The sequence below is a fragment of the Schistocerca americana genome, chromosome 7 (assembly GCF_021461395.2).
Source record: "Schistocerca americana isolate TAMUIC-IGC-003095 chromosome 7, iqSchAmer2.1, whole genome shotgun sequence".
NCBI classification, from domain to species: domain Eukaryota; kingdom Metazoa; phylum Arthropoda; class Insecta; order Orthoptera; family Acrididae; genus Schistocerca; species Schistocerca americana.
This window is the reverse complement of record NC_060125.1, coordinates 388,360,533-388,648,890: the sequence shown is the minus strand read 5'-3', so window position 1 is coordinate 388,648,890 and position 288,358 is coordinate 388,360,533. Positions and strand designations below refer to the sequence as shown.

Below are 288,358 nucleotides of genomic sequence, written 5' to 3'. Positions count from 1 at the left end.
AAATGTCAGGTAGAAGAAGTTTTACAGATCGACTACTGACTCTCAGTCCGGAAGCTATAACTAATAAAGACGCCAGCCGCCAAAGCCTACACGCTATGATCAAACGTTCTCACTTTGTGAGAGATCAGGCGACCTTGCTAGCCAAGGTATGGTTTGGGGAGCACGAAGACAAGCAGTAGAAACTCGGTGTGCGGGCGGGAATTATTTTGCTGAAATGTAAGCCCAGGATGACTTTCAATGAAGGACAATAAAACTGGGCATAGATTGTGCTGTGAGGGTGCCGCCGATGACAACCAAAAGGGTCCTTCCATGAAATGCAGTGGTACCCCAAACCATCACTCTTGGTTGTCGGGCCGTATGGCGAGTGACCACAGGTTGGTAGACCACCACTTTCTGGGCGTGTCCACACACATTTTCAGCTTGTAATCTCATTAACTGAAGTCGCATTATCTACAGTGATGCGTCCCGCTTCGAACTGGGTTCCGATGACCAGCAAAGACATGTCTGGCGAGGCTACGGACCTTTTTTTGTCGTCGGTGGCACAGCACAACGATACGTTGACAATATTCTACGCCCCGTTTCGTTGCGCACCATGGGAATCCATCATCCTGCGCTTACATTTCACCAAAATACCCTCCCCCCCCCCCCCCCCCCACACACACACACAGGCGGAGAGACTTTAGTGCTTGTCTTAGGGCTTGCCAAACCCCATCTTGGCCAGCAAGGTCGCCGAATCTTTCGCTAACTGAGAACATCTGCAGCATTATGGGCAGTGCTCTCTAATCAGCTCGCTATTTTGACGATCTAACACACTAGTTGAACATAATTTTGTACTATGTCCCTCAGAAGGACATCGAACAACTGCCTGAATCATGGCCAATCGGAATAACTGCTTGCATAAAGGTCAGGCGTGGACCGATGCGTTATTGACTTGAATATATGGAGCTCTTTCTCTTCAACAAATTATCCAGTTTTTGTGAAAATGTAATCATTTATTTGTCTGTATATGTACATCACATCTACCGGTTTCGGTAGATGTTTTTATTCACGATTACAATACACCCCGCGCGGCATATCTTAATCGTCATCCTTGTTACGATTTATTACGGGTCACTTGAGATTCCATGAACACAAACGCTATCGAAAATTAAAGCATTTTCAAACCGCTGCTGAGATGATGAATTACCTACAAATTAAAGTTTCCACAACCGTGCCAGTAGAATGTTAAACATACCTAAAATTAAGACATCTATTCATAGACGTTGTCTCAAAAGATTGTATGCAAAATACCGTTTATTAAATTTATGTACCGCGCCACATATCGATTCCATGATACTGAGCTGGTACCAAAATCTCCCCAATAATAATTCCCTGCTGTGAATATGTGTAAATGCAGCACTGCTAACACAAAGCAAACGAAAGGCGAAGTGAACGCCAAAAATGATTATTGGAAATATCAGGACAGAGTGTGTGATACAGTTCTCTAAAAAGCTAAAAGAACAAATAGTTCGGTATAAAGCATTCGTAGTAGATCGTGACCGATTTTCGAATTTTAAGACTGGCTGTGGGCTGTTCGTTGATTTTCATGGAAACAGCTTGTCAGGATTTGTGGAATAAACTGATAATACATTGTTGTTTGTTTCATCTCGAGTGACATACAAAATAATTCTCACCGCATATTATATCGAGCGCACAGCGTGTGATGTAGGGGTACATGTCAAAAGACTGGCCGTCAGCTTTTGTCTTCAGTAGATTTACCAAAATCTCAGATTTTTCCGCAAATACTTCAACGAAGTTTTCCAGGATGCTGAAGTGGAAGGCTGGCGTTATCATCTTGCGGTGAGAATGCCACTTCGTTCCTGGAAAGATAACATATGAGAGACCACTACACTGCTTGCTCAAGTAACTGAGATATCATGGCGGCATCTATTGTAGAAGCACTGTCCTGAGTGGAGTCTCACCTGTGCTCGTGAGAAGGCCGTCTCCCAGCCAGGGGTGTAGGAAGCTGTAGCTGTCCGCTTTAGTTATCAGTTCACTGCTCGTCATTATCTTCTGAAATATCGAGAAGAAATAGTTGTGACAGTTTTCTGAGTTCAGGCTGCCACTGTAGCAATTTTGCTCACTGCTATTTGTGGAGTAGCATTTGATATTAGATTGATACATACAGACGTAAGCAAAATGTTGAAGGACTTTTTTCAACCTAAAACTTAAAATGTTAATTTGATGCAGCAATGATTTTCAATAAGGTGTTCAAAACTTATAAGGTTACAGTCCTACAGGCGATAATTTGTTACGGGATTGTTCCAAATCAGTCATACCATTACTAAACATGGTCGTTTACATGTGTGGTTGCTAACTACTTCGTGATTAATTTATTCATAACCATTCCTCATCTTCAGCCAGTTGTCTCAAATACAACTACCCACACAGACACCAATACAGCTGCAAGACCGAACATCGAGAAAGTATGAACGGTGTTCAAGTCATAAGGAACACATCTCTACATAGTTAACAAATTTTCAAGAAGGCCCGTACGATCGTAAAAACGAGTTACTGTTATAGTTTTTTTACGGTTTTGTACCTTATGTCGTGGATACCATTCATACTCGCTTGAATGTTTGGACATGCGGTGGTATTTGTCTCCATATTTGTATTTACGTCCTATGCAAGTGTTTCGTAGATATCCACGACTCATAAGCTCTAAAAGTCCTTCCAAACCCTTGAACTACATGTACGCTGCCTCGTTTTCCATATACGTTACCTTCTCCCACATTCGTCTCAATTAATTCCCATCCCTTCTCTCCACACATATACTAACCATCTTCGAACAATCAACACTTTCCACAAAAACAACCCCAACAACCCTGTTGTGTCTCCTCTAATTTCAAATCATGGTGCGCTCTCGTCTTTAGCAAGACAGTTCCTCAACTCCGCACCTATACATACTCCACATCCTCCCCAAACGAAATTTAAACCGTTTTCCGCTCCCAGACAATGCTATCCGCACCGATATTCCCCCTCCCCTCCCACTACCAACAATAACTCGTCCTCGGCTGTCGCGCCTGATCAGAGCTTCACCCTTCCTCTTTCCTTCCACATCTTTCCCACTCTCTCCCGCCCTCCCCCATACCCATTTCTCCTTACACTTTTTTCCTTCGTATTAAAATCCTACCCACAGTACGAATTACACTGCTTGACAACTGCTAAGGAACAGAAACATTTCTGTACAAGAATAATCACAAGCAATAGTGGTTGACATGAAAAACAAGACGTATGTAATAGAAGTGGAGTGGTATACCTTCTATGAAATGGTTTACACTTCACCACATGGAAAACCAGGATAACAGACATAAATAAATTTCAGATTGAATGCACATCAAACTCCCAACATAACGGTCGATATCGCACTGATCAGTAAGGAGTATGCGCTCCTCGGCCAGTAATGCACATTTTGCGTCTATTATTCATGCTGGGTACCAAATTGTTGAGGTAGTCCAAGAGGGATATTGTCCCCTCCTCTCTCAAGGCGGTACTGAGTTCTTGCGTGGTTCGGATAGGGGTATCCGCTGAGAAACACGTCTGCCAAGAGCGTCCTAGGCTGGTTCTATAGCGCTCAGGTCTGGGGAGTACGCAGGCTATACCACACGTTCAGTATCTGCACTTTCCTGTGTGTCAGACTTCTGTGCGGTCTTGTGTGGTCGGGTATTGTCGTCCATAAACAGGAATTCGCCCCTAACGCACCCCTAAACAGACGACATGATCCTGAATAAACTCCCTGCAATATCACTGTGCTGTAACGTACCTCACGGAAAGATATGCAACGGTGTTCGGGCATTGTGCATTATGCCCGCCCACACTACAATGCCTAGTATCGATGAAGTTGTGAACATTTTGTGGTACGTAACGTCTTCCCCTCACTCTCTACACTAACTGTTGGTAAAAATGATTTGCCACAGTGAAGCAGGATACGTCGGAGAAGATCACTAGGACCACTGTTGCTGACCCAACCTATATGCTCCCTACATCAGCGAACTCTCGATGATGGCGTGTTTAAGCGGGGTACATTTAACAGGCTACCGAGCATACAGTCCAGCCTGATTTAATCGCCGTGAAATGTTTCTGGCGGAGACATTTGTACCGTAGATATTGCATGGTCTGCAGTGATCTGCCAAGGAGTGAGAAGTCTGTTACTTTTCGCCACCAGGGCTGCGTATCGATCCTCTCCGCAGTGTGGTGGTCCCTCTACGACCATCGGTTCACCTTCAACGACCTTTTTTAATTGCGATAAGACACTTTCAGACAAATCCATTACTGTGGTTACAGTGGTGATACTACGACCGCCATAGAGCCTCGATCTTAATCACTCAAATGACATCTTACAGATATATTGCCATACCACACGGAATGTCGCACTAAACAACCTTTGACAGACACCATACTGTATGAACCGTCGGATGTATACAGAGCGTGCGTTTACAGGCTTCCCTCCTGTTAACACGTTCCGCTCTCTATATTTCCTTTTACTATCGTTCGTCGGGTATCCGCAGCAGTTGTCGGTTATTCCATGGAAGCTAGCAGTAGTTCCTTGTGCAAGTATCAGTTGTTCGGTGTATTACTCCTTTTGTCAGAAGAAATTTCTGGTTTGTAACCGGTCGCTATTAAATGTACGATACTTCGAATGAACACCTGCCAGTCATCCTCAGGTGAGCCATTGAAGACCAACGAAGGCTTGAGCCTTTGTTCGATTCATCACCGCCGTCCTTTGTGTTCGGTGCACGAGCTAAGATAGTGGTGTCGACCGACTAAACTACCCAGCAGAGAGGTCGGTCGCTGGTGGCATTGTGGAACTTACCTGTCTTGATTGTTGTCGCTCGCTGCGGCCATCGGCGTACTCTGATGTCTTTGATTACAATAAAGCAGGAGGTGATGAGGTTCCATGCATTATCCAACTGGTAGCCCACGTCAAGGTTCATCAGATTTTCAGCCTTGCATTTCCTCAGATTTTTTATTAATGGGGTGCCAGAAAGATGTTGCTGTGCCAATATTACCATTTTCTTACTCTCCATTGAATGTCCGGAGCAGATACCATGTTTACCAATAGCAGACTTATTTAGTTACAAAGTACGACAACTGCGTTAACGTTCTGTGCAGCATTCTTCCAGGGTGGCACTGTCCGGCCTGTGTAATCTATACCATATTTGCAAGTTATTTTGTAGAATCCAGCTTTCGTAAAAACAAATTGTCCTTCACTGATCCCAGAAGATCTGCAGTCTTATATCGTGGTCAGGAAACGACGACTGTGGTTACACGTCGGAATGAGTGAGCTTACAGCAATCTGAATACCCCACGGACAGATAACCTTCTTTCTCTACTTCCACATCGCATTGGGTGTTATTATGAATGGAATTGAGGTGATGTAAAAACCATTAATTTGTCTTCTCCATGAGACCACACTATGAACATATCATCCACGTATCATCAGAATGAAAACTGTTTCAATGGCTGCTGATTCCAGAACTCTCTCCTCAAAATTCCTCATAACAGAGGAAAAGAGAGCTACCCATGGCGACTTTTCTCTAAATTTCCCTCTCGCAGACTCTTTGGCCCCAAATGGTAGCTCACTGTTTGGTCCCCTTCCACAAATCAATCAACCTACCGACTAACTGGTAGTATCTCTAAGTTGGGCATAACATAATCTCATTCGATCGTCAATTCAACAGAAAGCTGAGTGAGGGAACCATCTTCTAATGTAGATCATAGACGTCATCATTAACCTAGTCAGACATCATTGTTTGTGAGGTTTTGGTACCTGTGGTAATTCCATATTGATGATACATGAGCTGTACTAAAATTATACATCTCGTTTGAGCAACTCAAACATTTGTAAACATAAACACGTCGTTTGTATGGTTTTTTGCCATGTATTCTACATCAGCTAAATTTAAGCATCATCATATTTGACATATTTGAGAAGAAATGAGACAGGGAAGTAGCTTGTATCCGATGTTATTGAATATGTACAGTGATCAAGTTGTCACGGAAATGAATGAGAAATTAGGACAGGGACTCTGGGTTAGAATGAAGAAATAAAACGGTGAAGTGTGATGAAGGCACGTTATTCTGTGAGAGAAAGCAAAGAACTTGGAAGAGCAGTGAAATTGACTGGATATAACCTTGAAGAAAGGTTATAAGACGATCGTCAACAGAAGTAAAACAAGAGTAACGGAACGTTGTCGAATCAAATCAGGCGATACTGAGGAATTAAATTTGGTGACGAGATACAAAGAGTAGCAGATGAGTTTTGCTATTTGGGTACCAAAATAACCGAAGATGGCCGAAGAATAAAGGATATAAAATACATACCTGCAGTATCACAAAATCATTTCTCAAAAACGACAAATTTTTAACATCTAATACAAATTTAAGTGTTAAGAAGTCATTTCCGAAGGTATTTGGAGTGCAGCCTTGTACGGAAGTTAAACGTGTATGATAAACCGTTCAGGCAACAAGCGAATAGAAGCTTTAGAAATGTGGTGCCGGAGAAGAATGCTGAAGCTTAGACAGGTGAACAGAGCCGCTAATGATGAGGTACGGAACCAAATTGTGTAAAAAGAAAGTTATGGCACAACTTACGAAACAAAAGGGATCGATTCACAGAACACGTCCTAAAACATTAAGGAATCGGCGATCTGGCAACGGTGGGATGTGTAGGAGATACAAATTGTAGAGGCAGGCAAACGGATGAAAAACAGTAAGCATGTTCAAGCGGACTGAAGACGACACAGTGATATATATCGGTTATCATTATTTTGTTTTTCTATGGAAGATAGTGACCAAAAGAGCTCTGTACCTGAGGAATGGGGCTCTTTGTTACGACCACAGTCTGCTTTGTGCACGTCTCTGGAATTCGCATCGCTACATACCTCGAGATGCTCTGGTTTGCTAATGTGGACTTCAGGAATGGGACCAAGCCAAGATCGATGTATAGGCCAGTATTTCCTGGTTATTTTGTCCACGTGAGCGACTGCATCTGTAATAGAACGACGTCTCGTTAGTCTTTGTGCAGTTACAGCATTATCTATTTCACCTTTAATATCGACGCATATGCAATGCCCAAATTATGATATACCTGCTACTTAGGGAGACACGCTGATGTTCAAACTTTAAACAGTCTCACTGAATCACCGAAATAATTTTGCTTTTTCACAAAAGAAATGGAAGATAAACCTCATGAGCAGCATAAGCTTGTGTTGTAGTTTAATTTCTAACTTAAATATGATGTAGGCATATGACGGCCATGTACTTTTAGTCTAACTCATTCTGCAAACGGACTTGTCAAAAGGAGGACATGCTGGATGCACGTTTCATTCACTTACTTATATTTGGGGAATTGGGAGGATGCTTAGACCGGATAAATAACAACGATCAACGGCATTAAGGTGCTCAAGCTATGGAAACCATTGTAAAAGGGGAAATCACGGGAAACCAATACGTAAATTATTTTAAATTGCGGGAAATCGCAGCCAAATTTCCACAATTTGAATGAAATTAGCCACACTGGCTGTAAAATACTTTTGTTCAAAGTCACGACCCGTTTCGCGTCAACTGCAGAAGCATCCTCAGGTGATCTGCACCAAAATTAATATCGAAAAAAAATCAAAGAAATTTCAACTGTGATCTGGAGAATAGAGGGATACTGAAGAATAGTGTCATAGAGCAATACTTGAAAAGTATTTACAGAGAACCTCTGTGACAACATTTTATGTATTGCTACACGACAGTATTTTTCAGTATCCAGTGTTAAAAATGATTTGTAAAAAAAAGGTTCTCTATTAATTTTTGTACAGATTGCCTGAGGATGCATCTTCAATTGGCGCGAAACCGGTCGTGACTTTGAAAAAAGTATTTTACAGCCAGTAGTCATCATTACATTGAAAGCATTTCCCTTCAACGTTTAAACAAGAGAACTGTAAAAACAATGTGCGAAAAGTTGTAAAAAACGATAAAGGAAGTCGAGCTCAGCAGCCATTGTAAAAGAAAAATATTGCACTTGATCAGTCCAGGAAAATCGAATACAGGTACTAAGTAGTGAAGTATTTTTAGTAAAGGAAGTTCACTGTTCTCATGAAGTGTCAAGAAATAAAAGAGAGAGACTATGAATCTGATGCACGGGACTGGTTAAAAGAAGTAGGGGCGTCTGCTGTACCAGATAACTCTTCAACAGGCAAATCGTGAAATAGTCATAAGACAGGTAAATGGTACATGAAGGAGAAGGGGAAGAAAACATGTTCAGAGGTAGCACAAAACCTGTATTACTCAACACAGGAATAGAGCATGTATATCGTTACAAAGCTCACGTTGTGTTTGTAAGCCATGTGTTGCAAAACAAAAAAAGAGTCTCCTTCGTACTCTGAGTATCAGTTACAGTTGTCACTTCACATATGAATTTTGAATCAAATGAATGCTTGCTACGTAATTCGGCTAAAGCTGTCAAGGATAACCCCGTAATCAGTTAAGAGTAACAGGATGCAGGTAACATTATCTTCCAACCCAAAGATAACGCGATAACAACTAAATGTGACATTGTGCAACAAGGTAACAGTTTCAGTGATTTTGATGTATTGCTACAGAAGATCTCTCGTTGCGCAAGGCAGACGTTCAGCTAACTGATTAAACCTACTTTTTTAAGGTCAATAGAAGGCTGCATAATATTTGCAACGAAAGGTCACCCGCTGCTAATATATAAGGCATCAGCAGCACACTAAAATGACTAACTGAAGTGTTTGTTAGCTTCTGCGAAGCCATTGTACAGAAACCCATTGGTTATTAAATATAATACAAACATACGTGCAGGGAAACTGTTCTGTCGAGAATTAGATTTTCACCCTGCACCTGTTTCAAGAACCACACTACAACTGGTCATTTATCATTGTGACCATATTTTATTGGGTTGGGTAGTTTTACATCTATCACACTTCGTACTTGTTATTGTGAAAGCTATACCATTTTCTTGAAATCTTGGTTAGAACTGATTTTATGTTAATTCTGTAATGTCATAATTTGCCATATGAGTTAAGATACCGTATCCTTTGACATTCCTTACAAATGTCACGTCCGTTATCTGTGTTTTGAGTTTGTCAGTTTTGCGAATTTCCCATGTATTAAAACATACAACCATATTACAATTGCCGTAGTTTTTTTCTCGTTCGGCGTTTTAGACTTTAAATTCTGAATTATCAGAGACGTTTATGGATCAAATTACTTTTTCAGAAATTCCTGGTCACTTCACAGCATTTACCAGAACAACAAAGACATCACCGAAACGGTAGTTTGCACACTGGACTCTTGTGATCATAGTACCATAACTATAGAGCCTTTGAAACTTCAGTTTAACAAGCAAGGAGAAGCTTTTACTTCGAATTAAAACGGCAAATCCTACAACAAGGAAAAGGTTTGAACCATCTTCACATGAATGCTAACACGCGTTTTTTATTATTTTAACATAAGCCAAAGGCAGGACCTTAGTAGAAATTTTTACACGCAAGCTTAATGGCTATGTTAAAACTGAGAAGCACGTACTTCTGCGAGAGAGTACGTCACAAGAGTGACGATACTTCCACTAAGGTTAATGAGCGTTCACACATGCTACTCCTGGCCGGCCAGTGTGGCCGTGCGGTTCTAGGCGCATCAGTCTGGAACCGCGTGACCGCTACGGTCGCAGTTTCTAATCCTGCCTCGGGCATGGATGTGTGTGATGTCCTTAGGTTAGTTACGTTTAAGTAGTTCTAAATTCTAGGGGACTGATGACCTCAGAAGTTAAGTCCCATAGTGCTCTGAGCCATTTTGAACCACGCTACTCCTTCAACCAAATTTTTCTTGTAATTTCTATTACGATGGCCTACGCACGCTCTGAAAACTGGGATGAAAAAATGTCTACAGTACAACATAGCTATTAATAATGATGAGGAGTAACATGAAATGTAAGAGAATCGACCGGAGAATCATTTTGGAAGGAAGTGGGATAACAAAGCACTGAGAAATGATAAGATGCCGTGTTTGAAATTCCCTAAAAAAAATGGCTACTACTACAAAGAACACCGCAGCCAGCAGTTCAGCTGAAGGGGAGTGGACATCTCTAAAAAGAGTAATCACAGATGTTGGACAGACAAACATAAATACGAGGAAGGTAACTGCGAAGAAACCCGGGTGACAGAAAAAACACTTCAATTGATGGATGATAAAGAGAAGTACATACATGTTCAGGGATAGACAGGAATAAAATAATATAAATCCTCTAGAAACGAAATAAATAGGAATTACGGGGAAGCTGAGGCGGAATGGCTGCAGAAAAATGTGAAGAAGTCGAAAAAGGAATGGTCGCTGGAACGACTGACTCAGCATATAGAAAAGTTAAATCAAATTTCTGTAAAATCAAAAGCAAGGCTGACGTCATTAAGAGTGCGTTTGGAATTCCCCCGCTAAACGCAGAGAGAGAGAGCAGACGGGTGGAAAGAGTACAATGAAGGAATTTATGAGGAGGAAAACATGTCTGATGTTATAGAAGAAGAAACAAGAGTCGGCATGTAACAGATAGGGGATCCAGTATTAGAATCCATATTTAAAGGAGCTCTGGAAGACTTGAAATCAGTAAGGCAGAAGCGATAAATAACATTCCACTGGAATTTCTAAAATCATTGGCGGAAGTGGCAACCAATTGACTTTTCAGGTTGGTGTGTATAATCTATGAGATTGGAGACATAGCAACAGAAATAGGCAAATACCATCCACACAGTTTCGAAGATAATGAGGGCAGACAAGTGCGAGTATTATCGCGAAATCAGCTGAACCTGTCATGCACTCAATTTATGACAAGAACTGTATACAGAAGAATGGAAACTAAAATTGAAGAACTGCTACATGATGATCAGATTGGCTTTGAGCAAAGTAAAGGCACCAAAGAGTCAGTCCTGACGTTGCGCTTGATAATGGGAGCGTGACTGAAGAAAACTCAAGACACGATCACAGTACACTACTGGCCATTAAAATTGCTACACCACTAAGATGAGGTGCTACAGACGCTAGATTTAGGCGACAGGAAGAAGATGCTGTGATATGCAAATGATTAGCTTTTCAGAGCATTCACACAAGGTTGGCGCCGGTGGCGACACTTACAACGTGCTGACATGAGGAAAGTTTCCAACCGATTTCTCATACACAAAAAGCAAGCAGTTGACCGACGTTGCCTGGTGAAACGTTGTTGTGATGCATCGTGTAAGGAGGACAAATGCATACCATCACGTTTCCGACTTTGATAAAGGTCGGATTGTAGCCTATCGCGATTGCGGTTTATCGTATCGCGACACTGCTGCTCGCGTTGATCGAGATCCAATCAATTTCAGCAGAATATGGAATCAGTGGGTTCAGGAGGGTAATGCGGAACGCCGTGCTGTATCCCAACGGCCTGGTATCACTAGCAGTCGAGGAGACAGGCATCTTATCTGCATGGCTATAACGAATCGTGCAGCCACGTCTCGATCCCTGAGTCAATAGATGGGGACGATTGCAAACAACAACCATCTGCACGAACAGTTCGACGACGTTTGCAGCAGCATGGTTTATCAGCTCGGAGACCGTGGCTGCGGTTACCCTTGACGCTACATCACAGACAGGAGCGCCTGCGATGGTGTACTCAAGGACAAACCTGGGTGCACGAATGGCAAAATATCATTTTTTTCGGATGAATTCAGGTCTTGGTCGCATCCGTGTTTGGCGCATCGCGGTGAACGCACACTGGAAGCGTGTATTCGTCATCGCCATACTGGCGTATCACCGGGCGTGATGGTATGGGGTGCCATTGGTTACGCGTCTCGGTCACCTCTTGTTCGCATTGACGGCACTTTGAACAGTGGACGTTATATTTCAGAAGTGTTACGACCCGTGGCTCTACCCCTCATTCGATCCCTGCGAAACCCTACATTTCAGCAGGATAATCCACGACCACATGTTGCAGGTCCTGTACAGGCCTTTCTGGATACAGAAAATGTTCGACTGCTGCCCTGGCCAGCACATTCTCCAGATCTCTCACCAACTGAAATCGTCTGGTCAATGGTGGCCGAGCAACTGTCTCGGCACAATACGCCAGTCACTACTCTTTGTGAACTGTGGTATCGTGTTGAAGCTGCATGGGCAGCTGTACATGTACACGCCATCCAAGCTCTGTTTGACTCAATGCCCAGGCGTATCAAGGTCGTTATTAAGGCCAGAGGTGGTTGTTGTGGGTACTGATTTCTCAGGATTTATGCACTGAAATTGTGTGAAAATATAATCACGTGTCAGTTCTAGTATAATATATTTGTCCAATGAATACCCGTTTATCATCTGCGATTCTTCTTGGTGTAGGAATTTTAGTGGCCAGTAGTGTAATTGTCTATACAGAAAAAGCGTTCGACAATGTAAAATAGTAGACGGTTTTCGAAATTGTGAGAAAAGTAGGAATGAGATGTAGGAAATGACGGTAATATACAATATGCACAAGAACCAAGATGGAACAATGACACTCGAAGACCAAGAACGGTCGTATTAAGAAGACTTTAGTTGCTGGAAGAGGCAATGAAGGGAATAAAGGAAAGGCTCAAGAGTGGGATTAAAATTCAGGTGGAATGATATCAGCGACAAGATTCGCTGAAGACAATCCTATCCACAGTGAAAGTGAAAAAGAATTACAGGATTTGTTGAATGGAATGAACAATCTAATGAGCACAGAATATGGACTTAGAGTAAACGGACGAAAGGCGAAAATAATGAGAAGTAGTAGAAATTAGAATATCCATAAGCTTTACCTTAAAGTTGGTGGTCACGAAGTATGAGAAGTTAAGGAACATTGATATCTTGGAAGCAAAATATCAGTGACAGACAGAGCAACGAGGGCATAACAAGCAGATAGGCGCTGGCAAAAAGGGCATTCCTGGGTAACAGTAGTCTACTAGTGTCAAATAAAGGTCTTCATTTGAGGATGAAATCTCTGGGAATGTATGTTTGGAGCATAGCATAGTATGGTAGTGAACTGTGGACCGCGGGAAAGCCAGAACAGAAGAGAACTGAAGCGTTTGAGATGTCTTGCAACATAATAATGTTATAAATTAGGAGGACTAATAAGGTAAGTAGTTTAATTTGTCGTGAAATTGAAGTAGATACTTCCTGTAAGTTAGTATGGGCAGAGGTCATTGTTGGCAACCGGAATAAAATAATAATTATATACTTTTACCGACCTCCCAATTCAGATGATACAGTTGCTGAAAGGTTCAAAGAAAACTAAAGTTTGATTTCAAACACGTACCCGACCCATTCGTTCATAGTTGGTGGTGCCTTTAATTTAGCCTCAACATGTCGTCGAAAATACATGTTTAATTGCTGAGGTATGCATAAAATATCATCCGAAATTGTGCTAAACGCATTCTCTGAAAATTATTTCGAGCAGTTAGTTCATGAACCCACGCGAATAGTAAACGGTAGTGAAAACACTCTTCACCTCTTAGCAACAAATAATCCTGATTTAATAACGAACATCAAAACCGATTCAGGGGTTAGTGAACACAGGGCTGTCGCAGCAAGATTGAATATTGTAATCCCCAAATCCTCGAAAAATAAGCGAAAACTATACCTATTCAAAAAAAAGCAGATAAAAATTTACTTGACGCCTTCCTGAGAGAAATCTACACTCAGTCCAAATTATTAATATAAGTATAGACCAGTTGTGGCTTAAATTCAAAGAAATAGTATCAGCAGCAATTGAGAGATATATACCAAATAAATTATCAGACGACGGAGCTAATACTCCTTGGAACACAAAACGGGTTAGAACAGAAACAACGAACCAAACATGCCAAATCTAAACAGACGCAAAATTCCCAATATTGGCGAGCTTTTACAGAAGCTCGAAATGTAGCGCGGACTTGAATGCGAGATGCCTATAACAGTTTCCATAACGAAACTTTGTCTCGAAACCTGGTAGAAAATCCAAAGAGATTCTGTTCGTATGTGTATGCTAGCGGCAAGAAACAATCAATACCTTCTCTGCACGATAACAATGGAGATACTATTGAAGACAGTGCTGCCAAAGCAGAGTTACCACACACAGCCTTTCGAAATGCTTTCACAAAAGAAGACGGAGTAAATATTCCAGAATTCGAATCGACAACAGCTGCCGACATGAGTAACGTAGAAGTAAATATCCTCGAAGTAGTGATGCAATTTAAATCACTTAATAAAAGCAAGTATTCTGGTCCAGACTGTATACCAATTAGGTTCCTTTCGGAGTATGCTGATGCATTAGCTCCATACTTAACAATCATGTACAACCGTTCGCTCGACGAATGATCCGTACCCAATGACTGGAAAGGTAGTAGGAGTAATCCACTAAATTACAGACCCATATCGTTAACGTCGATATGCAGCAGGATTTTAGAACATATTTGGTGTTCGAACATAATGAATTACCTCGAAGAAAACGGTCTATTGACACACAGTCAACATGGGTTTAGAAAACATCGTTCTTGTGAAACACAACTAGCTCTTTATTCACATGAAGTGCTGAGTGCTATTGGCAAGGGATTTCAGATCGATTCCGTATTTCTGGATTTCCAGAATGCTTTTGACACTGTACCACACAAGCGGATCGTAGTGAAATTGCGTGCTTATGGAATATCGTCTCAGTTATGTGACTGGATCTGTGATTTCCGCTGGCCAGGGTGGCCGAGTGGTTCTAGGCGCTACAGTCTGGAACCGCGCGTCCGCTACGGTCGCAGGCTCGAATCCTGCCTCGGGCGTGGATGTGTGTGATGTCCTTAGGTTAGTTAGGTTTAAGTAGTTCTAAGTTCTAGGGGACTGATGACCTCAGAAGTTAAGTCCCATAGTGATCAGAGCCATTTGAACCATTTTTTTGTGATTTCCTGTCAGAGAAGTCACAGTTAGCAGTCATTGACGGAACGTCATCGAGTAAAATAGGAGGATATCTGGCGTTCCCAAGGTAGTGTTATAGGCCCTTTGCTGTTCCTTATCTATATATACGTTTTGGGAGACAATCTGAGCAGCCGTCTTCGGTTGTTTGCAGATGACACTGTCGTTTATCGACTAATAAAGTCATCAGAAGATCAAAACAAACTGCAAAACGATTTAGAAGAAACATCGGAATGGTGCGAAAAGTGGCAGTTGACCCTAAATAACGAAAAGTGTGAGGTCATCCACGAAAGTGCTAAAATGAACTCGTTAAACTTCGGTTACACGATAAATCAGTCTAATCTAAAAGCCGTAAATCTAACTAAATACCTAGGTATTACAATTACGAATAACATAAATTGGAAGGAACACATAGAAAATGTTGTGGGGAAGGCTAACCAAAGACTGCGTTTTATTGGCAGGACACTTAGAAAATGTAACAGACCTACTAAGGAGACTGGCTACATTACGCTTGTCCATCATCTTTTGGAATACTGCTGCGCGGTCTGGGATCCTTACCAGATAGGAATGACGGAGTATATCGAAGAAGTTCAAAGAAAGACAGCACGTTTTGTATTATCGCGAAATATGGGAGAGGGTGTCACAGAAATGATACGGGATTTGGGATGGACGTCATTAAAAGAAAGGCGTTTTTCGTTGCGACGGAAACTTATCACGAAATTCCAATCACCAACTTTCTCCTCCGAATGCGACAATATTTTGTTGACACCGACTTACATAGGGAGGAATGATCACCAAGGGAAATCAGAGCTCGTGCGGAAAGATATAGGTGTTCATTTTTTCCGTGCGCTATACGAGATTGCAATAATAGAGAATTGTGAAGGTGGTTCGATGAACCCTCTGCGAGGCACTTAAATGTAATTTGCAGAGTATTAATGTAGATGTAGATGTAGAAGAGTTTCTCCACATAACCGGAGTTGCAAGGAACATTAAGAACGAAATGACAAGAAGAGACAGGATGATAGAACATTTGTTAAGGCATCAGGGAATAACTTCCATTGTAGTACAGCGTGCTTTAGAGGGTAAAAACTGTGGAGGAAGACAGAGATTGGGATACATCCAGCAAATAATTAAGGATGTAGATTGCGAAGGCTACTCTGAGATGAAGAGGTTGACGCAGGAGAGAAATTGGTGGGGGATTGCTACACACCAGTCAAAAGAGTGAGGACTCAAAAAAAAATCTGTTTTATGAGTTACTTTACTGAAAAGATATTACAAGTTATACAATGATTTAAAACTGAACGTGAGTCAATAAAACGAAAATTCTATTTCCAGATATTCGTTTGGAATAATCACCTAAAAAAGTCTGATAAATGTTTGCGATAAACATTAATCACTTAGCGAATTCCGTTAAAATTCCAATGCACTAATATATGTTCTGTTTAATTGAGATTTATTTCTCATTAACACGTTCAGTTTTTGTGAATGATATTGTGTGATGTTCATAGTCGTCGTTAGCATCTACTTAACGTCTTGTATGTCCTACTTTTGTATCTGAAACAACATAAAAGTTGCATTTACTTTACTTTATTATTCAGCAAACTGCACGGACCTGCCGGACAAACATGACACAGCTCATTTCGCCGCACGTGCTGTCAGTGGAAACCGCTGTCTCTGATAACGTCATTTCAAACGTTATCTCCCAAAAAGAAAATTTTTTTCAGGTCTATAACTCATTACACGACAGTTCAGTTATTCATCTGCGAATAGTAGGCGATTTGGAGCAGCAGTTCTAATCCGTGTCAACAAATAAAGGATTACAGCACATCTTCCATCTTACACTCTTCTGTCTCGTAGGCACAGAAATTTGTGGTAAGGACTATGGGACCAAACTTCTGGGGTCATCGGTCCATAAGCTTACGCACCAGTTAATCTAAATTCAACTAAATTACGCTAAGGACAACACACACACACCTATGCCCGAGGGATGGCTCGAAAGTCCGACGGGCGGAGGCGCGTGAACCGTGACAAGACGCCATAGACCGCGCGGCTAGGCGCAGAAAGGCATCATAACAGTGTACCTTGCAGTGAAGATTAGGTTAAGTCCTTTGTTTAGCTAAAGACACGGAAGCTCTCGAACAGGCCGACATTTCGAACTCGCCCCCGTACCCGGCATCGGCAACGCACATGCCTGTGTGATGGCATTCGACGTTGAGGTAGTTGGTTCGATTTCTGTTGAGGAACCAAATTCTCACCCACCGGTATTTGCCAGAAAGAGGAGGAGAGGTGGAGGCATTAAGTGCCTGACCAACGTACTTCCCACTAGCACTCTGGATTAAATTGCAAACTCTTCTGCAGTGTCGTGTGGAGTGTGGGCGCATGCCGCTGCTGGCGATGATTTTGTCCCTTGGATGGAAGCATTAAGTTTGGCTGTTCTCTTAGTACTATTTGAGGGAAAAAGGAAGTATGCGCGATTCAGGTCTCTTCCTCTCCCTGTCTTTCATCATAATTCAACCTTTAAGACAACTGTCAGAAACCGCGTGGAAATGGACCACTGCCCATGGCGGAACATGTTTTCCAATTAATCGGTTGAAGCTACACCCCCAGTTTCCCAGTGAGGAATGGCTTTTTTTTTTAGGGATTGAGATCGAGACTTCGACCTGGGCACTCCATACGTAGTGGAAAAGACGCCAAAAGAGTACTACAGGGTGTCACGAAAAGGTACGGCCAAACTTTCAGGAAACATTCCTCACACACAAAGAAAGAAAATATGTTATGTGGACATGTGTCCGGAAACGCTTACTTTCCATGTTAGAGCTCATTTTATTACTTCTCTTCAAATCACATTAATCATGGAATGGAAACACACAGCAACAGAACGTACCAGCGTCACTTCAAACACTTTGTTACAGGAAATGTTCAAAATGTCCTCCGTTAGCGAGGATACATGCATCCACCCTCCGTCGCATGGAATCCCTGATGCGCTGATGCAGCCCTGGAGAATGGCGTATTGTATCACAGTCGTCCACAATGTGAGCACGAAGAGTCTCTACATTTGGTACCGGGGTTGCGTAGACAAGAGCTTTCAAATGCCCCCATAAATGAAAGGAGCGTTGAGGTCAGGAGAGCGTGGAGGCCACGGAATTGGGCCGCCTCTACCAATCCATCGGTCACCGAATCTGTTGTTGACAGGCGTACGAACATTTCGACTCAAATGTGCAGGAGTTCCATCGTGCATGAACAACATGTTGTGTCGTACTTGTAAAGGCGCATGTTGTAGCAGCACAGGTAGAGTATCCCGTATGAAATCATGATAACGTGCTCCATTGAGCGTAGGTGGAAGAACATGGGGCCCAATCAAGACATCACCAACAATGCCTGCCCAAACGTTCACAGAAAATCTGAGTTGATGACGTGATTGCACAATTGCGTGCAGATTTTCGTCAGCCCACACATGTTGATTGTGAAAATATACAATTTGATCACGTTGCAATGAAGCCTCATCCGTAAAGAGAACATTTGCACTGAAATGAGGATTGACACACTGTTTGATGAACCATTCGCAGAAGTGTACCCGTGGAGGCCAATCAGCTGCTGAAAGTGCCTGCACACGCTGTACATGGTACGGAAACAACTGGTTCTCCCGTAGCACTCTTCATACAGAGACGTGGTCAACGTTACCTTGTACAGCAGCAACTTCTCTGACTCTGACATTAGGGTTATCGTCAACTGCACGAAGAATTGCCTCGTCCATTGCAGGTGTCCTCGTCGTTCTAGGTCTTCCCCAGTCGCGAGTCATAGGCTGGAATGTTCCGTGCTCCCTAAGACGCCGATCAATTGCTTCGAACGTCTTCCTGTCGGGACACCTTCGTTCTGGAAATCTGTCTCGATACAAACGTACCGCGCCACGGCTATTGCCCCGTGCTAATCCATACATCAAATGGGCATCTGCCAACTCCGCATTTGTAAACATTGCACTGACTGCAAAACCACGTTCGTGATGAACACTAACCTGTTGATGATACGTACTGATGTGCTCGATGCTAGTACTGTAGAGCAATGAGTCGCATCTCAACACAAGCACTGAAGTCAACATTACCTTCCTTCAATTGGGCCAGCTGGCGGTGAATCGAGGAAGTACAGTACATACTGAAGAAACTAAAATGAGCTTTAACAAGGAAATTAAGCGTTTCCGGACACATGTCCACACAACATCTTTTCTTTATTTGTGTGTGAGGAATGTTTCCTGAAAGTTTGGCCGTACCTTTTCGTAACACCCTGTATAGCTTAAGCACCAGTAATATTTCTTATCTGTTGCCTGAGTAATAGTGTAATATTATTCAGCAATTTCAAATAAATAAGTTAGTGTAGGGGGCAGTCCAGTGTTAACGTGAGAGATGGAAAAAGTGAAGTAAACTGCTTATTATTTTAAAAGTTCTTGTCATAACTGTAGATACATTCATCCCTCTGTGAGACAATATGCTTAGTGGCTTCATGGAAAAATTTTTGCCGTTGCTTGCGGAACCATGATTGTACCCATACGCGGAAACCTTCGTTCGAAGAAAATCGACGGATACGAATGCCTTTCTTCAAGGCTCCAAAATTACCCAGCGCATGGCGAGAGATGGATAGTGTATAGAAGACGTGTAAGTGGTTCCAGCAAAACGTCTGCAGTGCACTCAGAACAACCGTGGCAGCATGCGATTTCCATTATTTGGAGCCCTAAAGAAAAACATTCGTGGCCGTGCATTTGCTTCTGACGAGGTGGTGCACGCCAGGATACGATCATACTTGCGTAGTCAACCGCAAACGTTTTTCCACGAGGGCATTAGCCATCTTCATCACAGTGGCATAAATCTACTAACAGTTATGGCGATTACTTTTGAAACAATAGTTTACTTACTTCTTTTCCATCCAGCTCGTTTTCATTCAACTGTCCCGTGTACGTTCGCACAGGCGCTTCAGCCACGCGCTACTTCTCTTACCTTCGCGAGCCATGAAGAGCAAGCTGTAGGTGTTGCCTAGCAACGGTATGGCCACCTCGCCAGGGAGCTTGTCTATATCCCTCCAGAAGCGCCACTTCCTGGACACGATCGCGGCTGTGACGGCCACCGCCACGGCCGCCAGTAAGAGCGCCGTCACTTCCAGCATCCTGGAGGCTCCAGTTCCAGCACGTCCACACAGGTAGCGGCAGAGTCTCAGACTGCTCTCTGTCCCACGAGGGGTTACGTCTGCCCGGGCTGTTATCAGCCGATTACCCTAACTGCCCGACGCCTTAGCGCTTTCTACACGTGGCGCCGCTCCCGGCTAACAACATGTTGTCCTTGGAGGCCTTACCCGTCTGACTCTCACTGCCTTCCCTTCGTGCCAGGAGTCGGGTGGCGATCATTACACACATGGTATCTCGCGTGTCGAAAGGCCCGACAGTATTCATGTGTTGGAACTTTAAACACGTTTCAATATCAAAATGAATATGTTCCTTTATTAAATGAATATGTTGCTTTTATGACGAGGATAGTGTCAATGATCCCCATGAATACTGTTAACGTTGTAAAGTTGCTATCAAGCCGACGAAGGAGACCAAGGGCAGCAGCATCCCTCGCAAATATCAGTTGTGGGACTGACATCGAGAAATGACTTGGCCATTGCAAAGAAAGTGGAATAAAAAATTGTAAGCACTATCTTTCCATATAATTCATTAATGGATGGAACAGGATGTAAACATTCGTACGTTAATGCGGGTTTATATTAATTGCTTCAGTTGCATATAGTGAAAGGGATCGATGATATCCTGCTTCTTGTACCAGAAAAGGTCAGCCAAGGAGAGGGAAAAGGATGTCTGAATAATAAACCGAACAATCAGAGCTCACCCCGACTAACACACGTTGCAAGTTTAAAATTTCACTTGAACTGTAACGATTTACTCTTATCAAAACTTCTGGGTGATGTTTTGCCGTATGTAAGTTGTAGTGTCAGTAATGTTTTATAAAGTGTCTTCAGTTTGCGTAATCATTTATTTGAGCTATGCCACTAGCTGCAGATATTACTTCTACTTCGTTTTATGTAGATAATATGAGGTAGCATCTGTGTTTTGGGAAGACCATTGATTAATAATCTCAGCAAAAACAGAGCTTTTAATTGATTAGTTTTCCGTTTGCAGCAGTAGAATCTCACGTAACCAATTTGGAATTTAGTCCCGAATCAGAGGAGTAGCGAATTACGGGACATTTGTTCCCCAGAAATGTCTGCAGATTGCTGGATCCTGTCTCACTCTTCGTCGCAGTGATGACGCATTTGTTCTCGTATCATTTGTCTTATTTCATTCAGTATAACAAGCAAAATCAGTAGACAATGAGGTGCCAGAAGTTACGGGATAGCGATATACACATCTGCAGATGGCGGTAGTATCGCGTACACAAGGTATAAAAAGGCGCTGCATTGGCGGAGCTGTCATTTGTACTCAGATGATTAATTTGAAAAGATTTCCGGCCTGTTATTAGGCGCACGAGGGGAATTAACAGACTCTGAACGCAGCTAGACGCGTGGGACATTCCATTTCGCAAATCGTTACCTAATCTAATATTCCGCGATGAACAGTGTCAAAATTGTGCCAAGAATATCAAATTTCAAGGATTACGTCTCACGCAGGACAACGGAGTGACCAATGGCTTTCACTTAACTACCGAGAGCAAACGGGTTTGAGTAGATGTGTCAGTGCTAACATACAAGTAACAATGCGTTAATAGCCACAGAAATCGATGTGGGATGAATGGCGAATGAATCCGCAAGAGCAGTGCTGCGAAATTTGCCGTTTGCTGTGTTGGCAGAAGAGCCAACACCGTGTTGCTAGAGAAGGCCGAAATGCACGCGTTTAATTACACGTAGATTGGCGTGAGGTCTGGAACAAGGTAAAGTAATTATCCTATAAAGAAAAGAACGTAGTTCTTGGAATACTTAACTTTAATCCATAATTTGAGAACATCGCTCTTGTTAGTACATGCTTCACACGATAAATATGAAATGCTATGGCGCCTTGCTAGGTCGTAGCAAATGACGTAGCTGAAGGCTATTCTAACTATCGTCTCGGCAAATGAGAGCGTAATGTGTCAGTGTAGCTTCGCTAGCAAAGTCGGTTGTACAACTGGGGCGAGTGCCAGGACGTCTCTCTAGACCTGCCGCGTGGTGGCGCTCGGTCTGCAATCACTGACAGTGGCGACACGCGGGTCCGACGTATACTAGCGGACCGCGGCCGATTTAAAGGCTACCACCTAGCAAGTGTGGTGTCTGGCGGTGACACCACACCGTTAAGGGGCTGTGGCATCAGACAACCGACGCGAATGCCTTTGTTAACAGCGCGACATAGTCAGCAGTGCCTCTACTGGTATTGTGACCATATCGGTTGGACCCTAGACGACTGGAAAAGAGTGGTCTGGTGAGGCAAGTTCTGATTTCATTTGGTAAGAGCTGATGATACGGTTCGAATGTAACGCAGATCCCACGAAGTCATGGACCGAAGTTGTCAACAAGGTGCAAGCTGATGGGGGCTTCATAATGGTGTGGGCTGTGTTTATACGGAATGAATTGGGGCCTCTGGTACAACTGAACCGATCACTGACTGAAAATGGCTATGTTCGGCTACTTGGAGACCATATGCAGCCATTAAATGATGGAATTTTTATAGATGACCATGCACCACGTCACGGGCCAGTTGTTTGCGACAGATTTGAGGAACATTCCGTTCAGTTCGAGCGAATGGTTTGTCCACCCAGATCGTCCGACATGAATTCCATCGAAAATTTATGGGGCACACATCGTGCGCATTGTGCACGAAATTCTTCAGCGGCAACACTTTTGCAATTACAGACGTCTACAGACGCAGCGTAACTCATTATATCTGCACCGGGCTTCCAAAGACTTGGTGAGTCTATGCCACGTAGAACAGCTGCACTAAGCCAGTTAGAAGTAGGCACGACATGATATTTGGAAGTATCCCATGACTTTCGTCAGCTCAGTGTGTGTGAGTGTGATACAGAACGTAATAATCCGTTTTGTTCGCGCTGTTCACCTTCCATTTCGTGATACTGGTTTTTCAGCTGTAGTGAAGAACTAGGAATGAATAACCTATTGCTCTTTCCAAAGATGAGTGATTATGTTACTGAGCACGTCTAATACTGTGCTAAGGCCGCCTGTGTTGCGATGCATTCATAATCATCGTAATTTACCTTCTCCCTATGGAATTAAGAAGGCGTGCCGAAAAGTAATGTCTCTGATTGTTTTATCTGATCACTCTTAAAACTTTTCAAATATAATACGCGTTATTAACACCGTAAATTTTTATTCATCACTTATACATATTTATTTCTCAAACGAGTCACTCGGGCGAAAAACACATTTCTCCAAACGAAAGACCAATTTGTTGATAGGGTCGCTGTAGAATGTTTGACTCTTTTGGCGGAACCACAGACTCACCTCCTCTTGCACCGTTTCATCTCTATGAATGTGAAATTGTCGATGGTGTTCTTTAAGTTTTGGAAACAGATAAAAATCGGATGGGTTTAAGTTGGGAAGAAATGGAGGATGATCGATAGCAGTGAAGACCAAGTGTCGAATTGTTGCAGATGTCGCAGGTCCGTGTGTGGTCTGGCGTTGTCATGCTGAAGGAGATGGTGCCCAATGTGTGTCAAAGTAGAAACTCGATTACAGCGCGCTGTTTTCACGCACCGACATAGTTACGACACACACCGCCAGGTTACACGTTACAAAAAAAATGGCTCTGAGCACTATGGGACTCAGCCGCTGAGGTCATTAGTCCCCTAGAACTTAGAACTAGTTAAACCTAACTAACCTAAGGACATCACAAACATCCATGCCCGAGGCAGGATTCGAACCTGCGACCGTAGCGGTCTTGCGGTTCCAGACTGCAGCGCCTTTAACCGCACGGCCACTTCGGCCGGCTTACACGTTACAGTTCGGAGCCATCTATTGGTAGAGGGCTGCAGATATGTAGATATGAAGCATAAAGATGTCGAATGTTAATAAGCTTCGTTTTATTTAAGAAACATTAAGAGTACTCACGTAAAAAGTTTTGGAGGCATTGCTTTTCAGCATGTCCTTGTAAATTCCATTGGCCAAACAAATTCTAAGTTCTTAAGTTTCAGGAGGCAAAACTCCTGTTTCGCTTTCTTTTCAGATGATGGTGATAATAATTTCATTATAGGTTCCACACAAGTCTTCAGCACCAATTCAAACAGCGTCGTACTGCGTGAGTGTGGAAGCACTGGAGTCACGTTCGGGAGTACGACAGTTCAGCTCCGTGCACAACCATTAAGAATAAAGTGCTGGACTCTCTAAATTGTTGTGGCGCTAGAGACTGTCGTTATTCATTAATTAAAGGCACTACGAAGGATTCAGTTTCATCTACGACTCTGATATGTCACTCTAAGTCCGCAGCTGTAATGAAAGGAATGACATAGGGTTCACCGTATCCAGGCTTCCATAAGAAAGAATATATCTCATCAAGTAAGTAATCCACCTCTAAAAACTACGAAAATGGAATTTTTGAAGTTACTAAAAGTATGCAGTCTGTCGCTGGGCCAGGTATACAAACATAGACGCGATGTTTGCATGTAATGCTTTTCAGTGAGTATCAAGTTAATCTCACGTTTAAGGCGTCCATATCGTCTTTCTAAAATCATTGGGACATGTGCCAATAAAGGGACTTTTCACGATGATGTAAAGAATGTGTGGGGCTAGCCGGCCGCTGTGCGGGTATGAATGTGTGTGATGTCCTTAGGTTAGTTATGTTTAAGTAGTTCTAAGTTCTAGGGGACTGATGACCTCAGATGTTAAGTCCCATAGTGCTTAGAGCCATTTGAACCATTTGTGTGGGGCTGATGATACACCATCAGACTTTCGGAACAATATCATCTACACAGTTCTCAAGACTGCAAGAGTCGATACGTGCGAGCGTTATCGGACAAGCAGCATAACAGGTCATGCAGCCAATCTGCTGACAGGAATACTATACAGAAGAAAATTCATGACTAATTAGACAACGATCAGTTTGGCTTTAGGAATGGTAAAGGCACCATAGAGGCAATTCTGAAGTTGCGGTTGATAATAGAAGCAAGGCTGAAGGAAAGTTCAAGATGTGTTCATAGGAGAGAAACTTAACGTCAGGATTAGTGAAGTAGATGACGTTAAGGAACGCTGATAACTAGACACAAATTACTGAGAATGTACGTTTAGAGCACACCATTGTATGGTAGCGAAACACGGACTGCGGAAAAACCGGAACAGAAGAGAATCGAAGCTATTGAGATGTGGTACTACAGAAGTATGTTGAAAATTGGATGGACTGATAAGGAAAGGAATGACGAGGATCTCCGCAGAATCGGTGAAGAAAGGATTGTGTGGAAGACACTGACAAGAAGAAGGGACAAGGCGTTAGGATATCTGTTAAGACTTCAGGGAATAACTCATACGGTAGTAGAGGGGGGTGCAGAAGGTAAAAAACGTAGCTGACGACAGAGATTGGAATACATGCAGCAAATAATTGACGACATTGGCTGCAAGTATTACTACGAAATCAAAAAGTTGGCACAGGGGAGAAATACACAGCGGGCCGCATCAAAGGAGTGAAAAAACCTATGACTTAAAAAGATTCGTGTTGTGAGACCAGTAATTGACAGTGGTTTACATCCTCACTTATGTCTCAAGTTATTCTGTAAGAAGTAACCGGCCTATAAAGCTACAGAAAAATGAATCTGAAACTCAAATGATGACAAAGCGTTTCAGTGATAACAGTGTCATGGTTTGTTGCAGTAATTAAGTGTGTTGGAGCACCACCTGTTTCATTCAACAGTGCACCATTAACCTGTATGCCAAAACACACACAGCGGTTGTGCCAATTTCAATATTATCAAAGCCTACACACCTCGGAATCTCTCTCACTTGTAAGGAAATGGAGACTGGGCGTGGCACAGTCTATTGAATGGATTATATGTAAATTTGACGAGAGGTGACATCGTGACCCTTAGTGGTTTAAAAATAAGATTATCACAGTCTTAAAAAAGGGAGAGAGTTACAGACAGTCCTATCAGTGCTGACCTAGGAATCTCAGAGTGTTTACATCGGCAGTCGGCTGCCAGCTAGAAGATCGGCTCACTGGCAGGCGGCCAGATAACACACCAGGGCAAGTGTCCTGCGATAGCTTTACTACACAGAAAAGCTCTCCTTCGCCACCTCAAATGATGTTTTCTAACAGAAGTTATCTAAATTTTCATGAAAATACTTTTACACCTGAATTCGATCCACACTTAACAACCCCGATGACTATGAAAGATCTGATTTTTAGAGCTGCTGTTCTAATATGCCATATAATTTTCTCTTCCATTTAATCTCTGCAAAAGAACGTACCTAATAAGTTACATGGGTACAAGTATGTGAGCTGGATAACCAAAGGAGGATTTGGTATTGAAGACAGGTGTGTTAAGCCTTTGAAAGCTGGCGCCAGTGATACACAAAGAGATTAGCCCGCTGGCAGGCAGTACGTAAGGAACTACTGTGGTGTGGTGAACTCTTCATATATCAGTATGATATCAGTTCAGATACGAAGATTCATCGTCTCAGCGTGTGATACAAGAATATGAACCATACTTTATACAGCCCTCACAACAAGGAAATTTGAGTTTTTTTGAGGGTAAAAAAACGGAGAGTAATGTTCTCATCGTCTTTGACTGCAAATGAAATATGTTTGGTAACCAATGAAAATTTGGAATATTAAAAAAACTTCGTATTCATAACTCGTATTATTATAATGTTGCGTTTTGGAATCAATTTTTTGTACTTTGTAATGGACCTGAAGACAGGCTATTGGCTGCCCTCGACCCTAGAAGTTGAACGCCCTCGCAGGAGGCAGGGAGGAGAAAGGGAAACAAACTCCCCTTCCCTTCATTTACGGGACACCAATGCTATCGTCTGTTGTTTATCTGTGCTTTTGAAACACTGAAGCGTACGTAGAGTCAAACACATTTTAAAAGTGGAGATAAACACGTTTGCTGTGTGCTAGACGGGGGGTCACACCTCCATAGGGTGTGAGATGCTAATGTGAAATGACGATACGCAATTTGCTAAACGCGACGTCACCCAGACGGTGCTGTCGAACGTGAACGTTGAGCGTGTCGAGTTCAACGTTCCGCTGAACGCTCAGCCACTATGCGACTTGTGCATACGGTACGTGTGCTTCGACGTGGTATATGTGGTCGCAGCCCGCTCCAGCTACAGTTGTCGGCTATAGCTGGCTCGAAAACCACTCTGTTTCAAGAAATGGACGGGTCTAAAATTCCTCCGTTATCCCTACTAAAATGCACATTTCCTGCCTGTTCCATATGCTAGTCATGTTACTCTGCCTGTAGAATACATAAATAAAAATTTCAATATGAATGAGCATGTTATAAGGTAAAAGAAAAGTACTATGCCCAGTCAAAAAGGGAATAGGCTGATAAAAGTTCCATTACTAACAGTGCGATGAAAATTTCCAGTAATTCTCCACCTAATATAAACAACACTTCATCATTCTCACTTTTTAGTAAAACCCTAATGTCATTCTTACTTGATTACTGTTCCTATTCAGAAGTACACTACTGGCCATTAAAATTGCTACACCACGAAGATGACGTGCTACAGACGCGAAATTTAACCAACAGGAAGAAGATGCTATGATATGCAAATGATAAGCTTTTCAGAGCATTCACACAAGGTTGGGGCCGGTGGTGACACCTACAACGTGCTGACATGAGGAAAGTTTCCAACCGAATTCTCATACACAAACAGCAGTTGACCGGCGTTGCCTGATGAAACGTTGTTGTGATGCCTCGTGTGAGGAGGAGAAATGCGTATCATCACGTTTCCGACTTTGATAAAGGTCGGATTGTAGCCTATCGCGATTGAGGTTTATTGTGTCGCGTCATTGCTGCTTGCCTTGGTCGAGATCCAATGACTGTTAGCAGAATGTGGAATCGTTGGGTTCAGGAGGGTAATACGGAACGCCGTGCTGGATCCCAACGGCTTCGATTCACTAGCAGTCGAGATGACAGGCATCTTATCCACATGTCTGTAACGGATCGAGCGGCCACGTCTCGATCCCTGAGTCAACAGATGGGGACGTTTGCAAGACAACAATCATCTACACGAACAGTTCGACGACGTTTGCAGCAGCATGGACTATCTGCTCGGAGACCACGGCTGCGGTTACCCTTGACGGTGCATCACAGACAGGAGTGCCTGCAATGGTATACTCAAGGACGAACCTGGGTGCACGAATGGCAAAACGTCATTTTTTCGGATGAATTCAGGTTCTGTTAACAGCATCATGATGGTCCGATCCCTGTTTGGCAACATCGCGGCGAACGCACATTGGAAGCGTGTATTCGTCATCGCCATACTAGCGTATCACCCGGTGTGATGGTATGGGGTGCCATTGGTTACACGTCTCGGTCAACTCTTGTTCGCAATGACGACACTTTGAACAGTGGACGTTACATTTGAGATGTGTTACGACCCGGGACTCTACCCTTCATTCGATCCCTGCGATACCCTACATTTCAGCAGGATAATGCAAGACCTCATGTTGCAGGTCCTGTGTGGGCCTTTCTGGATACAGAAAATGTTCTACTGCTGCCCTGGGCAGCACATTTTCCAGATCTAATACCAACTGAAAACGTCTGGTCAATGGTGGCCGAGCAACTGGCTCGTCACAATACGCCAGTCACTACCCTTGATGAACTGTGGTGTCGTGTTGAAGCTGCATAGGCTGCTGTACGTATACACGCCATCCAAGCTCTGTTTGACTTAAGCCCCAGGAGTGTCAAGGCCGTTACTATGGCCAGAGGTGGTTGTTCTGGGTACTGATTTCTCAGGTTCTATGCACCCCAATTGCGTGAAAATGTAATCACATGTCAGTTCTAGTATAATAGATTTGTCCAAAGAATTGCCGTTTATCATATGCATTTCTTCTTGGTGTAGCAATTTTAGTCGCCAGTGGTGCAGAATGTATGCAACGTGTGAAACACAAAACTTTAAACAAGAAAGTGAAAAATGTCTTACTGCAAGTGGCGCAAGCTGTCTTGTAGAGCCGACCGGTGTGGCCGAGCGGTTGTAGGCGCTTCAATCTGGAACCGCGCGATCACTACGGACGCCGGTTGGAATCCTGCCTCGGGCATGGATGTGTGTGATCTACATCTATATCTACATTTATACTCCACAAACCACCCAACGGTGTGTGGCGGAGGGCACTTTACGAGCCACTGTCATTACCTCCCTATCCGGTTCCAGTCGCGTATGGTTCGGGGGAAGAACGACTGCCGGAAAGCCCTCGTGCGCGCTCGAATCTCTCTAATTTTACATTCGTGATCTCCTCGGGAGGTATAAGTAGGGGGAAGCAATAAATTCGATACCTTATCCAGAAACACACCCTCTCGAAACCTGGACAGCATGCTACACCGCGATGCAGAGCGCCTCTCTTGCAGAATCTGACACTTGAGTTTGCTAAACATCTCCGTAACGCTATCACGCTTACCAAATAACCCTGTGACGAAATGCGCCGCTTTTCTTTGGATCTTCTCTAACTCCTCCGCCAACCGGACTTGGTACGGATCCCACACTGATGAGCAATACTCAAGTGTAGGTCGATCGAGTGTTTTGTAAGCCACCTCCTCTGTTGATGTACTACATTTTCTAAGGACTCTCCCAATGAATCTCAACCTGGTACCCGCCTTACCAACTATTAATTTTATATGATCATTGCACTTCAAATCGTTCTGCACGTATACTCGCAGGTATTTTACAGAAGTAACTGCTACAAGTGTTTGTTCCACTGTCATTTAATCATACAATAAGGGATCCTTCTTTCTATGTAATCGCAATACATTACAATTGTCTATGTTAAGGGTCAGTTGCCACTCCCTGCACCAAGTTCCCATCCGCTGCAGATCTTCCTGTATTTCGCTACAATTTTCTAATGCTGCAACCTCTCTGTATATTACAGCATCATCCACGAAAAGCAGCATGGAACTTCCGACACTATCTACAGTAGAATTTTACTTTCGAAATCACCGAATGCCTCACGCACAGCCCTCCTTACGCTAATTTTGACATCGTGTAGCTTCTGTTTGTCTGAGAGGTTTTGGCTGCGTTTAAACTTGCAGTGAAGCTCTCTTTGCTTTCGCAATAGTTTCCTAACTTTGTTGTTAAACCACTGGGGGTTTTTCCCGTCCCTCACAGTTTTACTCGGCACGCACCTGTCTAAAACGCATTTTACAATTGTCTTGAACTTTTTCCATAAATACTCAGTATTGTCAGTTTCGGAACAGAAATTTTCGTTTTGATCTGTTAGGTAGTCTGAAATCTGCTTTCTATTACTCTTCCTAAATTGATAAACCTTCCTCCCCTTTTTTATATTCCTATTTACTTCCATATTCAGGGATGCTGCAACGGCCTTATGATCACGATTTCCATGTTCTGCGCATAATTTTATATGATCATTCCACTTCAAATCGTTCCGCACACATACTCCCAGATATTTTACAGAAGTACCTGCTACCAGTGTTTGTTCCGCTATCATATAATCATACAATAAAGGATCCTTCTTTCTATGTCCTTAGGTTAGTTAGGTTTAAGTAGTTCTAAGTTCTAGGGGACTGATGACCTCAGCTGTTAAGTCCCATAATGCTCAGAGCCATTTTTTGTCTTGTAGATAAAGCCAATCTAGCAAACTCACTCCTAAGAAAGAGCGTACCTATATTTACATAACATCGAATATTAATGAATAATCTTCAATTAAATTAGTAAGAAGAAATTGAATTCTGTAGGACGCGAATCAGAACACAGCACTTGTTACAATACTAACCCACGACTCAACTAGTTGCACTACATCTACCACGTGCAATTGCCGGCCATACCTGGCATCGTACTCTGCCTGAAGCTTTAATCGTAGATATGTGATTAACTGACATTTAATTATAACAAACTGCACCAAGAGCAATGCGTTTTTGCCGTTCTTCAATATTCTGTTGCCTTGAAACGGCATACTTTCATAATACGCAAGCTACTACAATTCTTTACTCCCCAACTTGACGTTTCCAGTCGTTTCATTACAACAAATAGTTGGAGTTTTAGAGCGATCCGCTACTTGCTGGTGCTTAGAAACGGCAGATATAAAGGCATGTCGCAAGGCTATACTGAAGAGAGATGGCATCTGCATTCTTCCATCTCATTGGTCTTATGTTCAAACGCTCGGTCACAATATATGAAGTGTCAAATATTACCGTGCCAGTTGGGGAAGACACCCCAACGTGCTTCTTCCATGCTATGACGTCAGAAAGTCGACACACTCAAGGTTCGAACGCATGTTCCATTTACGAACTGCTTCAGGGACGTAATGCCTGCTGCGAATGCGTTTTCGCGTCTGCGTGTGCTCTCTTGGAGATAGTAGTGTGGGAAAAGTTACTGAAGTGGAAGCAGTTTTCATCAGAGGAGGCGGTGGATGCGACAAATCGACGGGACACAGGACATCTATTTTTAACTGGCGACGTGCAGCTTGCTCATTGAAGGAATTCTACACACAATACGGTCCTTGTGTGGTCCTACCTTCTTACCTTAAGAATGTGGAAATTGTGGGAGGTACAAAAGCGTTTAACTGTGACAGCGAACAGTAACGTGATTGGCGACAAGAAGAATGTGTCGCCACGCACGGGGACGCAGTTCTGGAGGATGCAAAGAGATACCCTGGGAGGAACACTTGTGGGCGAGCAGGGAAAGGAGACACTTGTCGTCAAGATGGAAAAGGGGAGACCTTCTGCCGAAGTGAGAGAAATGCTTCGTTCCTGGGCGCCTTAAGCCGTGCCGCCCATGCGAGACTCCCAGCTCCGGAAGCGACTAGAGCCGCCTCGCCCGCCCACTACACGCCGCTGCCGAGGCACTGCCAGCCACCTGCAGCGCGCCGGCGTCACTTTGATCACCACCTGGTAAGAAGCTCTCTGCCTCTTACCTAAGTCCTCCTCCTCGTTTCGCTTCTTTCATAGCAATTACGATCTAAACACTCCGGTAATGACACAGAAATTTTGTAATTGATAATGGGCAAATTATTAATTCCCTCTCTTATGAATAAATGTAATTTGTAAATACACTCCTGGAAATGGAAAAAAAGAACACATTGACACCGGTGTGTCAGACCCACCATACTTGCTCCGGACACTGCGAGAGGGCTGTACAAGCAATGATCACACGCACGGCACAGCGGACACACCAGGAACCGCGGTGTTGGCCTTCGAATGGCGCTAGCTGCGCAGCATTTGTGCACCGCCGCCGTCAGTGTCAGCCAGTTTGCCGTGGCATACGGAGCTCCATCGCAGTCTTTAACACTGGTAGCATGCCGCGACAGCGTGGACGTGAACCGTATGTGCAGTTGACGGACTTTGAGCGAGGGCGTATAGTGGGCATGCGGGAGGCCGGGTGGACGTACCGCCGAATTGCTCAACACGTGGGGCGTGAGGTCTCCACAGTACATCGATGTTGTCGCCAGTGGTCGGCGGAAGGTGCACGTGCCCGTCGACCTGGGACCGGACCGCAGCGACGCACGGATGCACGCCAAAACCGTAGGATCCTACGCAGTGCCGTAGGGGACCGCACCGCCACTTTCCAGCAAATTAGGGACACTGTTGCTCCTGGGGTATCGGCGAGGACCATTCGCAACCGTCTCCATGAAGCTGGGCTACGGTCCCGCACACCGTTAGGCCATCTTCCGCTCACGCCCCAACATCGTGCAGCCCGCCTCCAGTGGTGTCGCGACAGGCGTGAATGGAGGGACGAATGGAGACGTGTCGTCTTCAGCGATGAGAGTCGCTTCTGCCTTGGTGCCAATGATGGTCGTATGCGTGTTTGGCGCCGTGCAGGTGAGCGCCACAATCAGGACTGCATACGACCGAGGCACACAGGGCCAACACCCGCCATCATGGTGTGGGGAGCGATCTCCTACACTGGCCGTACACCACTGGTGATCGTCGAGGGGACACTGAATAGTGCACGGTACATCCAAACCGTCATCGAACCCATCGTTCTACCATTCCTAGACCGGCAAGGGAACTTGCTGTTCCAACAGGACAATCCACGTCCGCATGTATCCTGTGCCACCCAACGTCCTCTAGAAGGTGTAAGTCAATTACCCTGGCCAGCAAGATCTCCGGATCTGTCCCCCATTGAGCATGTTTGGGACTGGATGAAGCGTCGTCTCACGCGGTCTGCACGTCCAGCACGAACGCTGGTCCAACTGAGGCGCCAGGTGGAAAAGGGATGGCAAGCCGTTCCACAGGACTACATCCAGCATCTCTACGATCGTCTCCATGGGAGAATAGCAGCCTGCATTGCTGCGAAAGGTGGATATACACTGTACTAGTGCCGACATTGTGCATGCTCTGTTGCCTGTGTCTATGTGCCTGTGGTTCTGTCAGTGTGATCATGCGATGTTTCTGACCCCAGGAATGTGTCAATAAAGTTTCCCCTTCCTGGGACAATGAATTCACGGTGTTCTTATTTCAATTTCCAGGAGTGTATATTGCATAATCCTTCATATGTTTCGGTGTTCTAGTGCGAAATGCACCCTCAACAGTGATTTGTACTTCATTTGTAGCATAATGATGTGCAGATAGATGTACCTTAATGATTGCCCATAACGATTTGCCAGGTGTGATGAGGTCAGGACTTCTTGGTGACACCGTCCTGGAAGGTGTTCATTTAGGCACTTGTGCACTGCAAGAGAGTAGCGAGGATGCACTCCATCTACGTGTAACCATAGGCGTTCTCTAAGGCACCTTTTCTCAGCCTCAGGTAGTTACCACATTTGTAACATGAGTAAATAATTTGCAGCTTTCGCAGTCCCTTCAAAATAGTACTGTCCAAGGGATGTTGTTATGTCAAATCATTATATGAGGAGGGTACGTATTTAACTCGACTGTGTAATGTGTAGCGGCACCACCGATTAGGATAGGGAGAGTTAGTTTTTTGCAACATTCTGAGCATAAGTTACAGCCAGGTGCGGGCCGGATTGCAGTGAATTACACATACCAACGGTTGCAAAGTAGAATAGAGGCCACAGGGCTGCCAAATTGCTGAAAGAGTATACCTCGCGGTTTTGCATGTTGCAACTCACAGGCAGAAGGGGCCTACTGGCCAACCTAGCGTGTTATGAGTACGTGAGGTGAAGCAGCGCATATGGCAAAACAGAGGCGCACAGCCGCGTATAAAGAGATGTGGGTTTCTAACGAGATTCATTCAAGTGTGGCAGCTCTCCTGGACGGCGGGGCATGTCACACCACCATTTACACACAGCAGCAGATGGGGCGCCAGAGTTGCAGTCCACGGCAGGTCGCTGGTTCGATCCTCTGAGGCCGACACGGGGTCCATAGTAAGCCAGTGGCAGGCCACTCCACAGCTCGCTATAATGAGCAGTCATAATGGCTTCCAACACACGCCAGAGGCATCCCGTGGCGAGGGCCACAGATTCGGACTCCGGATCATGGGCACTTGTTGTCGCTGTGATCTTAGCCACGCTGGCGAGAAGCATGCAGCTGTCCGCCAGCAGCTGACACCGAGCGGCGCGGAATCGGCAGGGTCGCAGACCGCTGAATCAACTGTCCGCATCCTGACGACGCCGCAACTTCGCTGGCATACAAGGCCAACACACAGTGCGTGCACGGGTCGCTAAGGCAGCCACTCCGTGCCAAGTCGTTTCACAGACAGGGAAGTGGTGTCCTCAGCATCGCGGGACGCGGTGACACAGACCGAGGGAAACCCAGCACTTTAGTTGGAAACAATAAATCACTTGAAGGGTCGGACGAGTCTTAATACGGTGCGTTCTACCTCTTCCCTCTACATTTGGTCATCCTGATACATTCGGTGGCAGAAGTTGCCACTGCAAATGTGAATTCTGCTTGGTCTCAAATCGTGAGTTGCGATAAATGCCTTGTTCAACTTGAAACATAACCTTGGCACGGTTCACTGCATTTGGAAACTAAATTAACGACGCATGGCATGCTAAAACCCGCACATTCCGGTCTGTACCCAATAACTCGTTTACGAACATTGGTCGAAAAGATCTAACCTTAGGACTTTTTTTTCATGTCATCTCGCATTGTTGTCCACGGTATTCCGAGTTCCGAAGCACATTTACGTACCGTTCAATCAACACAGAGACACTGGCATGTGTTTCTTCTAGTGTCTTTTCCTCCCACTCTGCCAAAAGCAAAAGCACATTTCTCCATACCAGGAGTGTTGCCTTTCACGATGGAGCATTATTAAGACTTTCCTGTAGTGCTCCCATAATCTGTCTCATTGTCTTCCCTGTGCATTGTCTTTCGTGCACCAACATACTTGTCACTAAGCGCTCTTCAACAATGCAACCACGATCGCTCACATCTACGATGACTACAAATTAAAACTCAACTGAGACTGCTAGTACAAAAACATGTAAACGTGAATTCCAACAATTTATTGCAACAATTGATAAGAAGTAACATAGCTACCAATCTGTAAAACAACGTTTGTTACGAAACGGGTGTGAAAAAGGTTATGAGGGTATTCTCACCCACTCTATACAGGGTGTTACAAAAAGGTACGGCCAAACTTTCAGGAAACGTTCCTCACACACAAATAAAGAAAAGATGTTAAGTGGACATGTGTCCGGAAACGCTTAATTTCCATGTTAGAGCTCATTTTAGTTTCTTCAGTATGTACTGTACTTCCTCGCTTCACCGCCAGCTGGCCCAATTGAAGCAAGGTAATGTTGACTTCGGTGCTTGTGTTGAGATGCGACTCATTGCTCTACAGTACTAGCATCAAGCACATCAGTACGTATCATCAACAGGTTAGTGTTCATCACGAACGTGGTTTTGCAGTCAGTGCAATGTTTACAAATGCGGCGTTGGCAGATGCCCATTTGATGTATGGATTAGCACGGGGCAATAGCCGTGGCGCGGTACATTTGTATCAAGACAGATTTCCAGAACGAAGGTGTCCCAACAGGAAGACGTTCGAAGCAATTGATCGGCGTCTTAGGGAGCGCGGAACATTCCAGCCTATGACTCGCGACTGGGGAAGACCTAGAACGACGAGGACACCTGCAATGGACGAGGCAATTCTTCGTGCAGTTGACGATAACCCTAATGTCAGAGTCAGAGAAGTTGCTGCTGTACAAGGTAACGTTGACCACGTCACTGTATGGAGAGTGCTACGGGAGAACCAGTTGTTTCCGTACCATGTACAGCGTGTGCAGGCACTATCAGCAGCTGATTGGCCTCCACGGGTACACTTCTTCGAATGGTTCATCCAACAATGTGCCAATCCTCATTTCTGTGTAAATGTTCTCTTTACGGATGAGGCTTCATTGCAACGTGATCAAATTGTATATTTTCACAATCAACATGTGTAGGCTGACGAGAATCCGCACGCAATTGTGCAATCACGTCATCAACTCAGATTTTCTGTGAACGTTTGGGCAGGCATTCTTGGTGATGTCTTGATTGGGCCCCATGTTCTTCCACCTACGCTCAATGGAGCACGTTCTCATGAGTACGTACGGGGTACTCTACCTGTGGTGCTAGAACATGTGCCTTTACAAGTACGACACAACATGTGGCTCATGCACGATGAAGCTCCTGCACATTTTAGTCGAACTGTTCGTACGCCTCTCAACAACAGATTCGGTGACCAATGGATTGGTAGAGGCGGACCAATTCCGTGGCCTCCACGCTCTCCTGACCTCAACCCTCTTGACTTTCATTTATGGGGGCATTCGAAAGCTCTTGTCTACGCAACCCCGGTACCAAATGTAAAGACTTTTCGTGCTCTTATTTTGGACGGCTGTGATACAGTACGCCATTCTCTAGGGCTGCATCAGCGCATCAGGGATTCCATGCGACAGCGGGTGGATGCATGTATCCTCGCTAACAGAGGACATTTTTAACATTTCCTGTAACAAAGCGTTTGAAGTGCGCTGGTACGTTCTGTTGCTGTGTGTTTCCACTCCATGATTAATGTGATTTGAAGAGAAGTAATAAAATGAGCTCTAACACGGAAAATAAGCGTTTCCGGACACATGTCCACATAACATATTTTCTTTCTTTGTGTGTGAGAAAGGTTTCCTGAAAGTTTGATCGTACCTTTTTGTAACACCCTGTATATGACTAATGTACTTAAATTCTTTCTGCTGGCACTGGCAATCATTTTTACTCAATTTGCTAATGCTGTACTCACGTGCAATTTCATGTATACCTCTGCCATAAAATTCCCGTTTTTGCCCCTCTTTTTAAATTAAACAAAACAGATTTTTACTATCAACATAAAGTAACGGAATGGCATGGCAAGCAGTTAGCAGTAGAGTTGCGAACAGAATGCCTGAGTGCGTGCTGCATATTTCCGGAATGTGGTTATTATTTCAATTACTGTTTCAGTTTCCGTGTCGTTTGTACCATCATGGCGTTGCCTAGCTGCATTGTGCTGATCTTTTTTTGTCCTATTTTGTTGGAGATTAGTGTAAGTGTGTTTAGTTCGACAGAGTAGTGAAATTGACGAGTGAATTTAGTTGATTTTTTTTTTAACTCGGCCGTAAATGAAGATGAGTTCAAATGCGACAAGTCTGGAAATTAATTGTGCAATGGGGAATTCAGGAAGAAATAGGAGTAAAACTGGGACAGAGCATGGTGAGAGTAGAGAGGCAAAAAAAAAAAAAATGTATCATGAAATGAAATGTTAATACAGTTGTATGTAGACAGGCACGGTAAACAGAACATGTGAATACAATGTTTTCAGGGACGCGAGAAGCTTTGTCTAATGATTTCAAACAGATGTAAGCAGAGTCTAATAGCAAATACGCGGAATGAAAAATTGTGGCAAAAGACGTGAAACATGATGCAGGCTGCAGTTCCGCACATGCAACCAATGAAGCAAAGGATGGGCAACAATTAGAAAACTTACTAGTGATAGTGAAGTCAGGCGCAGACGAACAAATAATGTGTGACATCTGCGAAATAGTCACTAATAGCGAACGTGATATTTGCAAGTCCTCCAATTATGTTAATGTTGAGTTACGTCAGTAGACTAAACTTCCACCGCAAGAAGCAGCTGTGCCGCAATGCGGAGTGGCAGACGGGGATAGCAGCACCCTTGCTGCAGGATGCGTCAGTCCTGGCTCACCAGGACCTGTGAGGTACCTGACATGGGTGGGGGTGTGCGGGGTCAGAATTTCGCTTATTTCGACACGAATTATGCATTACTTGATTCGGTGCCTGTGAAGTCATCACTCACAAATTTTAGACCGTTAAGTGATGCAGAGAGTACGAGAAACATGAGGCCACGTAAAAGACGTAAAGGCAAGGACGCACTCACATAGAAAATATAGTTTTAAATTGAAATCTGCTCGTTTCAAAGAACATAAAATGTTTGGATACAAGAACAAGCGAATTGACACCATTGTAACATCTGACGTAGAGACCGTCAATAGAGCAATGAACTGTCTACAGGACTGAGCGCTCGCTAACGATGGCTGTCAATGATCAAACGGAAAATGGAACTGGAAGCAGATGTCATGTCGGAGAGTTTTTATTAGTTTTGTGTTTACTGGAAGTTTTTAGATGTGTGGAAAAATACCAGCGGAACGTGAGAAGTAAAATTTATGTTTTGATCTTGGAAGTAGGCTGTTTATGTTTTCTCTATGTAAGTAGGCTGTTTATGTTTTCTTATTGGCAACGTTACGTAGCGCTCAATATGAAAATCACTGGCTGTGCTGTGTGCAGTCTGTGGCTGCTTTGCATTGTTGTAATACTCGCCATTGTAGTGTTAGGCAGCTGGCTGTGAACAGCGCGTAGCGTTGCGCAGTTGGAGGTGAGCCGCCAGCAGTGGTGGATGTGGGGAGAGAGATGGCGGAGATTTGTAATTTGTCATGAACTGCTATATTTATATATGATGATATCAAGGTAAATACATTGTTTGTTCTCTATTAATATCTTTCATTTGCTAACTATCCCTATCAGTAGTTAGTGCCTTCCATAGTTTGAATCTTTTATTTAGCGGCAGTAGTGGCGCTAGCTGTATTGCAGTAGCTTGAGCAGCGAAGATTTTTGTGAGGTAAGTGATTTGTGAAAGGTATAGTTTAATGTTAGTCAGGGCCATTCTTTTGTAGGGAATTTTGAAAGTCAGATTGCGTTGCGCTAAAAATATTGTGTGTCAGGTTAAGCACAGTCATGTACAAATTTTTAAAAGGGGACGTTTCAATCTAAGTCTTAAGGTCATCGCATGTGTACAGCAATATCCAATGGAAACATACATTAACAAATAAGTAAAGGAATTGACGTTTTAAGTTAATTCAGGATATGGAAAAATTTATTTACCTGACGTCGCATGGCATTATAAAATGCAGAATTTTTATACTAGAGGAGCAGTTATTGTGAACTTAAAATTGAAAGATCTTTACTAAAAGGCTAGTCAGATAATCTTTGGCAAGAAACAAACTACTTGAAAAACTCCATAATTCAAGACAAAGAATAATGGAGATGGTGGAATTGATTGTCTTAGTCATGTCTTATATTGTTATAGGAGTAACTTAGCTTGCATGATATACTATTGTCACAGTTTTTAGCGGCAACTTAACTTGGCAGTAAGAGCTGCAACATCTGTTGACTGAACTTTCGACTTCTTGCGACGATACCCAGTATCGACACATTTTTTTCAAAAATATCTTAACGTTGCAGTAGGAGTAGAAGTACCTTCTTTACGTACGAAATACCAAATACGAAAAGCCGAGTCATTCAAAGTGTTTGTTATAAGGCACTAAATTGTATGCCAATTTTTAAAAAAAAAAAATTGTAAAATACGATGGTACAAATTGTGTGGTAGTGAAGACATTACAAATTTCAAAAGTGCGCCATCGCTTTAGTTGTTGAAGAGAGCAGTGCATGAGACACTCCACTGTCCATTTCTCATCCATAACTGAAACGGAATAGGTGTGTTATAACTTCCTTGATAGAATGCTATACTTCGTTAAGAACCGAGCGAGGTGGCGCAGTGGTTAGCACACTGGACTCGCATTCGGGAGGACGACGGTTCAATCCCGTCTCCGGCCATCCAGATTTAGGTTTTCCGTGATTTCCCTAAATCGTTTCAGGCAAATGCCGGGATGGTTCCTTTGAAAGGGCACGGCCGATTTCCTTCCCAATCCTTCCCTAACCCGAGCTTGCGCTCCGTCTCTAACGACCTCGTTGTCGACGGGACGTTAAACACTAACCACCACCACCACCACCACCACTTCGTTAAGAAGAAGCCGAGTAATGCTGGCGTGAACACGAAGCATGGTGTAAATTATATGAGAGTAGTTTTGGTCAAAAAGGGACGAGGGCACCACATCATTGAATCATCTCGTATTGAACACGTCCACTTTGCTGCACATGTAGGGCCTAGTTCAGAATTGTTAATCGTTGAACACTCGCGTGAAATAATTAAAAGATTAGAAAAGAGTATACTGCCTCAAAAAATGCTTGATCAATATTTTTTACTCCCAATTCATCATCCAGCTTGCTTTGAGCTTATTTTACTTCAATTTATAGTTAACACAGTCACGCAGAAAAATCGCAACACCAAGAAGCAGCTTTGCGACGTAAATGGAAACTGGTAAGCGTGTTTCTACATCTGACAGACGATGTCTATTCAAATTTCGCTCCAGTCGAATAAGAGTGTCGCTAGATGCTTGGCAGTAATGTAGCCACTGTACATGACTGCTGGCAACGGCGGTCACAGGAATGTACTGTCACAAGAAGACTGGTGTCCGGACGGCCACGTGGCACTAGCGAGAGGGAAGATCATTATGTTCGGCGTATGGTTCTGGCGCATCGTACTGCATCTGCGGCAACAACACCAGCAGCAGTAGACTGCACAACGAACTGTTACAAATCGGTTACTTCAAGTACAGCTCCGAGACAGACGCCCGTAGTGTGCATTCTACTCATCCCAAATTACCACCATTTGCGACTTCACTGGTGTCGAGCGAGAGCTCATTGGAGGGCAGGATGGGGATCTGTTGCGATTTTCTGATGGAAGCTGGTTCTGCCTCGGTGCCAGTTACGTCCGCCTGTTGGGTAGAATGAGGCCCGTTGAGGGGCTGCAATCAGTCTGTCTGCGTGCTAGAAACACTGGACCTACACCTGGAGTTAAGGTCTGGGGTGCGATTGGGTACACAGCAGGATACCTCTAGCTCTTATCCCACACACCCTGACCGGAAATTTACACGTCGGACTGGTGATTCCATCAGTCGTGCTATCTTTCATGGACAGAATTGCAGCAGGTGTTTTCGTTTAGATTCTCGGTTAAAAATTTATTGTGTTATCGAAGTGTAGGCTCTAGTCGCATAAACTGTACCCCTTCAGTTGCCTAGACTGAATCTCTTACTTGTTCATGTTTATACCCTAGTGTGCAATAATATTCTTTTGGGATTTTCTTCTTGATTTTAAGAGGATAATGGGAAGGCTCATCAGTTGTAAAGACTAAACGTTTTGGTGCTGTTCGGAAAATGGATTGGAGAAAAGCCAGTAAACAGTTTAATGTTACAAAAACAATACTTATGGGGTTGTACAACAACAACTACAGTACACTCGGGGAAGCTGGATAGACAGGGAGAGGCTGACCTACAATTTTGGGTAAGGATCTTGAAGAAGAGCTGGTTTAGTACTGCCTTGCTATGGATACCTCTTCCTTTAGGCTTACTCATAACGACTTGTGAAGAATGGCCGTATAATTGGCAGAGTAAGTGTATATTGAACATCCTTTCAAAGACGAAATTCCTGGGAAAGAGTCGGTTAGTGTTAAACGCCACAGTACCCACTTATCAGAAATAAATTCTGTAGGAACTTCTTATAGCAGGGCTCTTGGGTTCAGCGAAGAAACCACGTACAAATGCTGTAATCTTCTGGAAGATGGTATGTAGTAACGGTATATAGTACCTACTTTGAGACTGCATTCTTGCTCCGCAACCCGCTCTACGGTGTGTGGCGGAGGGTACTTGGTGATCTGCGTGACTTCAACCTTTTCCTGTGCCAGTCGCATATGATTCGCTGGAAGGAAGATTGCTGTAAGCCTCTGTCTGGGTTCGAGTCTCTAACGTTATCTCTGATTTAATAACTCTTTCCAATATCGTTCAGAGTTATCTCACTTATCATTGAAAGGGGTCCAATTTTGGCAACTATTTTCCAAACTTGGTAAGTGTAATGGTTTTGAAAATAGTTTTACAATAACTTTATATTTTATAAGAGTAAAATGTAAATGGTGCATAGCTTTGAAAACTAAATATTATCTCTTTTAAAATACAATTTTTACTATTTTCTATTTTAAAGAACCAAAAACCCAATGTGTATCCGATTTTGGACACTTTTCCCTACCAAAACAAATTATTGTTTTAAAATAAAGCTGCCGAATTTCCGTTGTGTGTCGCAGTTGGTAAGGGTTCCAGTGATGAGTAACTGGAAGTGAACATGACAAATTATTAATAGGATGTGGAAAGCCAATCACATTCTCATTCGCAATGCTTCGCAAACGAAATTAACTGGTAATAGCCAAAAATTAAAGAAAGTCGTGATTATACGTGTCTGATATGTTCAAACCTAAGCACAGCTTCGGAAATCGTGACATTTGAGAAAGAACATGACTAGATTCCTTATTTTCGTTGGATGTCGTATACTCTGATCCGACTGACAATGACCAACGACAAAGGGATACCAAAATTGTGAACACAAGAGAACTTCTTTCCTCAAATACCACTGTACAACTGAGAAATTTATGTATGAACAGAGGAAGTAATAGGGCACTGCGATAAAGATGCCGTTCCACTAAGCTGTTATACTATTACTACGCCGATTACGTTCGCACATATGGGAGTTTCCAAAATAAATTTACATTCACTCATTCACACAGCCATATCAGCATATGCATTCTCAACTAGCATACACATACCAGTTCACACACATTTATCGTTACTACACAGAGGCAACGAAGCATAGTGGAACACGAGTACAATATAGGTTTCACATTAACACTTAAAAGATGCCGCACACAATACAGGGAAAAGCAGTGTGTATGTCTCCAATATGCCTTTTGGTATTCATTAATAGTGCGGACTTTATATTACATAACCAAATTAGTAGTTACCTAACTACACTGATGGAAAAAATCGCAATATCAAAAAATAATTAATATACAGTAATGAAATTTCGAGAATACAATCACCTACGTAACATATTTGCGTGATTAACATTGCAACAACACAGGTTAATGTAACTGCGAGATAATCCATTGCAAATATGAAATGCTGGCACATCAGTAACCGGTGTAACCGCCAGTTTGTTCAATGTAACCATCTAACCGTGAATGCATTGCGTTGTACAGGCGCCGGATATCAGCTTGTGAGATGGAGTTTCATGCTTGTTGCAGTTGGTCGGCTATACAGGGATGGTTAATGGCTAAAGTTGCCATCCGATGATGTACCATATGTGCTCGACTGGAGATAGATCTGATGATAGAGCAGAAGAAGGTAACATGTCGTCATTTTGGTGGGTCACAACAGCAGTTTGTAGACAAATAGCTGTCAAAATCAGAGGAAATAACGAAACATGCAGTGTAATGGAAAATTTTTCTCCAAAACGTGTTATGGCGAACACATACGTAACAAATGCGGAGGGTGACGTGTGCATCCCGCCATAAAGTGGCAGAAACCTTGTAAGGTGGCAGAATAAACGAAGGTCAGATTCGCACCTAACATGAGAGCTTTATACATTGCAACAGGAAGGTGAATATGGCACCTAACTTAATTTGTCAGGAATGAGCAAATTTGCCTGGCAGTATGTAATGCAAAAAGGGATGACATTCAATTGACAGTAATTAACACACTGTTTCTATAATGCATGTTTGAGCGGAATGTGAAACAAGCAGCGAGAGGCGTTTTAGTTTGGAATTCAGAGGGACGACGCAGAGGCAAGGCCGCGCTACAGGGGGTACCACCGAAACCACTTAAAAGGGGTCCCAGGGGGAAAGTCAACAACCGACGAGGTGACTCAGACGAGGAGAGCGAGTATAACGGCCCATCAGAGGGAGGACAGGAAAGAAAGCTTTTAGAAAACTGTGTTTCGGAATTCCAAATAGATACGAAACAAGACCAGTGACTCATTTTCGATCATGTGTCCAATGAGTGGTACACACGTTAGAGAGTCAATGTACGCATTTAGGCGTCTGGAACGGCCGCAAAACGTCTGATTGGCGGAAACGCACTAGGAGGAAGAAAAGAGCCTAAGTTTCGATGCAGCATAATGGTGGGGACTTTGCGATTGGTAGTTTCCACAAAATAAGAGGAACGCTCCTATTAGTCGAAAAAAGCTGTGATGTGAAGAACGAAAGAACCCAGGTGGGAAGACAGCTCAGCTATGAGTAATACAAGATGGAACTTTTCATGGACTATTCTCTGAACTGGTGTCAAGTGCAGAATGGAGTGCGTGACGCTCTGTACGACACAGAGGAGTAATTTGTGTGAACATTGCGTTCACAGCGGCTGATATACAGCTAGAAATTAGTTGTAGCATCGTTTAGCTCCAATTGCGGAGAAACGAATCAGCCCATTAATTAATTGTTCTTGCGAGAACCGAGAGGGCATTATAATATGCACGATGCTCCAACCATGCGCATGTATATCGCCACAGAAGACTAGTGATGAGTACATGTTCTGTCGCATAACGAGAAACATAGGGAATGTTTCTGCTGGAAAATTCAGCAAAGGTGTAATTAGTTTTACAGGAATTTCAGCGGAAGGGAGCGCCTAGCAGACGACAGCTCATCGCAGCTTAAGGTAAATACCGCGTGCAGAGGCATCAACTTGTTGGTTCACCAGCTTGCGTCCACTGTAAACTCTAGCGACCTTGGGTAATCTTTTGCTCAATTTGTCACATAACTAATCATCCACTGTACCCCTGATTCTCATCCTAAAAGTAGTACAGGACTTCGAACCGTAATTGGACGATTTTCGTAGTACTGACAAACATCATAACGTAAGTGCAGGAACAATTTTGTAAAGAAACTTCTAGTTAAACTATAATACTGTCGTGTTTAGGAAAATTTAACCTTCTGAGAGTTAATATTTAATATTGTTGTGTTTAGGATTATTTCATTTTTTTATGCTGATGAGATGCGTTATCCTGACAACTGTTTTTTATTGTCACACTGAAAACTGTGTAAAAGCGTGTATTTTTTCGATAATATTTCGACATTAAACATGTCATTTCAACTCACACAGTAGTCTTCAATCCTAGAATGAGTAAACAAAACAAAATATTGCACTTTACAACCTAAACTGGTATTTACAGTTGATCCGCTTTACGGTGATTGGGGCCTGGGTGGGGTTTTGGGAGTCCAGTTTAGGGCACTGTCTGTAACATTTAGAAAATGTCCTCCCAACAACAGATACAGCAGTCTCCAACGTCCGATAGCCAAAGTAATATCAGATGCCGGTCGATTGTCACCTGTGGAGAGTGAAATGAGACATTCTTTAATTAACTTCTTTATTCCAACCCTCGGCCGTAGTACATCAGGAACAGCTTGATGGAGGTGACCAGTTGCTTCTCAAGCAAAACTACAGACGTCTGGGATTACTGACAGCGCAAAGAGCGGAGACAAGGGAGGCGACACTAGAGTGCCGCTGTCAGTGACGCCTCCGACTGTGACCATGATGGTTCAAATGGCTCTGAGCACTATGCGACTTAACTTCTGAGGTCATCAGTCGCCTATAACTTAGAACTAATTAAACCTAACTAACCTAAGGACACCACACACATCCATGCCCGAGGCAGGATTCGAACCTGCGACCGTAGCGGTCACGCGGTTCCAGACTGAAGCGCCTAGAACCGCACGGCCACACCGACCGGCTGTGACCATGATGACAGTGGGGCAGCACGGCTGACAATACTGAAAGGGCAGCCGTGACCTCTCTCCAGTGAACGTGTGGCTTTGCTCCAGTGGCGGCTCTGTCTTTACTCAGATCAGGCTGCCCTGTCCCTTGGTCGAACAGCAGATCTCATACTGCACTCCAGGATGTTGCTCCTGGAGTCACAGGCTTGTGATGCTGACTGTGGTTCTGAGATGAGAGTATTTTACTACATGAATGACTGAGTTCTCCTACGCTCCAGACTATGATCATTTAGGACTTAAGGTACGTACTCCAAACACTTCCGTGGTGGCAACTGAGGAAAGGTTTCCATTTTTCTGCTGGCGTAATGTGGTGTCAGCTGTTGCTATACCATGCCGAGCTGACTGTTTCGCAAAGCATGGTTCAAATGGCTCTGAGCACTATGGGACTTAACATCTGTGGTCATTAGTCCCCTAGAACTTAGAACTACTTAAACCTAACCAAGTTAAGGACATCACACACATCCATGCTCGAGGCAGGATTCGAACCTGCGACCGTAGCAGTCGCGCGGTTCCAGACTGAAGCGCCTAGAACCGCTAGACCACCGCGGCCGGCTCGCAAAGCATGACTGCTGTGTTTTGCTTCACAGTGGATAACAATCTTGTCTGCCTGAGTATGGCTCTGTTGCAACTCACTTCCGCTCCGACACACTTTTTGACCAAATATGGTCTATATGCTACAGTATAAAAGGGCGAAAGCGAAAAGATTTTGGAGGCTAATCAGGGAAAATTTTTGAGAGTCTTTTCGTAAGTGGCCTTGTTTTCCTGTGGGTTTTTAGGGAGTAAATGAATTTTGTTTAATTTCTTACACCAGTTTATCTTTCTATCCGGTGCACCTTTCTATCTGCATTGCACCCAATATATCTACAAAACAGGGCAAACGTTGACAATATGTGATGAGTGCGTGGCTCGTGTACTAGCACAGACAATTCTACGCAAATGCCGCTGCCATCGGTCGTTAAGTGAAGGTCGTCGACCAATGCGTTGTCCGTGGTGAGAGGTAATGCCCGAAATCTGGTATTCTCGCCACACTGTTGACACTGTGGATCTCGAAATACTGAATACCCTTCAAATTTCCGAAATAGTATGTCCCATGCCTCTAACTTCAACTACTATTCCGGGTTCAGAGTCTGTTGATTCGCGTCGTGGGGCCATAATCACGTCGGAAACCTTTTCACTAGAATCATCAGGCTACAAATAACAGCTCTCCCAGTGGACTGCCCTTTTATACCTGGTGTTCGCAATACTACCGCCATTTGTGTATATGTATATCGCTAATGCGTTATTTTTATCGCCTCAGTGTAATGATCCACTTAAAATGGCGCTCTCTACGGACAACTGCTCTATACTCTGTAGCACCGCACAGTAAAAGTACGTTTGAAAAAGATTGTAATGAGTAATCCTGAATCTTCATTAGCCAGTCATAAACTGCACTCATTGGTTAACACTGGGAAACATCACTAACAAGTGTATCTCAAGGTGGAACCACCATCGCCGATGCAGTGGGCAGTTATTTGCAATGAAATATCAGTAACTGAGAGAAACATGACTCACATGCATTGCTCATGCTTGCAAGAGTTTGTAGCCTCTGAAACATTAATCTCGTATTATTCCTTATCTCAGAATAGTCATACCTACAAGATTCTCTTTGGTCTGTATAAAGTTTTTATAGGGTAATTATTCTTTGGCCTGTGACTATCTAAAAGCAGTCGTGTTTCATGAAAAGTTCATAGGTAGGGGTTCCACCTGTTTTCACAAAGCAATATTTTTTGCGGTATTAACTACCTTGCTCAGTCTTCACAACGCTTATGAGGGTAATATGATAGTTTTCAACGAATGTGGAAGTTACGGATAAGACGTGGTACACACAAGTTTGAAGACACAATCATTGAACTCACGCAAGTGGCGAGTCTCTATGGCACTGCCCCAGATCGCGTCTTTGCGCCTGTGGTGCCTTTTGCCTTGGCTCTATCTTGTTCGGACGACACAGCAGCCTGTCCTTTGCATCTAATATGAAATATGTTTACTGATCGGTCCACAGCAATAGCACTTAAGAGTTTTACGCTCCTAACGTCTCTCACAACAGTGTCCATCTATGTACAAAATGTAGTGGTCCGTTATTTACTTTCTTTTACATTTATGAATTATTTTTCACACACAGTCTACAGAAAGGTCCCAGAACTGATCTCATTAATAAACGGTCACAACGCCCATATAGTACTAGGGACAGGAAGCTGGCTGAAACCAGACGTAAACAGTAATGAAATCCTAAACTCAGATTGGAATGTATACCGCAGAGACAGGCTGGACAGTGAAGGGGGAGGCGTGTTTATAGCGATAAGAAGTGCAATAGTATCGAAGGAAATTGACGGAGATCCGAAATGTGAAATAATTTGGGTGAAGGTCACGGTTAAAGCAGGCCCAGACATGGTAATTGGATGTCTCTATAGGCCCCCTGGCTCAGCATCTGTTGTGGCTGAGCACCTGAAGGATAATTTGGATAATATTTCGAGTAGATTTCCCCACCATGTTATACTTCTGGGTGGGGATTTTAATTTGCCGGTTATAGACTGGGAGACTCAAACGTTCATAACGAATGGCAGGGACAAAGAATCCAGTGAAATTTTTTTAAGTGCTTTATCTGAAAACTACCTTGAGCAGTTAAACAGAGAACCGACTCGTGGCGATAACATATTAGACCTTCTGGTGACAAACAGACCCGAACTATTTGAAACAGTTAACGCAGAACAGGGAATCAGCGATCATAAAGCGGTTACTGCATCGATAATTTCAGCCGTAAAAGGAAATATTTAAAAAGGTAGGAAGATTTTCCTGTTTAGCAAAAGTGAAAAAAGGCAGATTACAGACTACCTGACGGCTCAACACAAAAGTTTTATCTCAAGTACAGATAGTGTTGAGGATCAGTGGACAAAGTTCAAAACCATCGTACAATATGCGTTAGATGAGTATGTGCCAAGCAAGATCGTAAGAGATAGAAAAGAGCCACCGTGGCACAACAACCGAGTTAGGAACCTGCTGCGGAAGCAAACGGAACTTCACAGCAAACATAAACGTAGCCAAAGCCTTGCAGACAAACAAAAGTTACGCGAAGCGAAATGTAGTGTGAGGAGGGCTATGCGAGAGGCGTTCAGTGAATTCGAAAGTAAAGTTCTATGTACTGACTTGGCAGAAAATCCTAAGAAATTTTGGTCTTATGTCAAAGCGGTAGGTGGCTCAAAACAAAATGTCCAGACAGTCTGTGACCAAAATGGTACTGAAACAGAGGATGACAGACTAAAGGCCGAAATACTAAATGTCTTTTTCCAAATCTGTTTCACAGAGGAAGACTGCACTGTAGTTCCTTCTCTAGCTTGTCCCACAGATGACAAAAGGGTAGATATCGAAATAGACGACAGAGGGATAGAGAAACAATTAACATCGCTCAAAAGAGGGAAGGCCGCTGGACCTGATGGGATACCAGTTCGATTATACACAGAGTACGCGAAGGAACTTGCCCCTCTTCTTGCAGCGGTGTGCCGTAGGTCTCTAGAAGAGCGTAGCGTTCCAAAGGATTGGAAAATGGCACAGGTCATCCCCGTTTTCAAGAAGGGACGTCGAACAGATGTGCAGAACTATCTAACGTCTATCAGTTGTAGAATTTTGGAACACATATTATGTTCGAGTATAATGACTTTTCTGGAGACTAGAAATCTACTCTGTAGGAATCAGGATGGGTTTCGAAAAAGACGGTGGTGTGAAACCCAGCTCGCGCTACTCGTCCACGAGACTCAGAGGGCCATAGACACGGGTTCACAGGTAGATGCCGTGTTTCTTGACTTCCGCAAGGCGTTCGATACAGTTCCCCATAGTCGTTTAATGAACAAAGTAAGAGCATATGGACTATCAGACCAATTGTGTGATTGGATTGAAGAGTTCCTAGATAACAAAATGCAGCATGTCATTCTCAATGGAGAGAAGTCTTCCGAAGTAAGAGTGATTTCAGGTGTGCCGCAGGGGAGTGTCATAGGAGCGTTGCTATTCACAATATACATAAATGACCTTGTGGATGACATCGGAAGTTCACTGAGGCTTTTTGCAGATGATGCTGTGGTGTATCGAGAGGTTGTAACAATGGAAAATTGTACTGAAATGCAGGAGGATCTGCAACGAATAGACGCATAGTGCGGGGAATGGCAATTGAATCTCAATGTAGACAAGCGTAATGTGCTGCGAATACATAGAAAGATAGTTCCCTTATCATTTAACTACAAAATAGCAGGTCAGCAACTGGAAGCAGTTAATTTCATAAATTATCTGGGAGTACGCATTAGGAGTGATTTAAAATGGAATGATCATATAAAGTTGATCGTCGGTAAAGCAGATGCCAGACTGAGATTCGTTGGAAAAATCCTAAGGAAATGCAATCCGAAAACAAAGGAAGTAGGTTACAGTACGCTTTTTCGCCCACTGCTTGAATACTGCTCAACAGTGTGGGATCCGTACCAGATAGGATTTATAGAAGAGATAGAGAAGATCCAACGGAGAGCAGCGCGCTTCGTTACAGGATCATTTAATAATCGCGAAAGCGTTACGGAGATGATAGATAAACTCCAGTGGAAGACTGGAGGAGAGACGCTCAGTAGCTCGGTACGGGCTTTTGTTAAAGTTTAGAGAACATACCTTCACCGAAGAGTCAAGCAGTATATTGCTCCCGCCTACGTATATCTCGCGAAGAGACCATGAGGATAAAATCAGAGAGATTAGAGCCCACACAGAGGCATACCGACAATCCTTCTTTCCACGAACAATACGAGACTGGAATAGAAGGGAACACTCCGCCACACACCGTCAGGTGGCTTGCGGAGTATGCATGTAGATGTAGATGTAGATACACACACACACACACACACACACACACACACGCACACACACACATGTTAGTGCTCTACTGTATTTACTGTAAGTCACATTGTAGTTTACTTTTTGACAGATCTCACGGTCAGTTATTTGCACTTAGCCATTGAGGGCCTTTTTTACGTTATATTACAAGTAGTGTTGCAGACTTCATCATTCAACAAGTCACAAAAATAAGTTAATCTTTTAACTCATTTTTGTGTGACTTTGTTACTAAATTGTAGGAGTGTTGTAGAATCTTCCGTTTTCGTATCCTGCTACCTAAACCCTGGGGTATAGCTGTGTAATAGTAGCAGCGAGAAATTGTCTTAGCGATGTGCTGCACCAGAAGCCGTTTCACGAACTGACTAACTTGGCCTATCGTAGCAACAGTGGTATCTCGACCTCCACAGCAGTAGAGATGAGGCCTTTACAAAACTGGTGACAACAGTTTAAAAAACAAGCAGTGCTCCAGATGGAACGTACGTACTGTACGTATGGAACAGACAGGCAGATACACTACAAAGCAACTATAAAACGCTTCTTGCGGTCCACTTGACGCACAACAAATCAATGTTCAACTGCAGATGGTAAACGCCTAGTCCTTGCAGTAGCTCTAAAGTGACTGTTGCCTTCCTCGTTCTTCCAACAATGGACACACTATTACGAGAAGTTACAGAAAATATAACAACTACAGATGTAAATAAAGCCTAGCAGCGCGCATGCACCTAAATGTAGGCAGCTCTATGTTCCGCGCTTTTGCGCCCTTCATATTTTACGTTCTCAGCAGTATTTATCGACAGCTTTATTAAACAGAAACCTCTCGTTCTAGAAACTGCAATAACGATTTAGCAGCTCTTTTATTAAGTACTAGTCGCCAAATATAAGGTGGCAGTTTTCTGATGGGTGAGAGTTGGCTGACTTCAGGTCGCTATGGGATGTTTACGCTCGTTCCCAACCTTCGCTACCTAACAATTTTGTCCGCCCAAGGAAAAAGTATCCACTGTCAAAATAATTTTGTCTTGTGGGTGTCGCGTTACTGTTACTGTTGTTCAGAAAAATGAGCAAAGGGGCTGTACCTGATCTTTCTGACGGCTTGTTGTCAACTTATGTGTCACTTCTACAGCTCCTAAATCAATCAAATGTTTGTTTCTTTTAACAGCTGTAAGCCCAGGGAGAGAGAGGCATCGCTTGTCCCAGCAGCCAACGTGCAACGAGGCGATCACGAGCTCCCAGCACAGCCGGCAAAAAGGCAACTTATAGTGGGTGATTAGTACGGCGCCGTAGACATCGCTATGGAAACGACTGTGGTAGTATGACGCAGAGAATATATAAAACATATGATAATGATAACAGTAATTTATCAGACGACAAAGAAACACCTTGTCAATGTCGAAAGTTGCCCCACAAAAGTGATATGTGCCTCAATCATGAAGATTTGTTTCGATATTCATGATAACTATGTGCGTCAGAGGACTGTGAGGAACAAGTAAAACTTCTAGTGTCTTCATCACTCCTAACCACGTTTATTTATCGAGGATCGTTAAAAAATTTTCTGAAGGAGTTACTGTAAGCCTGTCTATAGATTTCTTTAGTAGGATGATAGTTTTTAGGGTTCCATAGCTCAGTTGTTAAAAACAGAACCTTTAGAGGATTACTCTGCTGTCCGTCTCTTACAAACTCTTTTTCTCAGGATCGGATAGAAGTATCAAGCCGAAATTTCACACACAACTTGAAGTCAAAAAAGCGACACTCCAGAGTTTACTAACCAAAGTAGGATTACACAGAACATCAAATTAAATATGTGTATGAGTTGAAGATATCGTGATAGACAGGTTGCGGCATGGTACGGCTTCGATGGAGACCCTTGGGGGATGTAGAGCTAACTTCGGATGTAGGGGTAACTTTATGTCTCCCTGCTCATCGTCAAATATGGGGTGTATAGGAAACCTGCTTACTCGAATCACTCATTCAAACAAATCGTATTAACGAGTTTTATTACAAAATGAAAAGAGACAATACTTAACTTTGCAATTATACAGATGTTTCGCAAGCAAAGGGCGACACGACACACGAAATAAGCAGTTTCCTCCATATAAACAATCGCAATTCTGCTACATAGAGTCTCCAGGCGAAGTAACGAGTTGACGCTTTTATCCACGTCCAATCGGCAGCGACGCTTATATCCTCTTCGCATAGGGGCCGCTCCTGTCACGTTGTCGTCCTGGAGAGGGGTCGGTCAGTCATGCGATTGGCTGACGTCTTCTCGCAGCCATCTCTTCTCTATCGTTCCCGACTGGGGTGCTGGCGCTTGACTTTACGCCGTAACAGTAACTTCAGGCCTGTCACTGAGAAGTGGATCCTTATTGTTCCTGTTGTATGCTAATGCATTTGCGCGCAATATTAAAAGCAGCCTCAGATGTTTCGTAATGATGCTGTTATTTATAATAATGAATTGTCCTAAAAAACAGCAGGTTTCAAAGTTGTGTGAAAACTGCAAACTTACTTTATATTTAAAAAATCTGAAATTATGCACATAATATAACGAAAAATTATAGTATTCTACTATTAAGATTTCTTCTATTTACAACGAGCATCAGTGAACTCATACAATTAGCTGAGTGTAACAATTTCCAGGGAAACGAAATTGCAATTATCATTTGGGATCACTCCCTCAACAACACATAACGAGATGTTTACAGTGGAGAGAGAGCTGGAGAATTCGACGAACCCTGTGTCAAGGTAGGTAACGACAGCCGATAGACTCCAGTCTTGTGTTATCTTATTGAAAGATAACATCACCCGGACTTCGAAGACAGGACACAGCCATCGGCTGTAACACGTCAGAAATGTTAACTGCTGCTGTCCAAGCCGGCCGGAGTGGTCGAGCGGTTCTAGGCGCTTCAGTCTGGAACCGCGCGACCGCTACGGCCGGAGGTTCGAATCCTGCCTCGGGCATGGATGTGTGTGATGTCCTCAGATAAGTTAGGTTTAAGTAGTTCTAAGTTATAGAGGACTGATAATCTCAGAAGTTAAGTCCCATAGTGCTCAGAGCCATTTGAACCATTTGAGCTACTGTCCAAATCAACGGCTATGTGAAACGGGTGTTTTATTGTTGTTTACCTAACGCAGCACCATGCCATTGGGGCATAACAATGACAAACGCAATCTGGCAACTTTGGCTCTCCTTCGAGCCTCCACGCACGTATTAGGCCATAGTAACACGATATGCAGACAATGTGGTGCCACTCCTGACTCTAATGAAGTCTTTAGGAGTGGCTCTCTCTACTGCCAAGTCAAGAGAAGACGCAACAGTGATGGCCGTGATGCTCCAGACGTCGCCGCACTGTCCATGTAGATACACCAGAGATGTTCAGTAAGTAACGCAACACTTTTATTTGTCGCCCAGTTTCGGTTGAAAACATCCGGAATTTGTTGTGAGACATCGTGGAATATTCACGCTTCTGCCCCTGTTGTTGTTGTGGTCTTCAGTCCTGAGACTGGTTTGATGCAGCTCCCCATGCTACTCTATCCTGTGCAAGCTTCTTCATCTCCCAGTATTTACTGCAACCTACATCCTTCTGAATCTGCTTAGCGTATTCATCACTTGGTCTCCCTCTACGATTTTACCCTCCACGCTACCCTCCAATGCTACATTTGTGATCCCTTGGTGCCTCAGAACGTGTCCTACCAACCGGCCCCTTCTTCTAGTCAAGTTGTGCCACAAACTTCTCTTCTCCCCAATCCTATTCAATACCTCCTCATTAGTTATGTGATCTACCCATCTAATCTTCAGCATTCTTCTGTAGCACCACATTTCGAAAGCTTCTATTCTCTTCTTGTCTAAGCTATTTATCGTCCATGTTTCACTTCCATAAATGGTTACACTCCATACAAATACTTTCAGAAACGACTTCCTGACACTTAAATCTACACTCTGTGTTAACAAATTTCTCTTCTTCAGAATCGCTTTCCTTGCCATTGCCAGTCTACATTTTATATCCTCCCTACTTCGACCATCATCAGTTATTTTGCTCCCCAAATAGCAAAACTCCTTCACTACTTTAAGTGTCTCATATCCTAATCTAATTCCCCGACTTAATTCGACTACATTCCATTATCCTCGCTTTGCTTTTGTTCATGTTCATCTTATATCCTCCTTTCAAGACACTGTCCATTCCGTTCAACTGCTCTTCCAAGTCCTTTGCTGTCTATGACAGAATTACAATGTCATCGGTGAACCTCAAAGTTTTTATTTCTTCTCCCTGGATTTTAATACCTACTCCAAATTTTTCATTTGTTTCCTTTACTGCTTGCACAATATACTCATTGAATAACATCGGGGAGAGGCTACAACCCTGTCTCACTCCCTTCCCAACCACTGTTTCCCTTTCATGTCCCTCGAATCTTATAACTGCCATCTGGTTTCTGTACAAATTGTAAATAGCCTTTCGCTCCCTGTATTTTACGCCTGCCATCTTCAGAAAATGAAAGAGAGTATTCCAGTCAACATTGTCAAAAGCTTTCTCTAAGTCTACAAATGCCAGAAACATAGGTTTGCCATTCCGTAATCTAGCTTCTAAGATAAGTCGTAGGGTCAGTATTGCCTCACGTGTTCCAACATTTCCACGGAATCCAAACTGATCTTCCCCGAGTTCACCTTCTACCAGTTTTTCCATTCGTCTGTAAAGAATTCGCATTAGTATTTTGAAACCGTGACTTATTAAACTGATAGTTCGGTACTTTTCACATCTGTCAACACCTGCTTTCTTTGGGATTGGAATTATTACATTCTTCTTGAAGTCAGATGGTATATCGCCTGTCTCATACATCTTGCTCACCAGATGGTAGAGTTTTGTCAGGACTGGCTCTCCCAAGGCTGTCAGTAGTTCTAATGGAATGTTGTCTACTCCTGGGGCCTTGTTTCGACTAAGGTCTTTCAGTGCTGTCAAACTCTTCTCGCAGTATCGTATCTCTCATTTCATCTTCATCTACATCCTCTTCCATTTCCATAATATTGTCCTCAAGTACATCGCCCTTGTATAGACCCTCTATGTACTCCTTCCACCTTTCTGCTTTCTCTTCTTTGCTTAGAACTGGGTTTCCATCTGAGCTCTTGATATCCATACAGGTGGTTCTCTTTTCCCCAAAGGTCGCTTTAAATTTTACTGTAGGCAGTATCTATCTTACCCCTAGTGAGATAAGCCTCTACATCCTTACATTTGTCCTCTAGCCATCCCTGCTTAGCCATTTTGCACATCCTGTCGATCTCATTTTTCAGACGTTTGTATTCCTTTTTGCCTGCTTTGTTTACTGCATTTTTATATTTTCTCCTTTCATCAACTAAATTCAATACTTCTTCTGTTACCCAAGAATTTCTACTAGCCCTCGTCTTTTTACCTACTTGATCCTCTGCTACCTTCACTACTTCATCCCTCAGAGTTACCTGTTCTTCTTCTTCTGTATTTCTGTCCCCCATTCCTATCAATTGTTCCCTTATGCTCTCTCTGAAACTCTGAACAACCTCTGGTTTATTTAGTTTATCCAGGTCTGACCTCCTTAAATTCCCATCTTTTCGCAGTTTCTTCAGTTTTAATCTACAGTTCATAATCAATAGATTGTGGTCAGAGTCCACATCTGCCCCTGGAAATGCCTTAACAATTTCAAACCTGGTTCCTAAATCTCTGTGTTACCATTATATAATCTATCTGATACCTACTAGTATCTCCAGGATTCTTCCAAGTATACAACCTTCTTTCATGATTCTTGAACCAAGTGTTAGCTATGATTAAGTTATGCTCTGTGCAAAATTCTACCACACGGCTACTTTCTTACCACCAATCCATATTCACCTACTATGTTTCCTTCTCTCCCTTTTCCTACTATCGAATTCCAGTCACCCGTGACTATTAAATTTTCGTCTCCCTTCAATACCTGAATAATTTCTTTTATCTCATCATACATTTCATCAATTTCTTCATCATCTGCAGAGCTAGTTGGCATATAAACTTGTACTACTGTAGTAGGCGAGGGCTTCGTGTCTATCTTGGCCACAACAATGCGTTCACTATGCTGTTTGTAGTAGCTTACCCGCACTCCTACTTTTTTATTCATTATTAAACCTATTCCTGCACTACCCCTATTTGCTTTTGTATTTATAAGCCTGTATTCACCTGACCAAAAGTCTTGTTCCTCCAGCCACCGAACTTCAGTAATTCCCACTATACCCAACAATAACCTGTCCATTTCCCTTTTTAAATTTTCTAACCTACCTGCCCGATTAAGGGATCTGACATTCCACGCACCGATCCGTAGAACGCCAGTTTCCTTTCTCCTGATAACGACGTCCTCTTGAGTAGTCCCAGCCCGGAGTTCCTGAAGTTTCACGAAGTTCCGATAGGTGGTGGCGCGATGAGTAGCCTTCAAAATGGCGTCTGTGACAAGCAAAGAGGTGTCACAGGCGAAAAACAAGAGCACCAAAGATATTCACAGGCGCTTGCAGAATGTCTACGGAGACCTGGTAGTGAACAAAAGCGCTGTGTGTCGTTGGGCGATGCGACTGTTATCATCGCAACAAGGGTGCGCAAACCTGTCGGATCTCTCGCGTGCCAGTCGGCCACAATCAGCTGTGACCCCTGCAATGTTCGAACGTGAGAACACTCTCATCCCAAGCGATCAACAGATCACAGTCAAACACCTTATCACAGGTAAGACTGTCGTTACGGCGTGTAAGCTCACATTTAATACAATAAATGACGTACCTGAAATTTTACCACTCTCATTATCACGTCAGATAGGTAATGCACGTAGGAAGTCCGTCGTATTCATAATTTACTCTCCAAAGTAACGTACCGTACTTATTATTTAACACAAAATGACATTAAAAATTTAAGTTATTCACGAGAAACTACCTGAGATTATGTATGAACTTCAAATGACACGACAAACCGTCTCGTTCTGCATGTGGATTCAAACCCGGGTCATGCAGACTAAGCAAGGATTACGTGACTGACGGAAACTAACAGTCATTCCTGATTAGGCTTGCAGTGAGTGATATACCTCGATTTTAGACAGTATCAGTTAGCAAATATCAACTATAAATTACATAACGTAAATATTTTTAACGGACGTGAATTCCTACCCAGCACCTATTGTCCCTGTTAATGAACTACGAGAGATGTTAAATATTGCTTCTTAACAAGTAACTTACTTGAAATGCCGTGAGGTAAAGTTTTGTGTTGGACAGGGAATCGAACCAAGATCCTAATCGGATAGATATCGAAGCACAATCAACTGTGACATATCGGATTTTCTCGACAGTAGCTAGATGTTTTAACTGAAATGACGAGACGAAACATTAATTTTTTCCTTCCCAGGACTCCAACCCGGCACCTATCGCTGTTATATTCTAGAGAAAACGAACGTTAAATATGAATTTCTTGCACCAGCAGCGACATGTTAGCATGTTTGAACTATAAATAATATGACGAAGAGTTTAGTTCTGACTGGGAACAGAGCCCCACACATATCGTTGTTGACTACACACAAAGAGACGTCAGCTACCGAATTTTTCTCCACCAGCAGCTCGGAATAACGTCTTGAACTTACAGTGATCTCGCAAATAGTTCTGTGTCTCACTAGGAGTCAAAAACGTCAAATATCGTTAGTGTTGACAAAGAATGAAAATACATTAAAATTCGAAATTATTATCCACCAGCAGATAGGTGTTCACATGCTAGAGCTTGATAATACATAATAAAATCTTTAGTGCCGGGCCAGGAGTCGAACCCATTCACGCGCAATATGTGGAGACGTTGAGGATTCTACAGTTTTGAACAAACAACAAACTGTAGCCAACTCTATTGTCACGAAGGGAACAAATTCCGCCTTAAGGGCGGTCTGAGTAGCATTTCCAGTTCAGAATCAATTTTATCGACATACGGAAGTTCAGATAAAACATGGAATAAGTGTCCTGTGAGCCTACATAGCGTTTGTTCCGTCACTAGAAATAAATAACTAGGAAAAGAAAGGTTACTGGCGATGGAGTTTCTACATGTCGCCACTCCAGATTTTATTGTGGCTCAACCTAACGTCTACTTGGTAGAGAAGGAATATCATATTTAATGTGAATTACAGACCACAATGCCATTATATCTCCTTCACTTGGTGTAGCCAGAAGAGAATTGAATCTGTCTCGCGCTATCTAAAATCATAGACCGAAGCTGGAATCGAACCAAGAACTTAGATTTGTAAAACTATAGTCATCCCAACCGACCACCAAACCCTCTACCTAGTGGATCATTTTTCTACCTAACGCCATTGTATCACATTGGCTTAGAATTCTACCACACAGGCTCCCTGTATCAATTTGCAGCATGTTCAGTAAATTCATTTACTTGGTTGACCGAATCACCATGAACTAGCTGCCTCGGCTACCCAGTGCATACATTCAGCCTCATTTTGTAATCACCAAAATAAAATCACGTAACTGCCACCAACACAGAACTGCCAACAGTGTAGGATGCAGAAATTTCAATAGGAAGTGTTCCTTTCCACTTGGGCTACTCTATTGCGCTATCTGCTTCTTGAAATCGTCTTGCAATGCAAAAGAGAAGGTATAACTGTTTGTCTCTCATAAGTATTCACCTGGCCATATGCATTATCCCACAGCGGTGTGGAATTCGGAAGTTCTGGAGCAGTTATAGCTTTGTGTCGTCTAGTAGCACAATGGTAAGTATCATGCATGGTAGATAAGAGGTCGCGAGTTCGAGTACATTCAGTGCTACGTTTTTTAAAACGCAATGTTGCCGTCTGCTAAAGTTATCAATCTAATGGAACTCGTAACATAATTCCCTTCACTTCTCAACCCAAAATAGTCGCATGTGGGGAAAGGGCCAACTTCTGCGACATTTGTTCATTTCAGGTTTTATAGACAGCCAGAGAGTAGATGCATCTCGAAACTTTTGTATTATGTATGGGTAGAGCGCATCATGCCAAAAAACGTCGGAAAAGTATTTTCTACATTAGCTGTCGTCTGGTAGTGGCATTTTATTCTTCCTCAAACCTTGTTTGACAGCTTTACTCAGGACAAGTTTTCTACATGCATGTAATCTATAAACCGCATGTGCATTTTCAGACTGTTATAGATAACATCATAGAATTCGCATATATCGTTGATGATTAATTTCTCTCTCATGTTTACTATTGTTTTAACAACTTTAAAGGAAACCTTATGAAAATTGTGAACTGTATTATAAAAAGTGAAATAAAACTACCCCCGATAACCTTACGACGAAAGTCTGTTTTAATAAAACTGAGTATCTGTACACAAGCATGCCTCTATCATCACGAATTAGTAAAATACTGCTCACTTAGATTTTGATTGGTTCTGTGGTTAATTGGTATGATGTGTCATACTCAAGAGGTATGCAATAGTGGCATTTCATAAATAAAGTTATGTATTCCTAGAAACCGAAAATTTGCTTGTCAGCAGCGGAAAGAGGCGTTACCTGTTGTGCAGCATTGTAAGTTTTTCACCATTGCACTATGAGCCGAAAGTATTTTCTTGCGCTTTCCTTATCGATGTTTGATCTGAGTGTTTGTAGCTCTTTCACAGAAGGGATAAATTCTCTACACTCAGTGAGACTGTAACGGCGAAACATGAGAGACGCTTTGTCACAGGTCAGCACGTTACCACAAAGCTGGCGAAGAAGCATGCGTCTTAGCTTCCTCTTACGAGATCAATAGTGGCTAGAACTCGTAAACCGCTATTTGAAGGACGAGATTATTTGCGGTTTCCACGTGCAACGACTTTGCTGGGCTGAAAACCGTAAATTTACAATCTTTTGTTACCCTTCAAGCGATAATAACTCAGATTATTCAATGGAAATGACAGGTAAAATCAAGTGAACTTTGAGGCTTAATTCCGTGCACACCAGGAAGTAACTCGTCGATCACAGAGTTGCCAAACATACATTGCCTTGTTGCCAAATCTCAGTGACAATACCAGCAGGAAGAAGACGAACCGATGTGATCCCACAGCGGGCTGGGAAGTGACCATAGCTGGTGTCTCCATTCGCGGCTGCTACGGCCTGGAATACGTAATGCGTCTGATTCGCATTTCTGTAGCTAGGTTTAGGGACTGGAGCGTACTTACTAATAATACTCAGAACTTACTGGCAACTAAGCATCGTAAATCAGTAACTCTCATAGTTGTTTTTATATTTCTTTCATAAGTGTACTCAAAACTAAGAAACTCATTCACAGACGTTTTCGTGCCTCGCCGATAGTCGAGCACAAGAAACAAATAAAAATAAAAAAAGAATGTGTGTGTGTGTGTGTGTGTGTGTGTGTGTGTGTGTGTGTGTGTGAGACAGAGACAGAGAGAGATAAAAATCAAAATGAGTGAGAGAGAGAGTAAAAATTTGTAAATAAATTGAATCATGGTATGTAAAGAAATCTTTCATTAAAATCACACGTTGCACATCATAACGATATATCGTATTCATGACCTATGAAACAAGAATTAATCTAATGTAATCTAATCTAATCATATCATATTGATGACTAGCCATGAAGAGTCATGAATTATCGAAATTTTTGCCAATACCAGTAACCAAATCTAAACTTGAAAATAAAAGTCGACAATTTTTGTAATAAACTGGGACTTCTGTCAAGACCCTTTCGTCCCTGTTAATTAACCACGAAAAATGTCTGATATACCTCTATTCTGAAGTAACAAAGTGTGCATGCATTTAAAGATGAAGCGCATGATGTGTAGTTATGTGACAGAGATACGAAACCAACACGATTCTTTCCCTGTCTACGGAATTTTTTTCATGTTAATATCAAATATTAGTAATTACTAGTAGATTACATTAAAACTAAAGTAACTGATGAATACGTTACTTGATAACAAAAACGCGCTGCCTTTCTTCATTTTCTTCCACCTACAAATGGCTATCGTGTACTGCCAAAGCAAAAGGCAAGAGATGTTACTGCCTTCCGATTCACGTCGCTGTCAGTTCTTCCATATGATTTGGTCGACATGACCTGTTTCAGGTTGTGTATGACAGACAATGTTTTAGAAAGTCAATTGTTTTCCTTTGCAATAAACAGAAAGATTTTCATTCTAAGCTATCCAAGTACAAAATTTGCGCAATATTCGTTCAAATTTAATATTCGCTTCTATAATGTAAGAAAGTATTTCACAGTTGCAAAACTCGCATCCGACTCATTGACCTTACACCTAGTCGCTGACCATAAATTCTAGCTCAGAGTGACACCAGATTAAGTAACCTAATGTAGCGAAGACTGTTTGCCAGTGCTCTTTCTCATCGGAAAATACGCATTTCACTCCTTTGGCTCCACAAGTACACTGTAACAGTAATTTCTGTGTGTATGCAATGCATATGGATTGCAGAATTTAGTGGTGCTCTCTCTTCCACTTCTGTACACAATATGCCTGACCTAAACGGGCCCTTTATCATTACAGGCCTTAGGCAGTGCAACATCATACTGACAACAGTAATGTGCTCATACTGGCAACCTGAATGTTCGTTTTACCTGATTTTGTAATCATTGAAATAAAACAACATGACCTTCCACTGGGAGACATTTCGTCTCTCTTTTCCTTCTGTGAGATTTGTCAGCAAGCTGTATGCCTTCCTGGGTTCGATTCCCGGCGGGGTCAGGGATTTTCTCTGCCTCGTGATGACTGGGTGTTGTGTGCTGTCCTTAGGTTAGTTAGGTTTAAGTAGATCTAAGTTCTAGGGGACTGATGACCATAGATGTTATGTCCCATAGTGCTCAGAGCCATTTGAACTTTATGCCTCCCAGCTAGCGAAATGCGGCAGAGTACGGCCGGTAAACGATTTACAAACCACGATTCAGTGCCGTTAAGACGATTTCTTTAAAGATTGTCGTAGCTGAAGGAATTTAGTTTCGTTTTAAATCGTCTCAAGCAGCAACGTTCATAGATATCTCAAATAAAAAAAGGCTTATTATCCAGGTACGAAGGTTGTAAAACAGACTTCCCACAATTTGTGTCAGGTTGATCTTTTCGTCTGATAGCACTGCGTAAGTATTTTGTCTATGAGGTATCACAAGCAGTGTTCCTGTAGCTGTGGGAATCATTGGTTGAAAACGAGTTTAACACCAATGGGTACAGTACTGTTAAATATTCAAAATGGTTATCAACCTAAGTCTGAGTTCATCCGCAAACTGAGGCGAATTTATAATATTGAAGCTAGACTGTGTATCTTTGTCTTCCTTGAGTGGGCATTAGAAGGCGTTTACACACACGTATACAATACTATGAATACTTCGAACGCTATAGTTAACGTTGCTCTCATAAACTACTTTTGTTTTTTAATTCTTTTGGGTTTACAGCGTGCAATATGTATTGTAGATACAGTCTTAGAGCAAAAAATTGACCACCGAGTCGTTCACGTAAGGTGGACAATACAGTCGTGCTTCTCTCAGAATACTATGTCCGGCAATATGCTCGATCTGGCAACATTGTAGACTGCGGCACTTCCCAGAGGAAGTCTTGACTTCAGTCTTAGTACATTATTCTTGACTACGACCGTAGTCTTGAGGTAAAACGCGAGACTAGCTAATACGACGTCTAGTAACTAAAAGGACATGTCGACAAAGTTTTTGTCGCCCCTTTCCTCTCGGTACTGAAGCTATGAGTGTAATTCAAGCGAATTTGCAATAGATTTCGCTTTCTGTCACACTGGTAATAATAGTTTGGTCCAACAATGTTTTAGCGAAAGATTTCTTTGCCGACCATCTGCCTCTGAACACCGCATGCGTCTGAGTTATCTGGGACCCGTTTACTGCCTACCAGCGGGGGCTGAGGCTCTGCACTGTCTCGCCTCCTGCCGACGTCTGCTCCACTCCGTACTCTCGACCATGTAAAATGCTTTAATGTTGTTGAGTGGTGACCCATAAAATCTGTCTACTATTTGTGTTTCATTCTTGATAGCAAAGGGGGCACAAAACCGTTTTTATTTGATGATTATTTTATTACACTAGGATGCAATATATCAATGTGGCACAGAATTAATTTCATTGTTTCTGATCCAGTGCACTACAATTAAAGCCTCACATTCTGTTCTTTTTCCTTTCACGGGAGGTTCTTAAAATAATTTATTATTGTCATGGATTCATATGTGTTAGTCAAGGTACAGAGAGTAAATGCAATGTAATGTGTTTGGTTTCTTTCTTTGATTCTCTATGGTAAATGGATGCAAAAGATGGTGTCAATACCTATCAGAACCTGCTCTATAGCTACTCAGGCAATTTGCTTGTTTTGAGATCTATACCTTAATTAATGGAGAAGTGAACGCTGTTCACAAGTGATATTTAAAATACTCATTTGGATTAAGGCGACAAAATTGCCCATATTTGAAGCTACCCAGAGATAAAGTAAGTTGCCAGAGCCGCTGTTAGCAAATGTCTGCAGGGAGTTCCGAATTGCCGCTGTGAAAATTTAGCATAGAGGCCCTATAATAATCAAGAGGTTCATTTCCTTCATACTTATCACCCTCGCATGTGAGTCTTAAGTGAAGAACAATATTAAAATTCGTATCGCTGATGGTCGATTCCAATTTCTTCAGAGACGCTGGTATTGCGAAGCGAGATCTATGACCCTTAACACAACTTACCGAGTCGAGCTACCAAGAAGATTTGATGTGTAAAGGTTTTCTTCCGATTTCGATATAGAATTTATTCTGGAAATTCGCAGCTCCTTAAAATATATCAGAAAAAAAGGTCGCACACGTTGCCCCTTCACGGTTAGAACTGACGACTGATTGAGCCGTTCTGACACGAGACACGGGCGGTAACACTGGGCTACGGACACACTGCTGCCAGTACGCCACTCTCATCATTGTATTGATCGCTCAGCCTCATAACGCATCGTGAAAGATAATAAAAGTTGTCACTTATGTGAAGAATAGCATTTCTTTAGGCAAAAATTGAATTTTCTGTCTCAGTGTCTTAGTTTACATGAGGATTATATAGCACGAGTCATTCAAATGAAAAGGAGATATCAAGTGAATTTAGCGAGTCAATTTAGTACCATACGCAGAAGTGATTGCACTGTCACAGTGTTGCCTAATGTTTGTGACGATGTTGCCTATTCTCAGCTGTGCTAGGAACAGCTCTGTAGCAGTATGCGAGGAGAATCCCGTGCTTATGTCACAGGAGGATATGGAGAGGAGGCGCGGGGTTTGGTTAATATGCAGCGTTTTCTCCTACCAGTTGTGTCAAACATTCAAGTGTATAATTTTCCATCACGATTACAGTTTCCTACAAAATATATACGAATAAAAAACTTCCCTTGCTACTTTGTGACAAAAGATTATTTCAGTACAATAAAAAGTAATTGGAAATCACTTATGCCCACCTGTCACAAAAGTAAGATAACAAACACTTTGCACCTCGACATCGATTGCACCTATATGCAGTCTTGTGACGTTTAAATTAATCGTGTTAACGGCACTAAATCGTGGTTTGTGAATCATTTACCAGCCGTACTCTACCGCATTTCACTGATTGGAAGGCAAAAAGCTTGCTGACAAATTTCACAGAAGGAAAAGAGGGACGAAATGTCTCCCAGTGAAAGGTCATGCTGTTTTATTTAAATGATTACAAAATCAGGTAAAACGAACAGTCAGGTTGTCAGTATAAGCACATTACTGTTGGCAGTATGATGTTGCACTGCCCAGGGCCTGTAATGATAAAGGGCCCGTTTAGGTCAGGCATATTGTATACAGAAGTGGAAGAGAGAGCACCACTAAATACTAATCCGTATGCATTGCATACACACAGAAACTACTGTTACTGTGTACTTATGGAGTCCAATGAGTGAACTGCGTATTTTACGGTGAGAAAGAGCACTGGCAAACAGTCTTCGCTACATTAGGTTACTTAATCTGGTGTCACTCTGAGTTAGAATTTACGGTCAGCGACTAAGTGTAAGGGCAATGAGTCGGATGCGAGTTTTGCAACTGTGAAATATTTTCCTACATTATAGAAGCGAATATTAAATTTGAACTAATACTGCGCAAATTTTGTACTTGCATAGCTTAGAATGAAAATCTTTCTGTTTATTGCAAAGGAAAACAATTGACTTTCTAAAACATTGTCTGTCATACACAACCTGAAACAGGTCATGTCGACCAAATCATATGGAAGAACTGACAGCGACGTGTATCGGAAGGCAGTAACATCTCTTGCCTTTTGCTTTGGCAGTACTCGATAGCCATATCTAGGAGCAAGTAAACGAAGAAAGGCAGCGCGTTTTTGTTATCAAGTAACGTCTTCATCAATTGCTTTAGTTTTAATGTAATCTACGAGTAATTACTGATGTTTGATAGTAACATGAAAAGGATTCCGTAGACAGGGAAAGAACCTGTTCTTGGGAAACTACTTGTATAGTGACCAAAAGGCATCAAATGATCTTCAGGTACAGTGTTCCAGCAGCGGTATGAAGAAAATTATAGTAATAATGACGGTAATAATCGAATTACCCGGTAACTTCACACATCTCAGTGGATTTCCTTGAACTAAGAAATTTACTGAATTTGTGAAAATTTCAAAATGCCTTCACGTCGAGCATATGATGCGTAGAAGAATATTTACATCCTGCTGATATGAGAATAGCATAATCCCCGCTTCAGAAGCTTGCTTCTACTTAACCATTTAATAGACTCGCGTTTTTCCCACCGTGACTAATTTTGTAAGCTAAGCACATCATCTGTTACAGCACACTCCTGGGGCTGGGAAATGTGGCCACAATGGTCTGGCGGAAGGAACTATCACAGGTGCAATGCGTGGGCTCAGGCATTTACTTTTAAGAGCCACAAACAGATTTACTTTACTCCTGGTAACATCAACAGATAGACGTTATAATCCAGAATCCGCATTAAACATCACGTTCCTTCATTACCAACTGGACAGAGCCAGTTTACGTTGGGAGATGACATAGCAGAAGTCATGGTAAACAGAAATACAGTCGCCCGTAAACTTACTTGCATTAGAAAATTTTATTTTATTTGATGGACCGATAGCCATTTAAAGGAACAGGGCTCTTACTTTACTTGTACTTGAATGAAACAGAGACGTTGAAAAATTTGGTGCTGGACTGTGATTCGAATTCGTATCTCCTCTTTCGAGGGTCTGAATCTCTCGGAACAGTATATTTCAATAATTTCGTTCCTTTTCTCAAGACTGCTATCTTCCCTAGGTCTTCTCCAAAGGTAAGTATGTGGGTTCGAATCCTGATACAGTACAAAAATATACATAATTTCATTTCAAGCCCTATCACGTGCACACCGGATTGTTAGTGAAAATTAACATGCAATTTTAATTTCCGTCCAGATGTTGCCAACAATCACAATAGGTGCCGTTATTTCTGGTCAAACACGCACACATCTTACTATTGGTGAGTAAACAACTGATACTTAAGCTATATTCGTGGAGGCACGATAGATGTGCAGTTCGATTGTCGCTTAGGCACCAAAGTTTGTATCCTTATTATAGATTCAAACACCTGCCAGCTAGTAAGAAGAACCGATACGTAGCATTTGATTTTATTTAGTTAACAATTCATTACGTGTTGGGTTCGTATCTCCATCACATTACTTCACATCATGCGCTTCATCTTTAAATGCATGCACACTTTGTTACTTCAGAATAGAGGTATATCAGACATCTTTCGTGGTTAATTAACAGGGACGAAAGGGTCTTGACAGAAGACCCAGTTTATTACAAAAATTGTCGACTTTTATTTTCAAGTTTAGATTTGGTTACTGGAATTGGCAAAAATTTCGATAATTCATGACTCTTCATGGCTAGTCATCAATATGATATGATTAGATTAAATTACATTAGATTAATGCTTGTTTCATAGGTCATGAATACGATATATCGTAATGATGTGGAACGTGTGATTTCAATGAAAGATTTCTTTACATACCATGATTCAATTTCTTTACAAATTTTTACTCTCTCTCTCACTCATTTTGATTTTTATCTCTCTCTGTCTCTGTCACACACACACACACACACACACACACACACACACACACACATTCTTTTTTATTTTTATTTGTTTCTTGTGCTCGACTATCGGCGAGGCACGAAAACGTCTGTGAATGAGTTTCTTAGTTTTGAGTACACTTACGAAAGAAATATAAAAACAGCTATGAGAGTTACTGATTTACAATGCTTGGATGGCAGTCAGTTCTGAGTATTATTAGTAAGTACGCTCCAGTCCCTAAACCTAGCTACAGAAATGCGAATCAGACGCATTACGTATTCCAGGCCGTAGCAGCCGCGAACGGAGACACCATCTATGGTCACTTCCCAGCCCGCTGTGGGATCACATCGGTTCGTCTTCTTCCTGCTGGTATTGTAACTGAGATTTGGCAACAAGGCAATGTACGTTTGGCAACTCTGTGATCGACGAGTTACTTCCTGGTGTGCACGGAATTAAGCCTCAAAATTCACTTGATTTTTCCTGTCATTTCCATTGAATAATATGACTTATTATCGCTTGAGGTGTTACAAAAGATTGTAAATTTACTGTTTTCAGCTCAGGAAAGTCGTTGCACGTGGAAATCGCAAATAATCTCGTCCTTCAAATAGCGGTTTACGAGTTCTAGCCACTATTGATCTCGTAAGAGGAAGCTAAGACGCATGCTTCTTCGCCAGCTCTGTGGTAACGTGCTGACCTGTGACAAAGCGTCTGTTATGTTTCGCTGTTACAATCTCACTGAGTGTAGAGTATTTATCCCTTCTGTGAAAGAGCTACAAACACTCAGATCAAACATCGATAAGGAAAGCGCAAGAAAATACTTTCGGCTCATAGTGCAATGGTGAAAAACTTACAGTGCTGCAGAACAGGTAACGCCTCTTTCCGCTGCTGACAAGCAAATTTTCGGTTTCTAGGAATACATAACTTTATTTATGAAATGCCACAATTGCATACCTCTTGAGTATGACACAACATACCAATTAACCACAGAACCAATCAAAATCTAAGTGAGCAGTATTTTACTAATTCGTGATGATAGAGGCATGCTTGTGTACAGATACTCAGTTTTATTAAAACAGACTTTCGTCGTAAGGTTATCGGGGGTAGTTTTATTTCACTTTTTATAATACAGTTCACAATTTTCATAAGGTTTCCCTTAAAGTTGTTAAAACAATAGTAAACATGAGAGAGAAATTAATTATCAACGATATATGCGAATTCTATGATGTTATCTATAACAGTCTGAAAATGCACATGCGGTTTATTGATTACATGCATGTAGAAAACTTGTTCTGAGTTAAAACTGTCAAACAAGATTTGAAGAAGAATATAATGCCACTACCAGACGACAGCTAATGTAGAAAATACTTTTCCGACGTTTTTTGGCATGATGCGCTCTACCCATACATAATACAAAAGTTTCGAGATGCATCTACTCTCTGGCTGTCTATAAAACCTGAAATGAACAAATGTCGCAGAAGTTGGCCCTTTCCCCACATGCGACTATTTTGGGTTGAGAAGTGAAGGGAATTATGTTACGAGTTCCATTAGATTGATAACTTTAGCAGACGGCAACATTGCGTTTTAAAAAACGTAGCACTGAATGTACTCGAACTCGCGACCTCTTATCTACCATGCATGATACTTACCATTGTGCTACTAGACGACACAAAGCTACAACTGCTCCAGAACTTCCGAATTCCACACCGCTGTGGGATAATGCATATGGCCAGGTGAATACTTATGAGAGACAAACAGTTATACCTTTTCTTTTGCATTGCACTACGTTTTCAACAAGCAGATAGCGCAATAGAGTAGCCCAAGTGGAAAGGGACAGTTCCTATTGAAATTTCTGCATCCTACACTGTTGGCAGTTCTGTGTTGGTGGCAGTTACGTGATTTTATTTTGACGCTTACAAAATGAAGTTGAATGTATGCACTGGGTAGCCGAGGCAGCTAGTTCATGGTGATTCGGTCAACCAAGTAAATGAATTTAATGAACATGCTGCAAATAGATACAGGGAGCCTGTGTGGTAGAATTCTAAGCAAATGTGATACAATGGCGTTAGGTAGAAAAATGAGCCACTTGGTAGAGGGTTTGGTGGTCGGTTGGGATGACTATAGTTTTACAAATCTAAAGTCTGGGTTCGATTCCAGCCTCGGTCTATGATTTTAGATAACGAGAGACAGATTCCATTCTCTTCTGGCTACACCAAGTGTAGAAGATATAATGGCACTGTGGTCTGAAATTCACATTAAAAATGATATTCCTTCTCTACCAAGTAGACGTTAGGTTGAGCCATAATAAAGTCTGGAGTGGCGACATGTAGAAACTCCATCGCCAGTAACCTTTCTTATACTAGTTATTTATTTCTAGTGACGGAACAAACGCTATGTAGGCTCACAGGACACTTATTCCATGTTTTATCTGAACTTCTGTATGTCGATAAAATTGATTCTGAACTGGAAATGCTACTCAGACCGCCCTTAAGGCGGAATTTGTTCCCTTCGTGACAATAGAGTTGGCTACAGTTTGTTGTTTGTTCAAAACTGTAGAATCCTCAACGTCTCCACATATTGCGCGTGAATGGGTTCGAATCCTGGCCCGGCACTAAAGATTTTATTATGTATTATCAAGCTCTAGCATGTGAACGCCTATCTGCTGGTGGAAAATAATTTCGAATTTTAATGTATTTTCATTCTTTGTCAACACTAACGATATTTGACGTTTTTGACTCCTAGTGAGACACAGAACTATTTGCGAGATTACTGTAAGTTCAAGATGTTATTCCGAGCTGCTGGTGGAGAAAAATTCGGTAGCTGACGTCTCTTTGTGTGTAGTCAACAACGATATGTGTGGGGCTCTATTCCCAGTTAGCACTAAACTCTTCGTCATATTATTTCCAGTTCAAACATGCTCACATGTCACTGCTGGTGCAACAAACCCATTTTTACGTTAGATTTCTCTAGAATATAACAGCGATAGGTGCCGGGTTGGAGTCCTGGGAAGGAAAAAATTAATGTTTCGTCTCGTCATTTCAGTTAAAGCATCTAGCTACTGCCGAGAAAATCCGATATGTCACAGTTGATTGTGCTTCGATATCTATCCGATTAGGTTCTTGGTTCGAATCCATGTCCAACACAAAGCTTTACCTCACGGAATTTCAAGTAAGTTACTTGTTAAGAAGCAATATTTAACATCTCTCGTAGTTCGTTAACAGGGACAATAGGTGCTGGGTAGGAATTCAAGTCCGTTAAAAATATTTACGTTATGTAATTTAAAGTGGATATTTGCTAACTGATACTGTCTAAAATCGAGGTATATCACTCACTGTATGCCTAATCAGGAATGACTGTTAGTTTCCGTTAGTCTCGTAATCTTTGCTTAGTCTGCATGACCCGGGTTTGAATCCACATGCAGAACGAGACGGTTTGTCGTGTCATTTGAAGTTCATACATAATCTCTACTAGCTACTCGTGAATAACTTAAAATTTTAACGTAATTTTGTGTTAAATAATAAGTACGATAAGTTAATTTGAAGAGTAAATTATGAATACAACGAACGTACTACGTGCATTACCTATCTGACGTGATAAAGAGAGTGGTAACATTTCAGGTATGTCATTTATTGTAATAAATGTGAGCTTACAAGCCTTAAGGACAGTCTTACCTGTGATAAGGTGTTCCTTGATATTTGTAGAATCGTAGAATTACTTTACATCTTGAGTTATTGCGATACAGAGCAGTGTTTTCTAGTGGTGACTTGTTGGAACCATTTTCAATAGTCAAACGACTGTACCAAGGAGCGATTAGAGGACCTGCTAGACAGCTGCGTTATGTGGGTTGCATGCGAATCAGGAGAAATGCAATTCAGGCCGTTCGGATACTTTTGAGCACGACTGTACCTTACTTCGAACCAGAAACAAAACTGTGATCGGATATTCAGATTGTGACGTTGCAAGTTGTTACGGGATAACATTCATTGGTGTAAGATACCTAGACGTGGAGCACGGTGAATGTACAGGAGGCTAATAACTTGTGTTTTAGCCATGAATCGCAGCATATGTGTCGCTACTAACCAGCGTGAGAACAGGCTTCTGTGTCACTTAGAACGACCGTAAATTCATACCGCCTACGAATCTAAATAAAACATATTAAGTATTATTTTCAAACTTGGTATACTATTTTTTGTTATTCGGAAGAAGATCTCCTCCAAATTTCAAAGCTGTGCATAATACACTCCTGGAAATTGAAATAAGAACACCGTGAATTCATTGTCCCAGGAAGGGGAAACTTTATTGACACATTCCTGGGGTCAGATACATCACATGATCACACTGACAGAACCACAGGCACATAGACACAGGCAACAGAGCATGCACAATGTCGGCACTAGTACAGTGTATATCCACCTTTCGCAGCAATGCAGGCTGCTATTCTCCCATGGAGACGATCGTAGAGATGCTGGATGTAGTCCTGTGGAACGGCTTGCCGTGCCATTTCCACCTGGCGCCTCAGTTGGACCAGCGTTCGTGCTGGACGTGCAGACCGCGTGAGACGACGCTTCATCCAGTCTCAAACATGCTCAATGGGGGACAGATTCGGAGATCTTGCTGGCCAGGGTAGTTGACTTACACCTTCTAGAGCACGTTGGGTGGCACGGGATACATGCGGACGTGCATTGTCCTGTTGGAACAGCAAGTTCCCTTGCCGGTCTAGGAATGGTAGAACGATGGGTTCGATGACGGTTTGGATGTACCGTGCACTATTCAGTGTCCCCTCGACGATCACCAGTGGTGTACGGCCAGTGTAGGAGATCGCTCCCCACACCATGATGCCGGGTGTTGGCCCTGTGTGCCTCGGTCGTATGCAGTCCTGATTGTGGCGCTCACCTGCACGGCGCCAAACACGCATACGACCATCATTGGCACCAAGGCAGAAGCGACTCTCATCGCTGAAGACGACACGTCTCCATTCGTCCCTCCATTCACGCCTGTCGCGACACCACTGGAGGCGGGCTGCACGATGTTGGGGCGTGAGCGGAAGACGGCCTAACGGTGTGCGGGACCGTAGCCCAGCTTCATGGAGACGGTTGCGAATGGTCCTCGCCGATACCCCAGGAGCAACAGTGTCCCTAATTTGCTGGGAAGTGGCGGTGCGGTCCCCTACGGCACTGCGTAGGATCCTACGGTCTTGGCGTGCATCCGTGCGTCGCTGCGGTCCGGTCCCAGGTCGACGGGCACGTGCACCTTCCGCCGACCACTGGCGACAACATCGATGTACTGTGGAGACCTCACGCCCCACGTGTTGAGCAATTCGGCGGTACGCCCACCCGGCCTCCCGCATGCCCACTATACGCCCTCGCTCAAAGTCCGTCAACTGCACATACGGTTCACGTCCACGCTGTCGCGGCATGCTACCAGTTTAAAGACTGCGATGGAGCTCCGTATGCCACGGCAAACTGGCTGACACTGACGGCGGCGGTGCACAAATGCTGCGCAGCTAGCGCCATTCGACGGCCAACACCGCGGTTCCTGGTGTGTCCGCTGTGCCGTGCGTGTGATCATTGCTTGTGCAGCCCTCTCGCAGTGTCCGGAGCAAGTATGGTGGGTCTGACACACCGGTGTCAATGTGTTCTTTTTTCCATTTCCAGGAGTGTAGTTTCGTAGATTCAGAAAATTACCTAAAACCCACCAAACCGACACTTAGGGGAAAAAATTCAGTTAGGAATGATTACAGTTTGTCTTTTGTTACTATTTGAAATCATTCACAGAGGTCTCAATATATCAAATCAATTAGTTTGGATTTTTATTTTCAATACTTTAACTGTTAATTTCACAGTATAAAAATTCAGAAAAAATTAGTATCTGTTTATTAAGTTGTTGTGTGAATAAATGAGCATGAGTGAGAGTGTGTATCTGGGACATACGAAAAAAATTTAATATTATGTACAACATTACCTAATTGGAACGTGGGAGGGATGTAATTTGCTGATGACATATGTCTAGGGGTGACTGCATTTGTAAGAAGGCAGCCAGAATATCTGTTTAAAGTACAATCGTTTTCTACATTAATTTACAGATTAATTTTATTTCGTTTTGTTTGGTTAAATATTGTGTTAGTATTTGCATTTTGAGATGGCGTAAATTACTTTCTGAAAGTGATTGGCTCAGGCGAGTTTTGCCGCGAGAATGATCTCGAAGGATCATTCTGATTGGTCCATCAGACTGATCAGCCAATCATAATTAAGTAGTTCCAGCGCACAGCTAGTTAGATATGCTGTGAGTGATGCAACATCGACAGAGTCACTCGCCAGCTTCGGACGCGGAAGGACATGTTAAATGTGATGATTCTCATTAGGTGTAAAATAAAGGAATATTGAGTTCCCCGCGTTTAATGTGTCACGACTAACGCTGATGTAGCTACGAACAGTTTGATGAAAGTTTGGAGTTTCGGGAGTGTTTGGTTGGAAAGTTAGTCGTATGTGAAATTTTGGCCTTTATGAAAATTCCGTGTGGCGTATTCTGCATTCAGTTATGGAGTATTTGGCGAGCAGTTTCTTTTAAAGAAACCCACTGAAAAGGACCGAATGTGAAACTCATTTATAGTAGCGGATCTGTGACTGAGAGATCGCATCATCAGTTGGGTCGGACTAGTGTAAATTTCTGCCCGCTTTGCGTGTGAAACTGGTTGTATGAAATGTGAACAGAGAACTATAGATACGTTAGTTAGGTAAATGAGGACTTGATAGCCCATTTTCATGTGTGGTAGAAGAAATAAAAAGGATTATCTACAAATTTTTTGAACATTTACTGTGAGAAAAAATGTACCGTATCACTACCCGAACGCTTCCCACACCCGGGTTCCCGGGTTCGATTCCCGGCGGTGTCAAGGATTTTCTCTGCCTCGTGATGGCTGGGAGTTGTGTGCTGTCCTTTGGTTAGTTAGGTTTAAGTAGTTCTTCGTTCTAGGGGACTGATGACCATAGGTTAAGTCCCATAGTGCTCAGAGCCATTTCACTACCCGAAATCTTGATATATGTGAGATTGCAGGAACTGAAATACTACCAGAGTTTATGCGGACTTTGCGGGACAGATATTAGGTGGCGTTTTCTTCAACACTGCTTTTTCGCCGTCTAGTAAGTGTCTCCGCTTGTGGAGTAAAGGGAGTCGAACAGAAGCCGTACTGAGGTAGGTGGACGTTTATTTTGAACAGTACGAGGAACGATTTTTTAACCTGCCCCGCCGCAAGAAGATCAGATATGTCTGAATTCTTAAGGGATAAAACTACTGAGGCCATCGGACCCTAGACTTACACACTACTTAAACTAACTTACGCTAACAACAACACACACGCATACCCATGCCCGACGGAGGACTCGAACCTCCTGCGGGAGGGGCCGCGCAATCCGTGACATGGCGCCTCTAACCACACGGCCACTCCGCGAGGCAAAAAAAAAAAAAAAAAAGTGATCAATCGAGTGGCGCCACACCATCTCTCCTCCAAAGAAAAAGTTCAAAGCTACATCTTCAGTCCGTAAAGTAATGGCGGCGGTCTTCTGGGATCTCCCTCACCGTGTTACCCTCTGGAAATTGAAAATATGATGTCAGCGTTTTCGTCACTACAGAAATTCAAAGAAGCTTCTCCATGGCAATGCAAGACCTCACACAAGTGTGCGTACCCTCGAAGAGCTCACAAAACTTCATTGGGCTGTTCATCTTCATCCATCCCACGGCCCAGATCTCGCACCTTCCGACTTTCATCTGATGGCTCAATGAAGAATCCATTTCGCGGGAAGCGGTACGTGGATGATAAGGAGGTTACTGATGGGTCAAAACTTTGGTTCCGACGTCGACGTGGTACCGATTAAGGTGGCGGAAGGCCATCACACTTAACGGAGATTATGCTGAAAAATAGGGCTTTTAACGAGAAGAGTGGGGAATTATATGGTGTACTGGAATCTTGAATATAATCAAGTTGTTTTTTGCAAAAACATATGTTTCATTACTCGTTGAGCTCCCACCTCGTATTCCTACAAGCAGTCCCATTTTCTGACGCAAGGGAAGTAACGTCACTGCAAGATTCTACTCGCCTAACGAAAAGTCTACATCTGCATCTACATAAAAATATATAATGCGAAAATCATTGTGAAATGCATGACAGAGAGTACCACATATCGCAAGTTCTTTACGTTCTAATCGCGTGTGGATCGCGGGAATAATGACTGCTTAAATGTAGAGAGTTCTAGAATATCTACAGATTATTCGCTTAACGCAGGTTGCTGAAATTTTATAAGCAGGCTTTCGATGGATAGTTTGCCAATATCACTTGTTAGTCGACTTCTTGTGCTTCCAACACGCCTAAGAAATATTCTAAGATGGGGAGCACAAGTGATTTGTAAGCGGCCTCCATTGTAGACTAACTACGTTTTACCAGTATGCTGCAGATGCATCGAAGACTACCATCTGCCTTACCTGCGACTGAGCCGCCCAGGCACTACGCCTCAAGCAGCATGAACTGTCGTACCCGTTTCTATCATCGTAATAACAATCCTGATGTAACCAAACAAGTGACCGGCGATTGGTCAGCGGTCATAATACACAACCATGGGTGTCGTTCCACTATTGGAAGTAGACTCTGATTATGCATGATATATTTCGTCTTATACTACCGCTAATGAGACTTTAAGACGTTCTAAAGCATTAACAGCAATGGTTTTTCTGTCCAGTATGCTAGATATTTAAACCATGTATTTCTTACTTCAAATCTCAGTTTACAATCCCTTTCCCTGAACAGTCCTGTGCCCGAAGCTATGGCTAATTCTGATCGTTATATGTCGGCTTGGTCTGTACTCTCGCACTTCTACTTTGAACATGAAATGCCGAAACGCTTAAGTTTTCACTATATTTTTAATACATATGACCAAGCGAGGCGCGCAGTGGTTAGTACATTGGACTCGCATCTGAGAGGACGACGGTTCATGCCCGCGTCCAGCCATCCTGATTTAGGTTTTCCGTGATTTCCCTACATCGCTTCAGGTAAATGCCGGGTTGGTTCCTTTGAAAGGGCACGGCCGACTTCCTTCCCTATCCTTCCATAATCCGATGGGACCGATGACCTCACTGTTTGGTCCCCTCCCCCGAATCAATCAACCGACCTAATGAATTTGAGATAAATGGTATAGTATCATTACAAATGTATCATGACGTCAACACAGTTGCAGTAGCATAGTGGATGTAGTAACTGACTTGTATACGTAAAGTTCCATTCGAAGTTAATTTTTTTAAAATTTTATCGAAATGAAGTCCTGTGATTTGCACTTGAGAGTAAACCGAATGTGCGGAGGAAAATCATCTTCTGTATGTGACAATGCACAGCTTACCATTCATCAGTTTGTAAGTGGTAATCTTTCTGTACAAGAACATTCAATTTCATACGTCATTCTGAAAAAAAAACATCCGGAGGGTAGGAGGCTACAAAGAGCCTCTTTCGTTGTGAGTAACTACGAAACCGGGGAGAAGTCTCTTTTTACCACCCCCCTCCTCCACCTTCCCCCCATTGCTTCTAAACAATCACGCGGGCATTCACTGTGGTGCTCCTCACTCGTTCGTGTTTCCCGTGTGCACGGTGAAAATGCATGAAACTGTGTCGCGTTTTTTTGTGAAACATGGAAGATGAACACCGTTAAGAAGTGGAGAAAACCTCATAGTTCTCAATGTTTATGAGAAGTTATCACAAAAACATACGTCGATACCGGTAAAGGAACTTAAAGCAGTAACATCCTACTTTACTGGTGTTTCTGTACCAAGTGTAATGTGTGCACGTAAGCTTTCAACTCCAGGAAAGACAAGAAAACGTCAATCGTGTGTTTTAGGAACGTTTCAGCAACGAAGCGCCTACAGTAAAAAAAGTGTTTCAGGCTGCAAATAATGACGATGATTTGCCACGTTTAAAAACAACGACATTTTATAAACTGATAAAAGATGCTGGTTTTCAGTTCGAAAGTAGTAGCGTGGCTGCAGATAGAATGAATATTTCTTTTTGGAGAAGGCGTTATCCCTGCCAGATTCAACGGTTCACACGTGAGGAACGGACAATTTATTACCTTGACGAAACGTGGGTTAACGCAGGAGATGAGACACAAGAAGTGAGAACTGACAAAACTGTGACTGATAAGAGAGGGGCTTTTCTTGTAAGTCTATCACAGGAGTTAAAAATAACCTACGCAAAAAGGGAAAAGGCTAATTATAGAGCATGTAGGAAGCAACTGTGGAAGTAAAAAAAAGATTGGATATTATCATAAAGAAACGAATGATGAAGTGTTCCTAACATGTTTCAAAAATATTCTACCCAAACTAGAGCCCAACAATGTTACAACTATGGGCAATGCTAGTGTTAACATTGAGGATAGGCCACAAACATTTTAGAGGAACGAACACATTGTAAACTGGCTGATGGGAAAGGGAGTACATGTTGTAAATAGGCTGCTTAGGTTTTTATGTTGGTAACGCTACGTAGCGCTCTGTATGAAAATCACTGACTGTGCTGTGCGCAGTCTGTGGTTGGTTGGCATTGTTGGAATATTCGCTTTTGTAGTGTTGGGCAGTTGGATGTGAGCAGGTGCAGTTGGAGGTCAGCCGCCATCAGTGGTGGATGTGGAGAGAGAGATGCCAGAGTTTTGAGAACGGACGATCTGGACATGTGTCCGCCAGAAAAAGGAAATTTGTAAAGATGGATGTCATGAACTGATATATATATGATGACTTTTGAACATTATTGAGGTAAATACATTGTTTATTCTCTATCAAAATCTTTCATTTGCTAACTATGCCTATCAGTACTTAGTGCCTTCAGTAGTTAGAGTCTTTTATTTAGCTGGCAGTATTGGCGCTCGCTGTATTGCAGTATTCGAGTAATGAAGATTTTTGTGAGGTAAGTGATTCATGAAGGATATAGGTTATTGTTAGTCAGGGCCATTCTTTTGTAGGGATTACTGAAAGTCAGATTGCGTTGCGCTAAAAATATTATGTGTCAGTTTAGTGATGATCAGAATAAGTAAAGAGAAAACTGTCTGAGTACGTTGAGTTTTGCTCATCTCTTTGAAAATCTAATAACGTAAGAGTGTTCCCAGCAGTGTCATTCTTTACATTCAAAGGGGAAGTTTCAATGTCGATGATACTGTGATGAAGTGTGACATAAAACGTGAGGTTATTCTTGTATCCGACTATACACAGATGAAGCATCGCTGGAATTAAAATCCAGCGAGATAATAGCAAACTTGGAAGAATGTGCAGGGTAATGTATGCATGAGGATATATGTGGCCCACAGGTGTCAATGCAGTCCAAGAAGTGAGCATCTATCACACGATTGGTAAAAAAGGAAAAACATAAAAATTATGTATTTATGTAAAGTTACGATAAACTGAGTATCTAGAATCTGAAACTCCTGCCACACGTTGCTGTTATAAAATATTCGTATTCTTCCAATTTGGCGCACGTAATCTAAAAGGTTGGACGCCCTGGTCTACATGTTCAAGATTATTTCAGTTCGACTCAGCTGGGTCTCACTGTTGCTGTCATATGATGATGTTTGGTTTGTGGGGCGCTGAATTGATCGGTTATCAACGCCCGTACCAAGTCCCAATCTTTACACAGTCCAATCCGCCACTTTCACGAATGAATTTCTGCCATAGATGACAGCACCACGTATTGTTTCGGCCGATCACCTCCACATCAACTACAAACTGGAACATGTAATCCTCCTAGTATATTACATTGGCACAACAAATTGTTCTCGGTGTTGAAACTTTAATGTCCAGCAATGTCTCACCATGTTGATTACTACGCAATACTAGATAGAAGAAGATGAAAATAAACAGTTTACACATAAAACAGTTGGTTATAAACGATTTATAGACCCGGATCAATAACGGACTGATGTGTCACAAAACGCGTAGAGAGCTCTTGGTTAAGGCTTTTGATTTGCATTTAGGAAAATCTGGCTTCCAACCTCTCTCCGATCATTTCGATGTAGACTTCTGCGTGTCACTACTTAAACATTCTAGTGTAGCAATGCTTGCTTTGAATATGCTACTGCTTATTCCTTGCCTCATCCTTATCTGTTCGAGGTTGTACTCAGTCTTTCATTACCTTGTTGTCGACTAGACGTTACACACTTTGTTACAAAAAGGACTTCGAAAATTGCAGTCGAACTAGAGGCAAAAACGTGTCGCAACTGGACTTCCAGTTGGCGTGATCGGCAACTGCACGATAACAATAATTGACGTCGAACGAGGGGGGCGTGGTCGTCCTTGAACGAGAGCATCGCGCGTGACGGCGTGTGCGTGACCAAGCCTAGTGTGTCTTTCCGCCAGAGTCCTGCTCTGCAACTGTTTGATGTACACTGAGCATGGTAGTAACGGAAAACTGTGCGTAATCTTTTAAATTTCATATTACGCTCATGCCGGAGAAGGAAAGCAGCAGCAGAAAAACATGCGTCTGCATGTACTGTACTTTCAGTATTTTCGAAAATCCGACAAATCATCGTTGTCATATCGCATCATTTTTCAGGTATGCATCCGGGGCACCATTATTATCTCTTTAAATATTTCGGCTGATAACCTTCCGTTCACCGCCAACGCCAGTCTGTGACCGACTTCTGATAGGGTAGACGTGCTAATCTATTCTTCAAGACTTGGTGCAGATAACAAGTCAACGTAACAGCGCCAGACACAGATCAAATGTATGTGTAAGACATAACAAGTTGCAAGCGCCAACTACAAACATAGATCTGCTCGAGAAGCCCCAAATTCAAAATGAGTCGCGTGGTTGATCGTTCATATTGCTGGCAGACGGCATATGGCAAAAATAAAGACTTGGAGCAATAATTGCAGCGAGAGCGAAGATCTGAAAAAGGCCGAGCACCGATGCCGTAGCACTGCGGAACACAGTCCTGTGCTTGTGTACATCGAGAATACATTGTGTAAAATAGTAGCAGTAACAATGATTATAACTCATGAACATAAATCATTGATAATAATGGCAGTGTCCTCTGGGATCTGGGAAGGTATCTGTTACAGTAAAAAGAATGATTTCTCTGGTCCTAGGTCTATTAGAAAAAATCGTCATGTATAATATGCTCTAAAACCATTTTTATTTTCCACCTAGAATTTCTGAAACAACAGTCAAACATCTTATGTAGGTATGCCTACTAACAATGATATCCAAATTACCTTCTTTTCTAACAATTGGCGTACTGTGTATTAATGACTCTTCGCTAGTAACATCGGCAGCTGCTTAGTTAGTATTGTTTGCAAATGACAAACACATTGCAGTAAATAACAAATCAAGTATAGTTTTAGATAGATCAATTAATATATTTTTCATGGATATTAGTAAATGGCCCGTAGCCAATTTTTTGTCACTAAATATTGAAAACACGCTATACATAGTTTAAATTCTAGAGGTTTCCTCCCAGTATCTGTGCAGAATAAGATGACCGACAAGAGGATACCGACAGCGTTAAGTTCTTGGGATTAAAAGCTGATAATAGATTCAGGTGAGAGGAGCGTATGTGGAAATGCTGCAGCACTTAAATAAATCTGTATTTGCAATAAGGATGTTATCAGACGTCAATAAATAAAAAATCAAGGACAAATCGGGTACTTTCAAACCATAGTACCGAACGGGATATTTTTCTTTTTTTGGAGGGGTCAGGGTGGGGATGGAGGGATGCGCGGGGTGTAGCTCATCAAGCCAAGGTGAAGCTTTTCCAGTCAGAAAGGTAGTAATACGAATTATTTTTATCTGAAATAAAGAACATCCTTCAGATACCTGACCGAGCGAGGTGGCGCAGTGGTTAGCACACTGGACTCGCATTCGGAAGGACGACGGTTCAATCCTGCGTCCGACCATCCTGATTTAGGTTTTCCGTGATTTCCCTAAATCGCTTTAGGCAAATGTCGGGATGGTTTCTTTGACAGGGCACGGCAGAATTCCTTCCCCATCCTTCCCTAATCCGATGAGACCGATGACTTCGTTGATTGGTCTCTTCCTCTAAATCAGCCGTCAGATACCTGATCAGTATATTTATTCCCTAAAGTAATCTGCCATAAATAATATAGTTGTCCAAACTAACACCACAACTCATGGTATAGAAAACCAGTAAAGACAATAATTTTCGTAAATATTTAAAGTCTCTTACTTTGATCCATAAATTTGCCAATTAATAAAGCGATTATATTATCAATAACTTTTCAACAGCAATAAAAAGTTTAACTGATACTGAAGTTTAGTTTGAGAGGGTCCTAAAGGATATTTTGGTGTATAACTGCTACTGCTCCGTTGACGAATTTCCTATGTAGCACCGACTGATGTGTACTCATTACTAATAGTAAGTACTGAAACTTCCCCTGTGAATGTAAAGAATGACTGTAAACTTCTACGTTACTTGATACTGAAACAGCTGAACAAAAATGAACGTACTCAGACAATTCTCTCTTTACTTATTCTGATCGTCACTAACCTGACACACAATATTTTTAGCGCAACGCAATCTGACTTTTAATAATCCCTACAAAAGAATGGCACTGACTAACAATAACCTACACTTTTTCATGAATCACTTACCTCACAAAAATCTTCGTTACTCGAACTACTGCAATACAGCGAGCGCCAATACTGCCAGCTAAATAAAAGATTGTAACTGACAGGCACAGTTAGCAAATGAAAGATTTTGATAGAGAACAAACAATGTATTTACCTAAATAGTGTTCAAAAGTCATAATATGTCTTACAAATTTCCTATTACTGACGGATACACGTCCAGATCGTCAGCTCATAGTAACCTCTCAAAACTCAGGCATCTCTCCCCCGACGTCCACCACTGCTGGCGGCTCACCTCCAACAGCCCAACACTACGCGCTGTTCGCATCCAACTGTCCAACGCTACACTACGGAATATTCCAACAATGAGACCAACCAGCCACAGACTGCACACAGCGCAGTCAGCGACTTTCATACAGAGCACTACGTGGCGTTACCAACATAAAAACCTAAACAGCCTACTTACAGTATCAGAAATCGTGAGTGTTAGCAAAAATCTGGATTCTACACATAGTCAGTGCAGTAATGTGATCAATGTAAATAAATGTTATAAACTGATTTTCTCTTTGATGATGTATGTTTATGTTGTTGTTGTGGTCTTCAGTCCTGAGACTGGTTTGATGCTGCTCTCCATGCTACTCTATCCTGTGCTAGCTTCTTCGTCTCCCAGTACCTACTGCAACCTACATCCTTCTGAATCAGCTTAGTGTATTCATCTCTTGGTCCCCCTCTACGAATTTTACACTCCACGCTGCCCTCCAATACTAAACTGGTGATCCCTCAATGCTTCAGAACAAGTCCTACCAACGGAACCCTTCTTCTATTCACGTTGTGCCACAAAATCCTCCTCTCCCCAATTCTATTCAATACTTCCTCATTAGTTACGTGATCTACCCATTCAGCATTCAGCATTCTTCTGTAGCACCACATTTCGAAAGCTTCTTTTCTCTTCTATTCTTTTCTTTTCTCTCTCTATTCTTTTCTCTCTCTATTTATCGTCCCTGTTTCACTTCCATACATGGCAACACTTCACACAAATACTTTCAGAAACGACTTCCTGACACTTAAATCTATACTCTATGTTAACAAATTTCTCTTCTTCAGAATCGCTTTCCTTTCCATTCTCAGTCTACATTTTATATCCTCTGAACTTCGACCATCATTAGTTAGTTTGCTCCCCTAATCACAAAACTCCTTTACTACTTTAAGTGTCTCATTTCCTAATCTAATTCCCTGAGCATCACCCGACTTAACTCGACTACATTCCATTATCCTCGTTTTGCTTTTGTTGATGTTCATCTTACATCCTCCTTCCAAGACACTGTCCATTCCGATCAACTGCTTTTCCAGGTCCTTTGCTGTCTCTGACAGCATTACAGTATCATCGGCTTACCTCAAACTTTTTATTTCTTCTCCATGGATTTTAATACCTACTCCGAATTTTTCTTTTGTTTCCTTTACTGCTTGCAATATACAGATTGAATAACATCGAGGAGAGGCTACAACCCTGTCTCACTCCCATCCCAACCACTGCTTCCCTTTTATGTCCCTCGCCTCTTATAACAGCCATCCAGTTTCTGTACAAATTGTAAATAGCCTTTCGCTCCCTGTATTTTACTCCTGCCACCGTCAGAGTTTGAAAGAGAGTATTCCAGTCAACATTGTCAAAAACTTTCTCGACAAATGCTAGAAACGTAGGTTTGCCTATCCTTAATCTATCTTCTAAGATACGTCGTAGGGTCAGTATTACCTCACGTTATAATGGTCGCCCAATCGTTGATATTCCTATATTCGCACTATATCATTCCAATATACGAAGCTTGTTAGCATTTGATACAGAGATTTGGGTTGGCGCCATTAAATTGTATTGTAGTAGTTGCTGCTGCTGCTGGCTGGTTCACTGCTGTATCTTGATGTTAATGTTGGCTCTATATGTATTCGTCTAGGGGTAAAAAGATGAGGTCCCGTGTTGTTGATGTGCTTGTTGATAAATAATAAACGACAGCATAAGTCAACTATTTATTATCATGGTAGCCATCATATCTCCGCTGACCACCCAGAGACGTTGTCACAGTACAGAGTAACACCTTTTTTACAACATATTTCCATTGTTTTTCCACATAAGACAATAACACACACACTTTACAAAAGTTCTGTCAAGACTGAGTTGACGAGGCTTCTTGCTGCTTGTATTTATAGCCCCGTCAAAGAACCCCTAAGAAGAGCTGTGATTTATACGTCAGGCATCCATCTGTTATCGTAATTTGTGCAAAAAAGTTATTAATTTACATCGAGTGACATAATTTAACAGGACATTAAAATGACAGACAGGTTTGCCAATTTGTCAGAACAATTCTTTCTTGCAAAAAGGTCGTTTTTCAGAGGTACATCTATTGACTTCTGTCGTTTGCATACATAAGTAAATAATGTGAATCATTAAAATTTACAGTGGTTCTCGTTTAAAGTAGATGTGCTTACGTGAACAGTGAGTGAAAACAGTCCTAGTGAATAATTAGGTTTCACTGCGTAATTTTTATTTAAGGAGATCCAAAATACGTAAGTTGAACAATATTATTCGTATTTCATATTAATAAATTCATTTGAATATAGTGTTTTTACATAATGACATCTGCTGTATCAGCGTTCAAGTGATGTTAACTTTTGTGTGATTTAATTATTAATTATATTTTAATGGGTTGACTGTTTATGTAGCCATGTTATGCAATCATTGCTAACATAAACAATTACTTTTCTGTTATCATAATTGCTAGTTAAACTGGTTGAATTAGGAGGGCATCGCATACTTCGTTACAATAAAGCCTTTAATAGGTTCCGTTACAACGAGTTCCAATATTTCTAAGGAATCCAAACTGATCTTCCCCGAGGTCAGCTTCTACCAGTTTTTCCATTCGTCTGTAAGGAATTCGCGTTAGTATTTTGCAGCCGTGACTTATTAAACTGATAGTTCGGTAATTTCACATCTGTCAACACCTGCTTTTTTGGGATTGGAATTATTATACCCGGCCGCTGGTGGCCGAGCGGTTCTAGCGCTACAGTCTGGAACCGCGCGACCGCTACGGTCGCAGGTTCGACTCCTGCCTCGGGCATGGATGTGTGTGTTGTCCTTACGTTAGTTAGGTTTAAGTAGTTCTAAGTTCTAGAGGACTGATGACCTCCGAAGTAATGTCCCATAGTGCTCAGAGCCATTTGAACCATTTTGAATTATTATATTCTTCTTGAAGTCTGAGGGTATTTCGCCTGTCTCATACATCTTGCTCACCAGATGGTAGAGTTTTGTCAGGACTGGCTCTCCCAAGGCTAAAAGTAGTTCTAGTGGAATGTGGTCTACTCCCGTGGCCTTGTTTCGACTCAGGTCTGTCAGTGCTCTGTCAAACTCTTCACGCAGTATCATATCTCTCATTTCATCTTCATCTACAGCTTCTTCCATTTCCATAATATTGTCCTGAAGTACATCGCACTTGTATAGACCCTCTATATACTCCTTCCAACTTCCTGCTTTCCCTTCTTTGCTTGGAATTGGGTTTCCATCTGAGCTCTTGATATTCATACAAGTGGTTCTCTTTTCTCCAAAGGTTCCTTTAATTTTCCTGTAGGCAGTATCTATCGTACCCCTAGTGAGATAAGCCTCTACATCCTTACATTTGTCCTCTAGCCATCCCTGCTTAGCCATTTTGCACATCCTGTCGCTCTCATTTTTCAGACGTTTGTATTCCTTTTTGCCTGCTTTGTTTACTGCATTTTTATATTTTCTCCTTTCATCAACTAAATTCAGTATTTCTTCTGTTACCCAAGAATTTCTACTAGCCCTCGTCTTTTTACCTACTTGATCCTCTGCTGCCTTCACTACTTCATCCCTCAAACCTACGTATTCTTCTACTACTGTATTTCTTTCCTCCATTCCTGTCAATTGTTCCCTTATGCTCTCCCTGAAATCTGTGCCACCTCTGGTTTAGTCAGTTTATCCAGATATCATCTTCTTAAATTCCCACCTTTTTGCAGTTTCTTCAGTTTTAATCTACAGTTCATAACCAATAGATTGTGGTCAGAGACCACATCTGCCGCTGGAAATGTTTTACAATTTAAAAACTGGTTCCTAACTGTCTTACCATTGTATAATCTACTTAATATCTTCTAGCATCTCCAGACTTCTTCCAAGTATACAACTTTCTTTCATGATTCTTGAACCAAGTGTTAGCTATGATTAAGATATGGTCTGTGCAAAATTCTACCAGGCGTCTTCCTCTTTCATTTCTTATCCCCAGTCCATAGTCACCTACTACGTTTCTTTCTCGTCGTTTTCCTGCTATCGAATTCCAGTCACCCATGACTATTATATTTTCGTGTCCCTTCACTATCTGAATATCTTCTTTTACCTCATCATACATTTCATCAATTTCTTCATCATCTGCAGAGCTAGTTGGCATATAAGCTTGTACTACTGTAGTAGGCGTGGGCTTCGTGTCTATCTTGGCCACAGTAATGCGTTCACTATGCTGTTTGTAGTAGCTTACCCGCACTCCTAATTTTTTATTCATTATTGAACCGACTCCTGCATTACTTCTATTTGATTTTGTATTTATAAGCCTGTATTCACCTGACCAAAAGTCTTGTTCCTCCTGCCACCGAACTTCACTAATTCCCGCTATATCTAAGTTTAAACTATCCATTTCCCTTTTTAAATTTTCTAACCTACCTGCCCGATTAAGGGATCTGACATTTCACGCTCCGATCCGTAGAACGCCCGTTTCCTTTCTCCTGATAACGACGTCCTCTTGAGTATTCCCCGCCCGGAGATCCGAATGGGCGACTATTTTATCTCCAGAATATTTTCACCAAGAGGACGCCATCATCATTTAACCATACAGTAAAGCTGCATGCCCTCGGGATAAATTACGGCTGTAGTTTCCACTTGCTTTCAGCCGTTCGCAATGCCAGCGCAGCAAGGCCGTTTTGGTTAGTGTTACAAGGCCAGATCAGTCGTTCATCAAGACTGTTGCTCTGCAACTACTGAAAAGGTTGCTGCCCCTCTTCAGGAACCACACGTTTGTCTGGCCTCTCAACAGATACCCCTCCGTTGTGGTTGCACCTACGGTACGGCTATCTGCATCGCTGAGGCACGCAAACTCCCCACCAACGGCAAGGTCCATGGTTCGTGGGGGGGAGGGGGGGGGGGTATGGTTACAGTAGCCTAAAAATTATCGTATGCACCTTTGTGATTGCAAATTTAAATGTTTTAGAATATATTTGTAACTAGTAATTTTTGGAGAAAATTTCTCTTTGATTAAAGAGCATTTTTTATTACTTAAATTGCCATTTAGATGGAAATATGCTTAAAAGTTTTGGTCTTTCTCATATACGTGAGGATCATTTCACGTAGGATCAGTAGAAGGGCTTCTAGCATATTTTTTATCTCTGAGGATCTCCTCACAATCAATCTGTGGAACTGAAAGTACCTCTAACCCTTCAGTCCTCCCTGTGTGCACAGTTCAGTGCAGAACCCTGTAGCATTTAAGAAAAAGCTGAATCACTTCCCTCTGTCCATTTGACAGCTTTTCCTAAAAAAAAAATTAACGTTTATGGCTAGTTTTCCTCTCCGAAACGGTAAACCAAAAGCACCCATCGTCCCCCAGTTAGGTTTATTTCCCATTTCATTTCTCAGTCAATCACGCTGCTTCCTTTTACCTTAAATTCGGTACCTGCGCTTTACTTTAGGATCTATTTCGCATGTTCCTCTGCCCTTTCTTTCATGTCCATTGATGGTAACGCCCATATTGAGTCGGAGCATAAGTTCATAGCGTTTTTACATAAGTTTAATAAACTCAACAGAGACTTTAGGCGATCAATAATATATTTTCCTTCACTATTTGCAACAGGCCCAGCCCGTAACCTTTGTATTGTTTTTGTCAGTCTAGGAGGATGCGGGCGGGCGTTATCCTGGAACAGCATCACTTCACAAAGTCTTTCTGGAGGTTGTTATGGATTGCTTCTGCAAGATGACTCAGTTGTTGACAATAAATGTCAGCAGTGATGGCTACACCTTCGAGAAGCAATTCGTAGCACACTATATAGTTGCTATTCCATCAAATGGAGAACATTATCTTTGACCGGGGAGTCGCTGCTTTGTTTGGGATCGACTTTGACTTTCTTTTCCTTATGTTAGCATATAGACACCATTTCTCATCACCAGTAAGGATACTGGACGGGACTGGTCGGTGTTCATCACGAGCCAATCGATGACGGTAGAGCAGTGACGCATATACGGACACCAGCTGATTTTTGTGGTTTAGAGTATGCGGTACGGCCAAACCCGATTTTTGAACCTTCCTCACTGCATGCAAATATTACACAATGGTGGAACGATCACTGTTCTTCATACGCGCCAGTTCTCGGGTGCACTGACGCAAACCATTGTTGATTAATGCGTTTAAACAATCTTCGTCAAACCCTGAAGGTCTTCCTGAAGGTGGAGAGTAACTAATGTCAAAACTATCCTCCTTAATACGAGAAAATGACATTACTCACATACACGGGGCAAATGTTTCTAGGTGCCGCCATTGCTGTCAACCCACTGTTGGTCTCAAGTAGAAGAACAGATCGTAAATGTACCGATTTCTTCACTTGGAATTCCTATTCCTAGCGTCCATTCCTCCACTCACTATTTACAAATGTTATAATGACAATATTTAAACTCAAACAGCAACAGTTAACCATAAATAAAAATGGTAATCGTTCAGTAACTCATAGCAACCGAAATACCAACATGCAAAACAAAAACGCTACGAACTTACGCACCAACCTGCTAGTTTAAGTCAACAAGTCTTTAATTCGACTTTGGTATTGTATTGCGTTTCTTTCTGCCTTGTTTGCTACTAGTGGTACATTAACCAGCATGACACCCTTTTATGTAACTTTGTTCGTCACGACAATATGAACATCAGCACCCTACACTTTGCATTCGGTAATCCACTTCGTCCCCTCCAGACCTGTAAGCGCATCATAGAGTACCATTCACATAAAAAGGAAGTTATTAAAAACATGACACAAAATGGACTTTGTTCTGTACTAGCACAAGTGCAGGTACCTGTTGAACAATACACGTCCAGTTGGTGATGCTGGCGGTAAACAAATGGAAACACAAAGATACAGTATACCAGTCATTCAGATATACATCTTCAGTTGAAGGTTTGTGTGGGTCGACGAAGAGCAGGTAGAAGTACTACTCGCCTATGAAGAACGGAAGTTAGCAGATCAGTAACTGCAATAGCATTTTATTTGTTTACAGTACTGATACGTTTTTACAGTTCAATAGTGCTTTTAAACAATATGTCGCACACAGTACAAGGAGTGCACTGGGTGCTATTACAGAAGAGTGAAAGACCAAGCGGATTACCGAACACAAAATATAGGGTGATATTTAAGAAAGACGCACTGTTTCACATCTTCGTCACGAAGTAAGCTACAACAACGGCAATCACACTGATTATTGTTCCCCTGGTAGGTAAAGGACATTTGTTTAATACATTTTATGTTTCACTTCTGGACAAAATGTTACTCTAGATGATCAAGATAAACAGGACACAAATATATATTGAATGTAACTTACTACATGCTTGTCTTATTAAATGTTTTATACAGCATTATATTATATTACATTACATCAGTACTTGTTCCATAGATGAAATTTACTGATATATTTATGACTAAAATTTGCAGTTACCCTAACTGTTTCAGTAGATCATCAATGTGTTTCTTCCAAATCAATTTCTGATCAATGCGCACACCCAGAAATATTGAATATTCAGCCTTAGCAATAGACCTTCCTCCAGAGTCTATATTTATCAATGGTGTTATGACATTTACTGTACAGAATTTTATATACTGTGTTTTCTCAAAAGTCAATGAGAGTCCATTTGCAGAGAACCACATAATAATTTTCTAAAAGACGTTATTTACAATTCACTCAGCTAACTCTTGTTTGTCGAGCGTGATTACTATATTTGTATCATCAGAAAAAAGAACCAGTTTTGCATCTTCATGAACGTAGAGTGGCAAGTTGAAAGTTAGAAGTAAGATAGAGTCTGATTACCCAAATATGGCCAGATTGAATGAATAAGGAAATTAAATTTACGTCTTTACAAATAATTTTCTTAATTGTGAACAGCATGTGCATACGATCATTAATGGAGGTCGTGTCGCTATTTGGTATTGCCAGAAGTTACGTTACTCTCTACTATGTCTTGCCTATCCTTGTAAAAATTTTCGGCTTAAGAACATAACAGACATTACCAGCCAGAAAAAGAATTTCTACAAGTAATTTTTAATACAGGCATCACTCGTGCTGCAGTTCCAGTATTCTGCCTTCCAAAATCAACTGAACCACCCAGAAGAGGATTGCATGGAGTCGGTTGAAAGGTCGATAATTAAGCTGTTTTAGCAGTTGCAGTGATGCGACTCAGTGACCAAAATTATTTTATCCTATATGTTTAGCAAAGTGTTTGGGGACAAGTCGAAAATCAATAAGTTACAGCCCATATTTCTCAAGTCTATTGACGTGGTCAGTTCTAGTGTCCGATTCCACACATCGGCTTTGAGCAATGACGTCATACCTGAAACAGAGAAGCTACATAGAAGCAATCTCTGAAAGCGACTGATCACATTCATAAACAAACGGATGTAGCGTACGATAAAATTACACAGTTCATGTGATTAATTACTTGGACATAAATTGTACCAACAAGAATAAAAGGCAACGAAAATAAATAAGAATAGCAAAAGAGGAGTATACATGTCAGAAAAATATAATTTTCGTAATATATGTGAGTAAGAAAAGTACAGAGAACCTTTAAATCCAGTACAGTATAGTGCATGCTGAGGTCATAATATTATGAATCAGCGTTAACTTTTAATACTAGTTGTTAAATCTACACATATAATGAAATTTGACAAAAAGTAAGGTCTAATTCTAATTACTGATTCCAACCATTCCACAGTTTGTTATTTAGATCGTTTTAACAACAAGTGTGTACACTAAAGTGTTACAGGATTTCTGCATACGGTATTAATATCTTCATTACTATGAAATAGAAAAAAATTTGGAAGCTGTACCTACAATACTTGTTAATTTTCGCAGTAGTTCTCAGATCAATAAGAAATCCTACAAAAACGTAGTCCACAAATTTGCTGCATAAATGTCCATAATTACGAACCATTGAAAAGCTGGAATCGATAACGGGAACTGACCTCCTGTATACGCCAATTCTTATTATCGATTCCAGCCAGTCGATGATTCCTTAATTAGATCGTTTTTTCACCAAGTGTATGCATTACAATATAGGTTAATATGCTTTCTGCGTTTGTAATTGCCCTCTGAACTACTGCAAAAAAGTTACTAATATTGTAATTGGTAACTTGAATTGACCTTTAGCGTATAGAAGGTCAGTTCTAGTTATCTACTGCAGTTTTTGTTATACTCCGCAGTTGTTTTAGAGAGCAATTACAAATATAGAAACAGTATTACGTTTCAGTGCATATAACTGCAAAAATAATTTACATGTGAATCATGGAGTGGTTGCAATCTGTAAGTGGAATTTACCTAAAGGGGTTAATTCTAGTTATCGATTCTAATATTCTTTGTTTTTTGTAGGTATTCGTTTGTCATGTACTGGCTTTTCTTTCACAGTTTAGTGTGTCGGTTTCTCCACATTTTATACTATTCTTTCGTATGTGTTGTGATTCGTTTAATTTTATCATTTCTCCGATACATTCTATTTTCTCCCCACCCAAAACCCCAACTTTCCTGCGCTTCTCCCGTTAGATTCAATAATTAATATAAAATTAACGCTATTTTATAACAATATTACTTCACCGTGTGCTTTACTGTAATGCAATTTGAAGATTCTCTGTGCTTTTTAGTCGCATAAATTACGAGAACACTTCTTACCAGAAATGAAAATTTGTTTTTAAATCTTTTTCTTAATTGTTTTCGTTATTTACAGTTCGTTTCTTTGTAATTCGTTACTAAGTAAATAACTGCGTGAACGTGATTGTAATTTTATCGTATGGTATATTTGTTTGTTTACGAATATGACCCGTTGCTTTCATAGATTGATGATATGTAGTGTCTTTGCCTTAGGTATGACGTCATTATTCAAAGCCGACGAGTGGAATCGGCCACTATAATTTATCCCATTGACGTGTATTACGTAAGATATATTTCCATGACAGTGGTTATTGCTGCATCGTCTATTCAGGCGCGAGGGCAGAGAGATACAACTAGACTAAGGCTCCAAATTTCGTATACAATCTGAATTCACTTTCTGCAGCCGTGAACAATCCCTTAACCCCAGTGCCAGATTTGTGCGCAACAATGCGCCGCACGACACTCGCCTTACCTTCCAAAGCGATGAAGGGCACCTTGTAGGTGTTGCCTAGCAGCGGTATGGCCAGCTCTCCCGGCAGCTTGTCTATCTCGTTCCAGAGGCGCCACCTCCTGGACACGTACGTGGCGGTGAGCGCCGCCACGACAGTCACCACCAGCAGCGCCGTCACCTCCAGCATGCTGTAGCTCCCAGTTCCAGCACACTAGCACTCAAAGCGCGTGCTCGCGGCCTGCCGTCGCACTGCGCACTGCGCGATGCTCCTCGGCGGTCGCCGTATGGAGTGCCGAGCTCAGCGCAGCCCGCTATCTGTCCGTCCGGATCCCAAACTGCGACGTGACTCGGCGCTTCTTTGTGGTGTCGACGCTGGTATTTGAACATTACAGTCCAATGCAGCAAGGCTCGCCACATCAGTACACTGACAATCTACCGTAATTATTTATTCTTTGTTACATTTATTAGTTTCAAACAGGGTAATTTCCAAGAATGATTGCCTATCGAAGTTGGAGGGCTCCAAACGATACATATCGAACGTGCGATAGTAAATCGATTATGGAAGTTTCGTGGCGCGCGTTACGAGTGTGTTTCAAGTTGTCACTACAGCAACGACTAAAGAAAGCGTAAGAGAAGCACTTGTAAATTCAAAGGAGACGACTTACCTTACTCGTCGTCGGTGTTACCGTCTTCTGACAGACCGCGTGATGTATAAGCTACAGGGGCAATTCCTTTTTTTCCCGTACCCAGGGTAAACTCTGCCAATATCGCGCAGTAATATCGGCAGTGTGTCGCATGCGTCGACTTTCCCCCTGCAAACGCAAGTTGTGGAAGTGTAGGTACTGGAAGAGTACAGTTCGTCCCTCTGTTCTGGAGGCCCTTCTCTTTTTATGGTTGACTTGACATACTTCCACAGCCGTTCTATATTCTGGGTATGGACACTGGCGTCATCTGAAGAGACGAACTCCAAAGAGTGGTTCACGAATTCGTGGTCGAACCCTTCAGCTTTCAGAATGTGGTGTCTGTGATGACTTTTGTTCCAGGCAGTATGAAACGTTTTATGAGACCTACTAAAGTCACCTTGTCTCGGGACAATACCCTCACAACGAAACACTTGCAGGACTCTCTTTCCATCCCACCCAAATATGATCTACTTCACTTTTAGAATGTCGTCCTCTCTGATTCTTTCATCTAGCAATATGAGATTCGTCTATTTCTACTGTTTCATTCGGTCCACCAATTGGCACCGAGCGAGGTGGCGCAGTGGTTAGCACACTGGACTCGCATTCGGGAGGACGACGGTTCAATCCCGTCTCCGGCCATCCTGATTTAGGTTTTCCGTGATTTCCCTAAATCGTTTCAGGCAAATGCCGGGATGGTTCCTTTGAAAGGGCACGGCCGATTTCCTTCCCAATCTTTCCCTAACCCGAGCTTGCGCTCCGTCTCTAATGACCTCGTTGTCGACGGGACGTTAAACACTAACCACCACCACCAATTGGCGCACTGTCATTTGTCACCATCACGTAGCACACTTGTCGGCAAAACCCGAAGTAGTCACACGCGGTATTTGCCGATAACTCAGTTTCTGATTCTGTGGCTTGCAACGTGTAATCTCGAATCCAACACGACACAAGAATTAGGCTCGTCTGAATCGATAATTTGGAGGACTCGAACCACGTATTTTTCCTGATGCTGGTTCACTCTCCGAAAAGTCCGCAATGAAATTGCAACGGAATCTCAGTGTCCACACTCCTCTTACACAGCGCCACAGTCAACACAGTCCCTGCTTTCCTCGTCCGGCAGAAGTCCACATTTCCGGCAAAAAGTCAAACATTGTCTATGCTGGATATGCATGGAATTAGAGTTTTCCGTGTGAGGCAATCCGCAGAAGAAACGTGAGAAGCAGCAGACATTACACTCGCTATCAAGACAAACCGTGTCGATTTCCCAATGAAATCACCAACAATTACGGCGGGAATGTAATGTATACGAACTGAAGAAACGACGCAAAACTGATAAAAATGACGATCACAAATAATTGATCATAACGCGCGCCACGAGACTTCCATAATCGATTTACTATCGCACGTTCGATATGTATCGTTTGGAGCCCTCCAACTTCGATAGGCAATCATTCTTGGAAATTACCTCAAACAACAACGCTTACTGTGCAGGTTGCTTCCACGTGCGAGAACACTTCGACCTTACCAGATAAATATGAATTCTTCCCTCAGAACTGTACGTTTCTGATTTGCCATGGTTCTCCAGCTGTGCGGCTTCGTAATAGAGGAAGAGATACAAACATGGGATAGGGGCAGTAATATGAAATACTATGATTTACCGCCTTGCAAGAGCTGTACTCTGGTGAGCTACTTGAAAACCACGATCGGCAACTGTAAACTGCTTTGGGATGCCTTAAAATTGCAGTTGGCAGCCACTGCAGGAGAAATTGTTGCAATTTGGTGGTTTTCAACTTCATTCTTGTCATAATACGTAAATTTTTAATGTATTTTCTAAACAGACATTTAGCTAATACACTAAGCTATTAAATAGTGTGTTTGTTGCCAATTTAAATTTAATTTTGGATTTTATTTCCGTTTTTGAATTTCAAGATGGAATACTAGTATTCCACATTTGTACCGTACTTTTGACAGCCAGTTTCACTTATGTGAAGATATTGCTTCAGAAATGACTTCACGAGCTCGAAAGTTCTGGGATCAGTCTGCTAAGCAAAGGGCAATTAAAAAGATTAGAGAAAAGAAATGGGCTACTTGAAGGCAGCAAAAACTTTCCAAGTTCTCAGTGACACTCTGTGTATTCTAGTAAAATCAGATTTATCAGCTAAAATGTAAATGTCGAGTGACTAGGGTCTCCCGTCGGGTAGACTGTTCGCCATGTGCAAATATTTTGATTTGACGCCACTTCGGCGACTTGCGCGTCGATGGTGATGAAATGATGATTATTGCAACAACACAACACCCGGTCCCTCAGCGGATAAAATCCCCCACCCAGTCAGGAATCGAAACCGGGACCTTTAGGATTGACATTCTGCGCGATGACCACTCAGCTATAGGGGGCGGATATTTACCAGCTGATTTAGCCAGAAAGGCCGAACTCGAGCGAAAAACTGTTCTATCTAACCGACAAGAACAATAGCTGATTGAATATAGCATGGCAATGGAAACTAAATTTCTTGGACTTAACTGAAAGGATCTTCAACAGATGGCATTCAGTTTGCAAAAACCAACAATATCCAGAATCTGTATTTGGGCGAACATGCTGGAAGGTTGTGGTTATGTCTTTTCTTGAAATGGCACAAAAAGGGATAATTCGATTCGAAAACCGACATCAGCTTCATTTAATATATCTCTAGGTTTCACAAGAGAAAATGCGACAATATTCAACGACTGGAAGTGGTATATTTCGTGATTTTGTGTTGTGTTATTATGTTTTATAGTGAATTATTGGATTCTCCATTATTTCTTTTAACTTTAACAAACTCGAAATGAATGGACTATTCTATATTTGTACCCAAAATGTGAAGAGCCAAAACTCAAACTTTGTATTAAGCCTAATTGAGAAATGTCCCTAACGTAGAATGCATTCGAAAATATACGAAGCATTAAAGTACATCCCACTCTATGATCTACAGATATTTTGTTTGCTTAATGTAAAAATGTGAGAAATTTGTGAACGAAAAAACAGAATGGTATTCCGTATTTGCAGCACTTTCTCTACCATTATATACAGATGTTGGACAGAAATGTGGGAACAGCACGGGAAATGCATGCTTGAACATAGACGCAGATTCCAGGCAAGCCTGCAGATTGCACTGTTCTATTTGACAACAAACGGTACCTATGCCATGTCTTCAATACATTGTCAGTCGTGGTCAAAACAGTATTCTGCGTCGTTATGAGTGCATTACGTTGAAGTTACGTGAATTAGAACGTGCGAAATTGTTTGTGCTAGTACAGTGGGTACTTCGGTAACCAAGGGAGTCGAAGTGTTCGGTGTTTCAAGAGGCGGCGTACACATGGAAACCGCATACGTGGAAAGCGGAAAGACGTCAACCGCTAAGTCAATACGCGTACTAAAGTGTGTCTTGAGCGGTGTGACAGACGGTCACTGAAAAAGATTCTGGCGAAAAGTAAGATGATGTCGGCTCCAAAAGCCACTGCAGAGTTGAATGTCACATTCACGAATCCTGTCAGAATCAGAAACAGACAAAGGGGACTCCAGAAGCAGTGAATTGGATGGCGGGCTAGAATTTCAAAACCATTCATCAGTAACACAAATGCTATAACAGGTAAACAGGGTGCCAAAGTGATAAAACGTGGACTATGGAGCTAAAAAATGGTTCAAATGGTTCGGAGCACTATGGGACTTAACTTCTGAGGTCATCAGTCTCCTATAACTTAGAAATACTTAAACCTAACTAAACTAAGGACATCACACACATCCATGCCCGAGGCAGGGTTCGAACCTGCGACCGTAGCGGTCGCGTGGTTCCAGACTGTAGCGCCGAGAACCGCACGGCCACCCTGGCCGGCCTATGGAGCTATGGAATAAAATAATTTGCTTGGATTAGTCTTGTTTCATATAGTTTTCAAGTTCTGACCGAGTTTACGTCTAAAGGGTGAAACATGCAGGGGGTACGGTGATGATTTGGGCGGCCATATTGTGGTACCCCGTGGGCTTCCTGGTTACTCTGCAAACTTACACTCATTCCCTGGTGGTGATGGTGTGTTCCAAGATGACAACGCCCATTCTCACAAGGCACACATCGTTCAGGACAGTTTTTCTGAGTACGAGCATGAATTGTCGCATCTTCCCTGGCCACCACAGTTAACAGGCCACAGTGCTATTGAACCTTTATGGCCTACTTTGGAGAGAAGAGTGGTTGATCTTTATCCACCTTCATCATCGTTAAAAGCACACAGGACCCGTATTTATCCATGTGAGGGAGTTGGCTGATAGATGATACGGTGGTCGGTCGGAACCGACTGATCCGTCTGTTGTCAAAAATGCGATGACTGTATTATAGAATCTACTAATTCTCACAGACACAGATTTCTACGCTTTAAGTTGGAGGTCTCCAAACTTTTTTCTCTCGTAGACCACGTGGAAATTTTTTCTTCTTTATGTGAATCCCCTGCCTTCCACACAAGGAACGATGAGAAAGTTTCCATTCGAAGGACGCGCCGTCCATAATCGGTATGCCAATCAGGCAAAATCGCTGTGAACACTGACGCACCACGTTGAAGATACCGGTTTACAATAACTCCGTGTCCTGTCGTGTGTCGGTAATTGTCTGCTGCACATCCTTGTCCGTTATGCATTCTCAACCACTCCAAGGCATTTTTAATGGATCGAAAGCGTGCTGAACGCGTGGGGAGAATTGAAGACTATAGGGTGTGTGCTCGATAGTCTCCCGTTTCAGTTAGCGTAACTTCTGCGTTACGACATTTGCGATATGTGGACGTGCGTTATCATGAAACAGCAGTGCCTCGTTTCGCACCATTCCACAGCATTGGTTTTCTTCATTCACCGGCGCATGTATGCCGGTGTTTGTCCTTCGGCAGCTAAGGAAAGAATAAGAGCACGTTGGTCTTGTTTGGTCACATTTGATAATAACGTGAAAGTTCACTTTTACGTGTTTAACGCACGCACGTCGGGAAGACGCAAATGGCACACTGATTCCCTACACACATGTCGGCGCTTATATACCGGTTTCGAACTTGCACTACCTTGTATATACACTACAGGAAAAAGCTAAGATGGAAACTGTTTCATCGCCATTTATACAAATTCATCAACTACAAATCTATTTTTATAGCACATCCAGTGCTAGTAACTTCGATCGGTTTAACTGTAGAAGTGTAGAGAGAAGAACTTAAAAAAAAATGTTAAGTATTAAATATTTATTTCTTCGGACGACACAAAATCGGAATTTTTTTAAAAAATTCAGTTATAAGAGCTTTTAATGGGAGGGATGAGCTTGATGCTTTATGAGCCGCTTTGAGTATTAGGCTTCATTTAATCAGGTTTTTGACTTTAAATCTTCTAGATAAGTGATTTCAAAAGTGATTTCAAATCTGTTTCTTATTTTTCTGTTATAAGAAGATTGACAATCATGCTTAAATCACTTTACAGAAAGTACGAAGATGGAAAAGCAATCAAAAATTTTCTCACGGTAGTCCATAATATAGGATAAGCCCAAGGTATGTCGCTCTGAAGCCAAAACTGCCCTTCTAAATTATAGCTATGGTTCTTCGTTACTGCTTATTCCGATCAGTTCATCTTGTGAAATGACATCTGTTTCTTCAGTACCAGGTGTATGGATTGGTAAACCAAGGTACTGTTCCCACATTCAAAACAGCTTTATGCCTCGTTTCGAAGTCTGTGTGAGGGCATTTAAATGGCTCTGAGTACTACGGGACTTAACATCTATGGTCATCAGTCGGGCATTTAAATTCTGAACGTAGGATGAAGAGCCATCACCGTAGCACTTTGTCTGTGAGCAATTGGGAAAGTTGGAAAATTCGCACTCTCCTGCGTTTTGCTTCATTAGTTCAACTATGGCAAGAAAAGCTGAAGTGATGGATCGTTTTTTATTGTATTTAGACTGTCACCTAGTAACTGCGTGTTAACCACCTTAGATTTAACAAATAAATCAGCTAAGCAAGCAACGTACGGTTTCCGTTTGATTAAAGTGTATTTTAAGACCGGATCTTTAGCGTCAAAAACTTCTAAAACGGTCTCAAGAAGTGAAGAGAAATCATGTAAAACATAAGCATTTGCGCAGCCGGTTTACTTTAGTCTGAGTAATGGATTAAAGTTCTCGTCAATTACTCCACATAAATGCGCAAATAATCTAAAGTTTAATAGTCGCTTTGAAAGTTGTTTACTGACGTAATGATAAATGGTTCAAATGGCTCTGAGCAGTATGGGACATTACTTCGGAGGTCATCAGTCCCCTAGAACTTAGAACTACTTAAACCTAACTAACCTAAGGACATCACACTCATCCATGCCCGAGGCAGGATTCGAACCTGCGACCGTAGCGGTCATGACGTAATGATAAATTGAAGGCACTGATGCCATCTACCACTCAGATTTTTAGCAAATGAATGTTGTCGATTGTTGACACAGTGTATTAAAAACATCCCGGGTACATTTTGTTTTAAATGACAAAATCTACAATAAACCCAAACATGGCAGATGCACTATCTACTGCCTCTGATGGCATTCACTGGTATGCAAAACTTGGGGATGAAAGTAACTTCTGCGTGATGTATCACTGCCAAGTTACGAAGCTCGATGAAACTTGGACCATGCACTATAAGTAGTGCTGCAGTGTTTGACAAAAAGTAACTAAACGATGTACGGAATGAGGAGATTAGGTGTAACACCTCTATTCTAAGACGGTAATTATACTGAAGTGAGCTCGATTTATGATAGTTGCTGGACATTACAAAAGGTGGGGCATGGTTAGTAATAGGGTGTACGATCACCAGGGACGGCAGCGCATGCTCTACAATCAGCTTCCATGCTGGCCACGAGGTTGGTTAAGTTGTTGTAGAGCTTTCCATTCGTCCGCCAGCGCCCGGCTGGACGCTAGTGAATGTGGTCGTGCTGCAGCACGCATCGCCCTCGCGTCTTTCACGTGCTCGGTGGGATCTTAAGTCCTGGGTAAGGGGCAGGCCAGACCATTCGTCAAATATCCTCTCGTTCCAAGAGCTCCTCTACCTGCGCTGTTCGATGCTGTGAATGTACCGTGTTCAAGTACTTGGAGCTCAGTAGGGGCCATGTAACATTTCCTCTCCACACCATAATACGTGGACCATCAAAACGATCATGTCCGACAACGCTCATGGGTGCGTTACGTGTTCCCATGCCTCGCCATATGAGGGTACTTCTTATGGTGTGAGGAGGAATAATGTTGCACGGGCTAGTGAGATGGAAGTGAGTGAATAATTTTCATTTTGTTACTCGTCATTGATTAATAACATTTTAGCCATTTTATCCACATTCCTTTTTTTAAATATTTGTAAGGCAGCTGATATCACCGCCGTTGAGCGCCCGTTAACTCCATACACACGTTGTTGAAGGAGCTTATGGGCGCTCGACGGTGCTGTTATCAGCGTAACACACACTGTTGCATGGGCGTAATGACCTACTAATGGTAACACAGTACACTCACTGGGCATGGTTATTATGACATTATTTCTTCCCCACGTCCGCATAGAACTGCGGAGATGGAGGAACACTTGGAATGAGAGGATATCCGGCGTTGGGACTGGCATGATCGTTCTACCTTCTTAAATCCCGTCTAGCACGTGTGGGATAGTCTGGGTAGACGTACTGCAGACCGTCCACGTCCACCAATGACTATCCAGCAGTTGTCAACCGAGGTGGGGGAGGCATTTATCACTCTGCTACAAGAACTCCATATGAAGCTTACGGCATACATAGGTGCACGTTGCAGAGCAAGCATCCACGTCCACCAATGACTATCCAGCAGTTGTCAACCGAGGTGGGGGAGGCATTTATCACTCTGCTACAAGAACTTCTTATGAAGCTTACGGCATACATAGGTGCACGTTGCAGAGCGAGCATTATTGTTCGTGGTGATCACACACGTTGTTCAAACAATGTCCCGCCTTTTGTACTGTCCAGGGAAACATAAGTTACTGTTATTGAATAAAAGTATCATTTCTTTTCGTCTCTTTGCGTATCTCTTTACTACCTGTTGTAATATACTACAGCAGTTCATTCTATGATGCCAGTTTCATTGAGATATTTTAGTGGGCAGAGACACACCTCGTGGAAGTTACCTTCGCCTTAAGTTCTGCTGTAATATATTCATTCTTCCTGCCACTGTAATGTTACTTTGAAGCTGCTTGAAATCAGAGACGATGCTTGAGCACAGACGAAAATAGGAGAGATGTTGTTACATGAAGTAAACCGTATGGGGAGTTGTTGTTGTTGTTGTGGTCTTCAGTCCTGAGACTGGTTTGATGCAGCTCTCCATGCTACTCTATCCTGTGCAAGCTTTTTCATCTCCCAGTACCTACTGCAACCTACATCCTTCTGAATCTGGCCTTGCGAAAATGCAGACGCCTCCAGACGCGGCCCCAGGGCGCTAGTTATCCTTCAAGGAATTAACATGTAACTTCATATGTCGTCTATACGCTGTGGTAGGTTGCAACTGTAGAACATTGTAACGGGCCCTTATTAGCGTATAAGCCCACCTTGATACCAGCCCTGAGAGCAGAAACGTCAGTAGGCTCACAAGGGCTAGAAAGAGAGCGAAAACGCCAAAAAACTGTTGACGTTGCAGTCCCTACTCCGGGCAGCCCGAGGGACGGGGATAAATGACGTATAAAAATAATGTTACAAGCCTTATTTGGCAGAGCAGTTACGTTTAGCTTTCAGCTGAACAATGCTGATACCAAATACGGACTTAGTTAGTACAACTGCGTTAACATCCTCGCCTTAGCAGCTGTAGAGGGGTCCTAACTAAACCGTGACTCGCAGGCGCCTGCAAGAGACCTCCGGGGTTGGCTGGGTGGCTTTTAGTGGGAAAAATAGTGCTCCCGTGCCACTCTTTAAAACCTCTAGAGTCCGCATTTTGGCGGAGTACTCAGTCAGAAGATCGGAGCGCCGAATCCGCGTCCATCGACTCCAGCCTCGGTCCAACTCCGCGTAAGTCTGCTCTCTCACTTGGGGTGACTTAGTGAACAGGGTCACATTCAATATGTTTTGTGTTACAACCAAGTTGTTGCCTTAAGATGCTGCTAGTGCTTGCTACTTTGGTTAGCATCCATTCCTGGAACTCCTGCACTGGCTTCTGTTGTAACAGTGTTATTCATGCTTTTCCTAATCTTAGAACTAGTCTCCAGTGTATTAGTTAGTCCTGTCCGGAATAAACAAATATTTCAAAACCTTGTTTGTCCAAGAGTCTCCACAACGAGTTCCCTACCAAGTCTCACCACCTGCATTTCTAGTAAATGCCTGTACCAGTGTTAGATAGAGGAAAACACTCAAAATGCCTTCACTGTGAATTGTCCTTCTGCCTTCTGCTCTGTACCGCTCGGGAGCGCAGACTGACCAGTAACTCCTCTTCTCCCTCACCCACCTATGTCAGGACACGACACAGAACACTAGTCTATTTGATTAGGGAATTGCTTTTTCCATTAAATAATCTTTCAAGACATTAAATATTGATTCATCTTTAGTGTATGTTATTACAGTACTCGCAACGAGCAATTCTTCATGGATTATTTGCTCCATAATAAAACGAACTTATGACTACATAATTATTCAATGTCATTTGAAGTTGATTAAAGCTGAATCATCTAGTTGTATGTCCAAATGGAGTGTTCGGAGATAATTACGCATGAGCTTTCAACACCGTAACTCTTTTCATCAATACGTTTTTGATCTGTGTTATTGCTCAAACGAATTCTTTCAACTATATTATTAGCAAGTTCGTGTAAAAGAGTTTCTGGAACCTCTTCAGTGACTGGCAAATATAACTATTTCCAATAAGGTACGGTTTTCCAGATTTTGCTGTAGGCAACGAGATATAGTAAGAAGCCTGCAAAACATCATCGTCTTTGTGACGTCGATGAGAACATAGTGTTCACCGCGGGTCTCTTTCAAATGTTTTCCTCAAGCGTCTGAAAGTATCTATAATCTTTCGACTGTTTCATCAGGGTGACACTTTCTCAGATGATCCTCCAACTTCAATGGTTTCATAGCGTCATTGCTTGATACTTCGTTTCATAAAATGTTCATAGGTAATCGTTTGTCTCTCAATGAAGGAATAAATAAAAATAATCAAAACTGTATGGTCTACATCTCTTTTTAAATTAGGTCATGTTTCGTAACAGAAAAAATAACGCTAATTAGGTAATTTGATAAGATGGATAGATGAACTGGGGAAGAACAGTTCGAATTTAGATGAGAAAGAGGAGCAAAATAGGCTATTGACCGGTTAAGAATCATAGGATAAGGAAAAACGGGCTGTTCCAATTGGTCTCTAAAAGCGGAATGTTATTATTCAGCAGCACTGAATGTCTGTAATACGTTTCAGGTAGGTTCATCATTTGCTGAGATCAGGCGCTAGAGCGGACCTCAACGTGCTGTGGCTGTGAAGGCCTTTTAGAAAAACGGTGACTGTGTTGCTGCTGTTAAGACGGCAATGTCGTCATTTTTAACCTGAGACTGAATGATCCTGCAATCAGGTTATGGGTGGCAAAGTTTGAAGCAACAGGAAGTGCCCTTAAACTGTAATTGGTAGGTAAGCCCAAAAGTTGTCGCTGAGGGAATGAACAGAGGAGGAGCAAACTGTTGTAATCAATAGGTCAAAGCGTTCTGTAAGCTAAACTGCGGTATTATTTGGAATGTCCAGTCGTAGTACGAACAGAATATTAAGTGGTGATTTAAAGTTGGAACCGTAGAGGGTACAGGCAGTGCAATACATATGTGAAAGTGATTATGAAAAGGGAAATGACACTGTCTGTTGAACTACTGACTAGAATTGCGGGCAATAAAGGCTTCTTAAATTTGCTAAGGATGAGTGACGAGGCACAGTTTCGTCTCAGTGGTTACGCTAATTAACAAAACTGCCGTTACTCATACGAGGATAATCCTCACGAACTCCATCAGTGGCCCAGTGTGGAACGTTATCTCTTCAGTGGGCATTATCGGCCCTTTCTGTTTTCGGGGTCAACATGGACGAGCAACCACAGTCACATCTCAGCGCTAGGCTGCCACGGTTGACTCTTCCCTCGTACCTGATTCTTGAACAGTAAATGAAATTTGTTTCAGGAAGATGGTACTACGTATCATGCTCAAATTTCAACGTCACCAGTGCACAGAGTGTTTGGCAACCACATAATTTCAAGGAATGGAGACATTTTGTGCCCTCCCAGATGGTTCAAATGGCTCTGAGCACTATGGGACTCAACTTCTGAGGTCATCAGTCGCCTAGAACTTAAAACTACTTAACCCTAACTAACCTAAGGACATCACACACATCCATGCCCGAGGCAGGATTCGAACCTGCGACCGTAGCAGTCACGCGGCTCCGGACTGAAGCGCCTAGAACCGCTCGGCCACAGTGGCCGGCGACCCTCCCAGATCTTCCGACGAATCGGTCTGTGAGTGCTTTCTCCGGGGGGCCTTCCTAAAATACAGTGTGTATGCAGACGTACACAAACAATTGCGGAACGGAAAGGCGCCATTCGTGCAGAAAACAGAAAAAATCCTATACAGATACCTGATCGTGCCGTGAACGAGTTACGTAGCAGATTGATTAAGTGTCAACGTAACAGTGGTGGGCACCGGTGTAAGACATCATTCTCACAACATGAAAAGTAAATGAAACGGAAATACGCAGGGGTTTCGTTGTTTTGACTAAAAAATATTTTACGATGTAATCCTCACGCTGTTTCGGTATATCCAAATCGACCCGTTTTTCTGCCACATCCTGTACAGTGAGAAAGGTGGAGAGTTTTATGCTGTTTTTACTGATCACAGAAGCTTTCGACGGAGGTCAACGAAAGACGCTGATGGGCGTTTTGAAGAGCGAAGGAGCAGATTAGAAAAGGAGACGAATGGTACAGAATCTACATTTACAGCAGAAAGTGAGAACAGGGATTGGAAGTGAAATGTCGGAAAAAAGCAGCATTGGAAAGGATATTAGACAAAGTTGTTGCCTTTTTAATCTGTCGTTTAACTTATACCTGTAAGACATTATTGTGAAATACTTATATGGATGTATAAAATTTGTTGATGACACAGTATTAGTGGCAGAAAGTCACCGAACTGTCAATGAAATCCTAAAAGATATAAGTGACTCTTATGTGGGATATGGGCTGAGAATCAATATAACAAAAACAAAGGCTATGGTGATGGGCGTAGGAAGGATATTGGCAATTTGTTATCAGCCAAGTAAGAGCATTTAAATATTAATAAATGAATAGCAACATATTGTGTATGTTCTACACGATTAATTTATTCAGATTAATCGCTTTTCCGCATATAAGGCTTCAGTCCGGAATCGCGCGACCGCTACGGTCGCAGGTTCGAATCCTGCCTCGGGCATGGATGTGTGTGACGTCCTTAGGTTAATTACGTTTAAGTAGTTCTAAGTTCTAGGGGACTGATGACCTGAGCTGTTAAGTCCCATAGTGCTCAGAGACATTTTGAACCGCATATAAGGCCGTTATTAAACTTTAACTGAATATCGTCGTCAGAGAAGTTACAATGTTTGTAAACAACAGTGGAAAAGATTTTACTCGTTTAGACTGAGGGATAGGCACACAGTAAATGTCTTTCTTTTACAGTATTCAGTTAAGAAGATAAAACGTTGAAAAATAAATAAACATAAGGGGAGCAAACCAGAAAAGAAACATTAACACTAAACTCAGAAAACATTCCCTTATAACATTTCACATTGAGTAAACAAACTCAGTAAAATAAAATAAAATTTGTACTTGACAAGACTGCTTCAATGAAGTATTACAGTTGGAAGGTGATACAGAAATCAAAAACGAGAAAGAGTTAACAACTGAAACAACAGAGTATTTGAAGTACAAGTACAATCAGAATAAAACAAAAAGAGATGAATCGATGCAGGAAAATGGAGGAATACAGTGAAAAGTAATGGTAAACAGACGATAGTGTGAAATTTGGGAAACAGACGATAGTGTGAAGTTTAGAAGAGGTAATTCAAAATTAAATCATTTAAGATTTAATCACGACTGTAGGCTAGATGTTTTTTGATTACCAGAGCGTCCAGCGGTTGAATTTTTGCTTTTGTTTGTGAGGTCAAGGAGAAGTGACTGGCTGGTAGTTGTGGTCTTCACTCATCACATGCTAAGCAAATGTAGTGTCATAATACTGCAGCTTCCAGCTGCGCCCATATTCAGGCAGCCTAGTTGATGTATCTGTGCCTGACTGACCAGCATAAAACTTATCGCAATCAGGACAAGTAATTTTGTATACCACACTCTTAGCTAGTATTTGGGTATTATCTCTGCTATTGAAAATATACAGTGCTGTGGTGTTCTTTACGTAGTACGAAATTCTACAGTTAGAGGATTTCAATGCTGTGTGATACAAATTACAGGTGTATTATTCTGCTCCACTTCCCCAACAGACAAGAATTAACGGTGAAATTGTAAACGACGCTTTTCAGAAAATCATTAAGTGGTTCTCTGCAAATGGGCTCTCATTAAACTTTGAGAAAACGCAGTATATACAGTTCCATACAGTAAATGGAATGACACCATTGATAAATATAAACTTCGATCAGAAATCGGTAGCTAAGGTAGAATATTCAAAATTTCTAGTGTATGCATTGATGAGGGGTTGAACTGGAAAAAACACACTGAGGATCTGCCGAAACGTTTGAGTTCGGCTACTTATGCTATTAGGATCATTGCAAATTTTGGCGATATACATCTGAGTAAATTAGCTTACCATGCCTATTTTCATTCTCTGCTTTCCTATGGCATCATATTCTGGGGTAACTCATCATTGAGTAAAAGAGTGTTCATTGCACAAAAGCGTGTAATCAGAATAATTGCTGGAGCTCATCCAAGTCATCCTGCAGACACTTATTTAAAGAGCTAGAGATCTTCACTGTAGCTTCTCAATATATATATTCACTTATGAAATTTGTTATTAACAATTCGAACAAATTCAAAAGTAATAGCAGTGTACATGGCTACAACACCAGGAGAAAGGATGATCTTCACTACTCAAGGTTAAATCTAACTTTGTCTCAGAAGGGGGTAAATTATGCTGCCACGAAAGTCTTTGGTCACTTACCTAATAGCATCCAAATTCTGACAGATAGCCATATAGCATTTAAAAGGGAATTAAAAGAATTTCTTAATGGCAACTCCTTCTACTCATTAGATGAATTTTTTGATATAATATTTGGGTAATTTCCCCAACCCCCACAAAATAAATTAAAAATATTCAGTGTCATGTAATATTTTGTGTAATGTAATATCTTGTGTAGACACCTTTTATTAACCTGACACGCTCCACATCATTACAAAGTGTCGTACTCATGATCTATGGAACAAGTACTAATCTAATCTAATCTTCCTGAAGACAGCGGAAGAGTCAGCAGATGCAGCACAGAGGAGGGGTATCATTTTGTTTTTGTTTTGTATACAAGATGTGTTCATTCAGGACAAGACTGTAGTCATCAATTGAGCCAATAAAATTTGTTGTGTCTAACTGTGATTTGAAATCTTCTTTGGGTATGGGACCAGACATGAGACGGTGCATCAGTGAGTCGAAAGCGGTATGTGTATGTGTAACTGGGTGTAACTGTGTGTTACTGGGCAAGAATGTATTACTGTAGTTGCAGCTGTAGTTTTGAAACAATATGTGCCTATGTACTGATGTCGATGGTGAAAACCTTCATAATGAACTGAATATTTTTATGTTGAGTGTGAAGTTCTGCAAAAATTTGTCGAGGTGACTTGTAGCATCTGTCCACATACACTGCACATCACCTATATATCTGAACCAGCAGTTAATATTTGCACTCAAAGGTTCTTTATCCAAAAAATGTTGTTCAAAATGGTCAATGAATGTTTGAGTGTGTGACTTGTTAAGGAACCAAACTGCAAAGGTTAAAAAAAAATTGTTCAAATGGCTCTGAGCACTATGCGACGTAACTTCTGAGGTCATCAGTCACCTAGAACTTAGAACTAATTAAACCTAACTAACCTAAGGACATCACACACATCCATGCCCGAGGCAGGATTCGAACCTGCGACCGTAGCGGTCGCTCGACTCCAGACTGTAGCGCCTAGAACCGCACGGCCACATCGGCCGGCAAACTGCTAAGGTCATCGGTCCCTAGACTTCACACTACTTAAACTAACTTATGCTGAGAACAACACACACACCCATGCCTGAGGGAGGACTCGAACCTCCGACGGGAGGGACCGCGCAGTCCTTGACATGCCGCCTCAAACCACGCGGCCACTCCACGCGGCATGAATGTTTTAGCCAAAATTGAACTAATAGTGGACCCCCATAGCTAAGCCATCTAACTGTTGGACAGAGTCCTTTGCAACTGGGAATAGTTTTGTGCTAAGTTTGTCTGAGTGTCCAGTCTGACGTCATTCATTTCCACAGCGTCGACATTAGAGATTTAGGTCTCCCTGAAGTATGGTCACTTCAAAAGATGAAAACTCGCATTCCTGTAGCGAAGGAGGAGTTCAATAGAAAGAGGAGATTATTACGTCGCAAACTAGACAAACGTCTGAGGGAAAGGTTTGACAGGTGTTTTGTTTGGTGTGCGGCGCTCTATTGAGGCAGAAACACGTACACTGAGACGAGGGGATGAAAAAAGGCTGGAAGCATTTGAGATGTGGAGGAGAATAGAGAGGATAAGGTGGAGAGAAAGAATGGGTGAGAAAAGAGCTTTCGAAAGTGTTAGTGAGTGGGTAAGACTGATGCAAGCTAGAAAAGAAAGGAAGTAGAACTGGATGGGATACTTGCTGAGACAGAGTGCTTGTTGATAGGCGCTTTGGAAGGACTTGTTTGTGAGAGAAGACTGAGAGGAGGGAGGAGATAAAAGGTTATAGACGACATCAAAGGAAGCGAAAACTACATGGATCTGAAGAGGATGGCTAAAGACAGGAGAGATACTACGGGAAAATCTACCTTCAGGGCGGGACAGTTGTGATCATGATGATGATAAGTAAATATGGTAAGACACAGCAAACAAAATCAATTCTCTCAGCAGCGAATCATGATCAGTGCACCGCAACGCACTGGAAGGATCTACTTAAAGAAAAATGGATGACAAAAGAGACTCACTTTTCTCCAGCGCTCCCAAAGAACATGACACTGAGTCTCAGAAACTTGTGTTATATCTAACTATAATCTGTTCACAAAGAGGCTTCGGCCCGCTCGTGCCTTGTGTCCAGCCGCTGCCAACCACAGAACCCTGATGTGCGGCCACTGCGAGGTGGCTGTTCAGAAGTGTCCTGTGTGTCGCAAATTAATACATCTGTTGATGAATGAGGATGAGACAAGCATTGAGAGAACGAGAAATTCAATGTGATAAAAATTGTTTTGATTTCGCCAACTAGAGCCATTCTAAATAAATAGCTGACTTACCTGATAAAAGGAAGAAGTATTTGCGCTTGAAACGTAGAGCTGAAATGTATTCAGAGCCGATGACAAAGACAGAGATAGGGAGTTTCTAGAGGAAAATCGAGACGGGATGGGTATTAAATGCTCAAATGTACCAGTTTAATTAATATAAGATGGCACATTCAGTTTTTATCTGTACCAATGGCCGACTTTCTTTGCCTCTCTTGCCTCGTATCATTGGCCAGTCCTACGAACGCCATTACTCCTCTCTCAACTCTGCTGCCCTTCAGTTGTCACCAAGTCCTCGTTCCTCTGATTTTGCGTTGTTGTTTTCTATGGGTATAGCTAGCATGCACAGTGGAGAAAATGTGCATGTAAAAAAATTTATACATACTTTTATACATATCATATAACACAGATTGCCTAAAAAAGAAAAAAAAGAAAAGAAAATTCGATTATACCCTTGTTCCCTGGGTCGGACTTATTTAAACACAAAAAGGAAGATTAGGCTTTAACGTCCCGTCGACATCGAGGTAATCAGAGACGGAATAAAATCTCGGATTGATTCAAGGATGGGGAAGGAAATCGGCCTTACTGTCAGAGGAACCATTCTGACATTTGCCTGTAGCAGCTTAGGGAAGGCAAGGGAAAGCTAAATCAGGTTGGCCGGACGCGGGCTTGAACCGTCATCCTCCAGAATGAGAGTCCAGCTGCCTCGTCCGATTGTTAAATACAGATTTCACAAACTGGGTATCGACTAGAAATAAACTGAAAAGTATTGTAGTTATTTAACTTGGGAAGAGAATACCAAACGTTATATGCGATTGCAGGGTTTCTCGGCGTATTTCAGCTATGATATCTTCACAGGTTATCAGCCGAGTGGCGTCGTCTTCTAGTTCCTACGTTTCAGTGGATTACGTATCCATCATCTTCAGGAGAAGTCTGAAGATGATGGATACGCAATCCATTGAAACGTTGCGACTAGAAGACGACGTCACCCTCGGCTGATAACCCGTGAAGATTTCTTACCAAACGTTATTTCTCAAAAGCTTGACATCATTCAAATGCGATATAGGCCAAGTTAAAATTACGGTCTCCTCAATGCTACGAACTACTGCTCCTAGGAAATAGCGACAGATGCTACAGCTCATAGGAATTTTAGCACACCGGACAAAGAACTTCCTATCCCCTGAGAAAATACGCTAGAAACAGATGTCACCACCTCCAGCCTTGATAATGACCTTATTTTGCTGAGGTAGGTGGTCCACGTGTTTCATCAGGCAAGCTTTGTCCGATCACCCCACTCATCTATTAGGTCCTGTTGAGCTTCGAAATTATGAATATTTTGATTGAAACGTTTCATCCGCTATTCAAAATATTCTCAACAATTTCTGTGGGGTTGAGATCGAAGCATTTCTCGGCCCAGTTTTGGTGCAGTAGTGTTAGTGACGGTTCGTCTGATCTACAGCTTACTGGATGTGGACGAAGCTATAGATACACCTAAAACACAGCACATTAGCATGTCCAGTAAGGTGCAGGAAATCTTCAACATTCAAAAGAGCTTCCAGTCCTCTCTGAACGGATAAATAGAGGTCCCGTACGGTTTTCAAGAAAATGTTATACCATTATTCTTGCCAAATAGTGGCAAGTTCAGGTAATGATGGTGGTGGTATAGCAATCACACACTCTCCGCTCCAAAGTAGTCCACAAAGAGTCAGTTACATTAAGAATTGATAACTACTGTGGCCAGGTAAGATGCGACGATTCATCATCGCGCTCACAAAATCAGACGCAGACGTCGTTTCGCCTTGGAACTCAGGATCACCATCACCATTGTGTAACGAACATTGTGACATGGGTCGGTCCTGATCAGCCAAAGTGGTCACATAATTCTTGGAAGAATTGCGATCTTGTAGAGTAGCCATGGGACCCATACCATACCATGATACGGCTGTCCAGCCATATTTTCACTCATGGAAGATAAACTTGGTCAGAAACAGGAAACAGTGTGGTACAAGACTCATCCGACCAAATTAATGTCTTGCTCCACAGTCCAGGATTTATGGCTTCAGCATTACGGTTTGCAGTTACTGTCATTTCCATCACTGATGTGACGTCTTGGAAATGCAACTCGCCTGCAATTTCCAGCTTACGGAGCCCACTCTCTACTGGTTTGGTGCTACACGGTTTGCGAGTGCGAAATTCAGTTCTGCGACTTTTGGAGCTGTCGTTCTCTTACTTTTCGTCACAATCCCTCTTTCACGATCACTCAGCACACTCTTTCGTCTACGTTGTGACCTAGCGGACGAAGTTTACCAATCTTCCTGTGCGGTATAAATCTTTAGCCACCTTCGAATTCATTTATCTCCGACATACCTGTAATGCACTCACAACTACACAGAACATTGTTCTGAGCTCGACTGGCACTTGCAACGTGTTGAGACCATTGCTTAGGTGTCGTTCAGCACAACATGCTGCTTGGCTACCACCTGTATTTATGTTCAGGCATGCAATTCTCGCTGCATTTTCATATTTTTGTCCAACCCTTGGCTGTGTACAGCCCTGAGACACGGCATTTATCAGCTTGGACGACGTGAGTACCAAAATCATCTCATCATGAAATTGTAGAAGAAATGGCAATCCTTTTTTTTCACGTTTAGCTAATGCGTGAACAGTCATGGTACGAAGACACACTCAATACATCACAGAATCATTTCCAGCCTAAACAACAACCTCTACATATAGTCGGTTAAAAGGCTCATTGAGCAATTTTTGATTTCATCGCCCTGCAGCGTTTGAAATGAGGCTTAATTTCGTCTCTTCCGTCCACGCTACGCTATCCAGTCAGCTACTGTTTCGACCACTGAACGTGCCGCTGTAATCAAGGACACACTGCGAAGTGCTCGAATTCAAACGTCAGTTATATGCAGTTTCCTTCGCAATAATCTCTTAGATACTTGTTGAGATTGCCCGACAGCAACAGTTCCCGTCGGTTTGGCAACCAACTGTACTTGATAAGACGTACAGCACAGTCCCGGTCCGTCGGTTGATACCGTTTTACCATCACTGTTCGTACACCGTATTACGCGGCTACAAGTGGCAGAGGATTCCTTGTACACGTGTTGAAGAGCCAGCGATGTTACAGTAACAAAGCGGATTAGGTGATTCACTGTGTGGTCACGAGGACATCCATACACGATCTACCATTTTATTTCGTCGCCCCACGCCAATGCGCTAATACCATACAACCGACTGCCACTTAACACCGTGGCTTAGGCTGTTGCTGTAGAGTGATACGAACGCGTGGTAGCTATTCAACTCAGTCTACAACTCTCCAGAGCTACCAGTGCGCCCATCTAAGCGAGTGAATAATATTTTGTGCGGCGACCTTGTTTATTCACCTGAATCATCAACTGTACTACAGTGTCTGTGGTGAATCATCGTTTGGAATACTCCGCTTTAAGAATGAATAGTCTCACGGCGACGTTATTGAGTAAATTCTTCCTGGTACTCCAGCGGCGCCAAGTAATCATTCATCCCTGACCGTTCAATCAAGTTATACGTCGTCTCTACGTCTGCCTGGCGATTAATAATTCTGATTGCATGTTTGGAGCTATGTAGCGTTCTAATAGCACTGCGTTAACTAGTCTGCTCGTTCATCGCTATATTTAAATGATATCGCACGTGTGCATTGTCTTTTTGTTCAAACTACAACCAATGGCTGATATTTACGTTTTCTTATTGGAAAATGTAGGTTTTTGTGATCCGAACCGTGTAAAATTTTCGTAACTCCAGATCTACAAAGTCCAGTATATCACTTAATTTTCATCAGCCATCGAATATTTACAGAACGTCCTCTGACTGCCTTGTCGTATAAGCCTACTATTTATCTTATGTATTTCCACAAGCTACGTATTATTGATTGAAGTTTAAATGGTTCAAATGGCTCTCAGCACTATGCGACTTAATTTCTGAGGTCATCAGTCGCCTAGAACTTAGAACTAATTAAACCTAACTAACCTAAGGACATCACACACATCCATGCCCGAGGCAGGATTCGAACCTGCGACCGTAGCGGTCGCTCGGCTCCAGACTGCAGCGCCTAGAACCGCACGGCCACTCCGGCCGGCGATTGAAGTTTACCTGCACGTCATCCGAGAAGAGTGTAACGGAAAACGTCGCCGACGCAGTTACAAATACTCAGAAAAGTAGTCCTATTTTCTGTCTGTCACTTCTTTTATTATTTAATGACGGATTTCTGGCAACGGCGACCATCTTCAGATCATTTCTCGTCATATGACAGTGAAACTGGTAGCTCAGTTAAAGGTGGACTCTAAAACTAGGAGAAATGATATCAACTGGATGTGAAATAATAAGAAAAAACAGTGATCGACAAACAGAAGATAAGCCTATTTTTTACATATAAGTATCGCGGGTAACAAAACTGACCTGTTTTGACACAAAAATATATAGAGTGAGAAATCCGAACGGGATATACTAATGATGTCGCAGACTGTGATCATGCCTTGTGGTAGCGTCACAACCAGTAACTGTGGACAGTTTCACTCCTTCTGAAGGCTCTGAAGACTGCTGCTCTGGGAAATGATAACAGAGAAATAGTAGCTACTCAACATATGTTGACAACAAATAGTTGCTCAACATAAAATGACAATAAACACCTGTTCACAATACAGCCCTTTCCTCATAACTCTATTACAGTTATTTATAGTCTGCCTAATATATACCATGTTTAGCAGTTTAATTTGATTTATGGTGGAAGAAGAAGTCTTTACAAACGTGAAAAAATACCAGCAGTGAGACTTTAACTCGAAACTTTCCGCCTTAAAATAATCAATTATTTGACCTACCGTGTGAAGACTGGCATCGCTGTGATGAAGGGTTATGCGGTGTTTTCGTTAGTTTTCCCTGATTTCAAAGATGGCTTTTGAGAAACAAACTGTTGCGCACGATTCAGTATTTTTAGTCTTCGATCAGCTAAGGTGGTGCTCACTAAGTGCACAATATAAGTAAGAAATAAACGATTATTTTACTACAAGTGCTGCGCAACCAAACCACTTTTTCTGGAGACACTTCCAAGATCTAAATGACTGTCTACGGTATGTCCAAAGATGCCTCTGTCTCGCGATAATTCACTTGCAGATCCTCTTCAATCACACTGCGCACGGCAGCAATATCTTTTGCAGCAACAGTTGATTTTCTTTGACATGTATGAAATTCATCATGGATGGAGGCAACATCACGATGAAAGTCTGCAACTCTATTGCGAACCGTCTTCTGAGCGAAAATGATTGCAAAAAATTGAAAGAATCGATAAATTTAGGGCTTTATGATAACTTTAAAAAATTGTTCAACGAATGTCTTTATTTGAAACTTACGCACCTTCACATTAGTGGTGCCTAAAACACTCACTGCAAACAAGCTACTCGGCGATATCGGGGCTGACACTCTTTTAACAATAATAAATGACAGATTCTAAAAATAATATTAGTGTATGTCTTGTTATGTTTCTAATGGTACGATAATTCGTTTTGCTGAATATCGGTCTCTTCATATATCATCGCAAAGTTATACTGATCAGTTCATTTTGTCATTTTAATTAGAGACTTCTCTTAAATGATTAAATAACTATTTCATTTTTATTGACGTATATTTGCTGAGGTAAATAATATTCAAAATTCTAGATTGGAAATAAATTATTTAAATATTGGCATTTATAGCAGTGGTATACAACTCTGATATCTCTGTAGTTCACTGTACATGTTTATATCACCATACATAATAAGTTATAGCGATGAACAACATTGACAACATTTTTACGGTTTTAGTGTGTTTTCCAGATCCAAAAACTGTTCGTTACAAAAGATGTTGAGGCGTGATTTTACTTCAGATTTTTATGTCCAATTTCCCCATACATCAAGAAAAATCGTCTGCTTGCACCGTTTTGACGCATTCCTACGTTTGTCACTACAGTTTTTCGCTTTATCTTGCGCTGGTTTCAGCACTTCACAATCCGTGACGCGAAGAACGACACAGTGCATCATATCTACTGATTGTTTGTGTTCTGTTCAACTGCACTTGGCCCTTATCGAGAACAGGCGCTGGCGTTGCAGTAAACATGTACAGTGCTGACCAAGGGAAACGCATGCTACTGTCAACGCTTTCAGATCAGTTGTGCATGTACTGTTAACCATAATTACGGGCTGACTCCCAATACAATAATATTGTGGTCGATATAAGTACTGTCACCAACTTAACTGCTAGTATTGGTTTCGACTCGATCGCCTCTGCTTTGTCATATGTGTGCTTTGTAGAGTAGAGGAGTGGCATAGAGACTGAAAACCTAAACAGACACTAGTTGGAAGGGGAGCGGGTGGGGAGGGGGAGGGGGGGTGGGGTGAGGGAGAGGGAGGAGCGGTAAAGATGAGTGAATGTTGTGAACAGTGAAAGGCAAAATAAATAAACAAAAAATTGAAACTGACGAACCAAACCACACATTAAGAAACAGATATAAACAATGGTAAATGTAATACAAGTAACACATTCACAAGAAAATGCCAAACAAAGATTTACCACAACAAACTCACATCCGAATTACGTAACACATTCAAAAACAGGACGTAAACGTCGACTACGGAACAAATAATATAATACAGAAACATATCCCAAAACTAAAACCAGAACCGAACAGATGCAAACAGTCTGCACCTGGTAGCTGAACTACAGGGATTGTAACAAAATCTAAATCAGGATGATAAGCAGGATGTTGACGTAAGATATAAAGAGCACATAAGAACGTGGAAATACAGTACAAACCACTCAACACTTGCAGACCACCTTAAACACGAATATCCTTGGCTAATCACAACAGAAGGACACATGAGCATCACACAAACCACTCACTGTTCGGGAAATCCACCACATGCACAAAGCACTAGCACTCAATAAGCAGCTGCTTAGTGAGCAGATAAATAACGGAAACCACAAACAATACGAAGTCATTGAACAAGTAACATAAAAAAGTTACATCTCTTATAATGTCTTTCCATTACACTCTCTCCTCTATTTCACCCTACCTCCTCCTTCTTTTCTACATTACAATATCAGCTCACTGTCTCCTTTCTTACTTCACATTCACTGTTGACTAAGTTTGCATATCTTGTCCGCCACCCTCCTCCCCCACCTAGAGTTACTGTCGAGTTAGGCCCGTAACTCACACGTTGCTCATTTTGACTTAAGTATTAAATAAGTGCATTTTAAGACTATTAAAACGACGTAATAAACATATAGGGCACTCTGAAATTCTCGTCACAAACTTCTAGGACTTGTACAGTGGACTTAATTGACAATATTTTGAATCAGAATCCGTGTCCAGAAACGTACCGTTCCCCTGCTACAACAGTATGTCTGCTAGGAAGGTATGTAATAGCGCAGTCACGGTGAGGAGTGCCTATATCGGAACGGCTATTGTAACTTGACGACTGTCCTACCTCTCTGACATGGTTCCAGCCTCATGCCTGTCTGTGGGTGTTAGAGCAACATGACTGAGTACACGTGTGCAGAATACATCTACGTTATTCTTCTGTGTGCCGAAGCTGACGGTAATGAAAGAGACGCTCGTCGCCGTTATCTACAACGTTCGACCTCATTGGCCTTTTTTCTCTGGGGGTCGAATAAGGATGTATAAAATGCATGTTTGATCATCAGCTACTTTTATTTCAAACCGAAATATCAACCGGTTCCAGTCATGGACCATCTTTCATGGACGCTCTTCACGGATAAGGGTTAAAATGGTTTAAGACACCACATTACCTTTGTTATTACTTAAATAATGTGTAGACCACGTCATGAATATGAATAAACGACACAGGACTATTAGAAGCAACCTACTACTACTGAGTGTACAAAGAGCAGTACTGAAGGGAAGACCTTCTCTTCCGTACTGCTTACGATGAAGTCAGGTATCAGAATATTTTATGGTCCGTATGGATGATATACGTGGTTGTTAATCATGTAAATATTTTTTGTTTTTTATGTAGCATGAGGCCTTTTATACTTGGAGTCAGCACATTGAACTTAGTTGGTTAGACCTTGTTTTTTTTTTTTTTTTTTCTTTAACGGATCTGAAAATGACAGTAGTCGAAACCGTTAACAGCGGAATGTAGAAGTTTGTGAATTTTTAACATTGTGCAGCACTGCAAAACTGTGATAATTGAACTTGTAACACGTCAGCCTCAGTTGCAAATGTAAACCAACCTTTACCCAGGTTTCACCCAAAATAATTTGGCCTACTTCAGGAGCCAGTGACACTAAACTAATGCATGCCAAAGTTTGCCCATGTCAAATATGAAACTGTAGCACCATAGTAACCAGTTATAAATCTACATTACTTGGGTTGAAGAGAAACAGCAGGCCCACTGCCCCGACGAGGTCGGTAGGTCGCTAGAGCTGCACTGACGTGTTACACGAGTAAAAGTTTGTGTGATGAAGAAGGCACACTAAAATAAAGCGGCAGTAATTGGAAATCGGAAATTCGTGGTAAGGTCTTATGGGACCAAACTACTCAGGCATCGGTCCCTAAACCTACTCACTAATTAATGTAATTTAAAATAACTTACGCTGTGGATAACACACACACCCATGCCTGAGGAAGTACTCGAACCTCCGACGGGGGAAGTTGCACGGACCGTGACAAGGTGCCTCAGACCCCGCGGCTACCCGTCGCGGCTGGCAGTAATTCACCATCCTCCGAACAACGAGTGTATCATCATTTCTTGAATGAAGGTTGGTAGTAGGAGTAGGCTGCTGAGAGATGAAAAGTGGAACAGACAGCTGCTGTAGATTTTATTAACATAATGTGTCCTTGTTGTAAATATAATAATTGCAGTAGTCGAGGAATGAGATGCGGTTTGAGGTAACGCATGGTGACCTCTGTAGATATGCACTTGATACCACGTTTGAAATGTATAAGACAGTAACGGCAGGTCTGTGTTGGGTTTTTCAGGGCGCAGCGGCGGGTGATCGGTTGTTGGTGGTCGGTCGGCTCGAGTGGCCTACCGCGGCCACAGGCGCAGCTTGACGCCGCTGAAGGGCCGCAGCACCAGCTCGCCCATCAGCTTCAGGTCCTCCAGCCTCTCCACCGTCTGCACGCGGAAGTGGCGCAGGATGTACGACAGCACCGTCTTCTCCTCAAGGATGGCGAATTTCTGACCTGTAAACGTGCGCAGAAAAGCAGTGTTTACGTTTAAATTTTCAAAATAGTGTCTACTTAATCTACAGGGTGAAGAAACAATGCCGCACTTGGAGGTCTGCATACGATTTCTCACCCAGATTCAAGACCAAACATTATCTTCAAAAATCAGGTCGGGTGCGTTTTGAAAACAAATGTATGAAAACGAGGAGCTGGCAACGGTCACATAGTGCGGCGCATGGGAGAATGTACAGGGGAATCTTTAGAACCTGTATCACACCGTACTACCGTACCAGCCGTCGTATCTCACTAAGCAGTCTGCTGGGACATCAAGCAGACATCCACCATGTAGCTAGGGTTGCTTCTGTGCGCTAGATCTCGTCGTTTAGAAGAAGGAAATCATTTTGTCACAAGAAAATATTCTGTCACATGACAGTGAAATCCACTAAACTGCACCCGTGTGTCTACTAACCGCGCACAACCATGATTGGTCCTGCCTAGTTCATGTAGGGAGACTTCCCGGTAGAGTACAAATTGGAAATTTGTGATAAGGTCTTATGGGACCAAAATGTTGAGGTCATCGGTTCCTAAGCTTACGCACTGCTTAATATAACTTAATCTAAGGACAACACTCACACCCATGCCCGAGGGAGGACTCGAACCTCCGACGGGGGCAGATATAGTACACAAACAATGAATTCGTCGATATGCTTTTGGTGCTGGGTGCATCCGATAACGCAACTACTGCTGCTATTGTTGCTCGTACGTATGCTGCACGATACCCTTAAAGGTATCATGCCGGTAAGAATATGTTTCGTCACCTGGAGCTACGCCTTCGGGTAAACGGTAACATTTTTCCGCAGTAATGGACATAGATCGTCCAGGAATAAAACGTACTCCACAGACAGAGGATGCGTTTCTTGAAACCGTTAACCAGTCACCTCGACGAAGTACCCTTGATGTCGCAAGGCAGTTCCAGATATGTCAAAGACTAGTTGTTGAGCTGTTGCACGATGAAGAACTGCACTCAGATCATTACGTGTTAACTCAACACCAGCGGCCAGAAGACCGCATTCGACGAGTACAGTTTAGTGAATGGATTCTGCACCCAGTGGAAGATAACGAACATTTTATATATAACTTGAATGGAATGACGAGCCTAGCTTCAGTCGTAAGGTATTTTCAAGCCCCCAGAACAGACATTATTGGCTGAAGCAGAGCCCACAAATTACCCATGAACGTGACTTTCAAGCACGCTGTGGCACAACGATGTGGGCTGGAATCGTGGGAGAGATGCTTCCAGGCCCTTGCCTGTTACCGGACAAGTTCAGTAAGCTCCTGCAGAGTACGTTTCTTTGCAATACTTCGCCTTTGCATTAGAAAACGTTCCACTTAATGTTCGGCTACAGCTATTTTTCAGCATGACGGTACACCGCCACCCTTTGGAATGAATATAACTATGTAAATGTTTATTCCCCAAGGAAATCAATTGGACGTGGAGGTTCAACGTTTTGGCCTCCACGTTCCCCGGACCTAAATCGATCAGATTTTTGTTTGTGGGGACACTTAAAGGAAAAATTTTATAGTGTCCCATCCAAGGATGTACAGGACCTAGCAGCTCGCGTGAATGACACTTCAGCAATAGTGGATGCAGGTGTGATGAGTAGAGTCCAGCAAAGTATGAGCCAGCGAGTGGTGAAGTATTTGCAAATGCAAGGTGGTCGATTTGAAAAACTTCTCTAAAATGAACGTTGCTTGTGCGTATACGTACATCTACACCTGCATCTACATAGTTACTCTGCAATTCACACTTAAGTGCCTGGCAGAGGGTTCATCGAACCATTTTCATACTACTTGTCTACCATTCCTCTCTCGAATGGCGCGTGTGAAAAAGGAGCACTTAAATCTTTCCGTTCGAGCTCTGATTTCTCTTATTTTATTAAGATGATCATTTCTCCCTACGTAAGTGCGTGTCAACAAAATATTTTCCCATTCAAAAGAGAAAGTTGGTGATTGAAATTTCGTAAATAGATCTCGCCGCAAAGAAAACCGCCTTTGTTTCAGTGACTGCCACCCCAACTCGCGTATAAAATCAGAGACACTATCACCCCTATTGCGTGATAACACGAAACGAGCTGCCCTTCTTTGAACTTTTTCGATGTCCTCCGTCTGTCCTACCTGGTAAGGATCCCACGCCGCCCAGCAATATTCCAGTAGAGGACGGACAAATGTAATGTAGGCTGTCTCTTTAGTGGGTTGTCGCATCTTCTAAATGTTCCGTCTACAAAACGCAGTCTTTGTTTCGCCTTCCCCAAAATATTAGCTATATGGTCTTTCAAATTTAAGATGCTCGTAATTGTAATTCATAGGTATGTAGTCGAACTGACAGCCCTTAGATTTGTGTGATTTATTGTATATCCAAAATTTATCGGATTTCCTTTAGTACCCATGTGGATGACCTCGCACTTTTCTTTGTTTAGTGCCAATTGCCACTTTTCACACCATACACAAATTCTCTCTAGATCAATTTGTAATTGGAATTGACAATCTGATGATTTTACTATACGGTAAATTACAGCGTCATCTGCAAATAATCTAAGGGGGTTGCTCAGATTATCACGTAGACTATTTATGTAAATTAGGAACAGCAAAGGGCCTATGCACTACCTTTTGGAACACGAGATATCACTTATGTTCTACTCGATGATTTACCGTCTATCACTACGAACTGTGACCTCTCTGAGAGTAAATCACGAATCCAGTCACACAATTGAGACGATACGCCCTATGCACGAAATCAGATTAATAGTCGCTTGTGAGGAACGGTATCAAAAGCCTTCTGGAAATCTAGGAATATGGAATCGATCTGAGATCCCTTGTCGACAGCGCTCAGCACAAGAACGATATTTTCCGATTCCGTGTTGGTTATGTATCAATAAATCATTTTCTTCAAGGTGATTCATAATGTTCGAGTACAGTATATGCTTCAAAATGGGGTCAGTGATATGGGTCTGTAATTCAATGGGATATTCTTGTTTCCTTTCGTGAATATTGGTGTGACTTTGTTACTTTCCAGTCTTTAGGAACAGACCTTTCGTTAAGTGAGCGGTTGTATATGATTGCTAAGAAAGGCGCTGTTGTGTCTGCATACTCTGAGGATAAGACTGAACGTCAAACGTACAGAATGGAATTATTGTGCATAGTATAATGTGCTATCTAGTGTAGCCTACCTATTGTGTTTTTTATATCTCATTAGATACAGACGATGTTATTGTATCCACTATTATTTTCTGTTTGCTTGATTTGTGTCATGGACGAAACAAAATGGTCGGTTAGGTCTGTAAGAAGTTCATGTTTTGTTTTAATGTTTAAATACAGCACAGATAACAGTAGTAGAAAGACATACGCAAGATACGCATTGTGGAGGTGTTAATTGGATACTATTTCATGTTTCAACTGAAAAAAATGATTGGCGCGAAAGCCGCATATCCGTTCCCCACAGCACCGCTTCGTCTCACTGAACTAATAGGACAGCCCCAGCACAGCGCAGAGCTCATGCTATCTGTTTTTGGCCACGCCACACGCAGTTACAGCGTTGCCAGAGCCTCGTCTTTAAATCGCGTTTCTATTAAAACTATTGGCGAAACAAGGTTTTCCTAGATATCTTTTTGGCCATTAATCGCAGGCCGACCACCAGGTGTTGTATTATTTCTTCACCCTGCATATGGGCTCCTTTAACATAATGCGCAGACAGGAAAGTCAACAGACACGCCTCGAACCCGTGTGGTGGATTAGCAACGTGAGGTGGTACATCGACCATGATCGGTGTGGTGTTTAGGCGGTCGCCCATGCTCGTTTAGGCAAATGCTAGGCTGGTCCCCAATTCCTCCTGAGAGAACACGATACACAAACAGATAAAATATAATACCACACAGAACAAAGTTTACGCGATGCAGAGGCAGATGGAGTAGTCGATTACCCTCTTATAAGCTACCTTCACGAATGTTTAGCTGTCGATATTACCTGCAAGTTATTCCAGGTATGTAAAGTACAGGACATGTTTTGTATAGTTTAGGTGTTTGAAATAGGTAAGTATGCACACAGGGAGGAAGGGCTGTACCAAGTACTCTATGCGCGGTACTTTACGCTGCAAAAATGAGTGCCCTCAACATGTTTCCTAAAACTACTTGCAGTGCGTCTTAGCAGCTAAAATTTTGACACTGCTTTTGTTCCTCTGTATTCATTCTACGTATAAAATACCAGGGTAGGTTTCGATATGTCAGAATGGACCATTCCCTTGTGAGCTGTACGGGGTACCCGAAATCCATCTCTAAAATATCGGCGGTTGATCAGGGACCGATGTTCTCTGGTGGTTTCACAGCAATAATCTAAATACGATTTATTTCGTTTGCCATTCCAATTACCTTTGGTATTGCAAAAATACCTTCACACCGCAATATGAAATCAGCGAAAAGTACAACCTATTTGAGTTGAACTGTTTCAATAGAAGATGGAATAGGCCGAACACGTAATGAATTATTTAACGATCTACAGGAAGCTATATTTTAATATACATTGCCTGCACCAAACAAGTGAAGTACCAAGGAAGGCAGGGGGAAATGAGATGAAATTTCATGGACTGAGAAGGTGTGTGAAGTATTTCAATGATTAAAAATTCGAGTAAAATTCACAAACAACTTGGCAATATGAACCCACTTGTCAGTATGAAGTTGCACCCGCTCATCCCGAATGTCTGCACGGATTCAGCTAGAAATTTGAAATTTGAAATTTGTGGTAAGATCTTATGGGACCAAACTGCTAAGGTCATCGGTCCCTAAACTTACACACCACTTAATCTAACTTAAACTAACTTACGCTAAGGATAACACACGCACCCATGCCCGAGGTAGGACTCGAACCTCCTACGGGGGGAACTGCGCGAACCGTGGCAGGACGCCCAAGACCACGCGGCTACACCGCGCGGCAATTCAGTTAGGAAAAGTATGATAAAGCCTTTGTATCTTCTCCTGAGGCAGACTGACCAGCAACTGTTGTCACTGGTTCTTAATATCATGATACTGGGAAGCAGTCGACGTCACAGGTGGCCCCCGTTCTATCGGAGACAGATCTGAGGATATTGCTGGCCACAAGAGCACCTCAACATCACACGGACAGTTAATAAAGACGTGTGCCGTGTGTGGACATACATTGTCGTATTGGAAACTATCACCACGTTTCCATTGAGTGAGAGATAACATATGAGGATGAAGGATGTCCGTCAGGAATCGCTGAACCGTGAGGGCTCCCCAAGTCACAACCAGCCATGACCTGAAGTTTCACGCGGTGGTTCGCAACACCACGTCATGGGGAGTAACACAGTTGTGCCTCACTAAATTGTTGCACGGATGGAACTTCTCCTTAGGTCGCCAACATATTCGCCTACGATGGTCACCTGGGGCAGTGAAGAACGGCGATTCGTCACTGCGCGACTCCATTCATCAACCGACACAAAATTTTGCTGAGAGTTCCTTAATTGTCCTTCGATAATATGCACAGATGTGTTGGGTTTACGATATGATTGCTGCACAATACGGCTGCGCTCCATTGTGGCGATCAGACGTCGTCGAGCGAAATCTTGATAGTATAGCTGCCCTGACATTCCAATGCCGTCCAACATCACTATCACGGGCGAATGCCTCAAAACTCTGGGTGATGCACGATTCGACCAGTAGATCAAACAGAGAACGCCAATGAGCAGCATTTCAGACTCAATGAAATACGCAACATCTCTGTGTCTTTCACAGTAATAACTGAATATATGAGTTTGTTCATGAGCACTAGATTGTATAACCTACGAAGCATTTTAACAATACTACACACCAACAACAGTAACGAACTCTGGTGGCAGTTCTACTTGCCACAGAGAAATGCAACTCTAATACCTTGGACACCCGTAGATGGGTTGTAGATATACGAAGTTACATTGCATCCAATATTGTCTTACGGGTGTTACTTCTTTTATTTTGTTAGGTAGTGCACATAACGCTAATGACCTTGCCGCAATGGTAACACCGGTTCCCATCAGATCACCGACGTCAAGCGCTGTCGGGCTGGGCTAGCACTTGGATGGGTGACCATCCGGTCTGGCGATCGCTGTTGGCAAGCAGGGTACACTCAGCCCTCGTGAGGCAAACTGAGGAGCTACTTGATTGTGAAGTAGCAACTCCGGCCTCGTACATTGACATTCGGCCGGGAGTGTGGAGTGCTGACCACATGCCCCTCCATATACGCATCTAGTGACGCCTGTGGGCTGAGGATGACACGGCGGCCGGTCGCTACTGTTGGGCATTCCAAGGCCTGTTCGCGCGGAGTTTAGTTTTTAGTGTATATAGCGATGGCGAAGCGATAAGGAACTTCTTTCCTTCATTAGCATAAATGTTTCAGGAAACATTAGTAATTATTTTTTCATATCATTCTCGGTTGTTAGTACCGGCTAAGAGAGTGTGAATTAATTAATCTTCAGCAGTAAAATTGAGCTTCGGTCAATGCGTAAAATCTTAAGTCCGAACGGAACTATTCCATGTTCCACACTCCATAATATCTCATGCGAGGCAGACCTACTGGGGACGCAGAAGCCACCTAAAGTCCGAATTGCTCTACAGAAAGTCTGCATTCCAGTGCTTTTTTCATCTCATCCAATAAATTTACTCATGCCTACAGAGGACGGATGATGGGCTAATACTACTCGTGACACCACCCTCCAATCTGTCGCTCCTTCTCAATCTGATGCTTCTTTGCCGCTTCAAAATCCAACACAAAACGTTCACATGTTCTCTAAAATCACATCTGTCTACGTAATGAAAATCTTGGCTAGTACATGTTATTTTTTCTCCGTAGGTGCTTTAATTCTTGTGGCGTTTTCGGGGTATGTATGTAACAATCTTCCGCACATTGCTTCAACACCAGATTAAAGGGCTCCGGAAGTGTTTCGTGTTCAGTGTCAGGGGGCGTCAGTGTGCCACTGGGCGGGCCGCGGTATTTCAGGCACGACCGGAGTTGCCCTGCGGCCGCCCGCTTGCTACTGCCTTGAACGCTTGGGGCGGAGTCGTTGGCCGTCTTACCTCTTGCCCTTCGGAGGATTGACTGGACGTCTGTCGAATGATCTACAGTTGCCCCACACGCATTTGTCAGCATGAGTTGCGAGGTGTAGCTTGGCCCCATCCAGTTAACTCTTCATTGTTTGATGGCGCTTATTAGCTTTCACAATGCGGTAGCTCAGCGTGTTCAGTCAGAGGGGCGCTGGCCCTCTGTAATAAAAATACTGAGTAAACGAATCAACGGTCAACTTGAATGGATGTCCTATGACGTCCGCCTAGACCAAACGGAATGAGCATTAGCGAACAAAATAAAAAAAAAAAAAAAGAAATATTCTCGGTCCCGGGTTCGAAAACCACAACCGCTTAAATTTTGATTAATAATGATCATTGGCAATTGAAGACTTCGAGCATAACAAGTCACCCTCATTATGGCAACAGTCTTGCCAAACAGGGCAGAGAAGCGGACAGAGATTCAGGGCACTCTTTTGTCCTTGGGTGGGAAACGACCCCCTAAAGGCGGAAGCATCAGCAATGATCAACGACATGAGGATGCAGAAGGCAATGGAAACCACTGCATGAAAGACACATAACGTCTATCCACAGAACATGCGGCCTGTAACTGGAAAAGTGTCATGATGATCTCTCCATTGTCAAAAGATTCTGGAATAGTCTCCCAGTGGAATGTCAAGGGGGATATGACCATGGGAAGAAGTCTGAGTAATCAACGAAAGGATAACGTATCACGAGTCGGGGCGTGGAATGTCAGAAGCTTGAATGTGGTAGGGAAGTTAGAAAATCTGAAAAGGAAAGTGCAAAGGCTTAATCTAGGTACAGTAAGGATCAGTGGAAAGAAGACAAAGATTTCCGGTCAGGTGAGTACAGGGTACTATAAACAGCAACAGAAAATAGTACAACTGGAGTAGGATGTGTGATGAATAGGAAGGTAGGGGAGAGAATATGTTACTGTGAACAATTCAGTGCTACGATTGTTCTTATCAGAATCGACAGTAAAGCAACATCGATAACTATAGTTAAAGTTTAATGCCGACGACGCAAGCTGAACGTGAAGACAGAGAACAAGTATATGTCCATATTGAAAGGTAATACAATACACAAAGGAAAATGATAATCTAATAGTAATGGGGGACTGGAATGCATTTCTAGGGGAAGGAGTGGAAGAAATAGTTACAGGAGAATATGGGTTGGGACAAGGGATGAGAGAGGAGAAAGACTGAGTTCTGTAATAAATTTCAGCTAGTAATAGCGAATACTCTGTTCGAGAATAACGAAAGGAGGGGTATACTAGGAAAAGGCCGGGTGATAGGGAAGGTTTCAGTTAGACTACATCATGCTCAGAGAGAGATTCCGAAATCATTGTAATGCGTACCTAGGAGCAATTATAGACTCATATCACAATGTAGTAGTGATGAAGAGAAAAATGAAGATCAAGAGATAAGACAGGAAGAATCAACGCACAAAGAAGTAGTAAGGGAAGACGAGACACTTGAAGTTCTCTAAGGCTATAGATACAGCAATAAGGGATAGCTCAGCAGGGAGTACAGTTGAAGAGGAATGGACATCTCTCAAATGGGCAATCACAGAAGATGGAAAGAAAATCATAGGTACAAAGAAGGTAACAGCGAAGAAACATGGGCAACAGAAGAAATACTTCAGCCAATCGATGAAAGAAGGAAGTGCAAAAGTCTTAAAAAAACAGAAATACAAGTCACTGAGAAATGAAATAAATAGGAAATGCAGGGAAGCTAAGGCGTAATGGCTGCATGAAAAATGTGAAGAAATCGAAAAAGAAATGACTATTAGCAGGACTGACTGAGTATATAGGAGCGTCGAAACAACCTTCAGTGACATAAAAAGCAAGGGTGCTAACATTAAGATTGCAAGGGAAATTCCACTGTTAAATGCAGAGAGGAGAGCGCATAGCTAGAAAGATTACATTGAAGGCCTCTATGAGGGGAAAGATTTGTCTGAGGTGACAGAAGAAGAAACAGGATTCGATTTAGAGGAGGTAGTGGTTCAAGTATTAGAATCAGAACTTAAAAGAACTTTGGAGGACTTAAGATCAAATACGGCAGAAGGGAGAGATAATATTCCATCAGAATATCTAAAATCATTGAGAGAAGTTGCAACAAAAAGACTATTCTCTCTGGTGTGTCGAATGAATGAATCTGAAACTTCCTGGCAGATTAAAACTGTATGCCAGCCCGAAACTGGAACTGGGACCTTTGCCCGAGCTACGCAAGCACGAGTCACGACCCATCCTCACAGTTTCAGTTCTGCCAGTACCTCGTCTCCTACCTTCCAAACTTCACAGAAGCTCTGCTGCGAAACTTGCAGAACTAGCACTCCTGGAAGAAAGGATATTGAGGAGACATGGCTTAGCCACGAGGTTCTGGCAGAATTGAAGCTAAGAGGGCGGTTCGTGAGTCGTGCTTGGGAGCTCAGATGAAGGCAAATGTCCCGATTTCGAGTCTCGGCTTGGCACTCAGTTTTAAGCTGCCAGGAAGTTTCATATCAGCGCACACACCGCTGCAGAGTGAAAATCTCATTCTGAATGAATCTGGCAACATACAATTTGACTTTCAGAAAAATATCATCCACACACTTCCGAAGACTGGAAGAGCTCACAAGTGCGAGAATTATCGCACAATCAGCTTAACGACTCATGCATCCAAGCTGCCGACAAAAATAATATACATAATAGAAAAGGAAACTGAGAATGTGATAGATGGCGATCAGTTTTCCCAAAGAAAAGGAAGTCACCAGAGATGCAATTCTGACGCTGCGGTTGATAATGGAAGCAAGACTAAATAAAAATTAAGACTGGCACGTCCACAGGATCTGTCAGCCTGGAAAATGCGTTCGACAATGTAAGATGGTGCAAGATGTTCGAAATTTCGAGAAAAATAGGGGTGAGCTATAGAGAGAGACGAGTGATATACAATATGTACAAGAGCCAAGAGGGAATAACATGAATAGACGACCAAGAACGAAGTGCTTGGATTAAAAAGGGTGTAAGGCAGTGATGATGTCTTTCGCCCGTACTCTTCAATCTGCACACCGAATAAACAATGATGGAAATAAAAGAAAGGTTCGGGAGTGATATTAAAATTAAAGGTGAAAGAATATCAATGATACCATTCGTTGATGACATCACTATGCTTAGCGCAACTGAAGAATAATTAAATGAGCTGCTGAGTGGAATGAACAATCTAATGAGTACAGAATACGGACTGACAGTAAATCGAAAGAAGACGAAAATAATGAGAAGTAGTAGAAATGAGAACAGCGAGAAACTTAATATCAGGATTAATGGTCATGAATTAGATGAAGTTAAGGAATTCTGCTTTCTAGGCAGCAAAATAACCTGTGACGACCGGAGCTGGGGTTACAGCAAAAGCAGACTAGCACTGGCAAAAAGGGCGTTCCCGGCCAAGAGAAGCCTGCTAGTGTCAAACATAGGCCTTAATTTAAAGAAGAAATTTCTGAGGTTGTACGTTTGGAGCACAGTATTGTATGGTACTGAAACATGTTCTTTGACAAAACCGCAACAGAAGAGAACCGAAGCATCTGAGATGGACTGATAGTGTAAGGAATGAGGAGATTCTGCAGAGAACCGGAGAGGAAAGGAATATGAGGAAAACAGTGGCAAGGAGAAGCGACAGGATGATAGGACATCTATTAAGACATCAGGGAATGACTTCCATCGGACTAGAGGGAGATGTAGAAGGGAAAAACTGTAAGGGAAGACAGAGATTGGAACACATCTGTCTATTTCATGTTGTACTGGATATCGTCAATCAGTGAATGTTAGACTCAGTGAGGCTCCAATTTTGAATACTTCCATCAAAGGATCTACTCTGTAAGGTATTAAGAAATGGAAATAGTGCTTTTTTAGACTTCTGTTGTTACTGAGGGAGGTGTCGCAGTGGTAGGCCACTGGACACGAATTGGACAGGGCGACAATTCAAATCCACAAAAGTCAATTCAGATTTAAGTTTTCTAATTTTTCTAAACAGCTTAGGGAGAATTCCAGGATATTTTACTTGAATGGGTATTGCTGATTTTTGTCCCCAGGCTTTCCTAATCCGAATTGGTACACCATCTTCAATGACATCATCGTTGATGACACGTTAAACACTAATTTTCCTGCCTCCCTTCTGCTGTTTAAACCGTGAGGTGTCTGCATTATAAGAAATGGCTGTAATTTTTGTGATTTCTGCCACAAGGAGTTCTGTACATGAACACACTCTTGGATTAAATCCCTTTGGCAAAGAGAGTTACTGTTATATTGGAAATATAACCACGAAATTCAGTTGCTATACCAATCATCCAACGGTGGAATGCAGTGAATACTTAAGAGATATAGTTACGTGCAGATGTCACTTCCTTCTTTCCAGCGAAACTTATGACTCTGTTTTGTCGACGATCGTACTGTGGAGACTCTTCTGTGAGATGCTGTCTTTCATGTCTATATTTATGAAATTAGGCGAGAAGTATCATAAACTCTGCTTTTTCCTGCGATCACTAGCACTGAGGTAACATGTGTTCAAGAAATACGTGGATTGACTGAAAAGTAATGCCTCCACCTTCGTAACTCTTTAACAGCTGGCAGCATTGGTTTGTGGCAGATACTGTTTTGTTCTGTAGCCTCTTCTCTACAGCTCCAGTTGGTGGGAAGCCTTAGAATTGAACGGTTGTGTTGTTACAATGAAAAGTATGGATCTCTGCACAGACGGTCGGTCAATGCGATTTAAACAAAGTGCAGTCATTGAATTTTTGACAGAAGATTCATCAGAGAATGAAAGCAATTTATGGTGATTGTGTTGATGTGAGTCTGTGTGTCGGTGGGAGAGTAAGCTTAAAGGTGTTGAGGCTAAAATATCTGACCTGCAAGACAAACGAAGAGTTGGACGTCCTGTGACAGCAGCCATCGACTTCACAAGCAAAATATTGACAGACCGATTCAGGACAATTTTCGTATCACTCAGAGAGAACTTGCAAGCACAATCGGCATTTCACAAATACGTGTGGGTTACAGTATTGCTTTGCTTGGCTATCGGAAGATCTGTGCAATGTGGGTACCCCGGATGCTGACTCCTGAAATGAAAGTGCACAGACTTGAAATTCGCCAGGAACTCCTCTCGCGTTACGAGAATGAAGACGCGCGGTACTCACATCAACACAACCACCATAAACTGTTTTCATTCTCTGATGAATATCCTTTGGAGTGACACCTTCTCCTGTAGAGAATTCAATGACTGGACGTTGCTTAAATCGCATTGACCGACCGTCTGCGCAGGGTTTCATACTTAACACTGTGACAACACAGCCGCTCAATGCTAAGGCTTCCCGCCAACTGGAGCAGTAGAGAAGATGCTACGGAACAAGCCGGTGCCTGCTGCATACCAATGCTGCCAACTGTTGAAGAGTTATGAAGGTGGAGGCATTATTTTTCAGACAGCCGTCGTACTTAAAACACTCTGCACCTTTTTAAATGCACCGAATGCAAAGACAACTTTTTGTCACAGTTGCTTAATGCCCCAATACTGTTTTCCGTTTCAGACTTGTGAATACATGATTGTTAGCGACAAACATAGAGTTCTCATTCAACTGTAACTGAAACTATCAGTGTGTTTTCTGAGTTCTAATATAGTTTTAGACAGGGAAGAGTTTTCCATTTATTTGATCCGAAACCTCTATATTTTCGCTTGATGATTGAAAGCTGACTGAGGATGACCATTCTAAACAAGCATTCCGCAGTCGTGTGATAATTCTTGAATCTTTGTGTACGCTTTGCAGATAGCGTGATGTACTGTGATGGACGTTTACTTAGCAGTGCATTGGACAGAAGCGTGATTTATTTCAGGAATACATGCCGCTCGTTGATTGTTTACAGGTACTATGTCAGAGCAGGGGAGATCTCCGCTGCACAGGTAATACTGCAGTTTTGGAGCCATGATTAATGGGTTTTGGATACTTTCAGGGAGGAGTGACCTTATATCATAGTCTATATAATTCCAAAATTGTTTCATAACTGCACGTAGACTTAACATACTTCAGCTAACCCCACAAAGTCTTGATTGCTGATGGTCAAGCTGTCTAAGACGTGCCAGCACGTGTCTGGGCATCAATATCAGAGACTCTTGTCACAAGTGCACTGTGGAGCTTGTTGTCTGTGGCCGAGGCAGAAGTGTAGCCACAGTCTAACATGACAGTCACAACACTCCATCGCCTTTTTACTACCCACTGTGATTGCAGCGCGCCAAGTGGCCAGCAAGTGACACCTCTGAGTACGATATCGGACGATTACAAGCACTAGTATTTTTATTAGTTTGTAACACAGTTTTCACAGAAGGGAGTGCATGAAACGCCATAAAAATCGACAGTAACTTAAAAAGTCGCCATGTTTGTCATTGTCTAGTTTTCTAAGACTCGCGAGGGTATGAAACGGTACATTACAGGACAGTTCATTTACGATTTTCTTGTAACATGCGGATATTTATGAATAATGTTTCCAGTTAATAACAAAAAACTGCTAATAAACACCGGAAGATCCCACTTCTTTTTTTTTTTTTAGAAAGACATATATCTTCCCAGAAATGCGAAGTTTTATTTGCTACACTTCCAGTAAAATCAGTGACCGTGGAACGTTAAAAACTTGTGTGAAATGGAATACCAACATAATTTAATGTGTAAATATGCCACCACACCAATAACTGATGGGAAAACCGCATACACATCATAATAAAATGGTTCAAATGGCTCTGAGCACTATGCGACTTAACTGCTGAGGTCATCAGTCGCCTAGGACTTAGAACTAATTAAACCTAACTAACCTAAGGACATCACACACATCCATGCCCGAGGCAGAATTCGAACCTGCGACCGTAGCGGTCACGCGGTTCCAAACTGAGGCGCCTAGAACCGCACGGCCACGCCGACCGGCTTCATAATAAAACGTCAAAAGAAATAAAAGTTCCTCATCAGAGAAGAAACCAATTTTAGTATTGTCACTACAACTGACCCGCAACCGGCATGAATCTTCAAGACATTCGCTTTTGAAGCAAAGGTAATTACATTTACAAAAATATTCGTATGTCAGAAAGTGGGGCGAATCATTAGAGTCCATAATTTTTGTAGGTGCAGTTAAAGTGACTGTAAGTGGAGTACGCTGCAAAACGTACACACAATCGAAAGTATTTATTTAGTAACAAGTTGTACATCATGGCACTGAATCTGTGAAAGTCGGATGTGTTTACGCTTATTTCACGATAATTCATGTCTCTTTGTAATTTACTAATACATGGAACGCAAAAATATAACTACTATTTCGTTACTTATATTGAAAAGTAATTAAAAACATGCATGACTCTTACAACGGATGTGACTGTCTGCTTTTTCACTTCCTGGAAGCGCTATTGTCGATCTAGCTGTGAAACGGTAACAACTTTCAAACCAGAGAGTGTCGTGACTGTATATACACACACACCAAAAATGTTTTTCATCACCTCGTTTCCGAGAGTTACGGAACCTGTACAGAAAACTGGAATAAAGATCACCATAAACACCATTTCCGCCACTTTTATTGCTCATGAAAACCACACATTGCATGTTGTACCACCATACAACGAGACCTGCAGAGTTGGTGGTCCAGATTGATGTACACACCGGCACCTCTAATACACAGTAGCACGTTCTCTTGCATTGATGCATGCCTGTATTCGTTGTGGCATGCTATCCTCAAGTTCCAAATTTGTCCCACTCCTCAACGGCGATTAGCTGTAGATTACTCAGAGTGATTGGTGGGTAACGTCGTCCATAAACAGCCCTTTTTGGAATGTATCCCAGGCATGTTCGATAGGGCTCATGTCTGTCGAACATGCTGGCCACTATAGTCAAGCGATGTCGTTATGCTGAAGGAAGTCATTCACAAGATGTGCACGATGGGAGCGCGAATTTTTGTTCATGAGGCGAATGCGTCGCCAATATACTGCCGATATGGTTGCACTATCAGTCGGAGGATGGCATTCACGTATCGTACAGCCTTTACGGCGCCTTCCATGACCACCAGCGGCGTACATAATGCCACCCCAAAAGAGCAGGGAACTCCCACCTTGCTGCACTCGCTGGACAGTGTATCTAAAGCGTTCAGCCTGACCGGGTTGCATCCGAAGACGTCTGCGACGATTGTCTGGTTGAAGGCATATGCGACACTCGTCGGTGAAGAGAACGTGCTGCCAAAACTGAACGGTCAATTCGGATTGTTGCTGGGCCCACATGAACCGCGCTGCATGGTCTCATGGTTTGCAAAGATGAACCTCGCCATGGACGTCGGGAGTGAAGTTGCGCATCATGCATCACATTGCGCACAGTTTGAGTCGTAACACAACGTCCTGTGGCTGCACGAAAAGCATTATTCAACACGGTGGTGTTTCGGTCAGGGTTCCTCCGTCCATAATCCGTTGGTAGGAGTCATCCACTGTAGTATTAGCCTTCGGGCGGCCTGAGCGAGACATATCATCGACAGTTCCCGTCTCTCTGTATCTCCTCCATGTTCGACCAACATCGCTTTGGTTCACTCCGAGACGCCTGGACACTTCCCATGTTGAGAGCCCTTCCTGGCAAGAAGTAACAATACGGTCGCGATCGAACTGCGGTATTGTCCGTCTAGGCGTGGATGAACTACAGACAACATGAGCTGTGTATCTCCTTCCTGGTGGAATGACTGGAACTGATCGCCTATCGGACCCCCTAAGTCTAGTAGGCGCTGCTCATGCATGGTTGTTTACATCTTTGGGCGGGTTTAGTGACATCTCTGAACAGTCAAAGGGACTGTGTCTGTAATACAATATCCACAGTAAACGTCTATCTCCAGGATTTCTGGTAACCGGGATGATGCAAACCTTTTTTGGTGTGCATTAGACTGTGGTGCAGCAGTCACGATCTGCTTATGAATGAGGAAGAGCACATACGATTTGCTGGCTGCTACCCAAGACAGAGTGCCTTGGGTAGCAGCCAACCTGTGTATTAGAGTTGTGGCTTCTACAGTGACCGCTGAGTGCAGGCTTTCTTTTAGTCTGCCATATCTCAGTGGTGTGCACTCAGTACAGCGCCCATATTGACGTCTTGGAATAACCGGCACTGAATGCAGGCTGTCTGCCTGATACTGATTCAGTGCCATGTACCAAATACTAGGAAGTGTGAAACTTCGCTCTCATTTGCTCCTAGTGGATGAATATAGCATTTAAGTTACTTGTCATTTGTCTATTTTGCCTGTAACCATGCGTGTTACGTGGTGTTATATGTTTTATTCAGACGTCAAATTGTGAAACTTCTCGCCAGTCCAATACTCAAAATATTTATCACGCTGATAGTGCAGCGTTGTCTGTTAGATGGTTGCACATACGTGAAGCTACTGATCTCAGGTTGTTATCGCGCGATTCTGATAGGTTTAGTGTAAGCCTATGTAAAGACTTCGATGTGTGTTAAGTTAATGATGTACATGTCAAGTATGTTCCTTTTTGTAGAGTTTTGTGTTCGACATGAACTTTGAAAAATTTCTTGTCTGCTTGTAAATGTGTCACCACTTGATTCTGTGAACTTTAGAGCGCCATTTGCATTAAGGTAATATAACTGACGTAAATAAATTAAGCATGTTTTATTCTGTGAAGTTTCTGCGTGAACATTTATTTTAAAAAATTGGTGGGTGCTTGTAAATACCCAATTTAAGAGCAGAAAGTATAACTGGTTGCGAAAGTACAGTAACTATAAGTTCAAAATTTGTCATCACTGCTCTCTTTGGTTTTATATTGGACATTAGCATTCAGTTTTTTCATCACCTTTGGTGAATCATTTTGCCTTAATACTACGTCTATGTGAGTTTTGTTATGTTTTCTGCATAATGAGCACTGGACATCACAGCCACACGTAGTTTGCTGTTAGTAATGAGGGCAAACATTCATATTCCTAGGGTTAAATGTCTTTAAGTATATTTCGACTTGAAGTTGTGTTGCTATCATTTATTATCTTATGGACAATCGTGATGAAATGTACTCAGCGTCAAAGTGTTGTGATCAACCAGGATGAAGTCGATTCATAATTATGCATAATCTTTAGATTTGGTTATTAATTAATAAATGATTAATTGAAATTTGTCCAGTGAAACCACCAGCAAGTCGACTCTCTCGTTCCCTGCCATATCACTGTCGAGTAGCGTCTGTCACAGATACAGTAGCTACTTCTCATGTTCAAACATCTAATAACGAAAGTCATGGAACAAATTGCTTATTACCGTTTCCAGGCCAAGGTAATGAAGTTACGCAGAAAAGGTAAACAGACAACGGTACAGTCTCAATTTCAGTACATAAATTCCGTGTATTGAAGCAGCACAGTAGGAATCATTATTTAGTTTTCGTGTGACAAAACAGTATTTATCAAGTTATCACTCACTGACGCTGTCATATCCCAAATTTCATTTACAACATCGCATTTAATAAACGTTAGACGTTGCGTTCAGAGAGTGCCAGTGTCATATTGGATTTTAGAATGTTACGGTATAGATCATTCCACAGAAGTTACTAAAAATTATATTACTATCGTTATTATGGCATTTCACACGATCGATACTCAATTAGAAACACAAACATAAACTTACAAATTTACTAAATTTAGATTGAGTAGGGGAGATAGTACGAAATATGGAATATCTTTGAAACTGTTGTGGATATTTAAAAGGGCTTTCAGGAAGTGTGTATCTACTACGAAAATTTAGATTTGCAAATGTTGTTTACAGCTATCTCAATTATGACGACTGTAGTCACAAAAACCATTGCTTTTCACAATATATATAAATGACCTAGTAGATAGTGTCGGAAGTTCCATGCGGCTTTTCGCTGATGATGCCGTAGTATACAGAGAAGTTGCAGCATTAGAAAATTATAGCGAAATGCAGGAAGATCTGCAGCGGATTGGCACTTGGTGCAGGGAGTGGCAACTGACCCTTAACATAGACAAATGTAATTTATTGCGAATACATAGAAAGAAGGATCCTTTACTGTATGATTATATGATAGCGGAACAAACACTGGTAGCAGTTACTTCTGTAAAATATCTGAGAGTATGCGTGCGGAACGATTTGAAGTGGAATGATCATATAAAATTAATTGTTGGTAAGGCGGGTACCAGGTTGAGATTCATTGGGAGAGTCCTTAGAAAATGTAGTCCATCAACAAGAGAGGTGGCTTACAAAACACTCGTTCGACCTATACTTGAGTATTGCTCATCAGTGTGGGATCCGTACCAGATCGGGTTGACGGAGGAGATAGAGAAGATCCAAAGAAGAGCGGCGCGTTTCGTCACAGGGTTATTTGGTAACCGTGATAGCGTTACGGGGATGTTTAGCAATCTCAAGTGGCAGACTCTGCAAGAGAGGCTCTTTGCAACGCGGTGTAGCTTGGTCGTCAGGTTTCGAGAGGGTGCGTTTCTGAATATATTGCTTCAGAATATATTGCTTCCCCCTACCTATACCTCCCGAGGAGATCACGAATGTAAAATTAGAGAGATTCGAGCGCGCACGGAGGCTTTCAGACAGTCGTTGTTCCCGCGAACCATACGCGACTGGAACAGAAAAGGGAGGTAATGACAGTGGCACGTAAAGTGCCCTCCGTCACACACCGTTGGGTGGCTTGCGGAGTATAAATGTAGATGTAGAAGACCGATATGAAATGCGCCATCTAATGGAATGCGTCGATCAAATGGACTGTCGGGTCAACTGTGTGTCTGGAGTCTGGATCCAGTAAGCAGAAAGACGGGACTTACAAAAGTCGTTCAACTGATCCTTGAATGTTGTCGTCAGTCTAGGACACTTACAGGGGGGGGGGGGGGGGAGTTAGAAAGATGGAAACTATCCAAAGAAGAGCGGCGCGCTGCAACACTGGTTCGTTTAGGAAGTGCGACAGTGTTATGTGAATATTCATCCAATTACATTGATAGCGTCTGTTAAAGACGCACTGTGCCCAGTGAGAAGTTTAGGATCACAATTACAACAACGTGCGCTACTAGAAGAGTCGAGCAATGTATTATTTCCTCCCACATATAACTGACGATAAGATCATGAGTGGAAAGTGATGATCTTGAATGTACGAGAATTTAGAGCTCATACTAATTATCAGTCTTCTTTCCCACGCACCATTTGCGAACGACTCAGAAACTGATGGTCATATCGGCAGTACTCATTATCTGTCACCACAAAACGGCTTGCGAAGGTTAGAGGTAGTTCTATCCTCTGATATGTCTACCGTTAATACGGAAAAATAAAGAATGAGCCAACAATGAGAGCTGTGACAAGCTGACTCACCAACGCAGTTGCGTGGTCCTCCGCTGAACGGTACGAAGGCGAATGGGTGTCGCTTCTGTATGTTCTCCGGCAGGAACCTGTCTGGGTCGAAGCGTTCGGGGTCCGGCCAGTGGTCGGGGTCCCGATGTGTGTGGATGATGTTCATCGTCAGCATGGTTCCCTCAGGAATATTATATCCGCCTGCAACATGCGTGATGCTCTTGAAACTGAGTCTCATCCACAGCATAACTAATTTAGGAGTTTGTGGGAAAAATCTGCGTTTTGTACAACATCTATCTTTTTTGGCTTAAGGACTGGCCGCCCAACTTACATTTGCTGCTGTAACATGTCAGAAAAAGAGAATTATCAGACTCCAATAAAACAGTCTCGTCTTATTCACAAAATTATTAGCTAAGGTATATTCCTCAATCATTTATTTCTTTACGTATGTTTTTGGATAGGGTCCGCCTTTAGCAATACACAATTTTGTTTCTTAACACAAACATGTTTCACGAGCAGTTGCAGCATCTTCAGTGGTCTTTTATATTTTATCTGTTAAAGATAAAGAATGTTCTTTACTGTTTGTACACATGTAACTATTAGTTTTTAAATCGTAATTACAGATATTTGAAAAAAACACACTAATTGTGAATTCATACCTTTTTAGCACATGGTGTGGTTTCTCTGATGTGTTGTGTTTCTACACTGACTGTTTTGTTCCACAGTTTGTCATCTGCAACCACTTACACCTTAAAGTAGATAAATTGATTAAGCCAAAATTACTATTTGAAAATTGTTATTTCTATGCCTGGAATTCACTGTGATCCGTTGATCACCTCAAATGAGAGTGTTCGCACGTGTGAACGCGGGAGATCGAAGAAGTTCTTCGCGAAATTGTTGCTGTGATTACAAACGCCTCGCCAATGACTCACCTTGCTTTTGTTCACTGCCAAGTCTACGTAGACATTCTGCAAGCACATACGAGTATCTAACGTGCAATAGTTTGTCGAGAAAGGAAACTCACTGGCAACTGTCTGCCTGACACGCACCTTCGTTACAGACGTAATTTTGAAAGATAGATAAGGTACCGCCACCCATCGGAACTTCATGAAACTATAGGGATTGAAGAGGCAATTTTCCCTGGTGATCCACAACTAATTCCTCATTATTCAAGTGAAATTGGCTGAAGAAAGAATGTGTTGCATTACTTATTGAATGTCTCTCGTGTATGCATTGTAAAACACATCGTAGTAAAGGTGACAGTCTCCATGAATGTTTCACTGAAAGCCGAGGAGAAAAGCATCTGGGGAGGAGAGAATGTGTTCAGCAATGTTGAAGGATGTGGGTGGAAAAATATACGGCTCCGTTAAATCGGAAACTAGAAAGATGGGGTTAGGTGTTGGAGCGGATAGTGGGAAGACAGAAGGCAAGGAGGAGTTTGCTGTAGGGGTGCATCAGTAGTATCAGGAAAAAAGGCATAGGGAGAGATGGAGAGCGAAAAGCTGGGATAGGTGACGAAGCGTTGTAGTCGGTAGGTCGGATAAGGCCGGATCTCATTGTCTGGGAGAGGTAGTTGGCTGGGGATAGGGTATTGAGTAAGTGTATGGTCGGGACAGGCGGATGTGTTTGTAAAGAAGAGGCAGCACACCACAAATAGCGATTACAAATGATGGAAATGAGCGTTGGGCGTCATTGGCCGGGAGGCCCCTTACGGGGCAGGTCCGGCCGACTTGGTGCAGGTCTTATTACATTAGACGCCACATTGGGCGACCTGCGTGCCGGATGGGTATGAGATTCTGTTGAAGAAAACACAACACCCAGTCCCTGAGCGGAGAAAATCCTCGACCCAGCCAGGAATCGAACCTGGGCCCGTAGGACAGCAATCCGTCACGCTGACCACTCAGCTATCGGGGCGGACATTAGAGATGGTACAGTAGGGTTACTAGAATCTTCGAGTAGCTTGCAGATAGGGTAGGATATGCAGAGGTATTCGATGTAGGTGAGGAGAGGTGGAAATTTGGTAAGATGGTACAGGATCCATGGGTAGGAGGGTGGTGGAAGATAAAAGAATGCGGGAAACGAGGCGAATTGCATAACGTTCAAATAATTGTAGGGACTTGTGGAACTTAGGTGGGTCATATATCAATGCAACACTTGCTTAGGAGAGTATAAAAATGGTTCAAATGGTTCTGAGCAGCCGGCCGCGGTGGTCTAGCGGTTCTAGGCGCTCAGTCCGGAACCGCGCGACTGATACGGTCGCAGGTTCGAATCCTGCCTCGGGCTTGGATGTGTGTGATGTCCTTAGGTTAGTTAGGTTTAAGTAGTTCTAAGTTCTAGGGGACTGATGACCTCAGATGTTAAGTCCCATAGTGCTCAGAGCCATTTGAACCATTTGGTTCTGAGCACTACGGGACTTAACATCTGTGGTCATCAGTCCCCTAGATCTTAGAACTACTTAAACCTAACTAACCTAAGGACATCACACACATCCATGCCCGAGGCAGGATTCGAACCTGCGACCGTAGCAGTCGCGCGTTAGGAGAGTATAGGTCAGGTTAACATATATGCATCTACACTACTGGCCATTAAAGGTGCTACACCAAGAAGAAATGCAGATGATAAACGGGTATTCATTGGAAAAAAATATATGATACTGGAACTGACATGTGATCACATTTTCACGCAATTTGGGTGCATAGATCCTGAGACATCAGTACCCAGGACAACCACCTGTGGCCGTCATAACGGCCTTGATACGCCTGGGCATTGAGTCAAACAGAGCTTGGATGGCGTGGACAGGTACAGCTGTACATGCAGCTTCAACTCGATACCACAGTTCATCAAGAGTAGTGACTGGCGTATTGTGACGAGTCAGTTGCTCGGCCACCATTGACCAGACGTTATCAATTGGTGAGAGATCTGGAGAATGTGCTGGCCAGGGCAGCAGTCAAACATTTTCTGTATCCAGAAAGGCCCTTACAGAACCTGCAAAATGCGGTCGTGCATTACCCTGCTGAAATGTGGGTTTTCGCAGGGATCGAATGAAGGGTAGAGCCACGGGTCGTAACACATCTGAAATGTAACGTCCACTGTTCAAAGTGCCGTCAATGCGAACAAGAGGTGACCGAGACGTGTAACCAATGGCACCCCTTACCATCACGCCGGGTGATACGCCAGTATGGCGATGACGAATACACATTTCCAATGTGCGTTCACCGTGATGTCGCCAAACACGGATGCGACCATCATGATGTAAACAGAACCTGGATTCATCCGAAAAAATGACGTTTTGCCATTCGTGCACCCAGGTTCGTCGTTGAGTACACCATCGCAGGCGCTCCTGTCTGTGATGCAGCGTCAAGGGTAACCGCAGCCATGGGCTCCGACCTGATAGTCCACACTGCTGCAAACGTCGTCGAACTGTTCGTGCAGATGGTTGTTGTCTTGCAAACGTCCCCATCTGTTGACTAAGGGATCGAGACGTGGCTGCAAGATCCGTTACAGCCATGCGGACAAGATGCCCGTGATCTCGACTGTTAGTGATACGAGGCCGTTGGCATCCAGCACGGCGTTCCGTGTTACCCTCCTGAACCCACCGAATCCATATTGTGCTACCAGTCATTGGATCTCTACCAACGCGAGCAGCAATGTCGCGATACGATAAACCGCAATCGCGATAGGCTACAATGTGACCTTTATCAAAGTCGGAAACGTGATGGTACGCATTTCTCCTCCTTAAACGAGGCATCACAACAACGTTTCACCAGGAAATGCCGGTCAACTGCTGTTTGTGTATGAGAAATCGGTTGGAAACTTTGCTCATGTCAGCACGTTGTATGTGTCGCCACCGGCGCCAACCTTGTATGAATACTCCGAAAAGCTATTCATTTGCATATCACATAATCTTCTTCCTGTCGGTTAAATTTCACATTTGTAGCACGTCATCTTCGTGGTTTAGCAATTTTAATGGCCAATAGAGTATATGCCGACGTCGCAAGCCGAAGATAATGAGATAGAGAAAGTATATCTTCATATTAAACGTGTAATGCAGATCGTAACATGAAAATCTAATAAAGATGGGGGAATGAAATGCGGCTGGAGTCGAAGGAGCAGAAGAACGGGTTAGGGAAGAATGTGGGCTAGGGAGCAAAAATGAAGAAGGAGAAGGACTAACTGCGCTCTGCAATAAATTCTAGTTAATAATAGCGAATACTCTGTTCAAGAATCACAAGGGGAAGAGATATACGTGGAAAAGGTCCGGAGATATGGAAGAGTCCTGGTGGATTACGTCATGGTCAGATTGACATTCCGAATCAGATACTGGATTTTAGGGCGTACCCACGAGGAGATATAGGCTCACATAACAATTTAGCAATGATGAAGCGTAGACTGAAGGTTAAGAGAATCTTAGGAAAACTGTGAAGAGGTTGAAAAAGTAACGATTGTAGGATGGACCGACTCAGCACATAAATAGGTCTAAACAAAGTTTGGTAAACTAAAAAAGAAATTTTTTTTGCACTTTTCATTCTTTTCTCTGATGGAGGAGTGCGGTCTGCTCGAGGGCTTGCTGTATACTCGTTTCAGCCGTTGGATTTTACATTTTATTTTTAATTGCATTTATTTATTTTCATGCAATTCAGTGCACATTTCATTTTGACAATAGAATTAAGAGACAATGCTCTCATCATCCTGTTGTTCACATTCAGTTTGTAGCGCTCATCAAATAAAATTTTCAAAATCACATCGGTCTCTTGCTCCTCAACTTACACAGATTGATTCAGCAGCCCTATGCTATGGGTTTTATGCTTCCTGCAACACCTTCAAATACCACCCACAAATCTTCATATTGCCTCGCTAGCTGCGTGCAAACTATTAGCCCAACAGCAGAAATGAAAAGAACTTTCTTGTAGGATATTTTATTTAGTTAAATATTGTCCCGGAATACATTTTCGCTACAGGCTGTAGTTTTCGTATTATTCAAGGAAAACGTGCAAAATTTACCTTCAACCAAGCGTTTCTTGAATAACTCGAAACTAGTGGCTTAACGGTTCGTTTGTAGCGAGAGAGACAATATGAAAATTTCACGTGAGGTTTTTGATATCATTGAAGGTTGCATAAAACTCATAGGTAGGGCCAGCTGACTCACCCTGTATAAAGTCGTTGACTTCACAGAGTTGTGCAGCACACCCTTTCCCCTTCCGCAGCTACGTGTACCAAGAGTGCTTCCCCTGTTGTCCAGAGATTGTTGTGAGCTGCTATGCTTGAGGTACCACTGTGTATGGCAACTCGTTTTTATATTTCTAAAGATGCGGTGGGACCGCCCAATTTTTATTTTATTTCATGAACGCCACAAACAGAGCGTCAACAACCTGATGATGAATGATTGTCTATTGAAGCACATTGTCCAGTTGTGTCACATACATAAGAGGTTTCGTGAAAATAATTACTAGTGATAAAATATAACAATCACTATGCAACATCCGAAGAATGGTAATATTAAGACTACTACATTGCTTTCACGGGAAGATAATGGTAGTGTGTCGTTACCTTACATGGAGATGCCGCTGAAGTCGTCACACATACGTAAATACAAATTTCATGATCAATATTTTTTGAAGGCCAGCATAGCTTTTATACGAGGGCAGTTCAATAAGTAATGCAACACATTTTTTTCTGAAACAGGGGTTGTTTTATTCAGCATTGAAATACACCAGGTTATTCCCCAATCTTTTAGCTACACAACACTATTTTTCAACGTATTCTCCATTCAATGCTACGGCCTTACGCCACCTTGAAATGAGGGCCTGTATGCCTGCACGGTACCATTCCACTGGTCGATGTCGGAGCCAACGTCGTACTGCATCAATAACTTCTTCATCATCCGCGTAGTGCCTCCCACGGATTGCGTCCTTCATTGGGCCAAACATATGGAAATCCGACGGTGCGAGATCGGGGCTTTAAGGTGCATGAGGAAGAACAGTCCACTGAAGTTTTGTGAGCTCCTCTCGGGTGCGAAGACTTGTGTGAGGTCTTGCATTGTCATGAAGAAGGAGAAGTTCGTTCAGATTTTTGTGCCTACGAACACGCTGAAGTCGTTTCTTCAATTTCTGAAGAGTAGCACAATACACTTCTGAGTTGATCGTTTGATCATGGGGAAGGACATCGAACAGAATAACCCCTTCAGCGTCCCAGAAGACTGTAACCATGACTTTACCGGCTTAGGGTATGGCTTTAAACTTTTTCTTGGTAGGAGAGTGGGTGTGGCGCCACTCCATTGATTGCCGTTTTGTTTCAGGTTCGAAGTGATGAACCCATGTTTCATCGCCTGTAACAATCTTTGACAAGAAATTGTCACCCTCAGCCACATGACGAGCAAGCAATTCCGCACAGATGGTTCTCCTTTGCTCTTTATGGTGTTCGGTTAGACAACGAGGGACCCAGCGGGAACAAACCTTTGAATATCCCAACTGGCAAACAATTGTGACAGCACTACCAACAGTGTTGTCAAGTTGAGCACTGAGTTGTTTGATGGTGATCCGTCGATCATCTCGAACGAGTGTGTTCGCACGCTCCGCCATTCCAGGAGTCACAGATGTGCACGGCCGGCCCGCACGCGGGAGATCAGACAGTCTTGCTTGACCTTGCGGCGATGATGACACACGCTTTGCCCAACAACTCACCGTTCTATTGTCCACTGCCAGATCACCGTAGACATTCTGCAAGCGCCTATGAATATCTGAGATGCCCTGGTTTTCCGCCAAAAGAAACTCGATCACTGCCCGTTGTTTGCAATGCACATCCGTTACAGACGCCATTTTAACAGCTCCGTACAGCGCTGCCACCTGTCAGAAGTCAATGAAACTATACGAGACGAAGCGGGAATGTTTGAAAATATTCCACAAGAAATTTCCGGTTTTTTCAACCAAAATTGGCCGAGAAAAAAAAGTGTTGCATTACTTATTGAACTGCCCTCGTATTAACAGAAATTGTGCAGGGTGACCACAACGATAAAATCAAAGAAATTAGAGCCTGTAGGAAGTGCATCGACAATTTTTACCATGCACCATTGGCAAATGGAACAGGACGCGTCGATGATAGTAGTTCGAGAAGTACATTCAGCCATATGCTGCAAGGTGCCATGTGGGATATGTATCTAGATGTAGAAGTAGGTGTTGGACATTCGACGCGAGTCAGAGAAAAAAAGCGTTTTGGGATCAGTCTGTCACTACAAAGCCAATAGCGGCTGTGACGTCGAACACCAGTACCAGAATTGGTTATTCGATGCACAACCTTTACTTTGAGCCACAGCACTTGCTGCGGTCAAAGACCGCCTGGCTTGTACTAGTTCGCGTATAACGTCTGACACAGAAAATTTGTCGCACCTGAAACACCTTGTATTTCTAATACGTCACACGTTTACGAGGCTACAGAACATTTTCCATGCAGGTGAATTCACTTCTAAGGTCATTCTCCGTTGTATCCACAAAGTGGTGAGGAGGGGGGGGGGGGGAGGGGGGGGGCCCCAAAGAAGTAGCTGCTATACTAATACACTCGCATCTGTTCGTTTGCGCAGTGCGCAGTCAAGAAAGTAGTAAACCGAAACACGACACCATTGAGTGATTTAATTGATCCCCTGTTTGTGATTAATCTCATGGGTCCATCGCTCTCGACATTCAGAGTTAATACAAAGCATATGACCATATCAGATCCATTGCTCTCGACTAAAATCTCGTTGTTCCTCTATTCTAAATTTTAACATTTTGAAAATTAGTTCAGGTGCAGCATAAGTCATGGCATAGCGACATTAACACGCATAGATGGCGGTTGTATCGCTTAGACAAGGTATAAAAGGGCAGTACATTGATGGAGCTGCCATTTGTACTCAGGTGATACGAGTGGAAAGATTTCCGATATGACTGTGCCCACATTACGGGTGTTAACAGACCTTGAACGCGAAAGGGCAGTTGGAGCAAGACAAATGAGACATCAAATTTTGGAAATCAACTCACCGGGACCCACAGAGACAAGAGTGTGCCGAGACTACCAAGTTTCAGGCATTACCTCTCACTGTGGATAGCGCAATGGTCGACGGCCTTCTCTTAACGACCGACAGCAGCAGAGTTTGCGTAGACTTGTCAGTGCTAACAGACAAGCCGCACTGGGTGAAATAACCGCAGAGATGTATGTGAGACGTACGGCGATCGTATCCGTGAGGACAGCGCAGCGAAAACTGGCGTTAATGGGCTATGGCAGCAGGCAAACGACGGGAGCACGGCATCGCCTTCAGCGCCTCTCCTGGGTTCGTGACGGAATCGGTTGGAGTCTAGACGGCTGGGAAATCGTAGCCTGGTCGCCTGACTCCCGATTTCATTTGGTAAAGAGCTGATGGTCGGATTCGACCTCACTAAGACGCGGTCCCCAACTGTCAACACGGCACCACGCGATATGGTGTTGCCTTCATAATAGCGTGTTGACATGGTGCGACAGGATCCTCTGGTTCAATTGAACTGAGCGTTGCCTTGAAAAGACTATGCTCGGGTAGTTGCAGATCATTGGCAGCCTTTTATTGACTTCATGTTTCCAGACAACGATAGAATTTTTGTCGATGACAATGCACCATGTTACCGGGCCACAACAGTTCGCGACTGGTTTGAAGAACATTCTAGACCATTCCAGCGAATAGTTTGGCTACCCAAATCGCCCGACACGTATCCTATCGAACATTTATGGGTCATAATCGAGACGTCATGCACAAAATCCGCACAAGCAATAGTTTGGGAATTATGGACGGCTATATAGGTAACATGGCTCAATATTTCTGCAAGGACAAGATATTCTGAGGTACCACAAGACTTTTGTCACCTTATTGTAAGAGGACTTAAAATTTTCTTTTCCTTTTGTAGTAATCATAGTACATAATTCATGCAATCAGTTTTCAGCATCTTCTCAAATTTTTCTAATTTGTTTTCTTTTCAGAAAATTGGCCTAGGTTACTGAGAAAAAAAAACAGTGGCTACTGCCAGCAGTGAGATAATAAGTTTCGGGGGTAGGGGGTTGTGCTTCCCTGACATATGGTCACCAGTATGATATGGGAACGCAGTACTGCTTCAAATGGGCGCGTTTCAGAAAGAATTTCTTGAAGTAATCGAGGACTGAGATAAAAGAAGCCCTCGTTTCGCACATTTCGGTCCCCGCACATTTTAATTAATTTGAATCACTTAAAATATCACTATGACACCATCTATTATTGTTGAGACACGCTGCTTACGTAAAATCTCGAAAAAATCTTACTTGATCACAGATTCCACTTTCAGATGACAACACGTCTCTTTTAATGTGTACATACGGAAGTGATAGCAGCATCTCACAGTGAAAGACATTTTCTTGAACTGCTTTGGGATCTGAAGCTCCCCTATAAGGCATTATTAGATCTGACTACTTATTTACCTTCATGGGTTCTATCTTATCATACTTGACATAATTCAGAAAATAACAATTATATAGGCCGTATTGCAGATTAGCGTTACGATGACCAAGGCGTTGTTGAACCCTAGTGGTATTTGGTCGTAATTCGTGTCAGGTATCAGCCTTTCCGGAAGCATCTTGGATGCTTATGGACTTCCACCAGTTTTGACGAACATCTTAGACAGTGACTGTTATTTATCACGGCACGTATTGTGAAGCTTACAGTAATTCATGTCTCCTGGAATTGCAGTTGTAATACGTGCTTGGTACATATAGCACTTAAGACTGCCCTGTAAGGCTGAAATTGGACAATCGTGCTGAACGTAATAAAGTATATACGAGTACTTGTTAATTGACAGCGTGGCAACCATGACACTGTCCTTCAACTTGTGAGTGTGTATCTTGGCTGAATGAGGCCGTGAGTTAACAGTCTGACGAATATAAGGTACACATGCTGTACTGTGGTGCGATGTGTATGATTTGACTTCATGTAATGTAACACGGCAATCTTATAAAAAGTAACATGAGATCAGATGATGGCAGCATAAGGCTGTTGAACAATAAAAGAGTCTACAATGCAGTCATAACGTACGAAATGCATTCTTCCTTTTGCTGTTTGACGAAATTACCGAAACTGAAATACGTGGAGAAACGCTGGAAAAAAAGAGTTTTATTTGATAAATAGAAACACAGATGTACACGATTACAGTAGCGTTTAGGTATTTTTATGAGAAGATATTTGCATTTCACAATGATGTATATCGTAATATATACAAAAACTTTATGTAGATTACGCACCTATTTCTACGTCTTGCGTAGCCTTCCGAGCGATGAAAGGGACGCTGGGATAAAGCCTCAGCGATTCTTTTATGACCATCTCAAGGTACTTCATATTATGTAAGTCCTGCATCGTTGGTTGCCGCTTAGGATCATCTTGAAATAGGTCTCGTAACTCAGCATAGACTTTCTCCTATAGAGGACGAAAGATTTTCGCCATTCAGTATCGTCAACAGGGGCCATGGTATGTTAGGTTACTATTTAAAACACAAGCAAACGAACCTGTATTTCAGGATGGTGTCCTAATAAGAGAAGAACCCACGTCATGCCTGCGGTGGTTGTATCGTGGCCCTGAAACAAATGTAAAGTTTTAGATTGAAAAGCAAGAACTATCTAGCTGATCAGACTTCAGTCACTGCTGGATTTGTAAGCATGTCAATATCGGTAGAATCCGTTCAGTTTACGTGTTCAGATGCCTCGCAATGTCATCAGATGTAACAGTCCTTTAATCATATAAAATCAAACGGTACTCATATTTCCATCTAGAATACGCTTCATCATCGTAAATGGTCCTAGTATCGAGAATCTCTTCGGATATTATTCCGAAATTACCCTTTATACATCCTGTTTAAATATATCCCTGACTGTTGCATCGTTAGCTGATAGAGCTGTCATTTGTGAAGAGAGAATCTATTGTGTCAGATGGTGTCGAATGTGGGGATATTTACGAAACATTAATGACTAATACAGTTACTGCCATCAAGCGCTGAATGCGGGTCATAAATTCAGAAAAATCCATTGTAATGCTACATTATACTAATGGACATAAATTCATGAATCAATAACCTCTGTCAAATATTTCCTTCTACGTAATCGGTCTAAATAATAAGTGGAGTGGTGGTGGAAAGTGGAGGGAACAAAGAATCCTCCACATAGCCGTGAAGAAGGTTACTACCGAGCCGTAGATCGTTGCGAGACTTTTGGGGAGGTGTTGGCTGTCAGTGAAAGAAATATTTCACAGCACTTTAGCACGATGAAAGTCTTGTGAATACTTGGCACACGTCGAACCTCTGAAGTTACGATAACATTTCAAATTAAATATAAGAAGATGAAGAACGTACTCAATCTTCCCACACCATAGCACCTAACCGCCTCAACCGAGGTCCGCACTGTGGAAGACCTGCGAAACAGTAACGAAATTTGACACAAGGTATCAATGGAAGATAGTCTACGAGGTGATCCTCTGTTTTACAGAGAACAGATCCAGGCAATGAACACTTACTTGGCTGTGATATACTGGGTGATCAAAAAGTCTGTATAAATTAGAAAACTGAATAAATCACGGAATAATGTAGATAGAGAGGTACAAATTGACATACATGCTTGGAATGACATGGGGTTTTATAAGAACAAAAAAAATACAAACGTTCAAAAAATGTCCGACAGATGGCGCTTCATCTGATCAGAATAGCAACAACTAGCATAACAAAGTAAGACAATCGAAAGATGATGTTCTTTACAGGAAATGTTCAATACATCCACCATCATTACTCAACAATAGCTGTAGTCGAGGAATAATGTTGTGAACAGCACTGTAAAGCATGTCCGGAGTTATGGTGAGGCATTGGCATCGGATGTTGTCTTTCAGCATCCCTAGAGATGTCGGTCGATCACGATACTCTTGCGACTTCAGGTAACCCCAAAGCCAATAATCTCACGGACTGAGGTCTGGGGACCTGGGAGGCCAAGCATGACGAAAGTGGCGGCTGAGCACACGATCTTCACCAAACGACGCGCGCAAGAGATCTTTCGCGCGTCTAGTCATATGGGGTGGAGCGCCATCCTGCATAAACATCGTACGTTGATGCTATTCTGTAACATATCGGCGTACCTCTCACCCGTCACGGTAGCAGTTTTGCTGTCCAGCGCCATCTGTCGGACATTTTGTCAACTTCGTTTTTTTTTTTTCTAATAAAACCCCATATCATTCCAAGCATGTGTGTCAATTTTTACCTCTCTATCTACATTATTCCGTGGTTTATTAAGTTTCCTAATTTATACTGACTTTTTGATCACCCGATATTTCGATTCTACAATGAACCTGCACAGTTGCTTAAGTCTAGCATCGGAATTGCTACATTTAATTAGTACTGTAATACTGAATTATAAAATCATGCTTTTGACACTAATTTTGGAGTTATTTATTTTATTATTTGTGAATTATGTGTGTAGTCCTGTGATATAAATTAATTAATGAAACTTATCTGTTAGTGAGACTTGCATCTCTGAAACTGTTACTTCGTTGCCAAGGTTCAAGTGGAACAGTCAAACAAGAATGGGGAGATTTCTTACTGTTCGGAGCAGAGAGTCCTGTACAGGCAGAAAACTCTGGAGGGGGCCACCATAAGAGAGGTACGCATCACGCAGAATTTATTGATACAACTGAGTACCAGCACTCAGGGTCAGCTTGAGAGAAAATAATGTTATGTTACCGTTTTTCTTTAACAGTCCCGTAGCATACCTAAAATTATATTGTAAAGCCATTAAATCGGAATAATTAATCAACATCGAGAAACGTGATATACAGGGTGGTACATTGATCGTGACCGTGTCAAATATCTCACGAAATAAGCGTCGAACGAAAAAACTATAAAGAAAGAAACTTGTGTAGCTTGAAGAGGGAAACCAGATGGCGCTGTGGTTGGCCCGCTAGATGGCGCTGCCACAGATCAAACGGGTATCAACAGCGTTTTTTTTAAATAGGAACCCCCATTTTTTATTACATATTCGTATAGTACGTAAAGAAATATGAATGTTTTCGCTGGACCACTTTTTTAGATTTGTGATAGATGGCGCTGTAATAGTCACAGACATATGGCTCACAGTTTTAGACGAACAGTTGGTAACAGGTAGGTTTTTTAAATTAAAATGCAGAACTTAGGTACGTTTGAACATTTTACTTCGGTTGTTCCAATGTCATACATGTACCTTTGTGAACTTGTCATCTCTGAGAACGCATGCTGTTACAGTGTGATTACCTGTAAGTACCACATTAACGCCATAAGTGCTCAAAATGATGTCCGTCAACCTCAATGCATTTGGCAATACGTGTACCGACATTCCTCTCAACAGCGAGTAGTTCGCCTTCCGTAATGTTCGCACATGCATTGACAATGCGCTGACGAATGTTGTCAGGCGTTGTCGGTGGAGCACGATAGCAAATATCCTTCAAGCTTTCCCCACAGAAGGAAATCCGGGGACGTCAGATCCGGTGAACGTGCTGGCCTGGCTTCGACGACCAATCTACCTGTCATGAAATATGCTATTCAATACCGCATCAACCGCACGCGAACTATGTGCCGGACATCCATCATGTTGGACGTACATCGCCATTTTGTCATGCAGTGAAACATCTTGTAGTAACATCGGTAGAACATTATGTGGGAAATCAGCGTACTTTGCACCATTTAGATCGCCATCGATAAAATGTGGGCCAATTATCCTTCCTCCCATAATGCCGCACCATACATTGACCCGCCAAAGTGCTGATGTTCCACTTGTCGCGGCCATCGTGGATTTTACGTTGCCCAATGGTGCATATTATGCCGGTTTACGTTACCACTGCTGGTGAATGACGCCTCGTCGCTAAATAGAACGCGTGCAAAAAATCTATCATCGTCCCGTAATTTCTCTTGTGCCCAGTGGCAGAACTATGCACGACGTTCAAACTCCTCGCCATGCAATTCCCGGTGCATAGAAATATGGTACGGGTGCAATCGATGTTCATGTAGCATTCTCAACACCGACGTTTTTGAGATTCCCGATTCTCGCGCAATTTGTCTGCTACTGATGTGCGGATTAGCCGCTACAGCAGCTAAAACACCTACTTGGGCATCATCATTTGTTTCAGGTCGTGGTTGATGACTCACATGTGGCTGAACACTTCCTGTTTCCTTAAATAATTTAACTATCCGGCGAACGGTCCGGATACTTGGATGATGTCGTCCAGGATACCGAGCAACATACATAGCACACGCCCGTTGGGCATTTTGATCACAACAGCTATATATCAACACGTTATCGACCTTTTCCGCAATTGGTAAACGGTCCATTTTAACACGGGTAATATATCACGAAGCAAATACCGTCCGCACTGGCGGAATGTTACGTGATAGTACAGCGGCAACTATCACAAAGCGAAAAAAGTGGTCCAGCTAAAACATTCATATTTCTTTATGTACTACACTAATATGTAATAAAAAAATCTGGGGTTCCTATTTAAAAAAACTCAGTTGATATCCGTTTGACCTATGGTAGCGCCATCTAGCGGGCCAACCATAGCACCATCTGGTTTCCCCCTTCAAGCTAGACGAGTTTCGTTCTTTGTAGTTTTTTCGTTTGATGCTTATTTCGTAAGATATTTGGCCCAGTCTCTATCAATGGACCACTCTGTATAACAATAGTCTGGCTGTCATCGGCAGAGTTTACTCTTAATTTACGGTTTTATTGAAATTTTCGTACATTATATAAAAAAGAGGACTCTGAATGCAGAGAAAGACAAGGTGACATTACCGTGGAGTCATGTAAGCCACCACCCTTGGAGCGGTTGGTGAAAGCTAGCGCCGGGAGGCACGTAGGTCAGTGGCACACAGGCCGCCTGATAGCCCTTTCTAGTGCTGCACTTGGCTGGCTGAAGCACCACAGGCAAACATAGATAAAATCTTCTATGGCGGTACCCAGCAGCAACCATTTTTACAACCCAGAAGTGGAATAAGAAGGAACGCTGTGCACAAAAAGTAGAAAGCTGTGTTTCCTCCTGAAAGCACTAGGTGCTACGATAGCTGTCTCTAAAATGTAGCGGGGACCCGGAGAGGACCCGCAGTTTTGGGAAGATTTGAAAGGGTGGGACTCCACTGAATGTTGACTTCACAAAAAGCAAATATTTATGCAACATATTGACTTCCTGGATTGGCTAATATGAATGACCTGGAGATTAGACACAGAAACTCAACTGTGCTGATGAGAGCCACTGGTTAACCATCTCAACAAGAGGAATCGTTAGCCCTAGGATTTCACCCGGAACAAGTTCCGCCCACTCACCCCTCCGGAAAAAGTCCCACCCATTCACTCCCGGTTTTCCCGGGCTTTTTTCCGAGCCTGGGCATCGTTTCAGTTGACCCACGTGGTTTACCGCGTTCGGCTGCACTTAATATCTTGCTAGGTCTTAAATTTTGCCACATAGTTAAAAGACACTTTACACAAAACTGGCACAATTGGCCTCAGCTGTGCCAGGTACTTCCACAGCAAACATAAGAGAAAACAATTTAGCATAAGAGAAAACAATTTAAATACGAGAACTCAGTATTAAGATCAACAGTCTGTGAAGAATCATACTTCTATGTGAGAAAAAACACCCAAAGCTAAAACAGGAGAAACCTACCCTCAAAGAATAATTTTCTTGGAGAAAGAGGAACCACAGTATACTTGACACTTAAGTTTCAGAACTCAGTCAGTATATGTGAAACAATCACCAATGTTCACTATACTTCCAAAAGACATCAAAATTACTTTTTTCTTGCTAAATCGATCCAAGCTGTTTTTGCTTGTTATTCATTGAATAGTTTTGATGAAAAATTTTAGTGGTGGAAGAAGAACTACCACAGCATGAAGGACGTTTTACAGCCGTGAAACACTGCAACATTTATCTCTTCTATAACTGCTCTGTGACAAACATACACATCATCATTATTATTTTTTTAAAATGGTTTGAATGACATTTACGAAGTTAATAAATCTTTCGGCTAAAAACGGTCAGACCAAATAATAACGAAAGATAATTTTCCAGAAACATTTGCAACAGCATATAGGACACTAATCACGTAGAAACAGTCATAATTCCTTATAACCTCGCTTATAATGCGTTGGTATGGCATTGGAAGTGTTGTGTTGGGAGAAGAGCCGACACCGTGTTACTAGTGGAGGCCGCAATGCACGCGTTTTAGCTCACGCAGGCTAGCGTGAGGAGGGAAGAACTATTCTGACGTGAGGTCTGGAACATGACAAGGAATTAGAATTCAGAAAGCGGACGTAATTAGTTTGATACTTAACTTCAATCCATTAATGATGAACGTCGCTCTTGACGGTACATGATTCTAAATATTAACTGATCAGAATACATTCATAGCAACTGAATACGGCGCCTTGCTAGGTCCTGGCAAATGACGAAGCTGAAGGCTAAGCTAAACTGTCGTGTCTGCAAATGAGAGCGTATGTAGACAGTGAACCATCGCTAGCATAGTCGGCTGTACAACTAGGGCGAGTGCTAGGGTGTCTCTCTCGACTAGACCTGCCGTGTGGCGGCGCTCGGTCTGCAATCACTGACAGTGGCGAAACGCGGGTCCGACGTATACTAACGGACCGCGGCCGATTTCAAGGCTACCACCTAGCAAGTGTGGTGTCTGGCGGTAACACCACAGGAAGAATTTAAAAGTTAAAATTCACCCATTACCCATGCAAATACTAACGAAATATGTCATACAAGCAAATATGTTACTGCTTTCTTTAGGCATTTCTACTTTATGGCATTCTTATATTCTTTAATTTCCGTGAGCTACTATGAGGGCCTATATAAACAAAACGACTTTGACTTATTTCTATATAACGCTCATTTTAGACAACAGAGTTATTCGACTGCGTTCGTGGCTTTACTACCGACGTAACAGATTCAATACCACTATTTTTGCATCGTACGTTTGCTCTGCTGTTTCTCTCAAATAAACGTGTTATAATAAGTGAATTAGTTAATGACAATTTGTCCTTATTGCCCTTAAATAACATCACGTTATTTTTTGTTTTCTGTTGCTGGCGATGCTTTCAGTTTTTTATAAATATATTTATTTCTTTAATAATGCAGATTCATATTATATTACTATCCAGAAAAACTTAAATTTCATATCATTACTGAATTTCATCACAGTGTAACATGTGTCGGACTGTGACGATAACAACTTTGATGTAGCTTCCAGTTTGCGGAACTGGCAGGTGTTTAGGGGAGGGCCTTACACTATGGATAAGCATGGAGGGGGGGGGGGTGAATGGGCGGGACTTGTTCAGGGTGAAATCCTAGCGCTAAGAGCCTCAACAAGAGGCTAAGGAAGGTGTGCAGCGTTTTCTAAGGAACATTTTTACCGATTGGTGCCTCGAAGATCCATAGGCCAGCCAGTCCGACTAGCCCCCATCCTGGAACCACTCACGGCCAACCCCACAACCCCACCTCACCCAGACAAGAAAACACACACACACACACACACACACACACACACACACACACACACATACATACATACACACGCCCACACACACGCATATATGCACACACCCAAACAAGCGCACTTACACACACACACACACACACACACACACACACACACACACACACTACAACCAACACACGACCATGAACCACTCAAGTAGCTACAACTAGCTCTAAGAACCTCCACACTGTAAACAGAAACTAAAAATAGAAATTAAGACTCTACGCTTCAATGTGTACAACTCACCCACCTCTAGGCAAAAGTTTACGACAACCTGCTCCGCTCTAATCGCTCTTTCTGCTCTCCACACTACCATGTTATGTGCTATGTAACATTATTAAATTTGAACTAAGCAAAATGCATATCACATTAGAAGCAACACAATCTTTGAGTAATATTATTGTACTACAATTGCAGGAAATGCACAGTTTGATAGAAAGAAAAATCTCAATGTAACAATATCAGAATGAATGATCCAAACTGTAATGTCACTATGAAAGTCTCAATTGTATTGTAAAAATGAAATGTGCACTGAATTGCATGAAAAATAAATAAATGTAAATAAAAATAAAATGTAAAATCCAACGGCTGAAACGAGTATACAGCAAGCCTCGAGCAACCCGCACTCCTCCATCAGAGAAAAGAATGAAAAGGGCAAAAAAAAAAAAAAAAAAAAAAAAAATTAATTCACCATACTTTGTTTAGACCTGTTTATACGCTGAGTCAGTTCAAATCGTTCAAATGGCTCTGAGCACTATGGGACTTAATATCTGAGGTCATGAGTCCCCTAGAACTTAGAACTACTTAAACCTAACTAACCTAAGGACATCACACACATCCATGCCCGAGGCAGGATTCGAACCGGCGACCGTAGCAGTCGCACGGTTCCGGACTGAAGCGCCTAGAACGGCTCGGCCATCGCGACCGGCCGCTGAGTCTGTCCTTCTGACAATCGTCGCTTTTCCAACTCCTTCACAATTTTCCTAAGATTCTCGTAAACTGCAGTCTGCGCTTCGTCATTGCTAAATAGTTATCTGAGCCTTTATCTGCTCCTGAGTAAAATCCAGTATCTGATTCGGAATGTCAGTCTGACCATGACGTAATACAGCAGGACTCTTCCATATCTCCGGGCCTGTTCTACGTACATATCTTCCCCTTGTGATTCTTGAATTGAGTACTCTCTATTATTAACTACAATTTATTGCAGAGCGCAGTTAGTCCTCCTTTTTCATTCTTACTACCTAGCCCACATCTTCCCTAAACCTTTCTTCTACTCCTTCCACTCCAACCGCATTTCAATCGCCAAACTTTATTAGATTTTCATGTTACCAACTGAATTACACGTTCAATATGCTCATATACATTCTCTATCTCAATATCTTCGGCTTGCTACGTCGGCATATATATCTGAACTATCGTTGTCGGCGGTGGTTTGCTGTTGATTCTGATGAGAAGTACTCTATCACAGAACTGTTGACAGTAACTCAGTCTCTGCCCACCTTCCTATTCACAACGAATCCTACATACGTTATACCATTTTCTGATACTGTCGATATTATCATATTCTTGTCTGAAAGGAAATCATTGTCTTCTTTCCGTTTCCCTTCATTGACCCCGACTATGTTGATTTTTGTCAAAGCGTGTAAGCAGCCAATGGTCTGGATTTCCTTCTAATTTCATTCCGACTATATCGAGCTCAGCCTCAGCATTTCCCTTTTCAGATTTTAAGTCTTCATGTTCGAATTTCTGACAACCCAAGCCTCGACTTCGTTGATTATTCAGTCTTTTTCTCAGGTCACCTCTCTTTTGGCAGTCCCCTCCCGGGAACCGAACGGGAGACCAATTCGAAATCTTTTGCCAATGGAGAGATCATCATGACTCTTCTTCAATTACAGGCCAAACTTACTTATTTCGGATGTCTACGACCGCCATTACCGATGACTGTTATTAAAAATTTAAGCATTGGCTACGTTCAAACACAGGACCCTAAATTTTTGATTACTAGTCAAAGATGGTACCCCTATATCGCGGATACAATCTCTATTTGGGGTATATGACTGTTAAGTAAACAAATTCAAGTCGCAGAGCTCAGTTAAGAAGTCATTGTATTTCACAAATATATGTTTTTAATACCGATATTAGTGATTGAGTTGCTGTAATGAAGAGTTCCATTGTGGGTGAACTGCTCCATAGTATTGGATGCTACACAGTAAAAACAAAATACTATAAAATGAAAAACATATAAACAACGCAGTAATACAGAAAAATCAGCAGAATGTTTGTACCTGCAGACAGGACATAGGAGGAGGTTAATATCACAGCTGTTTACCTCGAACATAAACGTGTCCACTTCCTCTTGAATCTCTTCGTCCGTTAGCTTCTGACCTTGCTCTGATTCAGTGAGAAGCATGTCCAGGAAAGCCACGCGTCGTTTTCTCCCTGTGAAAGAAAGTCTCATTATCATCCTGTTTTAGAAACCGTATCTGTTTACGAGAATCTCATATGAAAGGTAAAATACCTAGTTCATCGTACTGTGGAGTTTTACCATCAATTTTAACAGTCATCCTCGCCTTTTTCTTCTCTTGGATCACCTGAAAATTAATGGCTTTCGTTATATCAAAATCTTATTGATGTTCTATTCTGTATCTTATTGGAAGTAGTTGATGCAAAATTCACACTCAGACAGCTAAGTACTTCTCTAATGAAAGTTAGTACAATACGAATACTTAGATGTTGCATGACTATTTATTTCTAACTACTTAAGTACAAGCATCTTGTCATAAAGCATACTTCGGTGAGTAAAAAAAAAAAAATTTAGATATCCAGAAAAAAATATGAAGACAAGAACTGTAGTGATAGAACTTGAGACAGTAAGCTGCTGACTTATTGTCATATCTGTCTGGAGCCGTTGCGACAACAAGCGTGTTCGAGGATGAATCGATGAAATCGACAAACAGAACACAATGCGAAAGATTCTACCCACGATTTCGGTACAGAAATGTGAGGAGCAAGAAAATGCCATCGTTTCTTTAATACAGCCTGAAGGTTAATCAGAAGTGTGACGGGTCTAACTGTTTCTCCAGATGATTTAATACGTCCCAAAGACAAAAAGAAACAAGTATAAATTTTTCACCTGCAAGGAAACATCTGTCTGCTGCATGAATCAGTATGCCCATATAATGCGATTTAAGCATTCACAGTGTTATGTGTGTTCGATGGCAAGAAAATTATGCAACTCCTCTGTAGTCTCCGCTGTTTGCCTTCTATATGGCTAAATGGATCCACATAATGCTGCAGAAGTACTCATACGTGTATTACTGCACCATAATTACCCGATAAGTCCTCTGTATAACAGGAACTAGCTGGATTATGTCTCTAGGTATAGTCATTGTCTAGTTCAATTTGCCTCTCAGTGCAAGAGGAAAACTGATTGGATGGGCACGATGACATTCTGTTAAGATCGCTTAGTTTTTATAGGAGAAAAAGACGAAGATGATGAACAATGTGACAGACGGCTTGGTAAGTTAAGCACTACAGAAACGGGAACGAAATGCCGAGAGAACTGCAATTGCTGTAAGTACACTAAACAAGAAAATTCTATTCTTAAGATTGAGTATTGTGCTGGAGATATGGTTCGTGCTGACAGTCACAGATGGTGGCTCGGGGCTGCAGGTCTGCGCTCTTCCAGTAGCTGTACACTGCACACCGGCTCTAGTCTCAAATGACGCTGGACAGAAGGCGTGAGCAAAGTCTCTGTCCATTTCACCGATCTAAATAAAACCATAATCCACCGCCGAGATCGTTTTGTGCTTAACAAAACTAGTATAAAGAGAAACGCAAACAAAATTAGTAAATACAGCAGAGTTGCTATCGTCAAACGAGTGCGACGGGTTACTGATCGCTTCATAGAAAACCGTAAACTTGAGACCCATTATGCTATCTTATCAGCCAGACCCTCCACTAATATTTTTAAAATTGTTATTCCAAATAAACGCGGCAAATAGCCCATACAACCAAGTACATGACTGGAAATCTGAGGCTAAGTTGTAAGACATATGCACAGCGAAACTTTTACAATTAAAATTTATATACGTTGTTTTCATGAATACAAAGGCAAAGAACATTGTGTCGTTCACAGTGAAGCTTATCCGTAATGTAAGAGGTAAAGAAACCTGTCAGGTGATAAATACAGACTTATGTATCATTAGACATTCATTTTACAACAACGGTTTTTCAAATACATTACAGGTTTGATTCCTGCATATAGCTTTTCCTCCCGTGACAGTTACCTTCCGATGAAGGGAAGAATTAGAAAGCCATTGCGTATGAGGTATGTGCTGTTACATAGTCCGGGGCCAAGTTCCACATTGTATAATGATGATCGTTCCTCTTCCACAGTAATTGCAAGCTGTCGATGCTAATCACCGTCTGAAAGGAATATCATAGTGGGGGCAAGTAGACTGCTATCTTTATCAAGAGGGTCAGCGTGTCAATTGCCCTTACGCCGATGTATCCCGGTATCTAATGGAAATATATAAATGTCGATCTATCGATCTCGTTAGATGTTGTAGGATGCTGTGTGTTGCATAGTTCGTTGTTTCTTCGGAAGCGGCTCTTTCAATTGACAAAAAGACACTCATGGAGGTGGTATGCATGAGTGCTCCTTCTACTTTTAGCTCCGTTACAAATAATATGACCTGTAAGGTAGCGAATACTTAGCTGTTAACTCTATGAGTAGTAAGAAGGATCGGCTAAATCCACTTACTTCTTAGTAGGACATAGCTCCTGCAGAGATGCGAGAAATTTTCGATCCACCTGTAAACAACGCATGTATGCAGAGTGAAGCGACGAATGAAAATTTTTACCAAGGCCGAGATTGTAATCCCACATCTCCTGTTCTCTAAGGAGACGCTCTAACCATTACGCCACGCTGTCACTGTGGCGTTGCGTAGACTACTCTAGCAAGCCTTCCTCCTAAGTCCAAATTCCCGTTCATGCCTCAGCTCACTTTGCTATTCTGTTCGCTTCTGTCTACATATGTACATAATAGATGTTTGAGACTTGGAAAGATCTCTGGAACAATGTAGATCCATTTCATTAAAGCACCCGCGCCTGGATTTCAGGCAGGATCCCCCATTTCGTGCGACCGAAAGGTGCCAATACAGTTCGAGAGCCTCTGCAATGTTCGAGTTTAGAGTTCGAGTTTAATCCCACGTCTCCTGTTCTCTAAGGAGACGCTCTAACCATTACGCCACGCTGTCACTGTGGCGTTGCGTAGACTACTCTAGCAAGCCTTCCTCCTAAGTCCAAATTCCCGTTCATGCCTCAGCTCACTTTGCTGTTCTGTTCGCTTCTGTCTACATATGTACATAATAGATGTTTGAGACTTGGAAAGATCTCTGGAACAATGTAGATCCATTTCATTAAAGCACCCGCGCCTGGATTTCAGGCAGGATCCCCCATTTCGTGCGATCGAAAGGTGCCAATACAGTTCGAGAGCCTCTGCAATGTTCGAGTTTAGAGGGCATGCCAAGTGAATGCGAATTTGGATTGAAGAAGGAGGCACGCTGTGGCAGTCTGTGCAGATGTGCAAAGCCACTGTGCCGGAATGGTGTATTAGTTAACGCATCTGCCCAGTGAGCGGACACCCTGGTTTGAATTCTGGCCTTGGTACAAGTTTTCATTCGTCATAGAGGGCTGGGACGTGAAAAGGTCTCTAGAACCATCTCTAGAACCATATAGTGTGATTTCATCTATAAGCATTTTGTCCCGGACGTTTCTAAAGAAATACACTCATCAAAAAGTATCGCACCACCTCGGTTCCGATACTTCTGGAAACCGTACAGAAAACTGGAATAGTGGTCAACATAAACATCATTTTCACCCATTTTATTGCTCATGGAAACCACACATTGCATGTTGTGCCACCATACAGTGAGACCTTCAGAGGTGGCGGTCCAGATTGCTGTAAACGCACCAGTACTTCTAATACCCAGTAGCACGTCCTCTTGCATTGATGCATGCCTGTATTCATCGTGGCATACTGTCCACAAGTTCATCAGTGCACTGTTGGCCCAGATAATCCCAGCCCTCAACGGAGATTCGCCGTAGATCACTCAGAGTGGTTGTCTGATTGAAGGCATATGCGACACTCATCGGTGAAGAGAACGTGATTCCAATACTGAGCGGTGAATTCGGATTGTTGTTGGGCCCATCTGTACAGCGCTACATGGTGTCGTGGTTGCAAAGATGGACCTCGCCATGGACGTCGGGAGTGAAGTTGCGTATCATGCAGCCTATTGCGCACAGCTTGAGTCGTAACAGACGTCCTGTGGCTACACGAAAAGCGTTATTCAACTTGGTGGCGTTGCTGTCAGGTTTCCTCCGAGCCATAATCCGTAGGCAGAGGTCATCCACTGCAGTAGTAACCCTTGAGCAGCCTGAGCGAGATATGTCATCGACAGTTCCTGTCTCTCTATATCCCCTCCATGTCCGAACAACATCGCTTTCGTCCACTCCGAGACGCCTGGACACTTCCCTTGTTTATAGCCCTTCTTGGCCGAAAGTAACAATGCGGACGTGACTGAACCGCGGTATTGACCGTTTAGGTATGGTTGAACTACAGACAGCACGACCCTTGTACCTCCTTAAAAAATGGTTCTGACCACTATGGGACTTAACTGCTGTGGTCATCAGTCCCCTAGAACTTAGAACTGCTTAAACCTAACTAACCTCAAGACATCACACACATCCATGCCCGAGGCAGGATTCGAACCTGCGACCGTTGCGGTCATCCGGCTCCAGACTGTAGCGCCTAGAACAGCACGGCCACTCCGACCGGCGTACCTCCTTCCTGGTGGAATGACTTGAACTGATCGGATGTCGGACCCCCTCCGTCTAATAGGCGCTGCTCGTGCATGGTTGTTTATATCTTTTGGCGGGTTTAGTGACGTCTCTGAACAGTCAAAGAGACTGTGTCTGTGATACAATATCCACAGTCAACGTCTATCTTCAGGAGTTCTGGAAACCGGGATGATGCAAAACTTTTTTTGATGTTAGTATAATTAATACAGGGCGGTGAATCTTGTTCGCTTAGTTGGAGTTGTTATCCATCAATCAGTTACCTTCTAGCCTTGTTTCCTACCTCAGTGTTTGTGATTGCCTTCATGTATTATATACATTTAGTATTAAATCAGCCAGATTCAGTGTCAGTAGTTTTAAACAGCATCCCTAACTGTTTGATAAATGGTGAGCCACTGCTCACTCCGAAGCGTAAGTGAGGATCGACCTCATTCCTATTTTTCAAAATCAAAGAAGAATCATATGCAACCAACTGAATGAAAATTTATGACGATACGCTGTTAGGAGTAATAGTGATCGACATTAGTGAACAAGTGGCAAAAATCCGACTTCTTCAAATTTCTTAGGCCGTTATAATCGTATTGTGCACACGTAAAAGAGATTAGCGTTTAACGCTTCGTAGGTGACGAGGTCATTACAGACAGGGCACATCCCAGACTGAGACAGGATATCGGAATCGTCATTTTCGTAATAACCACACGATAATTAATTGTGTTTTACTGGCACCTGCTCAAAGAATTTCGGACAGGGTTTGAACACTGCTGATACTCCAGAATGGCAGTCCACTGACTTGATCAATGCCGTTACCCCGTTCTGTGGATCAATGCGAGAGTCCAGGTCATACATCTGTGACAACCATAGATGACTTCCAATTGTTCTTCTTCATAATAACGGATATTATTTACAATTTTTCGTGCATATCGATGCTGCTAGACGCAAGTAAACTTACTTTTTGGGAGAATCCATGTAGTACTTTAAGCTGCTTATAGAACTCCCTTCCTGACGGAGATATCCGGAAAACGAAATCGCTCTGCAGCCACGGGCTAAGTATTCTCCGAACTGTGATTTCTCCGACTCTGAAATAAAATAACGAAAATGATGTAGTACTTGTAACACAACTGTTCTCATAAAATAGTACATAAATCACGCGGAAGTAATATAAGATACTAGTGATTCGTGTGCCCTAACTGGAAAAATTGTTGAATTCCCTTAGACTCACACCTTTCCTCATGGAAATATTTACACTGTAGCTCATGTGTGATCATTCGGTGTATATACTTCTCACGACGGAGAGTGGAGTGTAATGTGGAGCATTTGGTGATAGTGGTGTAAATACTTTACTGGTAAATTACATGGAGCTATTCTTACCATACGTAATTTAACAATATGTGACCAGAACTAGTGGTACTAAATCATTCAGTATTATTGATAACCAAAACAAATAAATATCTTCTAATGTTCAGCAAACATTTATGTCAATTATAGCAAACCTAGTAAAGTACAACGCTGTGCCGAAGCGAACTTAAGATGACCTGTATTGTGAGTAGCACTGTAGTGGATCAAATCCAAGTGAAGCTTCAGAGAACCGCGGGTGAGAAGAACCTCTCTGCTCCTCTTCCATCCTCCAGCCCTCGACTGCTTCCCCTTCCCTCCCTGTCCCCTCCCCTCACCTCCCAACATTCCTAAGTCACGCCCCATTTTCATAAGCTAAACTTTTTAGGAAGTAGGTCAGTCAGAGAGCTTCAAAGCCAAAGTAAACAATTTTGCTCTCCCCACCACAGCCCATCACTTTACTCTTCACATTTTTCAATTCCTTCTGAAGTAAGCCACGCCCTTTCTTGGGAAAATGCCAGAGAGCTTCTAATTCAACGCACACGCACACATGCACACAAACAAGAGCGCGCGCACACGTACACACGCAAACTGCTCTCTCAGTCACAACCCAGTTCGTTATTGCCGTAAAAAGCAACACCATCTTTGTTCTCATAGTTCGTTCTATGCAAATTCTAACATTGTGTTCCGGCTTCTTTGCTCCCGTAGTTTGATCTATGATCCCTGTTCTCCCATCTTTTTCTCGTAGTTCAATTTTTAATCTCTGGAGCTGACACAACGTATCACTTGTAATCGGTGGCATTCTTGCACGTGTAGTTCAGACTCTTGTCACATGGATATTACATTAGTACGTTGTTCTATATAACACAGAGGCTCCCTCCTGCTCTGTTTGTTCGATTTCTGCCGCCTCCTCTCCCACCCATGCTCAACTACTTCCTATTTAAATCCTCTTATCTGCCTTCTACGCTCTTGTAGTTCAATCTCGAACCCCCAAAGATATTACTAAGTTAGTCTGTTACGTGCATTCCAGAACACCCTTCTTACTCTGCTAATTCGGTCCCTGAACACTTCAGCGCCACTTTCATTTCTTGTAGTTTGATATCTGTTTCCATTCCCTCCCATCTTTGGTCTCTGATCCCTAAGATAGTTTCACTATGTCGATATTGACCACTGCCGCCCCATTTTTGTCCTTTTAGTTCGTTGTCTTACCACCTTCCCTGCCATCTTTGTTCTTTAAGCCTGATTCCTGACCGACGGAAACGTTACAAAGGAGTTTGTTCTATGCACCCCGCAGCCTCCACCTTGCACTGTGAGTTTAGTCGCCGACGTCTTTCCGCAACATTTGTTCTCATAGTTCCGTCTCTGAATACCTGCTCCGCCCTCTTGATCCTTCAGGAAACTATAAGTTAAAAATTAAGCTGAATTCATTTCTTAAATAATCATTACGTAAGAATTACTATATCTGTGGAATCCTGATCAAATGGAAGGGCTGGGTGTTTTATATATGACAGAACTATGTTGTCTGACTGGGTGCAGGTTCCAGTACTGGGGAGGAAGGCTCCAGTGACCACATACGCTGCACCATGATCAACGAACTCTAAACTTGAATGTCACACAGGATCTTTCAGGTGTGCAGCAAGGGCTGTGTACATCATTGTGAGACGTCCAGTGCCAGGCAAGCAAGTTCCAATCATTGAGTATGCTGAGACCTGATCTTTGGCCGGCCGGTGTGGCCGTGCGGTTCTAGGCGCTTCAGTCTGGAACCGCGCGACCGCTACGGTCGCAGGTTCGAATCCTAACTCGGGCGTGGATGTGTGTGATGTCCTTAGGTTAGTTAGGTTTAAGTAGTTCTAAGTTCTAGGGGACTGATGACCTCAGATGTTAAGTCCCATAGTGCTCAGAGCCATTTGAACCTGTTCTTAAAAAACAGGGAATGATGTATCGGTTGTAGCCGAAGTAACAAAAGATACAACTGATATTCGAAATAAATCTGAGAAAATCGTTGTACCATTTAGCACATTTGACAAGGTATTATATGATGATAATAAATCGACTAGAGAGTATATATGTCAAATTGAGCTGCATAGATTTTCCACTACAAAGCAATGTAAATTGACATTATCAGCAAAAGGTGATATACACTTCATGTTCGATGGTGAAGTAAGCACTATAGTTGGAATAGGGAACTTATATATTTGTTGAGAACTAGACATCAGCTCAACTACCTTTGTCACATCTGTATGGGTCAGAGATCGAACTACAAGAACAAGGCAGTGGAGAGGCTGTCAGGGATCGAACTATCAGAGCAAAGATGATGTAGCGGGGTTAGAGATCAAAGTAGCAGAGCAACACGGCAGCTCTGGTGTTCATACTGATTGGCCTTTTCACTTTTTATGGCAGTAAAATGCAGGGTTATGATTGGGAGAGAAAGATATTCGTGTGTGTGTGTGTGTGTGTGTGTGTGTGTGTGTGTATGTATGTATGTGTTTTGCCTCATAAGCTGTCTCTGTGGCCTATGCTCAAGAAAAAGGTCTGATTGAAGATGGAGTTGAAAAGCGCAGTACGCACATGTGTGTGTTTTTTGGATGCAGCTGTGTGGTTTGTATAGAATGTGATACAGCATCCCATTGTTCTCCTTGTCTCAGCCCTACCTCTGCATGTAGGTAACCCAACGGTCAGAGGTCAATTTCTATCCAGAATGATTTTTACTACTAAAGTGTTTTGATATCCAATAGACGAGCATTTCGAGGAGGTTAGTTTTTGTCATGATGTATTGTAATACTATGGTCAGCTGGAGTGGAAGTTATTCAAGGAAGTCGGCCGTCCACTTTCTCGACCGCTTACACCCAGAATCTGTCTCCATCCAACGGGTTTATTGTTCCACACGAAGCGTTTCAGCAACAGCCATAACCTGATCAAAATGAGACCTGAAGCATACAAACACTGTATCACATCAGTGACTGCTCTGTACTTTATAGCGATAAATGTTAAACTCTGTTAACGTGAAAGGAGAGCTTGTAAGTATAATCGTCTATCTGATTGAGTTAGTGAAGTTAGAAAATTTTCAAGTTAAATTTCGCACCGGCATTGCTGTATGAGAATTTCAGTACTTTGTATCTCTTTAGGTTACATTTACTTTTTTTGTGTGACACTGTCAGCATTGGCTTACTTAGGTTCTTATTCCTTGCATAGTGTGGAATACTAATTTACATCGAAAAATCTTCTTTTCATGTTGTGTTTAGATGGTTTATGGTAACTGGAAAGTTGATGACGAATGTGGTGAACGTAATTAGATAAAGAAGTGAAATTACAAAAATTAAGGGATGTATTGTGATACTGGCTCTTTTTCTTAATGACATTAAGTTAAAATCATCGTGCAATAACACCCCAATATCTAACTTCTTTATAAATATCATTATATGGAGGAAACAGCACTAGAAAAAATTTAAATCAATTGCAGATATCTTGAACGCCTGCATCCACTGGTACCTCATTTTATATTAGTGGCTTCAACATCGTAGCTCTTTTAATAAAGAGAAAGTAAGGAATTTATAAACAACAGCTAAATCTAAACACTAAGCAAGTGGAAGAAAAAAAGTATGTTTCCTGATTGTGACTGCATACAGACAGTTATCCAACATCTCCAACAGTAGAAACCTTACATGTTTTTAACTTACTTGACTTCATTGTCCAGTCTTACAACTTTTCAATTAACACATTGTTTACTTTCTTTCCAGTATTTACAAAGTAATTACAAGTTCATCAATCCTATCATTTCAGGTTGATATGTACTTAGTTTGACTAGGACAGACTAGATAACAGAATGTATAAATTACTTTTATGTGAGAAGGTAAATAAGTGGTTAATATGGACTTTTTATGCCTCATTATTAACTAAAGATCAATAAAATTTTCTCGTAAATGTTGTGTACAGCTACGTCTAGCGGCATAATGTTTGTTTGGTATATTGCCGGATAGAATTACTGAATTTCTGTATCAGTCCAAAAGCTACAAATGTTGTCAACCCCAATATGAGTTAGCTTGCGTCCTTATGAGGCTTGTTTGTGATAAATGGGTGACGGTAAATAAAAATCCTACATTGTGACAATATATTACATCTCAGTGCGAATATTCACCTATTATTTGATGAAGAATGTCTGAGAATGTAGTAGATCAATAGATCAACAACTACATACAATCATGTTTCACCATATGCATCACGGTTATGCAAAATAAAGGGACTGTGAAATTAGTACGCTATAGTAGCTAGGTGAAATGTTTATGTTCCTGGATCATAATTTGTCGAATTGGCATATATACACATTTCGTTTTACCAAATGAGTTCGTTAGTTTCGAACGTTTTTGGTTTATCACGTGTACCCCCATGTGAACTGGAGATCAGTTGGTAGTAAATAAGCGTATACTTCCAGCTTAGTATAATTATTATCATGAATACTATTTTTATTATTTATTCTGCAAATTTTGGGAGTAAATGAATTGAAACAGAAGGTAGAAAGATCTTTCCACGTTTGGAGCAAGAGAGTAAGTAGAATGGCGATGTATTACCGTTGGGGTAAATAAGATTACCTGTATATTGAAGTCACATAAGCAGACTCGAGATTCTTCTGTGCGTTAACGGAAGTTCCCATCGCCGTTTCTGTAAAATGAAGAACATATTTTTCTCATTTGAATAGAAGAATCTTTCCGTACAGAGTTAAATTTTGTTACATAACTCAATTACCAGACCCAGCGTATAATCCGAATCACACTTCAGGTTAATGTACGTGTAACTGTAATGCACCTGATGATGGTAGCATGCTGTCGAGGCGCAAGGTGCAGATAAATATTAGTGAAAAAGAGCTGAAGCAGCAAAACGTATTTCATAAAACATTCATTCAGTGTGGGAACGATATGCATGTGGTAATAATAGTTCCTCTAGCAAATAGTTGTCGAACAGAGCAGATAGCATCTTTCTCATCGTTATTTATAGGAAAAATCTGGCAGGAACAACATTTAATTTCGGATGACATAACTTTTGCTCTACCCCAAACGTACCAGGAATTGTGAGAACCTTATTGGCCTATTTATACATTCACGGTACACAATCTGTAGTCTAAATATAGTCAAATGTTCTCTTATGTGGCACAAAATCATTATTTCAAATAAAGTTATGTTAGAAGGTGGCTCTAGATTCTGTGTCGAAACTTGAAGTGATATCACGATCGTAAAGACACTTTAAACTAAGATATAAGCACTATTTATACTTGCAAACGTCTGCTCATGATAAAATATAGTAACAACGCAATTGGAGTGGAAGTGTACATTTTGAGTGAAAGAAACACATTAGCAGGCCTTTTAAGAACAATTCTATTGTGTCAATTTTTGTTGATAACACATTATAATCAGCCATTTGTTAGGACTGGGCCATTTCTTTATGCAAGGTCTGAATTACACAAATCAAGGAATTTCTTGTGCTTTATACTAGTGATGGATCTGCTGATGAAAATATTTATAGCAGATAGGGCTGCATGCTCGTATTCACTCATCTTTCGATGCTTGACGGTAGTCTTTTAAGTAGCTACCGTCGCTAGCGAACTAAACCTGTAAGTTGTGATTAACTCGTATTAACTCCGCACATATACCAGGGAATGAACACTGTTTACGAATAACAAGTCCTTCCTTCCACAAACTTAATTAAAAGTTTTAGACCACTTTGTTATGGGAGTGTATACACTGAAAATGATCATGTCACCAGGGTGCTCTTATTTTCACTAAGTGGGAGGAGTTAGGTTGCCACTGTTCCAGATTTCTACTGTTGCTGGAATTGTCAACAATCCTAACTGACAAACGGTCACCACTAAGGTGTTGACATGTTCAAACTATCATGAAACAGGTTAATGATTATTCCATCTGACTCTGAAAAGGTAACTACACTATGCTATAAACTCTGGATAAAACACTGAAAATGACCATGTCACCAGGGTGTCCTTATTTTCACTAAGTGGGAGGAGTTAGCTTGCCACTGTTCCAGATTTCTACCATTGCTGGAATTGTCAACAATCCTAACTGACAAACGGTCACCACTAAGGTGTTAACATGTTCAAACTGTCATGAAACTGGTTAGTGATTGTTCTATCTGACTCTTAAAAGGTAACGTCACTATACTATAAACTCTGGATAGAACAAAATTTCATATAGTGGTCTACTGGACGATGGTACACAGTACAGCGTCGTAACACTTCCTTTGAGAAAGTCTGATCTATGTTGTGTTTAGCAGGAAAGTGGGAAACCTAATACTGAATCAATCGTTGAGACAGAATGGGCACACTGTCACATTTATTTTATTTAATTACTTATTACTTAATTAGCTTGAACAGATTAGGACCTTAAGGGCATTTCTTACATCTGACCACGCAAAACACATACAAAAATATTATGTAGCAGTCACAATAATAGTAATTTTCAGTAGTAATAAAATAATAATTAGCAATAATAACAGTAATGATAAGACAATGATAAAATAATGGAGGAATTAAGACTGATATTAATTTAGTTGTTACATAACAAAGTGAGAAACGATAATTTGCATTATTAACAAAAATAATAATTTATAATAATAATAATAGTAAAAACACTAATAACAATAATAAAATAATGAAGACATTAAGAATAATACTGATTAGATTAGCTTTTTTGAAGCCTTGTTTGTTATTAGAAGAAGTGGAAAGGATAATGAAAGAGGAGACTTTGAAGTGGAAGTAACAATGGCTGCTATGAAAGAAGTATTTTAATAGAGAGTCTGTAAACAAGGAGAGGGAACAATGGTGGGGAAGAAAGGGCTAATGAAAGTGAGCTGGAAGAAGACATATCTGCCGTATTTTACAGACTATAAAACACTATAGACTATAAGATACACCTTAATTTTTAAGTAATTTTTTAAAAATATAGCACTTCTACAGTTTTTGTTATTAGATTGCAAGTCCAGACTAAGAAAAAGTCTTCTTTAAAATCACTGAAATCAACATCTGAATATTCTTCTTCATCTTCTTCTTCGTCGTCGTCGTCATCTTCGTTGTTCTGTTCATATATAAGACGGTCTTCACTACCACCGAGAGCGGTACTTATGCCACACTTCTTGAAATACTTAACAATAATGTCTTCTCTCACTTTAGAACACGACTGTTTTTATCCCCTGGCACACTTGTTTCATTGTAGATAGTTTTAAAGCTACATTCGGCTTGAATTCATACTGTGTTTCATCCATCATCCATCCATTCCATTGCTTTCCAAAATGCACTTTAAATGGTTTATTTAACGAGATATGAAGACATTGCAGTTATGAAGTATGTCTTCCCGCAATAACAGCAAGCTGTGTATTTCCCTGTTTCAGTTTCTCTTTCACAGAATTTTTCAAATTATTGCTTAGCTGATCTACTACAAGTTGGGAACACTTCTTCAATAAAGCATCTTTCCTTCTCTCTGCAGCCCGTTAAGCCGTAATTTCACACAAGAGTGGTCCATCCATCCCTTGTCATGTACGTGAACAACAACATCTGGCCGCTACGGTCGCTGGTTCGAATCCTGCCTCGGGCATGGATGTGTGTGACGTCCTTAGGTTAGTTAGGTTTAAGTAGTTCTACGTTCTAGGGGACTGATGACCTGAGATGTTAAGTACCCTAGTGCTCAGAGCCATTTGAATGATTTGAACAACACCTGGCAGTATTTTAGAAGGTTTTGGCACTGTTTTGCCCTTGAAAATGATCATTGGAATAAGTTTAGAATAGTCAGCACAGCATCAAAGGGCAACAGTGTAGTTCTTTTTTCATGCCTACCTGTTTTTACAATTACAGTTTTAGCACCTTTCATGGTAACAGTTATATTGCTAGGCACATCAACTGTCAGAGGAACTTCGTCCATATTCGCTATTAGGCGTAGTACTAATCTTCTTTCGATGTTGAATAATAAAGCAATAGAAAGATGTTTTCTCTTCAAACTATTCCGACATTTCCTGAGAAATTTTGCTTTTGGTTCGCCTTGTAGAACCAATCAACTCCACCTTGAAACTCTGTTAAGTTCCACTGTAGCGTTAGCTTACGAGCGTCTCTGTGAATCAGTTTTGTATTAATTCCAGGGCCATTTTGACGGTTTCCTTGAATCCATTTCAATGTGTCATCTTCTAGTATTGACCATTTTGCACTCCGTCCTTTCTTTGCACGTTTAGTCTTCCTCATTTTTGTCAGTTCTTCTTTACTAGTCCGCCAGCCGCGAATGGTTTTTTCTGTTGGTGAAGAGCCGAAATGCCTCTCAGTTGCTCTGTTTCAACGTTCTTCTGCACATGCTATTACTTTCAATTTATTGCCCGTATCATATGAACCCCTTTTACTTGTTTTCCATTACGAAACTAGCTAGTAACAAGAGTATTGTACTGTTACCGATAACACACATCACTTTCAGTTCAAGTTTCTGGCACCGTAGGCTGCAATGGCGTATGATGAGTTAGACAGTGTTCTGGGTTTATGATGGCGGGAGCGGAGGGAGACAGTGTTAGCAAGCTTCTGAATCCCTGCAACTCTTGTTCGTCGCATCGGTACACTGCTGCTGCGAGTTGAATCCAATGTTGCCAGACAGAGATAGGTTTCCTGCGGCATCGAATATATGGCCATTTTTAAGACTAGCAGGAATTTTAAATGAAACACTGGACATTTTTATATTAATTTCAAATATAAGAGGCACCTGAAATTTGCAGGCAGTTCTTGGAAGAAATAAGTGAATCTTACAGGTCGCAAAATACGGTATTTGCTAGAATGTGAGCCGTTAGCGATTTTGAAGTTTGAAAGGATTTTAAATTCTCGAACGTTATGACAAAGATTATTTCAAAATTGGGTTCCTGATACAGAAAATTATCTAGAGAACATGGCAGGATGGTTTAGTGGTACGAAGATGATACTACTTTGTTGAGAACGAGTATTTCTGTTGTGTTGTTCAGACAGTAGCGTAAGGATTGAAGATAAACAGAGAGGAATGCATTAATTGAGAAGATGATGCAGCAAATACAGCTTACGATAATGTCTACGCTCATCGGCATATAGTCATGGTAATTGTTCATAGGCAGGAGTAGTTGGTCGAAATAGCGTACATCATAAATGTATCGCACAATAGCATTGATTGCCAGTTACAGCTGACGTGAGCTATCATAGAAAAATCTTCAGAGAATAGGATCATCTTAATCAAGGATCGGGGAGTACTAGTGGATCCACAAGTTCCTTTTTAAGCTCGAGAGGAAATACTTTCTTATATTTCTATAATGAATGAAGTGATGCTGACACCTTATCACAGACTGTAGTCGAGCGTTCAGTCCAGTATAGGTGATGGTCCAGAACTATCCCCAAATACTTTGCATAAGAAGAGAAGGTGATTTCTTTGCTATTGAGGACTAAGCGTGGAAGAGATTCTCCGAACTGGGGAGCAGCCAGCGTTTTACGAGCGACTAAGACTGCTTGTATTTTACATGGGCTACATTTCAAACCTAAGTTCTATGCCCATTCTGATAAAGTAAGTAGGTACCCGAATGAGTTGAACACTAAAACTTTCTTAATAACCCTAATCTTTACAATAATCTTCCTTCCGAGAATTGGGTCTGTTGAGCTGGCACGGTTTCCTCTAGAAGTCCTCCTGCCATCTTTTCTCTGGTCGACCTTGAGCTCTTACACCATTGGCATGTTAGTATAGCATCGATTTTCGGATCCTCTTTGAACTCATTCGCTGTAAATGATTTCTCCAGTTGTTTCGGTAGTTCTGTATATAATGCATGACGGGTTCCATTTTAAGTTCCCGCAATACATCTTCATGTATTACGTGATCTTATTTGCTTCCAGCATTTCATTTCATAGTCTGGTAACCTTTTCGCATTTTTTTGCCTTTATTGGCCAGACTTCGCTGCCTTAGCGTGTCACAGGCGTATTCTGGTGTGCTTCTGGAGAAGAGAAGGTTTCGTTACCTTATTAATGACTCCCATTGTTTTTGTACACCTGGTGTTTTCTTCAGCTGGATCAACTTCTTTCCGGGGAGGACCGTTTGCAGCCTAAATATGCGAATACGTTTGCTATCTCCAATATTTAATTTTCCTCACAGATCCTACTTTGTTTTTTCGGTGGTAATTTCCATGCTGTATTTCTCGGATATGATCTGTCAAATGTCCAGAGAACGCTGCAGGTCATCCTCTGATGGCACACAGTGAAGCAACTTGATTTTGTGTGGCTGTTTTACTGCAACTCGGGTCTACTGGTTAGTATCGCTGCCTCCAGAACGTGGGGTCCCTCTTTCAATTCCCGGCCGAGTCGGCGATTTCTTCGCTGTGGGACTAGGTGTTAGCGTTCTCCTGCTCATTTCTTCTCGTCTTCACCACAAAGAAGCACGATTGGTCGAAGTTCTGTCTCAGGGAAAGAACTGCATCAGGCAGTCGAGCAACACCAGACAGGGTCTGCTGGCCAATAGTCAAAGAACATTGTTTAATTTTTCCTCGTGCTGTTGATTTGAATGAAGCCGTATGCCACTTAGCTCCACTCTTGAATGATTTTTTTCATACAAAAAATAGGCGAGATTGGTGAAAAGCCGGATCGTTGTGGTACTTCTACCTGTATTCCGCCTCGCTCTGGTGATTTGTCCTCATCCTTGAGAGAGATTAAATTTGATGTCTGAATTTATCATCCTTCAGTTGCTGGGGAACTTGATGATCTTCTAGAGTTTGTAATAATTCGTTTCTGTTGACTTTAACGAAAGTTCTTTTGAAATCGACGAAAGCACTATGTGTTTCTTGACTGAATTCCTCGTGTTTTCCAATCATCAATATCCATCATTGCGAGTTTTCTTTTCGAAAGCCAGAGTATCATGATAATGGCAAAAATTTTATAAGCCTTGTTCAGTAAGCTTATTCATCGGTAGTTATCACTGTTTTTCAGATTTCCTTTCTTGAAGATGGGAATGCGAATTAACTCAGTACAGCTCTCAAGATTAATCGAATCTTCTGAGGGTTAGAAATTTTTATTTTGTTCATTATTTATAAGTTCACACTTAGACATGGTGTCTCTTGAACAGCTCCCTGAGAGCTGACCTGTATGAGGCTCTGAAGTTTGAGGCCATAAATTTTGAAAGTATTGCAGCCGTTTAAATAAACTGATTCACTTTCACATCCTTTCTCTCGCAGTTCAGCGTTTTAAAAATTTTAAACATCTGTGGTTTGGACCTTTGAATATTATGTTATAAAAGGGCCACAAAATCGTCCCAACCAAGTCTGTATTTTGTGCATATTTCTCCTTCAGCGATAGTTTTTTTCCTATGACGTTCTATTTTGTCGTTCCGTTTCCTTGTTGACGGATACTTCACAAATGCCTTTCGTTTGTCCACTACAACATCGTTAGCATCATATTTCTAGTTTCTTCATCATTTCTTCTTATGCCATTTTACTTTTCTGGCAAGGCTCTGATCGGCAGCTTCTCTTGGAATCTATTGGAGAGCCTCCCATTGGTCTTCTGAGCTCTTTCTTACATGTGGTATTTTTACTGGCTCACGAAGTCCTTTTTGGTATAAACAAGGTTACTGGGGCTTCTCAAAAGGCTTAGATGAAAAGCTGGTTCATTGTTCACTGGCAATTTCCAACACTTCATTTTATGTCATTTTGGCCTCTTTCGAATGTGAATTACTAGTGATCACACTCAATTTCAGGACCTCGAAACCCTCTTGCATTCAGTACCATATCAGCCACCAGGCGTTAAAACATGGCGAATGATGAAAGGGTTCAAATGGCTATGAGCACTATGGGACTCAACATCTTAGGTCATAAGTCCCCTAGAACTTAGAACTACTTAAACCTAACTAACCTAAGAACATCACACACACCCATGCCCGAGACAGGATTCGAACCTGCGACCGTAGCAGTCCCGCGATTCCGGACTACAGCGCCAGAACCGCACGGCCACCGCGGCCGGCGATGAAAGGGTAAAGACACACTCAACCCGAACTCAAAATTACTAAAAAGAACTAAACCAGGAGCGCAAAAATAGCGCTCAGTGAGCTAGATTATTGCTAAGTTTAATTCAGAAGAATATCTCTCAGACTTTGGAAGTTTTCTAGATATATGACTGCTCCGCAAGTGCGATAAAAGATATTTATTTGGAATAGTTTCTTTAAACAGTCGAACGTAAAGACAATGTGATATCTGTCATCTATTTTTTTCAGTATTTCGAAAATACTGTACAATCACGTGGACATAACCCTAAACAGAGTTACTCATCAGTCGAAAACAGTTGATAATTACATTTCGCCTTGCTGGCTTAGTGTGTTTCCTAATAATCCATCCCTTCTTTGTATAAACATTGTAGCACTATACAATGAAGTGATTAAAGTCAGGGGGCCGGCCGCGGTGGTCTCGCGGTTCTAGGCGCTCCGTCCGGAGCTGCGTGACTGCTACGGTCGCAGGTTCGAATCCTGCCTCGGGCATGGATGTGTGTGATGTCCTTAGGTTAGTTAGATTTAAGTAGTTCCAAGTTCTAGGGGACTGATGACCACAGATGTTAAGTCCCATTGTGCTCAGAGCCATTTGAACCATTTTTTAAAGCCAGGGGATACCTCCTAACATCGTGTCACACCTGCCCAGCGTAATGCAACAACTCAGTGTGGCATCATCTCAACAAGTCTGTGGAAGATCCCTGCAGAGATATTGAGCCATGTTGCCTCAATAACCGACCATAATTGAAAAAGTGTTGCTGTGCAGAATTTTGTACACGAACTGACCACTCGATTATGTCCCATGAATGTTTTATGGCATACACGTCGGGCCATCTGCGTGACCAAAACATTCGCTCGAATTGTCCAGAACGTTCTTCAAACCCGTCTCAAACCACTGTGGTCCGGTGACGCAGTGGATTGTCACCCATAAAAATATCATCTTTGTTTCGGAACATGATTTCCATGAATAGCTACAAATGGTCTCCCAAAAGCCGAACATACCATTTCCAGCCGATGATCGTTTCAGTTCGATTAGAGAACGCAGTCCATTCCATGTAAACATAGCCCACACCATTACGGAGCCAATGTGCCTTGTTGACAACTTTGGTCCATGGCATCATGAGGTCTGTGCAACACTCGAACACCACCATCAGCTCTTACCAACGGAAATCTGGTGACGATTTTCCAGTTGTTTGAGTTCTAACTGATGACTACTCGCGATGTCACACTTTTAGCAAAGGCACTCGCGTCGGTCGTTTGCTGCCGTAGCTCACTACCGCCAAATTGTGCCGCACTGTCCTAACGGATATGTTCTTCGTACGTCCCATAATGATTCCTGCCGCTGTTTCACACAGTGTCGCTTATCTATTAGCACTGACAATTCTACCTAGTTGGTGTTGCTTTCAGTCGTTAAGTGGTTGCTGTCGGTCACTGTGGTACCCATGGTGAGAGGTAGTGCCTGAAACTTGGTATTCTCGGTACACTCTTGACACAGTGAATCTCAGGGTATTGAATTACCTAAAGACTTCTGTAATGTAATGCCCCATTTGTTTAGCTGTAGGTACAATTTTGCTTACAGTGTCTGCTAATTCCGGTCGCGCGGTTATTATCACATCGGAGACCTAATCATATAAATCATATAAGTACAAATGACAGCTCCGTCAATGCACTACCCTTTCTTCCACTGCAAAAGTGGATGAGTGCTGGCACCCGATCCCTTGTTTTAACAGCATTGTGCCATAATTCCTTTCGTCTCCAATCCTCCTCATTAGTTATTCGATTTACCCACCTAATCTCCTACATCCATCTGCAGCATCACATTTCAAAAACTTCTGTTCTCTCCTTGTGTGAACTGCTTAATCATCCAACTTCCACTTCTGTAAAAGGTTATATTCCAGATAAATACTTTCAGAAAACACATCCTACCAATTAAAGTTATATTTGTTCTTTTTATCAGAAATGCTTTTCTTGCAGGTGGCAGTGCATTTTCTGTCTTATCTATTATGGCATTCATCAAGTATTTTCTTACCAAAGTTCAAAGGTAGAAAGTTATTTGTACCTTACTGACATTCCAGTATGTTACAAAAGCCAAAGCCACACACACACACACACACACACACACACACACACACACACACACACACACTTAGTTGTGTAGACTTCCAATATATGATGGTTCCGAGCAAAACAGCAAAGACTATTTATGTCAAAGGAAAATATATTTCCTTGTTAAGATATGCCTCGAGTGTCAGGTACTCTGCGGAAAGTAAATGGACCCTTAGAAATTTTAAATATAATCAGTTGATTGATTAAATATTTTTATAAAACTTTGTTGCCAAACAGCTTTTCCTCTGCTGCACAGCTAATGAGATGGCTCGCAAGTACTTGAAAAACTTTTTGTAGCACGTGTATCTTCTTCTTCTTCTTCTTGTTTCGAATGGGCGTACTTTGGACCACGCTTGTTCAGCTGTTGTGCTTTGATCTTTGCCCAGTATTGCCGCATCCTCTGTCGGTGTAACTCCTTCCTTTCTTCTGTCTAGGGGGTCCCCTTTCTTCAGGGATTTTCCTGAAATCCTCGGACTTCCTTCAGGGTGTTTCTCACAGACTGTCTGTTTTGGAGATCAGTTATTCCTAGTTCTTTAATGTCCTTCTCGGTTTCTGTGGTGCAGACCTTCTTGTTTAGCCAGAAGGTGAATAGACAGACGGTCTGTCAACCTGTTTGGAGGCAATCTTGCATCATGGCTATAGAAAGCTACCCATCTTTTTCTTGCACAGTCAGAGAGCCAGTTGATATGTTCATAGAGCTCTGAGTTGCCACCATCTGAATTCCCCAGCTTCTTCTACTGGGCCAAGGATCTTCCTGAGGATTCTCCTCTTTCTGACTTCCAATTTCTCCATCAGACCTCTCTGGTTCATGGAAAGACATTCCATGGCATACAGGGCTTCTGGTCATATGACTGATGCGTAATGCTTCAGTTTCAGATTGCGTGACAGGCATTTCTTGTTGTAGGTGTTCAGTCAGTAGACAGGCTAGTTCCAATTTGTTGACTCTCACGAATATCGAAGTTTTTTCTGATAAGTTGGGTTCAATCAATTCACCGAGATATCTATTGATAAATAAGAAACTTTGAACTTGATCCTGTCTGCTTTCGTCATTTGTTTAACTATTGAGTTGTTAGAGCCTGCGATTTTTCTAATATCACTGACTCTTAAATCTACTAAAAGTACTTCATGATCTTTTTAAATTTCAATATTTTTCTTCCCATCTGAGCTTTGTCAGCACTGTTCTGGCTATTGCTGTCGAATTGTCTATGTTTACATGAGATAATTTGAGGCTTAAAATCTTCTCCCTTCTTCTAGAGTAGGGTTTTCCAAACTGTGTTCTGCAGAACACTGGTTTTCCATGGGAGGTGAATACATTTTCCACAAATAACTATTAATAACATGCTCATATTTTCAGACTAAATGACTACACTAATAATAATTTTTTTAAATTTTATTGTGAGTTTAATGGTGTTAGTTATGACTTAAAACCGAAATTCTTCTCATTTTTTAAAGTGTAATTAGCCTTCAAAATGAACAAAGCATTTCATCAAAGTACCATAGTTCTCAAAGCTTTCCAGGAGAACAACTGGTTAGGAACCCCAGTTCTAGAGACAGTTTCACATAGACTTTTCATTAGTATTGTTTAATTTGCTTCATTTCATACATCATACATAATACTAATTATCAGAATGTTTTAAATGCTGCATATATCCTCTGCTCCAGTATGGCATTTCTATGTTCAAATCTGCTAGACTCAAAATCCGGTTCCTAAATTCTCTGCAAATGCTTCTAAGATGGTAAATTTTGACTCACAAAAGTGCTTACTAAGATTGTGCCACACTTCCTTTTCAGTCTACTTAATGAAACATTTTCATTTACACCAGATATTAAAATTCGTTTTATTATGAGTTCTTGGTAGAAAGCAGACTCCCAGGTAATTGTCAGGACATTGTTCAAAATGCATGTGCAAGTATTATGTGTGAGCACTGCCCATATTTCGTGTGAGCATTACTCAAATAAAACAAGAATTTCTTTTGTTGCAATTACATGTAAGATTTAAAAATTCTGCTGTCCTTCTTACTGCATCAATACAGATACTCCATATTACAACTTATTGTCTGTTCTGCAAGCTGTTATCCAGTGATTTACAGGCACCAAACTTCTTACCACATATGATGTCCAGAGCACAGCGCGTAATATACGGATAAATGTCGAATATTTCACCATCAGCCTTCGTCTTCAGAATGTCTACTAATACTTCTGACTTCTCAGCAAACACTTCAGTGAAATTGTCGAGGATGCTAAAGTGGAAAGCAGGTGTTATCATCTTGCGTCGTGAGTGCCATTTTGCTCCTGAAAAAAATACATGCACAGACTTAGACAATCTGACCAGAAGAACTTTTTAATTTCAGCATGACCAAATTGCTTTAACGTTTTTTTTTCTTTCTCTGGTGGAAGCTACATTCAAAAATTTACTATACTTAATATCTTTTTTTTTTTAATTTTTGGCCTCGAATTACACATTTGGTATCATAATCAGATTGAAGTTTTTGATACTTGAGTACACCACATTATAACTTATGCATATACGCAAAACCGGTTATGATACCAAGAATTTGACTGTGCTGAAGGGAAAGAAAAAAGTTTTGTTTACAATATGGACATTGGATTCGTCTTAGGCAGTGTGTTTCGTCCATATAAATTTAACAAATGTGCATATATTTTTCTGTTAGCACATGTGTATAAACACATGTGTATAAACAATGTATTATATTCCTTTATAGGTGGTAATACACCTCATTTCTAAAATTTGGTATTCTTTTTTCTGCTCTTTTGTTGCGATGTGAGAAATTAGTCCATACAGTTCTGTATGGAAACAAAATGAGGCTATTCCATTTTGTTTACTACAATGGATATTTACATGTGAGTTTCATACCATTGTAATATCAAAGAGTGCACATAGTGTTTTGAAATTTCTTATTAATGTCGAGAGAGTAGATATTCTTGAGCAGACATGCATGCTTACCTGTTTTTAACTACACTTTAAAAAATTCTAAAGTCATGTGAATTTCTTTCTTTTTTCAGTATGGACAGACAGGCTTAACTCTATATACAGCAAGTGAGAATTTCAATGCACATAAATCTGAAAATCTAGGAGTTTAGGAAAATTATTCCATAGATGCCTTAATTTATTTGACAACAGATTGATGTATGGTAGGAAGGCTTTATAGTCAAATCAATAAACACTAACACCAGTGGAAAAAGAGGTTACCTTTCAGTAGTCCATCTAAGGGTGTTCTGAGACAAAGAGAATTTCTGAGCCAAATTTGCAGGATGCCGACCAAGAAACCAATTTCCCGGTTTGCCCCAATCAAAATATCTCATTTCCCTAAATCCAAATTCTAATTCTACATAAATACATTGGAAACAAAAATGTCAAGTAAAGTTGAGCTACTTAAGAAAGTTAGAAAACTATAGTAAAGGAAATCTTGATTTAATTAAATAAAGAAACAAAATTTTTAAAATATATTCAAATTCATTAACATGAATAGGCAAACCTATATTCGTCTTCTAACCACAATAAACAAAATTTAAATTTGCATTTTATCTAAACTATCTCTACCATTTTTAAAGATTTTAGAATAATGACCTACAAGAGTGATTTTATATGTCTCATCTAAAACCAATTTTATTTTATCTTCAAATTTAGTAGGTAAAAGTACAACGTTTGAAATTGCATAAGATTTAAGTTTCTTATGTTCTGATAAATTGGTACACAATTGTGATGAACCATTACATTAATTGTGAGGGTCTGTTAATAGTTTTTCAGTGCTACCACTCATGGACATTTTTATTCATATAGAAAAAAATTAAAGAAAAAAAAATTAAAACACTTGAAGGGAGGAATAGTTACTGCCTTTAAACGTTTTAATTTGTGAAGAACTTAGGTTTTCGCTGTTTATCATCTCTAGTTTTCTGAAATTATTTAAAAAAGAAATGTAAAGAAAAATTTGAACAATCTAATTATTTCTAATTTTTCTGTCATTTACTTAACTAAAAAGTTTCAGTATGCAATCTATGTTGAGAATGGTAAGTTAAATTCTTTTTACCATACATAAGAAAATATCCAATTATGTCATTTGGAATATTCTCATTAAAGGATGCACATAATCTTATTGTTGCTTTTTGGGTGATAAAAACATTCATTCTTTGAGTCATATTAATGGCATAAATTTGAAAATTTTAAATAAAATTGAAAGGACTTGCATTTACATCATTATTTAATTGGATTATTCCTTAAAACTCCCTAAAGGAATCATAATCTTTTAGGAAGTTACTTGGTGGCTAAAGATTCCACAATTCATGAAGAAAAACTTAATTTCTTCGACTTTTAACATAAATACTTTGTAATTTAACATGATCGAATTAAGAAGAATCTATTATTTTGATTATTTATTCGATCAGTTTGTAATAAAACAAACGTAAAGTAAGGAATATGAAATTCTGTAGAATTATAATAACTAGAACTATCTACTTCAAAATATCTTTTTGCCTGTAAATCAGTGAATACGACTGTTGGGCATATGAAGAAAGAAATTCGAATTTTTGGATTTTTAAGCCCTTTGTATTCTAGTTAAAGTTAATATTCTGGTTCATGTTTAACAAAAGGAGCATGAATTTCCATATATTTAAAAACCATTTTACCTCCTTTGGGAAGTGTATAATTATCATTTTCAGTAGTCCAACAAGGAATAAAATCATCATGATTTTTCTCAAACTCCCGGTAAAAATAACAGTTAAATGACCTTTTCACGTAATTTCTTTATAATCTTCAAAAAATCGACCAAGTAATTTTAATGGATAAAAAAGTTCATTTTGTTTAGTTATAATTTCCTTTGTTAAAAATATGATCTTCCATATTTCACTCATTTGAAAGGGAAGAAGTTAAACATATAAGAGTTGAATGAGAATTTAAAGGATGTTCAATACCATATAAAATATTATTTCCTTTTTTAACTGTAACATGATCATAAAATTTCAAGACATAATTATCATTTAGTTTAATACTACATTTATCTCCATATGCAGAAAAATCAGTTCCAACTTCTTAATAATGTAAAAGGTCATATAAAGTTGTGCAAAATCAGGATTAATTCAGACATCACCAATATTATTATTAATTTCTGTTCCCTTGATAGGAAGTTTATTATTTTTTATTTCCCATTTGCAGGATATGAATAAAATTGATACCTTTCATTTTGGTTCATCATTTGATAAGGAAATACTTATTCATCCATTTCTAAAACAAGTGTTCCACAAGCACTATTGAACTCAATTAAATTTTATTTTCCTCAGTTAAAGGTAATTCTAAATTTTGAATATTACTGAAAATTGTAATTATCCTTGGATGCTTTGGTTCATAAATTATTGAGTGTCCTAATTCAGAATTAGGAATAAATAAGGCAATAATATTAGTTACTTGATGAAAATGATCATTATGTTTACATAACATTCCATCAGCAAAATTAAAATTTACATTAATTAATTGAAATGGAATAATTATCGAACATCTTCAGCAAAGGATTTTTAGGTTCACTTTTTTGATTATCAAACCCTAAAAAACTTGCACTATTATCTTCTTTTATATGCATGTATATTTTTTTACACTTTCAATAACAATTATATTTATAATTTTATCTGCTTTAACTGAATATTTGGATTTTTCGAGGGATAAATTTTTCTAAATTTCTCAAACTATATTGACCAACCGGAACTTCTATTATTTCTCAATTTCAGGAAATTTTGTTATTCATTGCTGTATTATATAGAGTTAAAAAAGTTGAATGAAAACCTACTGGTTAAACACTTTTATACGTTTCTCTTTTTGGACAGTTAATTTTATTCTTTAGAGCAGAGGACTTATCATGGAATAGAAATAATCTACTCATTAATACTAGTAAACATTATGTAAATAAATGACAGGTTGGGAAGCAACAATAAGAGTTCCAGATATGAAACAAGAAAACTTACATAGTAAACTTTTACCAACCTCAGTACATTGTGCAATTGTAGGATCAAGTTGAAGTGGAAAAACTAAATTAGTGATTTAATTATATTTTGGCAAAAGAATGGTTAAACTGGAAGATATTAATAAATTGCATATTTATTGAAATTTTTAAATGAATTCACATATCAAGAATTAAGAAAAAGATGTAAAAAAATTGAAGATAATATTACTGAAAAAAATGGTTAGTCTTATTGCAAATAATGACGAAATTATTATATTAGATGAATCTGAAAACTTTCAGTTGTAGTTTTTGATGACATGTTTCTTGAAAATCAAGATATAGTTAGTGAAAATTTATGAGGGGAAAAACATAAAGAAATAAACTGTATTTATTTGAGACAAATATATTCAAAAATTCTAAATCAATTAGTTAGAGAAAATATAACTTTTTAAAATATTTTTAGACAAGATGATACACATTTTAAATCATATTTACCACACATTTTTTTGGGAGATTCAAAGTTAGATGAATTTAAAAAATTATATAGTAAACATTATTTTATAGCAATTGATGTGATACAAAAAATTATTGAAACAAAATTTTGAGAAAATATTAACAAATTTTTAATTACTACAAACAAACATTAACAGAAATGTTGAACATAAACTTTAAAAAGAAACGTTCAAGATATACATGATACATAAAATACTGAACATAAATGTTAAACATTAACATTAAATGCTAAATAAAAAATGATTATCGTGTTTTTATTCTTAATAAATGTTTGCAAAATATGATTGAGAAATTGTTCAAAAAGGAAATGAATTCAAAAAGGGAAAGAATATGTAAAAGCTGAATTTCAGAAATGAAAAAAATCATGAAGAACAAAATATGAAACAGTATCAGTTATCAATATAATTGAAAAAGTTTACAAAGGATCCAGAGAATATGGAGAAAAACTGTTAAAATCAGTCGAAGTAAACTGAGAAGTTATTCTCGACATTACTGGGAATAATTTAATGATATTCTAACGATTAAACAATATGACACTGTTAAAAGAGATTATAGCAAGTGAATCAGAAATACATGATTTATTAACGAAATATGAAGAAGATACAAAACGGGTCAACTCCAAAAGAACAAAAAAAAAGATAAAAAAAGTAATTGAAAGAATCTTCTAATATATTAATACAGTGAAGATAAAGTGTTTGGATTATGGCCGGTGGCTGTATTTAAACACGGTAGGAAACTACCAGTAAAATTTAATGGAGTTAAATTAACTAATGGCGATAGGACATACGAAGGTAAAGATGGATTAATGAATCTCTTAAGTAAAGAACAAATAACAAAGGAAGACAAGAATACACTTTTTACAGATCCTCATTTATCACATTATACAGCTATATTGTTCCAATATAAGGTAGGAATTTAAGGATCAGGGACCTGGATAAACTGAAACAACCAGAGGTTGTACAGATTTTCAGGGAGAGCATAAGGGAACAATTGACAGGAATGGGGGACAGAAATACAGTAGAAGAAGAATGGGTAGCTTTGAGAGATGAAATAGTGAAGGCAGCAGAGGATCAAATAGGTAAAAAGACGAGGGCTAGTAGAAACCCTTGGGTAAAAGAAGAAATATTGAATTTAATTGATGAAAGGAGAAAATATAAAAATGCAAAAAATGAAGCAGGCAAAAAGGAATACAAACGTCTCAGAAATGAGATCGACAGGAAGTGCAAAATGGCTAAGCAGGGATGGCTAGACGACAAATGTAAGGATGTAGAGGCTTATCTCACTAGGGGTAAAATAGATACTGCTTACAGGAAAATTAAAGACACCTTTGGAGAAAGGAGAACAACTTGCATGATTATCAAGAGCTTTGAAACCCAGTTCTAAGCAAAGAATGGAAAGCAGAAAGGTGGAAGGAGTATAAAGAGGGTCTACACAAGGGCAACGTACTTGAGGACAATATTATGGAAATGGAAAAGGATGTAGATGAAGATGAAATGGGAGATTTGATACTGTGTGAAGAGTTTGACAGAGCACTGAAAGACCTGAGTCGAAACAAGGCCACCAGAGTAGACAACATTCCATTAGAACTACTGACAACCTTGGGAGAGCCAGTCCTGATAAAACTCTACCATCTGGTGAGCAAGATGTATGAGACAGGCGAAATACCCTCAGACTTCAAGAAGAATATAATAATTCCAATCCCAAAGAAAGCACGTGTTGACAGATGTGAAAATTACCGAACTATCAGTTTAATAAGTCACAGCTGCAATACACTAATGCGAATTCTTTACAGGCGAATGGAAAATCTGATAGAAGCCGACCTCGGGGAAGATCAGTTTGGATTCCATAGATATGTTGGAACACATGAGGCAATACTGACCCTACGACTTATCTTAGAAGAAAGAGTAAGGAAAGGCAAACCTACGTTTCTAGCATTTGTAGACTTAGAGAAAGGTTTTGACAATGTTAATTGAAATAATCTCTTTCAAATTCTGAAGGTGGCAGGGGCAAAATACAGGGAGCGAAATGATATTTACAATTTGTACAGAAAGCAGACGGCAGTTATAAGAGTCGAGGGGTATGAGAGGGAAGCAGTGGTTTGGAAGGGAGTGACACAGGGTTGTAGCCTATCCCTGATGTTGTTCAATCTGTATATTGAGCAAGCAATAAAGGAAACAAAAGAAAAGTTCGGTGTAGGTATTAAAATCCATGGAGAAGAAATAAAAACTTTAAGTTTCGCCGATGACACTGTAATTCTGTCAGAGACAGCAAAGGACTTGGAAGAGCAGTTGAACTGAATGGACAGTATCTTGAAAGGAAGGTATAAGATGAACATCAACAAAAGAATAACAAGGATAATGCAATGTAGTCGAATTAAGTTGGGTGATGCTGAGGGAATTAGATTAGGAAATGAGACACTTAAAGTAGTGAAGGAGTTTTTCTATTTGGGGAGCAAAATAACTGACGATGGTCGAAGTAGAGAGGACATAAAATGTAGACTGGCGATGGTGAGGAAAGCGTTTCAGAAGAAGAAAAATTTGTTAACATCGAGTATACATTTAAATGTCAGGAGGTCGTTTCTGAAAGTATTTGTATGGAGTGCAGCCACGTCTGGAAGTGAAACATGGACGATAAATAGTTTAGACAAAAAGAGAATGGAAGCTTTCGAAATGTGGTGCTATAGAAGAATGCTTAAAATTAGATGGGTAGATCACATAACTAATGAGGAGGTATTGAATAGAATTGGGGGAAAAGAAGTTTGTGACACAACTTGACTAGAAGAAGGGATTGGTTGGTAAGACATGTTATGAGACATCAAGGGATCACCAATTTAGTATTGGAGGGCAGTGTGGAGGGTAAAAATCGTAGAGGGAGACAAAGAGATGAATACACTAAGCAGATTCAGAAGGATGTAGGCTGCAGTAGGTACTGGGAGATGAAGAAGCTTGCACAGGATAGAGTAGCATGGAGAGCTGCATTAAACCAGTCTCAGGACTGAAGTCCACAACAACAACAACATTGTTCCCATTTTAGCATTGTATTCTAATAATAATCGATACAAAATAAAATCCAGCAGGGGAAATATGTATGAGTATCAGATAAACGAATTTTTGATAACAATTTCGCATCATTAAGTCAAAAAATTTGATTGCTCATTATTAGTGATTCAGAGAAAGTGGTGAAGTTTCAGTATAAAAATATTCAGAAAAATGGGTCGAAGAAATTTGGATGAAAGATGATAGAGATTTAATTGACAGATTAACAGTAATTCTTTGAGAACAAATAGCTTGGAAATAAAAGTTACCATAGTTGGAAAAAAAATCTTAAGAGGCAAATTTAGTCATGTTAATAATAGCAAAAGAGTAAATATGGAAAAGGTTTAGTTAATACTTCAATTAACAAATATACCATTTGAAATGCATCTTCAACACTACAGATTTTGTGGTCTGGGGACTAAATTAGAAGGGAAATAAATTAGAAGAGATCAAGGAATTAATCCATTAGATGATGCATGTAAAGAACATACTAATTCTTACAGAGATAATAAAGAAGTAAAAAAAATACACGAAACAGACAGAAAACTTCAGTTAATGACAAAGGAAAGAATGCATTTAAGTGCTGCTTCCTTATATCACATGACAATACTAATCCAAAATTAATTTAACTAACACTCAGTAATGAATAAATGAACATTACTGAACCGTTTTTAATTTATGTTCAAAAGTGAAAGAGAGAGAAAAGAACTGTTCAAAATGTCCTTGTTTCAGTAACTATTCCTATTGTGAAAATGATTGTTAAATATTTAACAAACAAAAAGGAAAACATACATCAAGGTGAATTTCTCCCATTACTGTTAGCTGCATTACCTTACTTAGTGAACACTGCTTCACTTGCCAGTGGAACTGCAGCAATTGGAAATGCAGTTATAAATAAGAAAAACCTTAATAAAGAATTACAAGAACAAACAAGACATATTTTGGAAATGGGAAAGAAAGGAAACAGAGAAAACCAATTCAAAGAAAATAAGTAATTTTTGTTCCATTTTTATGATCGTTGAGTTACCTAAAGCAGGAACAAATTTAGAGTGTGGAATAGTAAATTTATATATTCCTGATCACAATGAAACTCAATGTGTAGTTATTATAAAAATAAAGATAAAAACTTAGTTTTCGATTTATATAGAGGCATTATTCCAAAACAACTAATTCACTATTTTGAAAAAATATTCTTTAGTTCAATATGGAAAGAAAACAAAATTTTGATAAAGTATTTTGTGGACATTTGTGTCATTTTAAAAATATTTATCATGTATTACAAGTTTAATGATATTTTACATCTAATAAATGACATTTTTGGAAATAAACTCGTTAGCAGTTTAGAAAAAATTAAAAATTTACGATCATCAGATCTATAAATTAATAACGAAATAATTTCAGAATTTTTAAGTTTTTTAATACCCCCAAAAACTACTGAAAAACTGATACCATCATTAATATTGTTAGGATCAAAATTCAAAGATTTTCAAAATTCAACATATACAAAAATAAATGATGTATTAGAAAATGTTGAGAAACGATTTCTATGTTATTTCTAAGGTAGCTCAATATTATGTGTCTTTTAAATATAGAAGAATAGTTAATATTAACAAACCACATGATTGTCTGGATGCATTTAGTAGAAGATATTTGCAAACAAGGCTTTGAAAACCTAAACAACAATATGTAAATATGTTAACTATGTTCAAAAATTATTATTCCAAGAAAGATATTGAGAAAGATTCATCAGATAATATTATTAAACAAGAAGTCGGTAATTATTTCCAAAAAAACAAATTAAAGACTGTTTCACCAATAGATTTAACACTGTACTTAAATCAATAAAAAAACGTCATTATATAGTATATCATAAACACATTATTGAACTTACTTTTATGACTGGAGGCTAATAAATAATGCACAAGTTCAGGTAATGTGATTTCATTCTTAAAAAAGCATTGTTGTTGGTCAAGATTTAACATTTGGTGATTATGATATTTGGATAAGTGCTGAAAGTTATTGAAATGAAACCTGAAGTTCTGGAGTCACAATTTCGTGCAAATCAAATGTTTTTCTGTAAGTATAAAAGAATGTAGTAAAACTGTTCCTGTTGATGTAAAAATAATTTTATTTGAAGGAATGATACAATTATTTCAATTCCATATAAATTAATCATTATAATCAAATTTCCAGTTTGATGGAGGGAAAGTTTAATGAAACTAGTCATCCTCAAAGATTAACAACTAATAATAGAAAACAAAGAATCAAGGGTAATTTTTCAATTTGTAAGACATTAAAGTTAATACAATTAAAAAAAATTCTTAGGTGAGGGGCTAAGCAAATCACTAACCTTCAATATTCGTGAAAAAATTATTAAACACATTACATAAACCCATCAGAAAAAACTTTAAATGAGAAAATGTAAATTCTTTAGCAGTAGATGATTAATGCTAAGGTCATTTAGTCGAAATGTAGTGTGGAAAGTTGAAAGTGATTTCGAAAACAAACAACAGTTATTAATATTTGTTAACTGTTAATGATAGTTTTTCAAAATTTGCTTGGGCAATTCCTGTTGAAAGTCAAACAAGTAGAAATGTAATTCACTCTCTTCAAGAACTATTCAAGTTCAAAAAAGCAAAACATTTGTGAAGTTATGACAACAAAAAATTTTATAATAAAAATTTCAGTTAGTAGCGAAAAATATAATATTAATCATATACAGCAAAAAGATCAACGGCAATTTTCGTGATGCAAGATCTTAATCAGTCCAGTCCAATTACAAATAAATTGAAAGATTGAATTAGAGTACAAACATAAGAAGATTTTGTGAACACGAACTACTCAAAACGATTTTACAGATGTGTACCTTGCTGAAAAAGTTTTGAATACGATAGGTAATAAAATTTTTGTTAAAAGCTTGAGTTTCGATTATTTGCAAAACAGTACAGTTAGGATAATTCTCACAATAATTGGACAAATCAAACTGAAGTAATTTTTTAAAATGTTAAAAATAATTCTATGTATGAAAGGAGTTATCTATCAAAATTTTAAACATGTCTGAAATTGAATATAATTTTCATATTATAATTGTTTCATTAAAATTATAGGTTTTTTATATTCAATTAAAGTTTAACAAAAACGATTTAATGTAAAAAATTATATGAGTATTTTAATTCTGAGTTGGTGGAACTAATGATTGATTTGGTGAATTTTATGTTTAATATACGAATATAACAACCGTTGAGTGACATCTAACTCTTTACTATGGAAAGATTACTTGGAAATTTATATTTGTATTTTAAGGAATGGTTTGCTGGATTGTTCATATCATCGATGAATTGCTCTCTTGAAAAATTATCTAAAATATTTGAGTACTTTCAATGGCAATCAATTATTAAAGTTTCTTTCATTAGGTTGCAAAAATTAACCGAATTGGGCATATAATTAATACTTATAAATTCTATATAATTTGTATTTCTATTTCTGATAACATTTATTTGATTTTTAGCATTTGATTTATGTTGAAATAATTAGAAACCATTTTCAAAAATTAGTCATATATCCTTAAATTATCAAAATTTGGTCTTTAATTTTCATAATTTAATTGACCAACAGCATGTGGTAATAATATGTTTGATTCTTCGTGTAATTGGTTTATCATTTCTGAAGCAATATTAACTGTACCTTCCAAATTTTCTATTCGTTTCTCTTCCAACTTACTTATTCCTCAAAAATGTAAAGTTTGATTTCTATAGGTATCTACTATTTCTTTTCTGACCTTGTATTCACCACGTTAATGATCTGCTGGTAAAACGTTTTCATAAAACTATATTAAAAATTTTCTGCTATAGGCAGTTTGCATTTCATAGCAAAAAATATATACCAAGGTCATTAAGAAATTGTGTACGAGGGCAGTTCAGAAAGTAACCTCCGATTGGTCACAGTGCGGGTTGTGGGGGGAGTAGCGACGCCATCTGGGCGTTCACGCACTCAACAGGTCAGTCGGCATCAAGCCGTGATCGAGTGAACGTCGTACCTGCGCTAGTTTAGTTTTTGTTGCAGTTTGAAATGTGTGCTGCAATAGAAAACCCCGCCAAATGTGAAGTGCGTGCTGTCATAAGGTTTTTTACAGCCAAAGGATATTCTGCAGCAGCTATTCATTGTGAGCTTTGTGCCGTGTACGGACCAAGAGTTATGAGTGAAGGAGTTGTCCGTGAATGGGTACGTTTATTTAAAAGTGGACGAGAAAACGTTCATGATGAAGAGAGGAGTGGTAGACCATAATTGGTCACTGACGAACTCGTTCAGACAGTTGATGCAAAAGTTCGTGAAAATCGACGTTTCTCAATGTCGGAGTTGTCTACTGGTTTTCCACAGATTTCTAAGACTCTCTTGTACGACATAGTGACAGCAAGATTGGGTTACCGTAAGTTCTGTGCACGATGGTTGCCCAAAATTCTTACCGACCACCACAAAACTCAAAGAATGGCCTCTGCATTAGACTTTCTGTCACGTTATGAGGACGAAGGAGAACCATTGTTAAACAGAATCGTGACCGGTGACGAAACCTGGATTGAGTACGTGAACCCTGAGACAAAAGAACAATCAAAGATGTGGGCACATTCAAATTCGCCTACCAAACCAAGAAAAGCCTCGCCAGATTTTTCTGCCAGAAAACTGATGGCAACGGTGTTTTGGGATGCCAAAGGGGTGTTGTTGGTTGAATTCATGGAACGTGGTACGACCATTAATCAAGACGTGTACTGTGAAACAATAAAAAAGTTACGACGGGCTATACAGAACAAACGCCGTGGTATGCTGACTTCCGGTATCGTTTTTTTGCACGATAACGCCCGTCCTCACTCTGTTCGCAGAACAACGGCCCTTCTTGAGTCCTTCAAGTGGGACGTTATCAACCATCCACCTTACAGCCCAGACCTGGCGCCAAGTGATTATCACCTCTTCATGCATTTGAAGAAATGGCTCGGGTCACAGCGGTTTGATGACGACGAAGAGCTCAAAGATGCGGTCACAGGCTGGCTCCAGGCACATGCGGGTGATTTTTATGCAGAAGGAATTTCAAAGCTTGTGAAGAGATACGATAAGTGCTTCAATCGCTATGGAGACTATGTAGAAAAATAGTGCAAAGATGTAGTTGTAAGATGTATATATTAAAATATTTTTATTTAACTTGGTGCATTTTTTTAAATCAACCGGAGGTTACTTTCTGAACGGCCCTCGTATGTGGATGACTTTTTCTTAATATCACCATTTCAGTGCTATTAAACTTTTCGTATGTTTTACATGCACTTTAATTACGTATCTGTGATGTTCATATCCTAAAATATCAGTAACATGATTTTCATAAAACCAGATAGTATATTTTTCATCAATAATCGTTAAAATACATATATATACACAAGTTTATTATTTTTTAGATCTACAAGCGATTTCCTTTATATAGAAAAAAATTAAATGTATTAATTATTAAAATTCTTATAGAATTATTTCCTTATAAGTGAAAATCAAAAAATTCATGAAGCAGTTAAAACAACAAGACATAATTTACCTTCAAAATTTTCCATCAAGCATGTCAAAGAAGGAGACAAAGAAAACTTCTTCGTAATTGGCAGGATAAAGCATTTATTTATAGGACTGGTGGTAAGAAAGCTAAAAATACTTCTACATATATTATAACTGTGATAATACAGAAAATGAGAAATTAGCTATAAAACATAAAAATATAAAGAAAGTGACTATTGAAAAAAAGTTAAATGTTTTTGGTAAACTGTATTTGTAATTAGTATTTACCAAGACATAAATATTATAATATCTAAAAAAAAATATTAAAAAATAATTAATTTTTTTATATTTTATTCTGTTCAAAATTCTTATTCTTTGTGCAACTGTTTAAATGTTTTAAGAACTATTTTTTTATCTTGTGTGCACCTAAAACCGGTAATATCATCTTTTTTTTTTGATTGAATTTATAATGAACGTATGTTAATATTTTCATTCCATCTTGTAATACAATATGTTTACCATCATCAGACCTTAAAACAATTTTATTACACTGAACTGTACAAAACTACTGTTTAAATGAACTAACCAAATTATTGTTTCTATATTATTTTATTTTTTCAGTTAAACATTTTTAATAATCATCATTAGTAATTTCATTTTTCATAACTGCCTTCTTAACTCCTATAATTTTTGCCCTTCTTTATCACCACCTGCATATGTATACATTTTTTATCTAAAACTAACATTATCAAACATAATTTTTCATCACTATTCATCTTTCATTTTCCCAAATAGTTTTTATATTTACTTGTAGAAGTGCAGAAATAATATGTTTTGTATAATTGGTTGTATCAAATTGGTTTATCGTTTATTTTAAGTCTTCCTAGAAATCTTCAGTTCTTATATCATAAATGGAAGAATCATTATCCCTTTAACATAAATAAACATGTTCACCATTTTCTGTTTTCATTACATTGTAGTGATCTTTGTAGATTACTATTTTTGATACATCTAGAATAATCATTCCAATTTAAATCGGTTTATTGAACATTATATTAATTTTCTTCATATTAAGTGTTACTAGCTTCTCTGTAATTGCAGTAGTATGTTCATGGTATGGTTTTGAAATATGTTTTATAATGCATATAATTTCCTGGATCTGTGTTAATAATTTATTTCCTCCTTCTGTAGCGAAGAGTAAATCTCTACTAAATCATTTAATTTTCTTGTGTATTCTAAGTCAACTTTGCAATATAACCACATTTGTAATTATCTGGAACTTCAAGAATTTTTTCAGTATTAAAATTTTTGGATCCATTTAGTAGAATACTTAAAGAGTAATAACTGTATTTATTCTATAGCCATATAAATAATTTGCATTGAAATATGTAGTATAATTTTATGGATTTGTTGGCTTATAACTTTAGTAGTATTTGTTATTTGATTTAGCATATTTCTTAATACTTTAAGAAATTCCACCTCAAATTTCTTTTGCAAGAAATAATATTATATCATAATTACATAATAAATCCAAGTCAATTTTTGTCTTTTTTAAAGTAGAATCCAAGATAATCCTGGATCTCTAAAACAGCATAATGGGTTAAATTTTTAAGATTTAATACATTGCTCCCTATAATTTTCGAAAAGTTCCAGCTAATATTAAAGTTCAGATTTATTAACTCTGTATATAATTTTGTATACTCATCTCAATTTCAAATATTGAATTTTATTACAAACTGTTTCTTCAGTTTAATAATATGCATCAGGAATGTTATCATTATTAAGGTTTGAATAAAACATTCCTTTGCAGATAATTTGGTTCCCTGATATTTTACTCCAGAATCCATACATTCCTAAGGATACAACTATTTTTTTTATCGTTAGGTGTGGTTGTTCACCTGCAATTTATTTTGCTGTTTGCCTAAATGGTTTTGTTTGTAAGATTGGAAATATAATTTATCAATATTGACAGCAATAAACTTAAATGTAAGAATCTTAAAATTAATCCAATTTGAACATGTTTACTACAAGAAGTATAAATTTACAATTATTTGGAATTTTATCTAAATCTTTATTTTCAGTTGCTAATTCATTTATAAACAAATGAGCATCATAATTTGCTAAATTATGAATATAAACTGGGAGAAATATAGGATTTTTGTAATTAATCTTCATGTGCAACTGCTTGATATTTTCCTATTAAATGACACTGACCTTTTATTTTGTTTTCACTAAAAGTAAATTCTTTTTCACCAATATGAATAGTTTCTGGATTTTTATAATTGATCACATCTTGTTCAGTTTATTTCATTAGAATATTTTGCTTGTATATTCAAGCAATTTCTCTTGATACTTCGTTTAAGATTTCAATGAATTTTTTGCTGCATCTTTACCAGTGTATGTAGCTTGATCTGGAATATCAACTTGAGAATATTTATTATACTAGATGAATGAAATTGGGAAATGTGCTTCATATTTGTAAATATAAGATTTTTCAAGATTTTGTTTACAAGTTTGAATATCTTTCAATAAATATTTCAAATCTATGTAAATTATAAATGGAACCCTTGATGAATAATTATAATTATTGAATTCAATATTTTGTCCTTTAGAAAGATATCTATTTTTACTTCTTTATGTACTTTACAGTAATGTTTATGAATGTCTAAGTGTCTTCTAAATCAAAATATCTTAAACGTCGATCACAAAGATAAATAATTTGTTAGTTGTATTTTCTTGTTTGCATACTAATTTACCTACAAAGATCCGTTATCCATCAATAATGTGAATCAATTTCGCTTTCAATGTAACGAAGATTGACGTATATTTCTGTTTATAATATGTATGATAAAGATATATCATTTAATTTTTTCTTCATCTTCATTGTTTTCATGTGCAGAAAAATTAATTAATAAATGTGGTTTTTTCTCTTTCCAAAACTTCAGCTAATTCTAATCCAATATTTTTATTTTTAACAACTCTTTTGGCATCATATTCTCAAGGATATAATGCAGATTTCACTGAATAAAGAAAGCATTTTTTATCTACATATTTTTACAGTCCCTACAGATTTTTATCTTTAATTACTTTTGGTAAATTGATGAAAGAAGTGGACTGTGTCTATCGACATTAAAGTCCAAACTATCTTAATACAATAAAGATCAACCACATTATTTCCATTGCATTTCTTACACTTTCCTGAATAGATTATTCATTTATTTTTGAGCATAATCTTGTAAATCAGTTGTTCTTAATAGAACTTGAGCAGATTTTTTTTTTTAAATTAAATTCTTGCATTTCATATTTCCTTTTAAAATTACATATGTACTTCAATTGCTCTTCCTTGCATTAATAATTATTTACTTTGGTGATAATTGATTAAAAAATTCTTATGGTTCAACAATATTACCAATAATTTGAATTACTTAAATTATTAAACTTGAAAAGAGAAGAAGTTTTTGTATAAATTCGTGTAGCTGATTTCAAGAAATCTTCATCACCTAGAAAATTGAAACCTGGTAAACTTATCTGATTATTTTTTGTTTAATTTACTTGTATTAATTTACAAGTGATATTTGAATGTAACTCTCATTAACATTGTGATTCTTTGTTTTTTTCCTATAATTATCTATAAGATCGATTAATATTTGCTTCTTAAGATTAGAATACTTCTTTGTTTTGTTTTGTTTTACAGGTCTGATGATATTGTTTTACAGATTTTTTATTCAAATCGTTATCATTATTAATTTTACTTTCAGATTTTTTGATAGAACTGATTAATTGATATTTTCTTAACTTAGAAGAATTTTTTATTTATTTTTGCTTTAGAGATTTCATGAAGTTCCTTTGCTAGCCATTGTTAAATCTATTGTGGTTATTATTATTACTAATATAGTCAACAGGATTTACAATAAGATCAGTTAAATGACTTTTTCTAAGTTTAGAATAATTCCTCAATTTTTTTGGTTTAGTAATTGAAGTTCTTTAAAAGTTTTATGTTTTAGTTCTGTCCTTATTCATTTTCTTCCAGTTAAAATAATCATCGAATCTGAAATAATCTTCCCCAGTTACATTTGAGTAACCTATGTCCTTGAAGTAATTTTCTAAATGATTATAACTCAATCCATACTTCCCTTTTCATTAATTTTATAAGCTCTTATATAGCTCAGCTTTTCTTCACCATCTTTTTCCATTGTATTAATAGAGAAGGAAATATGGTTTCTCTTATTTAAACGTTTTCAGTTCAGTGCAGTGAGGTTTTAGGTTTGATGGTTCTTATGTATAAAGAATAAAATATATTGAGTTTGAACATTTTTAAATGAGTAAATGAGAATTTGATTTTTATGATGTAAGCAAATTAGATATTTTGGTTCTTCTTTATAAAGAATGAAATTTATCAGTTTTGAAAATTTATAAAGCAGAAAATGAGAGTTGTTTTCGTTATACACAAATGACTTTTTTGTTCTTATCTATAATGAATAAAATTTGATATATTTGAAACTTTTTGAAGAAAATGAGAATTTTATTTTTTTCAGTATGGGCAAATGAGATTTTTTTGGTTGGGGGAACTGTGAAATTAGAGTGTTGGTTGGCATGTTGGAAATTAGACACAGAAGTGCTCTTTGGATCAGAACTCTCTTAGTCATACTACTCCTGCAGTCTAGTGAAAAAGAGACATTCCAGCATTAACTTCAGCTAAGTGCTCGGGACTATTCAACAGACCACTCTCTACTTAACATATGCTGAAGCTTCCTGTACTCACCTGTGCTAGTGAGAAGTCCTTGCCCCAGCCATGGTTCGAGGAAGTGATAGACATGTGACTTTGTTATCAGTTCGCTGCTGGTCATTATTTTCTGAAAAATGGAGAGAGTGCACACATCAGTCATTTACTTCAAAAAGGACACCACACTGAGCGAAATAGACAATAACGCTATTAAATATAATCTTGGCATACATTGCACCCGGATGGGCACAATTAGAAGGAGTTTATCTTGGGAATTTAAAAATGTTGATGGTAATACTGTTTAATGTAAGCAGACCTTGTGCAATGAGTGTGTGCTGCTTTGGAGGGTAGGTTCCTTTAATAATAAGTAGCAGCAAATGCTATGGGTGAAGATTTAAATTTTAGAGTTACCAGGAAATAGTAAAGCAGTCTCAGTCTAGCTTTTTTTAATTTAAAGAAACAAAGGACTCACAGCCTGTTTAAGAATTGGAAAGCCATTTTGGTCCAAATGTCATTGGAATGCAAAAGTGTTACTCAGATTCCCAATGAAGCTATTGAAATCAGAGGTAGAAAGGACATGCAGACAAATTCCTCTCTCCTCCAACTATCGCTAAATACATAGTCCGAAGCACCAAAGGCATCTTTCAGAATAATTATCTGCCTCAAGTCATTAAGCATTATAACTGTTCTCGGCTCTATTTTTCAGCTAGATATCAATAAAAAGTATACCACTATCTCAGCTGACTAGACGCCTTAGTTCATTCCTATACACAATCCCTCCTGTTATCGAGATGTTAGAGATAGTGTGATAGCAATAATACGTTTTTTCTTAATATTTGCTCTCTGCTAAAACCTAGCTCTGTGTTAATTTCAGGAATGAGTCTGAATTTATACAGGTTGCTTTATATTTATGATCCCATACTCTAAAAGTATGGCAATATAACTTTTAACATAATACAGACTAAGGAATGTGAAGCGTTCCAGTCTAAAAACTAAACTGGGAACCTTAATAAGTAATTAGTGCGCCAATTTGCAAGTAAATGACATGTTATGCAAGGACAGTCAAAACAATGCTCATAGAAAATAAGGCCATATTGGTCCATCGACTGATTACTTTAAGATCCGATGCTTTAAATAACAATCAAAATGAATAGGGAGCTTCAATTTTTTGACTGACAGAAAAAAGCCTTCATGTGTTCCTGCTGTAAGCATAGCCTATATCTGGGCCAATAAGAGTGGTCTGTTTCAGCCGCCACTGGACTGCAGGAGCTATTCACTATCTTGCCATAATCCTAAAGCTCTTTTTTTGTGCCAGACGAAAATACACTCGCCAGTACAACGATGGGTTCTTTGGCTTGCTCCAGCAGGAGACCAAGTGAAAATTATAACATAAAGTATTAGTTAACTGCATTAAAACATGAATAAGAAGACCTCTTTTTGTACAGTACAGGAATGTTGTGAGTATTTTCTATTGTCTCTGAACATTAACGTATAGCTTGACATAGAAAATACTGAAGTATTTCTATCAGACTACATTTAGCAGTAACTTTCTCTTTGAGTTAAGCATAATTGATTGATCACATAGCTGGAGCGCTAGAAGATGATGCTAACGTGTTACTCGATGATTGGAGGGGTTCTGTACTGGGCAATAAGCGGAAGAGTGGAGTGTATGTCGCATTGTCCCAGTTGTTAGAGTTTCTTCTCGATCCATTCACATATGCAAGAAGAATGTTGGTTTAAATGCCTCTGGGCGTGTTGTAATTAGTGTAATCTTCTATTCAAGATCCCTGGGGGAGCGATAAGTAAGGGGCTGTAGTATATTCCTAGAGTCATTTAAAGCCAGTTTTTGAAATTTTGTAATTAGGCATTCTCATGGTAGTTTCCATCTATCTTCAAGAATCTGCCAGTTCAGTTTCTTCAGTATCTCAGTGACACTCTCCCGTACATCGAATAAACCTGTGACCATTCGTGATGTCATACAGTGTATCCGTATCTCCTGTTAACCATATCTGGTAGAGGTTGTGGTGTCATCATACGACACCACTCATGTGCTGGCCGTCAAAAGAACGCCAGCGCGACAGTCGATATCTGTGGACGCCAGGGGTGGCGCCAGTGTGGCAGTAAACACAAATCAGGTGCCACACGTCCCCTCTCCAAGAAGAGAACACAACACCAATGGCCTCTTCGGGAGTTGCATACAGGACACTGACAGCAGAGATCAGGGGGCCGGTTCATCAGTGTAGATCATTTCCTCAGTTTGACAACTCAGCTCCACGGGACAGCGACTGCCGACGTCATAGTTAGTTAGATCTACGAGAACCAGGGTAGCTAAAAAGGTAGATTACTGTTTAGCTGACAAAGCTCCTTATTCAGGGATTGGACATGCTTGCTATGTTCTACATGACTGCTTCTCAGTCAATAAGTAGATGTGTTTGATTATTAAATTAAAGCACTGTCTATTGATATCCTGTAGTGGGGCCAGCTACCCTGAGCTGTCTTTTGCGCCCAGTCTACGAATATTGTTGTGACCACCCGAGATACAACACAGGTTCCATACAACTGAGCAATATTCTGGAATGGGTCGTAAGATTTGCAAGCGGGCTCCTTTGTAGACTACTTGCTTTCCCCAGTATTCTACCAATAAACGGAGGTCTAGCACCTGCTTTAGTCACGACTGAGGCTTGTGATCGTTCCACTTCATTTCCCTACAAAGTGGTATGTCTAGGTATTTGTATGAGTTGCAGATTCCAACTGTGGCTGCTTAATATTATAGTCATAGGGTACTACGTGTTTCCATTTTGTGAAGTGCATAGTTTTACTTTTCTGAACATTTAAAGCAAGTTGCCAATCATGACACCACTCTGAAATCTAATCAACATCTGGATGAATATTTATGCAGTTTCTCTCAGACTTCATTACAGGTAATTGAGGTTACTGTTAGTAGTGTCTGCAAGGGCATTGTAGTACAGCATGAACAGCGAGGATTCCGACACACATTTCGCAGCTCACTCGTCCCCAAAATAAAACATTTCCCCAACTCCCGATTTACTGTGTCATCTAATCCCCTTGGCCACATAAATGATCTCCTTCCGATCCTAATCACGGATCTTTATATCTGACCAAGACATTAAAACCATCTACCAAACATAACACATTATTAGTTCGACGTCAACTAGGATATTTACTTGTTATCCATCGCTAATAATATTCTAAATTTCGGAACAAATCTTGAAAACCAAGGCAACATTCCACTCACCGTAACGTGGTAGAACCTTTAAGTGAATCAATCCCGCCCCTGCCACTGTGGAACACTGTATATGATTACCATCGACCAACCAATGCCAACCGATGTTCATCAGTGCACTAATACACACGTATTGTCAGTTGAACACAATTTACAATGTTATTGCTCAACACAACACAAGAAGCCTTTAATTTCGAAATGTTTCGTAGCGTAAAACATAACACAGCCTCTGGGCGCTATTCATTTCCCTAATGATAGCTGAAATAATTTTGCGAAAACTGATAGGTAAACAATCTCTCTGGCTCGAACCCACGACATATGAGTAATGTGATAGGCAAATTCGACGTGGTAAATCATGTAATACTAGCAAATGAGATAAATCGTGATGTTAGCACAAATCGAGGAACCAATGTGAATAGGAATCGAACCTTTGATGTACTAAGCGGAAATCTTCACACGACGACCTGAAACTACGTCAGACCCTACATCACTTGTTCAATCTCCGTATACATATTTATATGTGTTCAATTAAAAAATGGTTTTGGTGGCCATTCTACACTTTAATAACCCAGACCTCGCTCCACTACGTACTGAGACACAATTAAGGACACACCGCTACTGTAAATTAGCGCATCTAATTTTTTTATTTCTTTTCATTTTTAGGCAGGATAACTAGTTATATTGTGCCATCTTGCGTCCGAATAGCGTTCAAGTAGTACAGGGTGTGTTAAAAAGGATCAACCGATTTGGCACATCTGTGCTTCTGAAACTGAAACACATACAATGAAGTTTATTTTTTGATGAACTGGGAACTCAATAAGTTTTTAATACCTTTTCATAGGTGTTCAGTATGTCCCCTTGAGATGCATGCCGAATGTCAGTGCAGTGTTCAAACTGTTCCCACCCTGCAGAGAGCATGTCCTGAGTTACAGCTTCCACTGCTTCTATGATGCTATGTCTCCGTTCATTCATTGTTGTTGGTAACGCAGGCATATAAAGAATCTTGTACAAGCCCCCACAAGAAATAATCACATACAGTCAGGTGATCTTGGAGGCCAGTAACGTAAGGCTCAATCACTTGGTTCAGTGCAACCGATCCATCATTCAGTAATCTTTTGATTTAAAAATTCCCACAATTAGAGAGGCCAGGGTGGCGGTGCCTGATGGTAAATGAAATGTATCGAATCATTCTGCAACTGTGGGAAAAGAAAGTTCTCAACCTTATCGAGATTTGATCTTCCTGTAACAGTGTTCTCGGCTAAGAAAAATGGGCCACACACCCTTTCCCATGAAACTTCACAAAACATATTAAATCTGTTGCACAATTTCATTTGGTTTTTCCGTACCCCATAGTCTCACATTATCACGGTTCACCTTTCCATTTAAATGGAATGTTGCCTCGTCACTAATCAATGAGCGTGGAAGAAAACTGTCATCCTCCATCCTGCCAAGAACGAAATTACAGAACTCCGAGCACTGTTGTTTGTCACCTTCACGAAGAGCTTGCAGTAGCTGAATTTTGTATGGTTTAATGTGTAAACGTTGCCTCAACACACGCCAGACGGACATCAGGGAGGTCACAGTTCGTAGTAATAGACGGCAAATCGTCGAGTAAAACTGAAGTGATATCAGGTGTTCCTCAGGGAAGCGTCCTGGGACCTCTGCTTTTCCTGATCTATATAAATGAGCTGGGTGACGATCTGAGCAGTTCTCTTAGGTTGTTCGCAGATGATGCTGTAATTTACCGTCTAGTAAGGTCATCCGAAGACCAGTATCAGTTGCAAAGCGGTTTAGAAAAGATTGCTGTATGGTGTGGCAGGTGGTAGTTGACGCTAAATAACGAAAAGTGTGTGGTGATCCACGTGAGTTCCAAAAGAAATCCGTTGGAATTCGATTACTCGATAAATAGTACAATTCTCAAGGCTGTCAATTCAACTAAGTACCTGGGTGTTAAAATTACGAACAACTTCAGTTGGAAAGACCACATAGATAATATTGAGGGGAAGGCGGACCAAGGGTTGCGATTCATTGGCAGGACACTTAGAAGATGCAACAAGTCCACTAAAGAGACAGCTTACACTACACTCGTCCGTCCTCTGTTAGAATATTGCTGAGTGGTGTGGGATCCTTACCAGGTGGGATTGACGGAGGACATCGAAAGGGTGCAAAAGAGGGCAGCTCGTTTTGTACTATCACGTAATAGGGGAAAGAGTGTCGCAGATATGATACGCGAGTTGGAATGGAGGTCATTAAGGCAAAGACGTTTTTCGTCGCGGCGAAATCTATTTACCAAATTTCAGTCACAAACTTTCTCTTCCGAACGCGAAAATATTTTGTTGAGCCCAACCTACAAAAGTAGAAATGATCATCAAAATAAAAAAAGAGAAATCAGAGCTCGAACAGGAAGGTTTAGGTGTTCGTTTTTCCCGCGAGCTATTCTGGAGTGGAATGGTAGAGAGATAGTATGATTGTGGTTCAAAAAAAAATGGTTCAGATGGCTCTGAGCACTATGGGACTCAACTGCTGTGGTCATAAGTCCCCTAGAACTTAGAACTAATTAAACCTAACTAACCTAAGGACATCACACACATCCATGCCCGAGGCAGGATTCGAACCTGCGACTGTAGCAGCCCCGCGGTTCCGGACTGCGCGCCTAGAACCACTAGACCACCGCGGCCGGCAATTGTGGTTCGATGAACCCTCTGCCAAGCACTTAAATGTGAATTGCAGAGTAATCATGCAGATGTAGATGTAGGAGTCATGTTGAGCTATCGAGCTGCGCGGCGAACGGAGTTTCTGCGGACTCCTTGTGAAACTATGGCGCACGGGTTCGACATGTGTCAGAGACTCGGGGACGGCCTGGCGGTTTGCTTTTACACAAACAACCTGTTTCTTGGAATTGTTCATGCCATCGTCTAACGCTCTGTGCCGTACGAGTATCCGCACCATACCTAGTAAGAAAGTCGCGCTGAACAGTTTTTACTGACCTGCACTGCGCTAAACGTAGAACAGAAAACGCTTTCTGTCTTCCTGACATCATTTTTACTAGAACTGAAGTGGGCGCACACTGCTGCTACATATCGGTAATTGTGTAAAACTCCAGAGTTTGCCCTCTCCGACACGCACATATCTCAAATAACATAATAGTTATGATTTTTTAAAACCATATGATTCTTTTAGATACATCCTGTATATCCGCCATCACGAATTTTTCCCATCGTTTCTGCTGATGTGCGTGGTAAGTGAGTGGACAAAATGTAGCACTATCTTAGCTATGTATTTAGGGGGAAGCTTAAGTTTCTTTATGGGCTATCGACTATTGTGTTTACGAGAGGAACACAAAAGCTTCCTCTAGACTTCTTCATTTACTCGCGCCCATACAACTCTTACATCTTCTCTACATCCATCCAAAAACATTCCATTAAGTCTTCGCCGCGGTCTTTTCCTCTGTCTCAGAATCTAGCAAAGGAGCGCATGTCTCATTTCGCCAGGCTACGTGTCATGTCTACTACCGTTTATTTCTAATCACACTCATAAGCACATGTGCTCAGTAATCCATATTTTCCTCCGACTGTTCTAGTAATTCGCTAAGATGCATCTGTCTGTTGCTTTCTGAAGCAACTTCTGTTCTAAACAGATTTTGCGCACTGAAATTTCATGTATCGCTGCCATAAGTCGAACTGAAAGCGAACATTAACTAATAACTTTTCGTTTTCAGGCTCTATGGAAGCTTAGTTCTGAAACCTCTATTTAGTTTACTGAAATAAATGGGCCCATTTTAGTCTCCTATAAACATAATCACTCCAGTTCTCGCTGTCGATTGACTCTGAGGGTTTCGCACTTGAATACGCGTTCTTTGCAAGAGAAGCAGTTGTCGCAAATTGCATTGCAACTGATCATAAAACCATGTAGGAGGACACAAATTTTGAATTATGCAGAAGGGGTTGTTCATTTGAAGAACTAATGGCATTCTCCTGGGGCAGGTATTTCACGGATATAGAACCCCATGGACTGTCATGGATACAATAAATAACCATGCTGAAATATGCGATTCCGTTCCAACTTACCTCGATGTGCTCTGGTTTGACTACGTGTACGTCTGGTTGAAAACCAAGCCAAACTCGATACAGCGGCCAGTACGTCTTGGTCATCTGATCCAGGTAGGCCACGAAGTCTGTAAGCGAGTTTAACTTAATGTTAGTTCCATAACAGATTATAGCAAGTAATTCTATAAAAAATAGGTATTTGTCTCACATCCTGCGCACTCATTGCGGACAGTTAGTTCCTTATCTCAAGATATTTCTATCAACTTAGTATGCTCTAATGTCAGAATAATTTTAGCCCCGATGTTTTTCGACATGTCCTATACAGAACCTAAACATCAACAAATTAAATAATCATGAATGCTTGGCGTTCCACAGCTTGTAAATATTTGTTAAAGTACGTCTTTTGATCACGCTGAGTTACATTTAAAATGTTTTATAGCCAAACCATATGCGAACGTAGAACACATCGTTAGCGGCATCTGAGGCAGAGGACAACAAACGACTGTATACATATCGATATCTGCAACATAATTTATATACATAACAGTAGAAACGTAAGTTTACTTACTTCCCGCCGGCCGGAGTGGGCGTGCGGCTCTAGGCGCTTCAGTCTGGAACCGCGTGACCCCTACGGTCGCAGGTTCGAATCCTGCCTCGGGCATGGATGCGTGTGATGTCCTTAGGCTAAGTAGGTTTAAGTAGTTCTAAGTTCTAGGGGACTGATGACCACAGATGTTAAGTCCCATAGTGCTCAGAGCCACTTGAACCATTTTGAACATTCCTCCCTTTATCAATATCTGTGTTAATTATAAGTTATTTGTGAGTACGTGAAGCATTTTATGTTGGGCTTACTTCAAAACGAGTTTTAGACAACATGTTAACGTAAGTGAAGCCAATCGTTCAACATGCAGTGCACACTTGAGAGAATACAAGTATTCTGATAACGACAACACTAAAAAAAAGTCACCTTTCTTTGCAAGGCAAAAAAAGGTATACTATTAAACACATTAAATGATATTGAAATGTACATTCATATGAAGAAACACATCGATAACATCCTTAATCAACAAACCGTGTCATGGAATAAGATGGAAATGCCTGTACGGAATTTTAACAGTGTTGTGGTCAGTTCAGAGTTCCATCCGTCTCCTAAATTACCTAATCTGAACTGATTCGTTACGTCTCCAATGGATCCAAGACCGAAATGACAGCCAAATTATGTGGTAGACACAGATTTTGCATTACGGCCATCCTACACAATAAGTTGCTCACAAGAGATATGAAATATGGACCCTTCCGTCTCCTAAATTACCTAATCTGAACTGATTCGTTACGTCTCCAGTGGATCCAAGACCGAAATGACAGCCAAATTATGTGGTAGACACAGATTTTGCATTACGGCCATCCTACACAATAAGTTTCTCACAAGAGATATGAAATATGGACCCTTCGGCCTGTATGTCTTCCATGTTTACGTTGTAAGACAGCTGTGTCGGATGCGACCAAGAAATAATAACGTTTAAGAAGGCATGACAACAGTAACATACGTGACAACCTCTGTACTGTTAAGTAGAGCAGATGTCATCTCCCACAATACTGACATAGACATGGTTGTAGGTACATTTTAAATACTCGCATGCCTATATGCCATCTGACGGTGTGCTGACCACATGCCCCTCCGTGTCCTCATCCAGTGACGCCTATGGGCTGAGGATGACACGACGGCCGGTCGGTACCGTTGCGCCTTCATGGCCTGTTCGGGAGGAGTTTAGTTTTAGTTTAGTTTGTATGTCATCTGATGACCATAGATTTAAACTTCACAAAGAATTTGTAATTAACACACACGTCATTGATAGAGAGATACATGATACGTAAGTAAACTTGTGTTTTTGATGTTATGTATTTAATTATTATCTTGTAGATATCAATATCCATAGATTTTTATGTTTTTCTCTGTACCAGATGCCACTGATGATGGATTCAACATCTAAATACTGGTTTGCCTATCAAACATTTTAAATACACCTCAGTTGGACTACCGCAGATTTCAATGTGAGGTACAGCCCCAAAGTCTAGATTGTACCAGTCCCACCACCGCGGTCCTTAGCCTATAGAATAAGAAATCGAAATTACCCGCCGAGAAGAACAGACATCATTGCGTTTAGTATCATGTATTAAAGCATTTCTATCCACTTTTATTTTCGTTTCGTATCCTTTGCAATCGATTAGGCACTCACTTGAGCAAAATATATCTCTCCTCCAGAGTCATCTTCAATTGTCTCCCGCGAAGAACAAAATAAACGAAAGTGTAAAATGACTCTCCCCTCCCTGATGCAGTCTTGAAGAGCAGACACAAATCTAGAAGCTTGCTAGTAATTACAATAGCTTTGAGAAACGTATGGTGAGTTCTTGTCAAAATGGCATTGTCTAGGTTATTCTGGAATGGAAAAAAAATTACAGAAGCCGCCCTCAGTGAAGATCTGTTAGGGTTTTGAGGAAATGTACGAACACGAGAGGCAATAAAGAACATACGATTTATCTTAGTAGATACTTTGAAGAATGACATTTTTAAATTAAGAGAAAAGATTTGACAGTTACGACTGGAATTCAATCTTTGAAATGCTGTGGGTAGCAGTGGTAAAATACTGGAACGAATGGTTATTTGCAATTTCTACAGAAAGCAGACTTTAGTCGAAAGCCATGAAGGGAGAAAGTGATTCAGAAGGGAGTGAGACAGGGTTATAGACTGTCCCTGATGTTATTCGAAACGCGCATCAAATAAGTTGTGAAGCAACAAAAGGAGAAATTTCGGAAGGGATTAAAGCTAAGGGAGAAGAGAGAAAAACTTGGCAGTTTACTGATGACAACGTAACTTTGTCAGAGACAGTAAAAGACTTGGATGAGCAGTTTAACGGAATGAATAGTGACGTGAAAGGAGGTTATAATGTGTACATAGACAAAGTAAAACAAGAGTAATGGAACTTAATCGGATTAAATCAGGGGATAGTGAGGATATTAGACTAAGAATTGAGAAATTAAAAGTAATGGATGATTTTTGAAATTTGGGCGACAAAAAATAACTGATGACGTGCAACAGCAGGTAAAGTATATCTGAAAAACAGAAATTTGTTAACAGTGAATATGCACTCAGGTGACTAAACTCGTGGGACATCTCCCAATATAGCGTCGGGCTTCCTTTTGCTAGTCGTAGTGCAGCTGCTCGACGTGGAATGGACTGAACAAGGTGTTGGAAGTCCCCTGCAGAAACATTGAGACATGCTGCCTCTATAGCCGTCCATAATTGAGAAAGTGTTGGAAGTACACGATTTTCTGCGAGATTTGACGTCTCTATTATGTCCCATATTGGGCTATCCGAGCGCCCAAATTATTCGCACAGATGATCCAGAATGTTCTTCATATCAGTCGCGAACAACTGTGATCCAGTCACAAGGCGCATTGTCATCCATACAAATTCCATCTTTCTTTTTTGTCATATGAAGTCCATGTATGGCTGAAGATGGTCTCCAAGTAGCTGACACCAAAGTTTTCACATAGAGTAACCAGTTACATTGGCCACTGATGCGGTACATATAGGGAACATGTCAGCCCCTTTAGCATCAATTACAGCCTGAAGATGGCACATTGAAGCGCAGAAACTGGTAGTTACAAAACAAATGAAATAATTTTCTCACAATTCTTGCATCGCGTGTTCAGTAGTAGTAAGTGGTTAAAACGTAACGAAATGTCCCGAATAAAAGCAGTAACTGAAAATAAATGTTGTTGTTGAGCGAAATCTTATGGGACTTAACTGCTAAAGTCATCAGTCGCTAAGCTTAACACTACCTAACCTAAATAATCCTAAGGACAAACACACACACACCTATGCCCGAGGGAGGACTCGAACCTCCACCGGGACCAGCCGCACAGTCCATGACTGCAGCGCCTTAGACCGCAGCCGAGTATAAACAGCACTCTTAGTTTGAATGGGAGAGAATCAGTCGAGAAAAGTTTATGTCGCGGAAACGGTTCACTATGCGGATTCTGTCAATCTCATCATTTATGTTGTAACGTAGACAAATTATGCAGAAGTACCAGCTTTCTAATTAAAGTCGTCACAGATGTCACTGTCAACTCATTCCATTATTTATGTTGTAACATAGACAAATTATTCAGAAGTACCAGCTATTTAATTTCGGTCTTTACTGATATCACTGTTAACTCGACTACCAGTATTTGTTTAATAATTGTCAATAATTTCATCACTGGTGCCAAAGTATGTTGTTCTCACGAACAACTAGAGAGATGGGCACGCAGCACTGCTTTCACGCGCTGCAGCACAATCGCGAATAAAAACAGTGGCACAGAAAGTCTAGAGTTTTCTATTGAAGTTTTTGACCTTGTCCGAGGAGAAGAATAATTTTCAACGTGGTCTGAAATTAAAAAACATATGTTGAGAACTTCTTTAACGATATATTTTGAAAACTTCTCCATTAATATACTCTTCGTAGAATCAATCACTGCGAGTTTGAAATTTGCACCATAAAGGAGTCTGATTTCAAAGTTCGTTGTTGTTTTTCTGTCAACGCTACCACTCGCGATTTGCACTAAATTTAACTCTTCAGCTAGAGTCATGCACGGTTGCAGAACTATGGGCACGATAATAACTACCTAAATGAAATGTCGACGTCGAAAGCAGTTCTTTTGCCTGTAGAAAGGAAAGCTAGCAACACGCTTAGCACCATTGGGCGCATCTAAAACCATTGACACCAGGTGCCTGTAGTAAGCCTGCTGATATACTAACGCAAAAACGGCGCGTATATCACACAACACGAACAATCTCAAGGAGCAAAAAGTTGAGATTAGCCCTTAACACTTCATACAGGTGTTGGTGTAGTTTGAGGCTAGTAAATCTGTTATGTAGGCCTAATTGTCTGCATTCAGTATTTTGGGAACATCAGTTAATTATCTACCTCTCATTAAAGGTAACTGATGTCATCGTTCAGTTGGCGCAATGAAAGGAGACTGAGAAAATGATACATGATATCGAGTGTTGGAGCCCGATCGTGGACACGGAAGCATACAGTAAGAAAAGGTTAGTGAAGCAACTGTGTGTGACAGATGAACTGCAATAACGCATGCAATGCAGCGTATGACGTGTGATGCTGAGAACTGGCACGGGTGAACGTGTACAATACTAGGCATACAAACTTTGTAGTGAACGTGGGTCCGCAAAAGAGCCGTTTGTGATGTAATTGTGAATGTGTTGCTACGGACCTCCACTGACATCAGTATCAAATGTTCTCGTAGTTAGAAAAAATGTATGAAATACAGACTTTCCGATTAAGTCCCCATCTAATCAGAATCAGATTATATGTAAACTCAGTTACTGTTAGCGTGTTACCGTATGAACAACATTTGCCGCTGAACGTGTGAGCAGGGGTAAATAAGAGTGCTGTAGTTACTGTTAGAAACACTCTTCAAACAGAAAATTGATGTATTTTGTTATTCCATTCTGAAATGATACCGCTCACTTTGTATGTGTTGCAGACCTTTCCTGAAATTATATAAATCTATAATAATAGGTTTTTCCAATTGTGGATAAATTATTCCTAAGTCCAGCATGATCACATATCAAGGAACAAATTTTCTGTCCAAATTTAAAAGTACTGATATCTAGAAAACCTTGTCATTACTGTATGTCATAGTCTTTGTGTTACATTACTCTGCTACGCAATACGATAAGTGATCTCAAATGAAGAAGAGGCATTACCAGAACTCTGTTACAAGGTACAAACACTTTAAAAGGTATTGATAAGTAACACATATATACATTTTCTAGACAGGGAAAATTGCTAAGTCGTTAAAGCAACTCAGTTTATTCTCAACTATCCCATGTTCCACAGCATAAGGCCTCTCTCTCTTCAAGGCACAGTGCGATGCATGACTGACATAGTATAGCATAACCGTCTGCGAGTTATGTAACTATTTTTAAAAATGTGCAGAACTCCACTCGCTAAAATGTAACTGAAGAATTACTAATGTATTCCAAACAGCTTTGATATGTTATACAGCACGAAATGTGTAAAATTATTAATGTTTGCAAACGATGCACAAAACGCAAAGTCATATTCACAACAACAAAAACAGATGAAAATGCCAGAAACTGCTTATGGCGTTGTCTAGGGCACATTACTTAGTGATTCTAAATCGATCACTAGACTACCTCACGGACCAGGATATAACATTCTTTGATGGATGCACTATCCTCCAGGTACAACATTCTTCCCTACTAGATGATCGTCTCATTGGACCACACATCATTCCAGGGAAACTTTAAAGGGGACTTTCGGATATGATCTCAGAGAATTGCTTGAGAATATTCCTCTTGCGCAGCGTTGGGCTTTGTGGAACATACATGATGGTACAACGACGTACTTTGCTGTTGGTGGAGAGGACGACTAACCTGCAAGTATGATACGAGATGAATAGATCGTGCCAGAACTGTAGAATAAGATATCACCTGACCTCAATCCTCTGGACCTTTCTGCCTGAAGTCATCACAAACGTGACGTGGACAGCACTTCCGTCCATACAATTAAAGAAATGGAGCAGCGAATTCTACACCTTTTCCAGCTTTGCGAGATGACCGCTGGTTCTAATTCACTGCAGACATGAATGCAGTATTGTATTCAGTTACAAGGATGACGCACCAGTCTCCTTTAATAGGTGCTATATGTACGTTAAATTGTATTGTGTAAAGTAAGAAGCATTATTTTATTTAATGTTACGGTCTGCCATGAGTGACGATCGAGGACTGTGACGTAGGAAGTTAATCGGAAGGATTACATTTTAAATAACATTGTAAATACAATTATACTCACTGTGTCAATCGTCATACTGAATCCAGTGGCGGCTCGTAACAGCACATCTACAGTTACGTTGCAAAAGACCCGTATGCCGATTTACGTTTAGTGGAACATTTTTGATTCTGGTATCGTATAATTTCCTCTGTGTCTGTTTTCCCCATTAGTTACTATATGCCCAATACTGATCATGGGAAAGAGGTACCCCAGGAGTTGAAACTTATGTCACTAGAATTAATGAATTGAAAATTTCGTAGGGGACAATGTGATGGTTGGAAACATTGGATAAACTAAGTAGAATTATTCCTACTAGGGCACTTCCGTCGTTGAGTTGTCCGTTTACTCGGTTCACCTCACTGGAAGCTTCTTCAGCTGTAGCAAAACGTTTTCCACGGAGTTGTTTCTTCAATTTGGGAAACAAATCAAAGGCTCTTACCAGGAATGTATGGTGAGTGGGGAAGTATTACTCATCCATATTTATCGAGCGTTTCTTTCGTTGGTAGGGCAATATGCGGTCTTGTATTACCGTGCAAAATGAGAACCCCTGCTGCAAGCATGTCAAGCCTTCTTTGGCCGATTTTCGGGCGCCAAACATTTTGCAGAAACACTTTGTAGTATGCACCTGTTACAGACGACCCTGGTGCACACTATTTGTAGCTATGACTTCATTCATGTCATCACGCAAAGATCATTAGTAGTTTTACCTTTGATTGTTGGCGGCTGATTTTTTCGGGCGTGGAGGGTTGAAATTTTTCCACTGTGATGACTAATAATTCAGTGGTGGCTCAAAATATGTTTTCCTTCTTTTCGATAACCTTGGAGCAATTCTTCTGCGATTCTTTCGCGACCTGCTTTCTGCTGTTCACTCACATCTTGCAGAGCCCATCTGGCAGCAACTTTCTCATCTTAAACTTCTCAGTTATGAGTCTGTAAACTGAAGTGACAGACATTCTGGCCTCATATGCAGTTTCCTCACATGTCTTTCGTCGATCCTCTCTCGAAATGTCATTAAGAATAACCTGAGAGGTGTAGTCTGTTGCAGTTGATGGCCACTCACTTCTTGGGCTGCCCTTAGTACTTACCCGACCTTCACGGAGACGAACAGACCACCGTGATACGGTGGTACAGTTCACTGTCTTACTCCCGCACGTCCCTGACAAAGCGTGGTAAATTTCCATTCGCTTCTTTCCACGTACGGAACTACGGTCGCTACTTGACTCAGTTTCAGCTTCCATTTTAAAACTGAAATACTCACGACACAGCCATGCGAACCAGACTCGCCAGACTCGGTCACATCTGACATGATTTTTAACTTTATAACGCCACCATAAAGGCACGCATGCGCAGTGAGCAGGACTTTAGAAATGACCTTCTTAACTGATGTTTAAATAGTTCTCTTTGGGAAATATCGCAAGCTTCATGTTTTCGTAGAGATGATCGCTCAACCAAATCCGGTTTACAGTCGTGATAAAAATTCACAAAAAGCTCAGTACTAGAGGATATGAGGAAGTATATACTGCTTTCATGACACGTCTCAAATGAAGATAATCCAGAGTACTGAATCAGGCAAACGCACTGGACATAGTAAAGGTACGGATCGAAAACGCTCTGTTACCAAAGCACACAGTTGTTGGAGTACTTAGTCACTGGTGGTAAGCTGCTCGATTTAAGCCACCTAATAGACTTGCTGATTCTTTACCTAAACTTGTTCACGAGAAACATTTGTTGGCTAGCTGTAGTGTTGGTGTTATGGCCTTCAACCCAAATACTGGTGTAGCTCCGATCTTGTTGTTAACATATTCTGCCCCAATCTTTTCTTCTCATCGTGACTACTGCAAGGTACATTCATCTGATACTTCTTAAAAAATATTTCTTTGTCTCAGAGAGGCTTTTCTTTCCGTTGCCAGTTTGCATTTTACATCCTTCATATTTCATACTTTGGCATTAATTTTGTTCTTTTACTGCCTACTCAGTTTACAGACTACACAACATTCCGGATGGGCTACAACCTACTCTCATATCCTTCTCAACTATTATTCCCTTTCATGTCACGACTTGGTATGATTGCAGTCTGGTTTCCGCATAATCCGAACTTAGCCATTCTCAAAGTACATCATAGCATTGCTAACTTTCAGCTTTCAAAGAGCGAATTCCAGTCAACATTGTTGAAAGTTTATCTTGTTAAACAAATGATTTAAACACAGATTTGCTTCCTTCGGTCTATCTTCTAAGATTAGTCGTAGGGCTAGTATTGCCTTGCTTGTTCCTACATTTTTCTGGAACCCAAACTGAACTTCACCCTAGGTCGGGAACTCGCTATTATAATTTAGACAGAAAACCGTTACACATATTTCGCTGAGTAGCAGAACATTATGGTCCTAGTTGCCTGCACATTCTGATACGTAGTAAACATGTATGTTTTATTGCCACAATCCCTTTGAAACGGTTATTATTCCGTGCGGTTTGGTAAAACAGCCGGAAGAAGTCGCAAGACCAAAACATTATTAATGAAAAGTAAAGACATTTCGGGAATACGTATTTCGGTGATTGACATTGGAAGGTTACAGATTAATGTAAGCGTGAAATGCGAAATGCTGTTACGTTAATAGCGGTTGTAGCGGCCAGAATGTTGAATCCAAGAAAACGTACTTGCATTGTGTGGTGCAGGTGCCGGTTGTCAGTTGGTGGCATGGAGTTCCATGCCTGTTGCACGTGGTCGATCAGTACAGGGACAGTTAATGCTGTTTCTGGATGATACTGGAGTTGTCGTCCTATATGAGCTCCATAGGAGCTCCACTGAGTACAGTGGTGATCGAGGAGTCCAAAACAACATGTCGGTACTCTGTAGAGCATGCTGGATTACAACAGTGGTATGTGGGCGCGTTATTTCGTTGGAAACCAGCCCCAGTAACGCTGTTCCTGAACGGCAGCACAGCAGATCGAATCGTCAGATTGACATACAGATTTGCCGTGAGGCTACGTGGGGTGACCACGAGAGTGCTCCAGCTGTCATACGAAATCTACCACAGTCCATAACACCAAGAGTTCGTCCACTGCGTATAGCTTGCAGACAGGTTGGTTGCAGGTCCTCAGCTGGCCTCCTTCTAACCAACACAAGGCCATCACTGGCACTGAGGCAGAACCGGCTTTCATCTGAAAACACAACGAACTTCCACGCTGCCCCTCACCCCCCCTCCCCGGTGAGCTCTCAATTTACACCACCGATGTCGCAAATGGCAATGTCTTGGAGTCTTCGTAATGCACGCTACAGGGCATTTGGCTCGGAGCTGTAACTGATTTGTAACAGTTCGTTATGTCGCTGTTGTTTACATTAGATTAGATTAATACTAGTTCCATGGATCATGAATACGATATTTCGTAATGATGTGGAACGAGTCAAATTTTCCAATGCATGACATAATTAAGCTAATTTAACAACATAATAAAGGTAATATAACAACTTTTTTATTTTTTGTTGTTTTTTAAATCTTTTTTTATAATTTTTTTGTTTAGTTTTTTTCTTTTTTTTATTAATTTATATCTAAAAATTCCTCTATGGAGTAGAAGGAGTTGTCAATAAGAAATTCTTTTAATTTCTTCTTTAATACTTGTTGGTTATCTGTCAGACTTTTGATACTATTTGGTAAATTCAAAAATGGTTCAAATGGCTCTGAGCATTATGGGACTTAATATCTGTGGTCGTCAGTCCCCTAGAACTTAGAACTACTTAAACCTAACTAACCTAAAGACATCACACACATCCATGCCCGAGGCAGGATTCGAACCTGCGACCTTAGCAGCCTCGCGGTTCCGGACTGAGCGCCTAGAACCGCTAGAGCACCGCGGCCGGCTTTTGGTGAGTGACCAAAGTCTTAAGTGGCAGAATAATTCACCCCTTTCTGTGCCAAAGTTAGATTTAATCTTGAATAGTGAAGATCATCCTTTCTCCTTGTATCGTAGTTGTGCACACCGCTATTACTTTTGAATTGGGTTGGTTGTTAATAACAAATTTCATAAGAGAGTATATATACTGAGAAGCTACTGTGAATCTCCCTAGATCCTTAAATAAATGTCTGCAGGATGATCTTGGGTGGACTCCAGCTATTATTCTGATTACATGCTTTTGTGCAATAAATGCTTTATTCCTCAGTGATGAATTACCCCAAAATATGATGCCACATGCAAGCAATGAGTGAAAATAGGCGTAGTAAACTAATTTACTAAGATGTTTATCACCAAAATTTGCAATGACCCTTATGGCATAAGTAGCTGAACTGAAACGTTTCAGCAGATCATCAATGTGTTTCTTCCAATTTGATCTCTCATCAATGGACACACTTAAAAATTTTGAATATTCTACCTTAGCTATATGCTTCTGATTAAGGTCTATATTTATTAATGGCGTCATACCATTTACTGTACGGAACTGTATGTACTGTGTCTTATCAAAATTAAGTGAGAGTCCGTTTACAAGGAACCACTTAGTAATTATCTGAAAGACATTATTGACAATTTCATCAGTTAATTATTGTTTGTCAGGTGTGATTACTATACTTGTATCATCAGCAAAGAGAACTAACTTTGCCTCTTCATGAATATAGAATGGCAAGTCATTAATATAACAACAAAGGACCCAAGACCTACCCTTGTGGAACCCCATTCTTGATAGTTCCCCAGTTTGAGGAATGTGCTGATCTTTGCATTGTTTGTGTTGTGAAAACTGTTGCTCACATTGCTGCTGCAGATGCAGTACGATGCGCCAGAGCCATACACTGAACGCGGTGGTCTTCCCTATCGATAGTGCCACATGACTGAAGCCCGGCCATCTTGCGACTGTACATTCTCGTCACCAGCGCTGCGAGCAATCAGTACAGTACAGTCGTAAATTTCTGCTATGCCTAACTGTAATATCCCAGAAGGAACATCGAATCTCTTGTAGTCGTATTGCGTCACCTCGTTCCTACTCAGTGGGGTGTTGATAATGGCACCTTTCTCGTCTTAAGGCATTCTTCACTAACATCAACTCACCGCGTCCAATCTCAAAGGCAATAAACACTCACGACCGTTACAGCGTGTATTTAAAGCAAACCTGATTTGCATCCACATAGTGGCGGTCACTCTTACGCAACTGGGGCAAAATCTGAATAGACATCATCTTTTAGATGTTGAAACACACCTACCAACTTTCAATTATGTCACAAAACTCCTTCCTTGTGTGCAATTTTTTTCTGTCATTTATTTCTACAGCAGGTGTACTGCATCTCACCCTGACGTACCAGGGCTCTTCGTATAGTGGCCTCTGATTAGCTATTACGAAAAGAAATAAATACATATTTTTTATATAAAATCTGTGCTTACATGTTGACATTACTTCAACACTGTCGCCACCCAAATTCAAACGTTACTCGTACCGTTCTGACTATTCAACCTCTCGTATCTGTAACTAATAATATTTTCTTTCTTTGTGTTCCGTGTAGTATCAGACTTGAAGTAGTTTCTATTGATCTGCGCTAGCAGCGACATCTATCGGGCCTTTATAGAACTAAAAGAGTAGCGTCTTACTAGCGTGGAGTTCGTACAGCTCCCTTTAGGGAAAATTGTTAACTTTGTATTAACACCTAAAATATTTCACACACATCAAAAAAAGTTTCGCATCACCCCGGTTCCCAGCACTCCTGAAGATAGTCATTCCACCAGCAAGGAGATTCAGGGTTCGTGTTGTCTGTAGTTCAACCATGCCTAGACGGTCAATACCGCGGTTAGATAGTGCTCGCATTGTTAGTTTCGGCCAGGAACAGCTCTCAAGAAGAGAAATGTCCAGGCGTCTCGGAGTGAACCAAAGCGATGTTGTTCGGACATGGAAGAGATACAGAGAGACAGTAACTGTCGATGCCAAGCCTCACTCAGGCCGCCCAAGGGCTATTAATGCAGTGGATGATCGCTACCTACTGATTATGGCTCGGAGGAACCCTGATAGTTACCATGTTGAATAACGCTTTTCGTGCAGCCACAGGACATCCTGTTACGACTCGAACTGTGCGCAATACGCTGCGTCAGGGGCAACTTCGCTCCCGACGTCCACGGCGAAGTCCATCTTTGCGACCACGACACCATGCAGCGCAGTACAGACGTGTCAAAAAACATACCGAATGGACCGCTCAGGATTGGCATCATGTTGTCTTCACCGACGAGTGTCGTATATCCTTTCAACCAGACAATCGTCGGAGACGTATTGGGAGGCAACCCGATCAGGCTAAGCGCCTTAGACACACTGACCAGAGAGTGCAGCAAGGTGGAGTTTCCCAGCTGTTTTGGGGTGGCATTATGTGGGGCCGACGTACGCCGCTAGTGGTCGTGAAAGGCGCCGTAACGGCTGTACGATATGTGAATGCCATCTTCAGACGGATAGTGCAACCACATCGGCAGCATATTGGCGAGGTCATCGTCTTCATGGACGACATTTCGCGCCCCCATCATGCACATCTGGTGAATGACTTCCTTCAGGACAACTCATCCCTCGACTAGAGTGGTCAGTACTTTCTCCAGACGTGAACCGTATCGAACATGCCTGTAATACACTCCTGGAAATTGAAATAAGAACACCGTGAATTCATTGTCCCAGGAAGGGGAAACTTTATTGACACATTCCTGGGGTCAGATACATCACATGATCACACTGACAGAACCACAGGCACATAGACACAGGCAACAGAGCATGCACAATGTCGGCACTAGTACAGTGTATATCCACCTTTCGCAGCAATGCAGGCTGTTATTCTCCCATGGAGACGATCGTAGAGATGCTGGATGTAGTCCTGTGGAACGGCTTGCCATGCCATTTTCACCTGGCGCCTCAGTTGGACCAGCGTTCGTGCTGGACGTGCAGACCGCGTGAGACGACGCTTCATCCAGTCCCAAACATGCTCAATGGGGGACAGATCCGGAGATCTTGCTGGCCAGGGTAGTTGACTTACACCTTCTAGAGCACGTTGGGTGGCACGGGATACATGCGGACGTGCATTGTCCTGTTGGAACAGCAAGTTCCCTTGCCGGTCTAGGAATGGTAGAACGATGGGTTCGATGACGGTTTGGATGTACCGTGCACTATTCAGTGTCCCCTCGACGATCACCAGTGGTGTACGGCCAGTGTAGGAGATCGCTCCCCACACCATGATGCCGGGTGTTGGCCCTGTGTGCCTCGGTCGTATGCAGTCCTGATTGTGGCGCTCACCTGCACGGCGCCAAACACGCATACGACCATCGTTGGCACCAAGGCAGAAGCGACTCTCATCGCTGAAGACGACACGTCTCCATTCGTCCCTCCATTCACGCCTGTCGCGACACCACTGGAGGCGGGCTGCACGATGTTGGGGCGTGAGCGGAAGACGGCCTAACGGTGTGCGGGACCGTAGCTCAGCTTCATGGAGACGGTTGCGAATGGTTCTCGCCGATACCCCAGGAGCAACAGTGTCCCTAATTTGCTGGGAAGTGGCGGTGCGGTCCCCTACGGCACTGCGTAGGATCCTACGGTCTTGGCGTGCATCCGTGCGTCGCTGCGGTCCGGTCCCAGGTCGGCGGGCACGTGCATCTTCCGCCGACCACTGGCGACAACATCGATGTACTGTGGAGACCTCACGCCCCACGTGTTGAGCAATTCGGCGGTACGTCCACCCGGCCTCCCGCATGCCCACTATACGCCCTCGCTCAAAATCCGTCAACTGCACATACGGTTCACGTCCACGCTGTCACGCCATGCTACCAGTGTTAAAGACTGCGATGGAGCTCCGTTTGCCACGGCAAACTGGCTGACACTGACGGCGGCGGTGCACAAATGCTGCGCAGCTAGCGCCATTCGACGGCCAACACCGCGGTTCCTGGTGTGTCCGCTGTGCCGTGCGTGTGATCATTGCTTGTACAGCCCTCTCGCAGTGTCCGGAGCAAGTATGGTGGGTCTGACACACCGGTGTCAATGTGTTCTTTTTTCCATTTCTAGGAGTGTAGATTGAAAAGGGCTGTTTATGGACTACGTGACCCACCAACCACTCTGAGGGATCTACGCCGCATTGCCGTTGAGGAGTGGGACAATCTGTACCAACAGTGTCTTGAAGAACTTGTGGACAGTATCCCACGACGAATACAGGCATACATCAATGCAAGAGGACGTGCTAGTGAGTATTAGAGGTAGCAGTGTGCACAGCAATCTGGACCACCACCTCTGAAGGTCTCGCTGTATGGTGGTACAACATACAATGTGTGGTTTTCATGAGGAATAAAGAGACCGGAAGTGAGGTTTATGTTGATCTCTATTCCAGTTATCTGTATAGGTTCTGGAACTCTCGGAACCGAGACGATGCAAAACTTTTTTTGATGTGTGTATAACTATAGTTATTGTTGAAAAGCAAACACTGATTTAGGAACTCTTGACATGTTTGTTGATTGAATGTTCAAAAGAAGAGTCGCCTGGCAGAAATGTGGAGTGAGCAAGTGTTCATAAATGCATAGATTTGAAAAAAGCCCATACCCTTAACATGTCAATATCGGAAAATGGCTGATGTTACGTATGATGGCAATGAAAGAGTAAGAAGACAAGACTAATGTTGCTGATTGATCTATGGCGCAGGAAAACAGCATTACGCCCGGCGGGAATGTTCTCAGGCGATACCTGCTGTTGTAATAACTGCTTTCAGATGGCCTATTAGAAGCAAAGGCCATAACTACATGCTCATTTTCTATTTGTCTTTATCGGTTAGTTATAATTCAGTCAAAAAGAGCTTATGTGGGTATTTACCTTGTTCAAACGTTCAAAAGCTGTAACTAATTTCTTCCAACAATGTTGCTCCCGTAAGGATCGGTATAATTACTGTGGTTATTACTAATTCAGTAGACAAAAATATTAATGTGTGAAGCAGTAACTCGACGTAGGAAATATTGAAGTTGTATGATTATTGCTTTACAGGTAATGAAGTCGCGTGTAATTGAATTCTGTCAGTGCCATCCATCTTGTAGTCGACCCGTAAATAAACGTTTATCAGGAAATTAATTTTAGGATTTGTAATTTTAATAGCAGTTTTGCTATTTTAGTGATTACAGTACTGATCTTGAGCATGACGATGAAATAATCTCGTTTCTACTTCGTTGTCCGATTGTCAGGCCGTAATACAAAATCGTACAGCTGCACAATAATATCAAGATTTTAAAATCAATGTATCTATGAATACGTCAAATTAGATGGAAGATTTGTTGTGCGGTTGTAGACAGCACAGAGTGAACCACGCCTATTACTACACGATAGTAAATTTCGAAATTGAATACTCACGTAAGGCCGTATACAGTTACACCGCGAGAACAGCTTATTTATTCCTCCATCAAAGAGTATGCCACCTGGTGCTTCAGGCAGTTGTTAACTGGATTCTTGAGCTCATCATTGCTCGTCAAATGCTGAGTAGCCAGCCAGGCCTTAATCTTGAACAAGATATGAAAGCCAGTAGGAGCCAAATTCGGAGATATAGGGAGAATGATGAAAAGTATCCCAGCAAAACGTCTCTTTTCTTTCATTCGATTTACAATACCGGATCACCAATTTCGTGAAGGAGAATAATTTCTTCAGCAATCATCTTGCACCGTTTGTTTTTTATTGACCTTCGGGTTATTGCAGGAGTCTCACAATAAACTTGTGATGTTACCTTCTCGCGTTACTTTCATGAAATGCGTTGACAAAAGCGAGTGATTCAACGTACTAAGTAACAGGCCGGAGACGCAGTAACACAGCGTAGTTCAGTCGCTTATTAGTTGCGCACAAAATTCCGTTTTTCCGACCACGTAAAAGTGCCAGAAAGCTACAAGGGACTTAATTTTTAATAGTCTAGTCGAAGTTAATTTACGGATAGCCCTCGTACCTACATATCAGGGAGATGAAACAGCTCGTAATCCTTGCTAGATGCTTAAAGTCAGATGTAAGTAACTTCTAATGTTCACCGATAATTTAGAAGAGGACAACAACATACTACGTGATCACTACGTCGCTTGCAATGGCCAATTTGTGTAACACAAAAGCTACAGGTGAAAAGAATATTTTCCTTAATAAAAATAATCTTCCGCGTGCGATCTGTCTTGTCCGACGTTTGCGGCGATGTATTCAAATAATCTTGTATTATACGCAATGACGTGCTATGAAAAAATTACCAAGTAACAGGAAACATTTGATGACAGCTCACAATGCTGAGAAACTGGTTTTTGATATTAATCTTAAATAGCAGAGCGACGATAATTTTTCCACACCCTTAGGTGTCAGCGTGAGATAGTTTTACCTGCACTGCTATCTTTGAGTAGCAGAGTTCATCAACAGCACTTATCCTGGTTTTATCTATCCAACCTATGAACATATTAATTACAGTTTTAATCGCAAGCTGTACCACTGAGATTAAGCTGTTGTTGTTGTGGTCTTCGCTCCGAAGAGCGTTTTTATGCAGCTCTCCATGCTACACTATCTCGTGCGAGCCTCTTAATCTCCGAATAACTACTGCAACCTACGTCTCTCTCAATCTGCTTACTGTATTCATCTTTTGGTCTCCCTCTACGATTTTTACCATCTACACTTCCCTCCAACGCTAAATTGGTGTCCCTTGATGTCTCAGAATGTGTCATATCAACCGATCGCTGCTTTTGGTCGAGTTTCGCGGTAGTTTTCTTCTCTCACCAAATCTTTACAGTACCTCCTCATTAGTTATGTGATCGACCCATCTAATCTTCAGCATTGTACTGTAGCAAAACATACCAAAACCTTCTATTTTTCTTTTATCTAAGCTGTTTATCATCCATGTTTCACTTCCTTACATGGCTACACTTCAGGAAAATACATTCAGAAAATACTTCGTAACACTTAAATATATATTCAATGTCAATAAACTTTTCTTTTTCAGAAATGTTTTTCTTGCCATTGCAGTCTACATTTTATATCCTGTCTGCTTCGACCATCATCAGTTATTTTGTTGCCCAAATAGCAAAACCCATCTACTACTTTAATTGTCTCGTTTCCTACTCTAATTCCCTTAACACCACCTGATTTAATTCGACTACATTCCATTATCCTTGTTTTGCTTTTGTTGAAGATCATCTTACATCCTCTTTTCAAGACAGTGTCCACTTCATTCAGCTGCTCTTCCAAGTCCTTTACTGTCTCTGACAGAATTACAATGTCATCGGCAAACCACAATTTTTTTTTATTTCTTCTCGCTGAACTTTAATTTCTACTCCAAATTTTTCTGTGGTTTCCGTTGCTGCTTGTTCAATGTACATATTGATAACACCGAGAATAGGCTACAACTATGTCTCACTCCATTCTCAACCACTGCTTCCCTTTCATACCACTCGACTCTTACAACTTCCGTATAGTTTCTGTAAAAGTTGTGAAGACGTTTCCCTCCCTGTATTTTACTCGTGCTACCCTCAGAATTTCTTCAAAGGGTGTTTTCCATCCAACATTTCCAGAACCTTTCTCTAAGTCCACAAATGCTAGAAACGTATCTTTGCCTTTCCTTAATCTACACTACTGGCCATTAAAATTGCTACACGACGCAGATGACGTGCTACAGACGCGAAATTAAATCGACAGGAAGAAGATGCTGTGATATGCAAATGATTAGCTTTTCAGAGCATTCACACAAGGCTGGCGCCGGTGGTGACACCTGCAACGTGCTGACATGAGCAAAGTTTCCAACCGATTTCTCATACACAAACATCAGGTGACCGGCATTGCCTGGTGAAATGATATTGTGATGCCTCGTGTAAGGAGGAGAAATGCGTACCACCATGTTTCCGACTTTGATAAAGGTCACATTGTAGCCTATCGCGATTGCGGTTTATCGTATCGCGACATTGCTGCTCTCGTTGGTCGAGATCCAATGACTGGTAGCACAATATGGATTCGGTGGGTTCAGGAGGGTAACACGGAACGCCGTGCTGGATGCCAACGGCCTCGTATCACTAGCAGTCGAGATGACAGGCGTCTTATCCGCATGGCTGTAACGGATCGCGCAACTACGTCTCGATCCCTGAGTCAACAGATGGGGAGGATTGCAAGACAATAACCATCTGCACGAACAGTTCGTCGACGTTAGCAGCAGCATGGCCTATCAGCTCGGAGACGATGGCTGCGGTCACCCTTGACGCTGCATCACAGACAGGAGCGCCTGCGACGGTGTACTCAATGACGAACCTGGGTGCACGAATGGCAAAACGTCAGTTTTTCGTATGAATCCAAGTTCTGTTTACAGCATCATGATGGTCGCATCCGATTTGGTGACATATCGGTGAACGCACATTGGAAACGTGTATTCGTCATCGCCATAGTGAAGTATCACCCGGCGTATCACCTCTTGTTCACATTGACGGCACTTTGAACAGTGGTCAGATGTGTTACGACCTGCGGCACTACCCTTCATTCGATCCCTGCGAAACCCTATATTTCAGCAGGATAATGCACGACCGCATGTTGCATGTCTTGTACTGGCCCTTCTGAATACAGAAAATGTTCGATTGCTGCCCTGGCCAGCACATTCTCCAGATGTCTCACCAATTGAAAACGTCTGGTCAATGGTGGCCGAGCAACTGGCTCGTCACAATACGTCAGTCACTACTCTTGATGAACTGTGGTATCGTGTTGAAGCTGCATGACAGCTGTACCTGTACACGCCATCCAAGCTCTGTTTGACTCAATGCCCAGGCGTATCAAGGCCGTTATTACAGCCAGAGGTGGTTGTTCTGGGTACTGGTTTCTCAGCATCTGTGCACCCGAATTGCGTGAAAATGTAATCACATGTCCGTTCTGGTATAATACATTTGTCCAATGAATACCCGTTTATCATCTGCATTTCTTGTTGGTGAAGTAATTTTAGTGGCCAGTAGTGTATGTTCTAAGATAAGTCGTGGTGTCAATATTGTCTCGTGTATTCCTACATTTCCACGGAATCCTAACTGATCTTCTCAGAGATCTGCTTCTAACTGTTTTTCAATTCTTCTGTAAAGAATTCGTGTCAGTATTTTGCAGACGTGACTTATTAAACTGATTGTTCGGTAATTTACACACCTGACAACAACTGATTTATTTGGAATTGAAATTACTACATTCTTCTTGAAGTGTGAGGGTATTTCACCTGTCTTATACATCTTGCGCAACAGATGGAAGTGTTTTATCATGAATGGCTTTCCCTAAGCTGTCGGTAATTCTGATGGAATATCGTCTACTACCGGGACGTTGTATCGACTAAGATCTTTCAGAGCTTTGTCAAATTCTTCTCGGAGTATCATATCTCCCGTATCATCCTTGTCTACATCCGCTTCCCTTTCTATAATATTGGTTTCAATTTCGTCACTCTTGTATAGATCCTTTATACACTCCTTTCAGCTTTCACATTTCTGCTTCGACCTGGTTTTCCATCAGTGTTCTTGATATTCCTACAGCTGCTCCTCTACTGCCCAAAGGCTCTTTAATTTTCCTGTAAGGGGTATCTCTCCCCTAGTGAAATATGCTGCTAAATCTTTACATTTGTCCACTAGCTATTCTTGCTTAGAAATTTTGCACTTCCTATCAGTCTCACTTTTTAATTGTTTGTATTCCTTTTCGCCTATTTCATTTGCTGCATTTTTAAATTTTCGCCGTTCAACAATTAAATTCAATATCTCTTGTGTTATCCAAGGATTCCTATTAGGCTTTGTCTTTTTACCTATTTGATCCTCTGCTGCCTACACTATTTCATCTCTTAATGTTAACCATTATTCATCTACAGTGTTCCTTTCCCAGGTTCTAGTCAACCGTTATATAATGCTCCCTCTGAAGCTCTCGACAGCCTCTGGTTCTTTCAGTTTATCCAGGTCCCATCTCCTTAAATTTTTACTTCTTTCCAATTTCTTCACTTTTAACCTACAGTTTATAACCAGTAAATTGTGGTCAGAGTCCTCATCTACCCCTGGAAATGTCTTACAATTTAAAATCAGGTTCATAAATCTCTATCTGTAACCTCAGGTCTCTTCCACGTATACACACGTTTTATAGTTCATAGACCAAGTGTTAGCGACCATTAATTATGTTCTGTGCAAAATTAAATGAGGCGGCTTCATGTTTCATTCCTTTCCTCCAGTCCATATTCACCTACTATTTTTCTTTATTTTTCTTTTCCTACCATCGAATTCCAGTCCCCCATCACTATTAAATTTTCGTCTCGTTTAACCCTTGAATAATTTCTCTATCTCATCACACTTCAGTCTCCTCATCAACTGCGGAGCTAGTTGGCTTCTATACTAGTGCCGCTGCGGTGGGCGTGGGCTTCGTGTGTATCTCGGTTAAGGTAATGCGTTCGCTATAGCTGTTCATAGTAGCTTATCCGCTTTCCCATTATCGTATTCATTATTAAACCTACTTCTTCATTATTCCTATTTGCTTTCCTATTTATAACCCTGTATTCACCTGACGACAAATCCCGTTTCTCCCACCATCGAACTGAAAATTCCCACTATATCCAGCTTCAATCTATCCATTTCCCAACTGAAATTTTCAAGCCTATCTGCCCGATTAAGGGATCTAACAAGCCACGTTCTGATCCATAGAATGCAAATTTTGTTTCTTCTGGTAACGACATCATCCTGAGTAGTCATCGCCCAGAGATCCGAATCGGGGAATATTTTACCTCCGCTATATTTTACTCAAGAGGACGCCATCATCATTTAACCATACAGTAGAGCTGCATGTCCTCGGTAAAAATTATGGTTGCAGTTTCCCTTTGCTTTCAGCCGTTCACAGTACTACCACATGTTGTTGATGTTTGCAAGGCCAAATCAGTAAATAATCTACAATGGTGACCCTGCAACTACCGAAAAGGCTGCTGCCCCTCTTCGGGAGCCACACGATTGTCTAGCCTCTCAACAGATAGCCTTCCGTTGTGGATGTACCTACGGTACTACTACCTGAATCGCTGAGGCACGCAAGCCATCCCTCCGATGGAAAGGTCCATGGTATATGGAGCGGAACATGAAGTATACACCTATTTAATACCTAACTCTGTAGCTTACTCTGTTGAACTCAGACCTGCCTTTACTTTAAAGCAACATACCATATTTAAATATGTGGTAAACATTGAAAAATGATGTTAGTTGGGTTGGGTTGTTTGGGGGAACAGACCAAACTGCGAGGTCATCGGTCTCATCGGATTAGGGAAGAATGGGGAAGGAAGTCGGCCGCGCCCTTTCAAAGGAACCATCCCGGAATTTGCCTGGAGCGATTTAGGGAAATCACGGAAAACCTAAATCAGGATGGCCGGACGTGGGATTGAACCGTCGTCCTCCCAAATGTGAGTCCATTGTGCTAACCATTGCGCCACCTCACTCGGTGAGGGTAGTTAGTAATATTATTGATTTTGTGTGAATCGTTTAGTGTAATGATAGACATTTCGGAGAAGTGACCGGTGTGACTGGTGATACGTGCTGAAGAGTGTTGGCGTTGTATGCATGGAAGATTTTGAGTGCTGGAAAATAGTGATAGAGTAGTTGAGAATCTATGTCAGACATGGTTACTGGAGTAGGAGAAATGAGAGGCATTACTGTTAGCTTTATAAGGGGGAAGAGTCTGCTAGATGTAAAAGAACTGTTGGATAACTGGACAAATTTAGTGATCTGGAGGTGAGATGTGGCTGATGCTTCGTTACGAGATGTTTCAGGTATTATTGGTAAGGCTATATGGTTTGTTGTTAGTGCTGCAAGAATACCAGAGGTAAGGGGAAAGAATACCAGAGAAGGGGAAAGAAAGGGGTTTGAGCAGTACTGCGTTAGTAGAAGACATAGGACTTTTAAATGCGTTCGATGGCGTTGTGGAAGGTACAGAACTGCATAAAGCGGCATGTTCTGAGGTGCTCAAGGATTTGGAGGGATTTGTAGCGTCTTTGGATTGCATACGAGTATATTGATTGCACGTTGCGGAATATAAGGATGGAATGGCTGCTGATAGCAGGCATAGTGGATGGTGCTTGATGCTTTAAAGAAGTGGGTTCAATTTGGAGTGGCATGCAGTGATAGCCAAAAGTATTTTAATGTTTTAGCGAGTAGATTATGATGGTGATATATCTGAAAATCGAAGTCATGGATTCGTAAGCGGCGTGTAGCACGATTAGTAATTAGCGCTTAGGATCTGGTTAGATTTTTGTGAGGATGTAATAGCTCAAGAGTTGAACTGTTTGAAGTAGTACTGCAGAAGTTTCTGGATTATCCGGAATATTGTCTAGGCGTGGTGGTTTAGAAATATGTACAATGAATATGGAACTTTCGTCGATGGTAGGTTGATCACGTTGTTAATAATGGCCATCTGGGTACTAAGAATGTGTTGGGGCAGACACTGGAAGTGCGGGTGTTTGGGACGAACAAGAGACCAAAATGCCATCTTCGTAAGATTTCTCCATGTAAAGAGGCACGAAGATCGCGTATAAGCGATATTAAGAATTCGAGAAAGGAGATCAGTACTTTATACAAACTGCTCGTTGACTGTGGGTATTAACTCATATTGGATGATCCATTTTGTGTTGGGAAGAATGGACAGATGAGTAGAATTAGCGTCCCTTCAACAACGAGACTTTAGGGACAGAATTCAAGTTAAAGGGACAGGTTGGCGCTATGAACCCTCCAGTGGAACCATCCCGCCATATGCTTCAAGCGGTTCGAGAGAACTACCATAAATCTACATCTGGATGCTCAGATGATGGTTTGTACTACCATCTTTCCGCATACTACAGCAGCGTGTCACCGCTGCGCCACTTCGTTCGATGTTTCTCTCATGGGTCTGGGGATTCCATTTGCCTTTACACGATCCTGTACAACACTGTTCCACAATATTTTCAGAGTCATCGGAGATACATCGTTACTCGGTCAGGAGTGGATCCTGGCTCCTCGATAATTTAGTCTGCTTACTCCACCTAACGGTTCCAGAAAGCAGGACCGCGCTCTCCTGTGACTCGGTGAGAGCAACTATGGTCAATGAGCGTTGTAGCTGCTCTCGTATAACTAGATATTTAACATGTTTGACGAATCGTAAGCCGTTAATGAATCTGCATATATTCGCTAAAAATGCCAGACAGGCTAACAACACCTTTACGTATCTGAGAGACCGATGTAAAGGCATTACTTTCTCGACATGAATACCGACCGATTTTTTACATTAGGATTTTCATACAAGGTACAAGATCTAACACAAAATTACACAACATTAGGTAAAGGCCTAATAATTTAGAGTACCAAGATTAATTCTTCATGCAGACTCCCCATTCACTCCATCAGACATTGGGATAGCATGAAAACTTTGTATTAATAATGAAACAAGATTGAAAATGGAAAAAAGGTCCCGGAAATATGTGGAATAGCATACATTTCACATTTGTTGTGAAAAGCTTCAGTTTAATAATATGATGGACGTGTTCAGCTAGATTTCTTCTTTGTTATGTATGAAACGTTGTAGCATTCCGTTAGGAAACTAATATTTATTTAATATGTATTTCAACTTGAAATTGGAATGGTGAACTGCAATTGTTACTTGACGGCGTTGCATAAACCTTTTTTACAATCCTTGTAATGATACAGATAGAAGTTAAATAACAGTACGCACTACACGGTACGCCAGCTGTCACATACACGGAGTGGGAACAGGTATCTCGGCCATATATCTGCACAGGATCTACGCAGGCACGCAGTACTGACTCTACATATGTGATTGCTTATGGCTACGCCACGGCTCATTTGCTGAGTTTGACAATGAGAAGAATTAGATAGATTTTTCAAAGCCCTTTACAGCAGCTTCTGTGTTAAGAGAAGCGGGCAGGGCTGCAAATAAGGAGAGAGTGTATTTCCTAGGGTGTCGATAGGTGAAAGCAAGCCGCTTAACGCAAGTTTGAAATCCAGAACTGTTAAGGCCATATTACGTTCCGTTTGGTGTAAGCTTTGCAAGCGATGAAAGCTTGGAGTAAGAAGCAGGTAGCTGTGGTTGTGCGCTCATGGACTGTACGAGACGGGGCGTAGTCAACTAATGGATTGTCGTGGATGAAGATCTGAGAATGGTAACAAGCGAAGTAGGTAGTTTTCACGAAGTTACGAAGTAATCCTTGGTTCATGTCTTAGGACCGGTAACCGCCTTGTAATAATAAATAAGTAGACACCGTCTGGACCACAATTTTTCTTTTACCGACAACAGGTTGCAATCTGCGCTGCAGTTCACCTTCAGATCTGGTGCCACAAAGTGCAGTTTGTGAACGCTGTATGAAAATAATATCCTTGTTTTCTAGTTTAACAGAACGTTGAAATACTGCCCTTTGTGGTGCCAGACGTAAAGATGATCTGCAGCGCAGGTTGAAACCGGTTGTCAGTAAACAAGAAGTTGTGATTCACTCGGTGTTTGCTTGTTTATTAATCGTTCGTTGCCGTAGAGGAGCCGTCGGTAGACAGCTGGAAGATTTAAGGTCTGTGATAGTAGTCTCTGCGGATAGCTTCTTAAATAAACAGATGCTGAATGCCTTCGAGGGGATTAACGGCCAAAATGAATGCCACTACTTAAATAACGACTAATTTTCGTGTAGAAATACTTGCAAAGGATTTTTTCTCAGAGTTTCTCGCCTGATACACCTATATCCGTCTGTAATGTGAAGCTGCACAGTAGCTCATAGGAGAAGACTACCTTTCCTCGCTCTGTATGAATACAGGTCCGATATCGTCGAAAAACGTCGCTGGCATTTTAGCAGATGATACTTACCAGATCTGGAAACTTTGTGTAGTAAAGATCCTGATGGACTGATCTGAACACTTGTTCCATTGTAGGTAAAGTGAATAATGATTAATTCAGCACAAGTCTGTTAGAAGACCATCGCACACTATTCAAGTGCCGTCATAGTAGGGAAGCAACCTGTAGCTTCCCCGATAGTTATTCAAAAGATGTAATTATCCATTCATTGTCTGCTTTCACTAGGTGAGGACGCGTACAATGCAAACTTTGCGGGTTCTTTTTTGGAAAAAGCACTTTCACAGCCACAATGCATTCTGTTTACTACATTTATTTATTTTCTACTAGTATCGGATTAGGAACGCCGTCCTCAAGCATACGCTCTCTTTTAAATTAGCCAAGCTATCAAGCTGCGGCTTGACATCATCACTACCCACACCACTTAGTGAAGCAGTGGTGGCTCACTAACACTTGCTTGGGAATGAGAACTGTGTAAATCTTTAGACTGCTTTTCACTGTCTGCAGAGCATAGTATCGACTAAAGATTGTAGAGATAATTGAGAAGTCCATTAATGAAGATAAACAATTAAGGAGCTCTGCAATACTGACTTGGCGACAAGTCACAAATTTGAATGTTGTCGTCTGGCCACAATGTCGTTGTGTATTGTTTCTTTCCTTTCGTGTTCAGCTGAAATTTATTTTTTAAGCTAATATAACAGTATGACTGTCTAATATGTTATTTATGACAACAAAGGAACTTGCAGGTTTAAAAAGTAAAATCGTAAAAACGGTGTCAGGTAATCTTCCGAGGAATAAAGTGAGTGAAGGACAATCTGCCGGCCGGGGTGGCCGAGCGGTTCTAGGCGCTGCAGTCTGGAACCGCGCGACCGCTACAGTCGTAGGTTCGAATCCTGCCTCGTGCAAGGATGTGTGTGACGTCCTTAGGTTAGTTACGTTTAAGTAGTTCTAAGTTCTAGGGGACTGATGACCTCAGAAGTTAAGTCCCATAGTGCTCAGAGCCATTTGAAGGACGATCTTTGTAAAACTTATATTCATCTTTCGTCCGACATCTTTCACATGTCACTTTCCTCTTTAGCTTTCCTCCTCCTTGACTTGTACTGCGAAGACGTACATATTAATGTTAGTTTATTTAAGTGAAAATAACCACTCATTCTTTTGCTCAAACATTGTGCTATGGTCTTTCTTTTATACTAATGTCTCCCTTTAAATGTTATTAATATGTTTTGTAAAAATATGCGGTCGTATCTTCCAGTATGAACGGTAATAGCCGGTTTGGCTGAAGTTTACTTAGCCTCCATTGCGGCTCTCTCACCGAGATAGCTAAGAACTGTAGTAATTATTAGGGACCCGCATAATATTTAATTTAAAAAGTCCGATTTGCTGGAACGAACAATATTGGCGCACTTGAGATGTTCAAAACTGAGCCGATCGCAAAAAATTAGAAACCTTGCCAATTTTTCCCGAAACATACAAAATTTCTTTCGAGTTTAAAGATTTTCAGTTAATCGTCAGTTTAACTCTCCAGTAGAGTTGAAATGGCGACCACTCATAGGTCTAAAAAAAGACAGATAATTTATATGTTGCATATGTAATTTTACTTCAAAAGATCTATATTTCACTCCTGTTTCTTTTTCATGAAACCCTACGAGACATACGTATTAATACTAAAAAGGTCATGAAAATTAAAAAAAGAACTAAATTTATACGAAATTTGAGACGAAACTAAAGGAAGAATATAAAACAAGGAAATGATACAATTAATAAATTCTTGTGAAGACATCATTGGTAGCGGCTACAACACAAGGTAACACAATACACCATTCACTCCGCTTCGTTCTGCTTCCTGTAGATGTAAAATTCGTTTATATTAGGCTTAGTAATTCGAAAACTTGATTATTATTGTGTAATTATTGTACTTCTTGTAAAAGACCTACAAGATGACGGAACTATATAGGCTTTGGCATGGGTGCGTGTGTTGTCCTTACCGCAAGTTAGTTTAAGTTAGATTAAGTAGTGTGTAAGCCTAAGAGACCGATGACCTCAGCATTTTGGTCCCATAGGAACTTACCACAAATTTCCAACTACGTAGGCGTGTACCTCCAAGGGCGTGTAGCGTGAGGTTGTGAACTGCCACTGTCTTAAAAAGAATGAAAGTTTGTTTATCTGTGAAGATGTGCGGTGCGCAAATAGCACCTGTGGACTGTCTACACAGATATTGCATTACGATAAGTAACAGATTCTACAAACTGCACTGTACGTTAGTATGGTGATAACTCGACAGCAGTTCAAAATAACGGCTTCTTCATTTCAGAAACTGAGCGCAATCAGGGAAAAGAGAGTGAAAAAATTTTAATAACATGATCGCTGCGACGAGCGAAATTATGCCACCGGGTATAGACTAGACTATCTGTAAATCTCTTAGTGTTGCAACAGACCATATTACGTTAATTTTACAAGAACTAGAGACTATGGATGATGACATGGCTTCTATGAAACAACAGCGAGTTAGCTTATCTAGTCAGGTTACGCAAAGAACTGACGAGGTCAAAAACCAGACTGAGCATTTAAAAACCGAGGTTCCTAGTCACTTGACTAACGAGTTGCGAACTGATGTAGAAATCATAACCAACGAGATCTCACACTTGAAAACCACCATTAGAGGTATTTTGGAACTAGAAGAAGTCCACCCTTTAGCAGGTAGTGACCCAAGTATATCACTCCAATTATCACGAAAAGAGAGCACACGAGTTTTTAAAGGAAACTGATGATCAGATTACAGAAAGACTAGAAACAGCATTAAACAAAGTAGTTCAGAAAACTATTACTAAAGTGTATTCCGAACGGAACGCTTTTGCACAGGTGGTCAAAGACTAATTAGGAGTTACACAAACAAATTTTGCGAAGATTTGCCTAAATTGCAAGAGAATGTTCAACCTCATTTTAATCACCAGATAGGAAACATAGAGAAAGAATTAAAATTAGTGAGGAAACAAGGTGGGAATGACGCATCAAAGGCGTTCTAGGCGCTACAGTCTGGGGCCGAGCGACCACTACGGTCGCAGGTTCGAATCCTGCCTCGGGCATGGATGTGTGTGATGTCCTTAGGTTAGTTAGGTTTAATTAGTTCTAAGTTCTAGGCGACTGACGACCCCAGAAGTTAAGTCGCATAGTGCTTAGAGCCATTTGAACCATTTTTGAACGCATCAAAGGCAGCTCTGGCAGCTGAGACTTGCAGTATTTATCATCGTCCTGTACCCAATGAAAATACTTATTTTGAGAAAGGTATGGTGGTAATAGTTGTCACAAAACTACATAAAGCAGTGCCATGTGGGCAGATCCCATTTTTTCCTTCCATTTTGTTGGAAGGAAACCTGTTGAAACACGAAGAGCTTCAGATGTTTACCTTTATGACAAACAGTAATAATGAGTATGAGGAAAACCACACTAACAGCTACGGTGCGGGTTATCTCTCGCAGCTGCACGTGAAGTTCTGTTGCCGCGTTACGTACTACACAGTGAGGTCAGTTCGGTGATGCAAGCGACGACGCGGCCTCTACGTTACGCTCGAGACGCAGAGTGTGGCTTGCCCTGTATCAACAAAATGAGACTGACGGAAATCCAAACGGTTACCGTCCTCCCAATTACGACGCGTTCACGATACAAAACATTTGTATATGCTATGACACATTACACAAACAACGAACCACCAGAACGGGTAGGGACAATTTAATTCCAAATCAGTTACTTGTTAGTATCTACAACTACCAAGATCTTCTATAAGGAATGAAATTGATTTTATGGGATAGCTTTACACACTACAGTACAGGGCAAAAATACGAATATTACGTAATTCCCCCTATTTCGGCAAATGGAGCAAATCGGTTGGTTCTTTTTGCATTCGATGTGGTCTGCGATGGACCTGAGGAGACTTATGGAAGCACGATTCGTTCATAGGTGGTTCCTCTGAAAACCGCAAAAAGAGCTTTTTTTAACAGCATTTTCACTGTCACCAACGGACGAAAACCCAGCCGTGGATTCGTAGACGGCTATGTACAGAAAATGGCCAAAATTCGCAGGATACATCCCAAAGATCCCAATCTCGAATAACCTAAAAATTTTCTTCATATCTTTATCCGTTTTCGAGATACAGAGGTTCAAACTTACCCCACATTTACAAGTAAAATACACACGTAAAACGGCGCGAGGTGAAACTGTAGTTTATGAAGCGACATATCACGGAGAAATATGTAGTAAAGTGCCTCCGTTATCATTTGGGAACCCCATGTTCTTCTACTGAAGCACATGCAATTTTTTGTTCACTTAAAATCCGGTCTCAAATGTAAAATTAGTTTTGCGTTACTTCAGTTTCTCATACGTAAACTGTAAATTTTACTGATTAATACATTTATTTTCATATGAGTTACACGCCCAGCTGCAACAGGGAAAGGGAGGGAACCAACGGAAAAATCCTCTTATCAGAACACAAAATCTGCGAGTGTGTCCCTGTTTATTAAAAAATTCTGATTGAAAAGTGGAATACCAGCTGCCTTATTCTTCCTTCCACAGCACCCTTAAAAACGTTCCCAAAAATTTTGGCATTCGAACATGCTCGCACTTTTCTTAACATGGAACTATCATCATTCCACAAGTTTCTTAAGTGAACCTCCTTCGCACCCTCTAGTTCTTCGCTATAAATCGCTCATACCCACCCACTACTTATTGCCGTTTCTAACTAAGCTCAACTCCCTGCCATTATCTCTTGTGTGTCTCTCTTTCATTGTCTCCTGTGTCATAGCGACAATACCCTTCGTTCAGGCCTACTCTTACAGTCTCTTCTTAGTGTCACAGTCTCCCTCTTGCCCTCTGTTATTGCTAATATCTTATTTCTTCCTTCCTGCTGCTACTACCTCTTCTCACTGTCACTATATATATCTCTTACTCGTTGTCATTGTCATACACTCTTTCTCTCATTATCACTAGCCGTCACCCTCTTTCTCTTTATTTCTTTGCCCCCCACCCCGTGGCAGTGTCTGCTTCATTCTTTTACTAGCACTGTTCTGTCACTGCCAACTGTGTTCCACTGTCACTGCCTCTCTCTCTTTCTCTCACACTGTCATTGTCTCCTTCGCTCTTTCTATAACACAACCACTGTCTATTACCTTCCAATATATGTTACTTTTCCGTCTCTTTTCCACTGCAGCTGTCTTTATCTCTCTCAGCATGAAAATAAACAGGAACGTATTTGCATTTTTGTACTCCGAAAGGAGCGTTTCTCCGCTGGTGGTTACATGAATTATTTGTTTTTTCTCGGTAAAAATGGTTCAAATGGCTCTGAGCACTATGGGACTTAACATCTGAGGTCATCAGTCCCCTAGAACTTAGAACTACTTAAACCCAACTAACTTAAGGACATCACACACATCCACGCCCGAAGCAGGATTCGAACCTGCGACCGTAGCGGCTCAGCATGAAAATAAACAGGAACGTATTTGCATTTTTGTACTCCGAAAGGAGCGTTTCTCCGCTGGTGGTTACATGAATTATTTGTTTTTTCTCGGTAAAAATGGTTCAAATGGCTCTGAGCACTATGGGACTTAACATCTGAGGTCATCAGTCCCCTAGAACTTAGAACTACTTAAACCTAACTAACCTAAGGACATCACACACATCCATGCCCGAAGCAGGATTCGAACCTGCGACCGTAGCGGTCTCGTGGTTTCCGACTGAATCGCCTAGAACCGCTTGCCCACTCCGGCCGGCCTTTTTCTCGGTAACTGGATTAGGAGTACCGTCCAAGTTCTCCCAGGTAGCATGGATGACGTGGTAAAAGACTGAAATCTTTAAGTCCAGGTTCTGTGACAGCTGGATCCGAGACCGGCTTACCTTCGCGCTCCAAGAAGAAGACCCGGTAGGTGTTGCCGAGGAGCGGCAGAGCCATCTCTCCCGGCAGCTTGTCGATCTCCGTCCAGATGCGCCACATCCTGGAGATGAAGATGGCCGTCACAGCGACCACCAGGGCAGCCAGCAACAACGCCGACACTCCCAGCATCCTGCCAGCAGCTGTGAAAACACACTGTGTTGGCGGCTCTCTGGCACGTGCTGACCTAGACGGACTATTGACGCCGCCTGTCCTTCCAAGGCAGCGATACGCAGGCGATAGATGCAGATTCGTGATTTAACTTCGCTGATAGGAGCGCGTCTCTTTGAGCACAGCAGCGCTTATACGGATTCTTATCTGCTTACGTAGATATTTCCCTCTGGACTGCTCCCAAGTGAATTAATTAATGCGCCTCGTGCAGCAGCAGTGGTCCCGGCGGAGGTTCGAGTCCTCCCTCGGGCATGGGTGTGTGTGTTTGTCCTTAGGATAATTTGGGTTAAGTAGTGTGTAAGCCTAGGGAATGATGATCTTAGCAGTTAAGTCCCATAAGATTTCACACACATTTGAACATTTTGCAGCAGCATTATTCACTTCTGACGAATTTTGCGGTCTGTTAGCGGTAATTCTATTATCACGACTGAAAGCGTTGATTAGAACAAACTTCAATGATCAGCAGTGAAGGACGTGAAATAAAATTAGCGTTGCGCTGTCAACTACATATTTGATCGGTGCGTTAACTCTGAGCAGGGCGTATGAACACAGTCCGTCATTCTGGCATTCCATCACTTATCCCAAACTTATCAGAAATTCACATGAAATGGTTACTTACCAAAGTGTGATGAGCCCTGACGTCCTCCTCTATCTCCCTCCCTCTTACTCTCTCTCTCTCTCTCTCTCCTCTCTCTCTCACTGTCTCCTGTACAACAACTTCTTACCCTTTTCTCTCTCTGGTAAAGGTTTTAATACGTTGCTACTCCTGACTACTTCAGCCGTCTTTCCTCATGACGTGGCAGCTAACGTTAACGTGAACGCGAAAGAGACATCTGACCCCACTAGAGCCAGCGCCTTCGGCACGCGAGACGAGCTCGTGAACGTGATTTGCGCTTTCAGCGCTCTCCAGCAGCCGTTGTCGGCGTTATTTAGCTCGCAAGCCTCACAGTTTATTTACGAAAATGCACGCGCATATAATAGCTGTATTAACTCTGTTAGCGACTGTCGAATGAGAGCGGAGAAAATTGCGAAGAAATTTCTGGACTCGTCGATGGCTTGAACAGCGAATTCCTGGTAAAGGAACACTACGTAATACTTAACAACGAGCTGAGATATATGGCAGAAGTTAACCGTTAACTCAGTTGCATTTTCATCCCATTTTCTGTATTAAATTTAAAATAGCTGAGGTATAGTTTCTAATGTAAGCCTGCGCTGGCATAATATCCGTATTCTCGGTGTTGCATTGACTACCAACACTGAAGTACCCAACTTCATCACATAGACTTCAAGATCGAGATTAGTTTCGTAAGTTCATTCGAATGGAAGAAGAGATTTTTTCGAAACTTCTCACCATCACTGAAGAAGACATTTATCTGCAAGACACAAACATGAGCCAGCGCATAACCCCAAAGATATCTATAAGCTGAAGCACCAACGAAATTGGTATAGGCACGCGTATTAAAATAGATATGTGAACAGGCAGAATACTGCACTGCGTTCGGCAACGCCTATGTAAGAAAACAAGTGTCTGGCGGAGTTGTTAGATCGGTACCTGCTGTTACGATGACAGCTTATCAAGATTTAAGTGAGTTTCAACGCGGTGTTGCAGTCGGCGCAGGACCGATGGGACACAGCATCTGCGAAATAGCGATGAAGTGAGGACTTTCCCGTAAGACCATTTCACGAGTGTACCATGAATATGAGGAATCCGGTAAAACATCAAGTCTCCAACATTGCTGCGGCTGGAAAAAGATCGTGCAAGAATGGGACCAACGACGACTGAAGAGAATCGTTCAGCGTGACAGGAATTCCGTAGATTGTTGCGGATTTCAGAGCCGCGCCATCAATAAGTGTCAACATGCGAACTGTTCAACAAAACATCATCGGTGTGGGCTTTCGGAGCCGAAAGCCCACTCGTATAACCTTAATGACTGCACGACACAAAGCTTTACACCTCGCCTGGGCCCGTCAACACCGACATTGGACTGTTGATGACTGGAAACATGTTTCCTGGTCGGGCGACTCTCGTTTCAAAGTGTATCGAGCAGATGGACGAGTACGAGTACGGAGATAACCTCATGAATCCGTTGACCCTGCATGTCAGCAGGGGACTGTTCAAGCTGGTGGAGTCTCTGTTATGGTGTGGGATGTGTACCCCTGATACGTCTAGATACGACTCTGACAGGTCACAAGTATTTAAGCATCGTGCCTCATCACCTGCGTCCAGTCATGTCCATTGTGCATTCTGAGGGACTTGGGCAATACCAGCAACACAATGCGACACCTGACACGAATTGCTATAGAGTGGCTCCAAGAACACTCTTCTGAGTTTAAACACTTCTACTGGCCACCAAACTCTCCAGACATGAACATTATTGAGCATGTGTGGGATGCCTGCAATGTGCTGTTCAGAAGAGATCTCCACCCCTTCGTACTCTTACGGATTTATTAACAGCCTTGCAGGATTCATGGTGTCAGTTCCGTCCAGCACTATTTCAGACGTTAGTCGAGTCCATGCCACGTCGTGTTGCGGCACTTTTGAGTGCTCGCGGGGACCCTAAACGATGTTATGCAGGTGTACCAGTTTCGTTGGCTCTTCAGTGTATATAACTTATAGGAAAATTCCAGTGTGTAGCTCGTGTTTACCTTATGTTCAAAATGGCTCTAAGCACTATAGGACTTAACATCTGAGGTAATCAGTCCCCTAGTCTTAGAACTACGTAAACCTAACAAACTTAAGGACATCACACCCAGCCATGACCGAGGCAGGATTCGAACCTGCGACCATAGCAGCAGTGTGGTTCCGGACTGAAGCGCCTATAACCACTCTGCCACAGTGGCCGGCTGTTTACCTTCTGTCATAGGCTGACAGTCACGTTAAGCTTTCTGGCCAATGCACAAATTTTCGTTGACGTATGCAACAAAAAATGCAGCACGTACATAACATCGACTTTTGAGGTAATACTTGCATTGAATGAATAAGAAAGATCCAGAATCTTTTAGGAAACAAACAATAGAAAATTTTTTTCTGGAGGTAGGCAGACACGAACCTGCTATCTTCGTTTTCAGAATTCACAGCTCACTACGCACTCATCTGTATTACAGTTTAAACACTGCTGCCATGACTCTGTATGCCACATTCGCTGTCTAAAGACTGTGTATACCCACATCATTATTTGATATTTAAAATGAAAATTGCACCAAAAAGATGCGCTTTTGGTTCTCACCGTGTGTGGTAGCACTGAAACAATATACGTTAGTAGCACACAATCAATAGCACCAGAAAAATCAACTAAAAGAAGCCGTCAGCTACTGATTTTTGTTTATTTTACTATAACAAGTCATAGCTAAACCGAAGCTTTTTCAAGATATCCTCAATTTTCTGATTCTATGAAACCGATTATATCCATACAATGTACTCTATGAGAAAGGAAACCACCAGACACAATGTTTAACGCCATGCGGTGAGGCTACTCCTTTTTTTTGCTTGTGACGTAAAACGATGTCGCACCTCTTAGGACACGTTCCTCTCCACGAGGCAAATATCTAACATGACAGGTTCTTTATTTGACGCTCCGCGGCGTAATGTAACGTGTAATTCGACGCTGTAACTTCACCAGCTCCTCGTCCATGTGTGTTTTCACGTCCCGTAAGAAGCTGGCGTAACGCTCCTGTTCATTTTAACGCGTCGACTGTTGTAAGCACTCTTTCGTTTCTACATTTAAAAGCAGTTTTCTCCTAAGATGTGTTCAGGTTGTAACTACTGCATTGTTAACATCTTTTCCTCGGTATTCGAAGAACAGTTAATTATTCAGCCGTTATCCATTCTTTGCAAGTGCTCTAATGACCATTAAAACTGCAACACCATGAGAGTGGTTTTTGACAAAAGTCAAGTCAGCATTAGGAGGATACACAAATGATTAACATTTCATTGCAACCTCACGACCCAGGTATGAGTGACGCCATATACAGGATAAGGAAACATTACATGGCTATCAGAAATTATGTAAATTGAAGGTGGAGGGGGGAGGAGAGAAGGGAAAAGAAAGAAACTCTTGATGTCATGTGTATTGGGGCTCGATACGGAAATTAACGGTTGCTGATCTTGTTATTTCCACGCCCGAAGTCGGACCTTCTTCTGCGTCGGATCATAACGAACGAAAAGACAGTTTTGATAATCGTGTGAATGAATTTCCGCGTTTACATTTGCGACAGGTTTAGAATGCTATTGCCCCCATGACAGATCCTGCAACAGTGATAAAGAACCGTCGTCGCACTCATGGTGGTGAGTGTAAGGATATGGCTGTGCCTTCTTCTGCCCCAATTTCGTCCACATCGATTTTGTCCACTGCTCCTCTCGAAGATACGGTACCACCCGTCCGTGGTACGGTGAGTGGCGAAGAACTCATCTGCAGCATCCCTCCTGTTCACAAAGTGGCTCCTACTGAGCTGTCTGTGTGTAGAGAGGGAGCGGTATCCCCCCTACCCTTCGTCTTTGTGTACCCCGTTACAGTCTGAGACGTGGCAATGTCCACCAGCTCCTTCGTCTTCAGCCTCAGACGGTTTCCTGAATTTTCCGCCTACAGCAACCCTAGAGTAGAACAAAATTAGCGGCAAAGTATTATCTGTTGCATCTATAGTTTCATAAAATCCTTCTGCTTTAGTGACTGTACCTGCATTACATGTCCTTTGTCCTGAGAGGCAGGAACCTGTGCCTATGACTCTTCCACCCTCCGTCTGAAGAGGCCTCCGTGCCTCTCGGCCGACAGAAAAAGCGTTTACAACCTGACCATGCAGTGGCAGGTAAGCAATTTAAGAAAAAAGGTTCGGCTGACAGAGATTCTGGTCCCCAGATGTCTCATTCATTTGTGGACACCGCAATGGACTTCGACGCTTAGCTTCGACGTTCCGTACATCCCTGAATAGCTGTAGTCAGTGACGCAAGCCTACACCTTCCTTTCCACAAATGTGAATCGTGTGGAGTCAGAATTGCGATTGGCTTCGCTGCTTCAGTTCATCTATGATCCATGGACGGACATAGTGTCCTTACACGAGGTGTTATTTAGGCATTTCTAGTTACGTGGTTTTCGTATGATCTTTAACATAGCACCATAATATTCTGCGGGGACCGCCTTATTCTTTCGCGAAGGCATTCCTATTGCTGAGGTGGAAATGTTGGATTCTCGCAGGGGCATATGTTTTCAACTTTTTAATCTTACCTTAATTTTTTTTATGCCTCGTCTGGCGCTGGTCGCACAGCGGATCGTTCGCCTTTTCGTAAAGAGTAAGTTGTTTGTTGCGTAAGAGTTCTCCGGGATTTCTGCTGGATGGTGAGTTCAACTGTGTGTTGCGTCCTGCAGATCAATCTCCAAATTTTAATTTCTCTCGTGAATTACAAGAAATGGTCAGCTCCTAACGACTGAAAGACGTATGGGTATATGAATACCCGATGTTAATAAAATTTACCCACTTTACTGCGACTTCTACTAGCAGATTAGATAGGTTTTACTTATCAGACTGCCAGCGTGATAGTATTGTTAATGCTGAAAATATCCCAGCTTCCTTTACGGAGCACTGCGCTGTGACTACAACTCTCAGTCTTGGACGGCAACCAGTCAAACTGTTTCGCACTCTGTGGGTGTTAAACGTCGCTCACCTACCTGACCCCTCTCTCGATGACATGATGCGAGCCGAGTGGGAGCGTACTCTACGGCCCACTGGGAAGTATTCTTCCGTCCTCGATTGGTGGACGCAACTGGCAAAACCGAGGCTCAGGCAAGCTTTGATACTTTTTTGTGCTGACAGCGCGAGACTTTCGGAGAATTTACGAATATTACTATTCCATCGTGCGTGAACTTTATGAGCTGTGGATCATGCCCCTCTGTGAACTGCGCATGTTAGGCGTGTAAAGGCAAAATTGTTGGCCTTGAAGAGGATACAAACGGAAGGTCTGAAAATGCGATCCAAGCAACGTTCATTGGTGACGGAAGAACTGACTTCCTTGTATCATTTTCTTCGGCATCAGACACGTCGCCGGCCCATTTATATTGATTCTCTCACGACAAATGATGGACTTACATGGCGCATTTGATACAGTGCTTGTCTCACACTAATACTATGTAGACATCTACGACATCGATGAGTCCGGTGATACTTTGTACGACCTACTAGTCAGCACCTTGGATACGACAATTACACCTGAACATAATGAAACGCTTTTAGCTGCCTTTCAGTCTAAGGAAGTTTACAAACTTATTGTGCGATCGCCTTCTCAAAAGTCCCTTGGTCTGGATGCTACCCTTACGTTCCTTTTGAATGAAGTGGTACAGGGGAAAGTAGTGTCGATCTCGTTCCAAGTGTGAAAAATTGCTTTAATCCCGAAACGCTGTGGACCTGCTGCCCCTGACAGCTTTCGCCCACTTACTTTGTTAAGCTTTGATTATAAGACTGTGGTGAGGGCAGTTAATAGTAGGACGTCGGCTGTGATGGAGACGATTGTTGTAAAACATCGAAGCTGCGTACGTCGACGTACCGTTCTTACCCATATAGTCGAGTGACGTGACGTGGTTTCGGTCGCTGCTGTAACGTCTCCCTCGTGCCCTTGCTTTTCTACACTTTGATAAGGCATTTGACCATGTTAATTATGATATTTTGCTTCGGTTTCAGGAGACAGTTGGTTTTACAGTTGACACACGGCGAGTGCTCTCAAATCTGTTTACCGGTATTTCAGCTTCGATGGCTGTTAATGGCCAACTGATCTCCCTCCCCCCCCCCCCCCCCCCCTCCTCGCCACAATAAATATCCGTCGGAGAGTGCCTCAAGGAATCCCGCTGTCAGCAATAACTTCCTTTGTGTTGTCTCTCGAGCCCCTACTTCGGATGCTGACATCACAGTTGGAAGGTTGAACGATTTCCGGAGAGACTATAACTGTTCGTGCATATGCGGATGATATGATGGTTCTTCTCTGCAATCCTGCGGAGATAATTCGACTGAGGGCTGTAATCGATAATTATTGTCAGAGTTCAGGTGCAATAATTATAAATACAAGCTTCTTACTTTGCAAGGTTTCGATGACGCGGTTGTTCTATGGGCTACTGCAGTGGACCAGCATAATTCTCCCAGTATCGTCATTGATCGTTGTCTACTGAAAATGGCGACTCTCAACTGGAAGTCTGTTACGGACAAAATTCAGGGAGTGATGCTAGAACAAGAAAGGCGTTTTCTTACTCTGCTCCAGAAAGTCCGAAAACTAGATGCATACATTTTATGCAAAATTTATTACGTGGCCCAAATAAATCGGCTTTCTCGATGATTGCGAAGAAACTACAACAATTGTCTGGCGGTATCTTATGGAAACGACATATCTTTCGCTTGACGTATTAAGTGGTGAAGAAGCCTCGTTGGTTTGGGAATTCAGCCTGACTTATATACAAAGGAAGACGCAGATACTGTATGTGCAACGTACTGTTTTGTCAGTAAGTCAAGAAACTCAAATATTCACGTCTCGTTTATTTCTCTGTGCCCATCCTACTAGTCATGAACCCCCTACTGATGTTGGTCATATAAATTATAAGTTAAAACACACTCGTAACTTCTGTCTTGAGGTGAGCTATTTAGGGGCTGACATTTTATGGAGACCCGTCCTCACCGTGAAATACCTAAAGATTCGTTAGGAAGGAGTCTCTTGCCCGAATCTTCTTGAAAGACAATCGCCGCAAACAACCTGGATGAGAGTTTGGTTCAATATCAGTCTTTCTATTTTGCCGATGCACGTAGCGTCCTCGTGGTATAAGGTAGTAAATAACTTAATTGCTGCGAATGAGCGACTTTCCCGTACAGGGCGTAGTAACACGTATTTATGTAATCGTTTTACTTCTGCAGATACGTCAAGGTAATACGGCAAAATGGTCTTGGATTAGGATACAATTTGCCTTCCTTACTCGTTCTGAGGCTCAATACATTACAGACATCATATTGCACCCAGATTCTTCCTTCTTTCCACGGTCGAAAACTCATACCCTAATGTGTTGCTGAGATGCTTCTTGCATTATGTCGTAGAAGGCGAGGGGGAAGACCACATGGCCTTTAGGCAGTACATGATCACGGCTAATCGGACATGCCTACGACTGCCTCGATGTCGGTAACTCTCTTGTTTTTCGTCGGCAATTGTTGGTTAATCTTATTTTCTTGATGATCGGTCTTCGTTTTTGTTGTGTATGTCCCCATCTATTTGGTGTCGGCTTGTTCTCTCCTAGTTTTCCTGCTCGTTTTGTGAGGTGTTTCGCCTCGGTATCGTTCCATTTCTAGTGTATAATGTGTATAGATGATGCACATATACATGAGAGCGTATATAATCCTTACAGTTAAATTGGATTTTTTCTCTAGATGGAAGGGTTAGTTTTCGGTGTGGAACATAGATTTCATTGTGCTTCTGCTTTTAGATTCTATACAAAGATTAAAAAATAAACGTAAAAGAATGAGATTTTCAGTCTGCAGCGGAGTGTGCGCTGATATGAAACTTCCAGGCAGATCAAAACTGTGTGCCTGACCGAGACTCGAAGTCGGTATCTTTGCCTTTAGTGGGCAAGTGCTCTACCATCTGAGCTCCCCAGGCACGACTCACGCCACGTCCTCACAACTTTACTTCTGCCAGTACCTCGTCTCCTACCTTCCAAACTTTACAGAAGCTCTCCTGCGAACCTTGCAGAACTAGCACTCCTGAAAGAAAGGATATTGCGGATACATGGCTTAGCCAAAACCTCGGGGATGTTTCCGGGGTGAGATTTTCACACTGCAACGGAGTGTGTAGGAGACGAGGTACTGGTAGAAGTAAAGCTGTGAGGACTGGGCGTGAGTCGTGCCTGGGTAGCTCAGATGGCAACCGACACTGTAGCTCAGCGTGTTTGGTCAGAGGGTTACGTGCCCTGTGTAATAAAAAAAACTGAGTTAATCGATCAAAAACGATCATAAGCGGATGTCTTACGACGTCCGCCCCGAGCAGATGCAACGAACAAAAGCGAACAAAATGAGATTAAAAAAAAAATGGTAGAGCACTTACTTTCCCGCGAAGTGCAAAGGTCCCGAGCTCGAGTCTCGGTCCGGCACACAGTGTTAATATGCCAGGAAGTTTCATATCAGCGCACACTCCACTGCAGAGTGAAAATCTCATTCTGGAAACATCCCTGAGGCTGTGGCTAAGCCATGTCTCCGCAATATCCTTTCTTTCAGGAGTGCTAGTTCTGCAAGTTTCGCTGGAGAGCTTCTGTAAAGTTTGGAAGGTAGGAGACGAGGTACTGGCAGAAGTAAAGCTGTGAGGACGGGGCGTGAGTCGTGCCTGGGTAGCTCAAATGGCAAAGTCTGCTTTCGGCGGGCGAACCGTGCGGACGCGCTCTGTTTACGTCCTCGCCGCTGCTGGTCGGTTATGTTGTGGTGAGTGCTACGCCGCTGAGCGTACTTGTTTCCTTGTAGCAACGATTCATGATTAGAAATTTGTAATGGCACAACCACCACGAAGAGACTCATTGAAGTTGATGTTTGACCAGTCCTTAGTACGACCGACATCACTTGAAGTAGAGAACTTTGTAGAGGAATCTTTGAAACTGAATATGGACGATCTTATTGGAATTCACTTGTCGATCTGTGGTAGTACAGTTTACCTTAAGCTGCAAAATGCTGTCAAGTGTGATAAAATTGTTGAATCATGTGGAGGGACCCTGAAATTTAAGCATTCGGATGGTACTATCGGAGAGGTACAAGTTACTCAAGCTGGTTTAGGTCTTCGGACCGTTCGAATTTTCGAACTGCCATTCGAAATTACAGCCGAGCAAAGTAACTCTGTGCTAAAACCTTACGGTACAGTTACCACTAATGTCGCAGAAAAATGGTCTACTATGCATAAATTTCCGGTGTTGAATGGTATTCGCCAAGTCAAAATTGATTTACAAAAGCATATACCATCGTATATCGATGTCTGCGGGTACAGAGCAATAGTTATGTAAGACGGGCAACCGAGGACGTGCGCCGTATGTGGTTCTCCCCCGGACATGTCCGCACTGACTGTCGCCAACGACGCCTGACGCAAATACCAGTAAGTGAGGCGGAAATGCAATCCAATATGTCGAAACTGCCGGTGAGGTATGCAGCGGTACTCATTATACCCCCGACCACCACATCCACTAAAGAGGACAACAGTACTGCCACTGGGGCTCTATTACAGCATGAAGTACTGGAGGATACCCCCCATCCAGCAGTACCCGCAACTGACGGTAAGATATCGGAAGTCGGAAGCACCGAGGTGTCAAAGGTGGACGGCGACTTACAACGAAATAATGTGATCTGCATACACGACGAGGAGAAGGCGGACTTACCGGATACTGAAATGATGGAGACAAATGGCAATGCCTCATGGATGCAGTCCCAGGACACCAAGAAGCGCAGAATTGATCATGCAGGGGCGGAAACATGTGTACCACCGTTGAGAGAAAAGACGACGCAGGTTCGTCATAAAATCCACGAAACCTCATCGGAAAACCGCCAACAGAGCCAGAAGACGCTCAAGGAATCACGGAAAGAGGACATGCCTGACCGTGCACCGGACACTCTGGAAGCATCTGGCTCTACGGGTACGGGAACGCGCCCTCCAAAGAAGAAGGATAAACAATCAGTGGACATGGTCGAGGAGTAGAAAGGCACACGCACAGACCATTCCTTGATTCCTTGCTGGACTGAGCCCAGGAGATGGAGGACGATGTTGATGACCGAGGACATGCACCCACAGCTACTACGATAACCGAGGCGATCGCTTCACGCGGGGAAAGGATGATGACGAATCGGAATTTTACTAAATCGTGCACTGCAGATAACGGATGGGCGTACAACATACTGGATTCTGACACCCCAACATGAGAACTTCTGGACGTCAGGGAGTGGTGGTCCACCAACATCCTGGCCAACTGGTGCTGCTTGATAATGATACTATTTGCAGTAAGCGTTGACAACAGGACAGGATAAATACTTAAATCAATAAACCTATTAATCACAGAGAAACAATCACACCAAAGGGTCGTCTTCCCTTAAATGTCACATCTGCAAACTTATAAAATAGCTACATTGAACATAAATAAAATCACGTCGATAGAGAAGGTCTACAGTCTCAGGGATTACCTATATAGTGCTGACGTTGATATTGCACGAGAGGTTGACAGTGGGTTCCGGATCAATATTGCAGGTTATGAAGTATTCTTAAACGCAACGTTACGTGGCACATCTGGCACCGCAATCTTATTAAAGGATGGAATAGTAGCATCTGACTTTGAACGACTGGAAAACGGCCGAGGAATATCTTGTTCAATAAATGGGATTCGATTAGTAAATATCAATGCCCCCTCCGGACACCAAAAGCGAGAGGAACGGTCCCGTTTTTGCGCCGAAGATTTATTGTATTTGATCAGAGGAGTTAGAGAGGGAATGGTTTTAGCCGGTGACCTTAATTGCGTGCTAGCCGGCCGCAGTGGTCTTGCGGTTCTAGGCGCTCAGTCTGGAACCGCGCGACTGCTACGGTCGCAGGTTCGAATCCTGCCTCGGGCATGGATGTGTGTGATGTTGGTTGGTTGTTTTGGGGAAGGAGACCAGACAGCGTGGTCATCGGTCTCATCGGATTAGGGAAGGATGGGAAGGACGTCGGCCGTGCCCTTTCAGAGGAACCATCCCGGTATTTGCCTGGAGTGATTTAGGGAAATCACGGAAAACCTAAATCAGGATGGCCGGACGCGGGATTGAACCGTCGTCCTCCCGAATGCGAGTCCAGTGTCTAACCACTGCGCCACCTCGCTCGGTGTGTGTGATGTCCTTAGGTTAGTTATATTTAAGTAGTTCTATGTTCTAGGGGACTGATGACCACAGATGTTAAGTCCCATAGTGCTCAGAGCCATTTGAACCATTTAATTGCGTGCTTAAGCTGAAAGATCAGCATCCGAATTTTAATAAAAGTGCGGAGTTGGACCGCCTAGTATGAGAGTTGCGATTGACTTACACATGGGAACTCATTAATGAAGACCGCCTCTGCTTCACGTTCCACGCTTCTACATCGTGCAGGAGACTTGATAGGATTTATGTCACACAGTGTTTACGTGCAAATGTCAGAGGACCTGAAACGTGGCCAGTGTACTTTTCTGACCATCTCGCCTTTCACTGTCTCCTGAAAATGCCTCGACAGAACATCTTCCGTTGCAGAAACATGTGGAAACTCATTGTCGCTATTCTTCAAGAAGATGATTTGCGAACACGAATGGAAGACGTGTGGGGCGCCTGCAACAGACTACGACGGAACTTCCCCAGTACCATATGCTGGTGGTACAAATGTGCGAAACCTAAACTCATTACCGAGTGATGTGGCGCAGTGGTTAGCACACTGGACTCGCATTCGGGAGGACGACGGTTCAATCCCGTCTCCGGCCATCCTGATTTAGGTTTTCCGTGATTTCCCTAAAATCGCTTCAGGCAAATGCCGGGATGGTTCCTTTGAAAGGGCACGGCCGATTTCCTTCCCCATCCTTCCCTAACACGAGCTTGCGCTCCGTCTCTAATGACCTCGTTGTCGACGGGACGTTAAACACTAATATCCTCCTCCTCCTAAACTCATCAGCTGCTTAAAAACGTACTGTTATGAATGAAACCGCGAGGAACAGAATATGTTCGAATATTATTTCCGATGCCTTCGGGAATTATATGAAAGCAATTGTCCAACAGCAGACACCTTTTTACGAATTAATAAAGTCAAGGCGAAATTAACGGCATTGAAGAGGAAACGAGTGGAAGGTATTGTGATCCGTTCCAGAGACCATCATAGCACGGTGGGGGAAATGCCCTCGGTATATCATCTTGGGGCAGAGGAGTGTCGCGCACAGCGTAAAATGATCTATAGTCTCCGGACAGAGGACGGTTATCAGGTGAATGATCAAGGCGGCATAAAGACATGTGTAGCAGAATACTGCACTAAACTTTATGCCCTGGAACCCGCGGACGAGGAGTCTGTGATACGTATGCAAACTAGCCTATCTGAAAGACTGGACACACAAGATGTAGACCTGTTGGTGGCGGACGTAACCCCACAGGAACTCAAATCAGCGCTCCAAAAGGCGCAGGAAAATAAAGCTCCTTGTGCGGATGGGCTACCAGTTGAATTTTATAAACAGTTTGGTATTTACTAGAAATGTGTTTGGTCGAAATATGTAATGAAATTAAAGAAGGGCAAAATATACCTGAAGGCTTCAACGAAGGCATCATCGTTCTCATCCATAAAGAATACCCCTGTAACGACATGAATAAAATCCGCCCCATTTCTTTACTCAATGCGGACTACAAGATAGCAGCCCGCGTCATGGCACCAAGGATCAAACAAGTCCTTCCTAAAATAATACACACTAGTCAGACGGCGGCAGTTCCTGGGCGCACTATTATTAAGACTCTGACTGACAACAAAGAGATCATCAGCTACTGCGCAACTACACGTCTGGAAGCGGCAATTTTAGCACTCGATCTTAATAAAGCCTTTGACAGGATCCGACACCATTACCTTCTTACGTTGATGACCCATCTTGAATTTAGAGAACAATTCGTCCAAATGACTAAAAATCTCTTGAACCGGGCCACGTCAAAGATCAACGTTGATAGACATCTTACTAAACCAATTCCTATAGAGAAGTCTATGCGCCAAGGCAGTCCGTTGTCAATGACGCTTTTTGTCATTGCGATAGAGCCACTCAATAGGAGGATTAATCAACAACTCCCAGGAATAACTACATATGGCAGCACCATTACTTGCATTGCATACGCAGATGATTTGGGGGTAGTGCTTACTTCTGCACAGGACCTCCGTGATGTGCAATCTATAGTTCAGGAGTTTGAACAAGCGTCAGGTTCGAGGCTCAACAGACGTAAAACAAAATTACTGCCTTTAGGGAATGGGTTCCCTTTCCACGGAAATGACGAATATGAGCGAAGCGACAATCTGAAACTTCTCGGCCTCAAAATGTCCAGTTGCCCTCTGAAAACGACAGCGGCGGCTTGGAGAAACACTCTCACCATGACGAGAGCGTGCCTGCAACAGAATAATAGTAGAGTACAAAATTTACTAGAAAGAGTACATTTTGTAAACACGAAAATCTTATCGCAAATTTAGTATGTGGGCCAAATACTACCTATAATTGACAAAATAGCCGGTAGGGTGATGGTAGCTGTCGGTTGGTACCTCTGGCGAGGTGATATCTTCAAAGTAGGAATCAATGTGACGACTCTCCCACCCATTCACGGGGGCCTGGGTGTGGTTGACGTTGGCACTAAATGTCGAGCGCTCCTGATACGAAGAACACTCAAAATTTCTCACGAATACCCACACAGTGCACTAAGAGCTGTCATCGAGGCACACAGGCACATTAGTTTAGGGGCCCCTGTCCGCTTGGACACCATATCACCAACATTCAATCACATCAGCAGGTTTTTCCTTGACATGAGTTACCTTCGGCGGCAGACCATTGTCTTACGCGACAAAACAACAGCAGAGCTGTATAAGCATCTGAACGACAATGGTACAAAGAATAGAATGGAAATCAAGCACCCACATATACGGTGGCCCAAGATCTGGAAGAACATAAATAATAAGGTCTTGGATACGGGAATCAGATCCACGTGATACAAGGTAGCGAACGAAACAATTTCTACGAAGAAAAACTTCACAGAATCAAGTTGGCAGTCACCGAGAAGTGTAGCGTCTGCGACCTCATAGATACACTGCAGCACAGATGTATATGTGGGAAAAATAAAATGTTATGAGAATGGTGTCAGCGGCAACTGGCGCTGGTCGGGAGAACTAGGATCACAGCAATAACGCCCGAGATGATACTGCAACCTCATAACAACCTCTTCCCCCCATCCAATCGGAATATGTGGACTTGGTTGGTAGGCCACACAATATATTACATTATGAATAAAAGGAAAGACGATACGTATTATGATTTCAGAATCAACAGTGTGAGTAAAGCGACGCAACTCATCAGCAATCCAAGATATAAAATACACTCCTGGAAATTGAAATAAGAACACCGTGAATTCATTGTCCCAGGAAGGGGAAACTTTATTGACACATTCCTGGGGTCAGATACATCACATGATCACACTGACAGAACCACAGGCACATAGACACAGGCAACAGAGCATGCACAATGTCGGCACTAGTACAGTGTATATCCACCTTTCGCAGCAATGCAGGCTGCTATTCTCGCATGGAGACGATCGTAGAGATGCTGGATGTAGTCCTGTGGAATGGCTTGCCATGCCATTTCCACCTGGCGCCTCAGTTGGACCAGCGTTCGTGCTGGACGTGCAGACCGCGTGAGACGACGCTTCATCCAGTCCCAAACATGCTCAATGGGAGACAGATCCTGAGATCTTGCTGGCCAGGGTAGTTGACTTACACCTTCTAGAGCACGTTGGGTGGCACGGGATACATGCGGACGTGCATTGTCCTGTTGGAACAGCAAGTCCCTTGCGGTCTAGGAATGGTAGAACGATGGGTTCGATGACGGTTTGGATGTACCATGCACTATTCAGTGTCCCCTCGACGATCACCAGTGGTGTACGGCCAGTGTAGGAGATCGCTCCCCACACCATGATGCCGGGTGTTGGCCCTGTGTGCCTCGGTCGTATGCAGTCCTGATTGTGGCGCTCACCTGCACGGCGCCAAACACGCATACGACCATCATTGGCACCAAGGCAGAAGCGACTCTCATCGCTGAAGACGACACGTCTCCATTCGTCCCTCCATTCACGCCTGTCGCGACACCACTGGAGGCGGGCTGCACGATGTTGGGGCGTGAGCGGAAGACGGCCTAACGGTGTGCGGGACCGTAGCCCAGCTTCATGGAGACGGTTGCGAATGGTCCTCGCCGATACCCCAGGAGCAACAGTGTCCCTAATTTGCTGGGAAGTGGCGGTGCGGTCCCCTACGGCACTGCGTAGGATCCTACGGTCTTGGCGTGCATCCGTGCGTCGCTGCGGTCCGGTCCCAGGTCGACGGGCACGTGCACCTTCCGCCGACCACTGGCGACAACATCGATGTACTGTGGAGACCTCACGCCCCACGTGTTGAGCAATTCGGCGGTACGTCCACCCGGCCTCCCACATGCCCACTATACGCCCTCGCTCAAAGTCCGTCAACTGCACATACGGTTCACGTCCACGCTGTCGTGGCATGCTACCAGTGTTAAAGACTGCGATGGAGCTCCGTATGCCACGGCAAACTGGCTGACACTGAAGGCGGCAGTGCACAAATGCTGCGCAGATAGTGCCATTCGACGGCCAACACCGCGGTTCCTGGTGTGTCCGCTGTGCCGTGCGTGTGATCATTGCTTGTACAGCCCTCTCGCAGTGTCCGGAGCAAGTATGGTGGGTCTGACACACCGGTGTCAATGTGTTCTTTTTTCCATTTCCAGGAGTGTACTTTTTGCCAACTACCCCATGGCGCTCGAACTAACCAAGATGTAATTAAAAGTAAGGAAAAAAAAGGAAACAAAAAATAAAAAAATATAGTCCCGCACACACTACTAACATGAGGACATTACGGCGGGCGGTGTCTCGAAGTTATGAGACAAATGCAACAAGAGAACGACCTTTGGCAAACGATGTACACGTAATTTTATGATCAACAACGGACACACAGAGCAATAGATATCGAGAAGACGAACTTCGTAGAAGGCACTATGCTGATATGAATACGTTTGGCGAATGGAGTGTTCTTATTCTCTTCTTTAATGTTTATTTCATCTTTCGTTTGTGTTGATGGGCATTGTCGTTTAGTTTTTATAACTGCATGGAAGGACACCCATTACTTTTCACACGAATGATCTTCACACGGCAGTAGAAACGTAAAACATACAAAATAAATAAAAATTTTAAAAATTAGTAAAACTAGAGAAAAATTTTTTCCTATACATCATGAGGGCTTGGTAGTGGCTTGTCGTGTACATTTTCGTTTTTTTTCCTTTCTCTTTTGTTTATTAACTGGTTATCATAATTAATTTTTTCTCCCATTTGCAGCTTATATTATATGAAGACCTGCCCCATTGTCTATTGAAGTTTCATCATAGTACCAAATCACTCTGATAGTGATAAAAAAAGTGGCGGAGTGGTAAAAAAAGAGGCGTGGCGAAATAGTTCCCTTAGTTACGACAAACACTGTCTCCGGATGACGCAGTGGTTAACACAACTGCCTCAGTAAACAGGAGTTCCCGATTCGAATCCCTATCCTCCATACATTTCCACTCGTTGCCGCTGATACCGCAGTAAGTGCTAATACAACTGACATCAGTAACTGCTTTCCTTTCTCCTCCCTCCTCCTTCAGTTTACGTAGCATATATCGCTGCTACTGATACCGCATGATGTCTGTTCTCTTTGAACATGTCCGAAAGGAAAGACACCACGCATTCATATAATCAATCAGAAATCACATTTGTACGTTGACTATTTATGAGAAGATCGTGCTATGGCTTGTGTAAGGAAGAGAAACATCAATAAGAAGGGGAAACGTTCACCGTGTCAGAATTCTACAGGAGCGTGGCTCACAACACTACAGTTTATCGTTACGTGGTATTGCTGCTCCCATTGGCCGGGATCCCATAACTACCATGCGTGAGTTTGGAACTGACAAGTTCAGGACGGTCATAGTCAACGGCGTACAGGAGACACGTACCGTAAACTTTTAATATACTGTCAAATAAGACTTTGATAGCTCAAAAAAGCGGGAAGGGTGAGCAGGACTCGTGCTGTGAGGGTTCTGTACAAACCTGAATGCGTGTACAGACAATAATAATGTTAACTGCATGTGGCGTCCATGGTCTGGAGCAAGTCTTTCTATTGAACGCCTATTTGGTGGCTTGTGTGTCCCTAACCTACCTCATTATTCCAAACAGGGAAAGCGGTCCTACTTTTCAACGAGGAATCTAAATCACGTGTTTTTCTGGTTATTCCACACATCATTGAGGAGCCAAGGTTGGATTAAAACAAAGACTGATAAATCCGTGGTTCGCCCTTCGATTCCGTCCTGCGACTTCTTGGTTTCCAGGCTTAGCTTTAACTCTAGACCACCAGACTGAACGTGTACAAAGATCATCTACAGGTTTCGGTGAGTGAATTTGTGAGTATAAAAATATGTGACACATATGGTCGTATCATTTGACTGCATTGACTTAGAGGCTTAACTTATTTACACCTCCAAGGGAGTCTAGACCTTAGTGTATGACTTTTTAAGAACGCAATAGGTTTTGATTGCACTGACTTGGAAAAGTTTTACAGCGTCAAGGGACCGTAGACCATGGTACCCCTATTTGGCACAAATATTAACTTGGTACGTCTACGCGTTCCTGAGAAAAAGTGTCTCCACGGGCGGCTGCACCTCTTGATTGCCCTGACATAGGAGCTTAGGTCTTTTACACCACCAGGGGACCGTAGGACTTAGTATACCTCTAAGTGTTCCTAAGATAAAGAGGTCTCAACACACGGACAGACGTACAGACAGAGGGAGAAAAAATGGAGAAACTGATATAATTACAAATCAACAATTTCCATGTTTTTCCCTTTGCTCATACCATGAAAATTTCGATCACGCAAAATTTTATGATTCTAGGTCAACGGGAAATACCCTATACATTCAGATGAGTGAGTTTGCGAATATCTAAATACGTTACATAAACAGCGGTATCTTTTGATTCCATTGACTTAGATGCTTAAATTTTTCACGTTGCAAATGGACCGTAAACCTTAGTTTTCTATAAAAATTTGAACTTGATATCTCCTCTCGTTCCTGAGACAAAGTGGTCTTGACTGTAGGACAGACAGACAGACAGACAGGTAAACATCAAATTGACCCTGCAACGGTTACATCTTTATCGGCTGAGGTATGCGATCCTAAAACCACACAGAACAAAGCTTACATCATTCGCAGACAGATGACGCACATGCATTTCATTCCGTAAAGTACGTCATGCCTGAAGAAAAGTAAAGAGTATCCAATCAGTATATATTCAGGGTCGTCCATTGATCGTGACCGGGCCAAATATCTCACGAAATAAGCGTCAAACGTAAAAACTACAAAGAACGAAACTGGTTTTATGTCGCAGTCTTGTTCCTCATTCTTATTGTATGTGCCATCCTAAGACAACAGGAAAATGATGGAACGTTCCCTGGAGGTGACTAAGTACACAAGCCATGAGGTGTGACATGTAAGCGTATGCAGTCATGAGAAGGGTTTCGTTGATGTGAATAAAAATTGTCCTAAGGGATCAATGTGTGGCGCACTTAACCCTCAGTGATGGAATGGGTTGTTAGATTTCTTTGTGTGAGATAGCCCGTGTAGTGTTGAACTTCCAACAGTTGCGGTGTTCATATACATCGGTTATATATATATATATATATATATATATATATATATATATATATATATATATATATATATATATATATAGGGTGGTCCATTGATAGTGACGGGGCCAAATATCTCACGAAATAAGCATCAAACAAAAAAACTACAAAGAACGAAACTCGTCTAGCTTGAAGAGGGGAAACCAGATTGCGCTATGGTTGGGCCGCTAGATGGCGCTGCCATAGGTCAAACGAATATCAACTGCGTTTTTTTAAATAGGAATCGCCGTTTTTAATTACATATACGTGTAGTACGTAAAGAAATATGAATGTTTTCGTTGGACCACTTTTTTCGATTTGTGATAGATGGCGCTGTAATAGTCACAAACGTATCAGTACGTGGTATCACGTAACATTCCGCCAGTGCGGACGGTATTTGCTTCGTGATACATTACCCGTGTTGAAATGGACCGTTTACCAATTGTGGAAAAGGTCGATATCGTGCTGATGTACGGCTATTGTGATCAAAATGCCAAACGGGCGTGTGCTATGTATGCTGCTCGGTATCCTGGATGACATCATCCAAGTGTCTGGACCTTTCGCCGGATAGTTACGTTACGAGGTGCATTCAAGTTCTACGGCCTCCGATTTTTTTTCTAATTAACTACTCAACCGAAATCGATGAAACTGGCGTTACTTCCCGACGTAATCGCCCTGCAGACGTACACATTTTTCAAAACGCTGACGCCATGATTCCATGGCAGCGGCGAAGGCTTCTTTAGGAGTCTGTTTTGACCACTGGAAAATCGCTGAGGCAATAGCAGCACGGCTGGTGAATATGCGGCCACGGAGAGTGTCTTTCATTGTTGGAAAAAGCTAAAAGTCACTAGGAGCCAGGACAGGTGAGTAGGGAGCATGAGGAATCACTTCAAAGTTGTTATCACGAAGAAACTGTTGCGTAACGTTATCTCGATGTGCGGGTGCGTTGTGTTGGTGAAACAGCACACACGCAGCCCTTCTCGGACGTTTTTGTTGCAGTGCAGGAAGGAATTTGTTCTTCAAAACATTTTCGTCGGATGCACCTGTTACCGTAGTGCCCTTTGGAACGCAATGGGTAAGGATTACGCCCTCGCTGTCCCAGAACATGGACACCATCATTTTTTCAGCACTGGCGGTTACTCGAAATTTTTTTGGTGGCGATGAATCTGTGTGCTTCCATTGAGCTGACTGGCGCTTTGTTTCTGGATTGAAAAATGGCATCCACGTCTCATCCATTGTCACAAACGAGAAAAAGAAAGTCCTATTCATGCTGTCGTTGCGCATCAACATTGCTTGGCAACATGCCACACGGGCAGCCATGTGGTCATCCGTCAGCATTCGTGGCACCCACCTGGATGACACTTTTCGCATATTCAGGTCGTCATGCAGGATTGCGTGCACAGAACTCACAGAAATGCCAACTCTGGAGGCGATCTGTTCAGCAGTCATTTGGCGATCCCCCAAAACAATTCTCTCCACTTTCTCGATCATGTCGTCAGACCGGCTTGTGCGAGTCAGAGGTTGTTTCGGTTTGTTGTCACATGATGTTCTGCCTTCATTAAACTGTCACACCCACGAACGCACTTTCGACACATCCGTAACTCCATCACCACATGTCTCCTTCAACTGTTGATGAATTTCAATTGGTTTCACACCACGCAAATTCAGAAAACGAATGATTGCACGCTGTTCAAATAAGGAAAATGACGCCATTTTAAGTATTTAAAACAGTTCTCATTCTCGCCGCTGGCGGTAAAATTCCATCTGCCGTACAGTGCTGCCATCTCTGGGATGTATTGACAATGAACGCGGCCTCATTTTAAAGCAATGTGCATGTTTCTATCTCTTTCCAGTCCGGAGAAAAAAAATCGTAGGCCTTTGAACTTGAATGCACCTCGTATTTAAGGAAACAAGAAGTGTTCAGCCACATAAGAAACGCCAACCACGACCTGCAACAAATAATGATGCCCAAGTAGGTGTATTAGCTGGTGTCGCGGCTAATGCGCACCTCAGTAGCACACAAATTGCGCGAGACTAAGGAATCTCAAAAACGTCAGTGTTGAGAATGCAACATCAACATCGGTTGCACCCGTACCATTTTTCTATGCACCAGGAATCGCATAGTGACGACTTTGAACGTCGTGAACAGTTTTGCCACTGGGCACAAGAGAAATTACGGGACGATGACAGATTTCTTGCACACGTTCTATTTAGCGACGAAGCGTCATTCACAAACAGCGGTAACGTAAACCGGCATAATATGCACTATTGGGCAACGGAAAATCCACGATGGCTGCTACAAAGTGGAACATCAGCGAACTTGGCGGGTTAATGGATGGTGCGGCATTATGGGAGGAAGGATAATTTGCCCCCATTTTATCGATGGCAATCTAAATGGTGCAATGTATGCTGATTTCCTACGTAATGTTCTACCGATGTTTCACTGCATGTCAGAATGACGATGTACTTCCAACATGATGGATGTCCTGCACGTAGCTCGCGTGCAGTTGAAGCGGCATTGAATAGCATATTTAATGACAGGTGGATTGGTCGTCGATGCACCATACCATGGCCCGCACGTTCACCGGATCTGACGTCCCAGAATTTCTTTCTGTGGGGAAAGTTGAAGGATATTTGCTATCGTGATCCACCGAAAACGCCTGACAACATGTGTCAGCGCATTGTCAATGCATGTGCGAACGTTACGGAGCCGGCCGAAGTGGCCGCGCGGTTCTGGCGCTGCAGTCTGGAACCGCGAGACCGCTACGGTCGCAGGTTCGAATCCTGCCTCGGGCATGGATGTGTGTGATGTCCTTAGGTTAGTTAGGTTTAACTAGTTCTAAGTTCTAGGGGACTAATGACCTCAGCTGTTGAGTCACATAGTGCTCAGAGCCATTTGAACGTTACGGAAGGCGAACTACTCGCTGTTGAGAGGAATGTCGTTACACGTATTGCGAAATGCCTTGAGGTTGACGGACATCATTTTGAGCATTTATTGCATTAATGTGGTATTTAAAGGTAATCACGCTGTAACAGCATGCGTTCTCAGAAATGATAAGTTCACAAAGGTACATGTATCACATTGAAACAACCGAAATAAAACGTTCAAACGTACCTACGTTCTGCATTTTAATTTAAAAAACCTACCTGTTACCAACTGTCTGTCTAAAATTGTGAGCCATATGTTTGTGATTATTACAACACCATCTATCGCAATGCGAAAAAGGTGGTCCAACTAAAACATTCATATTTCTTTACGTACCACACGAATATGTAATAAAAATGTGGCCTCTCATTTTAAAAAACCCAGTTGATATCCGTTTGACCTATGGCAGCGCCATCTAGCGGGCCAACCATAGCGCCATCTGGTTTCGTTCTTTGCTGTTTTTTCGTTTGACGCTTATTTCGTGAGATATTTGGCGTCCCGGTCACGATGAATGGACCACCATATAATATATATATTTCAGATTACATTTATTTCTTCGTACTTACTCCATAAGATAGCTTAATGTACATGTCAGGGGGCATTTCGGTTCTACGACCATTTTTCCGCATTTGCGTTCGCTTCATGAAAGGTGAGGGTAAGCCTTTGAATTATTCGCATTTGATCAGAAGTTACCATTATGGTAAGATTTATATTTTTATTGAGGATTTCACATGCTGCTGTTATTGACAACCACACTGAAGAAGAGGAGCAAACATTTCTTATGTAGAGATACATTAAATTTTCAGTTTGCCACTGTGAGAGACTCAGAGTGAAACCATGCTAATTCATTACATTAAGGGAGAACATTAATTTAAAATTACGATAAGACCTCTAATTTGTAAGATAGTGTAAGAATACCAAGAGTATGAGAGCACTGCAACATATCAATAGATACACAAACTAGTCCTTAAAATGTCTGTTATTCTTTGCAATACAGAGCATTCAAATCAAAAATCCCAGAAATAACTATGAAATTGAGGAATGGCATTCTTTAATTGCATCGAAAGCACCTCTTTACTCTCTGGTGAGTAGCAACCACATAACAGAGCCCACGAGACGAGATGTTGTTTAAAATTTGGCACTCCACCATACGGTCCATTCTTAAATTAATTTATGAGGGGCAGTCAAATGAAAACTAAACACCCGCCACAACGGGACCATGGAATGATTCCATTCAAAGGTAACCACCATACGCGTTAAGACAGTGAACCCATTGGGAGAGGAGACAATCAGTTCCTGTTTCGTAGAACGTGACCGGCCGTTGAAGGATCCTCAATCGCAACCACTCTTGTTCTCCCTCATCCGACTGAAACCGAGGTCCAGGCATATCTTTCTCAGGTCCTCGAAGATGTGAAAAACGCACGGTGAAGGATCCGGGACATACGGAGGATGTTGCAGTGTTTCCCAACCAAATCGCTGACGCTTAGCCTCCGTCCGAGTGACGGTGTACGGGCCGGCATTATCGTGCAACGCGATCATTCCTTTCGACAGCCCGAGGGCAACCGGCAAAGTCAACAATGGAAACATCCCATATCTTTCCTCATCCTCCCCCCCCCCTCCCAACAAAAGAAACCCAAAACTGTTCACATAAGTCCTGGTAAGCTCATCATAACCTCCTCCTTCGGCTGCAGGGGCCCTCTGCTCGTCGTGTTCCTCGAACGCGGTAACACAATCACTGCCCACCGCTAAGAAGACAGTTTGCAGTAACGGCGATTCGCCATGAAGTCCAGATGCCCAGAAATGCAGTCGGAGGAAGTCATCCTGTTGCACGATAACGCCCGCCCCCATCTTGCCAATCGGGTGAAGGGTACGATCATACGGCCCGGGTCGTTCACCGTGTGCTTTTCAAATGTTTGACAAACTGAAGAAAGACACACTTGCAAAATGGATTTAATCGCACGAAGAAATGCAAGAGTGGGTGTGGTTGTGAAATCGTCAGATGCCGACCACGTTCTACGAAACAGTAATTGAACCCCTCGTCTCCCAGCGGATTCAGCCTCTTACCGGTTGCGGTTATTAATTTTGAAAAGATCTATTCCATGGTCCCGTTGTGGTGGGTGTTCGTGTTTCACTTGACTGATCCTTATAATAAACAACTTGCCGCTTACTGACCATCAAGCATTCTTCAATAATTTGACAATGGAATAAGGTGCATGTGTGATGTATGTGAGATTGGGGAAGGGTGCGCGGGAGGGGGGGTGGGGGAGAGAGGGAGAGACCAAGGCTTGACTACTGCAAACAAGTGCAAACAATTTTATCGCACCGCGACAAAAACACTGACACGATTCAAAAATACAGTACAATTAATAAAGCGAGTTAATGAATACTATAAAACTTACAATGAAATGTTGTGAGTTTCCTTTAAATTTCAAGTAAGTTATCTTCCAAGAAAACTCCCTTGCAGTCCATTCAACTGTAATATGGTCATGTAGTGCTGTTCTCGTCGTATGTGAGGTTTTATCAGGTACTTATGAAACAGTTCTTAGAGTTGTGTCGCTTTTCTTGATTTTGTAAAAAAAATTGTGATTTTGACCCTTCTTTTAATACTTCTGCCCCTTTCCCACTACAAATATTTTTTTTTTTTTTTTTTGTGATAACTGCAACATTACACGGTATTCGAATCTCCATCAGGAAAGATTAGCATTCAATTTACAATAAAAAATAAAATCTTGAAATCGTTATATTAGAAAAACACAAAATGTGAAACTGGCCGGCCTCTGTGACCAAGCGGTTCTAGGCGCTTCAGTCTGGAACCGCGCGACCGCTACGGTCGCAGGTTCGAATCCTGCCTCGTGCATGGATGTGTGTGATGTCCTTAGGTTAGTTAGATTTAAGTAGCTCTAAGTTCTAGGGGACTGACGACCTCAGATGTTGAGTCCCATAGTGCTCAGAGCCATTTGAACCATTTTTTGTGAAACTGTAATGTATGAAAATTAATACAACTTAATAAGGAACATCAATTAGGCACAATTTAAGGAACACAGTTTACGAAAACATAGACTCCTAAATGGGTTTATATAGTGTAGAAATACTTTTTAGCGAGAAACGGAATTCATTATGAACTTTCTTTATAATAGGAATGTCCATTTTTTTGTGTGCCGCAAAGCACGAAGTTTTGTAATATTTGCAACAGCTGTATTCGTCAAAACAGTGTCTGTTCCTTCACACATGCAAGCATGTACGAAGGATATTGGGATGTACAGACACTGTATAAACACTGGCATTGTAATAGTCGATGATATTAACAATTAATCTCAACTTAACCTTATACATGCAAAGTTTCACACCTCATAATCTGCCTCTCTCCATGAATAAATGACCCATGCACAGCAGCCAATAGCAACGCTGAAGTGTCACTGTTCTCGGCGTGGTACAGTATGAAGTAGCTTACAACAAAGTTGGCACTTCTTCCCCGATGTTGACAGATTGCAAGAGAGAGATGTGACGCTTTTCGTGCACGCTAGGGCACTTCACACGTAGTTTTCGGTAACAAAATCTATTTTTTTTTTTTTAATTTTTATTTACTAGGGCCACTGCTCTTGCGGGAGTGCGATATATTGCAATGAGGATGAAGAGGCTTTCGCAGGATAGACCAGCATGGACAGGTTCATGAAACCAGCCTTCGGACTGACGACCACAACAGTAACAGCTTATTGACTATGAGACTAACATCATAAACTAACGTTAGATAAGCGAGAAATGTATTGTCATCTGTCGCAGTATGGTTTCTCATACTTACTACTAACTATCTTAATGCAAGCTGCATCGCTCGATTGTATGTATATCACACTGTCTGCAAATTTTTGCACTGACACACCTGAACTATCGCCGTTATATCAGAACACTACGCAACTGTGCGAAGTTTAACGCCAAACGGGCTATCTAACAGCCCATTCCAACGCTAACACTCAAGTGCGCCACACATTGACCCGTAGAACAATTTTTATTCACATCAACGAAACACTTCTCATTACTGCGTATACTTACGTGTCACACCTCATGGCTTGTGATATTTACCTAGTGACCTCAAAGGAATGTTCCACAATTCTCCTATTGTCAGATGGTGTCCTGGAAGTTCGGCATTGTCAGGAGTTGAAAATTAAGTTTGTGTAAAGCTGAATCAAGTACAGGAAATAATGAGCCAGGCAAAATTGCAGTGAATAACTGTTAACCCTGTCTCATACAACGAAGTATCGTGTCGGACATCCTTTTGCTGGGCGTAAACCAGCAACTCAACGTGGCAGGGACTCAACAAGTCTTTGGAAGCCCCTTACAGAAATACTGAGCCACGCTGACGCTATATTTTGTGCACGAACTGACCTCTCAATCATGTCCCACAAATGTTCGACGGATGGTCGAACCATTCATACGAATTTGTCCACCGATCGAGGTGGCGCAGTGGTCCACATTCGGGTGGGCGACTGCTTCCAACCACCCACAATTACGTCTTCCGTGATATTCCTAAATGGCTTCAGGCAAATGCGGGATCGTTCCTTTGAAAGGGCACGGCCGATTTCCTTCCCCGTCCTTGACACCGAACTCGTGCCCCCTCTCTAATGACCTCGATGTCTTCGGGACGCTAAATCCAATCTGCCTTCATTCCTTCCTTCGAATTATCCAGAATGTTCTTCAAACCATAGCAAACAATTGTGGCCCAGTGACACGGCATACTGTCATCCATAAAAATTCCGTCATTGTTTGAGAATTGCACCAGAAGACACAGTCCGTCCCATGTAAACACATCCCACACCATTATGGAGCCAACAAAAGGTTGCTTAGTGCCTTGTTGATAACTTCGATCCATGGTTTCGTGGGGTTTGCGCCACACTTGAGTTTACCATCAGCTCTTACCAAATGAAATCGGGACTCATCTGACCAGGCCACGTATTTCTACTCGTCTAGGGTAGAATTAATACGTTTACGAGCCCAGGAGAGACGCTGCAGGCGATGTCGTGGTGTTAGCAAAGGCACCCGTGTCGGACGTCTGCTTCGGTAGCCAATTAATGCCACATTTTGCCTCTATGTCCTTACGGATACGTTCTTCGTACGTTGCACATTGATTTCTGCGGTTATTTCATGCAGTGCTACTTGTCTGTTAGCACTGAAAAGTGCAAACGCCGCTGCTGTCGGTGGTAAAGTGAAGGTCATGAGCCACTGCGTTGTCCGCCGTGAGAGGTAATGCCTAAAATCTGTTATACTCGGCACGCTTTTGAAGCTGTGGATTTCAGAATACTGAATTCCTTAACGATTTCCGATATGGAATGTGCCATGTGTCTAGCTCCAACTAACATTCGGCGTTCAAAGTCTGTTAATTCGCGTCGTGCGGCCATAATCACGTCGGAAGCTTCTTCACATGAATCGCCTGAGTCGAATGACAGCTGTGTTAACGCAGGTCTTTTTGACCTTGCGTATGCGGCACTACCCATTTCTGTATATTACGTACATACTACTATCCCATGACTTTTGTCACCTCAGTGTAGATTTTGCGTGTCGGAAAAGTTTCGATTGCCAGGAGTATCACTAGCACAGAAGCGTCGCCAATACAGTGAACGTACGATACTTCATACACTCCTGGAAATGGAAAAAAGAACACATTGACACCGGTGTGTCAGACCCACCATACTTGCTCCGGACACTGCGAGAGGGCTGTACAAGCAATGATCACACGCACGGCACAGCGGACACACCAGGAACCGCGGTGTTGGCCGTCGAATGGCGCTAGCTGCGCAGCATTTGTGCACCGCCGCCGTCAGTGTCAGCCAGTTTGCCGTGGCATACGGAGCTCCATCGCAGTCTTTAACACTGGTAGCATGCCGCGACAGCGTGGACGTGAACCGTATGTGCAGTTGACGGGCTTTGAGCGAGGGCGTATAGTGGGCATGCGGGAGGCCGGGTGGACGTACCGCCGAATTGCTCAACACGTGGGGCGTGAGGTCTCCACAGTACATCGATGTTGTCGCCAGTGGTCGGCGGAAGGTGCACGTGCCCGTCGACCTGGGACCGGACCGCAGCGACGCACGGATGCACGCCAAGACCGTAGGATCCTACGCAGTGCCGTAGGGGACCGCACCGCCACTTCCCAGCAAATTAGGGACACTGTTGCTCCTGGGGTATCAGCGAGGACCATTCGCAACCGTCTCCATGAAGCTGGGCTACGGTCCCGCACACCGTTAGGCCGTCTTCCGCTCACGCCCCAACATCGTGCAGCCCGCCTCCAGTGGTGTCGCGACAGGCGTGAATAGAGGGACGAATGGAGACGTGTCGTCTTCAGCGATCAGAGTCGCTTCTGCCTTGGTGCCAATGATGGTCGTATGCGTGTTTGGCGCCGTGCAGGTGAGCGCCACAATCAGGACTGCATACGACCGAGGCACACAGGGCCAACACCCGGCATCATGGTGTGGGGAGCGATCTCCTACACTGGCCGTACTTCACTGGTGATCGTCGAGGGGACACTGAATAGTGCACGGTACATCCAAACCGTCATCGAACCCATCGTTCTACCATTCCTAGACCGGCAAGGGAACTTGCTGTTCCAACAGGACAATGCACGTCCGCAATTATCCCGTGCCACCCAACGTGCTCTAGAAGGTGTAAGTCAACTACCCTGGCCAGCAAGATCTCCGGATCTGTCCCCCATTGAGCATGTTTGGGACTGGATGAAGCGTCGTCTCACGCGGTCTGCACGTCCAGCACGAACGCTGGTCCAACTGAGGCGCCAGGTGGAAATGGCATGGCAAGCCGTTCCACAGGACTACATCCAGCATCTCTACGATCGTCTCCATGGGAGAATAGCAGCCTGCATTGCTGCGAAAGGTGGATATACACTGTACTAGTGCCGACATTGTGCATGCTCTGTTGCCTGTGTCTATGTGCCTGTGGTTCTGTCAGTGTGATCATGTGATGTATCTGACCCAAGGAATGTGTCAATAAAGTTTCCCCTTCCTGGGGCAATGAATTCACGGTGTTCTTATTTCAATTTCCAGGAGTGTATTTAGAGCTCCATCTTATAAAGGTCACTAATTTAGGAGGGAAACTAAGTATTTGCAACGGGGTGATGTTCTGAGTAGTAACTACAACGTTCTTCAGTGCTTTCTACAATACACTGTTTCGCTATCTAATTCTTTACATGTTATCTTCAGAATGATTCAATGTTATCAGCATACGAAGAACCATGAACTTTGCTTTTACTCGGTATAGACGTGGGAGTTCACAGGCTGAAGCGGATTTCTTATCTAATGACATTGCAACGGCTAACAGCTTATTGTTAAAATATCTCACGCTGATATACAGCGAGATGCAGTTCTGAGAAAGGTTTTATCCTAGATGAACATCGTTAAACGTCGAGATACACCACATGGCAGTCAATCTAAATGGAGGGCATAACACACGCACCAGTTAAACGTAGCAAAGTTATCTTCATAGATTCAGCAGTCACGAAACTAAATTACCTGTAGGAAGAGTGTAATATTTGAAGCATTGTTTTCTGATGTACGAACAGAATATTCGTTTATCGAAAGCTGCAGTCTTAATTGAGTTTCTAAGAAGAAGAGCCGGCCGCTGTAGCCGAGCGGTTCTAGGCGCTTGAGTCCGGAACTGCGCAGCCGCTACAGTCGCAGGTTCGAATCCTGCCTCCGGCATGGATGTGAGTGATGTCCTCAGGTTAGTTAGGTTTAAGTAGTTCTAAGTCTAGGAGTCTGATGACCTCAGATGTTAAGCCCCATAGTGCTTGGAGCCATTTGAAGCATTTTCTAAGAAGAAGAAATTGTGGCTGATAGGGTAGCGGCCACACGTTCCGTGCACAGTTTGAGGTTTTACAGCCGCGTAGATATGAAAACAGGGAGAGCTTCTTCACAGATTTAAAAGAAGCCGAAGCCCATTTTACAAATAAAAGCGGGACGAAGCAAAATATGATTTCAGGAGAAAAACTGGAAAACATCCGAAGAATTCGGGGGTTAAATTACTTCCACTGGCCTGACGTAGAGTCATAAGACGTATTCGTCTCATTGGAAATCAGTGAACGGCTCAAAGCTTCCTTTTTGATGATGATGTTGACTTATAACCTGAGGATACCTCAGAAAAGGCCCAAACAGCAAGATCTGTCACACTATTTTTGTCGTTAGGACATCCATACGATTATGTGTAAGAACTGTCACACTCCCTTGCAGCTTTTGCCATAGGCCATTGGAATAAGGCAGGGTTCCAAGGAATCTACGGAAGTGTCATCCCAAATATAAACTAAAATGCAGCAATCGTCTCCAGGCGCGCGAAAATACGGACATAGGTGGAATGGATGATACGCTAGTGCAGTCATTCTAGATACTGTATAATCCGAAACTCGTGGAAATGTAGGTCAGGATTGTCTTGTGTTAGATACTACAGAACTGTTATGAATGTTAGTTTCTGTTATTGATAGTAGAATGTGATAAACTGTATTTTTATTTTATTTTGATGTGTGAAGTGACGCACCTACATGCTCATTATCTCTCGAATTCATATTGCTTAAAATCATGACATAAAGGCAGTAATAGCACGTGTTTACTTCAACTGATTGTGCTTTCACACATGCTGACATTGATTTTCTTTTTATTATTATTATTCACGTTTGGGCCCTACTGTACCACGCGAAGTACAATCACGGGGCATTCAGTTATTTTCTTTTAGACTTTCTCTCTGCCCAAATTGTTTTCATTCTCTCGGAATGAGCTCTTTTCCTTTCATCAGACCATGTGGTTCCAGTTTTCTTTGGTTTTGCAGCTTGACCAACTACCCAGTCATGAATTTTTTGCCTAAATAATTTTCTGTCTTGAATTTCATCTTGTTTTATATCTGCCTCTTTCATGTCCTCTTTTATAGCAGCAATCCATTTTATTGTCTCAAATTTAGCTTTACTTCGATTTTCGTAGAATTCCACTACTTGTTTAGTTAGTCTGGTAGCATCCATTCTTTTAATATGCCCATAAAATTTTAATCTGCGTTTTTTCATATCCGAATATATGCTGGTGTATTGTTGAATTTCACTATTTGCTCTTAGCCTGTATGTTCCTTCTTCAGTATATTTTGGACCTAGAATTTTTCTGATTACTTTTCTTTCTCTTTTTTGGATTTCTTGAATGTCCTTTTTTCTGTTTAAAATTAGCGTTTCAGCCCCATAAAGGCACTCTGGTTTTATGACCGTGTTGTAATGTCTCAATTTAGAGTACCTCGAGAGACATTTTTTGTTGTAGATGTCTTTTGTAAGTCTAAAAGCTGTCTCCATCTTTTGACAACGAATTTCATTTCCAATTTTTTCTAGACCAGTCTCTGAGATTGTTTCACCTAAATATTTGAATTGCGAAACTCTTTTGATTTTTCCATACTTAGTTTCCAAAAGTTTGGGTGCCAGTTTGTTGCTAGTCATATACTGTGTTTTTTCAAATGAGATTTGGAGACCTACTCTTTCTGCTGTTTCTTTAAGAATTTCTATTTGTTTCTGAGCAATTTGGATGTCCTGCGTTAGAATAACCAAGTCGTCTGCAAAGGCCAAACAGTCTATTCGAATATTTGTTCGTCCTAATTTCACTGGTTGGTCAATTTTGAACTCCAATTTTCGTTCGCGCCACTCTTGTATTACTTTTTCTAGAACGCAGTTAAATAGCAACGGAGAGAGTCCATCACCTTGCCTCACGCCTGTTTTTATTTCAAAGGATTCTGAAATTTCTCCTCTGAACTTTACTTTTGATTTTGTACCAGTTAGCGTGTCTCTGATAATTGCCGTGGTTTTAGGATCCAGGCCTTGTTCTTTCACAATTTGGAAAAGAGATTCACGATCCACTGAGTCATAAGCCTTTCTAAAATCTGCAAAGGTAAAAACTAGTTTTTTATTGTAAATTTTTTGATGTCTGAGAATTAGTTTGAGGACTAAAATCTGTTCTGGGCAAGATCTATTTGGCCTGAAACCTGCTTGATATTCGCCAATTTTCCATACAAGTTGTTGTTGTGCTCGGTTCAGAAGACATTGAGAGAGGATTTTGTATGTGACTGGAAGAAGAGAAATTCCTCTGTAATTATTAACATCAGTTTTGTCTCCCTTCTTATGAAGTGGGTGAATCAAGGCGGTTTTCCATTCATCAGGAATTTTTTCAGTTTGCCAAATGTTTTGCATGATTGAAGTAATTTCTTTAACGGTTTTTGGACCAGCTGCCTTTAAAAGTTCTGCAACAATTCCATCTTCACCAGATGCTTTGTTGTTTTTCAACCTATGAATTTCTTTAATGATTTCCTCTTCATTTGGTGCAAGTCAAACTGGATTGCATTGTTGGGGAATTTTTGGTGGAAATCTTTCTGTGGGCTCGGGGCAATTTAGAAGATTCTTAAAATATTTAGAAAGTTCTTTGCAATTTTCTTGGTTGTTAAGAGCCAACTGTCCATTTTCCTTCTTGAAGCAAAGATTCTGGGGTTGGTACCCCTTTATTTTGGTTTTAAAGGTTTTATAAAAATTTCTGGTATTGTATTTCTGAAAATCTTCTTCAATTTCTAAGAGTTGACTATTCTCATATTGTCTTTTTGTTTGTCTAATTAGTTTTGAAGTGTCTTTTCTAGTTGTCAGGAATGTATCATATGTGTCTTCTGTCTTGTTGCTATTCCACGCTTTAAATGTCTCTTGTCGGGCTTTGATTGCATGATCACAGTTTTCATTCCACCAACCATGTTTCTTGTGTTTTCGTAAAGGAATTTGATCTTGAGCTGTTTTGATAATCTTGTGTTTGAGTTGTTCCCAATTTTGTGCACTTGTTTTGTCAAATTCGTCTGCTAATAATGATGGTTGGATTTTACTGGTGTCAAATTTGGGGATTAATGGTGTCCTTTTGTTGAAATTTTGGGGTTTAACTTTAGTTTCACACGGGTTAAATAATGGTCTGAGTCAATATTGGCGCCTTTACGAACTTGAACATTTAAAATTTCTTTGTGACATGGATACGAGATTGCAATATGGTCAATTTGGAATTCACCTATGTCCTTGTTAGGTGATCGCCATGTCTTTTGTTTTGAAGGTTTTTTCTTAAAATGACTTGACATAATTTTGAGATTGAAATTTCTGCAAAATTCTACCAGCCTCTTTCCATTTTGATTGGTCCATTTATGTGCAGGGAATTCACCGACCGTTTTTCTAAATTTTCTCTCTTTCCCTAACTGTGCATTAAAATCACCCATTAAAATCTTTACATAATTTTGAGGAATTTTGGAGACTGTATTCTCTAACACTTCCCATGACTTATTTACTTTTTCTGGATTTGTTTTATTCTCCTGGTTGATAGGCATGTGTGCGTTAATTAAACAGTACATTTTATTTGCACATTTCATGGAAATTGTCATTAGTCTGTTGTTTACTGGATTTACTTCGATTACGGAGCCAAGAATGTCTTGCGAAATTGCGAGTGCAACACCCAGATGCGGAGTGTTTTTAAGAATTCTTTTGTCTGTTTTACTTTTAAACAATCGGTAGTTTCCAAAATCCATGGTATTCTCATCAGGCAACCTTGTTTCTTGCAGGGCTAAAATTTTGATATTTTGTTCTTTTAGTGTGTCTCCTAATTTATAGAGTTTTCCTGGTGTCAAGAGAGAGTTAATATTGATAGTTCCAAAAAATGTTTCGACCTTGGGCATGAGTCGGTCAAAAGACTTCGATTTCCTCTGGTTTGGGATATAGCGTTTCAGCCTAGTCTCCCCAGAATCCGATAGACTAGTTGCGCCACTGATGGCGGAGGATTTGTTACCACCTGGGGTAATTTTGTAATTACTAAAACGCTCCATAATAGTACTTAGAATCAAAGGGTTGAGCTCAGAAAAGCTCAGTGGTTAAGACTGGAGTGGTTAGTTCCAGAATTTGTTTTACGGCCGCACCTCTGGTGAACAGACGCCGACCACAGTGCCGCTTGTTACAAGTCAGACGCAAGGTGGATTTATTGTATTATGTGCCTCTTCCGCTAGTTCCACCGTACCGAGATTCGTTCTCTCCGCCTTCACTACTGTTGAGGTCTTCGCTGTAACCCTAGCAAAGGGGCCCTGACAGAGTACTATCACCCGGGCCAGGTGAACTCTGGTTTTTTAAACGAGGTTGTTACTCCTCCCCCTCCTCCTTCCTCATCACTTGCATAATGAGGCCCCGGGCTTGGGACCGGTACAGCGGAGTTGATTTTCTTTTTATTAATTTCACTGGAATTTGAAAATGAGATGAGAATGATAAGTTTGTTAAGGGTCGCCATAAATAAAGGGGAAACCTATAGCACTCGGTGATAAAATATAACGGTAAAACAATCACAGAGCATATGTCTGGATACCTGTTGCACTCGATGGTTGAAAGTAACAGTGAAATGGTCAGAGACCGAATTTCTGGAAATAAGTGACACGACACCAAACCGCTTGTCACATTCTCCTATGAACTCTTATTATAGAACATCCAGCAGGGAACATTTCGTTGTTATATGAAGCTGTTCTCTAGTTAACGAATGGGAGACGTCGTCAACATTTACTTGAAAACATTATGTGTCTTGTGGGTAATACAGACGAACCCATATGCATATTATAAAAATGGAAGTATGTTTGTGTGTATATCCGTGCGTACGTCCACATATCCTCCTAAGCAACTAGAACGATTTCCATCAAACTTGGTGCACTTATCCTTTACTGGTAAGCAACAGTCTTTGTTGGAGTAAGACCCACTATTATTGTTCAGGATATATGGCGTCATAAATACCGAACTGCATGAAAAACTGGAGCTTGTTTGCTACTAACTCTTTTCGCAACATATTTCGCAGACAGTATTCACATACACCGCTGAATGTACCTGCGCAAATATTTAGTTGGACTAGACATAGTTCGAGCGATATGACGCTATGAATACTGACGAAATCCCGCTTCAGCCATGAAATTTTAATACGTTTGTTATTTACTACGAACATGCTCGTACGGTCGAGTCAGCTTACGGAAATCCCTGACACCTGACAGCGCTTTTGAAAGCTTTGTGCTGCAGTGTGCAGACGGCTGTAGGTGGAACCATAGCCGCTTATAGAGCTGCGAAGAGGCTTTGCCTTAGAGACGTCTACTAAATCTCGTTGGAGACACGCGAAGCAGCAGCGCCAAGTGTACAGAAACTGTCCGGGATTATCTCACACCGGGTCTAGTGAAAAAATTCAAAGGTGTTCTCACGAATACTTGGAAGTGAAATTTTTTTTATTACACTACAAACTCAGACCATTTTTTGTTTTCGTTTCTAACAGAAAACTAGCACAATAAATACCAGTGCAATTTCGGGTTTTTCAGATAGGTTACAAATAAATAAAAAACCTCTACGTTCACGTACTGTCTATTTTCAAGAGTCTGTTCACGGTAGCTCATGAAACGGAGAATAGTTTCTGTGAATTCTGTGGAATGTGACGCACAATCTTATTCACCGTTAATCCACCAATAACTCTTTGTGTTCTATCGAGTTTCCATCCTCCATTCTCTCCAGCTCATCCAAATATTAGTTAAGAAGAAGTGTACTGTCTATCAAGGTGAAATGTACATGATTTTATAGCAAGTTTTGATTGTGATTATCTGTGTCGTTGTTCAGCCACTATGCACAGTTCTTTATGCTTACCGTGGCCCAGTGAAGCAGCAGCACCTGTTGGCGGAAAGGCTCTGCCATGATCTCCCAGACTGAAGTGCATGGGGTAGCAACCCAAAGCGGGTCAGGTTGTGGGAAGGGGCCAAAATGAGGTTGCTGCCGTTTGCACTCAACATACAAACTTTATTTGTCCACACACATTATTAAACAAGAATGCAAAACACTCAAAGTTGTAACGGATCTCCTTTGATTAACTTTAGATCGTATGAAGGCCACACTCAAAATCCAAGATACGAGGCCTACGTAGGAAATGGAGAGAAAAGGATCTTTTGGAGGTGTAACCCAAAAATATTTTCTAAATCTTCAATCTAAACAGGGTGAAGGTCTTAAAACTTTAATTTTAATGGAACTCGGCTGGAGGCCGCATATTAAGCAATAAGAAGTGTTTCAATCCAATGGCACAAGGCCTAATCTTAAAACAATTGAAGCAAATTCGGCTGAAGGCCCCATACGAAAACATCGCGACCGTATGCCTTAAGGGCAAGACAAGAACATTAATTTAAGAGATATTAAAACTCGGCTGAAGGTCACACATCAAACAAATAACTAAAACTCGAACAGAGAAGCTGCTATGTTACAAACACTGAACGGCGCTCAGAAGTTCAAGGGTCGTCCGTTTAGGCGAGACAGACAGCCTGACCAATAATCACTTAATCGGAAGGCAACCCAACTGACAGACAGCCGATGCCAGGGAGGCGAAAAAACCAGCAACACTCGTCTTCAAATATTGGTGCGTTAATAAGCCAAGGCACAATAACTGCTGACATACATGAACACCGCAACGGCTGTGAAACTACACGCCGAGGCGGACAGCATCAACACAGTAAGAAAACATTCACTCACTGCTCTGTCGCAACCGACCAACTGGCTACTGCAGTACGCAGACAGCATTACAGCATTTAAAGCACTGATCAGTCGAACTGACACAGGGTACACAGCGTTCGACGAAACAGTTCCACAAAAACTCGAACACTCTTAAAACGAACTACTGATGAACAACTAGAACAAATCATAGGCGGACACAAACACAAAACCGAAAGACGGTCGGTGACGAAACACACGTTGTCTCACCAGACGACCAACCAACAACCAACCAAGGTCGTTGTCACTCAAACCATGTGTGTCAGCAACAGTCGGGCAAGTCTTGACTATCCGGAGCTCACTGCAGCTCCAACCCGACTCAACCCGATGTCCGTCCGCAACTGGGAAACACGACGATCCGGGCACACTGGCTCGGACACAACCATACAGAGCGAACACAACCGACATCTCTGCACAGGAAGGAACCGACCCAAATACACGTCGTCGATGAGACGACAGACCGAATGATCAACCAACAATCGTCCCTGCTGGTACTGGCTGTGCTGGCCTCAATTGGGCTCCGTCCCCGACTGCACTGCTGATCCTTCTACAACTGACTGCCAGACACACGACGACCCGGATATACTATCGGTCTTTCCAGAAATGGTAAGACAGTGCAGTTATCGATACGCGCTGCTGCTGCCGCTCGTGGGCAAGTAAGGCATGAAGTTAGTGGCGCCACTAAATGGAATAAGAAAACGAGGCGGCACTACCGTAATAGCAGATGGCAAACATTTAATGGGATGAAGACGAGCCGTGCACGGTGTGTTAAGGCACCAGGGGTTAACCATAATAGTACTAGAGGGAACTGTACAGGATAAAAACTGTAAGGAAAGACAGAGACTGGAATACATCCAGCTAGTAATTCAAGACGTAGGGTACAAGTGCTACTCCGAGAAGAAGAGGTTGGCGCAGGAGAGGAATTCACAGCGGGCATAAAATCAGTCAGAAGTCTGGTGATTGTTCATAGGATGAGCTCTGGCATTTTTTGAACAATGAGTACCTGATAGTGACAGCCACAGAATCTCTTGAAGTCAGCCGCGCGGGGTAGCCACAGGGCCTAGTTCGCCTTGACACGGTTCGCGTGGCTCCCCCCCCCCCCCCCCTCCCCCCCTCGGAGGTTCGAGTCCTCCATCGGGCATGGGTGGGTGTGTTGTTCTTAGCATAAGTTGGTGTAAATCAGATTAAGTAGTGTTAAGCCTAGGGACCGATGACCTCAGCCGTTTGGTCCCGTAGGAACTTACCACAAATTTTCTTGAAGTCAGTGGAAGATCATCTGGGGTTTGATGTAATAATTGGTCTTTCTGAGAATTAAGTGATGCTTTACAGCGGGCAAAGTAACTATCTGGGTCTGTTGGAAGATATGATAAAGCGTCAAAGTTGGAGTAGCGTGATGCATATCGATAATTAATTGACTATTGGAAATTTCGCAAATAGAGCTCCCACCTTAAAAACAATGGCATGCCTTTCTTGTGGCAGGCAGACATCTTGGCTCCTACTCGTCCTCACCAAAAAATGTTCAAATATGTGTGAAATCTTATGGGACTTAACTGAAAAGGTCATCAGCCCCTAAGCTTACACACTATTTAACCTAAATTATCCTAAGGACAAACACACACACCCATGCCCGAGGGAGAACTCGAAACTCCGCCGGGACCAGCCGCACAGTCTATGACTGCAGCGCCCCAGACCGCTCGGCTAATCCCGCGCGGCTCTTCCTCACCGATTTCGTCCAAATTTACGGTACGTGCAGGGCTTGGCTACAAATGAAAGTGACGTGAGAGCTCCAGATGCTAAAGTATTCAGAAAAAAAAAATCTTTTTTGATGCGGGTCGGGCGATGCATGAGCCATTTGTATTGGCGTAGTTTCCAGGCAGAAACGGAACAAGCAGAGAACGGTAATCTGAGGATCGTGGGATCCCTCTTTGGAAACTTTTCTTTATTTCCAGTGTTTACGTTACTTTCACTAAAAATTAAACGAAATAACGCTAAGTGTTTTGTACATATTAATATTTTCATAAAAGGTGTGAAAAAGAAAAGCAAAGAAATTTTGGTCGATGGGCAAAATATAGGAATTCGTCATTACATTATCAAAATGTAAGAAACTAACAACAACCTAATACAAAATTTTTTGACGATTTAATGAAGCCTTACGTTCAGGACGACAAATTCCTTCTGTTAATTTACTAGTGGAGACGGGAAAAAAAGTCACAATTATGCGACAAGATTTATCAAGATGAAGGAGGTTTCCCATCTTCGTATTCAAGTGATCCCCCCCCCCCCACACGGGGGGAAAGAATGTACACTCGTTACTCGTTAGCGCTCCTCTGCGATGTCTACTTTTCTCGTCATGTAAAGACCTGTATCAAAATGCTTCAAAATTGACCCTGTTTCACCGAGAGACAAAAAGGAATCAGAACCGGAGAAGACTGCTTCAGCATACATGTCACTGCCAATATTTGGTGAAACAATGTGTTGCGCGTGATTTGCTGCCACACTCTGTGATGAGACAGAACCTTTCACAAATTTAAACCAAATTTATTTTTCTGTTGAAGCTTTCAAATGCCCATGTAAATATAAAAAGTCACAATTATGCGACAAGATTTATCAAGATGAAGGAGGTTTCCCATCTTCGTATTCAAGTGATCCCCCCCCCCCCCCACACGGGGGGAAAGAATGTACACTCGTTACTCGTTAGCGCTCCTCTGCGATGTCTACTTTTCTCGTCATGTAAAGACCTGTATCAAAATGCTTCAAAATTGACCCTGTTTCATCGAGAGACAAAAAGGAATCAGAACCGGAGAAGACTGCTTCAGCATACATGTCACTGCCAATATTTGGTGAAACAATGTGTTGCGCGTGATTTGCTGCCACACTCTGTGATGAGACAGAACCTTTCACAAATTTAAACCAAATTTATTTTTCTGTTGAAGCTTTCAAATGCCCATGTAAATATAAAATTGTTGAATTTAATATGTGCAAGATGCCAAGAAAACTATCGCTTCCCTGTTCTTACGATGAATATTGTCTCAGAAAGTGTAAAAACTTCAATTCTAAAACAAGAAAAATACCTAGTTCTATATACGAAGTTTATGTGTACGCTTCACAGTTCTTTCCTGAAAATATATTTGTTATCCCAGAATTTCGTAGACCTTTTCTTTTCTTGCTTTTCATTAAAATATTAATAAATTAAATTAACTGTGGATAACTTTGGTTTATTTACAATGTAAGTAACGAATAACTGAAAGTAAAAAAAGTAAGAGTATCGATGTAGAGACTCGATCCCAGGATACTTGTATTACCACTCAGTACCTTTCCGCTGCGCCAACTGCTGGCTGGATACAATACTGCCATAAATTGCTCTGTCCCCTTGTCTCTTGTTCTACACGAACCAAAAATGCTATTTTCTCCCAACGTTTGGCCATCTGGAGCTCCCCATTGTGTCACTTTCATTTCTGGTCAAATAAATTAGGACAAAATCAGTGATGACAAGTATGAGCGATTCCCTTGTAAGTAATTTACATAGACAAAATCAGAAATAATAAAAGTCACCAAAAAGAGAGTGATCTTATCGTCAGTAGAAAGAAAGGTATACGGTAAAGAAGTAGAAAAAAAATCAGAGAAAAATCGAAAAAAGTGTAAGTGAAGTTTTACAGACCTCTGTCCAAATTAAAGCTGCGCTAGATCAGACTTTCGGGAATATACAGCAGAATTTTAATGTGATCAACGACAGAACTGCCTATGAAGGTAGCAGTAGCCGCGGAAATACATTCTTTTAGGCATTTCAGCAGCTCACATTCTATTCTCAAAGAGCAAGCCCCAGACACACAAAAAGGAAACATCGCAATAACAATGAGAATAAAAACGATGTCACAAGGTGGTACAGGTAGACATACTAATGCAAACTCACACATTAAAATATCTCCATTTCCAAAGGTATGCCATAAGCATAGAAAAATAATAGACAATTTTAAAATTTCTGATCAGTTACATGTACGTGAATGCCGACAAACACAAGGAGGAGACTGTGATTTCTAATCCTGGAAGAAACTTCCAGACAGCCATTACAGAAATGTTCATTTACTATGAAAATAATTCACTAGAAATAGCTATAAGAATGAAAACAACAGAACATTTAGTTTATATTAGAACTAAACAAACGATATGTTTATTTAATGAAAACTGATATGCCGGTTGCGCCCATACAGCCTAGGTCCCGATGTAAGTAGTACAGCAGAAGGACAGCTTTCAGTTAATCAGCCATGCACTTGACTAAAAATAGGCTTTTAGCTATTCCTGACCGCGTTCAAGTATCTATGACCAGGCTTTGGCTCTCAACTAGAAATAAATTTGAAATCCATTTGATTAAGTCTTAGGAGCAGGAAATAGCAAATCCGAATGTCGAGAGAGACTGTCTTCAGAAAAATACTTTTCAACTGTCTTTGTAAAAATGTTAATTTCGTCAAAAAATTGTCAGTGACAAAGCCCATCTTTGGAATAGACGGCACCGTACATAATCTGTGGCCGAGCTATAGTATTTGTGTAAATAATAAATGTCAAATATTTTTCACTTCTGTCCAATAATCACGAACCAACATGGGTAAAATGAGTTTCAGTTGGTTCTTGTAAAATAACTAATCTCCTTATGCTTCTCGAATGATAACTCGAACAAATAATTTTTACTTCTTGGGAACTCTTTTAAATCGTAGCTAATTACACCACGGATCTTTACAGTAATATATCAATGAGCATACTGAATCATAACACCATTACATGTCAAGTAATTAACACGACGACATTCATTTTTCATCAGTTACCATATTTCTATTTGATAACTGAAGTGGCCGGCCGGAGTGGCCGTGCGGTTATAGGCGCTACAGTCTGGAACCGCGTGACCGCTACTGTCACAGGTTCGAATCCTGCCTCGGGCATGGATGTGTGTGATGTGCTTAGGTTAGTTAGGTTTAAGTAGTTCTAAGTTCTAGGGGACTTATGACCTCAGAAGTTAAGTCCCATAGTGCTCAGAGCCATTTGAACCATTTGATAACTGAAGTGAGGCAGAGATCGTCAACAGTGGCAGGCGAGATCTTCTTAGTGTCGCTTAGTTCTGCTAGAAGTCGGCGTATCATCTCTGGCAGCAGCGATGAAGATTCTGTAATGATATATTGTTGAACTCTTCCTCACGACATGCAACTAAATTATCATGACAACAGTATTTCAATAAGAAGCTAAATTCTGAATCCAATAACTTATCAGACATCGTGATACTATTCTACTTCTCACCAACATAAACTCAAGTGGTATGAATCGTGGTGTAAGTGCTGCTGCCGGCCGAAGTGGCCGTGCGGTTAAAGGCGCTGCAGTCTGGAACCGCAAGACCGCTACGGTCGCAGGTTCGAATCCTGCCTCGGGCATGGATGTTTGTGATGTCCTTAGGTTAGTTAGGTTTAACTAGTTCTAAGTTCTAGGGGACTAATGACCTCAGCAGTTGAGTCCCATAGTGCTCAGAGCCATTTGTAAGTGCTGCTAATATCTGTTACACTACATCCACCTCCCGCTAGCCCAGTATTGCAGATAACAATACTATTACTAGATTACTTTATGTCATTGGACTTCGGAATAGTTGGGCACAGATTGTTACGTGTGGAATTGAAAACGTGAAAGCAATATTTTAATATACCGTTACCTTAGAGCAGGCTCGTCCAAACTGTGCCCCTGGGGCGCTAGCGCCCGCGATCGCCCGCGGCCAGCGCCCCGGGCGAATTCGTATGTTGCCGCAATGGGCGAGCCGTGTCGCTTAGCTGGCCGTGCGGACCGCCCGAACGCCAGCCGATAGATATATTTGTTCGCCCGTTTTCCCTTCGGGCAGAGGACGTCTCATAAGTGCTTCAACTAGAGCTGATTGACCTACAGTGCCATTTCCGCCTGAAGGACTGCTTTCTTATGTGTAAAACTTTGGATGACTTTTACAGCTGTCTTCCACGAGAGAAATATCCTCTTTTGCTGAAGCACGCGGCCGAAGTTCTCTCAATCTTTGGTTCCACGTATATTTGTAAGCGCTTTTTCTCTCTTTTAAAGCTTGCTAAAACTCAGAACCGTTCATTCCTTGGCGATTAAAATTTGACCAATTCTTTGAGGCTAACAGTCTCACGGAATATTGTACCAAGCGTAGACAAAATCGTTTCCTCGAGAAATAAAAACGTGTAAAATGTTAATTGTCTTCTTTAACAATGTTAACTGTAAGAATTAAAGAGCTTTATAACCTTAATTCTATTCTAATAAGTTTTCAAACTTGGTCAGTTAAAATTATTACGTACAAAACAGCAAACTAAGGATCCGATTTCTAAACTCTGAAAAGGGATACAAAAAATTGTAGCACGAAGTATAACAAAAAATACTTAAATATAACAAAAAATACTTACTTGTGACTACTGACAGTAAGAATGAGACTCTATATCCCTTATATAAAATTAATTCTAAGATGGAATATTTTGTTTACGTTAGATCTGACCGCGGGGCAGTTCAGCGCAGAGCAGTGCTGTGCGGTCTCACTCGCTCTGCAGCTCTCTCTCTCTCTCTCTCTCTCTCTCTCTCTCTCTCTCCTATGGCGACACTAGCGACACACGGTCGCGGACGGGGTGCGTAACTACACTGTCTCGTGCCCGCGGGGCGCGGGCGCGCCCGCCGGGCGCAATTCTTGGATGAGCCTGCCTTCGAGTAATATTCATGCAAGTTTTTGCTAAGCTATAGGACCATTATTTATCCTTATACCGAATGGCAAATAAAAGTTTGCTTACAGGTCATCATTACCACTTATTTTCAGTTATGAGTATAACTACTTCCCATATTATTATGGTAGCTCTTGTAAGTATACATTCCCTTAGCTAATACATAACACAGATTTTTTATAATGTCTAGGAATAGTTTATTCTCTCTGTTCGTGCCTTTTCTCCCACATTCTCAACAACCTATGAGATGCTATTACTGAATATCTCTTTTGAGTATCATTGGAATACCATTATTTTACCTGTTGGGCGTCAATATTTTATACGAATCTTCATAAAGACTTTAAAAAGTACGGAATTAGAGTTTCCAGAAAGATTATATTACAGATATTGCATTGTCGTAGCCACTTTAAAAGCTAGCTGGAAGTTATTTTACACTACTGAATTGTTGCAATGAGAACTGCTGATGATATTCACATAATTAATACCCCGTAACAACTTTGTAGCGCTCTTACCGGGGGAGGGTGTTAGGTTTACGGAAGTGCACTATATACCAGATGTAGAAGTATGAAACCGGAATTTGATTGTAATAACTACACTTCTGCAGTTTGAAACTTATAAACAATATCTTATTCAAAATAATCTCCATTCCTATTTATACATTTCTCCCACCTCTCCGGTAACCTACGAATGCAACGCCAAAAAAACAGATCTTCTTCTGAATCGAACTAGTCAGCGAGCCATTTCCGTATATTTTCATACAATTTGAAGCGTTGTTCAACGACAGCGTTTCCCAGTGGTGCAAATAGATGATAATCGGAAGGAGCAAAGCATATAGAATAAGCCGCAAGCCCTAATATTTCCCAACTGAACGCCTCGATCGTTTCCCTGACCTATTTTGCTGTGTGTGATTGGGCGTCATAATGGAGTAATATGACTTTGTGTTGCCTCTTTCCATATTCCAGTCGTTTTTCACGTAATGCTCGATTTAAATCGATCATTTGCTGTTGGAAGCGATCAGGTATTAGCATCCCATAATAGATGACACCCTTCTAATCCCACAGAACACAGAGCATTGTCTTCTTTTTCAAAGCGATTTGCTCTTGCAGTGGATGTCCATGGTTTTCCTGGATTCACCCATGATTCACGGTGGTTAGGATTCTTAAAATATATCCATTTTTCATCAGTGTCCCTATTCGATGCGGAAACGATTTTCTTTTGTATCTGGTGAGCAGCAATTCGCAAATGATCTTTCGAATTGCTTGCTATCATTCATTCAGTTCATGCGGAACCCTATTTCCCACTTTCTGCAGCTTTCCCATAGCTTTCAACCGAAGAGAAACGCTTTCTGCGCCACAATCAATTGTTCCGCGAACTCCTGTTGAGTTTGAGTAGCATCTTCGTCTAATAGGGCCTGCAATTCATTGTCTTCGAACTTTCTGGGTGGTTTCCCACGCTCGTCGTTTTTCACGTCGAAATCACCACTTTTGAATGTTTTGAACCACTCGAAAAACTTTTTTCTTGTTCCTTTTTTTTTGCCAAGAGCATGTTCGCCGAAAGCTCCGACAAGCATTCGATGCGATCCTGCAGCAATTTGCTTAAAATGATAACAGAGAGCCAACGCTGTCCGCAAATCATAGTTCGTAGGCACAGATTTTGTCGTATCTACGTGTTTGAAACGGATACCGATGTTTGGAACTTAGGTTACTGCGTCTTGACATTCGTCGTCAACCGTTACAGGAAGCAGCTGGCACTACAGACGCAGTCTCGCGGGTCCTACACTGACGGCTAGCAAAATCTGTAAGGAAAATCCGGTTTCATACTTCTACACCTGATTACACATACACACACACACACACACACACACACACACAGAGAGAGAGAGAGAGAGAGAGAGATAGAGAGAGGGGGGGGGGGGAGACAGAGAGAGAGAAGGGGGGGAGGGTGAAGGGAGAGAGTTACTACTACGAGTAATTCAAAGGCACATGAGTCTCTCAATTCCCAATATCTCCCCTACCCTACTTTGGTCTGTCTCAAGACGGATGATGAAATGAACTGGTCGGAAGATCTTATTTTGTCGTCTCTGCCATGCTTCACCTTTTCCACCACTGCTCTCTTCCACAAGTACCACGTCTCAGTATCCTCCATGGAATAGTAGCCAATTTGCCACCATGTAAAAAGTAAGATGTATCAATGCTGTTGCGACTTGCTTCATCCACCTGAGAGCAACCAAGAACCTTCTTCAACCAACGCTTGATGGGGCTTTCATGCACTCCGGTCAACCTCCGAACCAAGCTGCCCATGATGCCACGTACTTCCAGGAGATTTCATGGTGGGTATAGTAGTACTATATGCCAGTACACTGGACAGTTTCGGAAAGCTCAGATAGTTCTGTGCTGGCTGCATGGAATGTTGTAGCATTTTCTGACTCAAGAGTGAGTGGTAAGGTTCTACGTCTTGCAAACCATTACATGACTATCAGCAGTCTGCTGGTGGAATATCGATGACAAGTTCAATGTATATCACCCGTGTTGTAGCGAACATGAACAGAACCGTATAGGACTTCTTCATTTGGCATTCATTTTCAGCATACAGTGGTCCAGCGAAATCAGTGCCTGTTGCTAAGAATGGCCTTGTCGTTTAAACACGGTAGTGGAGTCTCCATTTGCTCATAACGACTACTGTGTGTTACCTTACTTGACAAACAAGTGTGAAGAAGTCTTCCAATAGCTAGTTGCACGCGCAAAATCCAAAATTCGTCTATCAGTTGTCCTATCACAATGTGTCCACCAAGATGATGAAGTTTTACATGTGTGTATTTGATGAAAAGCTCCGTGAAATGAAGACGTCCGTCCAGCATAGTTCGCTACTTCTGCGAGCTGGATAACGCAGTGCATTGTACACAAACTACTGAGCCGAATCACACCATAAGGAAGGAATGGATTGCGTCGAGCAACCTTTGGTCCTTTGGGTAATATTTTTCCCTTATGCAATGCAGAGAGTGCGACAGTGAATAGCTCCTCTTCAGCTCTTCTGATGTAGTATGTAGGGCGTTCTGTACTCCCAGAGAACTCATACTACCAGTGTTTCTAATACCGTTCTTCATGGTCTCAATAAATCGAAACACGAAGGCAGTTAAATGCAGTACTTGCCAGTATGAGTTAAATTGTGCAATGTTGTAGAGGGATTCGATCTACAAGTCTAACCCAGTGTATAGGTTTTACGTCATCCAACTGCGCATTCATTCAAGTCATTGCAGAGTCTTTCTTCATATTATATTAATCAACTGCTTACAAGGATGGCAGGTGACAACATATAGTACACCCCTGGGATATACACAGTATGGTACAAAAGTCAGGTTATAAAATTTCCGTGACATCTCCATTGTGCTCAAAAGAATTGTAACGCAATAAATTATTGTTTATTTATTTTTCAGTAATGGTTCAAATGGCTCTGAGCACTATGGCACTTAACATCTTAAACCATCAGTCCCCTAGAACTTAGAACTACTTAAACCTAACGAACCTGAGGACGTCACACACATCCATGCCCGAGGCAGGATTCGAACCTGCGACCGTAGAGGTCGCGCGCTTCCAGACTGAAGCGTCTAGAACCGCTCGGCCACTTTTCATTAATGTCTCAGCCTTCCGTGTGAGAAGGGACCGTGACTTGTGGTCCACGTAACCCATTAAACGAGACATTTGTCCCTCGTGCATTGCCTTCTGCCTTTCTATGAAAACCATTGCTTAGTAGCATTTAATATTTATATTTATTCTTAAATATGTCTCCCATGGATACCGATAATATTGTGTGACTGTTATGCTCAGTTTGGCTGACTTTGGTTAATCCTATAGTTTAGTCTTCCAAGCTCATTTAATATTTTTTCATACTCAGGAATTAGTCTGTCCCACAAAAAATTCTTAGTCGAACAGTTCGTTCTACATAGAGCCGAAATTTTTTCATGAGCCGACCTGCACGATTTCCCTGGGGAGGAGTGGGGCGATTTATAGTTGTATCTTAAAGGATGGTTAATTTCATACTATAGTAACAACTGTTTATACTGATTACTTAGAACTGTGGTGTCATTATCCGACAGCAGTTCCGTTGGTAATCTCCAGTTAAAACAATAGTGGCGAGTGAGACGGTGAATTACACCTTGAGTAGTGAATAGATTCAATGTACAGAGTTTCAAATGTTTGTACCAACGTGCCAAAGCAATAAAAACGTGGGCGACACCTATTCTAAGGGGTATGGAACAAATAAAAGGTCCAGACAACTATACCCCTTATACTTTTCGGACTAATTGGATACAATATATATCTAACAGTAAGTTACCTATCTTTCATGTTTTGACAAGTTTGGCAGATCCTAAGTATTGGTTTCATTATTCATGTTACAGGCCTACTCTAAAGACAATAGTACGTCATAATGTTCTTGACACATTCCCTTACTCCATAATACCTGCATCCTTCATGTACGTAAGTTAATAGTTTATCAGTTACTAATCTGGGTATAACACTAACTTGCCATGAAACAAACTAATGTTACCTTCTAGGAGGATTTGTAAGATTGACTGCACTTGTGTCTAATGGACCAAGGTATCGGACTATAATCTTGAATTTAGTGAAATTAACAGAAGAAACCCAAACTGACTTTAATCTTGGGAGTTAATGAAAGTGATAAAATTATAACTGAATGAGAAAAAAAATGAACTGTCGCTAGCCCAATTAGGCACATTAATATGGAAATATACGTTTAAGAAAACTTAATATTGGTTATTGAAGTTACTTTCTTTGGGATTTCCCTTTGAATAGCAAACAGGATACAAACTGACACAGTGCACTCTGAACTGTTTGTAGCAGCATTTACCAATAACGCACACATAACTAAATTATAAGAAGTAATTTTGCACCAATCTCATACCAATGTTAGCTACACTCAAGAGCATTACTTAATCAAATACTGAAATGTTACTGCATGAAGCGCAGAACTAAATATGGACATGAGGGGCTTTTATCTTAACTGACATAAAAATTAATAAAGATGGGTAACCTCATAAATACACTGTTTAAGTTCCTCTGCATACATCAGTTTTCCTTAGCAACAGTAACAGTTCAATTTTTTCCTAATAAGTGCAGAATATGATGGGGTCCAATAAACTAGTATAGTAGTCAACTCTCTCTGATTATTATAGTGAAAAAGGGACTAATTCAAAAAAATAATCATTCCCCTCACTTGGAGTAGTTCATAAATTACTTTGTAAGACAATAAAGCAGAACACTGTGCTTAATTAACTTCAAAAATGGAACTATTCTTGAAATCGGGATTAACTTATTTGCCGTTTTATCACCTGTGAAGCAGGTATTTTAGTCAATAATGTTTACGCAATCTTGCACTGTGTTCCTACGAGTACTTTGTAATAAACTAAGGATCGTTTAGCAAAATCCTATCTAACTTCGCTCTTGTGGTTTTAACTTTAACTTTTACTACTCCTTTTACGTTAGGCAAAAAATCACTTTAAAATACTTCAAAGCAAGAACTGTTCATTTAAATCAGGATACTCGGTATTAGTGAGGCTTAGGTGAGGACCCTGCATAGGTTCGTGATCAGGATATAAAATATTGTTCTGGACGCAAATTTGTTTTCGTGACTGCTATTCAAACCACACACAAATTAACTGGTCCATGCCCATACATGTTATTGAATGTATGAAGTTAGTGAAGCAGTGGCGAAAACTGGTGGCAAGTGACATGGCGGCCAACTGTTCTCACAGCTCTTGATGTTTGAATGGTCTATAAAATCTCTTCTTGGAGTCGGATTTTCACCATATTAGAGCCATTCCTTTTTGCCGAGAATACCAAATAATAGCCAGATCCACATCCGAGGTAAAATCCATTGTAAAGCAGCTTGTAATTGCCTCTCTTAGCACAGTCGAAGCTTACCGTGCTGCGGCTAGCCACATACTGTGTAACGTTCACACCAAGGAGCCGCTCAGTTCGACCGCCAAAACTACCTTTTATATCGCGCCATGCCTCTTCCGTTGCAGAGGGACTTCCATAAATCAAAGAAAGTGCCCTAAGCGTGAACCAGCGTTCAATAAACATGTTCTTTTTATGAACATACACATATTATAATAATTTATCATTTAACAAATCATTTTGCTTTATTCATATATACATTCGAAACTAATTTTCCTGTCACAAATCAAGGACTTTAAATAACAAAGAAGACACACTCCATAGTTGCAGATACACAGTTACATAATATTAACCTACTTCTAATCGATATAAGCGTTACAAGGGTATGTGATTATCTAGGGCTTTCATCCACTTAGATGCCTTCCAGTAAAGTTGCCGTTAGATTAACCACTGTTGAGGGATATTATTACCTTTGATTTCTATTTCTTCACAGTATGGGTGTCTTGTCATTCCTATTGTGTATCGCGTATCTGTTCAGAATTTATTGATTCAGCAAGTTGCCCCCATTTTCTACCACACTCTACATTACTTAAAAATTGGACTCGATGTTCCGTTTCCAGCCCATCAATAGTTTTAATATCGCCATCCCTTCATAAAGCTAAGGCAAGGCCTCAGATTGAACCTTTTGCTCTCCCTATATGCCTATCGAATTCTTAAAGACAAGGTTCCCATCGCTTCAGTCTATGATGCAACAAGCGACAGTTCATCAGAAAAGTTACTTCATGATTTGTGTGTAGCATAAGTTTTCTCCATGTTAACAGACAACAGAATGTTTGAACCCTCAACCTACAGTAAGTGCCTTCTTTTCAGTGGCAGAGTAATTTATTTCGTGTTTGTTTAAAACTCCACTCGCAAAGGCAACTGGGTGGTGTAATCCCTCTTCGTTAGTTAGTTATCTGAGGCATATATCGAGATTTTGAACACTTGTTTCACATTAGGATGTCATACTGATTTCTATTTAAGTAGGCCTAGCTATTTAGGGTTGGACAACTGAGTTCCTGGTAGAAACCGTCTAGAAAAACCAACAGTCCCTAAAAGGAGTTCAACTTTTTGCTGTTCTTTGGAATAGGACACTGAGAAATAGCTTCTACCAGAGATGGGTCTGGGCTAACACATCTGCTTGTAATGTCCCCACAGAAAATACCCTCTACCACGCACCAATTAATCGTTGTCAATCAAACTATCCACATTCATTCACTTTGGAAAAGCATCTGATCTGATTTTCTCGTAAAATATGCGGCGACAGCTAGACGACGCGAAAGTATTTTCTAGCGCGTTTATTCTTTGAAATAACAGAGATACATATATGCATTCTCCATGGTTGTTAGAGTGGTAACTAGGACAGCTTCTGGAGTAGGGATTGAGGGATTG

General features: G+C 41.5%; 2 protein-coding genes across 3 annotated transcripts in view; both read right to left on the bottom strand.

Annotated features, from left to right (window-relative positions):
- The window catches only part of LOC124621923 (cytochrome P450 4C1-like), a 124,965-nt gene extending 31,757 nt beyond the window's left edge, over positions 1-93,208 (bottom strand). Inside the window, exons 1-4 of one of the 2 annotated variants that reach the window (XM_047147429.1) lie at positions 92,954-93,208; positions 6,924-7,030; positions 1,962-2,052; positions 1,674-1,859 (exon numbers count right to left, since the gene is read on the bottom strand). In XM_047147429.1, the coding sequence (XP_047003385.1) occupies positions 1,674-1,859; positions 1,962-2,052; positions 6,924-7,030; positions 92,954-93,119 (550 nt within the window). In that variant the 5' untranslated portion in view covers positions 93,120-93,208. Of the gene's footprint in view, positions 1-1,673; positions 1,860-1,961; positions 2,053-6,923; positions 7,031-19,940; positions 20,122-92,953 lie in introns of those variants that run through there. The other variant, XM_047147430.1, reaches the window with a different exon arrangement.
- A 25,717-nt stretch (positions 93,209-118,925) lies between these two features.
- Positions 118,926-237,423, bottom strand: LOC124622273 (cytochrome P450 4C1-like). The gene is made up of 12 exons (XM_047147936.1): positions 237,138-237,423; positions 205,650-205,756; positions 198,378-198,468; positions 180,703-180,888; positions 169,075-169,144; positions 164,106-164,232; positions 158,814-158,886; positions 158,625-158,734; positions 149,265-149,333; positions 149,004-149,175; positions 138,762-138,941; positions 118,926-119,309 (listed from the first exon to the last, which is right to left on the bottom strand). Exons 1-12 carry the CDS (start codon positions 237,301-237,303, stop codon positions 119,152-119,154), a joined length of 1,509 nt encoding a protein of 502 aa, XP_047003892.1. The 5' UTR covers positions 237,304-237,423; the 3' UTR covers positions 118,926-119,151.
- Between the last annotated feature and the right edge of the window lie 50,935 nt (positions 237,424-288,358).

Excerpts from the sequence above, each read along its gene's own strand:
- LOC124622273 (XM_047147936.1), bottom strand. The coding sequence starts at position 237,303 with ATGCTGGGAGTGTCGGCGTTGTTGCTGGCTGCCCTGGTGGTCGCTGTG. Across the intron at positions 158,735-158,813 it reads TCCACAGTACGATGAACTAG|GGAGAAAACGACGCGTGGCT; the intron begins GTATTTTACCTT and ends TTTCTTTCACAG. Across the intron at positions 149,334-158,624 it reads TGGACACGTTTATGTTCGAG|GGCCACGATACAACCACCGC; the intron begins GTAAACAGCTGT and ends CATTTGTTTCAG.